The sequence below is a fragment of the Mesoplodon densirostris genome, chromosome 2, assembly GCF_025265405.1.
Source record: "Mesoplodon densirostris isolate mMesDen1 chromosome 2, mMesDen1 primary haplotype, whole genome shotgun sequence".
NCBI classification, from domain to species: Eukaryota; Metazoa; Chordata; class Mammalia; order Artiodactyla; family Ziphiidae; genus Mesoplodon; species Mesoplodon densirostris.
The window spans coordinates 84,909,146-85,111,043 of record NC_082662.1 but is presented as its reverse complement, the minus strand read 5'-3'; the positions used below and the strand labels follow the sequence as shown (position 1 = coordinate 85,111,043).

At 44.1% G+C, this 201,898-nt stretch overlaps 1 protein-coding gene and 2 pseudogenes across 1 annotated transcript; 1 reads left to right on the top strand and 2 right to left on the bottom strand.

Annotated features, from left to right (window-relative positions):
- The first annotated feature begins 43,615 nt into the window (after positions 1–43,615).
- On the top strand, positions 43,616–172,184 carry ABCA4 (ATP binding cassette subfamily A member 4). The gene is made up of 51 exons (XM_060085375.1): positions 43,616–43,681; positions 51,438–51,531; positions 52,965–53,106; positions 54,667–54,806; positions 60,787–60,914; positions 65,436–65,633; positions 78,269–78,358; positions 80,659–80,899; positions 81,917–82,056; positions 82,704–82,820; positions 83,498–83,695; positions 98,490–98,695; positions 99,350–99,526; positions 101,559–101,781; positions 105,074–105,295; positions 107,159–107,363; positions 116,132–116,197; positions 118,694–118,783; positions 120,553–120,727; positions 122,425–122,556; positions 123,711–123,850; positions 124,340–124,477; positions 125,429–125,622; positions 126,712–126,796; positions 129,550–129,755; positions 130,116–130,164; positions 133,943–134,184; positions 134,849–134,973; positions 135,455–135,553; positions 136,376–136,562; positions 141,735–141,829; positions 143,355–143,387; positions 144,760–144,865; positions 144,997–145,071; positions 145,327–145,496; positions 147,193–147,370; positions 151,016–151,131; positions 152,153–152,300; positions 155,140–155,263; positions 155,620–155,749; positions 158,139–158,259; positions 158,685–158,747; positions 159,778–159,884; positions 161,890–162,031; positions 165,603–165,737; positions 166,499–166,602; positions 166,690–166,782; positions 168,534–168,783; positions 170,296–170,382; positions 171,939–172,005; positions 172,164–172,184. Exons 1-50 carry the CDS (start codon positions 43,616–43,618, stop codon positions 171,972–171,974), a joined length of 6,828 nt encoding a protein of 2,275 aa, XP_059941358.1. The 3' UTR covers positions 171,975–172,005; positions 172,164–172,184.
- Positions 139,795–140,651, bottom strand: LOC132480869 (nucleophosmin-like; annotated as a pseudogene).
- A 13,100-nt stretch (positions 172,185–185,284) lies between the features above and the next one.
- Positions 185,285–185,945, bottom strand: LOC132480854 (poly(rC)-binding protein 1-like; annotated as a pseudogene).
- Between the last annotated feature and the right edge of the window lie 15,953 nt (positions 185,946–201,898).

The window sequence follows — 201,898 nt, the reverse complement described above, 5'->3', positions numbered from 1 at the left end:
GAAACATGCAGTCTTGTGTTATCCTGATGAAAGATAATGCGTTTTCTGTTGCCTAATTCCAGATGCTTTTCGTCAAGTGCTGCTTTCAGTTGGTCTAACTGGGAGCAGTACCTGTTGGAATTAATCATTTGCTTTTCCAGAAGGAGCTCATAATAGAGGACTCCCTTCCAATCCCACCATATACACAACATTACCTTCTTTGGATGAAGACAGGCCTTTGGTACGGTTGGTGGTGGTTCATTTCACTTGCCCCATGATCTCTTCTGTTCCACACTGTTGTACGGTATCCACTTTTCATCACCCGTCACAATTTGTTTTAAAAATTGAATGTTTTCATTATGTTGCAGTAGAGAATCCCATGCAGAAATATGGTCAAGAAGGTTTTTTTCACTTATGTGGAACCCAAGATCAAAGCGATTAACATAGCCAAGCTGGTGCAAATGATTTTCAGCGCTTGATTAGGATATTTTGAGTATGTCGACTATCTCCCACATGGTATAACGTTGATTGTTCTCAATGTCTCGATTTGATCACTGTCGACTTCAGCTGGTCTGCCCGACCATGGAGCATCGTCCAGCGAGAAATCTCCAACACAAAACTTCACAAACCACTTCTGACACATTCAGTCAGTCACAGCACCTTTCCATACACTGCACAAATCTTTTTTTTTGCGTTTCAGTTGTGTTTTTACCTTTCTTGAAATAATAAAGCATAATATGCCGAAAATGTTGCTTTTTTCTTCCATCTTCAATATTAAAATGGGTACACAAAAATTCACCAATTTTGATGTTTTTTTTAAATGCACACTGATATGACAGCTGCCACAATACAATCTTAACAAAATTGTTTTGCATATAGTTAAAGACAACTAAGTGCTACTAGAGCCATCTTACGGAAAAAAACCGAACAAACTTTTTGGCCAACTCAATAATATCAGGTAGTGTTTAACAATAGAAAATTCACCTTTAAAATTTTTTTATTGTGGTAAAATATGCATAACATAGAATTTACCATTTTAGTAAGTTTTAAGTGTACAGTTCAGTGGCATTAAGTACATTCACGTTGTTCTGCAACCATGACCACTACCCATGTCCAGAACTTTCTCATCATTTCATACTGAAGCTTACAAAATGTATTTTTTTAATTTTTAGACTTTTTATTCCATAATTTCCTCATAATGTACATAGAGTTTTATGTTAGTTTTTAAAAATTTCCCCATAGCATATAAACCCCCAAATTCACATCTCAACACTAAGTTATCATCTTTATTTTTCTCGTGTGGACAAAGCAAAAATAAGAGTAGGGCACACCACAGGATAAAGTCCTCAGGTAGGATCTCGCTCAGCCTAATCCCAATGGCAACTACTAAGAAAACACATCAAGGCTCTCAAGTCCTTCATCTTCTTTGTAAGGAGCATAAAGCAGAGACATAACACACTGACTCTGGAGAAGTAATGTCATGAGTGAGCTGTTCCTTCTGCCACGCTTGTGTAAGGAGCAGATAGGTCACTGACCTGGATGTGGAATACCAGCTGGTGACCTTTTTGCCCAGTAGAAAATGTACTTTTAAACTCTTTTAATTTTCTTTTAATCTACTGAGACAACCCAAAGAGTATATCATAATCAAGTGGACTCCGTTTCCCCTCACTTTTTTTTTTTTTTTTTGCAATATGCGGGCCTATCACTGTTGTGGCCTCTCCCGTTGCAGAGCACAGGCTCCAGAGGCACAGGCTCAGCGGCCATGGCTCACGGGCCCAGCCGCTCCGCAGCATGTGGGATCTTCCTGGACCGGGGCACGAACCCGTGTCCCCTGCATCGGCAGGCGGACTCCCAACCGCTGCGCCACCAAGGAAGCCCTTCCCCTCACTTTTAAACCTCACAAGTGAGAGTTCCACTTCTGGCTCCTTTTTGCCTTTAGGGCTCTCTGGCATCTTGTCCAGCTAAAACTGTTAGTCTGTAGATGCTTTCTGGTTTCCTGGGACATTAAGCAAGTATCTCTTGAGATGTTGCTCTTTCCAGAGTACCCACACGTGCCCTGTGCCCCGCTACCCAGTAATGTGGTAGCAGTCATTCTTTAGGAAGTTGTTTTATTTCACATGGAAAGAATGTGAGCCAAGGGAAAGGGCAAAAGTCAGGAGTCCTTTCAGAGCTGCCAGACCACCAGAAACCTTGTGGAAAGCATATTGTTCAGGTTCAGGTTTCCAAGAAGTCATTTGTGAAGGGTTGATCATAACTTCCCTAGATAGGCTTGTTTTACATGCTGAGAACTTAATTAGAATTTATGAGTATTTAAAATTACTTTGAGTGCATCTTAGGCAATGTATTTCTTTTGATACAAACATAAAGAAGATATGATCCTTGTAAGGGACTTGTTGCCTAGAGGTCTCAGAAGCAAATAGAATCATACCTTACCTCTTGATGTGATTTAATTTAAAGATAGTCCATGGCTACACTATTCCCAGCTAACATTATGTCAATGTATTTGTACAACTATAAAAATCTCTTTAAATGGCAGCCATTGTATATTTTTATGACAAGTTATAGTCACCATAATTCTCTGGGTTTTTCTTTCCCAGAGGCAGGAAATTGTTCCTGTGTTGATATGATTATATATGTAGACAATTCAGTAACATCTAGAGTTTAGCAAAGATTCTGCCTTCACAATCAGTACGCAAAAGTCAGTTGTATTTGTGTATAACGGCAACTAACAGAAAATGAATGTTTTTAGAAAGATCTCTTAAACAATATCATAAAAAATTTGAAGTACCTAAGAATAAATCTAACAATATACACACAAGATCCTCATGGAAAAAATTTTAGGCTATCTCAAGAGGCATTTAAGGAGATCTTAAATAAATGGAGTGCTCTGTGTTATATGGATTGGAAGTCACAATATTGTAAATACGTTCATATACCTTATAATTATTTATAGATTCAATGTGATTCCATCCAATATAATTTTTGAACCATTTGAAAGTTTCAGATATGATGCCCCATTAATGCTACTTTAGTGATATTTTCTTAAAACAAGAATACTCCTACATAACCATAGTCTGACCGTCAAAATCAGATTAACATTGACATATGCCATCTAATCCACAGACCACATTCAGGTTTTGCCGATCGCCCCAATAATGTTCCTCTCTGCTCCAGCATCCCAGTCCAGGATGACCTGGTGCATTTCGTTGTCCTGTCTCTTTTCTTCTTCAATCTGGAACAGTTTTTCAGAGTCTTTTCTTTCATGACCTTGATACTTTTGAAGAGTATAAGCCAGGTACTTTGTAGAATGTCTCTCAGTTTGGGTTTACCTAATGTTTCCTCATGATTAGACTCAGGATATACATTTTTTTACAAAAGTACTACAAAAATGATGTTGTATTCTTTCACTGTATCATATCAGGAAGTGCACCATGTCAAATTGTCCCATTCCTGATGATATTTACTTTGATCACTTGGTTAGGATAGTATCTACTAGGTTTCTCCATTGTAAAGTTAAAAGCACTTTGTGAGGATATTCTTTGAGACTATATGAATGTCCTTTTTCTCATCAAATTGTCACCAATTAGTTTGAGTACACTAACAGTTCTTGCCTGAATCACTTATTACTATTCTGGTTGTCAAATGGTGAGTCCATCCTTTCTGATGCTTTGATTAATATTCTGCTTGCTGTAAGGAAGAGCAGCCCCTTCTCCACTTGTTCATTTGTTTATTCATCTGTTAGTATGGACTCATGGATTCCTGCTTTATTCGGTAAGTTATAATATATTATTGTCATTTATTTTGATACTGAACTTTTCCCAGACTTGGTCTATGGGAGTCTCAAGCTCACTGCTATGTCCTTTTGACTTTTTTTTTTTTTTTTTTTTTTTTGTGGTACGTGGGCCTCTCACTGTTGTGGCCTCTCCTGTTGCGGAGCACAGGCTCCGGACGCGCAGGCCCAGCGGCCATGGCTCACGGGCCCAGCCGCTCCACGGCATGTGGGATCTTCCCGGACTGGGGCACAAACCCGTGTCCCCTGCCTCGGCAGGTGGACTCTCAACCACTGCACCACCAGGGAAGCCCTTGACTTCTTGAGCTCTTATTTTTGGCACATCAAGGTGTCCCAAGCTTATCTTGTACTTTTCCCTGCCCTAGTCATATTTCCAAGGAACCCTGGTTCCTTTCAATGGATAGTAGTATGTGGAAACAAAGAGCTGAGAAGTACTCATTGCTACTGGCAAGTCATTGGTTTTAAGCACTATTAATGGACAGATTAAAGAAATACATGTGTGTATACACACACACATTCATCTGTATGTATTTCTGTCTATCATATAAATGGAAACCCTTGAGTTCACATTGATACCTTCATTTCTAATTCAATACTTCATGGTTTAATCTAGTCTTTCCCTTTCTATACATGTAACTCCTTTCTCTCATAGTGAGAAACCTGACTCCTATAATCCTAAATACATTATTTGCTTACTTTTCATGTTCCAACCTCCTGACAGTACCAGCTGCTGCATTAGCCCACTAGCCCTAGGTATGTCAGATAAGGCCTCAGCCATTGCTGCACTGGTCCTGACCACACTAACACGCCACTCAAACCCCTAGCCTCATCCACAAGGAAGACCAGGCCAGCAGAATCCTTGACCCCAGTGATGTCAACACTGACCATGCCGTTTTAATCCTAGATCCTGGTCATCTGGCTGAATTGACCCCAACCTGAAGGGAGGGAAGGGGCGAATTCATGATCTTTTGATAAAGAGCAACTATTAAATATTTGTTTATTGAATTTCCTAGGAAAAGTTTAAAAATGAGTGATCATACACACTTATCAGAAATGTCTAAACCTGGATGTATTTATGAAATATATAGAAAGTTTTAAATTATGATTTTCTCTCCTTTTTTGTCTCAGCTCTAATACTTGCAGGTAATTTAAAATTATTATTGATATTTCTTGTAATAACTAAACCATATCACATATTATGCTATTCTTTAATGTCTTTACAATCAACCAGTTTAATTACTCAGCATATATTAAATTAGCATACTTTTCAGAGGACAGAGTGAAAGAGACTAATTGTCCATGTTTCTGAGTTACAAGTTTTATTTGGGTTCTTTGTCAGCTTTAAGTAAACAACAAATAAATAATAGCCATATATCACATGGAAACCAGTCTTCATGGTCCTGCCCACTCAGTATGAGATATCCTATCTTCCTTATAGTGCTGAAAAAATTGGAAAGAAGAGATGGTGTAGCAGTGTGAATAGACCAGTGAGCTTTTTGTTGTCTAGGGAGTGCTGATTAATAAGTGAATGTGGCCCGAAATTTAAAAATCAGGACATAGACTATGTGTGGTAAGATCTTACAACTGTAGGCACAGAGCCTGGCGAATAATAGTTGCTCTCTGCTAAATTAATTATCTACATCTCATTTCACTTTACATCAGAAATTTGCTTTTTGAGATGTACTTCCAATGAAAGCAAAACTTTTTTATATCCAACTATTTTCTTCAAAGTTGTGAGAGTTCATCCAGTCAATTGCCAGTCAAATCAGAATGTGTCGTGATTAAACACAGGAGAAAGCAGTGAATCTATGAATTCTCCATCTACAAGTGTAGATATATAATTAATAGTTCAGATTTAGTGAGAGTTTTAAATGATTTTTTTGTTTTAATTGACTCATAAATGCAGAAGTGTGTATATGGGTACATGTAGCATATAAAGAATGATTATAAAATGAACTCCCATTAACCCTCAATCCCCTTAATAGAATGTTAAGAAGCCACCAGAGCCCCCTCCCTGATCACATGACTGTCTCTCCCTCTCCCCTTCCAGGTGTAACCTCCTTCTTGAATTCTCTGTTCATCATTCCCTGGCTTTTAAAAAAAATTATTATCTATGTAATGTTTAATTTTGCCTGTTTCTGAAGCTTTTACAAGTGGAATCATGATTGATTCTTTTGTGGATGGCTTGCTTACATTTAACATGTTTTGGGGATTAATCCATGTAGATGTTAGTAGCTGCAAACATATTTTTTCCTTTTCCTTTTTTTGAAATCTAAAGTATTCCTGTGGTAAATACATACAATTTAGTATTCATCTCACTGTTGATAGATATTTAGGTTGCTTCTAATTTTTCATCATTATGAACAATGCCTCACTGAAAACTTAATCTTTACTTTTTCTTTATTTCACTTTTTTAAAAAAATGTTTTGTGGTTGTTATATCATTTAATCCTTACCAAGGCAGGTATTCTTTATTGCCTTTTTCAGACAAACAAATAGACTTCAAAGAGGTGAAATAACTTACTATAAGTTATATAACTAATAAGAAAGGGTAATAAGACTTGAGCCCAGGTGTCTTTATTATAAATTCTGTAATTTCTAAATTATTTCATCTTCATTTTTTTAGCCACAGGCTGTGATAAATTGTGTACTTTCAGGCTTTATTTTTTCTTTTTAGTTGCTAGGATATTGACGTTTACGGTTATCATATCCCAACTCCAAGGTCATTTGTAGTGTGTGGGGGGGGTGTTAGACTTTAGTCATTTAGTTAAAACCATTGCATCTAAAATTGCTAAAGTTTTCCTGGGTTATAGTGAGTTTTGTAGGCTAAACTTTGCTGATAATGAGAGAACAACAGAGCAAATGACAGAATAAACAAACAACTCTACCCTCCACCCACTGTCTCAAAAAAATCAGTTTGGAAAGCAATTCTGTAGTGGAGAGCTGTTGAAGATTTTATGCATGGAAGAATAGGATTTGCATGAGATCTCTTAGCATCTGCTTGTAATCAGGGAAAGAGTCAGCAATCCAGGTGAGAAATGGGCCCTAAATTAAGCCACTGGCTATGGGGATGATGACCTAAATTCCAATTTATTTTTAGGAACATAACTGACAGGGATTAGTGACCCATCATGAACGTGGAGGTGGTGAAGGTTGAGGGTCGACTTGGGCAGGGTGGAGGAAGACATGCTTAACCTGGAAGCCAGGACATAATACCTCTCTTCCATATCATAAGTGAAAACAAATAATTAAAGTTAAATATCTTACTTGCTCCTTTAGGAGAAAAAGGTTCTATGACTGGGAGTTAAACAGAAGCAGATTTTTTTTCAGTACACTGTAAGGAACCCATTTATGATTAGAACTCTTTTTGAATAGAATGCATTATCTTGTGATTTGGTGAATTCCCCAAAACTGGAAAAGTGTTCAAGGCAAAAACTAAATAACCTCCTATTAGGATTGTTATTAGGGAGGAAATTGGGCTAGATGATCTGTAAAGTCTTTTCAAGCTCTGACCATGATCCTATGACCTTGAATTTAAAGTGAAGGAGATGTTTCTCGGTGCTGCAAATCCTAAAATCACTACATTAAGCAATTTCATTATTTTCATTATGCCACAGTTTTTGATGTCAACAAGGAAGCATTTAAACCTCATTACCTACAGGACATCCTGAAAGTGCTAGGGGGAAAAATGTTAACCCAAAATTCTATATAGAGTTAAAATATTCTTCAGAAACGAAACTGAAATATAGATGTTTTAGACAAACAAAAAAGAGAGTTGGTCACCAGCAAGACTGCGTTAATCGAAATTCTTTAGAGAGGTCTTTAGTCAGAAGGAAAATGATCCCAGGTGGAAATACAGAATGCAGGAAAGACTGAAGACCTCTAGAAAAGGAGAATATAAATGAATGTTGCCTGTTATTAAAAAATACTGGTAATGTGGAGTATAAAATTTATGTAGAGTTAAAAATACATGACAACAATAATGGAAGAGTCAAAAATGGAAGTATAAAGTTCTAGCGTTATCAACGAAGTGGTAAATGTAATAATTTTATTAAATGTAATTCAGATGTAAGTTGTAATATGAAAAAGAATGGTAAAATAGGGATTTCCCTGATGGTGCAATGGTTAAGAATCCATCTGCCAATTCAGGGGACATGGGTTTGAGCCCTGGTCCAGGAAGATCCCACATGCCACGGAGCAGCTAAGCCCGTGTGCCACAACTACTGATCCTGCGCTCTAGAGCCCACGAGCCACCACTACTGAGCCTGTGTGCTAGGACTACTGCAGCCCATGAGCCTAGAGTGCATGCTCCACAACGTAGAGAAGCCACCACAATGAGAAGCCCGTGCACCACAACGAAGAGTAGCCCCTACTCATCACAACTAGAGAAAGCCTGCACGCAGCAACTAAGACCCAAAGCAACCAAAAATAAAATAAATAAATAAATAAATAATTTTTTTAATGGTAAAATAAAAGGAGAAGAAAAATGAAATATTTGAGTAATCCAAAAGAAGGCAAGACAGAAGAAAAAAGGTAAATGAAACAGTGAGTCAAATAGAAAACAAATAGATGGTAGATATAAAAGCACTTAAATCAGTGATTACATTAAATGAAAATGAACTAAATAAACTAAGTAATAATAAACCAAGACTAAATAAACCAAGTAATAAACATGTTATCAGACTAGGGAAGAAAATAAAACCTATGTTCACAAGAGACATATCTTAAGATGCACAGAAAGTACCAGGATGGAAAAAGATAAACCATGCAACTACTAATGAAAAAACTGATATAGCTATATTAATGTCAGATAAAACAGATATAAATCAAGAAGCATTACTGGAGATAAAGAGGAATATTCTGTAATGATAAAGAAGTCAATCTACCAGGAAGATTTTATAATTTTAATAACATTGTTTCAAATGCATAAGGCAAAAATAGACAACTAAAAGGAAAAGTAGAGAAATTCACAACCATAGGGTTACTTTAACATACCTGTGAACAGACAAAAGAGTAGTAAAAAGATAGATCTGAAGAACACAGTTAACAAACTTGACCTAATTGACATGCAGGAAACATTGTCAACAATGACAGAATTCATATTTCAGTTGAGCCCATATTTAAAATTTACCCAAACTGATAATAAGCAGGCCATAAGGAAAGCCCTAAAACATTTCAGAGGATTGAAATAATTCAAAATATGCTCTCTGACCTCAGGGAAATTATGGTAGAAATCAGTAACAAAAGATAGCTAGCAAATCCTCAAGTGCCTGGAAATTAAACAGAACATACTTCTAAATAACCCATAGATCAAAGAAGAAATAACAACAGACATTAGAAAATATTTTAAGCTGAATGATAATGAAGATGTACCATATCAAAAATTGTAGGCTGCAACTAAAGCAAAGCTTAGAAATTTATAGCCTTCACTACATTTACTATAAAAGTTGAAAGGTTAAAATCAATTAAACTTCACCTCAAGAGTCAAGAAGAATAGTAAATCAAATCTAAAGAATGTAGGTAGAAGGAAATAGTAAAGATTAGAAATAAGCAAAATAGAAAACAAAGTTAAAGAAAAATAAGAAAGCTAGTTCTTTGAAAAGTTTGATATACCCCCAGTAAGACATCAGTAAAAGAGAAAAAAAAGGAGCATTAGGAATGAAAACAAGAATATCATTAAAGACATTACAAACATTGAAAAGATGTAATGACATAATGAACAACTTATAATGAAAAACAAAATTCGAATAAGGTCAAATTCCTCAGAAAATTAAACTGACAAAATAAAGAGAAAAATCTAGAGAGTTTCCTTTATTAATGGAAACTGAATCAGTTATTAAAAGCCTTTCCACAAGGAAAATGTAAAGCCTTACCAGTGAATTCTTTCAAACATTTAAGGAAGATATTATCCCAATTTTATACAAATTCTTCCACTAAATAGAAAAAGGGAACACTTCCAAACTAAGTCCATCTACTCATGATACCACAATCTGACGAGGACATCACAATACATAGAAAAGGAACTTGCAATATATAAAAAGGATAATGTATCACTACCAAGTGAGGTTAACTCTCCATGTATGCAAATATAGTTTAACATTTGAAAAGTCAACATATTTTTCCACCTTAATTTTTTAAAAGGAGAAAAATATGTATCTCACATGCAAATTGAAGAAAGGATTTGATGAATTTCAAAATTTACTATACAAATTCATAGCAAACTATGAATAGAACTTCTCTAAACTGATAGAAATACAGTCTATAGCAGATATATTTAATGGTAAAATATTGGAAGTTTTACCCCTGAGACAGAATACCTGCAACCACTACTTTATTCAACATTGTACTAGAGAGTCTAGCCATGCAATAACGGGGAAAAAGAGAAATGAAAGCATAAAGATTGAAAAGGAAGAAATAAAATAGCCCTTTGTTTGCAGATGATATATAACTATGTACATAGAAAATCCAAATGAATTTACCAACTATTAGAATTAGTGGGTGAATTTAACAACCTGCTTATCATTTCAGTACTCAAAAGTCATTAATATTTATATATCAACACCAAATAGAAAATGGAATTAAAATAATATTGAAATATCAATGAGCTAGGATATCTAAGGTGGATATGTAGAGATGTTTATACATTGAAATACACAAAATATTTTGGTATAAAGTAAAGAACTAAACAAATGAAGGATATGCCATTTTTGTGGATTGGAAGATTCAATATTCTGAAGATAGGTGTTCTCCCCAAATTGGTCTGTACATTCAACCCAGTCTTCTTTATTCGTGTTAATTTTTTGACAAATATGCTTTAAGGTACTTTGATAAAGATCGTCTCATGATCCTCAGAGAGGCAGAGGAGGTGTTTTGAACTTGCCCTTAGCGGCTCCAGAGAGGATAACTTGCCATGGGATACACCGCTAGCAGGAGAAGAAGGCAATACATAAACCCATGGGATTCTTACTGGGACGTTCTTTCTTTCTCCTTCATTCTTCCACCAAAGACTGCTCCAGTCCTGTTCTTCCTGGTTATGCTCCTTCCTAAGCTCTTGGCGCTGCTGGAGATACATTATAGGATTTGACCCACCTCAAAGTCCAAGGCATTTTTTTTTAGTGCTCTACATATTACAGAAAGTTTATTCATGTAAATAAAGCCCTTGAATTTAAAGTTAGAAATGACTTCCATGCAGCACTGAGGGTTTTTTTTTTTTTTTTTTTTTTTTTTTTTTTTGCATACGCGGGCCTCACACTGTTGTGGCCTTTCCCATTGTGGAGCACAGGCTCCGGACGCACAGGCTCAGCGGCCATGGCTCACAGGCCCAGCCGCTCCGTGGCATGTGGGATCCTCCCAGACCAGGGCACGAACCCGTGTCCCCTGCATCGGCAGGCAGACTCTCAACCACTGCGCCACCAGGGAAGCCCAGCACTGAGGTTTATAGGCAGATTGTCAGCGACTACTTTTGAGTTCCACTTTAAAATTATTGCTGTTCAGGGACACTCTGAAGATGTGAGCCTAAATATTTAATTAAATATTTGTAATTAGCTTTGTAAAAACAAGGTTCTAGGTATCCCCAGAAATTAAGACCCAATGTAGAGCAAGCCCTAAATTATTTGGGATCCTGTGAAGATTTTATGTAATAAAGACAAAAATTTTCCTAGCATGAGGGAGCTGAGTGAGGTGTGTTAGTCACAAATTATTTTAGTTTATTCACTGAATAAGTCTTTTCTTTCCTTATTGCATCTCTCTCTTTAAGCTAAGTTTAATTTCAAAGAGAATTTTTTAAAGCCCATAATCTTATTTGGGCTAAGCTATTATCTGACACGTCTCCCCATAAAATAATGTGCCCAGGGCTGCACAGGGTTTCCTCAGTGTTATCTGACTCCCTTATGATCACATTGAAGTCCTCACCGGTCAGATAATATTTGAAGTATAATGTGTAATAATTCAATGTATAACTTTATAAGACTGTTGACATACACCTGTTGGCAGTGGGGATGGAACACTAAAGAATTACTCAAGAAACTGAGGAACTATAATTGATTTTAGTGACCTATTATGAACGTGGAGTTGGGAAAAGTGAGGCTGTAGCTGGACAAGGTAGAGAATAGTCAGAATCTGGAAACTGGTTGCATGATAAATGGGTGAAGACTGAGGGATGCATAGCCTGGGAAAGAGGAAACCTGGGGACGTGACAGCTGTTCTCAGACACTGGAAGTGTAAAGGGATGAGAGTCAGAGTGCTTGTTTGCTCCTTTAGGGAGACATGTGACCAAGAGCTGGGATTTATAGGTGGCAGGTTTCTCCTCAGTAATACAAGGAAGTCATTTTACAGTTAGAATAATTCTAAAATGAACATGTGGTCTCATGATTTCTTAGTCATTGGGGGACACATTCAAAACAAAAACTAGATGACCACCTTTTAAGCATAGTTTGAAGGCAGGGGGAATCTTTTGGGAGAGAGCACGTGGTTTAATAATTTGTAAAGCCCTTTCTAACTCTGAACCTAAGACTGTTAAGGCCTTGGGTTAAGTGTAACCTTCCACTTAGACACAGCCCTGTGTGTAATATGAGCAGGGAGCAAATAAACTTCATTACCTGGTCGGGCTGCTTCCAGACATGCTTTGAGACACATGGCAGAGTCCTTGGCTGACAGCTTGTATCCCGTGCTCTCAGCCCTGCCAGGATCATTGGTCCTGGTTCCCGGTCTCCTGTCTTATTGACAACATAAATGTGATGGTACTATTGTATTGCTATATTTGTAGATTTTCATATATTTTGGAAAGCTTTAGGTTACATTATAAGTATTTCTTTATCACTTAATTCAACAAGCATTTAATGACAACTTAGCATGTACCATCCGTCCACTAAACCAGATCACAGAGACAAAACAGAAACTAAAAAATACTTCCTGTCCTTACAGACCTTACAACCTAATGCTATCAGAGGGTGGCTCTTGGTGGGTTCTATTTTCATTTAGAAAAGCCAGAATTGTTAAATACAATTTTTTTTCCAGGAATGAATAGTGGAATTTTTCTGTATATAGTCTGAGAATAGAAGCAACATTTTAAATTGAAGCTAAAATAGTATGACTTGTATTATTCCTAAAATATTGTCATTACCCATTTGTAAAATTCTGCAATGAATAATTAGGATAGTCATGTCCACAATTTTCTTTTAGGAGACTTTAATTGAAAACCATCATAAACTCTGTCTAAGTGGAAAGATGTCTTCTGCTGCTGATCTAGATCTGAGTTGTCAATAGAGTAGCCAGAAGCCACATATGGCTACTTAAATTGAAATTCATTAAAATTATATAAAATTAAAATTTTAGTTCCTCAGTTATAATACCCACATTTCAGGTGCTTTAGCCACATGTGTCTGGTGGCTACCATATTTGACTGTGCAGATTTAGTACATTTCTATCATGGCAGAAAGTTCTATTGGTGCTGACCTAAAGAACCATTACATCTAGAAGCTGGTATTATAGATGTTTAAAAAAAAACATTTGATAAATTTAATACCCCTCTATGATGAAAACTCTTTACAAACTGTAAACAGAAGAGAATGTCCTTAAACTGGTTTAGTTCTCAGTAAATTACTTGAATCAGTAGCAATACATGATATTAGGAAAACAGATAATTTGAAAAATAGTCACTTTATTGTGTATATACAAAAGGCATCATAATGAAAAGTATATCTTGATGGTTTGTATAAATATGCATTGATAATGTATTAATCAAATGTTACAAATTCAAGTACAAGAATACCAGTAAAACTAATTTATCTAATATGTTTTATAACAAATGGGAAATTCTGCTGTGAATCAACACCAAGTAAGGGATGTGTTGTGTAAAGTCAGAATTCTCTAAGACCTCTCTGGTTTCACAGTTAAGTATATTGGTCTAACTGCTCAAAAACAGGGGTCAAACTAGACTTCTGAAATTCATTGGTGTTTTTTTAAAAGCTTTTGGCTGTGGTCGGCCTTGAGCTCATTATGCACACATATGTATATGTATATTTTTTATTTCATTAAATATACCACTTGGTTCATTGGTTTTTTTTTTAGTTGCAGAGTTCATAGACGCTGATGGAAAAGTCTCCACTGTTAACTGCAGTTTTATACACTAGTAGAACTAAATTCCATTTTATATTTGAAAATACAGCCCTGTATGTTAAGTTTGATCTGCAATCTAGTATCAATAATAAAAACTAGTATCAATGATAAAAAAGTATCAATAATCACAGGGTCCAAAAAAGATGGCAATAAAAAATAGCAACTTCTTACTTGCTCTATGCTGGGCATTGTGCTAGGTGCTTAATTCCATCTATGTTATTTCATATAACAACTCTGAAATATTTTTTTAAAAAAAGGTAGAATTAGCCCCATTAAACTCATAATCCAGCAGGCGAAGATCAGTTTCATAAAATGGCCCATATTATGACCCTAATAAATCGTTCCGTCAGGATGTGAAAACCCAGTCTGATTCTTATATCTGTGCTTATTTCACTATCCCATTATCTAGGGTACCTGGTTATGAAGAATAATGTCTTTTTGTCTTTTTGTCTTTGGCTTTAAGAACAGACATTTATATCTCGTGGTTGTAGAAGCTCGAAGTCCAAGATCAAGGTGTTGGCAGATTTGATGTCTGGTGAGAACTTTCTTCCTAGTTTCCAGATGGTTATTTTCTTGATATATCCTAACACAGTGGAAAGAGAAACGTCATTTTTTGAGTGCTTACAATATACTAGATAATTCTAAGCACTTTTCATGATTAGGTCATTTAGACCACACACCATAGATTCAACTATGATTCCTTTTGACAGATGAAGACACTGAGAGACAGTGAGATTGCCTTGCCCAATGCAAAAGGGATAGAGCTGAGCTATAGCCGGCCACTGGGCTTCAGAGTCTGCACTCTTATCCATTACGCTATAGGTTTTTCCCTTAGAACTTAAGAATGCACTTTGGTGCCTACAGCCCGACCGCAGTGTGTCAGGTCCTTTAGGGTGTTCTATACACATGGGGAAGGACCTGGGAAATCAAAACAAGAGATCATTGCCCTGGAAGCCCAGAGAACAGAGGTCCACAATCTCAGGTAAGGAGGAAGGTCAGATGGAAAGACCACTGTCAAGTCATTCTGATGAGCTCCTGTCTGCAGACCACTGCCCAAAAGATGGGAGAAGAAACTGGCAGCAGGGAAAAGGATTGCATGCTGTGCTCAGGGGCAGCTGAAGTCCAAAGCCAGAATGCTGCCATGGCTCAGAGTTGCTTGATGTTTTTCAGCTATAAAAAGGAGTGTGAGCAAAGAGCTGGAATTTTCCAGAAATGGGAATTTTTTAGGAGAGACACAGCAAAAAGGGACAGGGTTTGAAGGAGCTCAGGGTACTAGTTTGAGAAAACATGGACCATGGGTCCAGACTTGATTAAAAAGAGAAGAAAGTTAAGTCTGGGAGTAAACAGTAAATGGGGAGAATGACAATTTTTACTGAAAATAAAACTATTCAACCTTAATCAGACAGGATGAACGTTATAGTCCATGTATTAGTTGATCAGATTAAGAAGGGCATCGAAGTCATTTAATATGATGTGCTCTCACTGTGGTGTGGGTTTAGTGTATCTGAAAAGCGGATTAAGTGAGTTGACAAAAGCCTTGGGATTCAGGGCATGTGCATTTGGTTGGTGTGTAAATTGGTGTAAGTTTTCTGAGGTTTATTACCAATGTCTGCCCTACTGAAATTAGGACAACTCTATGACACAATTTCACTTTCAATTTCAATTCACAATTTCAATTTCAATTTCACTTCTGTGAATTTGTCTTGTGGAAATTCTTGCTGAAATTTTTATAAATGGAACTTCATAGAAGCAAAGTTTTTTCAAAAAACAGTCATTTGTTACATTAATTTAAATACACACACATATAAAATTTTACAATTTCATTCAAAGTATAGCTTTAATCTTTTAGTGTAACTTTAGGGATAGGGATTCCTATAAAGCAGGGAGCAGTTTTTGTCTACTAAGCAGAAAGAAATATTCACTAATTCCTATGTATCCTTTAAACTGAGAATAACTTGTTTTTAAAAATTATATAATTTCTCTATTGTCCTGGGAATGAATCCATCTGTCAACTCATGATTTTTTATCAAGTGCCACTCAAGTTTGATTTTGATATATAAAGTGACAACTCTTTCTTTTCTTTTCTTGTCAGATGACAGTATATACCTACTCAGAGACCAAGAGCTCAAAACATCATTCCTCCCTTAAAATGAAAAAGTCTGAAAAATCCCTAACCAGCTTCCTCTAAAATCTGACTAGGCCTGTAACTCTGCCTGTAGACAGACTTCTTACAAGTCCTCCTAATGAGAGACAGGCAGAAACAGGAAATGTAAATTAAGACAAGTTTTGCAAGTGTTCTTCTATAGAATATGGAATATCACCATCTTGCCCATCATGGTGAAACTATCCAAGGGAAGTTAAGTAATTCAGTTGGCTGGATATGAACCTAGGCTGGTGGACTTCTAAGCCTGTGGTGATTCTGCTATCTCATGATATTGAGTACATTATAAGAAATGTTGATCAGGACTTCCCTAGTGGCGCAGTGGTTAAGAATATGCCTGCCAATGCAGGGGACACGGGTTCGATCCCTGGTCCAGGAAGATCCCACATGCCGTGGAGCAACTAAGCCCATGTGCCATGACTGCTGAGCCTGTGCTCTAGAGCCCTCGAGCCACCACTACTGAGCCCGCATGCAAAAACTACTGAAGCCTGCGCACCTAGAGCCCGTGCTCCGCAACAAGAGAAGTCACCGCAATGAGAAGCCCACGCACCACAACGAAGAGTAGCCCCCGCTCGCTGCAACTAGAGAAAGCCCGCTTGCAGCAATGAAGACCCGACACAGCCAAAAATAAAATAAATAAAATATAAATTAAAAATAAAAGAAATGTTGATCATAATAAAATAGCTAGGTGTACTGAGAATTTATCAGGTCAGGTACTGTTCTAAGCACTTTGCATTTATCTCTCAACAAACTGTAGTGAGTTCTCTATTACACATCTATGAACTCAGTCACACTTGGCTACTAATTAAATGCCCTTCAAGTTTGGTCTGTAAAATATTAATTGACATTTCCTTTTTTTCAAAAAACATCAGGTTTCTGGCCTTAAAACAAGATATTCTTTAAAAAAAATAATCAGTAAATATCTAGATCTCTCTCAGCTTCAAATTCTTGAACTACTTTCAGGGTGCTGAGAACACTGCAGCCCAAACATGCAATGACGTTCTATTAGTCTCCTGAGTGACTTTTAAGCAGTACGAACATCAACACATTTTGTTTTTGAAACATAAATACAACATGCTGATTTTCAAGTTGTAAAGTTCCATTGGTTTTTTTTTTTTTTGCTCCTGTAAAATGATCTCTTTTAATCTACCTTCAAAAAGTACAGTTGTCAAGTGGATAGATACAATCAGTAAGAAACAGTTTCATTTTCTTGAGTGCAACTAAGTGCTTATTTATAGAAATAAGTTTCTGACTACAGTGGTTAAAAAAAAATTAAAAACCTCTTGAGTATAAATTATGAAGTTATAAAAAGAGATAACAGGATTTTTTAAGTTATCCTCTGTTAAATGTAAGCTTTTGTATTCCAAATGACAATTTACAGCTTCATTTTCTAATATTTTCTATAATAGTCAAAGGCTAGCAACTGTATTTATATATTTTCATACCAGGATTGAAATTTTTACCAGCGACAGTCATCTGGATAGCACAAAGAAAATGCACTAAAACCTGTTTCTGAATCATGTGGTTTAATCTTCTTACTTGGATTTTAAAATATATTAATAGCTTACCTTTCAGCCCTTGGGCTTTGACATATGTAAATTTTAAATTTCCAATTAAATTCAATGTGGCAACAAATATTTTACATAATGGTGAAAAAAGTTCAGAACTGGGTTACAGATTTAAAAAACAAAGTGTACATAGAACAAAGAAGAAATATTAGAAGAGAGATGTTTAAGCCATCAAACCATATTTCAAATAATATTTCCGGAACCTCACAATTCAAAGACCATCTTAACTATATTTTTTCATTATAAAAGCACACAATATAAAACTGTCAACAACTAACATATACACAGTACTATATATAAAATAAACAGCAAGGACCTATTGTGTAGCACAGGGAAGTATATTCAATATCTTATAATAGCCTATAATGAAAAAGAATCTGAAAAAGAATATATATATACACACACACACATATATATAACTGAATCACTTTGCTGTACAACTGAAACTAAAACAACATTGTAAATTAACTCTACTTCAATTAAAAAAAAACTTAGGGCTTCCCTTGTGGCGCAGTGGTTGAGAGTCCACCTGCTGATGCAGGGGACGTGGGTTCGTGCCCTGGTCCAGGAAGATCCCACATGCCGCGGAGCCGCTAGGCCCATGAGCCGTGGCCGCTGAGCCTGTGCGTCCAGAGCCTGTGCTCCACAACAGGAGAGGCCACAACAGTGAGAGGCCCTTGTGCCGCAAAAAAAAAAAAAAAAAAAAAAGAACAACTTAACAATTGAAATATGGGCATAAAAATAAACACAATACAGTTTTAAGCTTTTTCACAATTATATAAAATATTTAAAACATCATTATATATTTATAACATATCAATTATAATATATAATGATATATTTTCATATGTGAACAGTGCACAGATTGTTAACTAGTACAGAGATCAGATTAATTTAAGCTTGTTTCTGAGTAGTTGAGTAACTCAACATTATTTAGAGTATGATATATGGTTTAGTTCAGACCACATCTGGCCTGCCACCTGTTTTTGTTAATAAAGTTTTACTGAAATCCAGTCATGCCCATTCATTTACACAGAGTCTGTGGCTGCTTTCCTGCTACAACATCAGAGTTGAGTAGCTGGGACAGAGACCCTATGGTCTGCAAAACCTAAAATATTTACTATCTGTCCCTTTACAGAAAAAAGTGTACAGACCTCTGGATTTGATGAATGAGTCAGACTGTGAGCTAAATATTACACTTGCTATTCCAATGTCTGTTTTACGTACAGGGATTGCCTTTTCTGGGTTTTGACTAATGTGTCTAAAATAGAATATAAGACTGGCCAAGATAGCCTAAATGTCCATATTAGCATGTGCATATTATATGTACCAGTAGTAAATGTTTTGTATGACCTTGTTATAGTTGATATATATGTAAACTCAGTTTTTGCAACCTATTTCAAGGACTCATGGCTCCTCTGAAGTCATGATCTCTTAAGATTTTATTCATATCTGTGAGCCATTTGCTTGGTTTTCACTAGTATCACTGACACACCTGTTGATAATTGTCTCTGTTGAGGTATAAACACAAAATTGACTGTTTTGTTTGGATTTTGTGATTTAAAAAAATATGTTTATCCTCCTAACTCTGAAAAATTCTCTTCAAGTCCAAGTCCTCAAATTACCCAACAGAATCTTCCTGAACCAATACAGAGAATACGATAAGTTAATTAAGCAAGTTTTCTAAGCAGCCTATTAAAAAAGACTCAATGGAATTTTTGGCATTTTTATCATGTGAGGGCCACCTTTGTTTTTTCCCTCCCCTGTAATAATAGGGGCCCTACCTGAAAGTTTTCAGTTTATGTGAATTGGGCCTTTTGAGCATCTTCAAAGAAAAAGCAACTTTCCAGGCAAGGTTGTTGCAGCTATTTCAATAATCATTGTGCATATGTCTCCTGTAATAATACTTAAAATCAGATGATGCTGACCCAGTTAAAGCTAAGGATTAAAGAAATCTGCTTAGAATTGAACTGAGTCCACTAGAGCAACTGCCAAGAGAAATACATTCCGCTGAATGCCCTTCAGAGAACCTCTCATTAGCCAGACTGCAAACCTTTGATTTCTTTTCACCTAATATACAACTGCCTGGAATTCATTTCAACACGGATGTAATATACGTTCATATATGTTCACAGCATGTTGGTTTAGTCTTTCATTTTTTTTGTGGACAATATATGCAGTCTTATGCAGAACTTATTTTCAATTCTACCCTCTTTTAATCTACCTTCAAAAAGTGCAGTTTTTATATATATACTTTATATATATACTTATATAAAGGTCATATAATTTTAATACAAATTGTATATACTCTAGGTACATTTTTTGTGTAATTTTAATACAACTTCCAATGCATCAGAATTCTGAAGTTAAAGCATTTCCTTTTAAACTAGAACCACTTTTTCTGACTATAAGCCTTTAATTTGAAATTCACGCACAAAACAACAACAGCAGAGTGTATTATTCCTCCCATCAACTAGATGCGATAGAACCTGCCTAGAGTTATCTCTGTGCTTTCCCTAACCTCTGCCAATTTTGCAATTATCCTTTTGTCTACACATTTGTTTCTATGTCGGACTTAATGCTATCTACCGCTATTGTGTTTTTCCTAATATGTGTTCTTACTATATGTCCTATGACAGATGTATTTACATCAATATTACCTATTGTAGATTAAAAAATCTCAGAAGGTAAGATTTTTAATACCATGGCTTTGAACCTTGGCTCTGCATTAAGACCACCTGGGAGGTTTATACACTTGGTCATAACAATTTTGCCCCTGCTGGTTCTGACTCGGTAGATCAGATACAGGGTGGGCCTATACCTCAGTATTTTTAAAAAGCTTTATAGGTAATTCTGATACACAGCTAAGAGTTGGGAGGCACTCTTTCTAATATTATGCTTAATTCCATCCATTGCACCCAGTGTAACTGGCACACAGACAACCCTCAAAAACTGTTTATGATATGAAGACTTTCGAGTTGGGTTTCAATGAGGGTGCTCCTGCCCTGTGTCACTCGCGCCAATAGAAGAAGACCGAGTTTGGTTTAGAAGCAAAGGAAAGGATTATTCTTTGATCAAAGAATGGAGAGGTGCAAGGTCTCACTCTAGAATACACGCTCTCCAGAAACGCCATTGGCAGCGCCGCTTTATTCGGTTCTCATCAGTGGGGGGATGGGGGTGGGGGCGGAGCTCTTGCGGGTCCCGCGCAGGCGTGCTGCTCACTGCACTCATTCCAGATCGCAGTGCCAGACGCGGCGTCTCTGCACACGGCCCGCTGCTGCCATCTTGAATTGAGGTGTCGTGCACAGCGCTGCTGCCCACGCCCGCCATGCTGTGTCTGGTGCAGCCATTTTGCACTTGGAACGCTGGTCTGAAGCTGGTCTCTGCATGCGGGACCCTATGAGCAAATGAAACCAGACGAAGCACAAAGGAAAACAAACGGTTAGACTTTATTATCCAGATTCTATTTTTATTTCCTGGGAATTGTTAATGGGTTTTGCCTGTGACAAATCCCTCCTCTGCCGTTTGTCCTGCTCCTCATTTTTGAGGGCCACTGACAGGCACAGGTTGGTCTTCTGAAACTGCTTCCTGCTGGTTTGGGCGTCGTTATAACCCGGTTAGAGGAACAGAACTTCTCCCAAACTACCTTTACTGTCACCAGGCCTCAGCCCTGATGTTCATATCACTGAGAGACCGCCATTTGTCTAATCTGTGGAGACAAAGGACACCAGACAGTTTAAGATACATGGCCCAAATATTAGCAAGAGAATAATGGTCACATGTCAAATTCTTCCTGAAAGTGAAGGTATCTAGATACCTTTGCCTGTAGGCAGAAGTGTGCCTTGATGTCGTGGCTCACCGTCATGGCCAGGACCTCCTTGGGCATTCTTTTGTTGTTTTTCAGAAGAGAAGCTTCGTGTCCGAGTGAGGTTCCCATGAGTAGCCGTGGGGGGTTATTGCTCCAGGTTGTGTCTGGAGGTTGGGGCTTGGGAACCCTCTTCACTCGAGTGTGATGTCCCACAGAATGACCCCTGCAACCTCAGGGCAGAATGGGTGGGGTGGTTAGGATCACCAAGTGGGGTCCGTTCTGCTTACGAATGAGCTGATCTTATGGGCTCCTGATTTTCCACGTTTCTAGATACACACATGGCTGGAAGGCAAGGTCAATGGGTATGGGCAGCACCTGGTTACCATATCTCACGAGGGCTTTCATGGTTTCTCCTACCTGTAGGGCACACTTGAGTTGTTCCGTTTCAACTAAGGGGGTTAAGGTGGCTAAGGGAGTGAGAGGGTTAACGTGTCCTTTCTCTCAGGCTTGGGGAATGGGTCTACCATGAATGAGTTCAAATGCACTTAACTTTAATTTATTCCTTGGTGCTAACCACATACAGAGCAAGGTGATCCAAGTTTCTTGAGTTTCCTGACATTGGCAAAGACCCATGTCTTAGCCATGACTATTGGGGTCTCCAGGCTGAGTGCAAGGTTCATTTTATGCCCCGGGCACTTGTAATCCCCTTTGTCACTTGAGATTCAAATGCTATAGACCATTATTGCTTTGGAGGGATCCTGGGAGCCCAAACCTGGGGATTATTTCTTTTAGTAATGCCTTAGCCATTTCAGCTGCTATTTAGGTCTAGCAGAGAATACTTCTATCCACCCAGAAAATGTATCCACTAGCACCTGAAATTGCCTGGTACTCTTGGCATGACAGTGAAATCAATCTGCCAATCTTCTCCAGGGTATGTCCCTCTGGTCTGAATGGGCCTTATCTGGGGACCTCTGGGGAGTCTGGTGTTAGGGTTGGTGTTAGGGTTGTTCATTGAGCAGATGGGGCAGGTCTCAACTATTTGATTATACTTTTCATGCCAGGAGTTACCATGATCTCAACTAACCAGTTATATAGGGCTTCCATCCCATAGTGAGTTCCTTGATGAGTCTCCCTGATGGCTTGACAAGCTGCAGTTTGGGGAAAGAAGTATTGCCCATGTTCATTAAATAGTCACACGTGGCCTCCTGGATCTCGATTGAAGCCCCACTTTCGGACTTTGTCTAATTCTTCCTTTGTGTAGGTTGGGGAGTAATTGGATCGATCTGGCCTTCTGTGTATAAGGAGTAGTTGCCAAATTACAGGTTTCAGGGCCCACCTTTTTGGCAGTTATGTCCGCCTTGTTGCTCCCCTTTATTACCTCCCCATCCCTCTTTTGGTGACACCTACAATGAGTCACTGCCACCTTTTTGGGAAGCTGTACTGCTTCTAAGAGCTTCGATATACTTAAGCCATGTTTTACCTGTTTATTCTCCACAGTAAGCATACGCCCTTTCTTTCCAAATAGCCCTGTGTGCATGTAGGATGGTATATGCATATTGGGAATCTAAGTAAACATTTAAGATCTTCCAGGTCCTGAGCTCTAAGGCTCAGGTGAAGGTTATCAGCTCAGCTTTTTGGGCAGAAGTCCCTGGGGGTAGGCTTCTTGCTTCTGTGACGTGGGTCTGGGAAGTTACTATGTATCCCACCAGACCTTTCCCCTCTCTCATAAAACTGCTCCCATCTGTGAACCATTCCTCTTTGGCATTTAGGAGAGGTTCACTTCCTAGGTCAGAGAGACTGGAACAGATTGTGTCTATGGTTTCTACAGAGTCATGTTCTAAGGGCCCCCTTTCTGTGGGTAGTAGGGTGGCAGGATTTAGCATGTAACATGTTTTTTTTTTGTGGTACGCGGGCCTCTCCCGTTGCGGAGCACAGGCTCCGGATGCGCAGGCTCAGCGGCCATAGCTCACGGGCCTAGCTGCTCTGTGGCATGTGGGATCTTCCTGGACCGGGGCACGAACCCGTGTCCCCTGCATCGGCAGGCAGACTCTCAACCACTGCGCCACCAGGGAAGCCCTGTAACATGTTTTTATGGTAGCCACTGGACTGTCTAAAAGCCCAGCCTGAACTTGCACCGACCTTCCAGGGGATAGCCATTTTGTTCCCTTAGAACTTACTAAAGCCTGAATCTGGTGTGGGATCCATATAGTGATTGGCTGACCAAACGTTAATTTTTCAGCCTCCTTTAACAGGGTTGTGGTAACTGCTACTTCCCGTAGTCAAAGTGGCCATCCCTTAGCAGTTTGATATAGTTGTTTAGAGAAATAAGCAACCACCCGAGTAAGTGTTCCCAGTTTTTGAGCTAATACCCCTAGGGTGATTCCCCTTCTCTCATGAATATAAAGGTCAAAGGGATTAGCTAAATCTGGGAGGGCCAGGTCAGGGGCCTGAAGTAATTGCTTTTTCAATTCTTGAAAGACCCTTTTGCGTTCTGAATTCCATTCAAAAGGATCATCGTCTTTCAACTTTTCATATAGAGGCCTAGCTATTAGACCATACTTAAGCATCCAGATGTGGCAAAACCTGGCCATCTCCAGGAAACTCCTGAACAGTCTTCTGGTTTTAGAAGGGCCGAGGCTGCAAATGGCTTGTAACTCTGGGGCTAATGGCGTACAGAAAAAGGCATCTTTTAAATCTAATACAGAATAGCAGGTCTCGGTGGACAGTAGAGTGGGCAGCAGAGTGTAGGGATTAGGAATACTGGATGTTTATCCTTGGTGGCTTCACTGACTGCTCTGAGGTCCTGTACCATTCAGTATTTCCCATTGTGTGTCTTTACAGGGAGAATGGGGTATTACAGGCTGATTGGCATGGTCTAACAAGGCCCTGGTCAATTAGACCCTATATAGCAGGGGCGATGCCCAAAAAGGCCTCACAACGGAGAGGGTACTGTCTTCTATTGGGCCATGTATGTCAGGGTTTTAGATGGACTATCTCGGGAGTGGCTCCTACAGCTCGTCCTGCCAGTCCCTGGGCCCAGGTCTTGGGATTTACTCTGGAGAGATGGATTTACTCAGTCTGGAGAGGTTTATCCTCAGCCGCTAACATTATCATCTTGTGCCCTTTGTCTAAGGGGATGCCAGTCTCCAGTTTGTCTCCCATTAGGTAGATAGTAGCTCCCAATTTATGTAAGACATCTCTTCCTAACAGAGGTATAAGGCACTCAGGGACATACAGGAAGGAATTGGTGAGTGTGTGTTCATCCAATTAACATTCTAATGGCTCTACGAATGCCCATTCTTGGGCCTTCCCTGATACTCCCATTGTTTTATAACTCTTGTGATGGAGTTTGCCTGATCTGGTGTTCAGAACTGAGTAAGTGGCAGTGGTGTTGACTAAGAATTCAACAGTCTTTCCTTCTATGTCCAGTGTCAGCCAGGGCTCCTCAGGGGTCAGCTGGAATGCCAGCTTAGGAGTCCCCTGGCCCCGTCATTCTTCATCTATTTGGACTATCTGCCTTCAAGGGTAGTGGCTGGGATCTGCCATTTCTGTCCTCCTTTGGGGGCACAAGGGCATTCTTGTCCCTCTTGTTTACGTATGGCGAAGATTAGATCCTAGTTTCCTTGGCCCCTCAGTGGGGGCCAGGGGTCACTCACAGGAGTTGAGAGTCTCTATGGATGGTCAGTCCAGATCCCTGTGCTGACCCACTGACACTGGAAGGCAATAGCCTGTAGGTGGGCTTGCCTCTGGGCCTTTTTATCCTCCGGCTTTTCCTCCTCTAAATCGCAGTTGTTAAACACTTGGTAGGCAATCTTGATCGGGTGAGAGGTAGGGCTATCTGGTTCTATTTCCAGAAGTTTATGTGCTTTGGGAAATGAAATATGACCTCAGGATTGCATTTCCTTCCAATGAAGGAAGGGTCCGTGATACTATAGATTCGGAGGCATCCCCTGAAGCACTCTAGGAATGCAGAAGAGTTTTCCATTGGCTCCTGGTTGATTTCCTTTATTTTATTCCAATTAACAGGTTTCTTTCCTGCTGCCTGGATTCCCTTGAGGATCATATTTTTATAATGGGTCAGACTCTGTCTTCCACCCCCTTCTTCATTGTCTCAGTGGTCTCAGTTTGGTTCATTATCTGGAACCACTTGATTCCCCGGTCTGAAGATAGCTTGACCTAAATTGTTTCTGTTCTCTTTGTCTGCTTCCTCTCGGGCTTTTGAAAAGATTGTGGCCTTTTCTTCCCCTGTTAGGAGTACATTGAGGGGGGTCTGGATTAGCCCAGGTGGGGTCATGGGTCTGAAAGATCCCCTAATCATATTCAGGAACCCCTCTGGATCTTCTCTCAACCCCTTACTATGACTTTTCCAGTTACACAGATCAGAAGTGGTAAATGCAACATATACCTAGATGAGCCCTCCTTCTCTATCGGGGACCTGCCTCAAATGTAGTACTTTTCCTGGTGGGTTGTTGGACCCTGGCTGGTAATTAGTTCTGCTTCATGTACTTGCTGGCCTGGGTTCTGGGGAGGGGGCACCTTGGGCCTGTGGCCCAAATCAGAATATATGAAGAGAAGGGCATTGGGAGGGATCTGTAGGAGGAGGGTAAGGGAGGAGATCAAGAAGGTCCTTGCGGGGGTGGGTCAAGGACTGGTATTGCCTCAGTGGAGGAGGGTCCACATCCCTTTTGAAGGCCTTTGTTCTGATATAAGGCCATAAAAATCTGGACATAGGGAAAACTGGACGTCCCATTTCTTTTGTCTCTCACATAGCAGGTCCAATTGTAAAATAATGTTATAATTTAGAGACCCATCAATGGACCAACTTTCCCATCTCCCAGCCAGTATTGGGGTTAGGCTGTATTACACAGGATTTGTAGCTCAGGAAATTTGGAACCAGCACCAAACTATTATTGGACTCCTCAAAAGATCAAAATAGGGGGCATCCAAATGGCATGGACTCTGATATAACGGGGGGTCCCCCTTGATTTTGTAATGGCTTGTACTTGAGATAGTCCCTCTTGAGTCAGAATGTCCCACAGAATGTTAGACAAGACTAATGGCCCAGATCACTGGGGCAGCTGGTATTCTGTGCTGATACCAGGAGGGGAGCCCTTGGAACCTTGGCCAATAATCACCCAAGATTTACCTCATAAGCAGAGTGGGGAGGAAAGGTCGGGTGGTGGGTGTTTCCTGTTCTTGTCAGTAGCTCACAGGGCTTCCTGATAATGGGGTTCCTGGTCCTGTGAGCAGCTCACAGGGCTCCCCAGCCCACTTTAGAGAAACTGGAGCTGCCTGGAGGAGGTCAAGTCACAGTCCCATACCTACCTTGGGACACTTTCACACTGGGACCTCAGATTGAGTGTCCTCATTCCGTTTTGTCAAGTGGCCCTTACTACCTTGCCCTTTTCCCAGCCTCACCTCTTGGCTCACAGGGCTGGCCACTTTCCTTTACCAAACCAAAAGTGATGATGGAGAATGCTACTGTTGACCCTGGAGGTTGGCAAGGAGGACAAAAAGCCCTGGTGCAGCCACTACTGCCTTGTATAGGGGGCCAGAGGACAGCACTACTGGCAAAACAGCAGGATGGCTGCCATGGCTCCCTCTCATCCATAGGTTCCGTTCGTCCCCGGGCATCTGGTACCATGAAAGGCTGGCCAGAGGCAGCAGGCAGACACGTGTGAGTTTCAGTCTCCAGTCCCCAGTGATGCCATATTATGATCCCCTCAAGGGGGCACAGTCCAGATTACTCTGGGAGCTATACTGTGTGCGCACCACACCCAAGTGTCGGGTTCCTGGGCAGAGTTGCTCTGAGTTTGGCTGAAGGCTGCTGCTGTTCTACCTCATCAGAGTATACTCAAAGGCTAGAGTCATTCATCCTCACGTGAGCCTCCCAAAGCATCTGCAGCTCTCCCTCTGGAGCTGGGGTGAGCCTGGAACCTAGTGGGTAGGTGCCGGCAAAAAGCCACCATCCATCCCTCCATGGTCACCAAAATTTGTTATGACCTTTTTTTGTCAGGCCCCAGTAAGGGTCCTCCTGCCCGGTGTAGCTTGCAAATAGAATGAGACCAAGTTTGGATCAGAAGCAAAGGAAAGCTTTATTCTTTGATCAAAGAATGGAGAGGTGCAAGCTCTCGCTCTAGAGTACATGCTCTCCCCTAAAGGCCATTGCTGGGCTGCTTTATAGGGTTCTCATCAGTGGGGAGGAGGGCAGAGTTCTTCCAGGTTGGGTGCAACTGCCCTGCTCAGAGTGCTGCAGATCCAAATGCCAGGTGCAGCATCTTTGAGAATGGCCCACCACTGCTATCTTGAACTGAAGTGTCATGTGCAGAACTTCTGCACACAGTCCACCCACAGGTGCAGCCATTTTGCACTAGGAACTCTGGCCTGAAGTGCCAGGTGCAAGGCTTCTGCATGCAGTACCCCATGAGCAAGTGAAACTAGACTAAGCACAAAGGAAAAAACAGATTGGACTTTATTTTATTACCCAGATTCCGTTTTTATTTCCTGGGAATTGTTAGTGGACTTTGCCATTGACATTTACATAATTGGTGAACTGGTTTGAGATGGAGCTTCACTTGAGGGGTCATTGGCAGTCATAACATCAAGTAAGTCCAGTGATTCTAAGTAAATAAAATACTGACAAAGCCACAGCTGCACTTGTTTGAGTTGTGTCATTTGAGCCCACCAAATTATTGACCTAATCCGGACAGGCCCAACATTTTTTAATTAAAAAAAAAAATTTTTTTTGTAAGGAGATTCTGGTTGCTAACAATCTAAGATTGAAGAAAGAATATAACTTTTTTATCATAAACAGTCTTTATGGAGTCCTTTTCCTTGAATTAAAAATGGGTAAATGTGTGTTCAAATAAGTGCTTCACGTAAAAGATCCCAGAGTTGAGTTACATGATTCAATAAGTTAAAATTCCCAAAGATTTGCAGGTGATGTAATGGACGTCAGCGTTGTATTTTCTTAGTATAAACCAATTCCACTCTTGGTGGTTCCTACAACAGTGGTTGGTTTGTAGCAATCCTAAAGCCATGAAAATTAATAGGGCTTGGATGACAGTGTCTGAAGGCAAACCCTGGCACCCCAGGGAAGACTGGCCCATCTTTTTGATCTCTAGGGTGCTCCTCAAATGCTAAGTGCATCAGAATCACCTGGAAAGCTTGAGGCCCAGATTCCTGGGCCTCACCCCCAGAGATTCTAATTGAGTGGCTTAGCCACCAAGCCTGGGAATCTGTATGTTTAACAACTGTTCCAGGTTGATTCTGATGCAGGGTGTATGACACAGAAGGATTGGATTGTGCCTTTTTTTTTTAACTACTTCCAGTATCTGAAGGTAACTTGTGCAAGTGCTTAACAACCTAGGCCATTATGGGAGCTTTCTGTGCTAGGCAGGTATTAAACTGTTTTTTGTTTTAATCTGTTTTTTAACAAGTGTATTTGTATACCAAAGAACTTATATGCCCCTTGGAAACATTTATTCCTGGTTGAAATTCAGTCTTGAAGCCAGTGTTTTCAAGTCCAGTGAATTAAACTGTCTTACCAAAGCGGTTGGGAATGTTTTACAAATCCTACCCTTTAATCCAAATGAAAATAGAATACAGACGCCACTAAAACAACTGCAGATATAATTCATAATCTAATCAAGAGAGAACACCACTAAGTAATCTGACACGGATAACACTTCTCTACAGTGGGGAAGCAGTTGGTAAACAATGTTGCAAAAGTGCTCAGTTGAAATGGTGATTTAGTCTGTGAAGCCTTTGTGGGAGGAGAGGAGAGAAGAATAGTGATGCTTTCCAACTGTTTGAGTACCACTGGGATTTTCCCTACTTGGGGTTTAGGGACTGTGAGAAGGACCTGAGGTTAGCACCTTTCCTTTCTGTCTGCCCTTAACTTTTCTAGTTATTTCCCCCCTCTTTCCCTTGCTCTCCATTTTTGCTTTCTTTTCCTTTTTCTCAGAATCATGAGTGAAAACTGGGCCCTAGAGCCCATTGAAGGGGGTTATTTGACCTTTTAAAAAGATGGCTGGGGGCTTCCCTGGTGGCGCAGTGGTTAAGAATCCGCCTGCCAATGCAGGGGACACGGGTTCGGGCCCTGGTCCGGGCAGATCCCACATGCTGCGGAGCAACTAAGCCCGTGCGCCACAGCCACTGAAGCCCGCCCGCCGTGCTCCACAATAAGAGAAGCCACTGCAATGAGAAGCCCGCGCACCGCAACAAAGGCCCAACACAACCAAAAATTAAAAAAAAAAAAAAGATGTCTGGGTGATACATTGACCTGCAGGCTTTCAGTCAAAGGTCTCATCTTCAGGATGGAAAGGGCACAACAGTTTGTAAAACCAACCCATTTTTCTCCTTCCTTTGCATGCCAGCAGAGGTAATTAAAGTCTACTGTGATACTTTCTGAAACAAGGAGGAAATAGGAAATTAGCAACCTGAAACTGAATTGGAATCCCAGACAAGCTGCCAACCTGTAGCTGAGTCACTAAATGGTCTGGAAACTATTTGCCATCTAGCAAGACAGAAGGAGGTTAGGATGGAAATCATTGAAACACAGATGACTCAGTTTTCCATTTTATAAAATGTTCAATTCCAGCTGCCTGATTTCCCTATTTAAACAAAAGGGATAAAACCATGACAGACCAGTGGCATCTAGGATGGAGAGTTAATAACTGCTTCCTGCATTGGAGTCAGTCAAAAAGGGGATACTTCCCACTCACTGATGCATTGGGTAACTTTTTGCAGAAGTGTATGACATTATGTACCAGGAAGAGGAGATGTAAGTCAAAGGAAGATTCAACCATGTATTTATTTCCTGCTTTGTCAGAGACTCATGTGGTGGGAAAGAATGAGAAGGCCTATGTTTCTGCCCCAAGTTTTCTATTTACACACTATGTGACCTTGGCAGGTCATCCAACCCTTCTGAGAGTGTTTCATCATCTGTGAAATGAGAATATCTGCACCACAAGGCAGTTGTGAAAGACAGGTGAGTTAGTATACCTGAGTTAATGTACATTGTAAGCCTGTAAAAATGTAAATATCTTTGTTGCTGTGAAGGTATTTGGAGGGATTGGCAATGGTTACTGGATCACAGAGAGAGGTCAGTGTATTATTATTGCATTTAGAGGGGAAATAGTGAATGTTTGAATGGACTTACCCATTATCACAGGTGTATTTTTATATGTATGAAGATAGACCTCCATTTGAAACGTTCAGTTATGTCACCATTGATTTCAAAATATTAGATAGCAAATGCATCAACAGTAGGCGTTTCTTATCAAAGTAATAATAGCCATCATTTAATGCTCCCTTTAGACTGAGCACAGTGATAATAAGCTCTTCTTTTCATACCATCACATTAAACCATTGCCCTATGATGTAGGAGTTATCCACAGCCACTATTGACAACACCCCTGCGCCAATAGGTATTATTATTCCAACTTTAGAGATGACGAAACTGATCAAAATTCAATTTAAAAAATTTCCCGGGGTCATACACCTAATAAGCAGTGCAATAGAGTTTCAAACTCAAGTATGTCTCACCCTAAGGCATGTGTCCTTAACTACCAAAATCTTGAAGAGAATGGAAGTCACACTATTTTCCATTGAATTGGAACAGAAGTCTTACCTCTGTGACAAGTTGACCTTGACTTAAGTCCCTGTCTTTGAAATCAGTACATGATGATGAGAGTAGCTTAGACACCGTACACACACACACACACACACACACACACACACCCCTCCCTCACACCTGGCTCTTGTCAGCCATGAGTTTGCTATGAAGGAGACGTGGGCTGTTACTGACTGATAAAGAGTCAGAAAGCTTAGCTCTTATTCCTGCCTTATTGTTGACTACCTATGTATCTTTGAGTAAGTAATTTAAAACGTGAGCCCTGGGCTTTCCTGGTGGTGCAGTGGTTAAGAATCCACCTGCCAATGCAGGGGACACAGGTTTGAGCCCTGGTCCGGGAAGATCCCACATGCCGTGTAGTAACTAAGCCCGTGTGCCACAACTACTGAGCCTGCACTCTAGAGCCCGAGCCACAACTACTGAAGCCCACGCACCTAGAGCCCGTGCTCTGCAATAAGAGAAGCCACCGCTTGCTGCAACTGGAGAAAGCCCACGTGCAGCAACAAAGACCCAACACAGACAAAAATAAATAAAAATATAATAAATTTTAAAAAAATTTAAAAAAATAAAATAAAATATGAGGCTTAATTTCCTCTTTGAGTGACCATCCTAATGTTTATCCAGCCCACCTCACAGGGAGTTGAGAAGATCAAGTAGAATGGTGTACATAAAAGTATGTTTAGATATTAAAGAAGCTGGGGGGAGGGGAGGTCTTTGTTAAAAGTTTCTTCAACCAGCAAGAGACTGGGAAAAGGTATGGTAAGTAATACAGAAAAAGAAAAAGAACTCTTAATCCCCTGTAATAGTCACTCCTTTCATGATACATTTGATCATCTAAAAAAGTGTTCTTCAGAGTATGGTGTGCCTACCGGTGGGACACAAGATTATTTTTGGAGGTACTTGAAAAATGTATTTTAATAGCTCTGTGCTCTAAAGTACTCTAGAGAAATAAAAAACCCTGTGATTTCCCAGGTTATTGTTGAGAATTCTGCTAAGTATAAAAAGTGAGTCAGTTTAAAATGAATTAAATAATAAAGTACAGGTCTTACGTGGATTTGGCAAACATGGTAAAAGTAGAAGGTAAATGATTTTAGGAAACACTGACAAAAGTGCTCTGTTTGAAAACACAGTCTTATCTCAGAGGAGCTTGTCAGGGCTATCTCTGATTGATCTCTCTTGATCTCTTCATGTCTTCAACAACAGTAATAATAACAGTAAAGAGCTCTGTTGACATTCTCTCCAAAGCTCACCCCCCACCGCCACCTCCCTGACTCTGTGTGAATTCACTTACCCCATAAGGAAGGCAGTTCGAGCCAATGGGTTGTTTTATTCCTTCTCCAAGAAATATGCTTTTTACCCTGCCTTACACAGAGGATTCAAACCAAAGATGTACCTCTACTCAGGGCATGAGTCTCTACTTTGAAAAGTGAGAATTTACTCTTGGTGTCTTAAACATGTTTCAGAGAGAAAGCCTAAGTGCTCTGGAAAGATTTGTAACAGCCCTACTGGGATTGATTCCTCAGTTCAGGCCCTGAGTATTTGCCGGTCCCTAGATGCATCTTAGCTGCTAAAGGTTGAAAGCTAGTGACAACTATTCTACTGCAAGGCTTGTTTTGCAAGCTTTTGATACAGGGCTTTCATTTAAGATGGCTTCTCCAGGGCTGCTGAGAAACCAATAATGACCTGATGTGACTTCAGAAGAAAGCAACATAGTGTTCTGTATTAAGGGACTTCAATGGACCAGGTTCAATTTTTCTCCAAATATAATCTAGCAACTTAAACAGCTGTTGAGAGTAAAATAAAGAAGCATCATTTATTAAAAAAAAAAAAAAAAAAAAAAAAAACACTTCAGGTATTTTCTTGAGAAGTTGCTGGTCTAATACAGACATTTTCTCTCACCAGCAGTCACACAGCTAGGAGTAGTCTGAGATCCGAACTGGGATCTCTCTGTTTCCAAAGACAGGGACTTTCCCCCATACCACAGTCCTTGTACTCAAATCTTGATTGATATAAAGGAGTAGCACTTTTAAAAGAATTTAATTTAATTAAGGAGAAAAGAGAATCAGAATTTGATTAAGCTATGGGGACGGAAGTGCTCGCACACCATTCATGGGGGCTCCAGGGAGATTGCTGGGGAACTGCTTGGACCCCAGTGCTGCCAGGGTTGTCTGTGTTTGCTAAAATGGCTAAGCCACGCTCCCACTGGGGTTGAGCTAGGGATGAGCCCAGAGCAGGGACTGACACACAGTTTGTAGCTCTGCATGTGGACCTCTTCCCCGTCCCCCTGCCCCAGAAGATGTAAAGAGGAGGGAAACAGAGGGCCAGGGGTGCTGAGTCATTAAGGAGTGGGGGTGACACGGAGCTGTTTGAAGAGAGAGATTTCCCTCACCCGAGAGAGGTTTTTCTCCCTTTGACAAATTTAGCCGAAGGAATCTGACAGCAAACCACAAGCTTTCTTTGTCAGGCTGAGCAGGCAAGAACCATGAGAAATATTTTCCCACGCCACTTCCACCACCCTCACAGAATGCTACCTAAGTAGTTTCCATTTTCCTCCTGTGTTCCTATGCTCAAGGTCAAACAGTAACTGGGAAGCTGACACGGTTTTTGGCTGTTGTGTGGTTTTGTCACTTGGCGGGGAAATTGGAGCAAGCTCTTTCTGATCGTTGGCCCATTGTGAGGTTGCCCACGAGGCAGGCTCTGCACCTGTTGTTGAGTTATGCAGACACGCCAGGCAGGGTCTGCAGAGACTTCACTTGTTAACTTCCTGACGGCAAATGCCTGAGGACGGGTGCCAAGTCTTCCTTAACGTTGTAATGAACACACACCTTCTACACACACACTCAAGTTATCCCTATTATTTGTCTTATTAAATGGATCACCACAAAGAACTTGTTCTGAATTAGTCCAGGTCCCTGATTCTCAGTTGTTTTTGGCACTGAAATATCTCTTTCCCTCTGCTCTTTAAGCTTGCCCCTTGCTTTGTTGCTTGCCTCTAGCCGGAGCCCTTCAGAATGTCTGGTTCTGGAAGCCGAGCTCATGATGCCCCGAGGTTGCCGAGTGGCAGGTCTGACCCCAGGAGAGGGGTTCTTCAGGTGATGTCAGACTCTGGGCATAGCCAGCAGCTCAAAGCCCTGCTGAGGCTCGTGTGATAACATCCCAGACTAATGGTCTGCTATGAAACACTCCTCAGCATCCCCTAAAACTCTGTTATCTGGCAAGTATTTTGTACTTAATACCCAGAAAATGTGAAATCTCTGGGCTCTTGTGGGTTTTCTGAAGTCAGCAAGTCAAGTCAGCAAAACTCTAAACAGCTTTTGAAGTGAGTGCATAAAATGTGCTTGAAACAGTGACCTGCCTCCTCATTTCTGATAACAGCTTGATTTAGTCTCACTTATTCTGCCAGAGCAGAGTCCTTTATACTGGGGTATTAGGGCTACCACCCCCGCACCTTAAAACTCCTTGAAGATTTTCCAAAGGTATCACGCCAAGATAGCTGACATGAATACATTTCCAGTGCTTAAATTTCCATATGATAATTTCCCCAAATTTATCTGCCTTTGATGGAAGTGAGGATGCCAGTAGAAGTCCCATTGCAGTCTGAAGAATGAGAAGAAATTCAGACCAACTCCAGTAACATGGCGCTGGGTATCCAGGAAAGAGAAGAGTACTATAGGGAAACCACCGAGGCCTGGTGGAGCAGCCGCGCAGGTTGAGGTGGAGGGTGAGACCCAGGAACTCAGACCTTGTTTTCCCAGGGACAACAGACCTTTCAAAGGGGCCTGCCCTCCCAGAGCAGAAGTAACTGTAACTGGGAAAAGAATCTCCAGAAAACACTTTTGTTGGTGCTGGTTATTGGTTTGAACTGTCAAGCTGAATTGATAACAAGTCTCTACCTATGATATGCCAATTAATTAGGCAAATATAACAGCAAGTATGTGGGGGGAGGGGGATTTTCAATGAATAATTTGATTCCTAAGATCTCTACACACTGTAGATAAATTACTCTCCCATTATAAATGGCTAAACATATACTTTGCTTAACAAAAGCTCAAAGAGGGACAAAGGAAAGATGAGAAATAAATTTGCACGTCTGTTACCCATTTGTAATTCGCAAGGTATTTTCACATCATCTCATTTAATCCCCTAATATTTTTCCTTTGCCACATTTAAGATAGGAACCACTAGGGTGGGCTCTCTCTGCTCCCAGCCTCCGCTCCCTAAGTGAATCTGCACCTGCACCTTGCTGGCCTCCTTCCCACAGTATTCGTGGGATGCAAGGTGTCCCTACCCCTGCCCAAGGCTAATTCCACCTCCTCCCCTTCCCTGGGGCCCCATTAATCATCCCCACTAACTTTAGCATCTTCCTTTCAACGGGCTCTTCCCACATATTAACATGGTCAAATCTCTCCTGTCTTCAGGGAAAGAAGACCTGCTTAACCCGATGTCCCTCTGTGCTGTCTGCATCTCACTCTTCAGTCCTCTGTTGTCTGGTTTCTGCCTCCCATAAGACTGTTCTCTCAGAGGTGAGTCATCAAATCCAGCGGACAGCTTTCAGTCTTCATCCTACTCAACATTTCTTGAGCCATTTGGGGCTTCGGACCAATTCTTCCTCCTTGAAACCTCCTCTTTCCATGGCTTCCAGGGCACCCCTCTTTCCAGACCTTTTCCCATCATCTCTAGCTCATCCTGCTCAGGTACCTTCACTGGGTTCTCTTCCTTCACCTGCTTTTTAAGAAACTATTATTATTGAAATATAACACACATACTGAGAAGTGTACAAATCCTAAGTTTACAGGCTGATAATTCTCACAAACTGAACACGCCAAAGTAACTAGCGCCCAGATCAAAAGACAGACTGCTTCCAGTGCCCCCAGAAATGGCCCTTACACCCACTTCCAGCCGCCATGCCCCCCAAAGAGTAGCTTGAAAATCAAGCATGAGTTTTGCCTGTGCTTGACCTTTATGTATTGATACATGTGAACTATGAATGCTTTGTATCTGGCTTCTTTTGCTTAGCATGTGTATGGGAGAATTATCCATGAGTTTCTAGATGTAGTTTGTTCCCGCTCATTGCTGTATGAGCTTTGACTGAGAGAATACACCACAATTCATTTATCCATTCTTCTGTGACGGGTGTTTGGTGAATTTCCGAGGTTTTGCTATTAGAAGTCATGGTGTGATAAAACACTTATGTACCTGCTTTTTTAAATGGTGAATTCCCTAGATTTCCATCCTAGACCTCTCCCTCTACATAGTCCCCCAGTGAGAATCTGAAATATTTACGGAGTAGATGGGCAAAGACGGCTTAGACATGAAAGCAGTGTCCCCTCTCACTAAATAAGAAAGAAGCTGGTAGAAATGTTTCACGTAAATTTTTTTCAATTGCTATTTTCAAAATCTAAAATTCAATATCTGCACGTTAGCCCAACAAAAACCTGAAGTCCAAAATTCTTACAGGAAAGATTAAATTAGTGCCAGGTAATGTGCAAGATTCTCATAGGAGAGATTAATTTAGTAAAATATTTGTTTTTCAGCAGATGGGGCCAATGATTCCATAATACTACTGAAAGCTTACATTCTCTTAGTTTGATTATTAGTTTCTACTCCATGAAAATTAGTGATGGACCTCTTTTATGACACCGTGTAAATGTTCTAGCAAGGCAAAGTAGAAAATGAGCATGCCAATCTTGCTGTAGTGATCAACCAAGTCAAAGCAACATATGATAGCCCCAAGCAACAAGGCTCATTAATAAGACCACATCAAGTAAGAGTCAAGATTGATTAACAGATAAAATTGAGCTGTAGATATTTTAGGTAAAAGCAGAGTTCTGGGATTACACTTGCATCAAGTCTGTAAAGGAATTTTTAATGTATTTTGCTGCTGCTTTACTTGATAATTCAGAAATTATTTTTATTTTGGTATAACCATTCTCAAGAAAAAATGTCAATTTAAATCCAGTAATATAATTAGCAATCCATATTAAAAGATATTACTTTTTTTTATAACATGATGGTAAGTTTACTTTATTTATTTATTTAGTTAGTTAGTTTATTTGGTTGCGTGGGATCTAGCTTTTGGCATGTGGGTTCCTTAGTTGAGGCTCCAGGCCTCCTTAGTTGTGGCAGGTGGGCTTCTTAGTTGCAGCTCGCCAGCTTCTTAGTTGTGGCATGCATGTGGGATCTAGTTCCCCAACCAGGGATCGAACCTGGGTCCCCTGCGTTGGGAGTACAGAGTCTTGTCCATTGTGCCACCAGGGAAGTCCCAAAAGATATTAATTTTATACTGTCCTGAGGAGGTAGAAAAAATGCACTGCCAGAAGTCACATGATTTTATTGTTTTTCTCCTCCAAAGATATTTTTAAATACAAGACATGTAGAGATTTTTTTTTTTTTTTTTTTTTTGGTGGTACGTGGGCCTCTCACTGCTGTGGCCTCTCCCGTCACGGAGGACAGGCTCCGGACGCGCAGGCCCAGCGGCCATGGCTCACGGGCCCAGCCGCTCCGCAGCACGTGGGATCCTCCCAGACCGGGGCACGAACCCGCGTTCCCCGCATCGGCAGGCAGACTCTCAACCACTGCGCCACCAGGGAAGCCCAGAGATTATTTTTTGAAGAAAAATAATTATCTCTTCTACTCTGTGCCAAATGGTTTGGAAACATTCACCATTTCTCTCTGATGATAAACTATGTGGTATTGCTTCTACTTTTAAAAACAAAGAAAAATGTGTTTACAGTTTCCCTTTGAGGCTCTTTAGAAAGAATTCTTGAGCACTTAGGGAACGGTAAATAAATGTTAAACAAAAAGCTGGTTCAAAATTGGAAACAAATAGCAATGTCCCACTTGATTCATTGGCCACCAAAGTACAGTATTTAAAAAATCAGTTGATATAATTTTCAGTTTTGATAAACTATGAAAGAACTTCAGTCCCAGCTAACAATGCACAATGGCTGGTGTGTTTTGAACCTGTCACACATCTTCCCACTTGTTATGCCTTCACACTGATTAGCATGTTTTTAAAAATTGTCAACCTTTTCCTAATGGATACAGGAATTGACGACATTGAATATTTTGGAATTCTTCTGCTTTCTTAAAAGATCCTTATGGCAGTATAGCTCTTCTTTAAACTTTGCTGCAACTCTATTGGCTTTTCTGCTATATTCATATTGTAATCACGTACCTACCCAGGAAATTTATTCAGATACATTCTATAGGCTGCAAATAAATTTTTTTGCCCTATGTCAGTTGTCCAGGTCATATCCTCTCCTGGATTAAGATAACTCACATTAGTCAGGAGTCTTTTGGTTGCCAGTGATAGAAGCCAAACTTGAGCTTAAGTTAGGCAAAAGTGGGTTTTATTGGAAGGATTGGGGTGACTCACAGCTAAATTGCCTGAAAGAAAAGCAGGGGAGCAGCTGTGTCCCAGGGACAGCTGAAAACAGGGACACAGCTGCAGCTGAGACTCATGCTGTCTGCCTTGGCCTCTCCTGTGCATTCCCTTCATTCCCTCTTACTGTGGATCAGATTTCTCTCAGCGGTGGGGTACACAGACTTGGGTCCACTGCCTGTCCTATGGCACTTTTGTGCAAACTAGAAGGTGGAGGCAGCTTCACAGTTGCATATGGGTGAGCAGAGGCAGATTTGTGAATTGAAAAAAGCACTCCTTTTTCTTGGATGCAGCTCTATACCAAGGCCCAAGGTTTGGTCAGGAAAAGTAAGTGAGATTTCAGCCACTCCACTCTTCTGCACAAACTACAAACTGAACCTAGTGACCCAGCATGGCCTCTAATTTCTCCAGCAGCTTCTGTGCTTCTGTAATGCTGAACTCAAGCTTCTCTCAAGTCGACAATAAACTATTCTGTGACTAGGCTCTGATTGGCCTAGCTAAGGTCAGGAAACCGCACATGACCAGTCAGCTATGGCCAGGGACCCGCAGCATTTACTAGTCTACTGTAGACCCTTCCCTTGGCGTTGGGGCCACCCCCAGAAGAGAACAGATTCTTTGTGAGTTAGGCAGCCAATCTGTTGGCAGCTCCTACCCAGGTTTTGATATTTTTTTCAGAGAAAATTACATAAACTGATACTCACTTATTTCACTGTTATCAAATATTATTGAATAAGCTGAGGAAATATTTATGTTTTTCATTATGATTGAAGGAGTTTGAGGATTTAACTGCCAATGAGTTAGTTTTAAATTTGGAAGGAATGAACTCAAAGTTAGAAATCAAGATATTTTCCCTTTATCTTACATTGTGATGTCTCAAAACTGTCTTTATGCTTATGACATAGATTCGCAATGCTTCCCACCCTACCTATAATCACCGTTTTCAAAGAAATATATTTTCAGTGATGTGTTCAGGGAATATTTTGTTTTCTCCAACTTGTTGGAAATGAACTATGGCTATCTATTGGTATTAGTTCATTATCAAATTTATCTCCACTCCAAAATTACAGTGGTTCTAACCCATTTAACTTATATATTTTTCAGAGTATTTTTTCCAAATAGAAACTTTTTAAAATTATAAATTATTTTTCTCTGCTACTCTGAGTTTTTTCAGAGTAATTTGACAAATAACAGAATGTCTCTCTCTCTCTCTCTCTCTCTCTTTTTTTTTTTTTTTTTTGGCCATGCCACGCAGCTTGTGGGAAGGGATTGAACCCTGGCCATGACAGTGAAAGCACCGAGTCCTAACCACTGGACTGCCAGGAACTCCCAGAATGTCTCTTTCTTGATAACACTGCATTTCAACCTTCAGAAATAGGAGCGAGGTAATCTTTAAAACTTCATCATTTGTCTTAAATTTTTGTACTTCTGAAGGTAAATATGGGTTGATACGTTAACTTCACAATTCCCAAACCGTGCACAATTCCCAATCCACATGTAGGGTCCTAGCCCGAAACCACTGCATTCCTTACATTTTCGTCACTTCTAGATTTACCCCAATCAATCAGTGTTATTTGTGATAATTATAAGAATAAAATACGAAGTTTTCAGCACCATTCTTGACTAGGCATATTCTCAGAGGTATCTGAGAAAACTAAGAACACAGCCTTTTATTTTGACATAATTTTTAAAAAACTGTAGTTACCTGGGGGGGGAGCGGTGGTGGTGAGGGTGGGGTGGAGATCACACCTAAGTGTAGTTATAATATTTAAAGAGCCTCAGCGTCACCAGTCATTAGGAAAATGCAAGTCGAAACCGTAAGATACCATTTCATACCTGCTAGGATGGCTATTATAAAACAAAACAAAGCAAAACAGAAAATAGCAAGTGTTGGTGAGGATATGGAGAAATTGGAACCCTTGTGCACTACAGATGGAATGTAAAATGATTCAGCTGTTACGGAAAACAGTCGTTCTTAGGAAAATTAAATATATATTTACCATTTGATCCAGCAATTCCACTTCTGGGTACTTACCCCCCAAAAAAAGTTGAAAGCAGAGACTTGAACAGATATTTGTGCACCTATGTTCATAGCAATATTATTCACAATAGCCAAAATATGGAAACAGTGCAAATAACTAGGGATCAATGAATGGGTAAGCAAAATGTGGTATATATAGACAATGAATATTATTTAGCCTTGAAAAGGGAAGGAATTCTAACATATGCTCCAACATGGATGAACCTTGAAGATTACACTAAATGAAATAAGCCAGACACAAAAAGAACACCATATTTGATTTATGTGCGTACCTACAGTAGTCAAGTTCATAGACACAGAAAGTAGAATGGTGCTTGGCAGGAGGAGGAGGGAATAGGGTTATTGTTTAATGGGTATAGAATTTCAGTTTGGTAAGATGAAAAATTTCTGGAAATGGATAGTAGTAATGGTTGTACGACAATGTAAATGTACTTGGCACTACTGAACTATACACTTAAAAATGGTTAAAACGGTAAACTTTATGTCGTGTATATTTTGCCACAATAAAAAGAGGGTCAACATCAAAAAAACACTTGTGCAGGCAAGAACATCAGGTAGGGATAATGCCATTGGAGTATCATCAGTTGAATTGAACGAAGTGCTCATAGTTTAACTTTTTCTATTGTAACTCAAAGAAAAATAGCATATTTTTATACTATGACAGGACACAATTTACAAAGCTGATGTCTGATGACCACCACTATTTTTCTTCCCTTTGAGAATTTGGAAGGAGGCACATTTCTTCACCAGCTGTAGCTCCCCAGAGCAATCCCACATACTCTCCAACTTTGTCCTCCCTGGGAATCTACTTAATCAGTCCCAGGGCTTAATCTTCTGCTTATATGCTGATGATTCCCAAATCTGTGTTTCCATCCCAGAACTGCCTGCTGAATATCTCCACTTAGATGTCGTCATGGGGACCTCAAAGTCAATATATCAAATCCGAGCCCATCTTCTCTCCCACTTGTTCCTAATCCCCTGGCCCCTTCTCTGGCATTCTCCTCTCAGTTATGGGCACCACCACCTCACTATCCGGCCAGCCAAGCCCTAAACCCCAGTCATTCTAACTGACTTCTCCCTCCTCTTCATCACTCACTTCCAATAAGCCACCAGCCTGCTGTGTCTCCAGCCCCTCCCCTCTTACTGCCTTTGCTCAGGCCTCTGCTCCCCACCCCACCCCCACTCCGCTGCCAGAGTGAATTTACCACTCTTGGCAGCCACTGGATTAAAATCTGCAATAGCCTCCTGCACGATAAAACCCATATTCTGTAGCATGCAACAATGTCTTAGCGATTCTGCCCAGAGCCCTCTCCTGTTTGGGTGTGCCCTGCACCTGTGGGCCACTCAGAGATCACTTCATAGGTGCTCAGGAAATCTCAGTTGAGTCAATAATAATCATCAATTCATCAGTCTGGTCCCTGGCTCCCTTTCTAGCCTACTCTTTCAGCACTCCTCCATCCATACCCTCCACTCCAGCCTGCTTTACTTCTTTTTTTTTTTTTTTTTTTTTTTTTTTTCTTTTTGCGGTACACGGGCCTCTCACTGTTGTGGCCTCTCCCATTGCGGAGCACAGGCTCCGGACGCGCAGGCTCAGCAGCCATGGCTCACGGGCCTAGCCGCTCCGCGGCATGTGGGATCTTCCCAGACCGGGGCACAAACCCGTGTCCCCCTGCATCGGCAGGCGGACTCGCAACCACTGCGCCACCAGGGAAGCCCTTGCCTGCTTTACTTCTTGGTGTTTCCTTGGGCAGGATAAACTATTCCTGCCTCCCTATCTTTGCAGCGGGGTAAAATGACTTGTTTAGGAACCCAGCGTTGTCATGTGTCACCCTGAGCAACGTATTTAACCCCACTAGACTTCAGGTTCCTTGCCTGTAAAACAGAGTAAATGCCTACCTCACAAAATTGTAGTAAGGATATAATGAGATAACATATGCAAAAGTGGTCTGTAAACCATAAAAATGGTATAAAATGTTATTTTGTAATTCATCAAAAGCTAGCTTTAATGCCACCACTTCCAAGAAGCCTTTTTGATATCCTAAGCAGAAACCATCCTCCTCCTCTTGGAAACCCCACCATACATAGCCCGTATGCTCTCATGGATTCCATCACACTCCTTAACTTATCCAAGTTCATGTCTCATGTCTACAACCAGATCACAAACTCCATGAAGTCAGCATCCATTCCTACTCCATGGCTCTCCCTCCACCCTATCATCAAGGTCTCAAGTGTCTAGAGTCTTTCAAAGAGAATCAACTTCTAAGATTTGAAGAGATGGAGACTAAAAGTTCCTAGTGGTGAAGTAGCAGGAAGTCTTCTGTTTGCGATGCCCCTTGGGATCACGGATCCACCTCCAAATGACAAGTCCATCCACTGTGAGCTGGAATGACAGTAGCTGACCCACCCGCTGCCAGTCCCCAAGCCTGGACTGCGTTAGACATGGCTGGTCAGTCACAGGCCCTGTTCTGCTGAGCGTGGAGGGTTCCAGCAACTTTTCCAGCACAGCTCCATGTAGCCATAACTAGTTGATCAATTTCAGCACAAGAGAGAAAAATCCTTTACCATCCACTAAGCTCAGAGATGCCTGCAAATAGCTGGCCTAAAGTCACTACAGAGCAAGATAAAGGGTTATAAAAAGGGAAGGATGACTTCAGATCTGGCATGTGGGCTAGTTGGGCTTTAAAGTAGATGTCAATCCCTGGGTGCTGGCTCAGGGCAGGCTATTTCAGAGGACACGGCCCGCACTATATTTATGCACAGAGATTTTGTCCCGAACTGAAAGATCGAAGATTCCCAAAGGCATCCCCTTCAGGAACCCCTTTGATGGGGGAGGGAGCCTGAGGGTCTTGGTTTCCCACGAAATGGCCCCACCTCGGTTCACTTAGTGCTCAGCCACTCATGTCTTCCTAAAAAGGTGCCAACAGAGTGTCAGCCTGTTTTCCTCCACAAAGGGATTACGTGTAATTAAAAGGGATTATGCTTTGAAGGAAGAAACTAGCCTTTAATCAGCCAGAGAAGGACACAGCAGCCTGAGCTGGAGGTGCTCTGGGCGCCATGTATGCCTGTTGCTGCCTGTGAGCCCCAGCCGTAGACAGAGGGCTAGGAGTGGTCTCCCGGTCTTCCGTGGTCAACAGCATGGGCTTTGCCAGACAGATCAAGCTTCTGCTCTGGAAGAACTGGACGCTGCGGAAAAGGCAAAAGGTAACAGGTGCAGCTTGTGGTCTCAAACTGAGGAGGTGTGGAGCAAATAGACAGTGGAGAGAGTGGGTGGGGTGGGAGTGGGTAAAGTGAGTAGCCAATGGGCTGGTTGCCATTTATCACTGAAGCAGCAGGTAACTGTCTGGCTCCTCTGTGAGCCTCTCTGACAAATGTCCTTCACAAGAAGATGTGCTTCTCTGTCCTGAGGTAGCTGCCTTCCACCTACAGCCCAGCACAGCCATATTATAAAGTCTGCTTTTGCCTGCCCTGAACATGAATCCATTGCCTGCCCATCCCCCCCCACCCCGCCCCTGGTTTTTAAACCTGCTCCTCTGTCCACATGCCCTTGTGCAGCCATACTGTGCGGCAGGAAGAGCCCTAAGTCCTGAAGATCAGGCTCAAAGGAAAACCATGCTAAGAGCTTTCCAATCCAATGATACAATGTTTCATTGGTTCTACAAAGCACACTGGTTTTTCACATTTCTGAAACTGGACGGCAGCTCACAATCAAGTGACACATCCTTTTCTTAGTGTGCAAAAAAATAACAGTGCATCTAACAATTGATGGTGTCTTAGATTCAATGAGATATCTTATCAACAACCACAGACGTTTACTGAGACTTCCAGTGAGCACACATGGGACTGGGCTGGACCAGGGACTTAAAAGACACAGATCCTACACACTTCGAGTCTGGCTGTGAGAACCCAAAATATGTTTTGAGACCAAGAGCAAGAAAAAGGAACATAGGCCAAATATCCCCTGAGAACAGGCAAGAGCCACAGGAGATCAGGGATCCCAGGGGTATACATGTAAATCTGACTGGCCTTTGTAATTTTTTCTAAGAAAGGGTAAAGAATGAATATATAACTATAAAGAAATAATGCACATTGCTATGGCCTCAGGGGCATGGCAATGCCAGATGACTAAAGGAGCCGAGAGAAGGTGAAGGGGGGAGGATTGAGGGGTGGGCAGGGTTGGGATTAGAGGGAACCAGGCAAGGCAGGAGAGCTTGGAAGGAGACAGGGAGGAAGATGGGCTGTAGGGAAGAAGAGAACAGATCTGTTCCAAGCTTCGATTCAGAGTGGGTTTGTGTGGGCAGGACAGGGTTTTTGTGGGCATTGGAAAGAAGGTTAGAGAGGGAAGGGGGCCAACAGGTAGAACATCTGAAGACCTATGATGAATGTCTCAGTCAGGGTCCAGTCAGAGGCACTCTAATACAAGGAGGTGTTAGCTAGTACAAAGCTGGTAACTGAGGATGTAACAGAACTCCAGGATGACATGGAGGTAGCAATTGCAGGATGCAGCTACCACCCCTAGAGCTGAGAGAACCAAAGGGAGAAAGCAGAATACAGAGGAGAAGAACACAGAGGAGATGTTAGCAGAGGTGGACCTCAGCCCTGTGAGTAATGGATGCAATGAGACTGCTGCTGGGGTCTCTGAGACCAGTCTTAGGCCCAGACCCAGGAGGAAGAAGCCCTGGCTGGCAAGAGGGTTTGGGACTGAGGTAGAATAGCCTAATAACTGGCATGAAAGGGAGCAGCAAGGGACACAATCCAACCATGTGCACAGATGATCCTTCCCACTTGTATGGCTTGGGCAGGACTTAGGGAGGCTGGAGGGGAAAGACAAGTTAGGAACCCCTCCTACTGGGAGACACCAGTGTCCTCAGGCTGCTTTCCTTCGTCAAAACTGGTGTGATTTTCAAATTAGCACTGAAGTTATTTGCTATCCCAGGAGCCAAGTGCTAAGGGTAATCAGAGACTCAATCTCTTATTTCCGGGAGCTTCCTTTCTAGAATGCAAATAGGCCAAATTGAAACAGGCTCATTACTAAATTTGTTCACTTATTCATTTAATAACATTTGTTATTAAAGGAACCTTCAATTAACAAATACTTAATAATTGCCAGGCACTGTGCCAGGTGCTGGGTACACAGTGACCAACAAGACAATCACGGTCCCTGCCTGCATGATGCTTATAATCTATGGGATGCTGAGAAATTAACATTCTCACTCAATTTGACTCTCAATGTGCTCTTCATGGTCCTCAAAAAATGCACCCAAGGACTACAGCTGCTGGCCTGAAATGATTCCATTCCTATGGCAAAGCATGTTGACGTTACAGAGAATAATCCTATTTTCAGTCACAGGTTTTGGCTCAGAGGCCCTCACAGTCTCTGCTACCTTTTGCTGGTGTTGGTAGGTGGCCCCTGTTCAGGGACTCTGTCTTCTCCAGTGTGCTTCCTAGGGGAGCACATTGCCAGCCCCTCTGCAGCAAGACGGGGCCTTTCAGGGTGAGGACCTTGACTGCGGGAATCTCCCAGGAAGCACCTAATTGGGGCTGACATTTGTATGATGACATCCTGATGGCCTGGAAATTGAGGTCTCTGTCTGGTGTGCCTCCAGCTAGCTTCCCCTCTGCTCCCACATTCCGGAAATTTCCAGGATGTCTGGGTATGATGGAGATACCCCACAGCCCCTAAAAGCTCTGATAGGGATGTGTGGCTCCTTCTGTAAACTTTTGAAGCTGCCTGTAAACTTTCTGGAAGCTTCTGCCTTCACAAAATGGTGACTCTAAGAAAGAAAAATACAATACACGCAGCCCATAACTCAGCTCCTAGGTTTTTAATTCCTCAAACTTTCATGGTTTTTGATGTTTATTGTTGTGAGCAGAGCAGGAGCAAAAAACAGATACCAAATTTCCCCATTCCTCCTCTCTTTATCACTAAGAGCCTAAATGAAAGTCTTCAGATCTCTGCTTTCCTCCCTCCCTTTTTTTCTTCCTCTGTTGACATTATTAAGTATTACTAAGTGCCTGGCATTGCACTAAGTATCACCTCATTTAACCCTCACCTCAATTCCGTGAGAGAGCTACCGCTATTATCCGCCATGGGTACTGATGAAGTCGTTGAGGCTTCAGCTGTTAGTGACTGGTGGAGCTGGATCCAGGACTCCAGGACAGGCAGACACGTCAGTTACCCCACACTGCCCCCATGTATAAAGCCTCGTCTAATAAGCTGGTCAGGAAGACCACAAAGATAGGGTGACTGTATAATTTATCATCCAATCCAGGGTAGTTTTAAAAGTGAAAGGAGGCACTATTAATAATAATAGTAATAATTAATCATTGCACCAGCACAATAAGTGTAAACTGATACTGGACCTGGCAAAACCGGGCTGTATGGTCACCCTCTACGTCCTATATAGCCAGGTGAGTTAGACAGCCCCTGCCCTCATGGAATACAGAGCCAGGTGGAAGCAGGTGTCTGTGCACAACTGCTGAGCGGAAAACCATGTGCAACTGTGGAGTAGAAGGAAGCTTGGGGTGGGGGATGAGGATGAGCTCTGGGAGCTCAGAAGAGAGACTGGGGTTGGCAGGAGTAAGAGAAGGCTCCACAAGGAGTTCGTTCCCCGAACAGGCGTTTCCAGAGAGAAGACCTCTCCCACTGGTGGGGACAAATACATGTGTGCCCACATTTCGATGGGTCAGGCTTATAAAGACCATTAGATGTGTCTCTTGCCCCTTAGAGCCCATAGTCTAGGGCCCCTTGGTGTCATCTCCCTGGTCCCAGCTTCCATATCAGGGCAGGATATTTGGGGAAGCCTAAGGATTCATGCGAGTACAGGGCTTATCATTTCTCGGACCCCAGACCTGGACATCTGGTACCGCTGTGACCTTTGACTTGGGGGCCAGAATTAGGTGAGGAAAACCTGGCAGGTGTGGAGAAGCTGGGCAGCCAGCTCCAAGCCCTCCCAGGTCCTGGGTCATATTCATCCAGGCTAAGAACCCTGTTTGGGCTCTCGGTGCAGAAGGGAGAATCCTGCAGCTCATTTCAAAACTTGGCCACCCGCTTTCAAATTGAAAACAGAGTAGGAGGGAAAAAAACCTAACTGGCCAAGATTTAAAACAACAAGCACGACTCTGCCCTTCCTTGTGACCCCTCCTCCCCTAAGTAGGTTGAGTGGTAAAGAGAGGGGGAGGGGAGGGGGAAAAAAAAAAGGGAACAAGGAAATACCAGTTTGGAAAAAAAAATTTCCACCGGCCCCTTCTGAGCTTCGGCTGGGCTTAATTAAAGTTACAGACATGTTTAAAGAGAAGGGGTGTGGGGAGTCAGAGCTGCTCTGAAAACATGTTTTTAATTACACTGTGGAATTTCTCCCTAGGGTATGCCTGTGCACAGTTGAGCATCAAGGACAAAGATGCCGCTCTGGGGTTGGGGTGCTGAGTCCACAATTCTGGGGGAGGGAGAAGAGGTTGTTGTGAGGACGTGCCGGGCTAGAAGGGCTAGAAAAGAATTGCTGGTGGTCTTTGTGCAGGGAGTGAAGTGTGAAATGCAGCCCTTCCAAAACAAATGCTTGCAGAGTTGGAGCAGTAACACTGACTTCTCAAAAAATGCTTTTCAAAGATTACCAACCACTACCTGTGCCAGTGGTTCTCAGCCCCGGCTGCACATTGGAACTACCTGAGAAGTGTTAAAAAACAAACAAAAGACACCGAGCTGATGTCCCACGGCCAGGCATCCTGGTGTAATTGATGTGGGGCATGGCCCAAACTCCCCACAGGATTCCTGCCTGCAGCTGCGTGAGAACCGCAGACCTAGGTCAACGAAGCTGATCATTGGAGAGGCAGGGACTATAGGCAGAAAACAGCAGCCCTAATTCAGAGATATGGTGAAGAGGAACACCTGCAAATCTGTACTAGTCCTAGCACTAGGCAAAGGATGAAGGAGGAAAGGAAAATTCTGATCTGGCCTCCTCCTGATGGGTGGACTTCCAAAGCCCAGATACTTCAAAAATACAAGAGTGAGTGAGTGAGTGGGTGAGTAGATGAGAGAGTGTGTGACTCACATGGCAAAGAGGGATGAGATGCACTAGCTTAAGTTTAGGAATTTTATCCATGGGACAGGTAAGACAGGCTGGCTGACCCTCCCATGGTCCAAGGTCCTCTAACATATGGAGTAGGGGACAGTGTGTGGTTAGTTTTCTCAGGAAGCCCCATGTTTCCAAATGGACAACTGAGCAGTTCTGACTCCAGAAAGGGAGAAAAGGAGGAAACATGAATGAGTGGAGGGCAGACCTAGGAGTTGCAGATAATTTTAATTATAACTCCTTGCTCTTCAGACTTTATAATGTGCTGTCACCTACAATGTCCTTGCGACCCTTGTGAGAAGTGAGGGTCAATAATAAATGGCTCACGTTGATAGAATATTACCATGTGCCAGACTCTGCTTTAGGTGTTTTACACAGTGAACTCATTTCATCCTCACAGCTGCTCTGAGAGGTAGGTCCTGATATCACCCCCATTTTACAGAAGAGACCCTGAGGCATGGAGAGGTAGAATGGGTTACCCAAGGTTGTACAGCTAATAGGGAGTGAAGTTGGCTAAGAACCCCTGGTATTGACACACTCTTATCCCTCAGTATAAGCTGTAGGACAAAATAGTCCCATTTCACAGATGAGAAAACTGAGACTTGGGGATTAAGCAAGCCCCAAAGTGACTCCTAACCTAGCTCCTCCCATTCCCAAATCAACATCAATGTCTCATACACCAGACAATTCCCAGATAGATACTGCTCCATGGAAGGTGGCTGACTTACTAGATAGGAAGCCAGTTTTGCAAGCATTTGTCTTAAGGAAGAGTCAAATGTGTGGAATCTGGACTGGTCGTCTCATTTCCTTGGTGAGGACACCACAAATAAGTTTTGGTTTCATTGTTTGCATCTATCACTCACATTGCTATCTTGTGGAACTTGCTCCCCGACCTTGCCCACTGACAGGGCGACCTGGGATGGAAGGCGTGAAGCCAGCATACATGTCCCTGGGAGAAACAGTTTGTTAAGTCTGCAAACGGTTGTTTACCTAAGCCTCTAGTCACCTCCAGCTTTCCAGAGAAACCTCCTAGACCAGTCTTGACAGAGACTCACTCATTCCACCAATATTTACTGGGCACTTATTATAAGCTTGGCCCTGTGTTGGGTGTAGTGACAAGAATAGATGTGGTCCCTGTCCTCAGGAAGCTTATAGCTAGTGAGGGGTCCACCTTCATGAAGGAGTAATGACTCTGAAGTATGATGAGTGATAAAACAGGGGAAGTGCGCTGCTGTGGGAACAGCTGCGCTGGCTAGTACCCAGCAAAGATGGATGAAGCTGTTAACAGTGAGATAGGATCACCGGGGACAGTCTTTACTCTTCCTCCCTTGACTTGCATGACCTGGGGGGACTGCCAACATTTCTATGGCTATCAAGTATGCTTGGGGTCAGTCCTCTTAACACGGGATGGGACTTGTCCAATACTGGTGTTTTGCCATTTTCGGGGAGAATATGTGCCTTAAGGAAAAATCTTCTATTCTTTCTTCTTCCTATAATGTTTGTGTGAGTTCTTCCTCTAAAACATCCTCCTTAGACATATTTTGGATAAAACATTTTGTAAAACGTTACAACTGCATAATCACCACCTACCCTGAACACCTTTTGCTTTTTCTTCAGTGTATTATCTTTTTACCCACTTTGACTTATATTATGATTTTAATAATTCAGTTGCCAGCAGACCTCACCAACAGAAAAGGAACAAAGATTTATTGAGCACCTGCTATGGTGTCCACTACTTTGCTGAGAGTTTAAGTACATTTCTTTGGAAGGAACAACAAAGGGTTTAAATTTAAAACCATGCGAATAGCCCCTAGCAGATCTATATATACTTACATTTCTATTCTTAGCCATCTGCCTTAATTCTCCTTTAAATCTTATGAGTTTCCTTCCTAAGGTCTCTAGAATGGGGGTTGGGTAGAAGAACTATTACATTCCCCTATACATACCCGCCCACCCTCCCCCCAATAATCTCACACCTCCAACCATACCCTCATGTGCAATGCCTCAGGGTGTGGGCTGCAGCAACCAACTTGTTCTTCCTTTGGAGTCAAGAGTCCTTAAACTCTAAATTGAACCTAAATTTAAATACCTACTTTCAATTGTATGTTGGTATCAGCAACCTCTTCCAGTATTATAAAATCCTGCGGCGGCATAAGTTTAAGCAACAAGAAATTGTTGAAGGAAAACGTTGGTATACCCAGATTTCTGGGTTTGACTTTGCTATGGATCACAGTAGTTCACAGAGGCATTTGCACCTTCATTCATACGTTCATTCAGTGACCACATATGCAAAGTCTAGCAGCGCTAGGAGAAGACAGGGCCGGTGTGTGTGTGGGAGTCGGGGGAATGTGGAAGAACACTGAGCCGGGAGACAGGAGGCTGGATTTTGGTTCCAATACTGTCACTGCTGATGAGACACTGCACAGGTCACCTGCCCTTCCTGGGCCTCTGTTTCCTCATCTGCAGAAGGAGAGGTTACAAGGAGACCTTTACTACCTGCAGCATCAGCATTACCTGTGAGCTTGTTAGACATGTGAGATCTTTTGGGGTCTTACAGAATCAGAATTTGCATTCATGTGCACAGCAACGTCCAAAAACATTGAAGGGCATATCTTGATGACCTTTGACGAAAGTACTGTGCTAAGGCAGTTTTCTAAAATAGAGGCAGAATGGAACCCAGAGGGACACCAAGTCTTGTTAGTCTAATATATCAAAGTAGAGGCAGTATGGGAGATGGGATTTTAAAAAAAGGAAGTCCTTTAGGTAAATATACCACAACCAAAGTCCTATTGCATAGACAGGCACTGAAATGAAGTATGTCTGCTTTGGGTATGTTTCCTGTAATCTCTTAGCATCACTGGTCTTTCTCTCTTTTTGTTTTGTTTTCCCAGATTCGCTTTGCAGTGGAACTTGTGTGGCCTTTATCTTTATTTCTGGTCCTGATCTGGTTAAGGAATGTCAACCCACTCTACAGCCAACATGAATGTAAGCATAATGGGGGTGAGGGCAGGGGGAGCCTTGGCAGGCCTGGAGGTCCTATCCATTTGTTTAGAAAGGTTTTGGGGGCTGGGGGTGCCAGGATCTGATCTGCTTATCATCATTTTATGCCTACGATACAGAAAACAGAGATTCATCAGCGTTATGCAAACTAACTTTTAAATTCTACACATTCTATGCAAATACTTACATGTGGTTACTGAAGAATTGTGTAATTATTTTTTATTTCGTTGTTTTTTTCCTATACCTAAACTCTTCCTAACTTCAAAGGGAGCAGATTATAGATGAGTTCTTTGAAATATTTTGGAGACAGTTCAGAGATATGTTAGACATGTTGCTAAAGAAAAATGAGAAGGGACAAAAAATAGTATATTAATAATATAGTATTTCTTGGACCCCAAAGGTGTCCTGGGACCGAAGATGAGCCCGTAAGACTCCAAGAATCTTTTATACTATGCCCCTCAGAGAAAGCCTTCATCTGGTTTCTGGCCAGGATGACATCTTCTGGCTCTAGACAGCTGATGTGAGGGCCTCAGGAGTTACACACAGCTGCTCAGTCCCCTATTCTTGCTCCTCAAACTCTTGTTTTTAAGTTTCAGGCCCCAAGTTCTGACTCAGCCTTCTGCGCATCAAACTCTTGCCTCTTTACCTCACCCCCCCAAGGAGCCTATAAACTGTGCCTGGGCCCCCTCTTGCGTGCTTGGGGGTAGATGCTCAATACATAGTTGTGGAAGGAATAGATGGACCTCTTCTCCTCCTCAAGCATCAGCAACTCGCGGAGGCTTCTTGCACTAACGTCCCTCTGCCTCTCCCCATCCCCCCACCAGAATGATGTGCTTCTCCTCTGTTCCCCCTTCACACTTCTGTCCATGCCTCTATTAGGACATTTGTCCATCTCTCCACCACACTGGGAGCTTGAGAGAAGAGACCCTGTCTCCAGCACTCTGCACAGGGCCTGGCATATATTAGATGCTCCTGCTTCTTTTTTTATTTTTTATCTTTTAACAAATTTATTTATTTATTTTATTTTTAGCTGCGTTGGGTCTTCGTTGTGGTGTGCGGGCTTTTCATTGCGGTGGCTTCTCTTGTTGCACAGCATGGGCTCTAGGCGCACGGACTTCAGTAGTTGTGTCTCCCGGGCTCTGGAGCTCAGGCTCAGTAGTTGCGGCACACGGGCTTAGTTGTTCCGCAGCATGTGGGATCTTCCCAGACCAGGGATTGAACCCGTGTCCCCTGCATTGGCAGGTGGATTCTTAACCAATGCGCCACCAGGGAAGTCCCACCCCTGCTTCTTAAATGTTGGTGACTGAAGGAAAGCACCAGAAGGGCAGGGGTCCTTCCTGCAGAGGCTCTAGATCCTAGGACCTGCATCCTACTTAGTGTCAATGACTAACTCCTTGTCTTCATTTCCTGTCTTAAAGGCCATTTTCCCAACAAGGCGATGCCCTCAGCAGGAATGTTGCCATGGCTCCAGGGAATTTTCTGCAATGTGAACAATCCTTGTTTTCAAAGTCCCACCCCGGGAGAATCTCCTGGAATTGTGTCAAACTATAACAACTCCATGTAAGTGTTGAGATTCCCACCATACCAGGAGGAAGCTGTGCACCCTTTATTCTCATCTTGCCCTGGAGTTCACGTGTGAGCACACAGAGCATGTGATGCTGAATGAGTGTTTTTGTGGTTTGCTGAAATCTTAAACTCAAAGGAGCAGGGCATGTTTCCTCGCTGGAGCATTCTATCAGCCGTCAGGGCACTTGAGGAAAAGGCTTCAAACTAAGGCCACATAACACAATTTCTTGGTCCATATATCCCCAAGATGTGACTTGGAGTCTAATTTCAGCCCCCTGCTGAGATGTGTCCACTGCCTCCAGGTCATTCACCTTCTTGGATGGAGTCACTGGATGAAAAAAAACTCAGTTCCCCTTCTGTTTCCTTACATCGCTCTCCACGCTGGATCGATTCTGAGAGATCCCTGTTCCTTTAAAAGCCTTCTTGGACATCTAAAGGCTAAGAAAAATGTCAGGGAACCTTTTGAGGGTGAATGAAATCAAGTTTACAAGGTGAAGTTTGCTTCTTGGAAGACAAAGACAATTGCCAAATCCTCTGTCATAAATACCATCAGTTCCCTTGGTTGGCAAAGTCTTAGTATACTGCTTGAGAGCAGAAGTTCTTAACCTGTGGGGCTGATGACCATTCCGAGAATCTGATGAAAACTGATGGCCCCTCTCCCAAGAAAGATGGACACACACACACACAAAACATGACACTGTGCATATGCTTTCAGGGGACTTGTGGACTCCAGGTTAATGACCTCTGGTCTGGGATCGAATTCAGGTCAAATTCCATACAAAAAGGGTCTACTTTTGGAATTCCCTCTCAGAGCAGGAGGTAGGGGGACATGATGTAACATGTTCTATAGACAGAGCCTCAGAGATGAGGACAGGATTGTCCTTCAGCCACTGGGCTGACCTCGAGCTGCAGCTTGTGACGTTTCACCAACAAAAGCTTGTTGGAGAGCAGGCTCCACCTACTTGTATAAACATCAAGTCAGATGGAAACTGAGGTATTTGGTTACTCCAGTTCTTTCCTTAGAGGAGATCTGGATATAATTCCTCCAGGACAAAACTGCATTTTTGACTAAAAAAAAAAGAACGTTTGGTAATTCAACTTAATACTCAGAGGTAGCCTTCCCCACTGGGAACAAACTGTGACTGCTTTTGCCCTACAAAGGCAGAGGTGAGTAGTTGTGACAGAGACTGCGTGGTCCACAAGCCTATAATATGTTTGCTAACCCCTGGATTATAGGAAGATAGAGGAGGGAACACAGAACACCCATCTTCCTGGGAAAGTCAGCAGATGGCATTTTAGCTGGGCTCCCATGGCTGCAAACACCACCTGGAAGCTTTAATTTACAATCTGTACTTTCAGCTTGAGCTTCCTTGAGGTGCCTGAGAAGAAACACCTGCCTAGAGATCCCATGGGTCACATGATGGGATCAGGGGAGACTTGAAGGCATTTCAGTAGAGGCTATATGGAGCTTTGGTGGGACTGGCACCATGATGATGATAATGATGCTGATGAAAATGACAGCTACGTCTTTATTGATGAGGCTCTTTCTTACAGCTTGGCAAGGGTATATCAAGATTTTCAAGAACTCCTCATGAATGCACCAGAGAGCCAGCACCTTGGCCAGGTTTGGACAGAACTCTGCACCTTGTCGCAACTCATGAACACCCTCCGGATGCACCCTGAGAGGATTGCAGGTGAGGTGGGCTTCAGTGTTCTTACTATCACTTGCCTCTCACTTGCCTTCTCCATCAGAGAGATTGAAGATACAGGAAAGAGTTTGGAGATTTGGTTGGAAAAGATACCAGAGGATGCAGGAAGGTATGGGACCTAGAGGCAGCATGAGGCTTACCTTGGCGAGAACTCTTCTTCCTGCCAGGCTTGAAGGTGGGAAGTTGGGAAGGAGGGCAGGAAAGGTCTCATCCCAGGTAAGTCCAGAGACAGGAGAATGCAGAGAGAGATGGTGCTCTGGGAAGTCTGAGGCCAGGTGAAGGGCTGGGAGCAGGGGGAGGAGTTTGCGGAGCATGGTGAAGGTGTGGAACACTTGCACAGAGTCCTAGAGAGTGAGCTACCCAGGACCGTGTGGAAGCAATGCCAAGTAGCAGTACGGAGCCAGGGAGGTCAGAGCACATGCTTATCATGACATAATATGTACGGTTATTCTGTTTCTTCTGGTAACATTCAGCATCCCAGGCCCTGAGGCAGACCAGGTGCATAGTGGGGGGGATGCAGGGCCGGGGGCTGGTAGGGAGGTGCCACAGAAAGTCCAGGAGTCCGAGGGATTGAGGGTGGTGATTGGACTACACGGATCGGGTTCCGGCTGCATACGGATGGAGGAGAAGCCAGAAGTACTGCAACTGTCCAGGGGAAAACGGAGGGGCAAGAGAATACAGATCTTGGAGGGCTCCATGACCCTGTTTAAGGACGGAGAAAATAGCAGGATGGAAAGATTGACAGATGTGGTCAGAATGTGAAATATGCGAATTCAGGATTTCAAAGGCATGCAGGACAGATAAAAACAAGCCCCCAGGTGTGGCCATGGTTGTTGAAGTGGAGCGAAGGTGAAGGTTAGGTGATGGGGAGGGGAAGGAAATGAGAGGCCAGGCTGGATGGACCCTGAGGTGGTGTGGGTAGGAGAGCCCCTTGGAGTCCAGAAGCGTGAGGAGGAAGGGTGGGGGAGCTCCCTCTCCCATACCCCTCCTCCCCAAGGGAACAACTAGAAACAAGCAAAACCCAAACCCAGTAACCACTCTGACATCTCTTTTTAGAGCACAAGTGCATGTTGTGTGGTAGTCACATCCGCCGTAGGCTCCTCTGTATGTGGCCGGAGAGACTGGCCATGGCAGGGGCCTGGGCACCAGCTGGACCACATCCTCTTGCAGGGACACATGAGCAGCTGGAAGAGAACAGGGCTGCCAGGACCCCAGGGGTCACTGTAGTCCTGGGAGTGGAAAAGATTTTTCAGGGGTGGGGCTCAGAGGCTGCGAAGGAAGGGGTTTTTTGCTGCTGGGAGATGTCTGCTCCTAGGATGGAAACAGGGAAGTGACTGTCAGGATGATCTTGGAGGATGACAAGGATGAGGAAGGGGACGTCCAAGGGGACAGGGGGCGCTGGATAGAAAAGCTTCTGCTCAGGGAGAATGGTACAAACCAACCCCCCAGGGCTCCTCACCCATGTAGCGCAGTCAGCAGATGTTTGGTGAGCGCCCACCGAGCCAGGCAGTGTGCCAGTCTCCGGGGACAGAGAGGTGATCAGACCAGTGCCCTCCCCTGAGGGCTCCCTGGGCAGAAGTGGAAGGACCAAGTGGACAGTGACCACACCATGTGGGGGGCTGGTGGAGGGAAGCAGGGGGGCTTCAAAGAGCACAGCGGAGTCAGGAGGGGAAAGTTCTCCAGGGAGAACCTGATCCCCCTCCCGCTGGGCCCCCTTCTCCCTTCTCTCCCCATTGGAATGATAAAGGACACAAATATGATCCAATGACCATTAAGATTGCTTCATTGCATTCTAATTCTTTCAAAGGTAGTAATGCGTAAACTTTATGTAGTAAAACCAGATTACAAACACTATCTTCTTTGTTACTCGGAAGTGTACTAAGATTTTACTTAGCTCAAGCTTAAAGGGCCTTGCGGGGTATAAGCACAGTTAGCTTTTTTTTTTTTTTTTTTTTTTTTGCGGTACGCAGGCCTCTCACTGCTGTGGCCTCTCCCTTTGCGGAGCACAGGCTCTGGACGCACAGGCTCAGCGGCCATGGCTCACGGGCCCAGCCGCTCCGCGGCACGTGGGATCTTCCCGGACCGGGGCACGAACCCGTGTCCCCTGCATCGGCAGGCGGACTCTCAACCACTGCGCCACCAGGGAAGCCTCACAGTTAGCATTTTAATAGTGGGGGAAATAATGGGAAAGCACAAACAAGAAAGCATTTTTTTCCCCAAGGTTAAACAAGCAAATGAGAACACGGGCTTATCCGACCCCTGGAATGACTGTCTACCCCATTCATCCAGCAGATATTTCATTTTGTTTTCTGATTGTCGGATGGAGTCCGGCTGGGAGGAAATATAAAGGAAGTCATTGCAAACCACAGTGTCTCTGTGGTCTTTCAAGCCTGTATATGAGAACCAAAATCACTCCTTCCCAGCCCGACGCAGGACTAGTTTTGAATCGGCACGCAGGTGCTCCTTCTGCCGGCCTTCAGGCTGTCGGCGAACGTTCCCTTCAAGAGGGCAGCTTCGGGGCTCTGGGAAAACTGAGTCAGGGGAGGCCAGCCAAGGCTCTCCAAAGGACTTTGGGGGCCGAGAACACAGACTCTGCAGAACCCCTGACCTTGGTGGCCATGAGAGGGGAAAGGGGACCATCCCCAAGAAAAGAGACAGAGTCTCTGAAGGAATTCCAGGCCGAGGACTGAAGTCCACCGTCAGAACTGAAGACGGTTTCAGAGTCTGTCCCAGGGTCCCCTCGGGACCTTGCCGGCTCTGAGCATTGACTCCTCGCCCAAAGCTGCAGTGGAGGGTTAAGCCTTTGAAAGCGAGGTGGGCGGCTATACCTGGGGTGTGCTTTTGCCTGTCAGTTCCCGGTCACCTGGGAAAGTATGCCAATGGTGACCCAGGGCATTTTCCTTTCCTAGCAAACCTGTAGTACTGCATTCTCCACAGAGGAGGATTAATGGTAAAAGACCAGCTGTGAAGCCCCCTCCCCACTCACCCCCAAGCAAGCTTTGTGGTCTCTCAATCATCTTTGAACGCTGTCTTCCCCTTAGCCTCACGCACACCTTCTCCTGGCTTCCCCCACCCCAGCCTCAGCTCCCCTGACCTCCATGGGCCTCAGCAGCCCCCTCCCCCAGCCTCTAATCTTCCCAGGGAAGAGAACAAGAAGAACCACATTTTAAACTACATTTATTTTTCTTTCCTCAGGCCCCCAGTTCACATTTCTCCCTCGGGAGTCTGGTGTAGCTGCTGTCTGGTATCGGCCACTGCTTACACTTTCGGCCCCACACTCTCCGAACAGGGTGGCCCCGGCCCTCCTCAGGTGTGCTGAACCAGCACGCTCCTGCCCCTTCTCCCTAGGGCCACGGCAGCCCAGGCACCTGGCTGGGAAGCTCTACCAGGGCGAAATCACTCCCAGTTTCCCTTGTTTTGTCCCTTCTCCCCAGCAAGGTATTTGTATGTAAAGTCAGGTGAGGGAGTTAAAGAATAACGAAGAGTTACACAGTCAGATAGGGCCCTGACTCTCCAGTCAAGACAACAGATATTTATTGGGTGTCTCCTGTCATTCCGCAGACGTTTACCAAGGACCTGATTCCACGTCAGGCTTTAATGCTGGGTGTCAGATAGAGGTGGCTTGGAGGGCTTACATCTCTGTGCCCAGCATTGCTAGGTATGATGGGGAGTATAATAAAAGCAGGATCCTTAGCTCCCTACTCTCAGGAGCCTCTGTGTGTGTGTGTGTGTGTGTGTGTGTGTGTGTGTGTGCGCGTTCGGGGTTGCATTGCTGGAGGCCAGAGGATATAGTATAATGCTGTATATATAAAGAAATGATTCGAAGATGAACAACCAAGCTGGTGCCCCAGGGGAAGAAAAAAGGAAGCTGGGTTTGGAAGATGACAGACATATGTTATTGAAAAGGAAAGAAGGCAAGAAGAAAATAAACCAGCCCCTCTCAGAACCATCCCCCTCTCTTGGGGGAACGCCCCCAATCCATGGTTTCAGTTATCTGTGGTCAACCACAGTCCAAAAATATTAAATGGAAAATTCCAGAAGTGAACAACTCATAAGTTTTAAATTGTGTGCCGTTCTGAGTAGCATGATGAAATCTTGGGCTAACCTACCCGGGATGGAAACCATTCCTTTGCCCAGGTATCCCACTTGTTAGTCACTTACTAGCTGTCTAGCTTAGCTTATCAGATCGACTATTGCAGTATCACAGTGCTTGTGTACGAATAACTCTTATTTTATTTAATAACGGCCCCAAAGTGCAAGACCAGTGATGCTGGCAATTTGGATATTCTTCTACTGTGCCTAATTTATAAATTAAACTTCATCATAGGTACGTATGTATAAGAAAAACATAGTATATATAGGGTCTGGTACTATCTGTAACCACTGGGGGGGTCTCAGAATATATCCACTGAAGATAAAAGGGACTATTATATATTATAGTCAGGTTCCTCTAAAGGCTTTGGGCTTTTCCTAAGCAAAAGGTAGTGATACTGAGCTACCTGGCATCCACTGTGGTGAGAGAGGCTGCTGTGTGGTGGAACCTCGGGGCTGGTTCCCCTGCCCCAGCTGCACGGGCAGGCCTGTGGCTGGCCCATCCCCTTTCAAGAGGAAATTAGCAGCGACATCAGTCTGGACAAGGCATATACAAAGAAAGTCACAACCTGAACATGAAGGGTGACTGTCAAGCACTTGGGGGGCTAGGCCTCTTGGTGGCCTGGGGAGAATTTGGGGAGGAAGAGCACTGTGGTGCTAGAACCTGGAAGGAACAGGGGCATTTGATGATTAAAGTTAGTTAAAGGAGAACTAAGAGATAGGCAGTCAACCAGGCTCCCGGAGAAGTTGTGATGTAGAGATAACTGTTTTCATGCAATCCAAATGCTTTCCCTTAATGTTGAAATGATTTCATAAATATCTGGGCCCGTCCCCCTCTTCTCTGGCTGGTGCCTCATGAACTGTAGCAGTGGCCAGCTTCAGAGTGAGTGTTGGCCCTGGAAGCAAGCAGAGAAGGTGGGTGTGCCTCCCCTGGGAGGGGTAAGAATAATATTAATGCAATCAGGTCAAGCATTTTTTTGAGCTGGGAGCTAATAAGCACTTTACACTCCTTATCCCGAGTCACCCCACAACGATCCTAAGAGGTAGATGTGGAAAGTGCAGGCACAGAGAGGTTCAGTCACTTGCCCCAAGGTCACCTCAACTGTTAGAAGTCCTTCATGCCTCCTTGTAAAGAAAATTCTGCTTCCAGTAGGTTTTGAGTGAAGCTGAAAGGATGTGACTGGGCTGATCAGGGCATGAAACTGCAAGCCCAGGCAACAGGCCATCCCCCTTTCCCCACTTGAAGGTTTTCTTGCCCCAGACAGCCTGATCCCTCTTAGTACATGTCCATATGCTGAGCTTAGAGCCATAGCTGAGCTGACAGAAACACCAAGAAGGGTTCTCTACCCCATGACAACGGCACTAATTCTCCTCCTATTCTAGACTAGGCTTTCTCAGCCTTAGCACTGTCGACCTTTTGAACCAGATAGTTCTTTGTTTTATCAGAGAAACGGGGTTGTCCTGTGCCTTGTGGGATGTTTGGTGGCATCCCTGGCCCCTACCCACTAGTATCAATACTTTCCCAGTTGTAACAACCAAAAATGTCTCCAGACATTGCCAAGTATTCCCAGGGGGACAAAACTGCTCCTCACCCCCACCCCATCGTCCAAGACCAACTCCGCAAAGCATCCGATGACCACCACCCCGACCTAATTTTTTCCACCTTGTGTGCCTTCTCACTAAATTTGGCTCGTCCGCTCCAGCAGTAAATGCTGTGACCGCCACTGGCAGGAGCCCTGACTCTTAGTCGCCCCCAGGGAACCCCAAACAGAGCCTTCCCCTGAGAGTCAAGTTAGGAATCAGTCCTAGATATTTTCCTTTTTTTGATGCATCTCCCTTCCAACACCCTGTTCTTTTTTTCATTCGTACGCAGGAAGAGGACTACGAATACGGGATGTCCTAAAAGATGAGGAAACACTCACTCTGTTTCTCATAAAGAACCTTGGCCTGTCTGACTCAGTTGTCTACCTTCTGGTCAACTCCCAAGTCCGTCCAGAGCAGGTAGGTGGATGTCATTGGTCAGTGGTCCCTGGAGGGGAAGGGTGGGCACTGAGCCTGAGCCTGAGAAAGGCAAAGGAGACCTTGAGTTTCTTTTTTCCTTCTTGCTTTCACATTCAGAATCATTCAGATTCATGCCACACACTCAAGAGAAGACCTGGGGGTCACTTGTGGTGATGAGCACTCCCATCGCAGGATTCTGGAGTGGCACAGATCCTTAAAACATCTCAGAGTTTTATGACTGGAAGGAACCTTAGAGACCATGTGGCTCAAACTCCTTCTATAGTTGAGGAAACTGAGGTTGATTCATGTATTCACCAAATATGTAGAGATGTTTTAGGTACCAGAATACAGTGGGAACAATATGAGGAAACCCCTGACTCTGGGAGCTCATATTCCACCGGGGGCGACAGGCAATAATCAAGTAAGCCAAGGGCACTTACGTGCGTTTCCAGATTGTGAAAGGGGCTGTGAGGAAGGTCTAGCAGGGTCGGAGTTAGGGAGGGACTGGGGGCAGTTTTAAATTCGATGGGCAGGGAAGACCTTCCTGAGGAGGTGCTATTTGAGCAGATCTAACTGAAGAGAAGGCACCATGCAAATGCCTGTGAGAGGAGAGTTCCAGCCAGGAAAAAGGCAAAGCCAGGGTCTGAGTGTGCTGAGGTGACCTTTGAGGTCACAGAGCCTGACAACGGCCGCAAGTAGAGCAGACCTCTGATTTCCTGGACCATTTCTTCCCAGTGCCAGGCGAACTCCTTCTATCCCCCCCCCCAAATCTATTTTGTCTGTTTTTATAATCTCCTATATTTATTCAGAGTGTTTTTACCACTGACATATGACTTTCACATCTGTTAGCGCCTGCGCTACTCACATTAATCCCGAGATGGGTCAAACAGATGGGGACACTGATGTGCCTGGTGACTGACTGACTTGTGCACAGCTGTAGAGCTAGAATTGTCCAAGCTGGCGCGGAATCAGGTCTTCTCGTTCCTAGTCCCGTGCTTGTTCAGTGATTCTCAGGGTCCAAGACCAATAGCCTCAGCAAGGATTGGAAGTAAATTCTCAGGCCCCATCGCAGACTGACCAGCGGTCTCTGCTTTAACAAGCTCTCCAGGTGGTTCTGATGGCTCAGGGATGAGAACCACTGCTCTAGTTTGGGGCCTCATGGGCACCTGGCCCAGCATCCTGGGGGTGTGGATTCCTAGTGTGATGAACACGGTGAGAACGCATGATAAGCAGGGGCCTTAGCACAGACGCCCCGCCTGTCTCTCCTGGCCAGGACCGCACCTCCTCTAGACTCCAGGGGAGATGGAGACGTAAATAGAGAATTTCAGGGCCTGTGTCAGTCCTGAGGCAAAGGTCTGCACAGGGTGCCGTCTGAGCCCAGAGAAGGGAGGGGACCCACCTGCCTGGCTGAGGTTGGCTCCTTTGAAGGGGGTTTTCAAGCTGGTTCCCAGCACAACAATAGAGAGGCCCATACCTGCTTTTCTGGCTTCTCAGACCCTGAGGTTTTCACTGAAACTAGACAAGGGGAGCTGAGGTTCAGCCCTGAGGCAGAGTGTCAGGGCCCTTGGAACCCGGTACCCCCAGTGCCCAGGCTTGGCCACAGTGTGCTCCTGGGGCGGCCCTTGGGGTCAGGCCTGGCTGCCCGGCCCTGCTTGACTCCCCTCCCATCCCAATCCGGGGGCGGGGGGTGGGCAGCATCACTTGCTCACTTTCCCCTTTGCTTTCTCTTCAGCTCATAAAACTCAAGTCCTGGAAATGCCTGTGATGACTTCCAGTTGGTAATAAAAGGGAGATGGAGATAAGGGCAGGAATTTAGGGGAAATTTCTTTCCAGTTCCTCACCTACGTGACATTTGGGTTTCTAGTGGCTGTGCTGCTGGCATTAGGGCTGAGGCCTTTCACGTGGGGAGAAGACAGGGCCTGGGCCATTGGGGTGTGCCTTTGTTTAGTGTTGCAGTTTCTGATTCGCTGATGCTTCCCTGATCAGCAAAACTCAGAGCTTAGGAAGGAACCCAGCTCCTGCGCTCCGGAGGCAGGTGATGTGGACCCAGCTCCCTCCATGCCTCCGTGCCCACCCTGCTTCTTAGCCCGACTGCCTTGTGTGCCTTCCTCCTGGTCTCTATCTCGGTCTCCTTGACAGAACTGCCCATGGGAATTTTCCTCCATGACAGTAGTGCTCTCTGTGTGCTGTCTATAGGGTAACCACTAGCCACATGTGGCTGGTGCACACTTGAGATGGGGCTAGTGCAGCTGAGGGACTGAATTTTTAAATGTTATTTAATTTTAATTATTTCAAGTTTAAACAGCTACATGGGGCTTGCAGCTCTCTAACCGATCATCCTCATTATACATGGAATTTTGTTCTTTACCATTAGGACTGGATATCCCTCTGCCTAGTGTCTGAGCACAGCTCCAAAGGGAATAGCATCACTCGGTCTCTCCCCATGGAGGGAATTATTAGGCAACTAAAGTAATACGGTTCTCTGGTCCATCCCTCATCACACCTCTCACCCCCAGCCCTGGAACCTCCTTAACATTCTTCCAGGCCCAGCTCAAGTGTTGCCTCCTCAGTGAAACAGTTCATAAACCCTCCCTTCTTTGTCCTGCCCCACCCTTCCCTAATCAACAAAGAGCTAACAGGTAAGGGTTAAGCACAAGCTGTGTGTTCAAATCTCAGCAAGGTCACAAGGTTCACTGCAAGTTAATAAGCAATCTGTTTCCTCATTGCTAAAATGGAGATAATAAAAGTACCTACCATATACGGTGGTTGTGGGGGTTAAAAGAATTAATATCCATGAAGCAATTAGAATAGTGCATGGCACATAATAAACACTCAATAAATACCAGCTACTTTTACTAGCAATTCTCAACACTCCCTCTTCTGCGCTCTGGTTTCACGACGTTCAGCCTAGCACCTCCTGCTGTTTAAGTGCCTGCATTTCCAGCTAGCCTGGAAACTAGCCTAGCTAGTTTTGGGGAGGGCAGAAAATTCATCTTATTCTCGCTGTGACCCCAGTAACTCTCCTAGACCCTGCAGAATGGGAACGCAGTGAATGAGCATTGAATGAATGAGTTACATTTTCATGGTGTCCCAGCTTTCTCCCTTGCCTGTTGTGTAACCTTCTCAAGTCACCTAACCCCTTTTCCATCACTTCCCTCCTCTGGAATATTAGAGGTTTGGATTCTAATGAGCTCATTAATTCCCTCCACCTCAAAATGTTTTAGACTCTGGGAATAGAGTTGGAGTGAGGTTTTGCCTGGAGATGAGAAGTAAAGTATGGACAAAACAGGAAGGCTCTGTTGGAATCTGCACCCAGTTACAGGCCCCTGAGATTCAGAGTCCACAGCACCAGCTGTGACCTGGGCTTCATTTGGGGACTGGGCTTCTGTGTGTGGTCTGGACAGTTTCCATACAGCGGGTAGCAGAGACCCACCTGCTCCATTCTCCAGCCCAGAGGATTGTGTAGAAGGCATGGGACTGTGGAGGCCAGGGAAGTTCATGAACCTGTTCTATTTATGGTATTTAGGGTTTTGTCCACTACTGGGAGTCCAGGACTCCAGGAGGCCAGTTACTGTGCTGGGTGGACAAGGGTCCTGGCCAGGGTTGAGGCCTCCTTGGCCTCTGGAGGCCATCATGGGGATTGTGCTCCACAGGAGCTTTCGGATGTGGGAGCTCCAGGGGTTAGCATCGTCAGATAAAATACAGGTGCCTGGTTAAATTTGAATTTTAGATAAACAACAAATAGGTTTTCAGCATGAGGATGTCCCATTTGGACTCTGTTTGGGACATACGTGTACCAAAAATTGTTCACTGTTTATCTGAAATTCAAATTTAACTGGGCATGCAGTATTTTTATTTGTTAAATCTGGTGAGACAGGAAGGCAGGGGTGGTCATTCACCATCACTCTAAATGCATTCTAGTCAGTCCCCCACCTCAGCTTCAGGAAGTAGGTCCTGATGGTACCTTAGCATCATGTGCTAAGAAGGGATGGCTTAAATTGTAGAGTCTCTCTGCTAAAATGAGGCCTGGGAATATATTCATTTTCTATGGCTGCTATAACCAATTACCACAAACTTAGTGGCTAAAAACAATACAAATTTATTATTTTATGGTTCTAGAGGTCAGAATCTAAAAGTCAAGGAGCCAGCAGTGCTGTGCTCCTTACTGAGGGAAGTAGAGGAAAATTCATTTTCTTGCCTTTTCTAGCTTCTAGATACTGTCTACTTTCCTCGGCTGGTGGCCTCCCTTCATCTTCAAGGCAGACATTGTTTCTTCTGCTTCCCTCTTCCACATTTAAAGGACCCTTGTTATTACATTAGGCTCACCCAGATAATCCAAAGTAAGCTCCTTATTTTAAAGTCAGCTGATTAACAACTTTAATTTCATCTGCAAGCTTAATTCCCCTTGCCGTGCCACATAACGTATTCACAGGTTCTGTGGGTTAGGACATGGACATCTTTGGGCGGGCCAGTCTTCCTCTACTACAGGGAGGTTTCCAGTGTTGCTTTTCCTTTCTGCAGTTTGCTCACGGAGTCCCAGACCTAGTGCTGAAGGACATCGCCTGCAGCGAGGCCCTCCTGGAGCGCTTCCTAATCTTCCCCCGGCGCCGTGCGGTGCAGACAGTGCGTGATGCCTTGTGCTCCCTCTCCCAGGGCACCCTACAGTGGATGGAAGACACCCTGTACACCAACGTGGACTTCTTCAAGCTCTTCCATGTGGTAAGGGAGGTATCCAGCTGCCCGCCCCTTGGGGGGTAATTCCTGGAGGCAATAAGTCCTGGTGGCAGGCCATCGGGGACTCACAAATTGACGGTCAGGGAAGGCGCGAACCTGGTGTTCCAGACATTCCTTGTTCAAGACAAGACAAGACAGGCTCCAAAGGCCCGGGAATCAACTGATAGTATTTCCAGAGCCGTGGCCCAGACATCTAGGAGTCACCATTAGGATCACCATTAGATATGTGCTGTGGCAGGTCTGGGTCCCCCCTAAATGTGGGATAAGCCCTCTTCACCACCTCTGGCAGTGTGGAAAGGAGGAGCTACATGATCATGGAAAAATTGTTAACCTTTCCTGGCCCCATCACTCATCTACAAAACAAATATAATACTTTATAGAGTGGTAGAAAAGATACATTAAAAATATATGCAAAGCATTTAATAAATTTCAGTAAATGAGAGCTTCACATTCCCTTCTCTGGGCCTGCTCTTGACCCCAGAGTTTACTGTTTCTGGATTAAAAAAACAACAACAAAAAAACCAAGAGAAAATATCATAGAAAATTTCCAGAAATTGGGAGAGCCTGATCTAGCTCAACACTGTTCAGAACTGCATCCCAGACAGACTTCTTGGGATCCACTCATATCTTCTCTTTTGCTAGAAGGGTAAGATGAGAGGGAATTATATAAAGGAGGCATCGAGCATTGGTTCTCGTACTTCAGAGTGTAGGAAAATCATCAAGGAAGCCGGTAAAAGATGCAAGTACCACACTCCCACCCCCAGAGACTGATTCAGGAGACCTGGGCTGGGCCAGAATCTGCCCTGTTACCTTAGGTGATTCTGATGGAGGTCATCGTAGGCCACGCTTTAAGAAACACTCCAAATTAGAATTAGAATTTTCTAGCATTGAATTGTGTTTTCTCTTTTGCCTACGTTTTAATTTCTGGAACTATGTTTCGGAGAGTGTCAATCACGGAGAACATGGCAGAGGAATTTGTGTTTTGTCTTTTTACATTTGCTCTCTCAAGTCCCAGAAAACTTGCTCTAGCCTTGTCTTCCAAAGCAAGGTGAAGGCTTTTAAAAACAAAACAAAATAAAACAAGACCCCACAGTTTCTGGCAGGGTTCACACTTCATCCCTTTCAGTGTGACTTTTCTTTGGAATGTTACTCCATAATTTCCCCAGCTCATCGGGGGGCCTCCAGAATGGGTAAGAGGAGTCAGATCTATGGATGCCACCAGCCCTGAGAGCCAAGGGCCCCAGAGAAGGTCTCTGCAGGGAGATTAAAAAGCCATGCAGTTCAAACTTCTCTGTCCGAAGTTCCATGACGAACCCGATTTTAGACACACTTCTTAGCTTGTTTTCAGAATCAGACAGGAGAGTGAGTAGGTGATAAAAATCCTTATTCTGAGCGGCTGAACCCCCCCGCCCAGCACAATGGGAGCCCAGTGCCTGCGTTTGCAGAGCTGTGGGAGCTTCCCTGGGTGCCTGGGATAGTGCAATCCTCTGGTCACTAGAAAACGGGCAGCGTCATGCATCTGTTTTGTAGCACCTTGGCCACTGGTATAGTACATGTACCTTTGGGGCATGAGGACAGCCTGGATAATAGCAGGAGAAAGGGGAACCTGGGCAAAACTTTTCATTAGGGTCTGAACCCATAACTCAGGCTACTGGCTTCAGGATGTTTATTTATCAGATAAGAAAGACTAGACTGTCTTTCCTGCTGCCCTTACATACTGCTCTGGCAAGTGTTAGAGTTCAGAAACCAGAGGAGAATTTTGGCCAGTCACCCTCACCAACCCGAGATGGACCCTAGGTACTCGCCCGTGTCCATGCACTCAAACCTGAATTGGGCCAGGCACTGTTCTGAGGCCAAGGGCCCAAACATGGCTTTCATGCCCTCACTAAATTCCCAGTTACCCTGAGACAGACAAACAGGCCATGTCACAGCACTGAGGCTTAGGACATTTGGCCCCTAGAGCAGTGGTACCCAGGCCTGGTTGCACACTGGGTCACCTGGGGAGCTTTGAAAAACTACAAGTGCCCCCCCCTCATCCCATAGATTCTGATTAGTTGCCTTTGGCCTTTTTAAAAGCTTCCCAGATCATTCTAACATCCAGCCAGGGTTGAGAATCACTGACCTACAACACAGGAGTTTGATTTACAGTCTCATTTTCTGTAGACCAAGCCCAATAATAATAGTAGTACCCAAATGCACCTAAGGCTTCAAAGTACTTTCATTTGATCACCCCTAAGACCAGGATGCTATGCGGATGCATCCTCCCTGCTGTCCTCTTAACGAAGCCGGTGAGCGACCCCAGAGACCGCCAAGAGGAGCAAGTTCTGGCAGGAGACAGGCTTACCCAGGAGATAGTGTTGCCCCTACCTACCATCTTTTTGTTCCTGCTTGTCTCTGTGTGGGAAGACCTAACCAAGACAGGACACATCGGCCCCAAGCAAAGAGGACAAACACCCTATGTGGTGCCCTTGAAATGTGCTTTTCCAGCTGACAAATGGACTGAGTGACTAAACATTTTTTTTTAATTACTAAGAAGGAAACCTAAAAGGAATTGCAGGCAGTAAGATGGGATTTTTCCTCCTGTACCCATCCTATTGTGTTTTTAGTAAAATAGCCCTGAGGCAGACACAGAAAGGCTCAGGGCAGAACCTCCCCGACCTTCTCAGAGGGGCATGAGCCAGGCGGGAGGCAGGGCCAGGGGCCTCTCTGGGACGAGTCTGTTGTTGCAGCTGGTTGGCGAGCAGCCATGCTTAGGTCCAGCGCCGGGAATGCTGTGCCTTCTGGTCTCCTGGGCTGTTTCTCACGCACACGTACACCAGCGTATAAATAAGGTTTTAGTAAATGCCAAGTTGGTGCTCACTAACAAAGAGAGAGGGGCCATCTCAGCAAACCACCACACGGCTCCTGCCTCTGTCGTGTCAGGACCTGGGCATGTGGGTGGAAGTGTAACCTCCAAACCAGACCGTGGAGCCAAGAGACTCAGAGAGGGGCGTTGGGGACTCAGCACCAACTGGGGCCAGCTGTGTTTTTCCTCAGCCCCTTGGAGATCAGAAGTGAGTGTTGTCATCCTCAAATAATCCAAATGCAGTACCCTCGCCTTACTCCACCCCACCCATCCCCATATGTGCGCTCGCGCCTGCGTGCCTGCACATGCACATGCACACGCACTGGATGGCCAGTGACCTAGGTGGGCTGGGACGAAAACAGCAGCCAGCTGGCTGGATTTTCTCCAAGGAGGTTTAGCCCCTCTTGGTTTCACCTGGGTTGAGACAGTTTGAAAGAGCTTGTCTTCACCTGTGGCCTTTTTGGGCTTAACGCCCCCAGCTTGAAACCCCACAGCTCAGACCTGGGTCCAAGGTACAGTGGCTGCCAACACTACCTGAAACGTTTCACACCTCATAAAAAATGGTGTGTCAGTTTCGGGTGAGGGGTTGGGCCATTTCCCATCTGATTTGGCCCAAGGCGTGCGTGTCCCTCCCCCCTCTCCCCCTCCTCCCCCTTCTCCCTCTGTGCTCCTTCCTGTTTTCTCTCCGACTCTGGTGCACAGCTTTGAAATCTTGCTGAGAAGCGAATCTGTCCCTTCGTCTCTGCATGTTTATTTGTGGAAGTTCGGCGGGGAACTGAGGAGGTGCCAAGACCTGCCACATTGCTGGGAAATCTGCGTTCCCTCCCTTCCCCCTTCTCGATGGATGTTGATAGAGGAAATTTGGCCTCCCCGGCATTTGGGCCCATGGTTTTCCCCTTTGCAGTTGCTTCCAGTGTGACATGATTCAGCTTTCTTTCCTTTCCGTCAACTGCTGCTCAGTCAAGGTTTTTACTTTTCTGACTTCATTTTCCCCGTGTCTTTGTGACTGAACATTGAGTTCCGCAGAAGAAAGGCCGGTCTTGGGGGTGCTTGCTACATGCTCTCTTCAATGTCCCGCTTTGTTCTTGGCTTCTGCTCCCTAAATTCCTGAATCATTGGGAATAAATGTGGGTGGAGTGCCCCTGCCCAGTGTGAGCTGGCCATGGTTTCTGCTCTCTTGGATCATTCGTTGCAGTTTGTTAAATTTCAACTATGCGTTTCAGTTTTCAGGTGATATTGCTAAATCAAAATTCTCTGGAAAGGCCCCATGTCTCCAGGATTTTACCATGAGGTCCCATTAAGGACTTAATTTCATCTTTCTCCCTTCCGACTTCTGAATCTTTGGACTGTCAACTTTCTCCCATTTCTGTGTGGGGGGTTTAGGGAGGGAAGAGGAGAAAGGAGTGGTATCCAGTGCCAGCAGTGTGGAGGGAGGTGCAGCAGGGCTGCTGAGCGAAAGCAAAACCAAGTCAGCAAATAGGATTTTTTTGTTTTTTGAAAATTATTAAGCCACAGCAAGTATAGTTGATTTACAGCATTAATATTTGTTCTTCCTACATCTACAAAATTATGTGTCTATTATATTTCAAAGTTTTGGCGAACTGATTTTGATAAGGAAGAAATAAAAAGGAAATAGAAGAGAGGAACATTAATGTACATTAAATATATATTAGGCCCATGGGCTTGATTGCCATTGGCCTGCCTTGGTTTCTTTTAGACTCCAGGCATGAATAGGCTAGGGCTTATTTTCATGCCAGATCAGCTGCTGTTTTATGAATTTAAAAAGAAAAAAAGACTGAGAGGTCAAAACTAAAGTCGCTTAGAACACAAACAGGCCCCTACAAAAGACTGCTTTTAGGATAATGGGTCCTGGGGTTCTGGCCTTTATTCAGTAGCTGTAGATTGAGCACCAACATGTTAGGCATCCGGTTTTCTCCAAGGTAAACTGGTTTAAAGAAGGATTTTGGCCTCTGACATTTCTTATCTCTCCAGAACAGTAGTTCTTAATCTTTTTATGGATTAGAACTGCCTTTGAGAACCTGACAACAGCTCTAAACCTTTTCCCTAGAGAAATGTAAGTTCACACAGACACACAGAGGGTGGGGCTCTTGGAGCCTCTGAAGTCAGACCCCAAGTTAAGGGCTTTTGCATTAAAATTTCCTTCCTACTTACCGTTAATATATGTCCTTTCCTAAAGGCTCTCAATATAGCCACAGATTCTTCCTTAACTCTCCTTATGAAGTAATCACCTTCTCCCCTGAGCACAGGACCCAGTAGTGAGAGGACCAGAGGGTGGGCAGCCAGCTGGGGCCCACAGAGGTCTCCTGGTGGTCAGGGACTGGGTCCTGGATCTGCACTGGCTCCTTTCTTGCTGTCATTTAAAAGGAACTCAGCCTCTCCATCTGTAAAATTGAGATAGCAAAACCTATTCCATGTATCTCATGGGATCCAGTGGTGAAATTCACATTAGAGAAGAGTTGGAAAAGTGCTTTGAAACAAAAAGCATTTTTACTCTTACAAAACTAGAATGCAGGGCTTCCCTGGTGGCGCAGTGGTTGAGAGTCCGCCTGCCGATGCAGGGGATGCGGGTTCGTGCCCCGGTCTGGGAAGATCCCACGTGCCGCGGAGCGGCTGGGCCCGTGAGCCATGGCCGCTGGGCCTGTGCGTCCGGAGCCTGTGCTCCGCAATGGGGGAGGCCACAACAGTGAGAGGCCCGCGTACAGCAAAAAAAAAAACAACAAAAAAAACCTAGAATGCAGCTGCTTTGTGGAAGGCCCCACTGTGCCCCGCCCCCATTGCTCCACTCCAAAAGCATCCTCCTCAAACACTTAGGTAGGACATTCTCCTTCCTCTGACCCTCAGACTAGGAAGAGGTCTATCTCATGGGGTCGTCTTTTGACTTCCCATAGATTCCAAAACCAATTTTGCTTTCATCAACCACAAATACCAAGACTGAAGTCACCTCAGAGAGAAAAAGGGCCAGTTTCTGTTGAGCCAAAAAAAGTCCCATAACTTGTCTGTTCAAGAGCCCACCCTCTCGTTCAGACTCTCTGCCCCCTCCAGTCCTGGGAAACAGCATGTCTCTGTGACCTCTCCTGGTAGAGACAGTTTGGCATTTCCCCCCTGCTCTGAGTGATTTAGTCTGAATTCTCCACTCATGACGCATTTCCTGGTACTCAGGGTGTCCCCTCCTGGTTGCCCCCTCACCACTGAAGCTGGCTTCCTCTCTTTTCATCTGATGCTTCACAACTGTCAGGTTGCAGCAAACATGCTTCAAATCTACATTCCTCCAGTTGCTTAGCAACAACTTCCCTACCGGATAAATCTGGATTTCCTGTAGCGGCCCACAATTAAACACAGTGGGCCCCTCACTGTCTGTCCACCGTTTCATCTGTTCTTCACCTCTGTCTGGGTGCTTCAAAGGCAGCAGCTCATCCCTTACTCCAGAGCCTTCCACCAGCTCCCAGAGGCCACGTTATCCCTATAAAGACACTTTTAACCCAAGGCTACCTATTTACCCTTGTGTTAGATAGATCCTCAACTTAGAAATCAATACTGTTTTCCAGATGGCCTTCTTTGAATCAGAGAAAGTAAAACAAAAATTTCAACTCATAAAACATTCCTTTTGTGTGCTGGCAGAGTGACATCTGTTTGATTAACCCATTGGATCCAAAGCATCAGCAAGAATTGCTCAAACAAGACTTTTTTAGTAGCTAATAGGCCTTATTCTGCCTTAAGAAAAAATATTACACAGTCCCAAAGGACAGACATGTATCGTGTCCCTTGGGAACCCAGAGACCTCATGTAGCCAGAATCTTCTTGGCTACTGGCTAGGACCTTGTATCCATTTCTTAAGTACTGGATCAAGGCCCAGGGACCCCTCAAATCAACCATAGTTGATGGGAGATGATAGAGACATACCTTTTCAAGAGCCCTATTTGTATATCCAGTCTTCCTTCCTTACAAGGTCTAATCAGACCTTGAACTTGGGTTGGCAGTGCTGAGGCCAGTCGTGACATGGAAGGGTTACCTGTTGTTTGGGAAATTAAGAGAACTTATTTGGCATAGGAAGCAGTGGTGTGTGTGTGTGTGTGTGTGTGTGTGTGTGTGTGTGTGTGTGCATGTGGGTGAGTGATGATACTTGCCATTTTGGTCTGTGACCTTTTTTCCAGAAATGGTTTCACATTTCCATTCAAATAAATTTACAGTCCCTTCCGGTTCTTTTGGCAGGAACAGTCCATGAGAATTTGAATAGATAACGGGAGAGGGAGCCCTGGGAAAGTTATTTTATAATTTATGGCAACATCAGTCAGACAATTCATGACCACATACGTATGAAGTGTTCCCTGGGGGGACGGGCACTGTTCTGAGATGTAGGTGGTATCTAAAATGAAAGTGTGAGTATAAGACCTTCATTATTTACCATCTCCACTGGAAAGAGCTAGGAAAGGCATTGCAGCTATGGTACCTGGCACACAGCTGGAACTCAGTAAATATTTGTATAATGAATATTATTAAATTATCAACAAGACTGAAAAAGAAAATGTTAACCAGACACACAAATGCATCTCAAGCAGTTGTTCCTCCTGTTCCCTCTTCCCCAAATTTCTGGTCTTGTTCTTATCTGGCTGTCTCTCCAGTCTCTCTTGCCATCTCTCCTTACATTCCTCCCTCCACCTGGAATTCCTGGTCCTCCCGTTCTGTCCACAAGTACTGCCCTCATCCTCATGATCATCACCTTGTCTTCTTTCAAACATTAGCCAAGTGTCACCTTCCCCGTCCCCAGGTGGAATTGACCACCCCCTTCCTGTAAGTCACCATCATACCTTGTAAAAACATCTCTCATGAAATGTAAAATCACAATAGATTCCGTCTCTTTTCCACTAGAGTATATTTATTTTCTCATTAATTAATACAACACATATTTATGGAGCATTTACTGTGTACCATACCCTGAAGATATAAAAACAAAATAAAGCCTATTCTTATGCTTAATGAGTTTACAGTGTAGTAGAAAGACAAATATCTTAAAAAATAATAGCAAACCAATATAAAAGTGATAAATAAATGCACTGAAGATTATAGGAGCAGCTAGGAGGGACATCTACCCCATGGAGAAGGAGGGCAGGAAGAGCATGACGGTGGGGGAAAGAAAGCTTTCTGGAGAAGGTGAGGTGATTTCACATGAGTTGACTATGGCCAGTAGGGGTAGGGTGAGGATGGGGTGGAATGGGGGAGGTTAGCTGTCTTATCTATTAGGCCCTAAAATGATAAGCATAGTATCTAAGGGCAAAAGGGTTTGCAGAGGCCTACAAGAATGTTTAAGAATTGAAAATTTAAAATTATGGCTCTGAAATACAAAGAAAAAGCTTTAGAATTAAAATTAATAAACATTAAATTGAATGTTTAAGAAAGGTAATATTATTCAACTTTTTGGTTAAATTTAATATTCATGAAATTTTAAATTAAAAAAACTGTTTTATAGTTCAGGTTTTCTCCCTTTACAAACATTCCTAAGTATTTGCAATGATTGCTGAGAAATTGTACCAGATCATTCATTTAACGAGTTAGTCAAGGTCAAATAATTTCAAAAGCAAAATTAAGAACCTTAAAAAATTATCTATCTATCTATCTAACTACCTGTCTATATCAACATATAGATATAGGTACATATAGCTATAGATAGAGACACAGGTGCTTTTAATGTGTTGAATCTGAGGCAGGATGGAATTTTAAGGCCAGAGTGTGCCTAGAGCCTATGGAGATGAAGGAGAGGGGATGGAAAGAAGATGTCCACTTAGGCAAAACATAGGCATGGATAATCTCCAGCCCACAGTCAAGTGAGGAAAACAGACAACAAACTCACAAAGAAGAGAAAGTAATTAAAAGAGATAGGAGCTGTGACTGATTGATTGCTGTCCAATCTCTCTGGATACATGAGTGTGACAGTTGCTTATTTTCTGTGCCTCTGGGTTTCTAGTCCCTCTAGGTATCTCCCATTGTCTAGGACCCTGGTTGTTTTTCTCTGCACAGCTTCTTTAGACTCCATTCCTTGATTCCAGCTTCTTCCTAAGGTGGTCTTTCAGATATCTCTTTGCTCCCCTCTCTGCAATCTGAGGGCTCATCCTGCTCCAAACTCAGACCCAACACCAGCTCCTAAATCACCAGGCTGGGGATTTTGACAATGGGATGGGAATGGGGAAGCATCAGTGATGACTCTCAGGCTTCCAGCTCTGGTGAGTGGGCAGGAGGCAGTGCCACCAATTGAGGAAGGGCATCCAGGAACAGAAGCTGGTTTGGGAGAAGACGATGTGATCAGTTTAGGACAAGTTGGAGTTATGCAAATGTCCAACAGACAATTGAGGGATGGAGATGCAGATTTAGAAGTCATCAACAAAAAGGTAGCAGATTAAATGAGAGAGGGAATGAAAAAACCCAGAGAGAGTGTACAGAATGAGAAGAGCGAGGGTATGGAGGTCGAGAATCTCAGCATATAAGGGGAAAGTGGAGGCTGAAGAGCTTGTGGGAAAGGCAGGGAGGGAACAGAGAAAACCAGGTGAGATGAGTGTCATGAAGGTAAAGAACATGACCAAAAGTGTCAAGAGCAGAGAGGTCTGAAAAGACAAGAACCAAAAGCATCCATTAGACTTTAAAACTGGGAATTCTAGTGAAAGCATCTTAGTAGGATGATGCGGGTGGAAGACTGGGAAGTGTTGGTGAGGAAATGAATCACTGAATGTGAACTATTCTTCCAAGAATTGTGGGAATAAGGGGTGGAGGAGGGAAGACCCTCCCGCAAGTAAGAGAGAATTCTTCCTGCCTTACTGGCTTTGATATGGGACATTGATGTTTTTTTCTGCCTTTGGACTCAAACTGAAACACCAACTCTTTGTGTGTCTCCAGCCTGCCAACTCACCCTGCAGATCTTGGGATATGCCAGCTTCTATAATTGCATGAACCAATTTCTTATAATAAATCTCTTCCTATTTATATACCTCCTATTGGATCTGTTTCTCTGGGGAACCCTAACTAATACACTGCCCTTAATGAGCATACCATTTCATGGAGTATCATGCATAGAAACACTTATAGTCAATCTCCTTCTTGCTATAATGTAAGTATTCATTCATTCATCGTATTCAATATGTGCCTGAATGTCTACTATGTGCCTAGCACACAGACACAGTTCCTGTCTATATGGAGCTTAGAATCTAATAAGAGAGACAGATAACATATAAACAGTAGAATAATTACCAGTGGTGAAGAGTCCAAGGAAGGAAATAAAGAGGACACCGTAAAAGAACATAACAGGGCAAGGGCAAGCAAAGAAGCATAGAAAAAGAAGTATCATCTAACTCTACCATGGGGATGCTGTCTTTCACATAGATAGTGGTATCAGGAATGAGACTTGAAGGATGAAGAAAAATTTACGAGGCAGAGAAGGCGGGGAGGGGGAACAATGTGCAGAGCCAGGAGGCATGAGAAAGGGACCAACACGTTAGGGAATGTAGAATGAAGTCTGGATGCTGGAAGAGAAGCAAGAGAGAAGGCTAGAGAGGGAGCCAAGCACCAGCTCACGAGAGTCCAGGTGTGTCCAGCATGGGTATTGACCTTCTTTCCTGGAGGCAGTAGGGAACCATGGAGGATCTTTGTGCAGGAGAAGTGACATGATTGGATTGGCCTGTTGGGTAACTCAGGCTATAGTGTGGAGGGTACATTGGAAGGAAGGAGACTAGGGGCAAGGGGACAGGAAGAAGGCTGTTCTGAGACAGAAGCAAGGAGAGCCTGAGCAAAGGCAGTCTAGTGAGGAAGGAAAAAAGAGAGGAGAGAATATTGACTTATTCGTTCATTTGTTCATTTATCCATTTATTTATGCATGCAAAAAAAAACTTTTTGAAAATTTTGTTTTAGAAATAACTATAAAAGTAGAGAGAATAATATAATGAACCCCCATGTACCCATCACCCATGTTCAACTATTATCAACATTTGTCTATTCCTGTTTCTTCTGTTCCTTTTTTTCCCTGAAGTCTTTTAAAGCAGACCACAGACAACATTTCATCCTCACATATTTCCCTATGTATCTCTAACATAAAAACTTACTTGTTTTAACAAAACCACAGTGCTATGATCACACCCGACAAAATTAACATTAATTCCTCAATATTACCTAATACCCAGTTATGTTCACTTTCCCTCTGCTCGTTACAGCTGGTTTGTTCAGATCAAAAATTAAAAAAAATAAGGTCCACAATGGCATTTTAATTGATGTGTATCTTAGATCCCCTTTCATCTGTGACAGATCTTATTGGAAATAGCTAGGAGGGAGAGTCAACAGGACTGAGTGATATCTTGCCATTGGCACACATTTTTACCTGTTGGCTTCCCCCCTTCCTACCTGTACTTCTCGGCAATGAAAGCGCTTTGCCCAACATACGCTGAAGCTATTTTCGAGGAGTTTGAAAAGTAGTCATGGCAAGACCAAAGCCTAGGCCCAGTGTTAAGGTTAAGGAGAGAAGGCTCTTCTCAGGGGTATAGTTTCAGTGGTGGCTTTGCTGCTCCATCCTCTAGAAAATTCTCCACCTGTCTGCTTTGTAGCTTTCATATGTAACAAAGCCTTTCATATTACAGTTAGAAAGTAAGCCTGAAATGTTGATGCTCCAAGAGTGTACGTACACTTATTCTTCAGTTCAGAGTCAGAGAGAATACGAGGGCTCCTTCACCTACAGCCAGGAGAGAGTGGAGCAGGACCACAGCTAGAAATAGGAGGCTGGGCTGCTCAAAGCCTACCTCCACCTGCTTCTCTGCTCTGCCACAGCTGGATCAGTACACCCATCATTTAGGAGAGCCACACTGGCAAATAAAAAGGCAAGGCTTGTGGCTTGTGGTCCATAAATGCATGAATCAGAATTATATGTTGAGCTTGTTAAAATGAAGATTCCCCTCCAGGCCTACTCAAGATGCACACTTGAGTTTGAAAATCACCATCGTAAAAGTTAGAATTCAGTCCTAAAAAACAGAGACTCGGTGATTCAATCATTTTTGAAACTATAAAGAATGAAGTTATTCATTCAGGACTTGAACTTGATTTCCGGAAAACAAGGTGTTCACCTCAGGCTCTGGGACTTGGAGCCAGCAAGCTTGTGAACTTCCACGTTCCCCACCACAGTGGAAAACGCACAAACAGCTCTGTGTCGCCGCGTGGGCCTGGGGTCACCAGAACACTGGCGTCACTTAGAGAATCTTCAAGGGAACTTCTCTCTCTTTAAGGCTGCCAGCCGCAGCTTTAAAAAGAAAGGTTCTGGAGTTGGCCGAATCTTCCATAAGAGTGGTGCTGAACAGAGGAAGAGACACAACCTGTCTGTAAAGGACATAAAGGGACAACAATGACAAGGAAGCCTGAGGTGAACAGGTGGGCACCCTCTGCACGTGGCCTTCCTTTACACCCCAGCAGCTGTGCTCTGTCTTCCTTCCTCCAGGAGCCTTGTCTGGTGTTGCTAAACCAGCAATCAGAATCACTTTGGTGTATTTAATGTCACCATGAAACTATTTGTGATTGCTTAGCTCAGCAGGGCTGAGAATAAGAACCTTTGATTTTCTCAATTAGACGAAAGAAGCTTGTTTCTGAAAGCAATCTTTCAGAAGAGGTTCCGTGATCAAAAAGAAGGGAGGAAATGCTTTTCAAGCATACAGGAGATCAGATAGCACCCGTGTATACATGTAGAACTACATATATATACTATATTTTTAAAAATATTTGTTCCTATCAATTACAGCTTCCCAAACTCCTGGACAGAAGTTCCCAAGGTATCAATCTGAGATCCTGGGGAAAAATATTATCTGATATGTCGCCAAGAATTCAAGAAGTAAGTGGCTTGATGATAGTAATATAATTTCATTATATCTTTCCACCATTTTATCACACTTACTATGTCAAATAATTTAATTGTACCTCAGACCTGTTCAAGGAGAAATACATTTGATCTTTCCATCTAGCAATTTCAAAATACCTGTTCATATCCTTAATTATCTGTGCTCCTGGGTTGGAGGCAGTAAGAAAGGAACTGCTTGTCTAATTTCACACCTAGAAAGAAATAACACTCTGTCTGGTGTAGCAGATTATCAGTGGACTGACAGCTGAATCTAAGTCTTTCCACTCTTTCTGATGTGATCCAATATTCTATTTATGTTCTTAAAATCCACATAAATCTATACCATTAATAGTAATCACATACACTTACACAGTGCTTACAGGCACTAAGTGCCTTACATACATATTACATACTCATTTCATCACAAAGATAGTGACCTTTTTGTGTTGTTTTGTAAAAGATGCACACATTTTAATCAAATGCTGAGCCTTTGACCATATATAAAATGATTCTCCACTCAACAGATGAGAGGTGCTGGGGTCATAATGATGAAGAGACAGATATGGTCACTGCCTTGTGAAATGTATAGTCCAACAGGGAAGAGAGATGTGAAATGAACAATTATCTTCAAGTGTAACGAGTATTATGAAAGAGAGGCAAAAGGGGAAATATAATTTTCCCCAAACTTTTTTTCCCCTCCAGTATTCTCAGCTGACTTGGGCTTTGCCAACCTGGAAAACTGCATGGTTAGAATCTGTCCTCATAAAACTAAGCTTAGCCTGGGCAGAGTGCTGTGCAGGGAAAGTTAGAGAAGGGCCCATTGTACTGATGGCCACCTGCTGCATGGGGAGTCTGTGTTTAACATTCTTTTCTTCCTAAGCATTTAAAAAATTCATATCAGTATAATAGGGTTGAAGTTGATAGAGAATTTTTTTTTAAATCTCCAAAGCATATTAAAGCTCTTAATTCCATGTGGGAGTTGCAGAAGGTTTCTTGCCTGTCTAGACAGCAAGTCTAGCATTCGTGACTGGGTTGAAGCAGATGGCCCAGTTTATGTTAACTAATACTAGACTATTTGACTCTGGAACAGCCCCTTCATCTCGGAGCGCTTTGATTAAATGAGCAATATAATAATGGTAATAACCCCTTACAAGACTGTCATAAGACTTACTGTTGTTGAAGCAGTTTGAGATTCCATCTTTATTATTGAAGCGTAGGCTGTGATTATAGGCATGCCTCAATATGTGGATTCTACATGGCGCTCAGCAGTTTCAGAGAGCAAGTGTTGGCATGTGGACAGAGAGGACATGACCGGTAGACATCACTTATTGCAGTGGGAGAACTGTTTTCAGTCTCACCCGTTTGAATCCTAATGTTTTTTTAAATCCCCAAGTGCCTTTGAGAATAAGTAACCAAGTGTGTTTGGGGAATAAAAGCAGCATGATTTTTATTTTGTATTTTCCTTTAAAGTCAAATGGTATTATGGGAACTGGGACCCTGGCAACTCTAGCAGCCCTCAACTTAGTTCTCAACATTTTCGATCTGGCTTCGAAAAACGAGGCCACTGGGTGCCACCGGTACCAATAAGGAGAGATGACCACCAGCCTCGTCTTAGTTTGGTGAAGAATTTAAAAATAGTTTTCCCAAGAATGGAGACTTCATCTGTTCTATATTTGCTTAGATCTTAAAACATACATACACACACACACACACACACACACACACAAACACTAAAAGAAACCACAAACCACACATTTCAGGGAAATGGAAGAGTTCACATTTGGTAAAGCTAAGATAATAAGAAGATAATTTTCCAAATATAGAAAGCTAAATTCTAAACTATTTGGCCAAAGAAATTTGCCCTGACTTTGCCTTTCTAGGACAGAGCTACTCCTCTATTTTATTTCCCAGTTTTCCAGTAGCTCTATCTTGGTGGAATAACAGAACCTAAGAACTGACTGGTAGAGAAATATTCTCTATGTTTCCCCAAGGACACATTCCCAAGGAATTCAAACTAAATGGACTGGAAAAGAGAAATAATATTGAAATACTTCGGAGGTTAACTCTTTTATTTTCTTTAAGGCTCATCCTAGTTTCCTCCTAGGCCCTGAGTGGATGGCAGTAGATTTTATTTCACAGCTGGATTAAGGATTGCTAAGCATATATATGTTTTCTTTTAAACGTGGAAATCGAATGCCTATGCAAGGGTCTCCCCAAACTTTGGAGCTTTGCCTTCACAGTGGATTGTGACTCTGACTACCTTAGCATAACCTGAAGCCTTTGCCTTGCCATAGTTCATCCACCGACCAAGTGTTCAAGACTTGCTGTGGGTGACCAGGCCACTCGTGCAGACTGGCGGTCCAGAGACCTTCACACAGCTGATGGGCACCCTGTCTGACCTCTTGTGTGGCTACCCAGAGGGAGGAGGCTCTCGGGTGTTCTCCTTCAACTGGTACGAAGACAATAACTATAAAGCCTTCCTGGGGATTGACTCCACAAGGAAAGATCCTATCTATTCTTATGACAAAAGAACAAGTAAGTTTTCTAAGTCCTGCATATAAATTGACTTCTGATGTTGGTTAAGCTGATGGGTTAACACTTCCAGGTGAAATTAATCCTGGGGTTGATTTTCCCTTGGTCTTGTTGAGAGGCCTTGGGCAAAGAGGCTTCTCCTTCCAGAGAGTCCATTTCCCCAAGTAGGAAGTGGGCAGTGCTCATAAAGAATTCTGGAAGTGAGCCATGGAAAGAACTGAGACCCACTTGGAACGGGAACGGAGGGGACATTTCCCACTGATCTGATTGAACTAGGGTTACGTTCTAGAGGAAGAGAAAGATAAATGAGGAGGCAACCCAGAGTTGCAAGCAGAGCTGGGGTCAGAAGGGCTCTGGAGAGTAAACATGACTGTGGGATGTTTTTACAAACACAATATAGTGAAAATCCGTGTGTGTAGTACTGAATTATGTTCCAAATGGCAAGTTGCTGGCAAGTTATCTTTCCCACCTTTCACTATTTTTTTTGGCTCCTGTGGGGTAAAGGAGGGTGGGGTGTGGACGAAATGCAGCTGGGCAACCCTCTAGTTAAAAATTGAAAAGAAGCAGCAAGGCACACACCAAAAGCAGCTGGGCCCTAAGACAGCCACACACAACAGAGAAGTTAAGCAGCTAATTGAAAGGAAATTATTGAGACTAAAGCTGAGATTGCAAGGGGAGGCCTTGTTTGGCCTCTCGGTCCCTTTCATCTGAGAATGGCCTCTGTTCCTTGCAATAATCATAAGCAGGCTTCTCAACCTTCCTCTAAAGCAGAAAAAAAAAACACAGGGCAAGCCCCATCCTTTGTTTCTCTGATGAGGCCTTTATTGAGATGCACTGTGGCATTTTTACTTACTAATGATGAGCTTGTTATTGGTGGGGGTACAGCCCATTAATTTAGGTTATTTGTCAAATCCTCCAGCATACAGTTGAATGAGACATGTGATTTGAACACACTAATGACTGTGTTTAGCTCTGAGCATCGGGAAGTTTCTATAAAATCTGTCCCTTCTCTCCTGACAGCAACCTTTTGTAATGCATTGATCCAGAGCCTGGAGTCAAACCCTCTAACCAAAATAGCCTGGAGGGCAGCAAAGCCTTTGCTGATGGGAAAAATCCTCTTTACTCCGGATTCCCCCGCAACACGCAGGATACTGAAGAACGTAAGGTCCCAGCTGGTCTTGTCCCTTCTGCCTTCTCCTCTGGCTACCCAGTAGAATGAGAGTGTGTGTGCATGCATGTGCGTGTATGTGTGAATGAGTGTATGTGTGTGTGTATATATATTTTTTACTGTGCCCTCCTGGTGGTGAGCCTCATGTTTGCTTTTTGCTAAGTGGACTCTTGGTTCCTCCCCCATCCACAGACATGATTGGAAGGCTTTGCACCAATGCCCCTGCCTGGCCCTCCCCTCTCTATGCAGCCTGCAGTGAGATTTTCTTCCTCACTGCCTGAATTCTATCCCTAAGGGAAGAGTTCACAGTTTTCTGAAGCCTGGCTACCCGGAACAGACAAAGATAGGGAGGAAGGGAGGAAGAGCATTTGCTCACAGGGAGCCCAAATCCAGCTTTAATGAGGTTCTGAGACAATAACATCATCAATATTATGAGTACCTCTGAGATACTAAGAAATAAGATTCTGTCAATCTGGGAGGGGGGGAAATAGCTGATTGTTCTGGGAAATATCAATCAACTGAGAAAGAGACTTCCTTGAAAAGCCTTTCCTAAATATTGAGGGTTTGTGACAGGAAAGGTACAACCAAGATTCTCTCTCACTTTTTCTCCATTCTTTTGCTGTCTCTGTCTGGTTTTAGGCCAACTCGACGTTTGAAGAGCTGGAGCGTTTCAGGAAGTTGGTCAAAGCCTGGGAAGAAATAGGGCCCCAGATCTGGTACTTCTTTGACAAGAGCATGCAGCTGACCATGATCAGAGTACGGATGGCATTAGAGGTCGGGAGGTGGGGGGAGGAGAAAGGCCAGGAAAGTTCCATTTGCTTCCTTTGCCCAATAGAGGGTTAATCACCCCTGGAGTTAGATCAAAATATAATAAGCACCAGTTTTGGAAGCTGTCATCTTGTGGAATCACTGACGTTGAGTGGGATATAGGTTTCTGAAACTCTGGGGAAATGTGAAAACCGCCATAAGACCAGTGACCTCCTGAGGTTTCTTGCTGTTATGAATTCACTTGAGGGCCTCAGATTCAAAGGGGCATCTCCCCAAGGGGCCAGCTCTGTAACTGCAAAAGGTGGTTGACTGTGTCTCTCTGGTCTCATTTTCAGTTTCACAAAACCAGGAGGTAAGAGTCCTGCATAGCAGGGATAACTAAAAGGGAACCAAAGAAAATCCTTAAGAAAAAGAAAGCTTCCTGTATACCATTTCCCTGTCCCTCTGCCTCATCCTCACATGCACGTCTCCCCTCTGTTGTAGAGTCCTATGTATTGGGGGGAAATGGGATATAGATAGATATGCCTTATGATGGAAGAAAACCCACTAGATTTTTAGGGAGCCTTAAAGTCTATCCCATTTGTTAAAAATTAGAAAGGGCCTAAAAACAAGACCAAAGATCCTGTGGAATTCTAAATGCTGTAACTGTATTGCTTCTTCCTAAGGACACCCTGGAGAACCCAACAGTAAAAGCCTCTTGGAATAGGCAGCTTGGTGAAGAAGGTATTACTGCCGAAGCCGTACTGAACTTCCTCTATAGGGGTCCACGAGGGGGCCAGGCTGATGACATGGACAACTTCGACTGGAGGGATATATTTAACATCACTGATCGCACACTACGCCTGGCTAATCAATACCTGGAGGTAAGGGCAGCAAGCCACCTGAGGGCCACATTGGGCCCCTCCAGGACAGCCCTGTAGGTGGAGCCAGAGATCCCTTAGCAAGTCAAGTGGTCTTGGGTTTCAAATCTCATTTTCCCCACTGAAGAAACAAGAATTCCCACAGTCCCCAGAGATGGATCCTGTTCTCTAACAGCTTATCCACAGTTAAATAGTTCCCTCTTCACATCTTCTGCGTCCTAACAGCTCCCTGACTCCTCCTTGGCTACTCCTTCTGCCTTGTAGCTCATACAGTGTCGAGTCTGTCCTCAGCCATCTCCTGTCTGCCATTGCTTCAGTGGCTCTCCATTGGTAGTGTCCACCACACCTTGAGTTCCAAGGTGCCCCTGCTTGCTGGACACTTCCACCCCCGGGTTATACAGGCACATCAGCCTCAACACGTCAAAAACAAATTTGTATTCTCCCTACCCATAAAACCTATCCTCCTTCAGCATTTCCTATCCTGATCACGGTCCTCTGCATTCTTCCAAATTCTCAAGCTAGAGGTTTAAGGGTCAGCCTTAAATCACCTTCCACACAACAGCTCTCATTTACTGTGTAACTTTTTGCCAAGCACTGTGCTAAACGCTTTTACGTACCTTAGTTCATTCAATCCTCTGATAGCTCCATCAAGTGTATGCGATCATCATTCCCACTTTACAGGTTCAGAAGCTGAAGCTTAAAGAGTTTAAATAAGATTCCATCTCACAGCTATTAGGTAGAACAGACAGGATGCAGATCCTGTGTGCCTGAATTCAGAGCCTGCTATCCTGACCCCTCCACTGCCTCTGTTACATCCAGTCACTGAGCTTTGTCTCCTCACCCCTAGGTATTTCTCCATCCCTCCTCTTGTTTGCCAGTCTCTCTGAGCCCCAGAGGCCTTGTCATCTCTCCACTAGCCTGTTCTAAAGGCTCACTCCCTGGACTCCGGGGTCCAGTCTCTGTTGGTTCAGGCGCTTCTCCACGCTGACACCAGAGTTACATTCCAAACACACATCTGCTGGCATCACTGTCACTCTTAACAACCTTAATGACTCATCCTCAGGGAACACAAGTCCCTTCCAAACCTGCTCCAGCCCACCTTCCCAGCCTCTGCTCACTCATACATCTTCAGCTGTACTCCACAGGTCCTTCCACCACCCTCAGGGACACCCCAGCTTCTCATGATTTCATCCTTTGCAAATGGCTGTTTCTCTGCCTATTTATGAGAGCCTTTTTGCTTAAATGGAAAAAAGAATTTACTGGTTGACATAACCCGGAAGTTCAGGGGACCTAGGACACTGTGTCCTTCCATCTTACCTTTCTGTTTGCCTTGGCCCAGCTTTGATCTCAGCCAGACCCTTTCCATTTGGTAGGGTGTCAGCTGCTCACAGCCCTCAGTGGTCATCTTTACCCCAAAAACTACACAGAAAGAGGGAGTGGCTTTCCCATAGCATACATAATACTCCTAGAGAGTTCTCAGATTGGCCTGGCCACTCTACCTATCCCCAGTCGCTCAGCGGATTGTGTACCACCACGAGGTAAGGAAAGCACAGTTAGCTTCATCTGAGTCTCATGGACGGTGCATGATTACTGTGAAGTGGGGGAGGGTACTTCCTCGAAAGAAGAACCACAAGGCAGAGAAGTCTGAAAGGACTTTTCCTTCTCCATCTATTGAGCTTCTCTTCATTCACTTTTTGAGACTTAGCTCTCAAGTGTCACTTCTGCTTCGACATAGGTTGAGTCACTCAGGTTTAGTCACTCACTCCTCTGTGCTTCCCTGGCCCCCTCTTTACATCTCTTTCAGACCGTATTCATGTTAGATTCAAGTTAGCTGTTAACATGTCCGTCTCTGGCAGATCAGCAGGCTGGAGTTATCAGAGTCAAGGAGCCCATCCTAGTTCTTTTTGAATTCTCGACCTCAAACTTCCAGGGAACATCTCCGCCTGAGGGCTTATCACACCTACCATTGGGCCTCATGTCATATAGAACCATTAGCAGGTAGAAGATGCTCTGGGCAATAGGAGAGGGAATTAAGCCAGTGGCCCCCAAGAGCACGCCCCTCTCCCCAGACTCCTTGGTCCTGAGGATAACTAACTAGTGAGAAAAAGCCCGGCACCAGCTGTCACCAGAGTGCTCTTAAAGACTCCCTGCTGCCCTTGGTGCCACCAGAATTTCCCTGGAGTGTGTGATGCTCCCTCTCCAGAACCATGGAAATATCGGCACAGGCTCTCTAGGTGGCCTTTCAGAAGGGGTCAGGTGTAGCAGCAGCACGACCGAAGTTCAGGTCATTACAAGGAGATTCCCAACTTGTCCGAAGACAAGAATGACCACGGGTGCTTTTTACAAAACAGATTTCTGGACACAAACCCAGATCAACTGACTCAGAATTCCCAGGGAAGAGGCCTGGTAATCTGTATTTTTACAAACCTGTTAGATTGGTGGGAGCTTGGAGTCCCCTTGTACAATTACTCAATTGACATCGTCGTCTTCTCATGGTGCCTCTACCAGCTAAGTCCCCATCCCTGGCCATGCCCACCACCATCCACCACTGTGCTTATAATGTAGGCAGGATTTTTTGGATGGGGTGCAGATGGAGGCACTCTATTCCTTTATTCTTGCAGAATAGAGTTCAGTGGGTCTCACAATATTTTTGTGAGGTACTACGTATCAGTATAAAGAATACTTCTTGTCTTAGGTTTGACTTGACATTTCCACGGTGAGGTAAAGGGCTTGTTTTCTTGAAGGATCATTTTTCCCATGTAGCTTGTGCTTAATGTAGCACCAGGCACCCAACAGATACTTAGTATATATTAAGTGGTTAAGAATTCAGTCTCTGGAGCCAGACCACCTGGGTTCAAATCCCTGCTAGTTGTGCCTCAGTTTCTGCATCTGTAAAGTGGGGATATTAATAATACTTACCTAATAGGCTTGTTATGAGAATTAACTGAGTTAATTCATGCAAAGCACTTAGGACAGTGCCTGGCGTTTAGTAAGCACTTAATAAATATTAACTTTTTAGTGAAATACAAACAAACAAAAAATACTGTTTGGGAGGAGGAGAGTGGAATTAGTGAAATCAGGCCCAGCCACTGAGCCACTCCTGGTGCTCCTCTAGGGATTACAAAACAGCTAATCGCATCTCACATAAGCCACCAACACTTCCCTGGGGCCTTGCAATCCCATTAGCCCAGCGAAATGCTCCTAAGCAAAGGCCAAGACTGCCACAGGTCAGTGGCCTGCCCCAGGGGTTCCTAAGAGGGGTTTTGATGGTGGCAGAAACCCAGCAGGTAATTATGCTGAGGTTTCTGATCTTCCTGCCCTGGGGAGCAGGGGAGTGGGAGGAAGGAGGAAAGTGATGGGGAAAAAACTGAAAGGAGAAGACGGCGGGGGGGGGGGGGGCGGGGGGGGTCTGAAAAGCGGTGAGGGAGAATCCAATCATTACAACTGGTCCTGGAATTTTCTGCTTTTGTCCTTGTGTTTTGGGAGGTCTGGAGGAGCTTTGGAAACTCCCCAGCTCTCATCCTGAGGACTACTCAGTAGCAGACAGGGCATGAAAACCTCTTCGGGATGGCTCTAAGGGCCTCTTCAGGACAGGGCAGCAAGCATGTTCCTTCATAGGCTGTTCAAGGCTTGACTGAGCCTCTCCTTTTCAGTAATATGACTTTCATTAAAGAGCTTTGAGAACTTCTGGGCCAGCCTTGATGCCTACTTCCCTGCCTATTCCAAAAACGAAAAAATCATTTCAGGAAAATTCAGCAAAAATACTCTAAAATGTAAATTATGTCAATTCAGGTCAGTGCTGCACTCAGATGTGGTATTGAACAACAGAAGGTCCAAGAACTAAGAGCAAACTTTTAAGCCTTTTGTCATTACAGGAAAGGGGAGTGATTCAACAAGTTTTCTCTTCACCTAATAGAAGGGCTAAGTCCTCTTTCTTTCTGCTCGGGGTGAGGCCTTAGTTACTGGAAATGCCACTGAGTATCCTGGAGAGTGCCCCATTCCTCCGGAGCTGCCTTGCTTGGTCATTGTATGCCATGTGAGGCCACTGCTTGGGGAACCTTCTCACCTGTCAGTGAGGATAAATGGGCCTGGATCTCTGCCCATGAGCTACATCACTCTGGAAAAGACACTTTACCTGCTAAGGCTCTATTTTCTTATCTGTAAAATCCAGATAACACAACAGACCTCACAGAGTTGTTGTTAAAGATAAAGTGAGTGAAGTGTGAAGGGCACTCAATACATTTGTGCCATTGACTAGTTAAACCTGTGTATAAATTCTCTGCCCCCGATTCCCCATCTCTTAGGTGGGGCTGTTAGTGTCCCCCTTTCCAAGCAGCTGTGAGAATGAGATTGGAGAGGGCTGGGCACATAGTAGAGCCATTTGATGCATGGCAGCTCTTGCTATGAACCATAAGGATGTCCATCCTTGAACCACAGACCACGTGAGGAATGTAGCTTTTTCTCAGACTCACTTTGTGTAAGCATTAACCAGGATGCGAAGCCACTCTTCATATTAACCTTGTGAACTGGCTTAGAATCAGGACTTTCAGTCCATTCCTGAAGGCCCAGGAGGATGTCTCTGGGGCCATTCTGGCCCTTCTGTGGACAGTGGTTCAGTGGCTCCAGAACTCTTTTTTTTTTTTTTTTACATCTTTATTGGAGTATAATTGCTTTGCAATGATGTGTTAGTTTCTGCTTTATAACAAAGTGAATTAGTTATACATATACATATGTTCCCATATCCCCTCCCCCTTACGTCTCCCTCCCTCCCACCCTCCCTATCCCACCCCTCTAGGTGGTCACAAAGAACCGAGTTGATCTCCCTGTGCTATGCGGCTGCTTCCCACTAGCTATCTATTTTATGTTTGGTAGTGTATATATGTCCATGCCACTCTCTCACTTTGTCCCAGCTTACCCTTCCCCCTCCCCATATCCTCAAGTCCATTCTCTAGTAGGTCTGTGTCTTTATTCCTGTCTTACCCCTAGGTTCTTCATGACATTTTTTTTTCTTAGATTCCATATATATGTGTTACCATACAGTATTTGTTTTTCTCTTTCTGACTTACTTCACTCTGTATGTCTGTCATACAGAGTCTGCTCTAGGTACATCCACCTCACTACAAATAACTCAATTTCGTTTCTTTTTATGGCTGAGTAATATTCCATTGTATATATGTGCCACATCTTCTTTATCCATTCATCCGATGATGGACACTTAGGTTGTTTCCATCTCCTGGCTATTGTAAATAGAGCTGCAATGAACATTGTGGTTCATGACTCATTTTGAATTATGGTTTTCTCAGGGTATATGCCCAGTAGTGGGATTGCTGGGTCATATGGTAGTTCTATTTGTAGTTTTTTAAGGAACCTCCATACTGTTCTCCATAGTGGCTGTACCAATTCACATTCCCACCAGCAGTGAAAGAGTGTTCCCTTTTTTCCACACCCTCTCCAGCATTTATTGTTTCTAGATTTTTTGTTGATGGCCATTCTGACTGGTGTGAGATGATATCTCATTGTAGTTTTGATTTGCATTTCTCTAATGATTAATGATGTTGAGCATTCTTTCATGTGTTTGTTGGCAATCTGTATGTCTTCTTTGGGGAAATGTCTATTTAGGTCTTCTGCCCATTTTTGGATTGGGTTGTTTGTTTTTTTGTTATTGAGCTGCATGAGCGGCTTGTAAATTTTATAGATTAATCCTTTGTCAGTTGCTTCATTTGCAAATATTTTCTCCCATTCTGAGGGTTGTCTTTTGGTCTTGTTTATGGTTTCCTTTGCTGTGCAAAAGCTTTGAAGTTTCATTAGGTCCCGTGTGTTTATTTTTGTCTTTATTTCCATTACTGTAGGAGGTGGGTCAAAAAGGATCTTGCTGTGATTGATGTCATAGAGTGTTCTGCCTATGTTTTCCTCTAAGAGTTTGATAGTTTCTGGCCTTACATTTAGGTCTTTAATCCATTTTGAGCTTATTTTTGTGTATGGTGTTAGGGAGTGTTCTAACCTCATACTTTTACATGTACCTGTCCAGTTTTCCCAGCACCACTTATTGAAGAGGCTGTCCTTTCTCCACTGTACATTCCTGCTTCCTTTATCAAAGATAAGGTGACCATATGTGCGTGGGTTTATCTCTGGGCTTTCTATCCTGTTCCATTGATCTATCTTTCTGTTTTTGTGCCAGTACCATACTGTCTTTTTACTGTAGCTTTGTAGTATAGTCTGAAGTCAGGGAGCCTGATTCCTCCAGCTCTGTTTTTCATTCTCAAGATTGCTTTGGCTATTTGGGGTCTTTTGTGTTTCCATACAAATTGTGAAATTTTTTGTTCTAGTTCTGTGAAAAATGCCAGTGGTAGTTCAATAGGGATTGCATTGAATCTGTAGATTGCTTTGGGTAGTAGAGTCATTTTCGCAATGTTGATTCTTCCAATCCAAGCACATGGTATATCTCTCCATCTATTTGTATCATCTTTAATTTCTTTCATCAGTGTCTTATAATTTTCTGCATACAGGTCTTTTGTCTCCTTAGGTAGGTTTATTCCTAGATATTTTATTCTTTTTGTTGCAGTGGTAAATGGGAGTGTTTTCTTGATTTCACTTTCAGATTTTTCATCATTAGTGTATAGGAATTCCAGAGATTTCTGTGAATTAATTTTGTATCCTGCTACTTTACCAAATTCATTGATTAGCTCTAGTAGTTTTCTGGTAGCATCTTTAGGATTCTCTATGTATAGTATCATGTCATCTGCAAACAGTGACAGCTTTACTTCTTCTTTTCCGATTTGGATTCCTTTTATTTCCTTTTCTTCTCTGATTGCTGTGGCTAAAAACCCTCCAGAAAGTAGGCATAGAGGGAACTTTTCAGAACTCTTTTTGTCCTTGGAGCACCTCCTCAATAAAGGGCTTCTATAACCTTATTCATCCCATAACCATGTTTAGTCTTTCCCCTGATCCCCTGCCCTTAGCAGGGAAAAAAAAAATCAAGTTAAAAGACAGACTTCCTGTTCAGAGGGTGGGCAGTCAACCAGGGAAAGGGGTGAAGGTGACATTTTGGGAGCATCACATCTCTAACACGTGGAAAGAGTCATCTCTACAGTCCTTCTGATGACCTTCTTCTCCATATCTAAGGAGGCTGAGGGCAAATGAGTCTTCATGTAGGTAAATATCTTAAACTGGTATGTGTGTACTCTTACATTCATAATTTATATGTCTTATTCACATATATTTTTCTTCTGAGAAAAGCACAATTAGAAAAATTCCTCTGATAACCCTTTAGTTAAGACAAATATCCACACCCCTCCCCTTTGATTTCTTTGTTTAGCGAAGGGTTAGACCTGGCACAGATGGAATACTATTTAGAATTCACAGTGTATTTTAATTTCATAGTATATTTGAATTTCAGGTCTTGAATTTAGCATCAGAAAGCTGAATTCAGCCAAACTTTAATATGAAAATACCTCTGATCAAGGCATAAAATTGTACTTTAACCAGTTACAACTTCCTTTCCCTAAGTCTTGAAAAAACATGTATTCATTAACTGCTTTTACCTCTGCTGTCAACACACTCAATATATGTGCATAACTCTTTATTATCTACATGGTGATTATCTTGTTGATGAATTATCAGTAGGGGGATTTTTTTGGACCACCTTTCCTCTGTACCTTGCATGGTCCTGGCCACATGCCACCACCACCCAACTAGAATGTGCTCAGGGAGAGTATTTTTCAGGCTAGCCTAAATAAAAATAGGATTAGGAAGGTAAAGCTACTGATCATGTAATTTACTTTAGTCAGGTGTATAGGGATTTGCATAATATCTGTCCTAGTGCTTTCTTCTGTTGATTCATTGTCTCCAAATGTGCAGTGGGATGCTAGGGAGAAGTCAGGGGAAAGGTCAGAAGGGTACAGAAGTCTACACCATTAGAGCAATATTATTTTAAGAGCCATGAACTGGATCATAAGCAACTCATGGGCAATGACCTTATTTTATGGCTCATTGGTCTCTCAGAAACATAGAACTGGGCTGAGGAAGGAGAACATAGTTTGGGGAGGAGGAGGGGGTTGGCTCGAGTTGTAGGTAGAAGAAAGGAACTTGTGTTTGAGCCAGCCACTATGTTGGGCACTCTTACATGTCATCTCATGCAACGCTCCTAACTACCTGCCCAGCAGGCATAATTGTTATCATTTTATAGAATTAAAAACTGACTTGCTTAACATACCACAGCAGATAAGAGGTGGATCCAGAATTGTAATTCAGACCTGTCTGGCTCTGAAGAGGAAGTTCTTTCTTGTACCGCAAGGGGCATATTAGTAGGGGGTTCAGTCAGTATTGTTTGGATAAATTACATAATGAGTTGGATAGGGACAGCAATTATTTTGTTATATTCAGAATAACAGACACTATTGTGATTCAGTCTTTTCTGCTTGGAAATAACTAGGTTTAGAGTAGGAAACCAAAGAGATTTGAGCTCATTCAATCATTCATATATTCGCATGAATTGAACTACCTACCTCTGAATAAATACAATTAATCCCTGACCCCTAGAAGCTCACATTCTGTTGAGAGAGATAAGCTTGTCATTAAATAAGTCCTTAGTAGTGGTATCTCAAGGAGCTGCTAGAATTCAATCTAATGGAGGAGAAACAAGTTACACAAATCCAAAGTCAAAATGTCACAAATCCTCCAAGGACTATCAGATATCTTCCAAATTATCTCCGAAATTCCCCTTCCTCACCCTCTCCATGTATGGCCTCTGTTTACTAGGGCCTGTACCATCTCCCCTAGCTGGTCTCTGGGCCTCTGGTCTCTCACTGCTTCTGTTCAGCTCCCAGACTGCCTCCAGTGAGATCTTTCTGAAACCCCAGTCTTGCCATGGTGTACCAGCTCTGTGATTTCGGGCAATATCGCTGTTTCCCTGCCTGAAAAATAAGGATGATAAGTGAAGCTACAGCCAGGGCAGTGTTCACCAGTGTGGCTGGACTGGGTGTTTGTGACTGACATGTCCCTTCAATGGTCAGTGCCCAGCTCTGCTGATTATTAAATATTTTTAACATGGTAACACTCACCTCCCAAAATTGTTGGAATGGTTAAACAAGAAAGCTTTGAGAGCTAAAATCCCCTGCCGTTGTCAGCCAGGCTATTCTGTCTTTCCTTGGACCTAACTACACAGGAAGCATCATCACCTGGTGGCTTTGTCCTAGTGTGAGTCTTCATGCTCCAACCTGACCTTTTTATTTGTTTCATTATTGTATTTATTTATTTTAGAAACGGACATTTTTTAACAGCTGTGCATTTCCTATCCCTTTGTTTTCCTGTCATGGTGCATTTCCTCACTCTTTGTGGTTGAACATTTCACATGTCTGTTCACAGTGCCCGGTGTGTTAGATAAAATGTATGGCAACGCCTTTGGCCTCTACCTCACCAACTCAACCAACTCAACCAGCCCGAAACTATTTTATCCAGTGGCTTTTTCCATGTGTTGGGAAACAAATCTTGAGTGTTATGGTCTAGATATGCCAGGAAATTCATTCTGGGATGTTTGCCCACATCCACTGGCATTTTCCAGAAGGAACCCCACGTGTCTCCAGGTCCACCAGCGGGACCACTTGAGACCTCAGTTGGCATTCATCAGCCACTTTGTTCTCAGCTTGAGTGTGGAAGTCAAATTCCTAAGAGGCAGGATTGTAGAGGCAGTGTCTCTCAGGGTGTAGTGCTTTTCTTATCCCTGAAGACTCATCCCTTACATGTCCTGGGTGTATTAGTCAAAGTACTGTGTCAGCAAAGAGTACCAATCCCCTTTGATTATCAGGTTCAAGCAGAAAAAGAGATTCTTTCTCTCTTTGCCTCCACTGGACATCCTTTCCCACTTAATAGATAATTTATCTATTACTTAATGTATTTGAATTAGAGCTGGAGGGGTCACAGTTGAAGAAGGAAGCCTGCTGCTACTGTAGCTTCTTCTCCCAAGGTAGTGTTTGATTTAGCTGTGTAAACAAGTGACTGCATTCTCCAGAGGTCTTAAACACAGCTGCCTGCCCTGGAGACAGCCACACCTCTTCCGCCAGGGTGCACTCTGGTTCCTGGTGAGTATCAGCAAAACAACAAACAAGGAATTGTAGGATATGTGTGGGCTTCAAATGGCAGTGGTCCTGCCACCCAGATTTTGGCCACAGTAGTTGGGAACGGAAGGAAACAAGGAAACCTCTTCTCTTGCTTTACTGCCCTTGGCTATCACAGGGCATTATAACAATTCTCTTTGAGATTCTGAATTCTGCTTGCAAAATTTGCCCAGAATCTGCCTCTGAAGCCGTGAGACAATGAATTTTTAATCAGTGAAGATGCCCTTTGAATCTTTTTCCCAGTACTGGTGCTATTTTTATGCTGAGCCTCTTACACTAGCCATTACTTAACGTACCTACAGTATTCTTCCCTAATATCCATGGTCACACAGTTTCTCTCTGTGTAGAACCAAATAGCTTTTATAAACAGACTCTGTGGCTTCAGTCTCATTAGAACCTACTATGTGTTAACTTACAAGCTAATCAGACCACACCAGATATGTCAAAATCCATAACCTTGGTTAAGGGTTTAGTCAATCATCATTGCCTCCCAAACACACTCTCATCAATATACATGCTCATTAGCCAAGATGTTAACTTAAGGGACCAGAGCAAGTACCAAAAGGGAACGAGGTCATTTGCTGTTAGGCAGGTGGCCTCCCTGTGAGAATGCAAGGGTACATCATGAGTCATACCTCAGTGGATGACCCAGGGACTTCTGACTCATGTCCAAATCTGCAATTGCTCTGCCTTGACCTCAGGAAGATATTCTGGATTAGCTTCATAATACCTTCCTCTGGTAGAGTTGTCTGACTTTCACCTAAGGGCCAATGAGCAAGCTAGTGAACACCAGTGGCTTAGGACCCACCCCACTGCCACCTTCCATTGCCCAGGTGGACACAGAGCTTTGGCTTCTGTCCATAGCATTGTTCTAACTAGATGAGTTGCTATAGATCAGCTTGGGATGGGTTATGTTCCCAGCCATATTGTTTTTAAAAAATAACTGCCTTCTTCCCCAGACAAACAGCTGTTCATAAATGAAAGGCAATCTGGCAGGGGCTTAAAAGCCACTAGACTCTTTTGATTTTCAAGATATTTTGCAAAAACAGTAATAAAAATGGTATTCATCAAGTCCTCATTACTTGTGAAATGGTTTAGTATCCTACATGGTTAAAACACAGGCTGTCTCCAGAGGAAGTTTGCTCATCATGCCTCTTAAGAGAGCTTGGAGTGATAATCATAAAGTGGTTGTGATGATTCAAGGGGTTAATATAAGCAAAGCCCTTGGACCAGTTTTGGTCATATTGTGAGCCTGCAGTAAGCATCAACTTTTATTCTTACCAGGCAGCACTGGCTGGCCCTTTCCAAACAAGTTCATGTGATCCTTAGAACACACCTGTGAGGTAGGCGTATCTCCAGTTCTCAGACAGGGAAAGAGAGGCCACACAGTTAGGAAACAGCAGAGTGGGGATGGCATTCAAACACTACCCTGTACCATCTTTCCAAAGATGATAATTCAACTTGGAAAATGGGTCAGACGTTTCAGGGTAAAAATGAGTGTTTGAGAACCTTTTGGTTTTGTTTTTCCAGAGAGTATCAGGGTACCAGTCTAGGGGGATGCAACAGGAAACATGACTGTGAATCAGCTGCCTGATAAAAGAGGCAGGATGGAGCCCACGTCATTGCAGGACTCAACGATATCACTGAAAACATCAGCGCTTATTCCAGTATAGATTTCCCTTTAAGACATGAAAGGAGAGTTCAAAGAGAATGGGCTAGATTGCTCGGAAAGTCACATTATTAAAATGTGTTTGTTTTTATTAGCTTTTTTGCTTCACTGAGAGTTATACTCTTATTAACATTATATCCAAAATTCACCTTTCACTAATTTCTCCTAGTTTACCATCTGATTTTGGGTGCACAGGATTATGTTCAAAACACACAGTAGTAAAGTTCTATTTCTTGCAGCATTTGGGACTTCTAAATTTGAATTAATTCAATTCAGTAGACACTTATTGAGTCCCTTTCATGAGGAAATACTGTTCCAGAGACCTAATGAATAAGACATGGGCCCTGACCTCCGGGAACTTACTGTCTCTAGAGCTGTGCTAACCAATGCAGTAACCACATGTCGCTATTTAAATTTAAATAAAGTGAAAAAATCAGTGCCTCAGATGCACTAGCTACATTTCAAGTACTCAATAGCCATATGTGGTTACTGGCTACCATGTTGGATAGGGCAGAAATAGAACGTTTCCATCATTGCAGAAAGTTCTACTGGACGGTGCTGACCTACTGGACAGGGGCAAGAGATCTTGTTTAGGAATTCTGTTGCTCCGACTTTGTAGTTGGAGTATGGCTTACTCTTAGAGCAATGTGAAGGAACAGCAGTACCCTTCAGGCTTGACACTTGAAAACATGGATTCATATTCTGCTTCTGACCTATATTGACCTGGGGCAAGGCCCTAAGATGCCAGTTTCCTCATCAGTAAGCAAGCACATCAGACTGTAAGACCTCTCTATGACTCCGTCTGTCCAAGTGCCCTGTGATGCTATGAGGGAATTGGTAGAATACTCTGTGTGTGTGTCTGTGTGTGTGTGTGTGTGTGTGTGTGTTACAGCTAAAAGAAACTGCAGAGAATTTCCATCTCCCCAAGAACTTTCATGATTATTTTAGAAATTTAATTTCAAGTTCACTCTATTTGTCAATACTGAAACTCTATATATGCAGTCCTAAACTCGACAAACTGATTTAAAAGAAGAGAGAGACAGATTATTTTAAAATAGAGAGAGAGATAAGTAATAGCTGTGCTCTCTTACTTTGCAAGACAGTCATGAGCACATGGAGAGACTGTGGATCAGGCTTTGCCTGTGGCTCCTGGTGTGGGAAGAAGTCTGGGCCTGGAGTTGAAAAATGGGGAGAGAATGCAGGCTCTGCCACTGTCTAGCTGCGTGACCTCTGGTAGGTCTCCTCTTCAATAAAATGAGGATTCCAGGTAACTCACAGGCTCTGTGAGAGAGTTAATATGTTCCTTTAAGCCTGTGTTACATCAACAGCCTTCCAACCAGACTTCGTGCTCCCCCTTCCCACCACCAGTGATCTTTCAGAAACATGGTCTGATCTCATATGTCATGCCTCTGCTTAAAACCCTACAGTGGTTTCTTGTGGCTTTTTAGGGTTTGCCAGAAAACTCCTGATTTTAGCATGGAAAGCCCTGCATCCCTTGAAACCTCTCAGTTGGCTGTTCACCCTGCAAACCCAGCAGGGCAACTGACCTGGTCCCCACCTGCCTTCTTAGTACACATCTCTTACCTCTCATCTCTGCTCACCTACGTTCTTCTCTGTACATTGGCACAAGCTGGGGAGTGTTTGACAAAATGCTGATGCTTTGGCCCTGCCTCTTGAGAATCTGATTTCATTGTTTGGGGTGGGACTTGAGTATACTTGTCTTTTTAAAGCTCCGTGGTGGTTCTAAAGCACAGCCAAGGAAGGGAACCACTATTCTATTCTTGCAGGTCTCCAGAAACCCTGCGAGCTATTCCCTGTGCCTGAGCTGACCTTTCCCTTGCTTTCTTCCCTTGGCTAATTCCTGTTTATTCTCATCCTGCTCAGGAGTCTCTTCCTCCAGGCAGCCCTCTGGGACACCCCCCACCCCTCCACTGGGCTACTAGACTACTCTAGGCTTGCTTTCTCCAGAACCTGATCATTCTGCATTCTGATTGTTGGTTTACTCCAACCCTCTCCCTCATGAGGTCTGGAGTTTCTTTTATTTTATTTTATTTTTTTTTTGCTGTACGCGGGCCTCTCACTGCTGTGGAGTTTCTTTTAGTAAGAGATTTTATCTTTCCTCCTTGTATCCCTGGAGCCAAGCAGGCTCTGGCACATTGCAGGCTCTCAGTAAGTATTCCATGAACAGATTAATCAAGACAAGGCCAGCTGACCTCTTGTGAGTTACATTCTAATAAAGAAACATCGCACAATAACCCCAGTGTATTATAGAAACAGGAGGTTAAGGATAAAACACATCCAAGTACACTACAATGCTTTAACAAATCTGTAAAAGTGGACAACTCCCAATATTCAAATTAAAAGAAATTCTTAGTTTTGCTCTTTTCTGGGTAATGATTTTTTTCTCTTCCGGGGGAGGAAAAAAAAAAAAAAGACGTGTTAGGAAATTCCTCCTCCATCCTCATTACCTGTCATAAAATTGTAACTGGAAATGATTTCCCTGATGAAATCACTTCGGCTTTCTGTTATTTTCTTTCTTCCTCCTTGTTCTTGCCTCAGCTGGCCATCCTTGTGTGTTTGCAGAGAGGCAGGAAGGTTTACCGCTGGGACTGTTTCTCTCTTTAAAACTCTTTTATTAGCAGGCTTTCTGATCTTCAAAGCAGCTTGTATCTGATGTGACCCTACTCCCTCGACTCCCCATGCTGGGGAGTGAGAGCTGGGAGTATTTTTGTCATTTTGACGACTTGCATACTTGGACAGCCCGATAGTGCGGTCCTCACTAAATCTGCAGGGATGAGAGCAAGTCAGCGTTCCTAAGCCCCCTTTCACCCCCAAATCTAGACACATTGAAAACTTGACACCAGACCCCGGAGTTAAGCAAACAGTAAGTTTATAGGTCTCCTTGCTTTTGACCCATCCCCTGGGGCGGCAGCCCTGATCCTCTGCCATTTTTTTGCCCTTGAGTCTTTGCAGGTGGTGCTCCTCAAACTCTCTCAACCTTTGTGATTATCCGCAGTGCTTGATCCTGGATAAGTTTGAAAGCTATGATGATGAATTTCAACTCACCCAACGAGCCCTGTCTCTGCTGGAGGAAAACAGGTTCTGGGCTGGTGTGGTATTTCCTGACATGTATCCCTGGACCAGCTCCCTACCACCCCATGTGAAGTACAAGATCCGAATGGACATAGATGTGGTGGAGAAAACCAATAAGATCAAAGACAGGTGATGTTTCAGGAGATCTCAGAAGGACCTGGGCACCCCCAGTGATGTATGAGGCAAGGAAAGGGGGCTCCTATGGGCTCAGGCCACCCATCTCCTTCAGGGGCAGAAAGGTTACTCAGAAAGGCACAGAAGCACTTTGGTATCAAAGAACTAAGCTAGACAGTACATCCTGCTAGTTGGTGGGACCAGGAGAGTTCAGCTACCCTGTCTTTACCCCCTCAACTCAGAACTTGTCCCTGGCTGGCCTTTGTGCAATTTGGAGGTGAAAACCTCTAGGTACTGAGTTATCTTCACATAGAGATTCTGCAAATGAGGTTTCACCAAAGTCACTGGGAAATTAGGTTTGGTACAGAGTAGGGGATTGAGACTGGACTCAGCCTGTAAATCAATTAAATTAAGTTAAATCAGAGGAAGTAAGATATTTTGTAAAGCTCAAATTAGAGTACTTGAATGAAAGCAATTACAAATTGTGCTGTGGCTAATGTTCATAATTGGGATTTAACCTGTGAACTGGAAAATAGAATCAGATAGTGTGGAAAAGTTCAGGGGAAAGTTTCGGGAGAGTGAATACGGAGTCCCCTCGTGCTTATGACCAGTGAGTGAGCTGTCCATTCCCATTCCCATCCTTTGTCCCTCTCTCCGGTTTCTTCTTAGGTACTGGGATTCTGGCCCCAGAGCTGATCCTGTGGAAGACTTCCGATACATCTGGGGCGGGTTTGCCTATCTGCAGGACATGGTTGAACAGGGGATCACAAGGAGTCAGGCCCAGGCTGAGGTTCCAGTTGGAATCTACCTCCAGCAGATGCCTTACCCCTGCTTTGTGGATGACTCGTGAGTCTGAGGTCCCAGTCCCCCTCCAGGACAAGCTGATCAGGTTGCTGGGGTGAGATGAGGTGGAGGTGCTCCCCAGGCTTCAGTCACTTTGGAGGAAAAAAACCTGGGGCGTGGGGCTGGCTCGGGGAGAATGGAGCTCTGATTAAGAAGCCTGCTTCTCCTCGGCTCCAGGCAGGGTCACATGGACAAGTGGGAGAAAGGAGCTGGTGTTGTGGGAGGAAAAGGGAAGGTGAAAATTAAAGCAGGGGAAGTGAGGTTGGGGGAGGGGACAAAGGCTTTTAAAATTTCCACTACGTAGTATGTTTGGTATGTGGAAGGGTTCAGGTCAGAGTGTTTGCCCTGTGACTGCCAAAAGAGCAAATTAGGACTCTGCATCACAAGTAGGTCCGGTTCCTAGGAGCCTTGGAATAATGCAGCTCCTTCCCTAATTAACATTCTCATGATGTATGCTTAATGAAAAGGTAGAGAGATGTGTTGGATGAGCTTGGGCCCTCCCTGCCTGCCCACCCCCATCCCCAGGCCTGTACATTTGCTGGCCAGTAGCAAACTAAGCAAGTAGCCCACTGTTTTCTGAACATGCATTTGGGGGGTGGTTGAGGGAGGGACAAAGAGGGAGAAGGGGCTGGGGGACGCTCATTTACTATGGTGGATGGGGCAGAAATGCTCCCAAGGACAGCAGCAGAGATCTGCAGTTGGCTTAGGGATTCAACTCCTAGAAGAAAACTGGGAAGTTCACCATAGTGTACGTGTGGGTTTGCGGGGATCAGGGAGGAGATAAATGTGCACAGCCTATAAAAGGAAGAGTCAAATTGCCAGCTGAAGGTAGTAAAATAAAGCCCAGTATGGGTGTAACACCTCAGTCCAATCAGTTCTCCTTCAGCTCTACAGAAGACTAAAAGAGATAACAGGGGCTGTTCTGCAGTCATTTTAAGTTTGGACAATAGGCAGAGATGGGAAATGGAGCCGGGGCAAAAGCCCAGCTCTACTTCTAAGATCAGAATAGGAGTAACCGGCAAGGAAGTGGGGTAAACAGTGAGGAGGCGGTAGGGATTCTGGCCATTCAATGTGGGAGAGCCCTCTGGTGGCAGGTCCCAGAAGGGCAGGCGTTATGAATTTATGGTTCTCTCCCTAGGGCCATCTTGAGTGAAACCCTCCCACGCTGGAATTGGGCCCTTCCTGTGACACGCAACAGTTTTCAAGAAATAATAATCTCAAGGGCTTTTACTAGCACATCAAGCACAGGGAAAACATATGTAAAGTTCACAGTAGAGTAATTCCAGAATATCAACTCTGCCTTGCTTGCTGGAATGAATATCCATAGATGTACTCCACCAGTAGGCTGGTGGAGTCAATGACTATTGAATCACTGATTGATTTGTTGCTGGGTCAGTTGCCTTCTGAAAGTGCCATACTGATTAGTTATTTTGTGCCTCTTCCTGTATAACTGGGGTTTGATCCTCATGGGTAGACAGTGCTTGACTAGCTGACCCCTTGGGGAGCCCAGTTATTGATCTCACCACCACCAGTTCCTTTTGTCCACCTTCTTGGACTTCAGTGTCAGTTAGCATGTATCTACCTATTCCAGTCACATCCCACATCATCAAGTCTGCAATCCTTTCCTGGGAGATCTTACAAGAAGCTCTATACTATGTAACATACATAGTATGATTTTATTTACACATTTCACTTACAGAGCCCTCATCTGGACTAACCAAAAAGCTGCCTGAGATCTTATAAAGAACATCTATACTGTGTAACATACATAGTACAACTTTATTTACACATTTTACTCACAGAGTTTTCATCTGGACTAACCAAAAGGCTACAGTCTTGCTCTAAAGAAAAAGTAATCCTTGGGGGCAAAGTGCAATATATTAAAAGAGTCAAGTCCATTGAGTGCCCGGTGGAGATTTTTCTGCCTTTCCCTCCACCTGGGCTTTGTTCTCAACATATTCATTCAACTAACATTTACTCCACCTCCACCAGGTACAAGGCAATCTACTATTCTGCTTCTCTCCTCTTGCTTTAGTTTTATGATCATCCTGAACCGCTGTTTCCCTATCTTCATGGTGCTGGCCTGGATCTACTCTGTCTCCATGACTGTAAAGAGCATCGTCTTGGAGAAGGAGTTGAGACTGAAGGAGACCTTGAAAAATCAGGGTGTCTCCAACACAGTGATTTGGTGTACCTGGTTCCTGGACAGCTTCTCTATCATGTCGATGAGCATCTGTCTCCTGACGATATTCATCACGGTAAGCCAGATGGAGAAGGTTCAGAAAACCTTGAATAATTTTATTCCTCCCACTTTTCTTCCTGTTAATGAACTTGTGCCCAGATCAGTCATCTGGCCACCAAAGATAGCATGACATGTAGCTTCTGGCCATTTCAGCCAAGGTGGAAGACACTCAGAGAGACAGAGTCTTCCCCAAAGAGCCACTGCATCACAGCATCTTCCCTGCTCCCACTTCCTGCTTGGGGAACCACAATCTACATAGATTATCCAACCCCATTACGTGGACTATCTGGAAAAGCTGCTGTTAGCAGAGCCCAGCACAGGGAGATTGTATGTGCAAAGCTTCTCTCTTTTCAAATACAGAAGAAATGAATCCGAGGAATGTTTTCTTGGGATTACTGTCCCAACCACCAGCTGGGGTGGGAATGTGGAGAGCCTTTTCAGTGTATTAGGAGAGGAGATCTGGAATGTTTATTAATTACCATCATGGTCACACCATTCATGGCTTGACCAAAGAACATTCTGCTGCCTACAAAATCTCTAAGACCTCTCTGTTTTAAAGGGTGGAATTTGGAGTCCATCCTTTCTCAGTGACAGGAATTTTATAGGCGCAGATAGCATGCATAGGTCCATCCTCTGCAAACTTGCAGCTCCCTTGCAAGTTAGACTTGTAAATAAAACATTATTTCATAACACACTGCTGTGCTTCATGTTTAACTCCTCCACGGTAGATGATCTTTTGTACTTGTTGAATGATGGAACATAAATTTAGGTAACTTTTTATATTTATTTGATGGGATTTAGTATAAGCCTTGGACTTCAAGCTTTGCAATCTTCTGATATAGTGTCATCAAGCTTGTTCTGCCTCTTTACCATGATGACATTAACAGTTCCTTGCACTAAGCAATATATGTGCTGATGCACAGATTCTGGCTGTGTCCTTTGTTATGCTGGATGATACCTGGTGCCTACCTGATCCAAGAATGTTCCATCACACATCCTGTCCAACCAACACATATCCAGTTAAACCAAATCCTGCCCCTTCTCTTTGCAGTAAAATGTACTAAGTCTGAATGGTTTTAGTTTAAGTGTTGCACTGAGATTCAGTGAGCTGTGGCCTTAGCCAAACCCTGTGCTAGAGCCTTATCAAAACCAATGCTGATGTAGAGGTCAGTCTGCTCAATCTGACCAGACCCAAATGTAGCTTTAAATACACAAAGGGTCCTAGAGTTCCAGAGATGAGGGGAGAAGCTGAGAAACTTGTCTTCCTCTAGGGGTCCCTTGTTCCTTCCCATCCTTCAGTCTACTCCTTTCCCCACTACTAAGACATTTTGTGTCCTCAGAATTAAAGGAGTCAAAATGCATGAACAACTGACTTATGCAAAACTCATAAACATGCACGACATCTTGCAGTGGCCCTGAGACTTGTTGCTAATAAGTGGCATTGAGATTTGCCTTCCTAAGAATGGACATTAGGACTTCAAAGCTTTTAGGACGTGAGGTAAAGAATGTTTACTAAGAGTTTCTTGCACAAAGGGGTTTCTCCTTGTGGGAACCAGGACATTGTTCCAGTTTCCAGTGATGGCGGAAACAGAGCTTTCCACAACAAAATAGGATTTTCCTTTGAATGACGCTCTCATCTTTCCCCTGTCGTTCCTTCCCACCTCAACTATGCAGGAAAGAAGCTGGAAGCTGGGACAATGGAAAGGTTCCATTGTTATTCAAGCTGTTAAGAACAAAAAAGAAAAGTGGTCATTAGAAGAAGACAAGGCCAGTGAAATTGTTGGGTCAGCCAAATGACTTTCATATCTGCCTGAAGTCAATGAGAAATTATATAGCTTAGAAGGTTGTAGGACTTTGCTTTGAGCTGAGATAAGAAATTAATTTCATTCTTCTGAGAGTAACAATAACCTTAAAGTTCTTCCAGCCAAAAGCCACATGTTCAGTCAAGGTCTTGCTTTTATTGAGTTGCATGTGATTAAGGATGAGGAGTGAGCTTCCCAGGGTAATGTGGAGAGCACTTTCACACAAAATCAGGAACCCTGAGTCTTAACCTTGACTTTTATTTAGATTTCCTCAAAGTTTGCTTCTAGTTAAGCATGGCTCTCTTCCACTTCCTTTGCCATTTGTTTTATTCCATTTTTTAATCTGTTCTGTCAGTACCTGGCAGGCATGACAGCATGAATGAAGAAGAAGCGGTAGCAGCAGGAGATAAGTGGCACATTTTTTCTACTCAAATCTTACATGCCCATTATATATATTGCTACTTGGTCTCTCTTTTCTACTGAGAGAAGCCCAGTGCTTCAGGTCACCACTACCAATTAATCAGAACCAATTCAAGAGGTGAACCAGTTTGTACCTTTATGTTCCCAAGAAAAGAACAGGATGATCTATATGAATTTGGAGTTATGTGCAAAGGGTAAAAATCCTCATAGGAGGATACCTCATAGGTAAAAATCCTATAGGAGGCCTATAGCAAAAGGGAACCAAGAAGGCCTAATAAATTTGAACATCTCAATTTATCCTCTAATGTAACTGGACAGCAGCTCACTTATTAAAAATACCTAGTTTGGTCCTATTTTCTACATAGCCAAAGTGATTGACCCACTAGTTAACATGAAAGATATTGAATATTGCCCACAGGTTCTATGAAATGTATTTGTATGATATTATGGGTCTGGAGGATTAATCCACTTCCAAGTGATGTGGATTAACTACTGATATTTTTACCTATATGAGAGGCAAATCTCAGAATATAAGTATTGGGTTGGCCAAAAATTTCGTTTGGGTTTTTCCGTAAGATGTTTCGGAAAAACCCAAACGAAATTTTTGGCTAACCCAATATAAATGATTTAAGTTAGCAGGCCAGGCCCCAGGCAAAATGTTAAAGCTTGTTGGATGGTCTCCCACCTCCCTCTTTTGTTCCTCATCTACTCAGTATATCCCAGGAGCTACTGATGCTCCAAGACCCCCTCTGCATATCTTCCTCCCCTGCTCTAGGCTTATTTCTCCACATTATCCCCTTCCCAAGGATTTCCTTAGTGAACACATAATAATTACTCAGTACTGATAGGTAGCTTAATATGTTACCCTCCTGGGGAAAAATGACATAATTAGAATTAAAGGAACTCAACACATTGAGTCTTAAATGTGGAAATTTGGATACCAACAACAGGCTGATGGGAGAGATCCCTTTGGGGCAGAGGGCTTCTGAAGGCCCCAGAATCACAGCACAGAGGTCACTCCTGAGAGGGGTGGTGCCCCTGGATGTGGGTGGAAATTACTGACTCAAGTGGTCTCTTTCGTTTCAGCATGGAAGGATCCTGCATTATAGCAATCCATTCATCCTCTTCCTGTTCCTGTTGGCTTTCTCCACTGCTACAATCATGCAGTGCTTCCTGCTCAGCACCTTCTTCTCCAGGGCCAGCCTGGCAGCAGCCTGTAGTGGTATCATCTACTTCACCCTCTACCTGCCACACATTCTCTGCTTTGCTTGGCAGGACCGAATGACGGCCGACCTGAAGCTGGCTGTGGTAAGGGACCCTGGGCTTACACCTAGAATATGATGCATTCCATCTGAGGGGTATGTAGCAGTCTGAGAGGACTGGCTCACCCTTTGAGGGGATCCACTTTGCCTTTTGGCACAAAGGAACACAAGGTTTGAAGGCACAGGTACAAAAGTGGGAGCATTCTTCACCCTGAGCAACCTAAGAGTTCCTCCTCACCAAATCTGCTTGATTAGTCTGCCCTGGGAAGTAATTGAAAACCAGTTCAACTCATGGGTCCCTTTGTGTATCCATAAGAGGAGAACAACTGGGCCCATTTCACTCAGGTTTTTTTTTCCTAACATTTGAGAAGATTCATAAGGGAGGGAGCTTGCCCTCTAACTATTCTGTCCAGAAAAATGTTTCCATAAATTAAAAGTTTTTGTTTCTCTCCAAAAGAATTTGAATCAGAGCAGCTCTACAGTGTCTTTGTCATGTTCTACCAGTGCACTCAGAGAGGGGTGCCAAAATGAGCCAGTCAGGCCCTCTTGCCAAGAGAGGTCTCTGGAAATTGACGCTGGATTGCCTGAGAGACCTCTTCACAATGCCCAAACAACACTATCTTTTTCTCTAATTGTTTTCAAATGATCTATTTACACCCTCTCATTAACCAGGCTAAATAGCTTCTAAGCCCTGTAGGGTGAAAATTTCCTTGTCCTCCAGAATCTCCCTATCTGTACTTCTTTGTACAATGCAGTTGAGAAAGGACTACCACCGGCTTCTCATTGGGGAAAATCTAAGTCAAACTTGTTCTCACGACTCAAGCTTATTTGGCTCTAGTGTTGCCAGGGCATCTGCCTTTTATTTCTCATGTTAAATAAGAATTAATTGCTGTCATTTATGGCACCCAATTTTCCAGCATGATCACAAAGGGAAAGAAATCCTTATGACTCAGCCTGTAGGCAGAGCTGGGCTATCTTGGTATACTGCATAGGCAGTTGGTACTTTGAAGCCACAACTAGTTTCTTGTGTGTGGGTCTACCAGGAAGCTATAGTTCTGGAAGCTCTGTGGACCAGGGCTGGGCTGAGATTTTTTTTAATGGTTTTTGTGAACATATAGCTGGAGAATCCCTTCCTTCTGCAGAGAGACACTCTGAACACCACCGTGGGTCCTTCAAACTAGAGCTAGGTCACCCAGCAGAGCAAGTGGGAATAACTCATCCCTCTACACGTGCTTATGTGCTTTCTGCCATGCAATGGACCACCTGTGGGGATGTGGCTGGGGAACTTCCTCTTCAGACTTCCTTCTGTATGCCACCTATTCAGTTACTTGGGCTCTCCAAGGAGAACCTAAGAAAATGATTGTCCCCAGTCTGGAGATGGGAAAAGGTGATAGTCACTGTAACCTGAGGGCTTTTTGGCTGACAGTTCAGGAGGTCATGAGACCATCCCCTGCCTAGCCCTCAAGCTTGCCCTAGAACACTGATGACTTTATGGACACTTCTAATGGGATTCTCACAAAGCAGTTCAAGTAAGCTTCTTTGTTCTACCAAAAACTGTAAGATCTTAAGAAAGAGGTAGGAAGAAGGGGGGAAAGTTAGGAAGATAAACATGAAGACCTTTGGTCCTTCGCTGTGTTATGCTATGTGGTTTTGTCTTCTGTACACTACTGTGTTCCATTGGACAGGTGAGAGGTGGCCCAGTGAGTATTGGGTGGGGGTCCCTGAGGACTGAAAGGTATTCCCAGAGTTATATTCCTGTGGGAAGACTGCCTTACCCACTCCCTGGGGTGGTCTTACACCTGGGTACAACATGGATCCTCTTTTCGCCCTCCTTCCTACCTTGTAGATTATTTTGGGTTGGGTAAAAGACCCTCTGCTCATCTTTCATGCCCTTTTTGCCCCACTGCAGAGCCTGCTGTCTCCTGTGGCATTTGGGTTTGGTACTGAGTACCTGGCTCGCTTTGAAGAGCAAGGCCTGGGGCTACAGTGGAACAATATTGGGAATAGCCCCATGGAAGGGGATGAATTCAGTTTTCTGATGTCCATGAAGATGATGCTTATTGATGCTGCTCTGTATGGCTTGCTTGCCTGGTATCTTGACCAGGTGTTTCCAGGTAAGTGTCCCCCTCCACAGGGTAAAGGTAATTAGGTTCTTCAGATCCCCAGCCTCCCCTTTTCATTTAGTCTAAATCTTATTCCAGTATCCCATGCTTTTGAATTGGAAGAATTACTATTGCTAAAATGGCCATACTTCCCAAAGCAATACACAGATTTAATGTGATCCCTATCAAATTACCCATGATATTTTTCACAGAACTAGAACAAATAATCCTAAAATTTATATGGAACCATAAAAGACTCAGAATTGCCAAAGCAATCCTGAGGAAAAAGAATAAAGCTGGAAGCATAACACTCCCAGACTTCAGACAATACCACAAAGCTACAGTAATCAAAACAGCACAGTACTGGTGCAAAAACAGACATATGGATCAATGGAACAGAATAGAGAGCCCAGAAATAAAACCACATACTTAACAGTCAATTAATCTTTGACAAAGGAGGCAAGAATATACAATGGAGAAAAGACAGTCTCTTCAGCAAGTAGTTTTGGGAAAGCTGGAGAGCCACATGTAAATCAGTGTAGTTAGAACGCACTCTCACACTATACACAAAAATAAACTCAAGATGGCTTAAAGACTTAAATATAAGACATGATACCATAAAACTCCTAGAAAAGAGTATAGGCAAGACATTCTCTGACATAAACCATAGCAATGTTTTCTTAGGTTAGTCTCCCAAGGCAAAAGAAATAAAGGCAAAAACAAACAAATGGGACCTAATCAAACTTATTAGCTTTTGCACAGCAAAGGAAACCATAAACAAAACAAAAAGACAACCTACAGAGAGAAGATGCTTACAAACAATGCAACTGGCAAGGGATTAATTTCCAAATCATACAAACAGGTCGTACAACTCAATAACAAGAAACAAACAACCCAATCAAAAAATGGGCAGAAGACCTAAATAGACATTTATCCAAAGAAGACATACAGATGGCTAATAGGCACGTGAAAATATGCTCAACGTTGCTAATTATTAGAGAAATGAAAATCAAAACTGCAGTGAGGTACCAGTGAGAATGGCCATCATTAAAAAGTCTATAAATAAAAATGCTGGAGAGGGTGTGGAGAAAAGGGAACCCTCCTACACTGTTGGTAGGAATGTAAATTTATATAGCCACTATGGAAAACAGTATGGAGGTTCCTTAAAAAACTAAAAATATAGTTGCCATATAATCCAGCAATCCCATTCCTGGGCATATATCTGGAGAAAACTATACTTTGAAAAGATACATGCACCCCAATATTCAAAGCAGCACTATTTACAGTAGCCAAGGCATGGAAGCAACCTACATGTCCATCAACAAATGAATGGATAAAGAAGATGTGGTACATATATACAGTGGAATAATACTCAGCCATAAAAAAGAAGAAAATAATGCCATTTGCAGTGACATGGATGGACCTAGAGATTGTCATACTGAGTGAAATAAGTCAGACAAAGACAAATATCATATGATATTGCTTATATGTGGAATCTAAAAAAAATGGTACAAATGAACTTATTTATAAAACAAAAATAGACTTACAGACATAGAAAACAAACTTATGATACCAGAGGTGATAACAGGGTGGGGTGGGGAGAGATAAATTAGGAGTTTGGGGTTAACATATACACAATACTATGTGTAAAATAGATAAACAACAAAGACTTACTGTATAGCACAGGGAAGTACATTCAGTATCTTATAATAACCTATAATGGAAAAGAATCTTAAAAAGTATATATATATATATGTGTGTGTGTGTGTGTGTGTGTGTGTGTATGTATGTACACACACACATATATAGCTGAATCAGTTTGCTGTTCACCAGAAACTAACACAACGTTCTACTTCAATTTTCAAAAAAATCTTATTCTTTCTAAGGTCTTTCAACTTGGACTCTCAGAACCCGCATTTGAAACTTAAGTCCAAGAACCAAAAATCCATCAGCGAATGCTGTTGGCTTGACTTTAGAAACAGATTCAGAATCTGATCCCTTGTCACCAACTCTACACAACCTTCCCAGTCCAAGCCTCCTTCTTCTGTCATCATCTCCTACCAGTCTGTTTTCCACACCATGTTCAGAGAGATCCTTTCAGAATCTAGGTCAGATGGTGTCAACCCTCTGTTCAAATTCTTCAGAAGATGGCAGTGTAGGGAGATCCTGGACTCACCTCCCCTCATAGACAAGTGAGTCTGCAGCTACATGTGGAACAATTTCCTCTTTAAAAAAAAAACTAAATTCTAGCTGAGTGATGGCTACACATCAGGCAAAGGAGAAGAAAAACACATCAAAGTGGGTAGGAGAGCCTAGGTCACAATTTCACCATAAGCCCCACTCTTGGCACAGTGACCCACAACCAGGAGGGATCTCAGAACCCAAAGCTTCTCCATGAGGAACAAAGTGTTCAAACCCCACATCAGTCATCCCAACTTTTAAGACATGCACTTGAGATATGAGCCCCCAAAACATCTAATTTTGAAAACCAACAGGGCTCACATCCTGAGACCCACAAGATGGTAGCAATCTAAGAAATGCCACTTAAAGGGCATATGTGCTCATACTCACCTGTCCAGGGCCCAGCTTAGAGGCAGCTGATTGAGTCCAGACTTAAAGTGAAGGAGACTCACCTACTTATACTAAAGTGTTAGCCTGAGGGGCAGGTATCTAATTTAACACACACATCTGGTAGCCTGCTGGAATACTCTCTGTGGACAGAGACTGGAGGGTGCCATCTCTGTGCTCTCCCTTTGCTTGCTCCAGAGCACCAGTGTCTCCTGGACAGAAGCCTTTACACATATCTCATGCCCTGATTTTTGTGACTGCCTCTAAGGAGATACCTCTTCATCTCCTGGCTCTGAAGGCTAGGGGAGCTTGTGTTCCTGGTCACTTGGGACTGTAATAATTGGTGTCACCCAGAAAGGAGCTCATACCCCTATCTGGTGACCTGGTTTTTGTGACTGCTGCCAGGGGACACCTTTATATCTCCTGACTCTGGTGGCCAGTGGGGCTTATGCTAGTGGATCCCACAGGACTGTAATCAATGAAGAAAGAGTTCTTAAACAGCTGTCACCACCAGGGCACAGTAAGAGGCAACAGACTCAGGAGCTAAGTCTTTCTGTGAAGAAGGCCTATTAGCTAATCCTCATGATTGTGGCCTAAGGGATAGGTTTCTAATTAAACATGCGTCTCGGGGTTAACTCTAACCCTTTCCGATCCTCGGAGCATGGGCACTATCTTTGTGCTCTCCCTTTGCCATGCTCCAGAGCGTCAGTGTCTCCTGGAAGGGATCTTTACATGCATGTGGCACCTGATTTTTGCAGCTGACATCCAGAGGACATCCCTTGATTGCCTGACTCTGAGGCTGGAGTAGCTTGGGTTCTTGGGTTCCATGGACTGTGGCAATCAGAAGGATGGTTCTTGGCAAGCTACCTACCACCCACAGGGCACTGCACAGACAGTGGACTGAGGAATACACACCAATCTTTCTGTGAGGGGCTGCTTTGCTTGTCCTGGAGCTTTGGACTGAGAGGAAGGCTTCAGGTTTGGCACATATTTAGTGGCCTACAGAGCTGCTCTCAAGGAGCGCAGGCTGTGGATGCCATCTTGGCACTCTCACACTGCTGTACTCCAGCTCACTAGTATCTCCCAGAAAGGAGTTTATGCACTTGTCTGGAGCCTGGATTTTTGTGATTGCCACCCAGGGGACACCTCCAGATCATCTGGCTCTGGTGACCAGTGAGACTTATATTTGTGGCCTCTTAGGACTGTATACATTTGCATACTTATAAAAGCTGCTGCCCAAGGGTCTGGCTTCCAGTCACCTGGCATCTAGGTGCTGATATCCTCCTCTTTGAGACACTGACAGGTCTTGGTACATCCTCAACTACCAGGAGCTATTAAAAATATAATTGGTTGCTTGGACAAACACAGAGGTTTGAGGGACAACTAGAGCTTGGTAGGGCTGAACAAAAAGTTTCATCTCCTACATCAAGCCACTCCTTCAAGACTGGGAGAAGTGATTGTTTCATTTACTGTATAGAAGCCAACACAGAGAGTCAAGCAAAATTAAGAAACAGAGGGATATGTTACAAATGAAAGAACAAGATAAAACTTCAGAAAAAAAAAAACTTAATGAAATGGAGATAAATAATTTACGTGATAGAAGTTCAAAGTAATGGTCATAAAGCTGCTCACCCAAACTGGGGAGGAATAGATGGACAAGGCAAGAACTTCAACAAAGAGATGGAAAATATAAGAAGGTACCAAATAGAAGTCACAGAGCTGAAGAATGCAATAACTAACTGAAAAATACTCTAGAGGGGCTCAACAATAGACCAGATGAAGCAGAAGAAAGGATAAGTCAACTGAAAGACAAGGCAATGGAACTCACTCAATCGGAGTAGCAAAAAGAAAAAAGAATTTTAAAAATGTGAAGATAGCTTAAAGGACTTACAGGATAATATCAAATAGACTAACAGTTACATTATAGGCCTCCCAGAAGGAGAAGAGAGAAAGGGACAGAAATCTTATTTGAAGAAATAATGGCTGAAAACTTCCCTAACTTGGGGAAGGAAATAGTCATTCAGATCCAGGAAGCCCAGAGAGTTCCAAAAAAGATGAACCCAAAGAGACCCACACCAAGACACTTTATAATTAAAATGTCAAAGGCTAAAGATGAGAGAATATTAAAAGGAGCAAGAGAAAAACAACTTGTCACGTACAAGGGAGCCCCTGCATCAGCAAATTTTTCAGCACGAACTTTGCAGGCTAGAAGGGAGTAGCACAATATATTCAGAGTGCTATAAGAAAACAAAACAAAACAAAAAACTTCCAGCCAAAAGTCCTCTCTGGCAAAGTTACTATTCAGACTTGAAGGAGAGAGAAAGCATTTTCCACAAGCAAAAAGCTAAAGGAGTTCATCATCACTAAACTGGCCTTATAAGAAATGTTAAAGGGACTCCTTTAAGCTGAAAAGGAAGGGTGCTAATTAGTAACGTGAAAGAATAAATATCACTGGAAAAGTAAATATATAGTAAAGGTAGTAGATTAACTACTTATAAAGCTAGTAGGAAGGTTAAAAGACAAAAGTAGTAAAAATAACTGATGACAATAATTTGTTAAGGAATACGCAGAGGAAAAGGTGTAAAATGTGACATCAAAAACATAAAATGTGGAGGGGAGGGTAAAAATGTTGAGCTTTAGAATGGGATCAACTTAAGTTGTTATCAACTTAAAACAAACTGTTACAGGTATAAGTTTTTATATGTAAGCCTCATGGTAACTACAAAAATCTATAATGAGTACCTAAAAGAGAAAGAGAAATGAATCTAACTAAGCATACCACTAAAGAAAGTTCTCAAACTACAAAGAGAATAAAGAAGAAGAAAGGAACAGAGAGGAACTACAAAAACAGTGAAAACAGTTAACAAAATGGCAATAAGCACATTCCTATCCATAATTACTTTAAATGTAAATGACTAAATTCTTCAATCAAAAGACATAGAGTAACTGAATGGATAAAGAAAAACACCAACAAGGCCCATTTATATGCTGCCTACAACAGTCACAATTTAGATATAAAGACAGACAAAGACTGAAAATGAAGGGATGGGAAAAAATATTCCTTGGAAATGGAAACCCAAAGTAGCTATTCTTATATCAGACAAATAGACTTCAAAACAAAGACTGTAATAGGAGATGAAGGAAGGCATTACATCATGATAAAGGGGTCAACCCAACAAGAGGATATAACATTTGTAAATTTTTATGCACCCAACATAGAAGCACTAAATTTGTAAAGCAAATATTAACAGACCTAAAAGGAGAAATAGACAGAAATGTAATAGTAGTGGATTTTAATATCCCATTTACATCAATGGATAGACCATCCAGATGGAAAATCAATAAAGAAACATTGGCCTTAAACAACATGTTAGACCAGATGGACTTAACAGATACTTACAGAACATTCCATCCAAAAGCAACAGAATAAACATTTTTCTGAAGAGTACATGGAAGATTTTCTGACATAGCTCATATGTTAGGCCACAAAACAAGTCTTAAGTTTAAGAGGGTTTAAATCGTATTAAGCAACTTTTCTGATCACAATGGTATGAAACTAGAAATTAATTATACAAAGAAAACTGGAAAATTAACAAACATATGAAGATTAAACAACATGCTAAAATAACCAATGGGTCAAAGAAGAAATCAGATTAATAAAAAAATACCTTGTGACAAATAAAAAATGGAAATGTTACATACCAAAATTTATGGAATGCAGCAAAAGCAGTTGTAAGAGGGAAGTTCATGGCAATGAATGCCTACCTCAGGAAACAAGTAAAGTCTCAAATAGACAACCTAACTTTACACCTCAAGAAGCTAGAAAAAGAAGAAAAATAGAAGCCCAAAGTAGAAGGAAGGAAACAACAAAGAGCAGAAATAAATGAAATGACTAAAAAGACAATAGGAAAGATCAATGAAACTAAGAACTGGTTCTTTGAAAGGATAAAATTGACAAAACTTTAGTTAGACTCACCAAAAAAAAAAAAGAAAGAAGACTCTTCCAGACACAATTTGCAAGGCCAACATTACCCTGACAGCAAAACCAAACACCACAAAAAAAGAAAACTACGGGCCAGTATCCCTGATGAATAAAGGTGAAAAATCCTCAACAAACATTAGAAAATCAGATTCAATAATACATTAAAAGGATCATAACGCATGATCAAGTGGCATTTTATCCAGGGATACAAGAATGGTTCGATGTCCACATATCAATCAATGTGATAGACCACATTAACAAAATGAAACATAAAAATCATATGATCGTCTCAGTAGATGCAGAAAAAGCACTTGACAAAATTCAGCATCCATTTATGATAAAATCTGTCAGCAAAGTGGGTACATAGAGAACATATCTCAACATGATAAAGGCCATGTATGACAGCCCCACAGCTAACACCGTACTCAACGGTGAAAAGCTGAAAGCTTTTCCTCTAAGATCAAGAACAAGACAGGGATGCCCATTCGCCACTTCTATTCAGCATAGTATTGGAAGTCCTAGCCACAGCAATCAGACAAAAAAAGAAATAAAAGGCATCCAAATTGGGAAAGAAGTACAACTGTAACATTTGTAGATGACATTATTTTATATAGAGAAAACCCTAACGTCTCCATCAAAAAAACTGTTAGAACTAATTTAAAAATTCAGTAAAATTGCAGAATACAAATTCCATGCACAACGATCTCTTGCATTTCTTCACATTAATAATGAACTATTATGAATAACAAAAGGCACTCCTATCACTCAGGAATCTCCAATGGTTTTAGGAGCCCTGTGCCAGGAAATGAGGACAAAGACCAAGTATTATTTTGTATTCTACCACACACCTCAGCATATCTTGTTTCAGGGAGGAGGGGGGCCAAGGGACACAATTCAACCCATAAGATGAATTTGAAAAATACACTTGACCTTTCTCAGCCTCCATTTTTTTTCTGTCTCACTGGGCCATTAGAGAGAGATATAATAAGTGCATATTAGATTGAAAATAAAATTTGCGAATTTTCAAGAGCTTTATTTTAGCCAACCTAAGGCTTTAATATGTTCAACCCCTATGTACTAAGCAGCACCAATGTGTTAGGCTCAGCAGCACAGGTTCTGAGAAAAAAGGAGTGGGAAAGACTGACACAAGCCTGCCCTCGAGGAGCTTACAGTCTAGCATTGGCCATGAAACACAGGATAACTATTAAATAAGCAAAGATTGTGTTCTCACAAACTCAACATTTATAGGCAGCAAAGCCTGCTAAGAGAACTGGACTAGAAATTTGGGAGTTTTTTCCTTGAAACCCAGGCGGATCCAGTAGGATGGGGTGGTTAAGATCAGTGGTATTAGAACCAGACTACCTATGTTGGAATTCTTGCACCTCTATTAAATTAGCTGTGACCTTGGGCAGATGCTTCAAACTCAGTGTGCCTTAATTTCTTTATTGACAAGAGTAGTAATACTACCTATCCCCTTGTGTTGTTTTGAAGATTAAATTATTTAGCACATAGAAAGCACTTACAGTTATGTCTGACACAGAAAGAGCATTCAACAAATGTTAGTGATTATCATTATTATTATTATTATCTGGTAACTCTTGAAAAGGGGTATGCTTGAGACTTCCCTGGTGGCTCAGTGGTTAAGAATCCGCCTGCCAAAGCAAGGGACACGGGTTTGATCCCCGGTCTGGGAATATCCCACATGCCATGGAGCAACTAAGCCCATGTGCCACAACTACTGAGCCTGCGCTCTAGAGCCCATGCTCTTCAGCAAGAGAAGCCACTGCAATGAGAAGCTCGTGCACCGCAACGAAGAGTAGCCCCTGCTCGCGGCAACTAGAGAAAGCCCGCACACAGCAATGAAGACCCAACGAGGCCAAATATAAATAAATAAATAAATTTATATTTAAAAAAATAACAATAAAATAGAATAAGAATATGTGAAAAAGGGGGGGTATGCTTAGATTCTTTTTTCTTAGAAAACTAATGTCAGCCAAGATCATCAGTCTTAGTGTTGCCAGTTTCACCCCCAAAACATGACCTTTTGAATTAAAACATATTAGAAGAAGTAGTCTTAGTGGAAGCATGTGGATAGCCACGTAATGCTTATGAACTATAAATATCTACAGTTACAATCTGGGGTTCAGGTAGATAAATTCTAGATCTTATACAACTGTGGTAAGGTGGAACTACTTAGGCTTTTTCTCTTTATTTGCCTATCTATTTTTAGGGGACTATGGAACCCCACTTCCTTGGTACTTCCTTCTACAAGAGTCTTATTGGCTAGGTGGTGAAGGTAAGTTATTTTAAATTTTTTAATTAAAAAAAGAAAAACGAATGTTTGAAATTAGCTCCTTTGGCTCTGCATGGGATGTGTGTGCGTTGTAGAGGTGGCTCTCACATGAAGTGTGAGATTCCTGATTAGTTACCTGTCTGCTGGGGGCTCTGCTCCTTGATGTAGCACCACAGCCTCTGGGAGCCCATGTTTTGTGAGCCACTGGGCCAGGGTGATGGCTGAGCATTGATAAACCCCTGAGTCCTGGTCATGCCCAGTAGATTAAAGCACACTCTTAAAAGAAGGCCAAACCACTTCAGGGTGCAAATAAGTTTTGCAACTTCTCAGTTTAAAGCAAACAGATCCAGAGAATCATAGAGGAATCTTTACATTCGTCTTCTGCTGCCTCCCCTCATCTGCTTTTTTATTCCTCTCTACTTTTTCAAATATAAATGAATTTATTTTCCCTAAGTAAGGGCCCATCTGGAGGCCGGGGCAGAGCTGTGATCTTAAGGCAAATACTCCCAGATACTCTTAGTATTGGTCTTTCCTCTGGTTGGGAAAGAGGGATAAAAGGACATTTGCCCAGAATGCATCCTAGATAAAGTTTACGTTTCCTCCTGAATAGGATAGGAGGCCAAAGGAGAGTTCTAGAATTGGGGGGAAACCACAAACTCTTGTGAGGTATGAGGAGGCAGAGAAATTCCAGAGCTGAGAGCTGGGGACTCCCCTGGAGCTAGGAGTTTCTGGAAGCAAAGGAAATGCTTTCCAATCTGTTTGTTCCTCACCTACCTGCTCTTTACTTTGTGCTATTGGGCCTGGGCCAGGATTTATCCTTTAAGCACTAAGATAGATGTTTGTTTTCTCTAGGCGATTAGCCTAGGACCTTTAAAAGTTTTTTGGGGGGGGGGTTGCCTTTTTTTTAATGGTTCAAACAAACAGCACTTCAATAGCTCAGTTTGTTTGTTTTTTTCCATTATGTTGGCTTGTCTGTCTGTATTGTCTATCTATAAACTTTTAAATTTCCACTGTAATAAAGTTATAACCCATCATAAATGGGAATTTTCAACACAGAAGTCTGCTCCTGGAACGTTTCTAATTTCAATGAATATCAGGACTTGTGGGCATTTTTTCCCTCTATAATCTCAGCAGATATGCTGCCTCTAAAAAAAAAAAGAAAAGAGAAATCTTAAGACGAATGTGCTCCTTTAAAAATGAGTCATATTTTTGCCAACAGAAGCCAAATATTTTTCACCTGTCTCACAGGCTAGACTGAAATAGATTCCTAAATTTCTCTAAAATTAGAAAAGAGGTGAGTTTTTCCACCGAAACCCCTCCTTTCACAGATGAAGACATGGAGTCCAAGAGATATCCAGTGTCTTACCCAGTTCCCATTGTTCACTTGGGACAAAATCTGGAACTGGGACATACATTTCCTGGCAAGGAACTCACTCCAGTGACTAGAAGAATATCTCCCCCTGCTATTTTATTATTACACATTAATGCAGTATGATAGCTAGTAAAGAGATCAAAGGAACTGTGGGCAATAGATTTAAAAGTCCTTCAGAAAACAGAAGTACTGGAGGGGGCGGGTCCCTGACCACCAGGCCCATTACTTGCCACTCCACCACACAGCCTGCAAATCTACAGGCAGCGGTGTGGACAGAGAGGCCCTGGTTGGCTGCAGCATTGAAAAATTCACCCTGCTCATGTATGTGCACTTGAGGCCAGAGCCTTTAGATGCTTGGCAACAATGGTTTCCTCCTGCCCCTGCTTTCTTCTCTGGCTGGCTTGCTTTCCTGCTTCTCTTCCGCTTTCAGGATGTCCTGATATCCTTTTAAACCAAATGCCAAGTTTACAAAAAGTGCCTCTTTTGGGGTGTGGGGGGAGGTAGGTGTATGTGTGAGTGTGAGAACATTTGTGTGTTTACACCGCAATTCACAATTTGTGCAAGCCTGTACGTCAACCAGATTCAACTCTGGTATTAATCTCCAAATACATGAATGCCCATAAAAGTAGATTTCTCAGGTAAACGATGTCTCAGTCTGGCTGCCCATCATATCAGCTTGAATGGACTTTTACTCAAGGTTCACCATGACTTTGACATGTTTTGGATTGGAGTGAAAAATACTGTTAACGAGCTAAAGAAAATTAACCCATTTCAAAGTTAATTTTTTTTTTTTAATCACAATGTCTGACATTGTGGGCTCCTCCTGGCATTTTAAGAGGATGTGTGAAACTCCTGTTACAAAACTCCCTCTGGGCTCAGCAAAGGCTTCCAAATCAGCCAGCTGGGAGGCCCTTCCAGCCATGCCGGAACTTCACAGTCCCGCAGGTCAGAGGTTGGCAAAGCCTTGCTCGGGGCTTGTCCTGGGAATGCCAACTTGGCCTTCTGAGGGAACTGTGTTTTCCAGCTATGGTAAGAAACTCTGCTCCGCCTTCTTTTCCCCTCCTTTCCTGCCTTTCCTGATTCTCATGTCTCACCAGGAGAGTAACAGTGGCTTCTGGTTGGTGCAGGGTGTTCAACCAGAGAAGAAAGGGCCTTGGAAAAGACGGAACCCATAACAGAGGAAATGGAGGACCCAGAACACCCAGCAGGAATAAATGGTAAAAACCTCAATAAAGAATGCAGAACAGAGGCCAGGAAAAGGCTCAGAACACTGCACAGGGCCAGAGTAAAACACCTCATGACTGGGGTGAAATGGAACCCAGGAAACTGACTGTCTTTGTTGACAAGGGTTAAACCTAATACCTTCTCAAGGGTCCAGCTGCACATGTGCGGAATGAATGGTCCAGCCAGACATTAACGCATATTTCCTGGAGAAAGCAAATCCAAAGTATGTGGTGTGTTTGTGCCCTTGTTAGGCAAACCCCAAGTGAATTGCACAAATGTGCTGACTTCCGAGGATTTAGCAAGAACAATAACTTGGGTCACTAGGTCTCAAAGCGGATATGAGCTATAAGGAAAGACAAAAATAAATGCTCCTGTGCACAGGGGGAAAGAGTCTAAAGGAGCTGACTACATTTCATTCGTGGTTTACAAATCTAGAAGTCCATTCATTCAAGCCATCAAAAGCCTTTCCTGACCGTGGAAGTTACCTAATAACTCCTCAACCCATGGACTAAGTTTGCAAGTGTTCCCCTGGCCTTTGCCTCCCTTACCTTCCCTCTTGAACCAGTTCTGTACTCCCCGCCACCATGTTCTCTATTCCTTAAGCATATGAATTTCTCTGTGGATACTAAATGCTCTTGCTATGCTCACCCTGGGTTTAGAGAGGCACCATGGCCTCTGGACTTCACCTGATGTTGCATGAGAGGGTCCAGCCTCCATGCCTCTGGTCCATCCCAGGTGCCATTTCACAAAGCTGAGGTCAGAGACCTGTGGCTCCTGTGGTTTCCAGTCAGCAGAACTTGTGGGAAGACCCTCCTCCCAGAGTGTAATTCCAAGACCAAAATCAGGGGGTTGGGGACTGGTCCCATCTCAGTTTTAGGCGAGACCAGGAGGCACAGAGAGAAGAAGCAATGGGATTTTTTTTTTTTTTTTTTTTTGCAGGGGAGTAAGTGCTCAGAACTACAATATTAAGATGACAAATTAAGTGACGCTGTGTAGAGTGAACTAAAGCAGGGAGAGACTGGAGGACAGGCAGAAGTGAACACCACGTGGACCTCACACCGTAGGGGGGTGTGGAAGTCGAAAAGTGGAGGGACAGAGTTTGAGGGACAATAGTGAAGAAGAGTGGACTGTCCCACCCTAACTGGAGAAACTCTGGAGTTCTGAGGAGCAAGAATTCAGTTTTAGTCAGAGTTGGCCCAAAGATGTGAGCCAAGGTGACTAGGAGAATGGCAGCTCCAAGAATGAACATAGGACAGTCTGAAGGAAAATGTTGTTTGGGGGAGAAAAGGAGGAGCCTGAGCTGTTACAAGAAATCCATGAAGAAATGCCCAGCAAACTATCCGAAATGAGGACCTGGGATTGAAGGCTGAGCTTAGGGCTAACTCTCCATACAGACGGTGAGTGCAGTCTGGGTTTGAATCCCAGCTCTGCCACTCATAAGCCATGTGACCTTGATTGGACTCTTGATGTCTCTGTGCCTTAGGTTTCCTCAATAATAGAAATGGGCACAGTAATATCTATTCCCCTAGGGCTGTAGTAAGGGTGAAATGAGGAAATCCATATAAAGCACTTGAAATAATGCCTGGCACAGAGTAACCTTTCAATAAATGTTGGCCACTATTATTACCATTATTATTCTGTAGTCATCCTTACAAAGGTCATAGCTAAAGCCATGGGGGCAGAAGACAATAGTCTGAAGAAAGAACCTTGGGAAATGTGTACACTAAGGCATTGTTACATCGTGTTCATTTTTTCCAACAAGACTCCTTCTTTGAACGTGAGCTCCCAGGCTTGGTTCCCGGGGTGTGTGTGAAGAATCTGGTAAAGATTTTTGAGCCCCATGGCAGACCAGCTGTGGACCGTCTTAACATTACCTTCTATGAAAACCAGATCACCGCGTTCCTCGGTCACAATGGAGCAGGGAAAACCACGACCTTGTGAGTCTCCAGTCATTTTCTGGCTCTCTTCTTCCTCTTTTAGCTTCAGTCTATTCTTTCCCATTGAATTTTAGTGACAAAAATGTGCCAATATTTGTGTCCCAGAAAGGTGTTAAGCACAATGCAATTTTCAAAGCTTATTTGCATATATTGTTTTATTGGATCCTCACATGAAATTGGAGACAGAGGTGGAGTAGTAAGTTTATTGCCCCCTTTGTGCCAGGGAAGTGGACATCCAGAGAGCTGAAGTGACTTTCCCAAGGTCACCAAGTTGTAATGGTTTCCTGGGGGCAAGAGCCAGGTCCTCCCAAAATTGTCTCTTGTCTTTGATGCTGCGAGCCGGGCTCCCTACCCCCAGCCTCCCCAGCATTACCGTCATGATGGTGATGATAAAGTCATGGCCACCACCATCACATGCCCTCTGTCTGTAGAGCGCTATTTACTTTCAGAGAGCATCCCTTTTCCTACCTATGAGGGTTGGTGGTAGTTCTGGAGAAAGTTAAAAGGGGCTGTGGGGTTACTGCCTGGCAGCTGAAAACTAAGTTCAGGGAAGATGAAGGCTCTGCATGGACTCCTCAGGTCAGGAAGCTCCCCTCACTTTTCTAAGGGCCCTGAGCGTCATCTGCTGCGAAGGAGAACAGGGCCAGCTAAGGTTTCCCGAGGAGCAGCAGGGCAGGGAACCCATATGAACACAGTCATCAAGTCCTTTGGCTTCTTAGAGAGCCCCAGGAAGGAACAGCTGTGTACACCCTGCGTTGGAATGTTCTCTGAGGGCGGTTCAGCGTGAATGGAATGTGGGGCTGGTGCCATCATACTTGGTTCTGTTTCCCTCTAGTGGTCGATCAACAGGCCAGTTCAGAGAGCCTGAGATTGTATCTGGCTCAGGGACAGAGCTGGGAGGGTTAGCTGATTTCTCTCCTTGTTAACTAATATGGTCAGAGAGCCCCAAGCCCTGTTCAGGGCCCCAAAGGCAAACACATTACGTCACGAATGTGAAATGCAATGTCCCCTGGTGGCTGGAACACAACGTTTAATAAAAGTAATATAATATTTTTGAGTCTTCCTTTATTCTGACACTGTTCTAAGTGCTTTACAGGTATTAACTATATTTAATCCTCCCAAAAAAACCCATGAGGTGAGAGTCGTCATTTCCCATTTTACAAAATAAATCAACATTGCTATTGGGCTTTTTATTATTTTGGATCCAAAATTATTGTGGTGATGATTCCCAGGCCTGGGTTTAATCAGTTAATCAACAAATACATGTTGAACGCTTGGGCTTCTCAATAAGACCTTGCCTTTCGTAATGGTGACATCAGGCAAAACTTGGACCCATGGGCTGGATACCTTTAACTGAGCCCCCTACAGCGCCAGGAGCTGTGATGGCTGAGTTGGGGAGGGATCTCCGGCTGCAAGTGAGCATTCTACAGCTGGGAATCAGTGTACACCCATCAGTGCTTGCCTGAAAGAACTAGGAAATAAGTGAAGCAGAGAAGGAAGGCGGATGTGCTCATCCTCCTAGGGGCCTGGACGTACACACTGGTGCTAATAAGCCCCATACAGGAAACTTGGTTCCTGCAGCTGATGATGGTTGGGGTTTAATTGAGGGGCAGAATCACCGACCCTGGGGTGCAGGCTGCTGTCCCAAGGCCTTCCTAAAAGCCAGTCTTTCAACCACTGACTCCTGCGTTTGGCAGGTCCATCCTGACGGGTCTGTTGCCACCGACATCCGGGACTGTGCTCATTAGGGGAAAGGACATTGAAACCAGCCTGGATGCTATCCGGCAGAGCCTTGGCATGTGTCCACAGCACAACATCCTGTTCCACCAGTAAGTAGAACAGGAACTGAGACCCTCCCCATGCCCTAACCTCACCTTGCCCTCCAACAACATGTTCTCTAGAGCGCAGCTGAGGGATGCCAGCTCTGGGGGCAGAAGGCAGTAATCTTCTTTGGCTTCCCCCTCATTCGGGGTCCTTTGTCCTACTTGCAATGAAACATGCTTGTGACTGTGCCTCTGGCACTCAGAGCTGAGGTCTTCCTGCTCAGAAGAGTGGTGCTGCCTTCTCTCTGTCAGGGTGGCTGGTCCCGGGGCCCCTTGCTCAGTACTTGCCCAGAAGTCTGGTCCCTTTCAGGGACCACGGAGGAGACCATCGCTCCTTTTTTCCTCTTCAGCCAGGCATTAAAAACTGACTTTTTTTTTTTTTTGCGGTATGAAGGCCTCTCACTGTTGTGGCCTCTCCCGTTGCGGAGCACAGGCTCCGGACGCACAGGCTCAGCGGCCATGGCTCACGGGCCCAGCCGCTCCGCGGCATGTGGGATCTTCCCGGACCGGGGCACAAACCCGTGTCCCCTGCATTGGCAGGCGGACTCTCAACCACAGCACCACCAGGGAAGCCCAAAAACTGACTTTTGAGGAAGCTTTTCAGTTGCTTTTATCCCAAACTTTTATTTCTTATCTAAAAAGTTATATACAGTCATTGAAGCAAAGAAGGAGGGAAGACAGGAAGGAAGGAAATATAGATTAAAACAAAAAAGAAAAGTCACCTGTAATTTCACCAGCTATAGAAAACCACTGTTAACACCTTGATATATAATTTTTCTCATATACATGTATAGATATACATATATACTTTAAAATTATAAAGGAGAATAAAACTCTGCATACCATTTTGTAACCTGTTTTTCTAAATGTGATTGCTTTTTTAAACCTAAGATATCATGAACATCTTTTCGTGCTATTACATATTCTTCTATGCAATAAGTTTTAATGTGTACATACTATTCCATCGTATAATGTGCTATTTAAGCTGTCTTAGATATTTTGGCGGGGTTGGTATTTTGTTTCATTTTTCTATTATAAACAACACGATGAACATCGTGATTGCTAAATCTTTGTGCTCATCTTTAATTATTTCTATGAGGTAAATTGCTAGAAGTGGAATTGCTGAGCACATTGCCTTTCTCATTGCCCCGTCCCCATAGCCTCACAGTGGCTGAACACATCCTATTCTACGCACAGCTGAAAGGGAGGTCCTGGGAGGAGGCCCAGCTGGAGATGGAAGCCATGCTGGAGGACACAGGCCTCCACCACAAGAGGAACGAAGAAGCTCAGCATCTCTCAGGTGCTTGGTGTTGGGAAAAGACAGGGCTTCAGATGGCATATCCATGGTTTCCCAGTGCACAGGGCCTTGTGCATATGCATGTGTGCATGTGTGTGTACGTGTGTGTATTCTTAGGCTTATAACAGGAGAGCTCCTAAGGGTTGGAACATTCTATAAAGTTATTCTGACCATCTAAGACCAACCCACGTCTGGATTATTTCCCACATGAAACACTATCTTGCAGCAGCCTGGGCTGTATTTGCTCTGATGTTTATATGTTTGAACTCAAAGGTGAGAACAGTCTTCAAATGGTCTGATCCTAGGAGGCAGGTATTTTCTTTCCTGAATTGTGAGGCCTGTACCACTAGAGTTTTGGACACTGTATGAATATCTAAGGAGGCAGCTACAAGCTGCTGCTGGATCTAAGGTACCTTCCTTATGAGGTCAGCCCTGGGCCCTTCTCTTCCAATTGTCCACAGCTCCCGTGACCCTGCCGCCTTGTACCTCTAGGTGGCATGCAGAGGAAGCTGTCCGTTGCCATTGCCTTCGTGGGAGATGCCAAGGTGGTGGTTCTGGATGAGCCCACCTCTGGGGTGGATCCCTACTCGAGGCGCTCAATCTGGGACCTGCTCCTGAAATATCGCTCAGGTAATGGCCACTGTGCATCGCCTGTGCTCTCACTGAGGCTTTATGGGTGCTCTCCACTCTCTCACACCTAGCATTTTGCAACTCAGCATAGTAAGGGCCACAACTATACTCAGATGGGGCTTTATCACTGGCTTGGGGGAGTCTAAGTTCTAGATGAAGCCTCCTGAGATATTTTACACAAGTACAAGCAGGGAGTTACTGATGAAGCAGCCTACTTCCCAAAATGCTCTAGAAAGTTCTCTCGACCTGCAGCCCTTCTGTCTGGAGCAATGGGAGCAGCTCTAGTGAAATTCCCCCTTGGAAACCAGGTGTGAGGGCAGTGAGCCTGTGTTCAGTGCTGCAGAGGACTGCTGCAGATGGAGATGTCTCAAAGTGTGACATTTCCGCCTCTGTCGTGGCACGTGCAACCAGGGGTACAGATCCAGAAGAGACAGCAAGCAGAGCTAGTGCCCGTAAAAGTGGTGGTGTGGTTCAATCCTGCAATCGATTTGCCTTCCTGGAAATCCTCATTACCATTTTCTTTCAATGACGTCTCCAGCTGGTATCAAAGAGTATGTGTGTGTGTGTGTGTGTGTGTGTGTGTGTGTGTGTGTGTTCTTTGCAAAGATTATAAATGCAGTGCTTAATGACCCAGAGAATATACATATAGAACTCAAAAGATGCTGAATGACAATAATAAACATGTCCCATATATGGTGATTTATTTGCATCAGGTCCTATGTCTAATGAAGAAATAATCTGTGAAACAGTGCTTTACAATATTCAGGATGCTAAAAACGTTAGCTGTTTTCATTTTTATTCTAATATTCTAGACTTTATTGCAGAAAACTTGTTTTTATTTATTAACTCCCAGTTTTTGCAACCCATGTAATGGGAAGCTTGCCATACATCCTCTCCCATCCACACCTGGCCCAGGCCTGCCTGGTGATTCCCCTACCCCTGCCCTTGCAGGCAGAACCATCATCATGTCCACTCACCACATGGACGAGGCCGACATCCTCGGGGACCGCATCGCCATCATAGCCCAGGGACGGCTCTACTGCTCCGGCACCCCGCTCTTCCTAAAGAACTGCTTTGGCACAGGCTTCTACTTAACCTTGGTGCGCAAGATGAAGACCATCCAGAGCCAAGGGGGAGGCTGTGAGGTTTGTGTCTGTCCAGGGAAAGAGCCTGTCCTGGGTGAGAAGGAAAGCACAGTGTGGTGCTGTCGTTCTGGACACTTCTACCTAAATTAGACTCCAGGCAGCAGAATTGACCTCTTTGTTTCTGGAACCATTTGTAGATTTTGATAAAAGGGCATTCTGAACTCTCCTACAGAGATGGTTTACCCCAAATAAAACAACTAGTTTTAAACGACCTCTGATTATTATAGGCCAGAATCCTAAACTACACATGTGGTTTGGTGCAACATAGAAGGGAGTGACTTATTCTGCAAGGTTACACTAATTAAAGGGCAGTAGTTGTTTAAATTCCTTTTTTCATTCCAACATTTATGTTCCCTAATTAAACCCAAATTTCATTGGTAAATGAAAGCTAAGAAAAAGATTCCCTGATAACTATAACCTGAAAATGGTGAAGTGAAAAAATACCAACCAGCAGAGACCAACTCAGCATGTTAGGAGCCCCAGGTTCAAGTCTGGGCTGCAAGGTGAACAAACTGTGTCATCCTAGGCAAATTCCTTAATTCCTCATTGTTGTGGAGTATTTTCCACATAGAAAATGAAACTGATAATTGCTTCTCTGCTTCTTGGGGATGTGGTGAAGATAAGTGAGATAAAGTATTATAAATGTGCTTTGGGCTCATTGAGAAAGGCATTGCTCACATTCAAGTTGTTTTGTCATGCTTATTTTATTGTAGCATTATTTATGCCTCTGACCCCTGTAGTTTAAGTGTCTGGCTGCTTCTGGGTTTTCCAGTCCTGGATAGACTTCCACAGCCCAGCATGCATCCCTGGGGAGGGAGAAGCAGAATGTCTTGCACAGGCCAACCTATAGCTTTCACTTAAATAATGACAAGGCAAAGGGATCCTTCAAGGTTCTCTCTGTGCCTGATTCACACACTCTGCAGAACAAAATCAAACAGCCACAGCTTCAAAATGTTCAGATGAAGTAATAGAGTAAAACAGTGAAGAAAAATGTGTTGACTACACTTGGCGTGAGAAACAAAGCATGGTGGTGACTTCAATCAGCATCAGGGAGATGCTATAGAAATGACTGACGTCCATCTGTTGTAGGGGACCTGCAGCTGTGCGTCTAAGGGTTTCTCCATCAGGTGTCCATCCTGCATTGATGAGATAACTCCAGAACAAGTCTTGGATGGTAAGGACTCAGGCAGACTGTACCTCAGTTCTTGTCTGGCGATCATCTCTGGGTATTTTGGGTGTGTCCGGCTGTCGTGCATTTCAATGGGAGCAAATAGAACACTCTGTGTGTTTCTCAAGCCCACAGTCATGCAATTGCTCATCATCTTCTTTGAGTTTTTTCTCTTCCTCCGTTCCCAAAGGGATGTTAAAAGTCATGGACCTACGGGCCCTCTCCCTTTAATGACGAATCCAGTCTTTGTTCACTCCTTGCCCTTGCCCATAGTAAGCCTCCATTCCTGGGGTCCTCCTGCCTGGCTCCAAGCCACATTCCTCAGTGTCTGGAGAGAAGGGGTTCTAAGGGTGCCAGCTGGAGCCCTACAGTGGAGCCACAGTGATGCACAGCCCTCATCGTGCACTTTTCCAGAGAGTCAGTTTGCACGGTGTAGATGCCAAATCTGAGGAATATCGCACATCCCCGTTACACTCCCAGCTTTCCTCTCAGTTTCCCAGTTTTCCAGTGGTTCTTGCTTGGATTAGAGTGTGTCAAACCTCATAAGGGGTGCCTCCACTCCAGGAAGATGCCAAAGAGAGGCTCTCGCTGTAGAAGCACTCCTCGTGCAGGACCTGACCGCCTGCCCTAGAGTGCTTGTCAACAGCTCTTTCCATTCTCCTTGAGTGCTTGCCTCTCATCCTTTCCCCGGGGTGTCTTCACAATTGGAGCACCACGCTTCCCATATTGCTAAGTAGGAGCAAAACTAAACCTATGTACTGATCCAAGTTAATGAAGGGGGAAAATATCTGCTTATCAAAGAAAAGACAAAGTTTCCTACTTATCACAAATATTTTTCTAACCAAAATCTGGTGAAACAAGAAAACGAGACAATATTTATGCACCACGCTTAAAAGCTGAGGGGAAATGCCCAGAGGTGCATCATATTTACTCTCCCACCCTCTCTTCGCACTGACAGAACCTGTGGTGAACGTGAACACATCTTTTTAGAACATTTCTGTGTCTTTTTCCTAGTCTGCCTTGCCATGGGCCCCTCTCTGCTTTCTGAATAAATTTTTTTTTTTAAATACCTTTAATTACTGTGTGTGCCAAAGTTAAGGTGGAAACAGAGCCTGCTGGCTGGGGTGAATTTTTTAAATATTACTTTATTTCTAAATAAAAGTTTATTTTCTTTGAATAGAAGAGAGATGCTGTGAAGGGTGCGGAGCACAGTAAGTAGTTGTACCTGAAATAAGAGAAGGAAGATCATTTCAATCCCCATTAGCTCCTTGGAAGGCTTTTCACACACACACACCTACATACCACACACACTCGCAGACCTCCCTGCCAGACGCTGAAAGCCCTACTGCCCTGAAGCACTGCTGCTGGAAAGGCTGACACACACGTCTAAGACACAATTCCTGGGAATCCAGCAGCTTCAGGTTTGATTTCCTTCCTAAGAGAACAATGAACGTGACCCCTAGAGAGCTGTTAGGGCAGAGCTGCTTCCTCCGGTGAGGAGCCCTCCTGCCCCAGCATGAAGTCATCTCAGAGCTGAAGACAATTGAGTCTAATTTGCATATTTGACTTAAAACAAGCCTTCCAGTCCAGCTAGGCAGAAGGATTTGGGTTGAAAGCCATGAAATCCCTCCACATGAGTCATTTCTAAAACAAAGAAGGAAAAGAACTCATTGGATGATCCTGACTCTGAGAGGATGGCTTGCAGAAACACACAAGACCTGGGCTCTGAGTCCCCAGAATCCCTTCCCCTTTGACCTGCCTCTCAAGACAGTGTGCTAGGGAACTGTCTCTTTAAATGCATGCTTTAAATTTTTAAATTAGATTGTTAACTTTAAAGTAACACATGCTCATGCATAAAATTCAATTCTGATGGTATGAGTGTATCAGGTGAATACTTGGTACTGGACACTTCCCCACACCCCATGCTGTCCTGTACTCCATCCCATGGTCCATTTCCACAGCTTCTCAACCCCCTTCTGCATTTCCTGTGAGCTGGGGATTAAGGGTTTTGTTTGTTTGTTTGTTTGAGGAGGCAGATGCAATCCCAGGGGAAATGGTGCAGGCCTCCCAAAAGTTAGACCAGGCCTGGGTGTGTGATTTAGGAAGGGGAGTTCTCACCCAGCTTGGTCACCAAGGCCGAGTGTGCATATTGGGCAAGTCCCCTATACCTTGGGCCAGACCAAAAAATGAAAGCAATTTTGACTCTCTCAGGCTTGTGGTGATTAAGAATGAACAACATTGATGACAAGAGCTTTCTTACTTGAGATGATGTTCATGATAACACTAGCAGCTAACACTCATCTATGGGCCAGGCACATCATTCTCAGTGTTTTATGCATATTAACGCATCCAAGCCTCACAAATAACAATAAAGTGGGTGCCATTATTTTCCCCTTTACACAGATGAAGAAACAAGGGTATGACCTCCCTAATGTTGCATAGCTTGTAAAGAACAGAACATTTGATTGAACAAAGGAGAAAACGGGCACAGGAGTGTTACATGAGCGCCCCAAGGTTGCACAGCTAGTTGGGGGGGGGGGGTTGGCTTCCATCTCCATCTCCCTTTCAGTGCCTGTCACAGGGCCAGCTAAGCTAAAAACAGACATGATGGGGCGCTATTCCTCCGCAAGAGTCACTACCGAGAAACGAAATGCCCTTTTCTCAAATGAGAGGCAGAAGAAAGTAGGGGACCTGGGCAAGTTCACAGTCTTCCAGGTTCTGGAAAACAGAGTTGGTGTCAGCCTTTCTTCTTGTCTTAGGGGATGTGAATGAGCTGATGGATGTGGTTCGCCACCATGTTCCGGAGGCGAAGCTGGTGGAATGTGTTGGTCAAGAGCTCATCTTCCTTCTTCCAAATAAGAATTTCAAGCAGAGGGCATATGCCAGCCTTTTCAGAGAGCTGGAGGAGACCCTGGCTGACCTGGGGCTCAGCAGTTTTGGAATTTCTGACACTCCCCTGGAAGAGGTAAGGCAGAGATTCCAGGTGGTTGCTTGTACCAGAAGAGGTGGTTCTTTGCCAAAGTCTAGCACAAGAGTCTAGAAGGGAAATTCTGTAAAGGCAGAAAGCCATAATTCCTCACCCAAGCGTAGCAACTATCTTCATTTTTGGCTTATTTCCTCCTGCCCTTGTCCATATGCGCACATATTTTACATAGTTGTGGTCATCGTATACATACACTTTTGTATTTATAGAAGACTATGTTCTTAGACAAAGAGTCATAATGTATTTTCTTCCTATGATGAAGCAGTCCCCAACAAAATTGAGCTTGGATTTCTGAGAGTGGGAATGCCTAAACCAAATTCTCTCTTTTTTCCTTCTTGACAGATTTTTCTGAAGGTCACGGGGGATTGTGAGTCAGGACCTCTGTTTGCTGGTATGGCACCCGAGTGTGGAGTTTGTTCCCTTACCAAACCCACAAGCTCTATCTTGAAAGCCTAAGGAAAAGCGCGTAAAACAACAAAGCAGGCAAACGCTCCTCCATCGCCTTCATCTGACCCCAAAATAACAGGCATTTTGCACTCTCAATTCCTTTGATTGACAAAGGAAAGACAAATGGAATTAGATCTGGGTGGGAAGACTCTAGATGAAATCAGGATTCTTAAGGAGGTCAGGCTGGGAGCTTCACCACCCCCAAGCTTCTCACCCCACTTCCTGGTCTCCTGTTCCTGCCACATCACCATCCTCATCTCCTAGTCTTATCTCTACCAGGCCTCTGATCCACTCCTGCTTGCATGAGTGACAGCTTGCAGAGTTCTTAGAGATATTGGTGACAGTAAATACAACCCAGATGCCAGCTAGGACCTCCTGGCCTCTTTGAGATGGAGATACAATTATTCTGAGCCCTCATTTAGTGCACTGCAGAGCTTCGAAACTGTGGGGACCATAATTGCTGTGGATTCTGGGGGTTTCTCTTCCATATGTGTGAGCCCAGCCACCAACCATCCCCTTCCGTGATTTCTACCACATCTCAGAGCCACACAAAGCACTCATGAGTGCAGTGGATTTTACTGTGGAGGGTGGAGGATGGGGAGATGGACATGCAGGAGAGCTTACCTGCCGCAACACAGGCCACTTCTGATAGAACAACAGGCATCCACCCACTCTGATAAAATGCTCTCCCTGGCTTCTCCCTTTCCATTCCATTTTCCTCTCTTCTGGTCAGAGGCAAGGCTGTGAGGCAATTCTCATTTGCTGTCTTGGGCACCTGCCATTGGTTACCTCTTTCTACCCAGTGTAACATATCACAGTATTTTCCTGTGCAGAGACTGTTTCCTCTTTGGTAGTTTCCAGTGCGAGCTCTACGTCACGGTTTTCATCTTGCTTTGTAAGTGATCCCAGCTATGCCTAGAACTAACAATAGTCAAATATATCAGCCCAGACATGTGCCGTGATCCAGTTAGGTTGTGTGGCAGCCAGAAGAGGTGTCCATGCAGGCAGAGTGGGGAGAAAGGTGCAGTGCTCCGGAGGGGGTGGGAGCAACTCACCACAGGGCCCAGGTCTGCTTTCCAGCTTTGTAGACACAGGAATTAAATTCCCTCAGCTCACCGAAGGGCAAAAACTTACATTAACCAAGACCAGAATGAAAACATGCTAATTTATATGAGAAGCTATGATGGATTCAAGAATCAGGGCCTTTAATCTGCACAGAATACTCCTTCTTAATAATTGGGTCCTGGGACTTCCCTGGTGGCGCAGTGGTTAAGAATCTGCCTGCCAGTGAAGGGGACACGGGTTTGATCCCTGGTCCAGGAAGATCCCACATGCTGTGGAGCAACTAAGCCTGTGCACCACAACTTCTGAGTCTGTGTGCTGCAACTACTGAAGCCCGCACACCTAGAGCCCATGCTCCGCAACAAGAGAAGCCACTGCAAAGGGAAGCCCGCGCACCGCAATGAAGAGTAGCCCCGATCGCCGCAACTAGAGAAAGCCTGCACACAGCAACGAAGACCCAATACAGCCAATAAATAAATAAATAAAGAGATAGATAGATAGATAGATAGATAGGTCCTTTTAGAAGAATAAATTACACATCAGAAGACTGGTCATTCTGGACACACAATAGAATGTTCCAAAGAGACAGTCAAGGGTAGGGGTTAAGAGCATAGCCTCTAGAATGAAGCAGACCAAACATCAAACCTGAACTCTGTAATTTTCTAATTGAGTGGCTTTGGGTAGATACTTAGCCTCTTTTTTTGTTTATGAGAACTCTTAAGATTCAATCCCTTAACAACTTCTATGTATAACATGCAGCAGTGTTAATTAATTTTATCATGTTGTGCATTACATCCCTAGTACTTATTAATACTTAGTTTCTTTGTACCTCAGTTTCCTCATATGCAAAATGGGGATGATAATAGTATCCACCTTTTAAGGTTATAGAGAGAATTAAATGAGCTAAAACATGCCAAGTCTTAACACAGTATGCAATTTCTGGTTATGATTCAGCAGCACCCTAATCTCAACACTTAAAAATATCTCTTACTTCAAACTAAGCCCTAATTTATACTTTACAAAGGGCTAAGTATCCGTTGTTTTATTTGATTGTCACTATAACCTCGTGAGGCTGGTAGGGCAGGGATTGGCCCCATCTGGGGAAACTGAGCTCATATAAGCTGGATGACTTGCCTTAAAGTCACACAGTCTTTTGAGTCTTATTATTCCCTGGTCTCAGCTCTCAAATCTAGGACCCTCAATTATACACTCCCACTGTTTCCCAGTTTTCAGGTGGCTAATTGTATTTGTTTTGAATAGGCTCTGTTTTAGAGGATGGCATTTTTCTGATCTTGTCTTCAGAGTCTGAAGGAGCCTGTGGCTGTCTATGGAGTCATACATTACATGGTACCAAGAGGGTCCAAGCCATTTCTGAAGGGTGGCTCACTGCCAGTGGCCTCTGGAGGGCAGCAGAAAGCCAGAGACAAACAGACCTGAGGCCCTCAATTCTGGTCTGGACCGTGGACTCCAGTCTGGATGAGGCATCAGGGAGAGAGCAAAGCTCAGAGGATAGACACGAGGACAGGCAGCAGCAATCCTACCGGAGGGAGGGCCATCCACAACAGACATCACATGTGAGCCCAGATCAAGAGAAAGGAAGTGGAGATGGGACTCTGGTGCCAGGTAGTCAGTGAACCTGCAGAAGTTCTCCACCCTCTGAGTAGCAGGCCTGGTACACCGCAGGTGCCCGTGAACATTAGCTGAAAGGATGACTCAGCTGACCCAGCTCCCTTTGCAGCTGCCCTTGTCCTGAGAGACTTTAGGAGAAAGCAGCTAGGGGCAACTAGCCATGCTCTAGGCCCTCTATGTCCAACAACATATTCTGCAAATAAATATTAATCAGTGATGATAAACTATAGCTTCAACATAACAGATGACTTACAATGGTTTATAAAACACATTCACATGTGTTAGCTCATTTAATCTTCATAAAAACCTTTTTCCTGTTTTCATTTTACAGATGAGGAAACTCAGATTCAGACAGGTTGAGTCACTTAGCCAAATTTGAACATCTAGTAAGAGTCAGGATTCAAACCCAGATCTCCTAACTCCTAGTTCATTGTTCTTTCCACTACTTCTCAGTGGCCTCTAAACATTTAGAAAGAACCAAATCAACTCTGATTTTTACTTTTTTTATGTATGCAGGTTATACATGAATATATTTTGTTGTTAAATTCAAATAATACAAAAAACACTAACCCTTCCCGCTTCATCCCATGCCCTTATCCAGCTCTGCCCCTGAAGCTGTAACCTCTTTTAACAATTGACAGGTATTCTTTCAGAGCTTTGCACATGTGTACACATTGTGAGTGTATGTGTGTACATAAAATATGTTTCTTTGCATATGATAAATATGCTAACACAAATATGATCTTATTACACATATTGTTCTGCACCTTTGTTTTTTGGGTTTTTTTACTTATATGTTTCAGACCTCTCTGTCTTGTTCCCTTTAACTACGGTAGAGAATTTTAAAGCAATTTCAGGCAATTCTGTCTATAGATGATTTATATCAGAAAATAGAATTTTAAAAAGAAGTTTATTAACCTTCCTGGCCTGATATTTTGTCACTGACTTAAATGAAGGGACAACTTACACAGTAAGAAAACAATGATCTTGTGAATGTTTTTCTAAACTATTAATTCCATCTCCCACACCAGGCGGCACTCAGCAGAAAAGAGACAGCGTCAGTCTCCGACACCCCTGTTTGGGTTCTAGCAGGAAGGCCAGACAGACTCCACAGGGCTCCAACGGCCACCCCACGGAGCCCGCTGCTCCCCCGGAGCAGGATGGGCACAGCCAGCTTAACGCGGGAGTTCAGCTGGCCCTCCAGCACGTGCAGGCGCTGCTGGTCAAGCGGTTCCACCACACTGTCCGCAGCCACAAGGACTTCCTGGCCCAGGTATTACTGCAGTCTTTGGCTGTGCTTGTTTGCCGGTGGCCACGCCTACCAGACCTCTCCCAGCCTCCCCATCCCCTCTCAGGCTTTCTGGTGCACATGGGGTCAGAAGCGGCGATGAGCACCCTCTTTGGGTTCTGTCAGCTTTGTTTCCTCCCTGCCAACCTTTGTTTCTTTTTGGTAACACAACGCTCCTTTGTAAGTACTCTACCTCACTTAGCAGAGAAAATAGAATAATAGTGGATATGTTAATATTGCTTTTATTTTTATAGGGGAGGGTAAAGTCATGTTTTCATTCATTTTTTTGCAATGACCTTACATATCAAGGTCATTGTCCGCTTTTTCTTTTTATACTTTTTGTTCAGAAACAGAAACTCTGGTTCGCCTCTGGCTGAGCATTGGCCTACTTCAGGGTTCAGTGTTGACCTGCTTCAACCACCCTTCAAAGGTTACCAGAACATTCTGTGTTCTCCTTCACAACCTGCCTTTGCACATCCTCCCATCATGTTCCCCAGGAGACTGACCTTCTCCATCAGGGCCCAGTTATGAGGCTGCTGGATAAATGTTTAGAAGAGAGAGAGAGAGAGAGAGAGAGAGAGAGAGAGAGTGTGTGTGTGTGTGTGTGTAACATACCACAGCCCAAGTTACCATGTTTATTTTCCCACAGATTGTGCTCCCGTCCACTTTTGTGTTTCTGGCTCTGATGCTTTCCATCATCATCCCTCCTTTTGGTGAATATCCTGCTTTGACCCTTCACCCCTGGATGTATGGGCAGCAGTATACCTTCTTCAGGTGCGTAGACTCATCCTCAGACGTCATCATCCACCTCCTTGGGTTGTGGGGCTCCTGGGTCACCTGCTGCTTGGTGCGGCCCTGACCTTCCCACTCTCTGGGACAGTCACCAGCATAATAGTGGTCCTCAGGCTGCCCTCAGAAAGGAAATTAATGTGTCTGCCACTTGGGAAAGGTGACCCCCAAGTGGACACGCAAGACTGCCAGGAGGAAGGAAAGAGACACAAAGGTTGGGTGAGTGGGTTGAAGCTCCATTTTTTGAAGTGCAGACCTGATATGGAATCAGACCACTGGTGTGTTCAGATAGCCTACCCCGCTTCTCAGGAGACCTATAGCCACCTCAAGGCAGAATCCTTTGCCTTGTTTACATGCCTGGCATGTCGTAGCCATTCAACAGACATTTGCTGAGTTGCATGTTGGCTGCTTTGTCCCTCTATCCCAGTCGCATGCCCGTCGAGTAAGCCCCTCTCACTCTGTCTAGCATGGACCAGCCGGACAGCGAGCGGCTCATGGTACTTGCAGACGTCCTCGTGAATAAGCCAGGCTTTGGCAACCGCTGCCTGAAGGAAGAGTGGCTTCCGTAAGTCCCTGCGCACCCCTGCCCTAACACCAACAGCTGCCCTGGGATACCCTGATGGTGGGGGCCTGGGATAACAGGGTTGGGAGAGGCCCCATCTCAGTCCTGCTCTGTTTACACGAACACTACCATACCCCTGAGCAGCACTCACCCGGCCTCTCCATCAACACCACTATGCAAGGGTGTTCACTGCCCCTCAGGAAGCCCCTGCACCACAGGACAGCTCTGTATTTCTATAGCTCTCGATATAAAAGTACCATACTGAGTTGACATATGCTACTCACAACTTATTTGAAAGGAATCTGAACGGAGAAGGGGGGCAGATGGGAGATGTGCCCTTGTGTGATTGGACCTAGAATGGCATTAGTTACATATATGGCCAACTTTCAATTATTGCTTTAAGTGTGAAGAAGAGAGTTCTAGAGGGCAGTTGAAATCCACCAAGAATTCAAAGCGTTCAATGTAATTTTAACTGCTTCTCTCATCCAGTCTATTTCAGAGTTATTGATAAGGACCAAAATAGATTAATTTCAAAACCTCTTGTATTTGTTCTCTAAATGGCAAGAGCTGCCACCAGATAAAAGGGAGATTAAGCCATCCACAAGCTAGATAATTTTTCCCAGCCCCACCCACATCTAGCGAATCAATAAAATTCTAGTCTTGATTTTTTCTTGAGCGGAAACCAACCTCCAAGAGTAGAAGAAAATGCATGGGTCCGAGGAGGAGGAAAGGCTCAGAAGGAGAGGGTTGGGTACTAGTTCTCATTTTGAGGACTTTTTATCAACCTTGAAGCTGATTGTGGAATATGTTCTTGTCTTCCATGAGGGCGTTCCCCTGTGGCAATTCAACCCCCTGGAAGACTCCCTCTGTGTCCCCGGACGTCACCCACCTGCTCCAGAAGCAGATATGGACAGCAGACCACCCCTCGCCTTCCTGCAGGTGCAGCACCAGAGAGAAGCTCACCATGCTCCCCGAGTGCCCTGAGGGCGCAGGGGGGCTCCCGCCCCCTCAGGTACCTCCCCCTTCCAGGGGCTGCTAGGGCCCTGAGCCTGCCTGTGACCACAGCCATTGCGCCTCCTGAGTTTCTAGCCAACTAACATTTCAAACTGACAGCTGAGTGAAGGACTAAATGAGGCTCCAGGTCCTTATCACCTGGAGGAAGCCACTGACCAAAAGCTTCATTTCCACCAAACACTCCCCATTCAATCTAGTAAGAAAATATCTTTAAGTATTGAGAAAATTACATATCAGGCATGACCGCTATAGAAAAATTAGAAAATACAAGTCAGAACAAAAAAAATTACCCTATCACTTGGTGATAACCACCAATAACGTTTAGTTTTTATCCATTCAAACAGGATTATATTCAAAATGCTGTCCTGAAACCTGCTATTTTCACTTAACAACATATCATGAACATATGGCCATGTCAATAAATATACATCTACATTATCGTTTTTAATGCCTGCACACTATCCTACTGTTTGGATTTACTTTAATTTACTTAACTACTCTCGTTGTTGGACATGTGGGCTTCCAATTTTTCTGTTATCAACAGTGTTGTAGTGTCCCTTCAAATGCACACTTACTAACAATTTTAATTAAGAAACTCTCCATTTGCTGTATAATTAACATGCATACACACACACACACACACACACACACAGCTAGCGACCTATGTTTTGCAGGGATAACAACAATCTTGGCTCTGAGCAGCCTCCTCTCTCAGGAGTTCTGAATGCCATAATGTATCACAGTGAGCCGCTCCAGGGGTTTCAGAGACAGTGAATGGGGCCAGAGAAGTCTCACCTTGTCTCAGGTTGATAATGGGACTCCCAGCTGACTTGCACAGAGCTGGGTCCTACATGGTCCTCTCTCATGATTTGTCAGTGAATGAACGACTCCCCATGAGGCAGTGTGGCAGGTGGGTCGAGCACCGGCAATGGCCTCAGAGAGCCATGGGTGGGTTACTTGGCCTCTCTGAGCCTTAATTTCTTCACCTATAAATTGGGGATAACTGCACTTATTTCTCAGCATTATTATGAGAATTCAATGAGATAAAGAAACTATTATTTAGAAATAGTTTCAACTCAAGTGATGACAACCTCAAACTAACAGTGGATAAAATATGACACAACTCGTTTCTTTCTCATGTAAAAGTTTATGTGGGTGGTCCATGGCGTTCTGTTTTGTTGCTCCCTCCTTTCTGGTAAACAAGTCAGCCTCCTTGGCCAAGATGGCAGAATCTACTTTCCAGGCAGCAGATGGAAGAAGAGATGAAGAAAAAGGGAGGGCAAAGTGTGTGAATACACTATCTTTAAAGGAAGATTTCCAGAAGCTACCACAGAGGCACTTGCATGTGTACATCATTGGCCAGAACGGAACATCACGGGAGACTGGGAACTATCGTCTTTATTCTGGGTGTCCTTGTACCCAACAAAAAAGTCTATTCCTATGGCAAATGGCAGAGGGCAGAGCAGTAATGGGGGACAACTAAATTTTGCCACAGCGTCAGTCACAGTTGCTGGCTTGTATATAAATGATTCCATGTTTATGAACATCCTACCTTTCCCTTTTTTATGCTAAAAGCATGTACCTTTCTATTTCTCAAGCAATATATTTTCTCTTTGAATCATAACTCAGCCACTACAGCATCACAGGGATCCCAAAAGAGGGACTCAGGGGCTTGTCTCAATTCTCAGTACCCCAGAGTACCCCAGTACCCCAGTACCTTTGCTTCTGTTGGGTTTGCGGAGGGCCCCTGTGGCAGCTTCTACTCAAATACATCCAGTGGCAGGGCACCAAGGCTGTGACCCTGTGTAGTGAGCCCTTGGCTGGAACAGGGAGGAAAGGCCAAGCATAGCTGTGAGGGGAATCATTCCTCAGTGAATCCTGACTTTAAGGCTCACTGCCTCACTTAGAAATGTATTTTCAGTGGTTAGTCCTTGGTCCCTGAGGAAAAAATGTAAAAGGCTTTTAGCCAAAGTCTGGTAAAAAGCAAATCAGTTCCTGTGATTTTCTATCACTCCTGCCTCTTCTCACTATCATTCATGCTTCTCTTGGGAGCATCTGCATCAGGCATCTGCACAGAAGCTGCTCTGTGTGTGTGTGAGCGTCTCTCTCTCTTTCACACATACACACACACTTATGTTCACACCCACTCACCACACTCACTCACACACACTCCCCCATTTGCCTGGAATAAGACCAGAGAGTATGAGTTTGCTTCAGAGATGGTAAATCGTCCTCACCTGGAAAATGGGGTGGTGGCTGTGGTCTTCTCTAGGGTCCCCTCCTGTCCTAACATATTCTTTGAATGGTGTTGGGTCCTGAGGGGGAGGGAGGGGCTCCATCCCTGACTTCTGGGATACACAGAGATAAAGCTGTAGGAGGATCTCATTTGACAGAACTTTTAGAAAATATTTTGTCATAAATTCCCAGGCACCACCCATTGTTCCAGCCTAGATTCCACCAGGGGAGCCTGACAGTTCACCTGGGTGCCATTTTCAGCTTGAGAAGCAGGTGACGGAGTGAGAAGAGCAAGGCTATGGAGTCAGACAGATGCAGATTCAAATCCTAGGTCAACCACCCACAAGTTCTAACCTGGTGCATGTTAGCTAACCTTTCTGAACCTCAGTTTCTCTGTTTATAAAAGCAGGCAACAATTCTTCTTTCACAGGATATAAGGATCAAGGGAGATAATGTAGAGCATTTAACACTGTGCCTGGCACACAGTAAGCATTCAGGAGATGCTAGTTCTCCCCCTAGTGTTAGAGAGGAACAAGGTGAAGAAAGTGAACCGAGGATGGGAGTAAAATGAGAAAGGGGCGGGAAAGACAGAAACCACGAAAAATGAAAAGAATAGTGTGATGATGGTGGTATAACACCTTTCTGATGTGTTAGAAAGGTGGCACCCTTGATACTGCAGGTTCATGATTCACCAGAAACGAAACGCTATGTATTCCCAAATTTAAAGTGATATTGCCACCTGGTGGCCAAACTCATGCACTTTTTTTTTTTTTGATTCAAATATTTATTGAGCAGCTAGGGAGATAACAGAGGTGATTAAAACATGGTCAAAGAGGTGAGGCAAATCCACAAGTAATAGAAAGCAAAGTATAAGGCTTACTGAATCACAGCAGTCAAAAGAAAGTGTTTTAGGAGATCAAGAGATTGCTTCCAGCCTGGAAGGGGGCAAATCAGGAAAGGGGACTGAGATGAAAATAGAAGACTTCAGTCTGGATTGTTGATGATACTCAGTTTGGACTATATTTGTCTCTCCTTTTCCCCTCTCCCCATCTTTGGGCTTAATTTACCAGTAGTGCCCAGGATTGTTCAATGCTCTTTTTCTATACTTGCTTTCATTTTTGCTTCAATGTCTTCTACAGAGCTAGGTCCTTTCGGTGTTTCAGGAGTTTTTTCCTGTTTTTTGAAGGATTCTTGACCTTTTGATCTTGGTGTTGATGGTCTTGAGTCTTTTCCATTCTGGTTTGATTTTTGTGCATTTTTGGCTGGAATATCTTGTACAGATTACTTTACTGGAGCTTTTTCTTCAGCTTCCTCATCATCAAAGTCATCACCATCATCCTCATCCTCATCTTCATGATCATCTTCATCTTCATCAGCAACAAGTTTTACTTTTTTCTGTGGAAACTTGCTACCACTTCCAGGGGCAGAACGCTTTCCAGATACACTTAGGAGTGCCACATCCTCCTCCTCTTCATCTTCTGACTGCATCTTCCTCCACAGCTACTAAGTGCTGTCCACTAATATGCACAGGCCCTGAGCCACACTTCAACCGTAAGACCACAGGTAGTGTTATTTCAAAGCCCCCAAGGGAAACTGTTGGCTGCAGAGACATTTTCAAAGTTGCCAGTGTTACCTTAATTGGACTGCCTTCATAATTCATCCCCTCTGCTTTGACAATGTGCAGTTCATCCTTTGCGCCAGCCCCTAAACTGACCGTTCTTGAAGATAACTGGTGCTCACTTTCATCATTATCCACCTTACAGTGATCATCTTTGTTGGCCTTTAGTTCACAACCAAAAAGATAGTTCCGGGGCCTCAGAGGGCTCATGTCCGTGTCCATCGAATCTTCCATGGGTTGGTGGCATGCACTTAGGTGGGAGAGAAGGCGGACGGAGATAAAAGACTACTGTTCCAGGGAACAGTCGCACAGGACAGAATCACACCAGGGCTCGTGCACTTTTGAATTCTCTAAAATCTTTTGATTAACTCGGAGTTCTTCTAGATGTATTCTGAAAGTGATTTGTAAACTGTAACGCACTGTTTGAATTCTTTCATTCATGTCAAAATTTATGGTGCCAGCTATATGCCAGGTACTATTCTCAGTGCTGGGGACACAACAGCTAACAAGTCAGAAAAAGTCCTGGCTCTCACAGAATTTGTATCCAAAAGGGGGTAACAGATGAAAACAAATAAACAGATTAATTGGAAAGAAAATTTCAGGTAGAGACGAAGATGTGAAGACAATACTACAGTATGTGACTAGAAATAGAAAATGCTTCTCTGAGGAATAAACTTTGGGCTGAGATTTGAATGATGACAAGTTAGCCATGAGAGGTTGTCCAGGGAAAACATTCCAGGAGGAGGGAGCTGCTGCCAAGTGCAAAACTACAGCAGGAATGAGAGGTGTGCATTTGAGAAACAGGGAGAAGAAGTGGGGAGGTGGGCAGTGGGGGTGGGTAGCAGCAGGTGAGCTCAGCCTCGGTAGTGAATTTGGATCTGACCCTAGGGTTACCTGAGTGTGGTAAGCAGGGCAACTGGGACGTTCTGATTGATATTGTTAAGCTCAGTCTGGCTAATGAATGGAGAATGGATTGTGCAGGGCCACGGTGGAACCAGAGACCGGTTTGGAAGTGTCTGTAGAGGTCCAGGTGACAGGTAGGTGGAGGCTTGGTTTAGGGTGATAGTGGTAGAACTGGAGAGATGCTGATGGACTGGAGATTTATTTTGAAGTGAGAACTGTCCTGTGTCATCAGTGGAATAAAGAAAAGAGAGGGTTCGAAGGTGACTCCCACATCATTGCTATGGGAACTGGGGACATGCCGGTGCTTTACTTAGTATCTTCCCAGTAGCTGAGTCTATAAATAATTTTCGGAAGAGAACAAGAAATTTCACCTCAAATTCCGAAGTAATTAATGCAGATATCTCATTGCCTCAGAGAATACAGCGCAGCACTGAAATTCTACAAGACCTTACAGACAGGAACATCTCCGACTTCTTGGTAAAAACGTATCCTGCTCTTATACGAAGCAGGTAAGAAGAGACCTTTCTATACTTTTCATCCTGGCTCCCTGTGGGAAATATTAACTAGGGACAGAAGATAATTTCCTCTCATGATTTATCAACAATCAGGGCAGTGGAATTTTTTCTTTTTCCTAATTTGAGAGCCTCATCCAATAGAAAAAGCAATGGAGGCATATACAAGTCGAATGGAACTTATGATTAATCTTGCTTTGTTTTTTATTTTGTTTAGGACAAGCAGTTAACATTTAAGCCATGCACTATTACAAGTAAAATAAGAAAGTATAGAACTTGTCCAAAATACAGCCTCATATTTTACTTAGCTAAAAAACAGAGGTGCCTCATATTTTAATTAGTTAAAAAAACAGAGGTGAAGTTTGAAGGGAGGAAGGAGAGTAAGGGGGAATGATAGAGACAAAGAGAGAAGCAAGAGGGAAAAGTAAGAAGCAAAAAGAAGAAAGGAAACAATTAGACCAAGATAGGAGAGAGGCAGTGGGATAGTCTGCATGAGCCCACAGGTTGTCCAGGTTAACTGCACCTGTCACACTCTAACTGTGAATTATCATCTGTATCACTGCCCTTTCAAATGCAGCTCTGCAACTGTGCTCACAAGCCCCACCCCGGGACTGCTTCAGCAGTCCCATCAGAGCAAGCAGTATGACAAGAGCATGCTATGGAGAGAGGATTATAGGGGACCCTGATCTGGGCCCCATGCTCTCTGGAACTTTAAAATAAAACATACTGTCTAATTTTAGTAGTATTTACAGTTACTTTCCCTCCCAGTCCCTCAACAAGGGATAAATGGACTCAGCTAACTACAACACATTGCAGATGGTGAAAGCAGCTGTTGAGAAGGCAGTGCCAAGCCAGCAGTTAGCAAAATGAAGAACAGCATCCAAGCACAAAAATAAAAAAAGGGTGCATAGAATCTATTCAATAACGCAGTAAACAACGACCATCCCACACTTTGTTCTCAGAAGCAAATTTGCAATATGGAATTTTGAACTTTGTGCTTAATGACAATGATAGTTCATGGGGCTGAACTATGAGGACTTGAGTTGGTATCTGCATGTTTCCTATCTTGTAATTTTGTCCCTCATTGACTGGAAGTCAGTCTCTTAACTTAACTTTGGGCTAGGGGTAATTCAGAACTTCCTCCAAGTGTGCAGGTGATTATGAAAGTCTAGTTCTTACAGGGTGGAAGAGGGGAGGGCTGCAGCCTTCACTCCATGATGGCATGGTCGTTGCCATATTTTCTGGGTCCAGATCATCTGACAAGTGACCTTACAACAGGGCCACCCAGAAAGCCCTGCAGGCAGATTGTGACTTGGACAGCCAGGATTGGAAAAGATCGGTCCTTTCTCCACATATTTATTCAGGCTCGGCCCCTGGCCTGGGAGGTTTCCACATTGCTTGGACATCAGGAAATGCAAAAAATGCCCCCGAAGACTGGGAGACCCCAGTGAGTGTTTGGGGAAGAAAGTTAACACTACTGCATACTTGTTGTATTCATTGTATGATTTGTTTTGGCTTTCAGTTTGAAGAGCAAATACTGGGTCAATGAACAGAGGTAAGAAATTATTTTTGTAAGAAATTAAAATCTCAGAGTGATCTATTTAAATTCATTGCACATAAAAACGCCACACCTCAAAGTCATGTGGATGAGCTGTTCTGTATGTGCTCAGGAATTCATAAGACATGTCTTGAAGGATACATAGCTACACACACCCTGGGCCCAGAAGATGCTCAGCAATAGATCTCCTTGGAGGGCATAAATGAGAGGTGATGTTCCCTGAAGAGGAATTCCAGAGCACTCTCACTCCAGGCAGGTTCTAAAACCTCCCAGCAAATAACAGTTTAGAACAGGAGCACATGTAACCTAAGCCCTGCACTCCTTGGCCCATTCCTTTTAAGCCTCGGGGCGTCTGGCCCAGCCCCAGACTCACCCCGTTCCTGAGGCATCCTGAAGGTTCACATGGTTCCCAAGGTTGAGAATCCTCTAGGGATGGTCTAGGAGTGAGCCCGCCTCCCAGGCTCCCTCAGGAACAGTGCCTCTAGAATGAATGCAGAGCTGATGTTGACTTGACTTCCTGGGCAAATTCTAGACCATAAAAGTGAAATTCAGCTTTTAGAATTGTTCCCAAGAGGGAAGTGAGGGACCTCAGCTGAAGCAGAAAGATGAGGGGACAAGTTGAATCCCTGAGAAATAAAGTTCTTCTCCTCTGCCTTGCCTATCCAACAAATTAATTTTGTTTGTTGAGGAGTTTGGCTTTTATGCCGCCATTGAAGGGCTTTAAGCCAAAGAGTGACACGCCCACTGTTTCTGAAGACTTCCAGAGCAGTGTGGAAGATAGGTTAGAGTGGGAGGGACCCAAGGCTAGGATCCAGTTAAGCACTAGAGCAGGAGTCAAGGCAGGGGTGGGTGAGAGGCACCAAGAGAGGCACGGCAGGACTGGACCAGTTTCGATGAGTCCAGCACACCAGAAGTACCTGCAAAGTACAGAAGCAGCACAGAAAAAGAACCACTGGTAGGGGTGGGAGAAAGTCAGGAAAGACCTCAAAGAGACGATCACATAGGACAGATGAGCTGGAAAGGCACCCGGGGAAACTCGAGCCCTGCGAAGGCAGAGAGACACAGAGGCAGCCTGGACCACTGCGAGCTCTGGAAATGATTGCATGGCTGGAATGGGCCACTGGAGGGAAGGCTTGAGGAGGGATGAGGTTGGAGAGGTGCGCAAACACCAGGCTCAGAAGGGGTCAGTCCTGGAGGCAGTGAGGAAGATGTTAAAGCTGGTTTGTAAAGGGGAGCTATGTTTCCCGATGGGCCAGATAATTCCTGCAAAAATACACACTTTCCTACTGAAACTGAGAGCTCCGGCAACCACGAGGCACACACACATGGTTCATGGCACAGGTCTGAGGACTTCTTGCTCCCTTGTCAGGTACGGAGGAATTTCCATTGGAGGAAAGCTCCCGGCTCCCCCCATCACTGGAGAAGCCCTTGTTGGATTTTTAAGTGACCTTGGCCGGTTAATGAATGTGAGCGGGGTATGTAAACAGACTGGAGATTTCGTAGGACTTTCAACTTGCCAGTTATCATGAAATAGAAATGATCATGAGTGCTAAGGGAAGGGGGGAAAAAAAAAAAAACCTCTTCATTGTTTATTATGGTTTTCCAGGGCCCTATCACCAGAGAAGCCTCTAAAGAAATGTCTGCTTTCCTTAAACATCTAGAAACTGAAGACAACATTAAGGTATTGGCCCTGCACAATCTGCCCTAGAGTTAAAAACTCATGTGAACTGGTTGTTTTATTTTTATTTTCCCAGCTTAATTAAATTCCATCCCTCCTCCTGCTTAAATCTGGCATGGAATGTCTCCCAGCGGCCAGAACCTTCCTCCCTCTCACATTCTTTTTCCTGCAGCTCATTTTTTCTTTAAACAGCTGCTGTTAGTGCAGAGTCTCCTGTGTAGTAGCAGAGCCTGACAGAGCCACATCTCCGCCCTCTAGGTGTGGTTTAACAACAAAGGCTGGCATGCCCTGGTCAGCTTCCTCAATGTGGCCCACAACGCCATCTTACGGGCCAGCCTGCATGAGGACAGGAACCCCGAGGAGTATGGCATCACCGTTGTCAGCCATCCTCTGAACCTGACCAAGGAGCAGCTCTCCGAAATTACAGTGTAAGCTACTGCGGCCCCGGCCTCACAGCTTTCTAGTCACCTTCTCCACTCTAAACACCCCGAGAGGATTTTCACTAGCAGAAGCTGCTGGGCTGGATAGCAAGTTTGTTTAATCACACACACACACACACACACACACGAACATAAGACTTTGTGTGCCAAACTGCTTGGCCATTCTTTCTCCTCATATTTATTTGGAAAGTAAGCATATGTTTGGTTCCGTTCCCTTTTGGCTCTTGATGACACATTGCTCCTGGAGCTTACACAAGTACTCTCCTTTCCAGTATGCAAAATGATTGCCAGGAACTGGGAAGTTCAGTAAATCTTTCATCGCCCCGGTAGTAATTATCTTAGATTCCAGTAATTTCCTCCAGACAGTCAGGCTTTGGACATGTCGACAGATCCTTACCTTCCTAAAGCCTAGGCCCAGCTTCAAGCAGTAGAAACCTCACTCTTTTGCAATTTGTAGCATGTTTGCCTTATTCGAGGCCTACATTTGGTGAGAATGCCTTTGTTAGAGCAAACTCCTTCTGGAAAGCAGTTAGGGGACCCAATATACTCCAAGTGCCCTGAACGTGCCCAGGGTCATGGCTAAACTTGGGTGGGTCCTGGGTCCTTGGGACCTTCCTCAGGACACCCTCTGAGACCCTAGACTGAGGAAAAGTAGTCTATGTCCATTCTCACTTAGCCCAAGTTTCTATACCTTCTGCCAAGCCCCTTGAATATGAAATATGAGAGAGGAGTCTTTTGTGATTATAAAAATAAGATATAACATAGTATATGTTCATTAAATAAAGTTTATAGAATAGAGTTTTAAGAACTTAGTATTTATAACCCAACACAGGTTAGGGTGTTTCCTCTAAACATTTTTGGGTGTTTCCTTCCAGTAATTTGTTCTAATCTTTGTGTGTGGATCAAGCTATTTGTAATTTTAACAGGGCAGCGACTAGCACATATGGTGCCTTTGTGGGAATTAGTAAAAGGTGCTCCTTTCTCAAGGCGGGCACTGGCTTACACCAGAGTGCATGGCTTGTATGTGAAGGTTGGGTTGGATTTCAGCCCACACTTTCCCCCTTAGCCAGATGCTTTCTATCTGATCTGGGAAAGAGTGAATAAGATCCAAGATCCTGTATAATCAGCCTGTTCCCTTTTTACTTAAATTTATGTTATAACATAACATTTCCCTATGTTATGATGTTTCTTGAAAGCATGATTTAACAAGATAATTTAAATAAATTAAAGATCAATTTTTCTTTTAAAAATTTATTTCTTTTCACAGACCCTGTAACTATCTACATAAAAATTCAAGAATATCTATAGACAAATTATTAGAACTAATAAGAGCATTGCAGTGCATGAGATTAATGTAAAAATCCATTTCTATACACAATCAACAAATAATTAGAAAATGTAATAAAAAGAAAATGTATCTAGACTTTTATATTAACAGGGGACAATATTTGATATTAACCTTAATATTCAACATTAATGTAGAACAGGAAATGCACAAATATCCATTTACCTTTGACCCAGTTTGATTTACACAGTTAAGTGAGCTGACAAGCTTCAGGCTGGGGAAGGGGATTCTGGAGGCGGTTCCCTGGCATTGGTGAGGGCTTCCGAGAGCCTGACTTTGTTCTTCTCCTGCTTCTGCTCCTCCTTCACCTCTCTCCCTCTGTCTCCCGTCCTTCTGCAGGCTGACCACTTCTGTGGATGCTGTGGTGGCCATCTGTGTGATTTTTGCCATGTCCTTCGTCCCTGCCAGCTTTGTCCTTTATTTGATCCAGGAGAGGGTGAACAAAGCTAAGCACCTCCAGTTTGTCAGTGGAGTGAGCCCCACCACCTACTGGCTGACCAACTTCCTCTGGGACATCGTAAGTATCAGGACCTAGCACCTCCCTCACCCCCATGGGCCCAAGGTGGGTGGGCGTTTGTGTGTGCTCTGACTGAAGGGACGTGGCAGGGTGGGGCTCTCGTACCGCCAGGGCTGCTGGACGGTGATGTGCCCAGGGCCCAAGCTGGGGAAAGATGCAGGGCACAGCTTAGCAACTGCTGAGTGGGAACTCTGTAGGCCCTGCACAAGGGGCCTTCTGATGCACCAAATAATCACTGCTCTGCAGCACTGAGGCTGGCCTTCCTGAGAATAACCGGGAGCTGAAGAGATGATATCAAGAGGCCCTTCACATACATCCTCTTGTTAGGTCCCACCCCACCCTCAAAGGGGTAAACTGGAAACTGCTCTGTGGTAGAGTTGCCAGATAAATAAGGGGCACCCAGTTCAATTTAAATTTCAGATAAAACAATGAACAATTTTTAGTATAAGTGTATCCTAATCCCCTCCTGAAATATGGCATTCTTACACTGAAAAATTTATTGGTTGTTTGTCTGAAATTCAAATTTAATTGGGCATCCTATATTTTTATTTGCTAAATCTGGGAACCCTATCCAGTGGCCTTATTTTGCCTACCCAACCAGAACTTCACTATATTAGATTAGCTACCACTTGGGTGAACATGAAGAAAAAATTATTTATCAAATCAACAGCAGACTACCACCTCTCTCACAATCAGGATTGGTGGGGGAAGAGAGGGGTCAGGATGGGTTACCTTACGACAGGCCACAGGGTCAAAATGACTTGACAGTGAAGGCCTGGTTATAATGTGGGAGTTGTTATGACACTAACTCCAGTCTATTCCAGGCGTCTTGGGGAACAAGATGTTTTGTTTTATCTCAGCATTCTAAGACTAACGTGAGTCTCCACTTCATGGTGATGATAATGTATATCACGATGGACACCAACACAAACAACCTTTTCCACTATGACTTTTAATAATGATGGCAAATATCTTACTCAACTTACTAAGCAGCCATCACTTAACAATATGAAGCCAGAAATCTTCAGTACCAACTAATCTTCCCTCCTCTCTTCTGTCTACATGAGGAAACACTTATGAACACATGGGGAGGAGGTCAGAGCCAATAAACCTCACTTTGGATGAGAACATCCCTTGCAGCCACCCAAGTTGGCCCTGTGCTTAAAACATGAGAGGAGCTAGGCTCACCTGCACTGAAAAGCTATTAAAGTGCTGGGTTTTTGCATTCAACTTTTTTTTTTTTAAGACAAGGAATAGAATTAACACCTGGGGCTGACCCATGTGTGTGCCTGACTACAGACAGAGATCTCTGAGCCTAAGGAGAAATTGGTGGACAGAAGGACAGAATGGGTGTCTGAATGGGAGATGACACTAGCAAAGTAGACACTTGGCAGCCTAAGGAAGGGTTTGGAGAGAGTGACTATGATGCCAGCAGGCTTCCTGATGCTCTAGAATTTTAAGGCTGGCCTGGAATCTGAACTCAAGGAGCTATGGTATTGGAGCTAAGCACCCTCCTTAGGCAGTGGCAAAAAGATAACATTGGCCTGGGGGTCATTGTTGAATAAATGAACAAATACTCATTGTTTATATCATTCACGCAGCACATATATGATGCTGTAAGTTCTTATTTTTTATATATCATCTGTTTTTCTTTTCTTTTAAATTAAGAAACAACCACACACTTACAGAAACGTAAACACCGTTCAAAACTCTTTTCCTCAGCCATTTGAGAGTAACTTCCAAACAAGATGTCCCTTCATACACACATACACATACACACCCCAGCACCTCCAACGTGTACCTCTTACAAACGAAGACTCACCCTATACAATCACAACGCAACTGTCGACATCAGGAAACTAGCACTGATGTATCACTTCCATCTAACCCTCAGAGCCCACCCAAGTTTCGTCAATTGCCCTAATATTGCCCTTTATAGAAAAATAGCTAGCTCAGAATCATGCCTTGCATTTAGTTGTCCTGACTCTTTAGTCTCCTTCAGCCTGGGATTGTTCTCAGTCTTTCCTTGACACTCATGACTTGACACTTTTGAAGATCATAGGCCAGTTATTTTGCAGAAAGTCCATTAATTTTGGTTTGCCTGATGTTTCCTCATGATTGGATTTGGGTCATGGCAGCAGTTTCATGAAGGGATGCTCTGTCCTGCTCCCTGCATCCTGTCAGGTAGCTTCTGATTTCAATTTGTCCTATTACTGATGATGGTCACTTCAGTTACTTGATTAAGATGGTGTCTGCTGAGCTTCTTCACTGTAAAGTTACTTTTTTCCTTATAATTAATAAGAATTTAGAGAGATGTACTTTGAAGTTATGTAAATATTCTGTTTGTTTGTTATCAAGCTTTCCATTTATTCATGTATTTATTTATGCCTGTATGGAGTTGTGGTTCCTGTGTTAATCAACAGACTACAATCTGATACCATTCTTACTGATTTTGGTGCTCAGATTATCCCCAGTCTGGCCAGTTGGAGCCACTTCAAGCTGGCTCCTGTGCCCTCTTGACTTGTGTCCCCACGTTCATTGAGTACCTCCAAGTTCTCTGCCCAGCAACATGTTCCTCCCCACAGCCCTACCCTGGAATCAACCGTCTCCCCCAAGGAGCTCTGGTTCCTTCCAGGGGAAATTGTCCCTCAAAAACCAAGATCTCGGTGTTAGATATATTCACTGGTCCCAGGCCTTCTCAGTGGAGAGAACTAGGTGAGATATGCAGGTATATACACAGACATATACACATTTACATCTATACTTCTCTGTCTATCTATACAATGAACAAAACACTCACTAAAACCACTAGTTCCAATCCAGCACCACAGGCTCCCTCTGGTTTTCTGTCTTTCCATATGTTTAACTCCCTTCTGCACAAGTGAGAACCTGGTTTCTGTTGCCCCTGACTCATGTACCTACGTGAGCAGTACACCTGTGTGTAATAAGCCCCCATCTCTGCCCTCACCCTCTCCCCTGTGTGGACACGCTCCTCTCCGTGCTCCAGCCACCCACCATGCACAGGTCCTCCTCATGCTGCTCTGGCTCTGATATCCTGCAACAGATTAGCCCCCTGTAAAGACACCCTCCTGACCCCACTGGGGCTCCAACACCACACACCAGTCCACCTCCGTGGCTGCCCTTCTCACCCTTCTTAGGCTCTCATTCTGCTTGGGACCATTCTGACTTCTCCCTTCCCCGCCTCCATGGCTGCCCACATTTCCCTGTCAAGCCTGCTGGCTTTAGGACTTAATTCTGTACAAAGGGAAGGGAGGAGGTGATGTGAGGCCAAGGATTATACTTTAAGCTTTTCTGAATTCTGGAGACATGCTTAGAAAGTAGAATCAACAGGACTTTGAGATCGATTGGAAGGAGAGAAAGAGAGATCAGGTGGAATTTTATAATTCATTCTTTCAAAAGATACAGACTGTACCCTCCCTCCTGTGTAGGGAGGTGGGGGTGGCATGGGGTAGGAGGACTAAGGACAACTTAACATACGTTCGCTAGCCAAGAAATGTTTAGACGAATAGAATCAGAATCCCAAAACGTAAGTGCTGGAGGAGGCTGGCCCAGCCCTCATTTTGCAGAACAGGAAGCAGAGGTGCAGAGAGGTTAAGTGCCTCCCTCCCTTCTTCTCTCTTCAAGATGAATTACACTGTGAGCGCTGCACTGGTGGTGGGCATCTTCATCGGGTTTCAGAAGAAAGCCTACACTTCTTCAGTCAATCTTCCAGCCCTGGTCGCACTGCTCATGCTGTACGGGTGAGTTGTGTGGGCCATTAGCTGATGTTGCCAAAGGGAAGCCCGGGGAGGAGGCTGCAGTTCAGACAGAAAACCAGGGTCTGCAATGCCAAGGTCAGCTTCCAGCTCCCAGCAGGGTCTGCGGCTGCTGACCAGGAAGCTGTCTGGCTTCTGTCTCCGACTCCACGCACAGAGGGATTCCTGCAGCTCAATCCACTCATCCACTCGGGTACGATGGAGACGCCCCACAGGGCTTGAATCTTAATCTTCCACTCAAACTGTGACCTGACCAAAGTCTGGGAATCTATCACTCCCCACTTCCTCACTCAGCTCTGACTCTCATTCATCTGTGGCCAGTCCATCCATCTCAATGTCTCCTGTACCAGCCAAGGGTTATTTGCACATGGGAGACTGCACCTGAAAAGCTGCTCTGGGTCAGGGCCAGAGGATAACACAGGGATTAAGTCCAGTAGAATTATAGAGCATGCAACTTTATATCCAGGCCCACCACTTACTATGTATGTAACTATGGGCAAGTAATTCACCCCATTTGGGCTTCAGTTTCCTCATCTGTAAAATGGAGATCATGATACCTGGCCCTACCTATTGGGGGCCAGTAGAGTCTTGCCAGAGCAATGGTCTCCATTCATCTCTCTTGGAAATAGAGAATTCAGGAACCAGTGTGACTGACACATCAGCTACAATGAACTATGAGCCTGTTGGGATCTCAGCCCAGCTTTGCTGAGCCAGACTAGAGTGGGAAGAGCACTCCTATGTTCTGTGAGGCTTTATCAGTTACAAAGTACATTCACAGCTTTTGCTTCTTACAAAAACTCCGTGAGGTGGTCAGGAAAGGCATTGTTATCTCCATCCAAAGATGAAGAGCAAAGACCAAGGGAAGAAGTATCTCTTCGGTTTCCCCAGGACTCTCACCAGTTCAAACATACCACCCCATGTGAGAGGGGAATGCATTCTATCTAGGGGTACAGTAGATGGAATGGAAATTGGAACTCCGTCCACTGTGTTGTGTCATTTCACACAGATGGGCAGTCATTCCCATGATGTACCCAGCATCCTTCCTGTTTGATGTCCCCAGCACAGCCTATGTGGCCTTATCTTGTGCTAATCTGTTCATCGGCATCAACAGCAGTGCCATCACCTTCATCTTGGAATTATTTGAGAATAACCGGGTAAGCATGACTTTCTCAGCTTCTCTGTTTGATTATTAGGATACTGGAGAGTGTGATGGTCAAGCAGAGCCAGAGGCAAGCACTGTGTCTGTACAATCTTAGTGTATAAATGAATGTTGCTTCTTCCTTTCCTTTATCCTTCCCTTCTTTCCTTCCTTTCTTTTTTTCTTTAAGCTCCTTGTTCATTTGTGTGCTCTGAGTGTCATGGTTTTCTGAGCCCTTTCTGCAAGTTATAAATGACCTTTCATAATCCTCAGTTTTTAGATCTTCTTACTTCTTCAAGAAGGTTTCCTTGGGGACTTTGGGTGTTAGGTTTTATACACACACACACACACACACACACACACAGAGGTAATGCATTCATGTGATTTCAAAATTTAAAAAGAACAGAAAAGCGTACAATGAAAAGTCTCCTTCCTACTCCTGTTTCCCACTCACCTAGTTCTCTTCTCCAGAGACAACCTTTCATATGAGCTTCTTATGTGTTCTAGAGACATATAAGCAAATACGTATATAACCTTTCTCCCAATTTCTTACATATATTGTAACAGAGTAACATATACTATTGTACATGAAAATTAATCCTGAGGTTAGGGTTAGGAGTAGTGCTGAGTGACTCATTTTTATGAGCCATGAAGTTCAGTTGTCCCATTCACACCCCCAGACTTCTCCTTGCCCAGAAAGAACTGACAAGAGTGAATCCTAAAAACAGTGGTGGTGACTACAGCGTTGTCTTTGCTCCACACTCCCTCTCCCAGTCCCCTGTGTCTGAGCCCTGGCCATGACTGTCCTGGGAACATACCCAGGGATCGGTGGGCTCTCCTATGTGCCTGTGTCCCCAGCACCTCTCTAGCCTTTCCCTCTCTCAGAAGGTCTTTGAAGTTGAGAGGGCTGGTACCAGCCAGAGCATCTACACAGACGTCCTGTGGCCCCTGTCCCCACTCCTGCCTCTGGGCCCTGCTGGGAAGACCCAAAGCAGACCTGCGCTAACCACCCAGTCCAATGGCCTCCTGAGAGCAACGCTTTCCCTGACCTTGTCAGGCTTTCTGTGGCCACTAAACAAGAAGCAAAACCCCATCTGTCCCATGACTGATAAAAAAACGTACCATGTGACAGTCAGACCCCAGAAGGGAGGTGGATGAGAATACAGACTCTGCCAATGGTCAGAGCATCCTGGAAGACTGAAAATGCTGCTCTTCAGAGCTGTTTTTGTCACAGGTTCACAGCTCACTAAGTCTTAAGCGAGCGTGTTACTTCAGAATAATTAAATAGCTTAAAGCAACTCAAAACATCCTCCCTCCTGCGGGCTGCACTCATTTAGCCAACAGTTACTGAGCACACCCCCTCCCCTGCATAAAAAAAAAAAAAAAAAAAAAGCTGGTTTCTTTCACCTAAACTGTGGAATAGGTGCTGCAGAAATTCCCAAGATGCCACAGGAGGCTCCCCAGGTCCCAGAGGCATCCACTAGGTAAGCACCATGTGATGGATGTGCTGATATAAATGAGCGTAGCCCCAGGAACTCCCCTTCCAGTCAGTAAATGACCTGCACACCAAGTTAGGAACTGATATAAACCACGGTACGTGACATTCCATAAGACAGTGTATGGCAGAACATCAAAGGAGCAAGACAGATAAAACACTACTGACCAGAGTGGGCCAAAACAGCTGGACTATGGGGGTCAAGAGGATCTTGGTAGAGGAATTCAGTTTGAGCCTGGCCTGGAATAAGTAGGATTTTATTATCCCATTTAATAAACAATGAGGTACCTACTATGAACACATCATGTGTAAGGTGTTTAGGAAGGACACCAAAATGATTTGGACCCAGTTCCTGTTCTCTGGGGACCACTGACTAGTGCAGAAAATAGGCAGGTAAAAAAATAATTAATCATGGCGATGTGGTAAGTCCTGTAAGAGAGGATTGGATATCTTACCATGGGAATCTGAAAAGGCTTATGAGAGAAGGGGTTATTTAAGCTAGCTTTCTAAAGAAGGGCAGGAATCTGCCAGAGAGCAGGAGGGGAAAGAGCATTCTTTCCAGCTAATAGCAATGGTTAATAGAAGCTGCAAGTGCAAAGGCCTAGAGGCAAAAGAGCATAGTTCCTTCCAGGAGTAGTGGGGTGGGACCGTGGGGAGGGGTAGATAGAAGGAGATGGGGTAACGTAAGCAAAAGTTCGGGGGCTGGAGAGGAAGGAGGTTGTGCAGCAGGGATGGGCCAGAAGAGTGGGTCAGCCTCACCCCCTCGGTGTCCCCTCTGCCTGACCCTGACACTTGAGGCTAAGGCAGCAAGCACCTTCTACCACCTGAAAACAAGTCCCCACAACTCAACCCAGACACCAGGGGAAGTCTCCAGCCGTCTTTTCTGCTGGTGACAATTGCAGACAGCTGTAGCTGTCCTGTGGGGGCTGAGAAGCAGAGTTAGAAGATGCTCAGGGCCCCTCTCCCGTTTGGTACAAGCTAGGCTAAGATATTTCCAGTGACAGAGCCTCAGCCCCCAGTGTGGCTCACAGCTGTACCAAAGGAGAGAGACTTGGGCCACACTCCCAGCAGCTGCCTCTCCTGGTAACAAAAGCCTTAGAGGGTTCCTGTGTGCTGTCAAAGTGAGTCTGCAGCGAAAGCTCCTCAAGCAGGCTGCCGGCTAGAGGCACCTCCTGTGAGTATTCCAAAACTTCCTATCTGCTTGACAAATCCCCCAGTAGCCAGTCTGGCTGCTACGTCTCCTCTGGCTACAGGCCTTCCACTGGTCCTAGTCTGTGAGGGCATCCAGGCCCCACCCCGCTCAGGAGGGGCAGCCAAGCTTGGCCTCCATCACTGACTGTCCTGCTTTTCTGTATTTCAGACACTGCTCAGGCTCAGTGCCGTGCTGAGGAAGCTGCTCCTTATCTTCCCCCACTTCTGCCTGGGCCGGGGCCTCATTGACCTGGCACTGAGCCAGGCTGTGACAGACGTCTATGCCCGGTTTGGTGGGTAGCAGTCACATGGCCCTGGATCCTCCAAGGCCGAGAGGGCTGCAGTGGGAGTTCCTGTAGCCTGGGCTGGGGCTGGGGCCACCTGGTTGGTCTGGGATTTTCTGGACACTAAAAGGAATCAGAGTGCCTCCGTTTCCATGGCTAAGGAGGCTAGGAGGGGTCAAGGGCAGTTCCTACTCTTCCCTGCTCTCACTTGAGGAGCCGGTATGAGACTTGGGTTTGGCTCTGACTTAATCCCTTGCATAAGGCCTAGTCTAGCTGAGCCTAGTGTTGTAACTAGGTCTTTGGGGACAGCTGGGGCAGTTAAGTGGACTTAATTCCTGTCGATTTCCGGTGGCCTCCATCCCCAGGTGAGGAGCACTCTTCAAATCCATTCCAGTGGGACCTGATTGGGAAGAACCTGGTTGCCATGGCAGTAGAAGGGTTCGTGTACTTCCTCCTGACCCTCCTCATCCAGAACCAATTCTTCTTCAGCCTATGGTACGCTCGCGCCACTGCCCTGAGGGTACCAAGGCCAGCTCCTTGTGCCTGTCAGTCAGGGAACTTGATTTCACATCCAAGTGTCATCTCTTTCCTCATGAGCCCCACTCCATAAAGTTTTTTATGCTCTCGAAGCCTGGCTTGTTCTGAATAATACAAGGAGAGGTACATTAAAATAGGCACATGAGAATTTGTTCGTATTTAAAGTTTAAACTTTAAAGTGTTTAAAATACAATGCTATTAATTTCAATCACTAATATTTAATCCCATTCATTTAAGAAACAGATAGTCATATTAAATTGGATCATAGCGCATTGCAAATGATAATGATTCATTGGTATCCAAAGTACTAGGAAATAGATTTATGCATTCATGAGAAAATAGACAAAGCGGGCCCCTATGCTAGTTAGAGATTTGAGAATGGGGACAAGGCAGGGAAGGAAGGGAGTAATATGGGGGTGACATTCGGGGTGAAGGCAGCCAGGTGCAATGTGGAGCGGGTGGGGCAGTGATTGTGCCCCCCTGGTTGGGGAAGAAGGGGGTTCCTGCCAACACTGACCCACCCCAGCTGTGCCGTTCTTCCCATGCTCTTGCCTGAGGCCCTGCATCATTCTGAAGTGGGTGCTCAACTTTCCAGAAGGCAGCCCCCTCTGCAACCCAGGCTGACATTTACTGGGCTCAGCCCAGCGGCCCAGATTGCAAATCACGGGGCACTCAGAAGAAGCTTTCCCTGACAGTGTTTGTCTCTTATCCTCTCATCCTCTCAGGCTGAATGTGCTCACATGTAAATAAAGATTCAGAGGACTTGTCTTTAGGTTTTGATCCACAGGGAATTGAATTGTTGGAAAGAGACTGAATGAGATAATGGGTGTCAGCACACTTAGAATAAAACAACATGGCCAGTACGTGGTTCTAGTGTGGGAAAGACAGTGTGAGGGGTCGCTGTCCACAGAAGCCTCAGCCCTTATAGGACCCCTGCAGCTTTGGCCACATCTTAGGGGGCCTGGGGCGGGAGAGGGGGAGGAGTTATTTACTAAAACAGACTCATTAGCTTCAGACTCTGGTGTCAGCACCATTGAGCATGTCCTGCCGCATTAGGCTGGAAAGAAGACCAGAGAAGTCTTCCACAGTCTCTGGCTTCAAGAAGACAGCCATGCCCATACTGAGAAGCAACCAGGAAAAGAGAGGAAGGAGAGGGAGGAAGAAGAGGTGCTCTTGGTAGAGGACATGCCTGCCTGTGGGGAGTTCAGGATGTCCGTGAAAGGAGAGAGTGAGGGGGGTGAGAGATGGGCCTGGAGAGGAGGGCAGAGCCAGGTGGTGAAATGCCCCCCACCTTGGTGAGGACCTAGAATTTAAGGCTGAGGGCAGCAGAAAGCTGTTGGGGTGTTTTGCTCAGGGGAATGACATGATCTGCCGGGGTTAGAAGGGGAGAGACCAGACAGGAGCCCGCTTTGGCACCCATGCGTGAGACAGTGGTAACCTGAAAAGGAATGGGGGTATTAGGAGATGGAGTAAAAGAAGTTGATTGGATAAATAGTAGCAAGTCTGTTAGACAGTACTTAGTAATGAACTGGATATGGCCAGGGAGGAAGGAAGGAAAACATGGAGGTCAAGGTGCTCAGGGAGGGTTTCAGAGAAGACGCTGTGCTTTTAAGGACGAGGAGGATTCTGCTCCGCAGGGCAGGAGAATGAGAACACTGAGCCACTGGCGATGCCTGCGGGGGCTCGAGCTGGGAAAGGCTAACGTGGGCTGGGGACCATGGGTAGATCAAATGGTTGGCGGAGGCGTTAGTCCAAGAGATAAATGGGAGAGCGGGTGGGAAGAGTAGGTGGAGCCTGACTGCAGGGCTCTGGGATTTCAGCTGAGGAGTTAGGGCTTTAACGTACAGCTGATGGAGGACTATGGCTGGGGTCATGAGATAACCTGATGGACTAAAAGAAGTGGGAGGCTTGGGCACTAGTAACTATCATTTGCTGAGTGCTTGCCATAGATGAAGGGTTTTTTCATGATAACAGCTCTCAGGTTAGGAGCCTTGCCTCTGTGCCAGACACTGTGCCAAGTGCATCTCCACCACAATCCCATGAGGCACACACTCTTACCAGCCCCTCCCTATCTTATGGTTGAGGGAGGTGAGGTTTGGAGGGGTTCGGTGACATGCCCAGAGTCACGTGGGAAGGCCAGGACTGGAGCCCAGGGCAGACTCTGGACTCGAGCACTTGCCCTCTCTGCCTAATGCTCTCCTGTGGGGAGTCCTTTTGAGAGTTCAAGCCTGCAGGGGTGGAAGGCCAGGCTGGGGCAGAAGCCAGGGAATGGGAAGAATGTCAGAGGAAAAGAACGGTGCCAAGGATGCTGTACACCAGCCCACTCTGTCTTCTTTTCTTCATCTAGGACTACCGAGCCTGCTAAGGAGCCTATCATAGATGAAGATGATGATGTGGCCAAAGAAAGACAAAGAATTATTAGTGGAGGAAATAAAACTGATATCTTAAGGCTAAATGAACTAACCAAGGTAAGGGAATAGTTGCCAGCATGTTAGTTTGGAGGTGCCAGTTGGACCAGGGATGGCACCACGTTGTAATTTGCCTTCTGTAGAATAAGCAATATGCTTATCCAAGCAATTCCTTTCCCTAATTTTATGTGAGGTTATAAAACCTCTGTATCATAACTTGTGTTCCAAGAACACTCAATGCACTTTCCCTAGTGTTCATCTTGGGCACGGACACAGGACCTCAGTGACAGCCACTGCAACTGAGCCCCGCTAATCTTCCTCCGTTCCATTTCCGCACAGGGGGTCAGCTTCGAGACTCAGTGCTCGCAGCACCTCTCTGCACATTCGTGTCAAAATGTAACCTTCGCCTAAACCATCCTTTGCTCTCTTACCCTCCCTACTTAACCCTCTCTTAGTCCTCAGTTCACTTTCTCTGGATCTTACAGATTTATTCAGGCAGCTCCAGCCCAGCGGTGGACAGGCTGTGTGTGGGAGTCCGACCTGGAGAGGTGGGTACTGTGTAGGCCACATGTGAAAGGGCCTCAGAAAATCAGCTCCTATGCATGTCTCTGGTCTCCTCTCAAGCAGAGCTGGCCAGTAGACATAAAACATGTGCCACCATAGGTCAGGTCATTCTGATTTTCTAGTAGCCACAGGAAAAAAGTAAAAGCAGGTGAAATTAATCTTAATCATTAATTTTATCTAATGTATCTGAAATAGTATCACTTCAACATGTAATTCGTATAAAACATTATTTATGAGATATTTTACATTCTTTTTTGTTATTGTTCTAAGTCTTCAAAATCTAGTGTGTGTTTTACCTTATAGCACACGTAGATACATTTCAAGTGCTCAGTAGCCACTGTCAAGGAGGAAAACTTCTCCTTTCTACTACCCTCTTAGATTCTGGGGCTGGGGTTCTGTTAACTGGCCTGATCAAAGGCCGGTTAACAAGAGAAAAACAAAGAGAAGTTTGTTAGCATGTGTACCGTACATACACAGGGGAGAGGACTACCCCAAAGGGGTGGTTAGAACTTGGGCTTATGTAGCATCTTAGCAAAGGAACAATACATTTTTAGGGAAGTTGCAAGACAAAGGAAAGGGACTTATAGTTTCTAGGGTGGCAAATTGTAGGAAGGCAAGTATATGGGTAACTAATGGTAGATTAAAGGCTAGTTATTAACGTTTGTTATATAGATTCCTCTGGTTTCATCTCCAAGCTGGTAAGAGTCTAAAGTTGTCTCCAGTGGTTAAATTTTGTCCATCTTGGTAGAGAGACAAGGGAAACACCTTGTAAATTTATGTCCTGCTTTGAAGCAAATAGGGTGGGGAGGGCAGAGAGCTTTTCTTATATCTGCTTCTTCTCATTTGCCTTCGGCTCAAAAGCATCCTTATGCCAAAGTGGCACATTCTGCTGCCTTACACCGTACATGGCTAGTGACCTCCACAAAGGCAGCACAGGCCTAAAATGCCTCCCCCCACCCCACACACTTGCCCCAGGGCCTGACACTCCAGACCTTCCTGTGTGTTCTCCCTCAGTGCTTTGGCCTCCTGGGAGTGAATGGAGCTGGCAAAACAACCACATTCAAGATGCTCACTGGGGACAGCACAGTGACGTCAGGTGATGCCACTGTCGCAGGCAAGAGGTGAGTGTCCTGCTCATCCTGTCTCAGGGTGTCTCTCCCAGGTCCTAAGCCACGTCCTTGTCCCACCATAGGAAGGGTAAGCATTGACCCTGTATCTGAGGGTGACTCTGCGAGTCTGAAAGACATGTGCAGAAGGGTGGACCTCCCAGAGGACGTGGTCCAAAAAGTCTAAGACATAGACTCTCTGGAAAATTTAATTGAATTGTGATTGTTAAAGAGATTCCTCTGTTAGCATGAATTCTAGGAAAGCTCTGAGAAGCACCAAATCAGTGGTTCTTAGTCTTTTGTGGTTCATAAACATCTCACCCTTTGATCATCCGATGAACACACGTACCTTCTTCCTATAAAAATACACCATTGTTTCCCATTACCTCTCTTCCTACGTTCTTTGCATTTTGGGGAATTTACTGAGCCCTGAAGCACATTTATGACCCTACAGGAACTCCTAGACCCCAGGTTAAGAACCTCTGTGATGACACATCCTTTCTCTCGGTTGAGTTTCTAGATGGGGGATGGTTTGGGGCCCTCAGAGGCCTTATTCTGCATTGGCTATTTCTGTGTCAACACTTGGCTTTGCAGGCCAAGTTTCCTCTATAAAGGGAAAACTGGCATGTGCCCTTGGATTCTGGGAGGGTGCCTGCTGCTCTCTGAAATAAGGAGGATGGAAACAGACTGGTCATCCACAGGACAGTACAGAGAACATGAGCCTGCACTTGTCTGCCTCTTTCCAGGCTTCCCCTTGAACAGCAGAGCTCACACACATTAGATGTGCCCAGAGAAACTCTCTGTCCCGGTTTATGGGTGGAGTTAGGCACTGCTGATATCTAACCAACTTCTGCTTGACTAGGGAAAGCCATCCTCAATATGGCCCAATGCTCCCTGGGTAGGGAGAGTCCTAAGCATTCTTCACTGGCTCAAATAGGATGAATTTGGTTCCCCAGCCATCCCTGTTGGGTCTAGAGCAAAGGGAATGGCAGAGGTGGAGCCATGGCTGGGTCTATCTCATCTTCAGATCTAGCTTAGCCAAGCAAATGACTTCATGATGGTAACAAAGGGAAAAGGGCAGGGAGTGGAGGGCAGGGGGATGTAATAGGTTTTACCATGAGACATCAAGTTATAGTCCAAGTGAGACACGGATGCCCAGAAGGTAAAACCAAGACAGAAGCTAGAAAGAACGTATAGGTTTAAGACACAGGATTCAGCTTCTTCAGTGGAGTAGTTCCTATGAATTTGGTGACGTACCCTCCTTGCTTCTCTGGGTGGTTTTAATTGGCCCAGCCATACCTAAGTAGTTTTTGTCATAGTGGGGAACTACATGGCCTCTCTCTGTCCCATCCTGTCGCATACTGTTGCATCCATCCTTTATTCACAGACCCTAAGCTATAAGAGAAGGGGGAAAGAAATTAGACCAGTGTATGGACAGTTTATTTTTTCATCAAGGCAATATATTTTCTAGCAGGAGAGAATATATTGGTCAAAGGGAGTTGATAGACTCAGTTCATTCCATTTCTTCTTCTCTTCTGCCAGCCTCTTGCTCTAGGTGGTGATCTGATCGGTTCCTCTTTCACTGACTGTATCTCTGCCACTAAACACAAATGGAGAAATTTACTTCCATTGGAAAGCACACGTCTTCTCTAGCGACTTTCCAAATATTTGAAAGGGATCAAAAACCACTAGTCATTTTCTTAAATTTGATCTTCCCTTTGTTTTTAAGAGGTGAACCAATCCAAAAGCATAGCTGTCTTTGGGTAGCAGGTATTCAGTTTATCCTAGACAGGGAAATGGGAGAATCTGACTGGATTCAAAGCTCAGAACTCCTGGAGTTTATCAGTTTCTAACCAAACAGCCCCTGCTCTGATTGCTAAATGTCATGCACATTTCTAAAGCAAAATGGGAGAAGAGAAGAGGCAGCTTTCTTATCTTATTGGCAGAAACTCCTCCAGCCCTAGATCTCTGGTCACCCACTTTGTGAAGGAAACCTGCTAACTGCTTTTTCTTCTTTCAGTATTTTAACCAATATTTCTGACGTCCATCAAAGTATGGGCTACTGTCCTCAGTTTGATGCAATTGATGACCAGCTTACAGGGCGAGAACATCTTTACCTTTATGCCCGGCTTCGAGGTGTACCAGCAGAGAAAATCAAGAGGGTAAATAAACATGGTTTGTTATGGCTACTCGCGAACCTGTTTTATGAGAATGCGTTTATTTAGAGATGGGAAAGCTGGAGCACGCTATCCATTTATTCATTCAACAAATGCTCAACTGAGTGTCTGCTACATGTCAAGTACTGTTCTGGAAAACAAGGGTATAGCAGTGAACAAAACAGATTTAAAAAAGTCCTGCCCTAATATCTAACAAAACGATATAAACATTTACCCTTTGATCCAGTACAAAATGCATATGCACAAGGTTATTCACTGCATTTTACTCATAAAATATGGGAAACTAGCTAAATATTCAGATATAGGAAATTGGCTGAATAATTTGTGATAAATACATACAATAAGGTCTTATGCAGCTGTAAAAAAAAAAAACAAAAGCAAAGAAAATCTCTGTGAACTGATATGGAGTTCTTTCTAGGAGATATAGTTAAGTGAAAAAAGCAAAGTGCAAAAGAGAACATGTAGAATGCTAATTTTTAGTGTAAGAAAGTAGGAAAAATAAGAAAGCATAATTATGTCTGCTTATCTTTACAAATAAAAATATAGGAAGGATAAACTGGAAAACAATAAATGTAGTAGTCAGCAAGAGGGAAATGGGAGAAAATAACACTTCTCTCTGGGTATTTTTTTTTGTATAGTTTAAACTTTTAGAAGCATGTTAATGTTCTACATATTCAAAAAAATAAAACTAAATCAGTAAGAATGCAAAAGAGGTAAAAATGAAAACAGAAAGTAAATCCTAACACTGAAAGCAAACTAAAACAAATTAATCCAATTTTATTTCAAATGAATGTAATAATCATACAGGAGGAGAGGAAAAGAACTAATACAAATAACTGATGATACAATACTTGACAGTATATCCTCAGTCTTGGGCAGTTGGAGCAGAAAGAAAGAGCTACAAGCAAATTATGAGCTCTTTTTAGTTGATTTGTTTCTTATAGTGGCATGGGAAAAGCAATTCTGAAACAATTTTACATGTTTTATAGGACTAAGTAAATGAATAAATGCGTTTATGTTGTTTGGAGCCAGAGTTCTCAATGTGGAAGACGAGACATACAAATATGAAAAGGGGGAAAGTAAGAAAGAATCCTGTAAGGATGGATTGGAATTGGAGCTATTACTGTGAACTCATGAAAATAGTTGTGTGCTTATGTTTGTGCATGCATGCCATATGTGCTCATGTATATTGTACCTATGTGTACATAGGTATGTGCGTGTGTGTGTATGTTTGTGTGTGCATATATCTGTCCTCTGAAAAGGCCAAGAAGCAAAAATACCCCAGTAAAAATGAGTATATCTAAGTGTCCAGATTTTGATCTCTAATACCATTCCCCACTAAAAGGAATTATGACTCTTCAGACAACTGACAAATTCCAGGGCTGAGAAACCATAGGTAAAATGAGCTCAGAACATCTTATTATGTCAGGAAGTAAAGAGTGCTTTAAAAAAAAATGATAGAGGTATGTCATAAGTGCACAGGAGCCATCTTGAAGGGCCTCCCAATGGCCAAATGTGGGACTATTTAAGCATCAACATAATTAAATACCATGACAATTATAAAACATTGGAGGAAAAGTAGGGATTTATAACTCCATATTGTTAAGTAGATAAGTAAATAATCAGGAGAGAAGGGGTGGTCCTTGCCTACAGTCAAATGCTGAGAGCCAGCTAGTTAGTATACAGGAAGTTGCAGAGCTCAAAAATCATTTTGCAAGGATCAGAGTAAAGACTGGGTTGTGACAAGATTTGTGGTTGCTGAGTCTAGGGGAAATTTTTTATGAAAAGCAAGATATTTTTATGGCTTAAAAGTATCTCCCACAGATTGCTTATTGGTTGTGAGGGGGAAGCCTGATAATCTTACAGTGGAGAAATTAGACAACACTTTAACTGGGTGCTCAAAACCACCATCAGCACTGAGGGTCAGATGGACATCCCATACCCCTAGATGTGATACCCTGAGAAGGACACAACTTCACCTACAGAATATTCTGATTGGGATGCATAACCTGAACCTTATCATGAGGAAACATTTGACAAGATCTAGAGAAACATTCTATTAATATATATATATATGTATGTATATATATATGTATATATGGGTTGTATTCTTAAAAATTATCAAAGTCATAAAAGACACGGAATGGCAGAGAAATCCTATGGAGATGTTCCTGATCACAGGAGGCTAAGTAGACACAGTGACTGAGTAATGTACCCTACACTGCAGCCTGTACTGGAGAGAAAATAGTTCTGGAAAGGACATTACTGAGTGAATTGGCAAAATCAGACTGTGAAGGGTAATAATCTAGATAAAAGTATCATGACAATATTAAATTTACTGACAATCATAACTGTACTGTGGTTATGTAAGAGGATGTCCCTATACTTAGGAAATAGACACTGAAGTATTTAGGAATGAAGGGCCAAGTATAACTGACCCTCAGATGAGTCTGAAAACATTGTGTGTGTGTGTGTGTGTGTGTGTGTGTGTTTGTATTTTTGTGTGTGTAAGAGAAGGAGAGAGAAAAATAGAGACTAAGAGTCTATGAGTGTTATTTGCACTATTCTTATTCTTACACGATTCTGTCAGTTGGGGACTATTCCAAATAAAAAGTAAAAAATGGAGCTTATATTCTAGTGGGAGGGACAGACACTAAAAAGATAAACAAGTAAAATATACAATACATTTGAGAGTAAAAAGTTCTTAGGGGAAAAATAAAGCAAGGAAGAATTGTGGGGTATGCACTTTTAGGTAGGGTGGCCCAGGGACAGCTTCACAGAGGAAGTGACTTCTGGGTGAAGACCTGAGTGAACCATGTGGATATCTAGGGGAAGAACATTCCAGGTAGAGGTGCAGAAGGCAGAGGCATGGTGGGCCTGTCTCCAAGGGACCTCCCTAACTTTCCTTCTGTGCACATGCACGTGCACACACGCACACACGGTATTCTCTATCATAGTTTACTGTTGAGTTCCCTCAAAGCGCTGTTACAATCTGTCATTATTCTGTGTATTTTGGTTGTCTGTCACCACCCCCTGCCATCTGTGAGTACAGCAGCAATGGCCATGTTCACCATTATTCTTTAGCACCCTTCTATGCCTGGTTCATAGAAGGTGCTCAATAAGTATATATTAGATGCACACACAAGACTGCAAGTGTGACTGTGATGAGGGGTGATATCAACAGGTCTGGGACCCACCATCTTCTTAAACAGACCCTAGGACTCTTCCTCTTCTACTCCTAGCCATAGTCCAGGACACTGGGTGAGAAGCATTGTCCTACTCTTGTAAAGCTGAAGGCCATTTCTCAGGGGGCTACACCCAACGAGTGTGGAGCAGACCAAACCACACGGAGATCTAAGGCCCACAGTGGAAAGGAGACATCTGGCCCTTGAAGGCCACGAGCCACCCCCTGAGCCAGCAGGTGGTCCTTTTTCAGCCTAGCTGGGTCTGTCATCCTGAAGGTGTGCGATCTGGGAGCCCAAGACTTTGAGTTGGTGGAGGTTTGGGGTGTTTGCTTATTTGTTTATCCCAAATGGGATTTCTTTCTCTTCCCTAGGTGACAAACCGGAGTATTCAGAGCTTGGGCCTGTCTCTCTACGCAGACTGCCTGGCCGGCACCTACAGCGCAGGCAATAAGCGGAAACTCTCCACAGCCATTGCACTGATAGGCTGCCCACTGCTGGTGCTACTGGTGAGCACCACCGGGACCACCAAAGGGCTTGCAAGAGCTGAGTGCTGCATCTCTGTTGTTGGGTCAGCAGATTTAGAAAACGCAGCGGGCTGTTTTTGTCTGGGTTGTTGCCTATTCTGCACGTTTTGAGCATATCAGCCCAGTGTTTGGTTCACAGCTCTTGTGGGGAGATAGAGTCACAACACATTCTTACTGTGAGTTCCTGGGAAGACTCTTGGGGGCTGCAGGCTCTAGCAGGGAAGTTCAACCCCTCTGTAGAATGTCAGGGACTGGTCAAAAATTTTTACTTCCTGACGAGGCCTGTTTGGGGTCCTAACTGGACAGGTGCACTGGCCTGGAGCAACAGCTCATGTGGTTCTCACCAAAGCTGGACCAGGCCTGAGGGCCCCATACCCATGTAGTCTGGGGTTTATGAAGGCATGGATCACAGGCCTTGGAAGGACCCTGAAAATCACCTGAGCTATCTTCCTGCCTCCTTGCAAACATATACAGAGAATTTTTTCCTTTTTTTAAGATAACTCTATAATTGCCTTAATCAACCTTAACCCATTCACAGGCTGAAACGGGTCTAGAGGTGCGCATGATGTTTCTTCACGGTCCTGATTCACCTCCCGCCTTCCATGCCCTGTGCTGGCTTCCCCGGGTCTTGCCCCACAGGGGAGTGAATTTGTGTTTTGTCTGCCAGAGAGCAGAGCTGCTCAGAGGGAGTCAGCCAAGGAGGGTGCCGGAACCAGCCCCCTGTCCTCTCTGCCTCCCCACAGGATGAGCCCACCACAGGCATGGACCCCCAGGCACGCCGCATGCTGTGGAACACCATCATGGGCATCATCAGAGAAGGGAGAGCCGTGGTCCTCACTTCCCACAGGCAAGAGATTTCCCAGGGACTGGGGTGGAGCAGGTGGGCAATGGAGTCCAGTCCTCCCAGCCCTCACCTGCTCTCCCCCGCCCCCAGCATGGAAGAGTGCGAGGCCCTGTGTACCCGGCTTGCCATCATGGCGAAGGGCACCTTTCAGTGTCTGGGCACCATTCAGCACCTCAAGTACAAGTAAGGATATGGTGGGGATTGCCTTTATTACCTTGTGGGGAGAAAGGGGCAGTCAACCAGGCCCTGTGCTCTCTACTAACATGTGGGGGAGTCCTGCTGCCCCCTCATCCCATGGGCAGCGGTGTCTGGGCCTCATTCTGCAGCAGTAGATGGAGAAAGCTGTTGTGCTGAATGTAACTCCTCTCTGTTGAGCTAACTGCCTATGGCTGAAGGCTCACCAAGTCTCCAGATGGGGATTATGATCGGGGCAAATGCAGAGCCCGGTTGGGATGAGGGAGGGTCACTACCACTGCCTAATTATCCCACCACTTAGCCCAACAGATCCAGAATCCATGACCCATTTAATAAGAGTCCACAACCACGGTAGGAATGATTCAGAGACCAAAGGGCCCGAGCAATCAGTGTTCCTTTCTGCCATGTCATATGCTTTTGAATTTGAGAAATGACCATGTATTATATGACAAACCAGCAACGCCAGTAATCTTCAGCAGGATTATCCCGTCCCTGTAAGTTGTAGACTGCTGTAAATAATGTGTTATTAATAACAGTTTGTGTGCCAAAGCCGACAATCACTTAAAATAAGATTTTATTAAGAATGTCATGCTCCTTTGCCTTCTGATACGCTTTATAAACTATGAAGGGTGGACTTATAGTTATCACTCATTTATCAGAGATAAATGAGAGCCCAGGACAGAAAAGTCACCATGCCCGTTGGTGAAAGGAAGAGAACCTAACTCACCTCATCTACACCGAGACGCTTCATCTCCATGTATCCAGGAGAGTGTCTTGCACGATACACATCATGCTTCATACACATCATACAGATAAGTGGTTGAGAGGAAGGTCTAGTAGATTAGCTGCATTTGGGCACTTGACCCATGATATCTTGAGCAACTACAGCTTGCACACTACACAGATATCTAGGGGGACTTCAGCATGTGAGGTCACCAGACCCATGTCAGCAACTTACAGTGGCCACCTGCTGGAGACATGGTTGCTCCTTACTCCTTTCCCTCTCAGTCCTCAATATCCCCATGGGAGAGCACGTGAGAGGGAATGTTCCCATGTGGAGGATGGTCAATTTTCCGGAGCTGAAAGGTAAAGGCATTTTATTGTAAAGGGGAACGATCCTGGATCATGGAGAGAGCACTGAAGTAAGTATACCCTGGTGTAAGTGTGAAGGGAAGCCAGCTAGCCATGCATTCACTCTGGTGGACCATTCTTTATCCACAGGTGGGTGACCTGGTGAGGGGAGAAGGGAAGCACCGATGGCCCTGGCCCTGGCACCTCCATTTGTTCTGGAAGCTTCCTCAGGGAAGAGCTGCCTTCCCAAACTTTGCTCCCACCAAACCAGTCTCTTAAAGGGCCGGGCAGTCTTTCCACCACCGAGTAAGCACTGGGCAGCCTGTGATCTCAGCACAGGGCTCAGACCACACTTGACTTCAGCAAGTATGTTAAAGGGCAAGGAGCAGGGAACATTCATGTCTCCAACAGGTGGACACAGGAAGCTGTGACACACGTCTGGAGACCCACTTCACCACACAAGGCATTTAGACCTCTAAAAACTAGTATCAAACCACTTCTCCAGGAACCATCATGGCCCTTTTAATCCTAGTTTTAAACATGTACACTAGGTCTATAGTACATGCCTTTAATCCCCAATATTTTTCATGAGTCTAGTCCTCATTTCAGGATTTCCTTAGACCCAACTGCTAACAGGCCTGTACCACACTGCCATGTGCTTCCCTCAGGTTTGGAGATGGCTACATCGTCACAATGAAAATCAAATCCCCGAAGGACGACTTGCTTCCCGACCTGGGTCCTGTGGAGCAGTTCTTCCAGGGGAACTTCCCAGGCAGCGTGCAGAGGGAGAGGCACTACAACATGCTGCAGTTCCAGGTCTCCTCCTCCTCCCTGGCCAGGATCTTCCGGCTGCTCGTCTCCCACAAGGACAGCCTGCTCATCGAGGAGTATTCAGTCACGCAGACCACGCTGGACCAGGCAAGGCCGAGAGGGCGCCACATGCAGAGCGGGGCCGGGCAGAGGCTGGGCTGGAATCCACACGAGAGCAAGGCAGGACATGCCCAAGTGCCAACACTCTAGTCTCTCTGTCCATTAGGGCAAAACTTGGAATATCAGAAATTGTCTTCTAACAATATTTCAGCCATCAGCAGACTTCACGGACCTTTTTACAGCATCCTTCCCAACAACTCTAGGACATTATTTCTCCTTCCTGGTTTGTGGTGGTGGCCATTTTTTTTCTTTTCAAATCAACTTTACTAATGCTTAATTTAAATACAATAGAAAGCACCCACTTAAAGTGTACAGTTCAGTGAGTTTTGATAAATATGTGCCATGTGTCACGTTTTTTAAAGTGATCGTTTTTTATTGTGGTAAAAAATATAAATATATATATATATATATATATCATAATTAACCTTTTTTTTTTCTTTTTTTTTTTTTGTGGTACACGGGCCTCTCACTGTTGGGGCCTCTCCCGTTGTGGAGCACAGGCTCCAGACGCACAGGTTCAGCGGCCATGGCTCACCGGCCCAGCCGCTCCGCGGCATGTGGGATCTTCCCGGACCAGGGCACAAACCCGTGTCACCTGCATCGGCAGGCGGACTCTCAACCACTGTGCCACCAGGGAAGCCCATAATTAACCATTTTTAAGTGGCATTACACTTCAGTGGCATTAAGTATTGATAGATTCACATTGTTGTGCAACCATCACCACCATCCATCTCCAGAAATTTTTCATCTTCCCAGACTGAAACTCTGTATTCATCAAGCAATAACTCCCCAGTAACCACTCCCCCAGCCACTGGTAACCACCGTTCTACTTTCTGTTGACTACTCCACGTACCTCATATAAGTGGAATCATACGATATTTGTTCTTTTGTGCCTAGCTTATTTCGGTTGACATAATGTCCTCAAGGTAAATCCACATGGTAGCATGTGTTAGAATATCCTTTCTTTTTAAAGTTGAATACTATTCAGTTGCGTGTATATGCCATGTTTTGTTTATCCATTCATCCATATGGACATTTGTTTCTGGGTTTTATTGGGGTTTTTTGTTAAATAAACACCCTTAAAGACTATTCAGTAAAGCAGTGGAAATAGGCAAGTCTCTGTTTACCCTTTGAGAAGCTTCTTATCAGCATAAGCAGGTGGAGGCAGGGACAGGCACACTGAAGAGAGAAGAGAAAAGTGGAGAGATCAGCTCCTGTTCTCCTGGCTTGGGATATTTTAGTTATTCCTTTAGAGTTTCAGGAGGACACCGGTAGCTGAGAATCTGCCTTGCCTTGTTGACCTTTTAATCCTCCTGTGGGCACTCCTTTGGCTTAGCTCACAATTCCAAGAAAAAGCCCTGTGCCCTGGGCAGGGCACAAGCTGCTCCAGCAGGGCTGTAGTTAACTGGGGAAACCAGAAAGCAAAGTGGGTGGGTGGGTGGGTGGAGGGTGCCATTTTCTGGAAACATCTACCTACTCTTGCTCTTCCCCTGCCTCCAGGTGTTTGTGAACTTTGCTAAGCAGCAGACTGAAACTCATGACCTCCCTTTGCACCCTCGAGCTGCTGGAGCCCGTCGACAGGCCAAGGTACCCCTACTACCCCTTCCCCATCCCCTGCTTGAGGCAGATTCTCGGCTCAGGGACCCAACTGGTCCACTGGGCCTGTGGGGCCCCAAGGCCCAGATATGCCTCCTGCAGAGAGCCCCGCCCATACCAGGCCACCACCGCCTCCCTGCCTCTCCTCACCTGTCCTGTGCTGCAGGACTTTTCAATCGGTAGTTCTGTAGTTTCCTTTTATAATCAGGAAACCTTTGGGTGGTATAGGAGAGTATTTTTGAAAAGAACTTTCCTGCATAGTTTTGCTTACAGCAAAAAAGCACTTGGATTTTGGAAATAAGCAGGGAAGATAGGAGAGAATATTAAAAGATTTCAGTTGTTGGGATACTTGACATATATGTCTGATCATATGTTTGAGTTTCAAAGGAAGGAAATTAACTGGCACTCATTTCAGTGGTGGACTCGTTTGGTTAGAGCAAGACTTGTTGTCTGTTTTGTGAAGAGGGCTCTTTGTTCTTTATCAAAATTATCAAGATGATGAAGGAAGAAACAACAGAAGGTATGCATCCTGGCCTCTGATAACTCTCAGGGTAGGTGCCTCCAGGTTCCTGCCCTGACACAGCGCCCCATGTAAGGAGCACATTAATCCTAGTTCCCCAGAAAGAGAACAAGAGAGATCTGGAGAAAGTTCTGGAGGAGGTGCCAGGATCCAGGTGCCTTGGCCTAAGCTTGGGATGTTAAAGGGTCCAATTAACTCAGCCATCCTCTCCTGACTTATCTGGAGAGTAAATCAAATAAAAGCAAAGCATTTTCCCAATAAACAAAGAATGCAAAGCCTTATTTCCCATGAAGTTCTGATTCCTCCCACCAGTTTCTTGATTGCAAGAAAAACCAAGTATAGGTAATGACTGAAACACTCCTTTCCAAGGCACAGCTTGGGATGAATTTTTCCCCTTTCTCTTGACCAGTGGAGACCTAATGGCTACTTAGCAAAGCTGACTTTGCCCAGAAATGCCTAAGTAAAGGCACCAGGGAAAGTGAGTTTTGCTGAGATTTTCCAGCCACTCTTTCTAATTTATAGATCTTATAGTTGCTGTTTACTCCAGTAGAAAATTATTCTTTGAAAGCTGCTTGCAGTTACAAATGCTTTTTATAACTCAGAATACATAATTAGGTTACAAAAGTGTTTCCTAGAGCTACAAATGGTCTCCGCACCCCAACCTGGCATATGCCCTCTTAAAGGGCTAATACTAGGTCATCTCTGGGCCCGACAAGGGGCACTCACAGGCTATGATCTGCAGCACTTAATTCCAAACTTTCCCCCCTTATTGGATGTGACCATTTTTCTGTTTTGTCTGTCACATTTTAGCATACAAATATTAGAAACCTACTACAACACATTTATTAAATTGGTATCTTTCTATAATAAATTTGTGATTCAGAACCTAATTGTGACTCTGACACACCACCCTTATAAAGGTTTGCAGAAATCCTCCTGCATAGCATTGCACATAAATAAATGTCATGAAACAAACAGTAATGTTTTTGTTTACATTATCCCACTTTAAAACAATTTTCCTCCGTAGGAAGTGGACAAAGGGAATTCTGCACCTCAAGGATGACCTAAATGGTGACTTCTGGGCTTTTGAGAGAGTAAGAACATGATAACTTTCTTGGGCTAAGAAACAAACCAAAAGGCACCATAGGAAATCGTACAGAGGGCGTAGCTGATGTGCATGTCAGCATGTAACGCATGGGGCAGGGGTGGGGTAGGGGTGTGGGCATGAGTCTTTAAAACGTCTGGATTGTAGAATCAGAAGGACCTGCAGGATCATTGGCTCCAACCTTTACAGACAAGGAAACAAGCATAAACTGTAAGCTTGGGTGATCTGATAGACTTCAGTGCCCTCAGCTGAGCTTCCTTCAGAAATTGACTGACAGCTATTTGACTTAAAATCTAAAAGCCATCGCACAACCTCTCCAGAAAACTGAGATGAGAAGAGTCCATCTGATGTCCTTCTACACTGCTTGTGTTTCCACTGCAGCTGGAAAGGAACTCTGGGCAGCTGGAAGTGCAGGAGCCTTTGCCATATGGTCGTTCAATCAGACCAGCCAGCATAAGTAATCCCTTGGCAGCAGAAACAAACACATGTGAGGCACACAGCGAATTCCAAATGGGGGCTCTTTTAGAAGGAAACCAGAACTGACTTGCTCACCTGGAACACCTGATGGTGAAACTGACCCAGCCAAATGAGTGCAAAACCCTTTTCATCGGAACCACAGAAGTGGAAAACTCGGTCCATCTTCCTAGTGGCTGTGGCCTCCACACTGCTCTCATTTCAAGTGGATCTGCTTTTTTCTGTGTGTGTTTTATTTTTAAGGAGAAAATAAAATGCAAACATACTTATCATAAACGATCCAAATTCACTGATCTCCCTGTGTGCACCATCTGGTATAGATTTAGACATTCTTTGTGCCTATATGGCTTCCCATCATTGCATGAGCTTCTGTGAGAATTATTACCACAGGAGTGCCATTCACAGCAAGATTCTGCAATGCTTTGGTGGAAATGAATGGACTAGTCTTGATGTTCCATGTTAAGTCAGCTTCATATGGTTTGAAGACAACACCCAACTGGCAATGCATGTAAACATTATCCACTGTCAGCTGGGTATTATTTGCATCTAGGTTTTCCATCTGTTTGCCCAGCTTATTTGAATGCCTATCTCATAGGTATAATTAAGACAGGATACAAAGAGGCAAGAACAGGTGAGAGTGGCTCTTTGGTTGGCGATGAGATCCAACATGTCTTTGTAACTGTTTGAAGATGCTGAGGCCATTTCCACAGTGCTGACATGTGCATTTCTGCAGTGATGTTAGCAGGCAGTGCTTTACAGGACATCTACTTGTTCACATAAAAACACACCAAGAATCAGAAAAAAATACTTTCAAACCAAATTATTTCAAAAGACTTATGGACAAGAATGGCAAATGGGCTTCCTTGCCAAGCAGCCTCCCCTCTGTGACCCACAGATGGGCTTCCTAGTTGACACAATTTCTAGAGCAGTGCTGCTCAATGCACGTTACACTGTGGGTATACTCCAGAGTCTGGGATAGAGGCAGGTGTCAATGAAAATAATCAATAAACAAACAATAATAAGAATATGAAAGAGTTTTATTTGAGCCAAACTGAGGACTATAGCCTGGAAGCCAGCTTCCCAGATTACTCTGAGAAACTGCTCTGGAGAAGCAGTGTTTCTCAGCACAGTTTTATATCTTGTCAGAACAAAGAACAGTAAACAAGTCAGGGATACATTTCTTCAAAAAAAAAAAAAAAAGGACAGACCAGCACATACCCGTACAGCATATGTAGTATCACCTTGGAACCTGGGAAGAGATTCTTATCATCAAAAGAGTACCAACATTGGTGTCCCAGGAAGAGGGGCATTTCATTTTCAACATGGACATTCTTTACTTCTGGTCAATGTGCCCTTTTCTTTAATAATTAAAGCAGATATACAATGTGTGATAGGCCACAAACAGGCTGTTTCAGTTAGCATAAAATTTAAGTTAACTCAGGTATAAGCCAGAATCACTTCCCCATACTTCAATATGTGAAAACTTCTTTCATCAGAGGTAAGAAAGGAGGGAAGGAGGAGGGAGGGAAGAGGAAGAGAAAAATGCTGAGACCCAATAACTGTTATTGAGAAAGGGACACGGGAAAAATTGAACCTGAAGTGGTGACATTTCTCCCTGGGCGAGGAGAGTCCTGTGCTTCTCCAGAGGTAAAGAGAGGGCATAAGGCAATGCAACTTTACATCCTGCACAGCTGCTGGCTTGCAGCTTTGCAAATAGTAGATTCTTGGCAAATAACTGCTGATAGAGTTTACAAAACCACTTTGGTAGCCTCAGAGCTTAATCTGGTTTTGACTTTTTTTTTTAATCTACCAGTGACCAAAACCAAAAAAAGCACTTAAACCAGGGTTAGACTAGAGTTTGGGAGAGCCCAGGAGTGTACTATTGATCACCCTGATCACCCAGGTGCTTACATCACCCTGTTGCGTCCAGCTGGTTCTGTAAATATATATTAGCAACTACAGTATCACAAGGAAGAAGACTAAGAAGGGAGGGGGATCAGCAGTCATTCGTGGTGGGGGGTAAGGGTTTGAGGCAAGCATTATGGACTCTGGGAAGAGTCAGGTATAGGTAAAATCGTGCCCTGCCTTGGAGAGGAAAGCTCAGTTTAACTGTCTCTACTACACCCGAGCTCTCCAATGGCAAGGTCTGTCTTTTTCATCATTTCCCCCAGCTCCTGACTCACAGAAAACACTCAAAAAATACTTGCTGAACTGAACACTTTAAAAACTCAGAAAAAAGAACAAAACAGAAAAGAAGTAGGTCCAAAAAATGATGCTTCCAGGGCTTCCCAGGTGGCGCAGTGGTTGAGAGTCCGCCTGCCGATGCAGGGAACACGGGTTCGTGCCCCGGTCTGGGAAGATCCCACGTGCCGCGGAGCGGCTGGGCCCGTGAGCCATGGCCGCTGAGCCTGCGCATCCGGAGCCTGTGCTCCACAACGGGAGAGGCCACAACAGTGAGAGGCCCGTGTACCGCAAAAAAAAAAAAAAAAAATGATGCTTCCAGACAGCCGAAAACAGTAGCAAAGGGCAGACAAAACAACAGGGATGCTATGCTTTAAAAAAATTTTAGTCACGGGGAATTCCCTGGCGGTGCAGTGGTTAGGACTCCATGCTTCCACTGCCGGGGACCCAGTTCTGGGAACTAAGATCCCATAAACTGCAAGGCGTGGCCAAAAAAAAAAAAAAAACACACACACACATTTAAAAATAAAAATTAAAAATACTAGTCACGAAACATAAGCAGGGAAAACTCGAGAAGGAGGAGGCATGCACACACTTTGTTTGGGTTTGAGTAATATTCAAGTCGGAAACTTGGCCCAAATCTCCTGACAACATGTTAATCTATTGAAAAATCTCCCAATCTGGTTTAATAAGAGAGATTTACAAAGAAGAGGAGGAGAAAATGGAGTCAGTTCAGAAAACAAGACCACTCAGCAGATATTCCAGGAATATGACTTGCTACCAGATTTTCTAAGCTTCCATACTTCCTTGTGGAACTCAAGATTTTAAAACAGCTGGGATCAAAAGAGAATCTCTTTTACTATGAGTGAACAGCTCATAGCTTCATTTGGTCCCACTACTATGGCTCTCCTAAAGAAAGAAGAAGAGGGAAATGGGGCAGAAAAGAGGTCAGCAAAGCTCTGGGCTTGGAAGAAAGGGTCTCTTGTGGCAGCCTAGGTATTTGCACGGTGACCAGTGAGGAGGAAGTTCTGGACCAGAGGCCTGAGGGCTTTATGGAGAATGGAAGAAGGTTTTCCCCTAGAAAAAAATGGCAGCATTACCTTTCTGAAACAGGCAGAAGCACTCAGCCCCCTGGACCCAGGCTATCTAGGGCTTGGTTTCCTCAGTGTGGTAATTCAGTGCCTCAGCAGGTCCTCTGGGATGAACGGTTCATGACGCCAGGTGTCCACAGGGCATAATTGCTGCCACATTTTGTCCAAGGTGTTTGTCAAGTTGAAGAAAGCACAGGCACTAGAAGTTTTCAGATTCCTAGACCTACAGGCTTGCAGAGCTAGAAAATAACTCCCTGTTCAAAAACTAAGCCCTTATATAATTGTTTGGTTTACACTGTTTTAATGAAAAAGGAAACCAAGTCCCAGAAGGATTAAATTACATGGCTGGCCATCCAGCCTTCCCTTCAGGCCCCACTCTGGTCCTCCTCCAGTTACTTCACTCCCATGTCTGAGGAGATATGCCCACCAGGCCCAGAAATCCCTGCCCAGCTGGTGTAAAGTCTGCTTCTAGGGCCTGGTGGGCCTCTTTCCTGGGTCACAGGTGGTCCTTGATCACACAGGTTCACATGACACACGAGACCCTTTGGGAAAGCAGGAAAGCAATGGAAAGTGGGGTGAGTCATGGGGCAGCTAGCTCTGCACCACCACTGTCCAATGTGGGACTCCAGAGTTGAGCCTAGGTCATCATGGAGGTCATTTTTTATTATTATTATTTTTTTTTGCGTTACGCGGGCCTCTTCACGGTTGTGGCCTCTCCCCTTGCGTAGTACAGGCTCCGGATGCACAGGCTCAGCGGCCATGGCTCATGGGCCCAGCCACTCTGCAGCATGTGGGATCCTCCCGGATCAGGGCACGAACCCGCGTCCCCTGCATCGGCAAGCGGACTCTCAACCACTGCACCACCAGGGAAGCCCTGGAGGTCATTATTTAGCAGTTTCTTAGCTTAATTTATTACTTTAAGAATTGAGACATATACGGATGAGAACTCCCAAAAGATACTCTCCTCAGAGCCTTTCCCAAAGCTCACCATGACACACACTTGGCTTTCTGAGCAGCTGCCTGATATCAAGGCTCAGACATTTATGTCTTGTGAGTCGAGCTTTGGCCAAACCAGTCATCCTCTTGGTTTTGTACATTAGTAACTTTCATAAGGGACCACAGCCTCTTGTAGCTGAATCCCATAATCTTGGGTTGTGGTGAGTTTCAGGGGGCACATGTTATCTACAAAGCAGTGCACACATAGCACCTGGTCGACAGCATCCCAGGCACACAGCTTTGCTGTGGTGCTATTCTCATTTTCTGTCAGAGCTTGGCAATCTCTTTGCTCTTGAATGATACTGACCGCTGAGTCCATCCTCTTATGCCTACTAGGGAAGCAAAGGGGTAAGAGAGAAGGTTAGAGGACACTGAGGGCAGGGAAGGGGCAGAAAGCATCCAATTCTCCACGTTCTAGAACTAAAGCAGTGCACAAGACACAGCCAATGTCTCTATGGTGTTAACATTCTCATACGGGGGTCATCAAACTTTCTGAAGGGGCCAGGTAGTACATATTTTTAACTTTGCAGGTCATACAGTCTCTGGTAGCAACTACTCAGCTTGGCTCTTTTAACAGGGAAGAAGCTGTAGACAATATCTAATGGAAGGGGCGAGGCTGGATTTGGTCCACAGACCATACTGTGACCACCCCTGTTCTAGTGAGAAAGCAGAGGTTAGAAGACCAGCAAAAGCAGCTCCGGGTGCCTTTTAGGGACCCTGATACCACTTGTTTCCTTTCCTCTGTTTTATAATAGGGACTTCAAGTAACTCCAGTTTAGATGGGACAGCAGATTTTCAAAGATAAGTCCAAGGACAGAGAATGGAGATAATTTTCAAGCTCAGAAACTATCATTTCAGGTCTCCAATCTTGACTGATGCCCCAGCGTACAAGATACTCTTCAGTGATAACAACTGACAGCAGCCCAGTTTACAGGAGGGTATAACTGAGCCTGAGTTTTTTGTTTGTTTTTTGTTTGTTTTGCGGTACGCGGGCCTCTCACTGTTGTGGCCTCTCCAGTTGCGGAGCACAGGCTCTGGATGCACAGGCTCAGCAGCCATGGCTCACGGGCCCAGCCGCTCTGTGGCATGTGGGATCTTCCCGGACCGGGGCACGAACCCGTGTCCCCTGCATCAGCAGGCGGACCTCAGCCACTGCGCCACCAGGGAAGCCCCTGAGCCTGAGTTTTTACCTGCCTTGTATCTACCTCACTTCATGCAACAAGACGTCTTAAAGCACAACATCGGTTCCTACCTATAAACCAGTGGTGTTTGAGGGCCCAGCTCCAAACATCCATGTTGGTTTCCTCAGCTGACTCAGAAGCTCTTAGAAACATAATAGCATGGTCAGTAGGGTTGATAAATTTTTAAATTTGGGCTTTTGGGCAAAGGTGTCAGGGAAGAACCAGGAAGTCCCCATTTATTTTTAGTCCCCCCTTTGGAGAGGGGCTCCCTTTTTTGGAGTACCCAGTGGTATTCACCACTATAAAGACATGAGCTTTGAGAACTACAGAATGCTAAGCAATTATACAACTTTACACTTTTTGTTATTTTAATTGTTGTCACTCTCTGAAATTCTGAACTGATCAGTTTCCTACTTCTATTACTACTTATGTATCTACTTATTTGAACACTTCCCCTAGAAGTAACTAATTTCCATCTCTGCCACCACTCTCGCTCCCATAAGGATCCCACCTCACAGTACTAGGGCTCTGATATCCACACGTTCCTCTCCCTGCTCAGGCTCTGACTCTCCACACCAGTCCACCTTCCTGCATGGATGCCCTCCTCACCCCTTCTAGGCTCTTACACCCCACTCAGGGCCATCAAGGCTCCCCCTCAGCCCCACGTGGATATCTACCCTGCTCTACCCCCAGCTAATGGCCTTACAAGTGATTTGCTTGGGAAAGGAAGGAAACAGAAAAGGAATAAGAAGAGTAACTAAAGACTTTTTGAAAGACTTTTTAAAAGCCAAACCTGAAAATTTTAGGAAGAAAACATTAGACACTGTCTTCATCACATTGGGGTGAGAAGTTTTCTTGAACAATAATGTTTGTTGTTAACACTTAACTGAGCACCAACGATGTGCCAAGCACTGTTTGACACACTTGACATGTTTAATCATGTAATCCTTACAACTACCTAATAAGCAAGAACTGTGATTATCTCCATATTACAGGTGAACAAACAGAGGCCCAGAGAGGTTAACTTCACCTAAATTGAACAGTATGTGTGGGGCTGGGATTTAAACCCACAGAGTCCTGCTCCACTGCCCATATTTTTTTTTTTTTTCGTTATTGGAGTATAATTGCTCACAATACTGTGTTAGTTTCTGTTGTATAACAAAGTGAATCAGCCATATGCATACATATGTCCCCATATCCCCTCCCTCTTGAGCCTCCCTCCCACCCTCCCTATCCCACCCCTCTAGGTCATCAAAAAGCAATGAGCACCGAGCTGATCTCCCTGTGCTATGCTGCTGCTTCCCACTAGCTGTTTTACATTCAGTAGTGTATATATGTCGATGCTGCTCTCACTTTGCCCCAGCTTCCCCCCTTACCCCCGACGTCCTCAAGTCTATTCTCTATGTCTATGTCCACTGCCCATATTCTTAATCACTGCTCCATACAGCCTCTCAGAAGACACACAACAGCTGAGGAACCAAGATGGCAGAGTAGAAGGACGTGCTCTCACTCCCTCTTGTGAGAACACCAGAATCACAACTAGCTGCTGGACAGTCATCGACAGGAAGACACTGGAACTCACCAAAAAAGATACCCCACATCCAAAGACAAAGGAGAAGCCACAATGAGATGGTAGGAGGGGCGCAATCACAGTAAAATCCAATCCTGTAACTGCTGGGTGTGTGACTCACAGACTGGAGAACACTTATACCACAGAAGTCCACCCACTGGAGTGAAGGTTCTCAGCCCCACGTCAGGCTTCCCAACCTGTGGGTGCAGCAACGGGAGGAGGAATTCCTAGAGAATGAGACTTTCAAGGCTAGTGGGATTTGATTGCAGGACTTCCACAGGACTGGGGGAAACAGAGACTCCACTCTTGGAGGGCACACACAAAGTAGTGTGTGCATCGGGACCCAGGGGAAGGAGCAGTGACCCCAGGGGAGAATGAACCAGACCTACCTGCTAGTGTTGCAGGGTCTCCTGCAGAGGCAGGGGGTGTCTGTGGCTCACCGTGGGGACAAGGGCACAGGCAGCAGAAGTTCTGGGAAGTACTCCTTGTTGTGAGCCCTCCCAGAGTCTGCCATTAGCCCCACCAAAGAGCCCAGGTAGGCTCCAGTTTTGGGTTGCCTCAGGCCAAACAACCAACAGGGAGGGAACCCAGCCCCACCCATCAGCAGTCAAGAGGATTAAAGTTTTACTGAGCTCTGCCCACCAGAGCAACAGTCAGCTCTACCCACCACCAGTCCCTCCCATCAGGAAACTTGCACAAACCTCTTAGATAGCCTTATCCACCAGAGGGCAGACAGCAGAAGCAAGAAGAACTACAATCCTGCAGCCTGTGGAACAAAAAACACATTCACAGAAAGATAGACAAGATGAAAAGGCAGAGGGCTATGTACCAGATGAAGGAACAAGATAAAACCCCAGAAAAACAACTAAATGAAGTGGAGATAGGCAACCTTCCAGAAAAAGCAAGCAGAATAATGATAGTGAAGATGATCCAGGACCTCAGAAAATGAATCGAGGCAAAGATCGAGAAGATGCAAGAAATGTTTAACAAAGCCTAGAAGAATTAAAGAACAAGCAAACAGAGATGAACAATAAAATAACTGAAATGAAAACTACACTAGAAGGAATCAATAGCAGAATAACTGAGGCAGAACAGATAAGTGACCTGGAAGACAGAATGGTAGAATTCACTGCTGCGGAACAGAATAAAGAAAAAAGAATGAAAAGAAATGAAGACAGCCTAAGAGACCTCTGGAACAATATTAAACGCAACAACATTCACATTATAAGGGTCCCAGAAGGAGAAGAGAGAGAGAAAACACCTGAGAAAATATTTGAAGAGATTACAGTCAAAAACTTCCCTAACATGGGAAAGGAAATGGACATCCAAGTCCAGGAAGCGCAGCGAGTCCCATACAGGATAAACCCAAGGAGAAACATGCTGAGACACAGTAATCAAACTGGCAAAAATTAAAGACAAAGAAAAATTATTGAAAGCAGCAAGGGAAAAATGACAAATAACATACAAGGGAACTCCCATAAAGTTAACAGCTGATTTCTCAGAAGAAACTCTGCAAGCCAGAAGGGAGTGGCATAGTATACTTAAAGTGATGAAAGGGAAGAACCTACAACCAAGATTACTCTACCTGGCAAGGATCTCATTCAGATTCGATGGAGAAATCAAAAGCTTTACAGACAAGCAAAAGCTAAGAGAATTCAGCACCACCAAACCAGCTCTACAACAAATGCTAAAGGAACTTCTCTAAATGGGAAACACAAGAGAGAAGAAAAGGACCTACAAAAACAAACCCAAAACAATTAAGAAAATGGTCATAGGAACATACGTATCGATAATTACCTTAAACGTGAATGGATTAAATGCTCCAACCAAAAGACACAGACTGGCTGAATGGATACAAAAACAAGACCCATCTATATGCTGTCTACAAGAGACCCACTTCAGACCTAGGGACACATACAGACTGAAAGTGAGGGGATGGAAAAAGATATTCCATGGAAATCAAAAGAAAGCTGCAGTAGCAATACTCATATCAGATAAAATAGACTTTAAAATAAACAATGTTACAAGAGACAAGGAAGGACACTACATAATATCAAGAGATCAATCCAAGAAGAAGATATAACAATTATAAATATATATGCACCCAACATAGGAGCACCTCAATACATAAGGTAACTGCTAACAGCTATAAAAGAGGAAATCGACAGTGACACAATAATAGTGGGGGACTTTAACAACTCACTTACACCAATGGACAGGTCATCCAAAATGAAAATAAATAAGGAAACAGAAGCTTTAAATGACACAAAAGACCAGATAGATTTAATTGATATTTATAGGACATTCCACCCAAAAACCACAGATTACAATTTCTTCTCAAGTGCACATGGAACATTCTCCAGGATAGATCACATCTTGCATCACAAATCAAGCCTCAGTAAATTTAAGAAAATTGAAATCATATCAAGCATCTTTTCTGACCACAACACTATGATATTAGAAATGAATTACAGGGGGAAAAAAACGTAAAAAACCCAAACACATTGGAGGCTAAACAATACGTTACTAAATAACCAAGAGATCACTGAAGAAATCAAAGAGGAAATCAAAAAATACCTAGAGACAAATGACAATGAAAACACGGCGATCCAAAACCTATGGGATGCAGCAAAAGCAGTTCTAAGAGGGAAGTTTATAGCTATACAAGCCTACCTCAAGAAACAAGAAAAATCTCAAATAAACAATCTAATCTTACACCTAAAGGAACTAGAGAAAGAAGAACGAACAAAACCCAAAGTTAGCAGAAGGAAAGAAATCATAAATATCAGAGCAGAAATAAATGAAATAGAAACAAAGAAAACAATAGCAAAGGTCAATAAAACTAAAAGCTGGTTCTTTGAGAAGATAAACAAAATTGATAAACCATTAGCCAGAGTCATCAAGAAAAAGAGGGAAAGGACTCAAATCAATAAAATTAGGAATGAAAAAGGAGAAGTTAAAACAAACACCGCAGAAATACAAAACATCCTATGAGACTACTGCAAGCAACTCTATGCCAATAAAATGGACAACCTGGAAGAAATGGACAAATTCTTAGAAAGGTATAACTTTTCCAAGACTGAACCAGGAAGAAATAGAAAATGTGAACAGACCAATCACAAGTAATGAAATTGAAACTGTGATGAAAAATCTTCCAACAAACAAAAGTTCAGGACCAGATGGCTTCACAGGTGAATTCTATCAAACATTTAGAGAAGAGCTAATACACATCCTTCTCAAACTCTTCCAAAAAATTGAGGAAGAAGGAACACTCCCAAACTCATTCTATGAGGCCACCATCACCCTAGTAACAAAACCAGACAAAGATACTACAAAAAAAGAACATTACAGACCAATATCACTGATGAATATAGATGCAAAAAATCCTCAACAAAATACTAGCAAACAGAATCCAACAACACATTAAAAGGATCATACACCATGATCAGGTGGGATTTATCCCAGAGATGCAAGGACTCTTCAATATATGCAAATCATTCAGTGTGATACACCGTATTAACAAATTGAAGAACAAAAACCATATGATCATCTCAATAAATGCAGAAAAGGCTTTTGACAAAATTCAACACCCATTTATGATAAAAACTCTCCAGAAAGTGGGCAGAGAGGGAACATACCTCAACGTAATAAAGGCCATGTATGACAAACCCACAGCAAACATCATTCTCAATGGTGAAAAACTGAAAGCATTTCCTCTAAGATCAGGAACAAGACAAGGATGTCCACTCTCACCACTACTATTCAACATAGTTTTGGAAGTCCTAGCCACGGCAATCAGAGAAGAAAAAGAAATAAAAGGAATCCAAATAGGAAAAGAAGAAGTAAAACTGTCTCTTTGCAGATGACATGATACTATACATAGAGAATCCTAAAGATACCACCAGAAAACTACTAGAGCTAAGCAATGAATTTGGTAAAGTTGCAGGAACCTAGAAAAATGGTACAGATGAACCGGTTTGCAGGGCAGAATTTGAGACATGGATGTAGAGAACAAACGTATGGACACCAAGGGGGGAAAGCAGTGGGGGGTGGGGTTGGTGGTGTGATGAATTGGGCGATTGGGATTGACATGTATACACTGATGTGAATAAAATTGATGACTAATAAGAACCTGCTGTATAAAAAAATTAAATTAAAAAAAAGACACACAACAAGACAAACACATATGTGTGCGTGCACACACACACATACCACAGGGGAAAGAATAATAACATGAATGCATTAAAATGAAAAACTTCCATAAAACAAAACACATTATAAAAAATAAAGACGGACCCTAAAGAGAGCAAAATTATTTTTCAATACACATAAGGAACAGAAAGTTAGTGTCCAGATATAAAGAACTCCTATGATGCAGTAAGATAAGACAAACAACCCAAAAGAAAAGTGAGCAAAGAATATGATAGGCACATCACAGGAGAGGAACTCAAATGGTCACTAAACATATGAAAAGATGCTTAACCTCACTAATAGACAAGGAAATGAAAATCCAAATAAAAAGTCATTTCACAGCAGCAAAAAGACAGCAACACAGCAACACATGGGTGTTTCTGCCCCAGGAAGCCCATTAGTGACGCAACACCCAAGGTTTTTATTGTGTCACATAAGCACTTTCCAACTAGCAGGTTCCAAAATCCCAGACTCCCAGAGGGAAAGCAGGTGTTCTGCATAAACAACAGTGTTGCACAGTTGAGGCACAGGTAACCACCCTTATCTGTTAAAGAACAGTGGGAACACTCCAGAAATCTGAGTTCGCAGGCACCAGCCAAGGGCCAACCTAGCAGGCAGGCCCTTCTAGAACGCAGCAGCTTCAGGTCTGCTATGGCAACCGTTTTCTGCAGAGTGTACATGGATATGATCATTTTGAACAGCAATTTGGAAACATCTAATGAAGTTGAAGACGTGCATGTCCACTGGCCCAACAGTCTCCTTCTAGGTCTATTCTGTATTAATGCATGTGGAGACACGGTCAGGTGTACTCTTTGTAGCCTTGTTTCTAATAGAAGAATATCAAAAATCAATCTGAATATTAATCAACCAAAGAATTGATAAATGAATTATGTCCAATTCATGCTATTGATGTCATGAAGCAGTGGAAATGAACTAATTAAAAGTATGTATTTCAAAATTGATAAATCTCAAAACTTAATGGTTAGAAAAAATATCTAATGGCAGCAGGATAGAAATAGCAAGGCCTTCCTGGCTACTTAGTCTAAAATTTCAACTGCCCATCCCCATCCTGACATCATACCCCTTTCTCTGCTTTTTCTTATATCCTTAGCAGTTATCACTATCAAACATACTGTAGGTTTTTACTTTCTCTTCTTGCTTATCATCTCTCTGCTCCTCTAGAATACAAACTCCATGAGGGCAGGAATTTTGTTTAGTCTCTTACTTTTTCTGGTTGTTACTAACCAAACCATTTTTTATTTTTAATTCTTGACATTACAGAACTAAACCAAATTTAGCATTCTGCTCTTACATTTCTTATCAACTAACATAAATAAAATCCATGAGCCAAAAAAACCCAAAACAAAACTAAAAACAGAGAAAAGCTTATAAAATAAGCTAAATATGAATCCCAGCATTAGCAACTGAACAGAGAATGTGAGTTTTAAATTCCTGGGGAAGATAAAGTTGCATAGAAACTGAACACTTAGAAATAATTTAAAACCTGGAAATCACTGACCAGAAATTACACAGCTGGATTATGAGAATACAGCATAAAAGGGTTATGAGTGAACCTACACCATTCTAGCTGCACCTCATGCCCTTCTCAGAGGATAGCCTGGCATTGATTAGATTCTGGGCCAGACTAATACTGGCAACAGAACCAGTGACAGTAATCTACCTTCCAGGAGAGCCTTCCACTGGGTTGGCAGTTCTGATCTGGGCCCTGGACATCTGGCAGATATCATTAATGTTGGTGCCTTGGTGCCTGACTATGCAGCCAATTAAGCTATTTGGAATGGTGAGTTCATGGGTAGTTTGACTAAATGCGTCCAAACTTGCCCAATAGCCTTGATCTCTGGAAGGCTGGGGTCAATTCTGGTAAATCCAGTCTCACCGTGCATCACGGCAAAATGAGAATGTTGTCTTGCCACCTGGTTCAGCTTAGCCAGGTGGAGTGGAGAAATGGTGTGTTGTCCTTGAATTGAGTAGGCATCTAGAGGTGGTCCCTCCAGGTCATCGATGGTGTGGGGTAGCCTGCAGAATCTCTGCACCAAACTTGGCCACCCTCACAGATGACTAGAGAGCTATCTGGCATAGGCTGGTACAAAATCGTCTTGACTCTCCGTTCTGGGGACTGGGAGAGCATCTCCAGCATGCCTAGGCAGATCTGCTTGGTACACTCGGTGACAGACTGCAGCACACCAGCAATGGTGACGACCCGCTCGGTGGAGTTGGCCAGCATTTTCCCCACCCCCAGTGCCGAAAACAGTGCCTGGCCATAGTAGCTACTCAGTAAGTATTTGTTGAGTTAATGAATGAATAGTGTATGCTGCCATTTTTATAAAATTTAAAACGTGAAAGTACTAAAAATTATTTATAGATACATATATAAGGAGTGAAAAATACTATGCCTGAGGATTATGAACACCAAATTTAGGACATGATCGCTTCTAGGTGGGAGGGAGGGGAATGAGATTCAGGAAGAGACACAAAGGAGGCTCAAATATATGTGTAATACTCAAATTTCTTTAAAATATCTGAAGCAAGCATGGTAACATATTAAGAGTTGACAAAACTAAGGGGTGGATACATAGATAGTTGTAAGATTACTCTCTCTATTTTTTGTAGGCTTGAAACAATTCATTTAAAAACTATCCTGTCCAGAGCTAATATCTTACACCACCACCCGCTACCCCCTGACAACACCACCACCACCAGAGGCCACCCCAGGAATATTCACAGCAGTGTGTGGAGGACTCTTCTGAATGATAACTCCTCCACTTCTCTCACCCCCCTGCTGAACTGGAAGATGCCAGATATTGAACCTTACTCACCTTTGCATCCCATCCCTCCTGTGACCTTTCATGATTGTCTTACTATAAAATGGATTTTCAGTTAATATTGAATAGGGTAGAATGAAAATGCTAATTTGGGAAATGGCAGGCAGCACTGGCTACATAATTTTGCGGGCCCAGTGAAACATGAAACTTATTAAAACTTATTTAGAATTTCAAGATGGCAATAGCAAGGCATTAAATCAAGCACAAGCGCACAGGCCCCCCACCCATGAATCCAGCCCTGAGGGCAGGCTTTGAACACAGAACTCGTAAAGTATCTTAATGATGTAAAAGAATAGGCTACGGGGAGGCTGCTAGCTATGCGCTACATCCATTCACTTCTTCTTCCACGATAACAGAACAGTGACTTGGTGCCAAGTTGCCCAGGTAGAGACAGCATTACTCAAGCCTTGTGGCACATGGGGCCTGGTCACTAAGCTCTCTTTAGCAGAATGGAGTGGAAGTCACAGGTGTGACATCAGACCAGGAGGGGCCCTCCATGCTCTTTCCCCAACTCTACCGACTGGAACTTGGTTCTCTGGTAACCATGGAAACAAGCTTAAGGATTCAGGATGGCAGATCCACAGGATGGGAAGACTCTGGGCCCTGAGTGTGTGTGTGGAGCAGAGCTGTCTGGCAGCGCAGCACACTGCCCCCTACCATTAGGTGCCTCAAATTAGTCTGTATCTTGGTTACATTACAGCAGCCTGGCTTGGTTGACTCAGGTGGTGTGATACAAATATCATTTTTGATTCGCCCAACAGCTAAAAATAGGCTGTTCTAGACAAATCCAATGCTGTAATGGTCCCCTAGGCCCTGTGCACTGGCAGCAACAGGCCTTGGCCCAGCCCCAAAGAAAGAGCCTGGCTTAGAGTGGAAGTAATACATACGTTCCCTCCAAAAAACTCAAGCAGCTGCTTAGAATGTTAAAGTTCCTTAACAGAGAAAGCCTGTAAATCCCTGCATAGAAGAATAGATGTCCTCAAAATTCCCCAGAACCCTTCCTGCAAACCTGGGATGGGCTGCCAAGAGCTCTGTGGCAGCTCCTCGCTGACCATTCAGAGCCTTTCTCTAGAGACACAGTAGGCGATTGCCAGTCCTGCAAACCAGCCGGGCTGTGTCAGATGGACCAGGGGAAGAGACTGTTTATCAAGCAGGATTGAAACGCCATAGTCATCTAGTTCCCAGCAAGGCTATGAACAGCTCCCAAGGCACGTTAGACCCCAAATCCAACCAGCTACTCACTGGATAACATCCAGGGGTCAAGGATCGGATATTACATAACATAGCAGGTGACCCAGAGCGCGCGCGTGCGCGCACACACACACACACACACACACACCTTTCTTTGGCAACAGGCCTTGGCTTTCACAATCACATTCTACTTGAATTTGCTCAGGAGTTGTTTTTTTTTTAATAGCTACAATTAATGAATGCCCATGCCTGCTATTCCTATTTTGATGAAAAATGAGACGGCTATCTGATGGTGCTCAAGCAGAGGGAAGCTAGGGTATCTGACCCTGGACTTGCAAAAAGAAATTTGGCATTTGCCAACGGATACAGCTGTGCCATTGAGAAGATATTTTCAATAATTAGTGTTTTCAACAATATTTAGCATGTCCCCAAGAAACTCCTGGACCCTTCATTAGAGTTTTCATTCAAAATTTAAGGAACTCACCCAAGGCCAGAGGGAGACTCAATGTCAGAGATAGATCAGGCTCAAGTCTTGATGACCCCAGTCCTGTCTTCAGCCCATGCTCATACCTCCCTCCCTTTTAATTAAAAAAAGCACCAGAGCAACAGACCAGTATCAAGCAAAGGCCCAAAATTGTATGTATGTACTTGTCAGACCTCTTCTCAAAAGCACAGTACATCTACAATGACCACCAAAGGGCACTGCAATGCTTAAAACACTAGGAGAAACAAACTTTGGGATTGGAACAGCAAGGTTGGATGGAGAAGGGGTTGAAATGATGATGAAACAGAGTACAGTGGGACTGGGGGGTAAGGGTGGCCACCTGGAGGTAGGCACACGCCCAAGGTCATGCACACAGCCAAGCTGGGAGGACTAAGGCTCAGGACAGAGGCTGGAGAACACAGAAACAATCTGCCTCTCTGATACTCCCCAAAAGCATGGTTCCATGGGAAATCTGGTGAACAAACATTGTTTCATTCAACCTTCTGATGAGGTGAAAAGAATGGCAGGTACTGGCCAAACTGGAAATAAAAAGACAAAAGGATTTAAGAAAGCTAAAGAAGCATGAGTGGTGAGACATTTGGAATAAACACTCCGGTGCTGACACTCCCTGGGGCTCTGGGAAGAGACTCAGTTAATCCAGGGAGGCCAAACATGAGCTTCCTATCAGGCCAAGTTTGAAAAAAAAAAGTGTGCAGAGGTAAAACAGGCAGCAGTGTTTAGGGACCTGCATCTTGTATCAGAGACACCTGCTGTAAAGAGGCCCACAGCTTTCAGAGTGTTACTAAAGTTTCAAACACGCAGACTCAGAGGCTCACCATTTCATGAGATGACTTCATTGGGGGGCCGGGGCAGTTGATGAAAATGTCACCATTTACGGTTGGCCAGAGCAGGAAGAGGGATGGTGGCCTTTTCCAAAACCACAAAAGCCGTGGTCAGTGCCAGAGTCAGAGACAGAACAAGAAAGCTTGCTTCCTTTCTCTGCTCTTGCCCACATGAAGATACAGTGAGAAGTCAGGAGTCTGTGACCCAGAAAAGTATCCTCACCAGAACTCTCCTGTGCTGACACCCTGACCTCAGAGTTCCAGACTCCAGAACTGTGAGAAATAAATTTCTGCTGTTTATTTTTTATTATTTTATTTTTTTACATCTTTATTGGAGTATAATTGCTTTGCAATGGTGTGTTAGTTTCTGCTTTATAACAAAGTGAATTAGTTATACATATACATATACATATGTTCCCATATCTCTTCCCTCTTGCATCTCCCTCCCTCCCACCCTCCCTATCCCACCCCTCCAGGCAGTCACAAAGCACTGAGCTGATCTCCCTGTGCTATGTGGCTGCTTCCCACTAGCTATCTATTTTACGTTTGGTAGTGTATATATGTCCATGCCACTCTCTCGCTTTGTCCCAGCTTACCCTTCCCCCTCCCCGTGTCCTCAAGTCCGTTCTCTAGTAGGTCTGTGTCTTTATTCCTGTCTTACCCCTAGGTTCTTCATTTTTAAAGGGAGAAAGAGGGGAGAGACTGGTAAGAATTTTATCAGGGGTTCCTGACCATCCTGTCCAGATGCCCATCCTCCCCTAGATGTCATGTTCCCATGAACACGTGCCCAGGGCCCACAGCTACCTTCAGCTGACTGCCCAAAACAAGGCCTTTGTTATAAAACCCCATCATGGGGGCCTGGCATGCTATCCCAAGGGCTCCTGGAGAGAAGTGCTGGCCCGCCTTTTCCAAACTCTTCACCATTCTTGGCCCACTTTTTACCCAGCTCCTGACTCTTGATGATGGTGGTGTTTGTGCCTCTGCAAACTGCTGCTTTCAGGACTTGGTAAGGTTACTTAATGCTGGAAGCAACCACCCTCAGGACACCTGCCAGTGCTGACCCAGACCTCTGACTCCTTTCTCCTTGGAGGTCCTGACCCCCTATCTTAGCTTCAGCCCTAGGTTCCTCAACTCCCAGCGGTGGCCCACCCGTCCAACACCCCTGCCATCTAACTCCGGCCCCCTGAGTGTGATTTTGTACAGTTAGGACAGGGCCACACCATGATTGTACCTCCATTTGAAATTTGTTGCACATATAATGCCTAACAATCTCCAGTAAGGTGTACATAATTCATCTCATAGCCTAAGTTTATTACTTCTTTATTATTCCCATTGTTGTCTTTGAGAGATTAGAATTTAAAAACAATCACCACCACCAATATTTGGGTTTTGTTAAGAAGATGTACTCAACCCAAATAGACCCAAGGCTTTGGTACCTCTAACATGAAAACTTGATATATTCCCAACTGTTTCTGAGCCTCTGCTAAGGGCCAGGGAACATAACACACACTTGGAAACCAGGACAAGACATGGCCCCATCTCATGGAGCTAATAGTCCAATGGGAAGAGAGACAAGTACCAAATGGTTATGAGTCAGTGTGGGCACCACTAAGAGGTACCTAGAGGAGGCATGTCTAATCCAGAGAAGACAATGGCTGAGCTAATTGTTAAGAATTAAAGAGTAACGAGGGGAAGGGAAGTGGGGCTGGGAGGGAGGGTGTTCTAAGTGGTAGGAACATCATGGGGGTGAGAGGGAGACCTTAATTCTATGAGGTACATCACTGGGGGTGCAGGGTAGGTAAGTGCTTCCAGGAGGAGTGAGAAGATAGAGACAGGCATAGCAACATCCTAGTGGGCCTTATCCTCCAGGCTAAGCAGTTGGACTTTATCCTGTAATATACTTTGGTTCTCCGACTTTAGTGGGGAACTTGTCTTAACTGTGGTTCCTGAAAGCTGCATACAGAAGTTCAGATTCAACCGACAAGGGAGTAGACTCAGGAATCTGCATTTTAATAACTACTCCATCGGTTGGGTGAGTTTGATGCAGAGTATGGTTGGGCAACACTTTTCCAAATACCCCTGCAGGAGACACAGAGCCATAGAGGGGTGGCATGATCTGATCTGTTTCAGAAAAATCACTCTGGCAGAAAGTACCCATACATGCTCACTCAGCAAAGCCCCCTAATCCTTTGATAATCCTCCAGTAACCTTCTGTTGCCCAGAGCCTGCAAAGCTCAGAGTTGGCTCTGAAAGAGACAGTCTCCTGAGAAGAGAGGCCACTGGGAAAGTTATGTCTGCATGCTTCTGGACTGTTGTTTGGACCTTTGTAGCCCCAAACCCAGGGCAGCAAGGGATGCTGATTGTGAAATCATGAGAGCCTTGGGGCCCCAAGTCCACTGATGGACTTCTGGATGCTGGAGGACACAGGCTCTGCTGGGGGCTGAAGCCTGGATCAGGTCCATGTCTAGTCTGGTGAGGCCTCCAGGAGCTCCTGACAGGACAGAACCTGTGCTCCTTTGGTTAACAAAGACCCAGGGGGATTTGGGTGCAGGCCATGTCAGCTATTTACCCCTGAGATGCCTCTTATGGCATCTCAGAGAACCGAACCCATCCTGATTAGCATGGTCTAGTTTCTTGCAGCCTATGGTGATAAATACACTGATAAATATTTTGTGATGGCTACAACAATGACATTCCAACCAAAAGCCTGCACACTCATTTTCTGGACCTGCCAAATCAACGAGCTGCAGTTCTGCAGAAATTGCCTTCTTATAACCTGGTGATTCTGAGCATGATAAGAATCCAGGCTGGGACTTCCCTGGCGGTCCAGTGGTTAAGACTCCGTGCTTCCATTTCAGGGGGTGTGGGTTCGATCCCTGGTCAGGGAACTAAGATCCCCCATGCCGCACAGTGTGACCAAAAAATAAAGAAATCCAGGCTGACTGATGCTGACTGACAGCACAGAAGTCTGGGTGATGTTCTCCCTGGTTCACCACCCACGCCCACCCCAAGATCCAAGCCCGATGAGCCTTCAGAGCCCAGCACCTGTTCAATCTTCCCATGCCTCCTCCACAGCAAAAGTCTCATCTCTCCCAAAGTTGGACAATGCTGTGGTCCGTAACATTTTGTTTCATATTCTACCATCTCAGAGGGCAAGAACCCTGTCTTGGGCTTCTTTTTTCTGGCTCCCTGCACCAAGCAGCTACTCAGATGAGCAGGTCTGAAATGACCAAGAGGCCTCCGTGTGGGTGGGCCAGCCCTCACTCTCAGCCCCTGCCAAAGTGCTAACAGCTCAGATCTGCTGTTGCCCAGGCACCAGACCCTAGACTGGGACATTTGTTTCCTGAACTCTCCCCAGATAATTTTTTTGGCTTATGCTTAGCAGGATTGCCCCTTTGCCAGCTGAATCCTGACTGGGATTTGGTGGGATGGAGCCTCACGGACTACCTGGCAAGACACCATTGAGGATCTAGAGAAGAAAATGGAAAAATCGTCTTATTCAGGTGCTTTAAACAGCCATTAGGAGATGATTCCACTTAAATCAGGTACAGGGGGCCTACCTTAAACATTTGGGTTTTTCTTTTTTTTTTAATTTTTTTAAATTTTTATTTATTTTTGGCTACGTTGGGTCTTCATTGCTGAGTTGTGGCGAGCGGGGGCTACTTTTCATTGCGGTGCGTGGGCTTCTCATTGCAGTGGCTTCTCTTGTTGCAGAGCATGGGCTCTAGGCGCGTGGACTTCAGTAACTGCACCAGGCAGGCTCAGTAGTTGTGGCTCGCCGGCTCTAGAGTGCAAGCTCAGTAGTTGTGGCACACGGGCTTATTTGCTCTGCAGCGTGTGAGATCTTCCCGGACCAGGGCATGAACCCGTGTCCCCTGCACTAGCAGGCAGATTCTTAACCACTGTGCCACCAGGGAAGCCCCATTTTGGCTTTTCTATGTTAACTTGTTGGTCAGTTTCTAGGCCATAAACATTTAAACATCATTTGTGTGTGTGTGTGTGTAATCTAATGACATTTGTGAGTATGTAGTTGATACCTTAAAAAATCTAAGAAACATCAACCTGATATTATTAATTGAAGGGTAAGTTTTGACATAGGTATCAAAAACATTTATAATTACTGAGTTTCTAGAGAGTTGATCTTTTGTAATTAACTTTCAATGCCATGATTAAAACTTGAAGAGATAGCAAACAAGTATACTATTTACTCTAAAGAACTAAAGTAATAAAATCATTACAATTCATTAACATGAGGAATTGAGTGGTTGGTGTTAGTGAGACCAAGCCAAGTACCCATATGTCTTGGTACAGAGGCCAAGAGGTCAGGACAATCCAATGATAAGTGTCTCTCCACTGCCTGTGATGTCTGGGCACAGGGGTCTGGAACTGGCCCAGCTGGTTGGCCCTGTCACTATGCATTTTGACCTGGGATAAAGATAACTAAAATCTCAAGAGAACTTTAAGATGTAGTAATTGGTTTATTTTAATTAATACAGACTTTTAAGTAGCCTTCAAAATGATATGTTTGTGTCATTTTATAGCTATTTTGTTAAAAGTAAGGACATACATGTCAGGCACTTCCACATACATGACATTCATTTTATGTCATTTAATTCTAGATATTATTATCCCAACTTTAAGAGGCTTAACCTGGGGCTCAGAGATTCAAGATAATATAACTGGTAGGTAGTGGAGTTGGGATTCACCCAGATCTGTCTGCCACAGTCCCCATATTCTTTCCACCACACTTTCCACCACACCATACTTACGATACCTTGGTTTGCTGCCTTGCCCAGAAGACACAGCTGTTTCTCTGTCTTATAGTCAAGGATTTCCCTCTGATGTAAACAAAGATTACAATAGGGCTTCCCTGGTGGTTCAGTGGTTAAGAATCCACCTGCCATTGTGGGGGACACAGGTTCGATCCCTGGTCTGGGAAGATCCCGCATGCCGCTGAGCAACTAAGCCCGTGCGCCACAACTACTGAGCCTGCGTGCCACAGGTACTGAAGCCCACATGCCTAGAGCCCATGCTCTGCAACAAGAGAAGCCACTGCAATGAGAAGCCTGTGCACCACAGTGAAGAGTAGCCCCTGCTCACTGCAACTAGAGAAAGCCCGCACACAGCAATGAAGACCCAACGTGGCCAAAAATAAATAAATAAATGTATTTTTTTTTTTAAAGATTACAACAAAAACTCTACCTATTGGTCCTGTGTGGCCTACTGGCCTAGGATGACCCCCAGCATATTTATACAGTGCCATTAAAGCAGGAATCAAAATCAGGGACCCCACTGCCACGCTTCCACCCCTCCCAAGTGCCCTCAGCTCAGAGACACTACTCAGAAATGCACAGAGTTTTCAGACACCATATGACAAATACGAGTTTCAGGAGACCAATATTTACACACACACACACACAAACGCACACACACAGCTGGTCTGCCCTTCATCTTAACAGCCATACAAAAGGCTTTGTGTGCACCTGCCTGGTCCCTCTCAGAGACTGTACTTCAGATGGGTTGGGCTGAGTCCTTCCCATTCTCAAATTGTCATCTTAGTTCATAACCTCCAATTACCCAAGCTGTAACAATCATCTGGCAAAGTCTATGACTCTGTAACCCACCCATGGCAAACAGAGAAGCCTGAAAGGACATAATAGGTGTGGGAGGAACATTAACAATTGTCAAGTTCCCATTACAAGGAAAAAGCTTTCAAAATAATCCTGTGAAGTATTTATTCTTATCCCTGCTTTTTAGATGAGGCCACTCAAGCTCTGGGAGATTGAATGATCTGCCAAACTCATACAGCTAGTGAGAGGCAGAGTAGGATCTGAACCAAAGTCTGCTGCTCTCAACACCCATGTTATTTTATTTCATTCAATAGAATTTACTCCTCTTCACATAATGATGAAGTTATTATTATGGCTACTTTACAGATGAAGAAACTGAGATTGCTTTTGAAATGAGTTTGTCCTCTGGAACACTCAACTCAAGCATTTTTCCACACTGTCTCATATAAGTATTATTAATATACAAGTCAAGACTCTTAACGGAACACAAAAGAAAATAAGTTTTTTGGAAGACAAACCCCTCACAGTGATTGCTCAGTCTCTTCACAGTTCCAAGTAGACTAAGTCTTAATACACGCCCTGATAATTTAACATCATAACCAAAATGGTAATGTCGTAGTAACCTATATTAAAGAACCATGGGCTTCCTTGGTGGCGCAGTGGTTGAGAGTCCGCCTGCCGATGCAGGGAACACGGGTTCGTGCCCCGGTCTGGGAGGATCCCACATGCCGCGGAGCGGCTGGGCCCGTGAGCCATGGCCACTGAGCCTGTGCGTCCGGAGCCTGTGCTCCGCGACGGGAGAGGCCACAACAGTGAGAGGCCCGCGTATCACAAAAAAACAAAACAAAACAAACAAACAAAAAAGAACCATGACTTCTAAATCTAAAATTCATATCTGAAAATAAATGATGTGCTTAGGCCTCAGCTTCTAAGATTCTTGGCTAAGACTTTTTTGGTTGCAAATAACAGAAACCAATCTGAGTTAGCATCAGTAAAACAAGGGTTTTATTGGAAGGATGAAATCCAAGAATTAGGGCAAGACAGCTTGTAGGGAATTTAAAGACCTTCCTTTGACAGCTGAGGCAGGTTTCATGACTCAGTTCCCAACTTCAGGACTCAGGCCAAATTCTCGGGAGGAGAAGTGAGTTGTTCCAACTAATCCAGTTAGTTATGGGGCAGGGTTACCTGGTAGAAACATGGCTGCCAGACTCACCCCTATGAAGAGCAGAGTTCTTAGTCACTCTTCATATTTATCCATAAAAATTATGGTTAACTCCAAACCCTAAGCATAAAATTCTAATATGGATAGACCAATATGATGGGGAAAACACCATATAAGAAGTCAGGAGACCTGATACCCATTAATTCTCTGCAGTGTCTTTGGGCAATTCCTGCATCTATAAAATGAGGTGTTGAAGTAGATGACCAAACGTCTTCTAAACCTACCCTCAGTTCTAAGTCTCTCTTGCTGGTTCGTGTAACAGTCACTTCAATAAGACTTTAACACAGCTCTCTGAGGAATGTGCATGTTTTGATGGACCCCAGGGTTTGTTTGAAGCTCCTTCCTACAGAAACAAATGAGTACAACGTCTCAAGAATGTCAACATCCAGCTCTGTAACGAGGGAAGAAAAGATAAATCTGCCAATTCTAGGTTCAGTGCTGGCCTCACGGACCCCATTTCCAAGGGGACTTCTTCCACACCTATCTAGTGCTCTATCTGTCCTCGGATCACCTAGCAGACCACATGACTACAATGTCACATTATTGTGCTAGGTTTTTGGTCAATACTTTATTTTAAGCCTGCCTCAAATTAGCTGGGAACCTGATTCAGAGTTAGTGCTGACATTACCCTTGTCTGATGCTGACCACACAAAATTGAACACAACTCATTATTAGAAGGAATAATGAATCAAAGCAATTCGTTTCAACCATATGCTTTATTTCTTATTGTGCCCTCCATGTCCCTTCTTTTAATGATTCTATTCTGCACCAACCACAGTACTTGGGTTTCTGTCTAAAACTAAATGAGTTCTCACCTGAAACATTTTTAAAATTGTAACACATTTGCCAACCCTACCTACCTGCACTCCAAACCCTCCTTACTCTGCTCTGCCTTTTTTCCCATAGTATTTGTCACCTTCCAACATATCATATAACTTATTGTGTATATTCTCCCACCAGACTGTAAGCCCCACAAGGGCAGATATCTTATTGTGGTACATATATATCTGGCCTTTGCCCCTGGTTCCTGAGACGGAGCTCCTAAACCCTTGGAATTTTCTAGTGATAGGAGTGTCTTTTGTATTCATAACAAACTTCTTTCCAACCACAGTTGAATAATGCTGACGAGGTGACTAGTGGTGAGGCCCTAGATAGCTTCAGGATGGAGGCCAGTGGCCAGAGAAACCAACCATGTGATGGGAGTGTTGGAATTTTCAGCCTCACTCTCAACCTCCAGGAGGGGAGAAGGGCTGAAATTTGAATTCAGTCACAATGGTCAATGATTTAATCAATTGTGCCTGTGTAATGAAACCCCACATAAAAACCCTAAACAACAGGTCCAGGGAGCTTCCAGTTCGTTGAACAAAACCACATGCCTGGAGCATGGTGCACCATGACTCCACCAGGACAGAATTTCCTGCACTTGAAGCCCTTCTGGATGTCCTCTTATGTACCTCTTCATCTGGCTGTACATTTTTATCCTTAATCTATGATCATCAGTGTAAATTCCTGAGTTATGTGTGTCACCCTAGCAAATTATCAGATCTGAGGGAAAGGAGGGTGGTCACGGAAACCTCAGTTTTGTAGTCAGCCAGGCAGAAGTGCGGGTACCCTGGGGGCCCCATTTTTGGCTGGCATCTGAAGTTGGGCAGTCTTGTGGAACTGAGCTCTTAACCTATGGAGTATACAATAATTCTAAGCAGTTAATGTCAGAATTGAAGTGAACTGTTGAATACCCAGTTGGTGTTGGAGAAGCAGAGAATTGGTTGTTGTTGGAAAAATAACACACTTATTCTCCTGGAAAAGTGCCTGGCACATAGGAGGCATTCACCTAATATTTGCTGAATGAGTAAATGGATGGATGTCATCTTACATAGGACTGCCATTAAATTTCTCCTGTTTTGACCATCATCTTCTTGGGAATCCCCATTCCTTCCTAATGGATTTCTAACAATTCAACAAATAAATATTCTGAGGTCCCAGCACATGCCAGGCACTGAGGCCCCATCATTAATGAAGTTAACCAGGAGGTAACAGGGATGCCACTTGATGCCATGGGTCTTAGAACAATTCAAGAACTTATGGTTTTTTGCCCACCCCACCAACATGGAGCCAGGCCTTGTGGACAGGAGAGTCCTGGCCCTCTCTGAAACTCAGTCCTCATGGTCCACAGTGATTCTTCAGTTTGCCCTCACATGCAACAAAATGCAGCCCTGAACATATTCCTCTCAACCCCTGAAGCCTGGATTAAAATCACACGGGAGGGCTTCCCTGGTGGCGCAGTGGTTGAGAGTCCGCCTGCCAATGCAGGGGACGCGGGTTCATGCCCTGGTCCGGGAAGATCCCACATGCCGCGGAGCGGCTGGGCCCGTGAGCCATGGCCACTGAGCCTGCACGTCCAGAGCCTGTGCTCCGCAATGGGAGAGGCCACAACAGTGAGAGGCCCGCGTACCGCAAAAAAAAAAAAAAAAAAAAAAAAAATCACACGGGAAAGACTGGCTCTAAAGACACCGGGTTTGAGAGTCATTCTCAGCAGGAAGCAGATGGAACTCCAAGCTGGCCGAGAACACAGTCCTCTGTGTTTTCAGCAAACAAGCTTCCCCCGCACAGGGCATCCAAGAGCCAGCTGAGTTGCTCCCTCCATCTCTTCTCTTAGCTTTTAGCCTCTACACCCAAATCTATGGGGAATTTTAAAGAAATTCCACTCAACACATGACATTCACAAAAACAAATTCCAGACAGTTGAACTTAAATATACAATTCCTGCGTTACTACAAAAGAATATTATTGTAATCTTGGGGCAGAAGAGTCCTTTATAAGCAGAACAGAAAACACAGAGGTAACAAAGGAAAAATTAGATGGATTTAATTAAATAAATTTGGAAACTTCTTAAGAACAAAGAACAAGACTAACAATGCTAAATATAAACTGATACAAATATTTCAATATAAATCAATAAGAAGGTTAATAGTGATAATGTATACAGAGCTTCTACACGTTAATATAAACTCTTTTTAAATAAAGGACAGGCGGGAAGAGACTTTTTTTTTATTATTAGTTTCTGCTTTATAACAAAGCGAATCAGTCATACATATACATCTGTTCCCACACCCGGGAAGAGACTTTTGTTTGTGAGGATGGGCAGAGGCAGAAAAAATGAAAAAGAGCAATGAGAGAGAAGAGCATCTCCCCTTCCACTTGACCCCCAGACTGAATTTGAGGCACCTGCAAGAGGCTTTAGCAGAGAAGCTGATGGGACCATTCGGTAGAGATATCTCGAGACTGAGGAGCTAAGCAGAGCAGCCTTGGGGCCCCCAGTGACAAAGGGTGGTTGGCACACAGTGAGCGGGTGGCCCTTTACCCAGCTCTGCCTGAAACTCAACATCCCAACTCTGCCAAACAAGAATTGGTAACTTTGAGGTGCAGGCGCTGGAGGGACCGCCCTCCCCACTCACCCCTGCGCCCGCAGGCTCCTCATGCTGTACCCCCGCACCAAGGCTTACTTCAAGGCCCTGGGCAGCCACCCTGACAAGGTGCATTTGCTGAGCCACGGACCACGCATGCTGGAGGTGGTGGGCGTGACCGTGCGGCATGTGGACAACCTGCGCGCGGGCTACGCTTGGACCCCACCAACTTCCCACTGCTGTCCAGTGTCCAATCTTGTTGCCTGGCAAGTTCACAGTGGAGATACAGATGGAGTGGGATAAGTTCCTGATGGGCCTGGCAGTGGTGCTGAGGAGAAGTTCCAGGCCCCGTGGGTATGGGTCTGCGCATGTCAATAAACAGGCCTCAAAAGGCTGGGCAAAGTTAAAAAAAAAAAAAAGAATTGGAAACTTTGGAGACAGCACCCATGGCATGGACTTTGGTGTTTGGCTTCTGTTAACTTCTCCAAGCTTCTGTGAGCAGCAGACACACAAGAAGCAGGGAAAAGGGGAAACGGAGAGGTTGCCATATGGAGACACAACCAACAGACAGGTTTACCGACACAGTTGAGGCACCCTTTTGGTGACTTCTAGAAAGAACTGGAGGACATTTTGAGGGGTCTGAGAGCCTTGTTTTACTTGGGATATTGCAGCAGAAAATGTCTGGGCATACATATACATGCATATCTTTTAAAGTCTGGCGGGATAATGGTTTTCTTGGGGAAATGGGATTATGAGAGGAGGGAGGAAATCCCACCTTCTATTGTATACATTTCCAGGATGTTTAGTTTTTTATAAGGAACATATATTACTTTCATAATAGTAACATACAAAAAGATAGCCCCATTGAGAAAAACAAAAACAAAAAATACCCAGAATATGGCATTTGGCTTTCAAGGATGGAGCTCTGCTCTGCAGCGTGGCTGGTGACAGTTTGAGCCCACAATTAGTCATCTAGTGTATGTTGTGACCTGTGACAGGAATAAAGCACAGAGCAGTGGGATGCACGAGAGCTACCCTGGCCTCAGTGTCTGGAACTAAACCACGTCCAAGGGCAAAAGCTGGTTTGGTGGCCAGCGTGGAGTGTCAGGGCTAGTGATTATCCCTGGCTTAGAGGCGCTGACTTGTTCTGCCTTGAGATCTCTTAGAAGAACACATCCTTTTGTGGGCAGTCAACTCAGGGTTCAAAGAGTTTCTCTCTCACACATGCTAGGTTGCAAGTGAGAGATGGAACTGAGGTCTCACAATCTGCTGCCCTCATGAAAATATCCAGCGTCTTCATCGTGATTCACAAGGCCTGGCCCCTGCTTTCCTCTTCAGCCTCATCTATCTCCTCTTCCAGCTTGTGTTCCTGGCACTGAACCAGGTATGGTCCCCACACGGTCTCCTCTTTCTAACCTGGAACCCCTCCCCTGCCCCTTCCCTCACTCTTTCATTCCCAGCTGCATTGTTAGCCCCTGCAGAGACTCCTCCCTGAGCCCTCACTGGGCGAGACACCATCAGTTCTACTCCCGGACACCCTGGGTCATGCTCTGAAACATCACCACTCTGTAGAGTGGTCGCCTGACTACATGTCCGCAGCCCCCAGCTAACTGGCCGCTTTTTGTCTGGCAAGGTGAGAGTATTATCACAATGGCCTCCAGTTCTGGGTATGAGGCTCCATAAATATTTTCTGAACAGGAAATCCTGCTGGCCTGGGCTCACCCTTCAGGCATCCTCACGTGAAGCACCCCTGCATGTTGACTGACTCACCTGTAAGCTCCTCACGGCTCCTGAGGGAAGGATGGTGGCAAAAGTCCAGGAAATAACTGCACTTACTAAAGTGTCTCTTCCTGGAAGAGAAACTTCAACACAAAAAGAGAGTTAAATGCTCACAGACATAACTGGGACTGCAGACCTCCCACAAAGAGTTCTCAGTGTGTCAGTTTACCAGGAACAAGTAGGAGTCACAAAGCCTGGCAGGGCAGAGGAAAGCACAGGGGACTGGAATTCTAACTGGGACTCTACCCCAAACCTCTGTGATTGTGGGCAAATCCCTTCACCTCTCAGGCCTGTCTGCCCTGAGGCCTGTGGAGTAAAGGCTGGGTCAGATGCTCCCTAAGCCCTGTGGGGAGGTAGGAGAAGAGCGGACCAATCTGAAAAGCACATCCACTGGGCTCCACCCAACATTGACCTCAGCCCTGGATACAGCCCAGTTCAAATCCTCCTGCCTTGTACAAGCTCTCCTCACAGCAGACATTCAGTCTGGGTCACAGGGCAAGAACCTCACCAAGGCCCTTGCAGTTGGTGCTTTTTACAAACAAGCAAACCTAGACCGGACTGGCACCTTTCCTTTGAGGGGAAGGATACAGGCCTCCTCCCACCCCATTTCCCAGGGTACAGGTTTTATTCGGACCTTATTTCTCCAAGACCAAGCAATCACTGGCCCCGTAGTGCTGGGCTCTGTCACCAGCCTGAGCCTCCCTCCCTGCGGCAACTCTGGAGGCAAATCCGCACCCCCTTTCCAAGGTGCTGGCGTTGGGAGGCTACTGACCATGTTACAAGGTAGAGGGGAACACGTCTATTGCCACGGACTTCGCTGAGCTGGGGGACAGGAGAGAGTCTGTTGATATTTTTCCTCTATT

What these genes read in the sequence shown, in the direction of transcription:
- ABCA4 (XM_060085375.1), top strand. Translation starts at nt 43,616, where the DNA reads ATGGGCTTTGCCAGACAGATCAAGCTTCTGCTCTGGAAGAACTGGACG. An exon ending in GCTCCTGAAATATCGCTCAG is followed by an intron (nt 124,478 to 125,428) that starts GTAATGGCCACT and finishes CTGCCCTTGCAG; the next exon opens with GCAGAACCATCATCATGTCC. An exon ending in GAGCCCGTCGACAGGCCAAG is followed by an intron (nt 170,383 to 171,938) that starts GTACCCCTACTA and finishes TTTCCTCCGTAG; the next exon opens with GAAGTGGACAAAGGGAATTC.